This window comes from Leucopleurus acutus (genome assembly GCF_964270905.1).
Source record: "Leucopleurus acutus genome assembly, chromosome: 8".
NCBI classification, from domain to species: Eukaryota; Metazoa; Chordata; class Mammalia; order Artiodactyla; family Delphinidae; genus Leucopleurus; species Leucopleurus acutus.
The window spans coordinates 18,814,350-19,098,057 of NC_139151.1; the positions used below are offsets into that span (position 1 = coordinate 18,814,350).

The following is a 283,708-nucleotide window of genomic DNA, read 5'->3' on the forward strand; positions in this document are numbered from 1 at the left end:
AAATGGGGTCTTTGCAGATGTGGTTAAGGTAAGGATTGAGATGAGCTCATAGTGGATTAGGGAGGACCCCAAATCCAATGAGAATGTCCTTAAAAGAGACAGAAACAACACACACAGACACACAGGGAAGAAGGCCAGGGAAACACAGAGGCAGGGAGGCTGCCACAAGCCAGGGAATGCCAGGAGCCCCAGGAGCTAAAAGAGACAAGAAAAAAATCCTCCCCTAGAGTCTTCAGAGGGAATGTGACCCTACTGACGCTTTGGTTTTGGATTTCTGGCTTCTACACCTGTGAGAAAACAAGTTTCTGTTGGTTGAAGCCCTCAAGTTGTGGCAACTTGTCATGATAGCCTTAGGAAAGGGATGCAGGGGATCCTGCCTTTTACAAACCTCTTCCCAACAATAATACAAATGACCCCTGCTCACATGATTGTTAGAAATGAGTCACCTGGCCACACCTAACTGCAAGAGAAATACAACCAATATATAACCAAAATATACCAAGAAAGGGCAGAAAACTGATTACCGCAGAAAGTGGTTTTACTAAATGTTTCCACGCTGCCCAGCACGGACTGTTGTCATTTATGTTAGCTGTATACCGTGGATGGGGGTGGGATACAGGTAACTTGTTTTTCGTTCAAAGAGCTGATGGTGAGGACTGCGCATCACCCAGAGACCCACAAATTTTGAAACAGATCCAATGACAGGATGGAATTTGGGGTTATTTCTCTTTGGGAGTGAGTATGTTCCAAGTGTGGGAAGAAGAGCAGAAATGATATTTGGTGACCAGAAGGACAGATTGTGGCAGAAATCGCTAGTTCTTCACCAACACTCAACCTCTCCCTCCTCTGAACGTAGCTGGAAGACATTTTCCTGTCCCCCTTGCAGTCAGATGTGGCCATGTGATGGAGTGCAATCCAAGGGAACGAAAGCAGGAAAGATACATATCATTACTGGGCCAAGGTTTTTAAAAAGCAGGCACGTCCCCTTCAAACTCTGTCTCCCCTTCTTCTGGGAGATGAAGATGATGACAGGGCCTCCAGGGATGGCAGAACCACAGGATGTAGAGAAGAGCCACCTGTCAACCAAAAACATCTACCTTGGATAGCTGAAGGAGTGAGAAATAGGCTTCTATTCTATTTGAGGCATTGTGTACTTTGGATCTGTTTGTTATAGCAGCTAGCATTATCCTACATACCCAATAGAAGAGACAGGCATGGATATGCGTGGACAGGGCTTCTGCAAAAGGCATGGTACGTTTGAGACGCCTGCTCGACATTAAAATGTATGTGTCAGCTAAGCAGCTGAGTCTGGAACCCAGTGGAAAACTCAAGACGAGAGAGAAAAATTCGGGAGTCATTAGCACGTATAAAAGTGACAGAAGTAGACACCACAGGGAGAAGTATCTAGTTAAGGTCAGAGGATCAGGGAAGCATTCGGAGATAGTCTAATATAATATCCAAAGTTCAGTAGAGGAAGATGAAGGAGCCAGCCAATGAGACCGAGAAGTAGCAGCCCTTAGGGTAGGGGGTAAAACCAGCAGAGTCAGCGTTTCCAAAAGGAGCCAGGGATCTAGAAATTCTGAGAGATCAAGCAAAGTGAAGACAGCAAAGTAGCCATGGTATCAATATTTTGGAAGATGGAGCCGCTGATGACCTTGACAGGACAATTTCAATGGAGTAAAAGAGATAAAACCCAGATCAGACAAGGTTGTAAGAAAAATGAAAGAAGACAATGTGTATAGACAGCTGTCTGTAGAATTTAGCTGTTCAGAGTAGGAGGATTTGGGTGTTAACTAAAGAGGGACGTTGGGTCAGGGAAAGTTTGTTAAAATGGCAGGTGTTTGTAGAACTGACGGGGATAATTTGGTTGAAAGGGAGAAATGGATGCCGAAGAGAGAAAAGTATGGAAGCAAAGAGTTTGGAAAGAGAGGGAGGATGAGACCCAGAGGCCAGGAGCAGTTGACCTTCGATAGGAGGATGGACAGAGAATCCACTAGACGCGTCACTCTGGGTCTCACTTTATTGGGCTTCTTGGTCATAGGGATTAAAGACGGCCTGGTCTCATGAAGGCAAGCAGGCAGGCAGAGATCTGGGCTAATGTTGTGCTGTTCTTGGTGCTTATTTTCTTTCGTTGTCCTTGAGACTTCAGAGAAATCTAATTTAAATGTTCCAGGCTGGTCTCAGCTGTGCTCCGGGGAATTAAGGGAAAGGTCAAGTGCCAGGGCTTGGGATAACCAGTGTTAAGGAAGAAGCCTAAATGGCAAGAGATTTCTGAGAATAAGGTGGCTATCAATCAAATTAAACTTGCATGGTCCAATCCCCACCCCTACCCCTACTCCCACCACTTTGTGGCTTCCTCCCTTCCCAGATGGGAATTTATTAGCAAAAGCCTTTCCCTTCCTCTGCCCATCAGAACAACCATCATGCATGCATTTCCCTCTTCTCACCACCTGGTGTCACTAGAATCCCACTCTAAGTTGGCCCTCACACTGATCCAGGTGGAGTGAGAAACTCAAGTGAAATGCTGCTTCTTAAACAAGTGCTAACAGGGGACATGGAGCCAGAGGTATCCTTTGCTCCGAGGATCTTTCCAGTTGGCAAGGGTCATAGGATCTTAGAAGTTTAGCGTTGGGAAGGGTCTTCCAAACCATTCAGTTGAATCCATTTGAGATGGCCAGAGGTGCCAAGAGGCATGGAGACAGACAAAATGACCCAGCCTAAGACCGCTTCCAATCAAATCATTTGTAGACCCAAATGACCAAGGCATGGGGGAGTCCACTGCCTCCTGGAGAATTCTGTGGAGGGTTTGGGCACAGGCATGGGCTCACCTGCTGTATTAAAAGGGAAGTTCTAGTTAGAGACAGGACCTGACTTTAGCAGCCCTCCATTATGGCTTTCCTAGGCTCTCTGAAGGTTCTCAGGAAGTAAGAGTTGGTCCCATTGCCGCCACCTCCTGCTGTCACCTCTCAGGCCCTCCGTGATGGAGCTGGGGCCGCCTGAGCTCCTGTGCACCCCTCCCTTGGCCTGCCTGCCTCTCTCCCAGTAGCAAAGCTTTTGAGGAGCTGGATTTCCCAGAGGCTGATCTTCCTTCAGTGTAAGACGAGGCCCCGTGGATCCCTGGGGTTTGGGCTGGCTGGCAGCATCTTCCCATGCAGGCTTTTGGGATGGGAAGAGCAGGATTTGACAAGGCCAGTTGGTCAGTAGGGGCACAGCTGGGAGAAAAAGGGTCAGGATAGAAACATCGACTCAGGAGAACTTCTGGAAAGTGCAAGTGAACTTTCTCCCAAGTAGTTTAAGGTGGTTCTTTTCTGGCGTAAATCTGGACCACATTTTCCCCTTACGCAGCCTGACCTGGTATAGCAGGGACCCCAAGGGAACCAAAGTCCCTTTCAAGGGGATGTGCGCCTTTCCAGACCTGCCAGAGCAGTAGAGGCACCCGCAGCTAGCGTCCACTAGGTGGCGACAGAGTCCCAGTGATGCCAGCAGAGGCTCCTGGGTCCTGGTTATGAGGGCTCCCTCCAGCCCTGGAAATGAATGTCTAGGCCACCGGCCCCCCATTTCAGGCCAGTCCTGAGCCTGTCCGCCTAACCCGCCAATTTATTACTTTCATTTTTATAGCACTGTGGCGTTTAGAAAGCTGTTTCGCATGCCTGCTTCAGCTGACAATGTCCTGAAGGTAGACAGGGCAGGCATTACTGTACCCCATTTTACAGTTGAGGAAAAAGGACCTCAGAGAAGTTTTTTTTTTCTTTTTTTTTTTTTTTTTTTGCGGTACGCGGTCCTCTCGCCGCTGTGGTCTCTCCCGCTGCGGAGCACAAGCTCCGGACGTGCAGGCTCAGCGGCCATGGCTCACGGGCCCAGCCGCTCCGCGGCATGTGGGATCTTCCCGGACCGGGGCACGAACCCGCATCCCCTGCATCGGCAGGCGGACTCTCAACCACTGCGCCACCAGGGAAGCCCCAGAGCAGTTTTGAGTTACAGTCAAGGTCACACAGTGAATGGCAGACCGGCCTCAGACTCAGGTTCTCTTGACTCTCGACGTCAGGTTCTTTCAGCCAGAACTCAGCGGCCCCTGTTCCTTAGGGGGTGCCCAGCACAGCAGCCATGACGCTGTCAATCAGAGCAGAGCTGGATCCTTGATTCCAGGTCCATATGCTGCACCCTGATGGGGCCCATCTGGGCTTCAAAATGCTGCCAGGCCCCAAGACCAGGCCCCAGCTCTGCCTCATGGGACTCGAGGGCACTCAGAGAAGCAGACAGTGCCAGGCAGCATGGTGACACTACCCTGCAGAAGCCTGCAGCTGGCCCCGCTCTCCAGACCTGCCCACATGTGAGTGGTGGAGGGGGTAGGCCTGTGGCCGAGGTTGAACTTAGGTCTGCCCTGGGAAAGGCTACTGAGAGTGGAGGAAAGGCTCTCGTGCCCAAGTTTCCAGCAAATTCTGGGCAGGAATGTGAACGAGGCAGAAGAAGCCAGGAGGTAGAGGCTTTGATTCAACACAGGACTTCCCGCCTCATTACAAGGAGTGGAAGCTGTGAGAACATACAACTAAACAGAAATTGTCAAAGCTGGGTGTGTTGGGACACCCAGGGGAGGACATCTTCTGGACAGGCGGCCTGGCGGAGAGGAAAGAACAGAGCTGATGGAATGAGACGTCTTGGCTTCAATCCCCACCTTCACCACCGACTGCTTAGAGTCACAGCCTCAGTTTACCCATCTGTAAAATGTGGCCAGTGCTCAGTACCTCACAGGAGCTGTGAAGACAGAAGGGAGGCTTCCAAGAGTCCCCCAAATAGCAGATCCCTCTGGGGGTGCGTGGAGGGGTGTCAAGTGTTCCTGCCCTATTGAAGAATCAGAACCAAAGAAGGAGCCTCTCCCTTGGGTCAGGGAGGATGCAGGGCGAAGGCCAGGACTTTCCCATTGTTGTCCAGCCCCGGGGGCTCCATGAGAGGACAGACTTGGGGGCTGGGTGCCAGGCTGCATCTCTGCACCCGCCCCCTGGGGTGAGGCAGAAGAACGTCAGGTGCAGCCAGCCGGTACGGTCGTGGGCAGCGGAAAGCAGCAGCTTTGCTATTCATGTAGTCAGTAAATAAGTAAAGGAGGGCTTAAGCTTCGTGTACAGCAATCAGTTTAGAGCTACAGGGTAATTAGCGCTGCAGGGGGCTGCAGGGCTGCGGAGTCAGGTTTAAATGAGTGAGTTCACTTTCACTGAGATGCCCCCGGGAGAGCAGAAAACAGCCCAGAGAGGAGCCCACCCTCCTGTCAGCCCACGAGGGGGCAAGGGCTGGGGGTGGGGATGGCGGGGTCCAGAGCCACAGAGAGAGCTGGGGGTTGGCCCCTATCATGGCCAGCGACCAGGTGTCTACACACGCATGTACACGTGCACACACACACACACGCTCCCATACACACAGAGCGATGCGCAGGCAGCTCCCTGCCTGAGATGCGCCGCTATCCTGAGCTGGCTGCTCCTCGCTTTGCACGTGACAATCACAGTTCAGGCGTCTCTATGAACTGACATGGGAACGTGTGAGGGGAAGCAGGGCCGCCTCTGCTGAGGTCTGTACGCAGCCAGTGACATGCACGCGTGGAGGTGCCTGGGTGGCAGGTGATGTGCACCTACTTACCCAGTTCCACCGTCCCTGGCAACTCCGACCTCACCCCCTGATGCTAACTGCCTCTCCTTCCCTCCTCCCCGTCTTTCTCCCATCTGTTTATTCAACAGAGATTTATCAGGTGCCGACTGTGTGCCAGACAGCGCTAGGCTCTGGGAACATGAAGATACACAGCATACAATTCCTGCTCTCAGGGAACTTAATGTTGGGTTAATGGTGACAGTTAAGAAAGTGGGTGACCACAGTGCACGAGGACAATGGGACCAGAGGGGCACCGAATTCAGCTTCATGGAGACCAGGGGAAGCTTTCCTGGGAGACTAGGGTTTGCGCTGAGACCTGAATAATGAGAAGCTGAGACCAAAGGGAGGTGAGTGTGTGGCGGTGATGCAGTTCCTAGAAGAGGAAACAGCACACGCAAAGGCCCACAGGGGACGAGCTCGGTGTCTTCCGGAAACCATCTGCGGCCAGGAGCACAGGGTTGGGGGTGGCTGAGGACACTTGCGGGGCAGGGGGTGATCCTGAGATGAGGCTGGGATGGTGGGCAGGGGTTTTTATCATGGAGGGTCTTGTAAGCCTTGTTCAGGAGTCTGAATTCCATCTGAAGAGTAATGAGGGACTTTAATCAAAGGAGTGACATGATGCTATTTGCATTTCTGGGAAATCCCTCTGGCTGCCGCAAAGCAGAGGGTGGACAGAGGGAGGGAGAGCACCTGGGGTCTGTACCTTTCTGTTCTCTCCCCTTCCTGGTGGGGGGGTGTGGTGAGGGGCTCTGGGGCAGCCGGGTGGTGAGCCCTGGAAGTGTTGAGCTGGACGGAGAAGGCTGTGGCCTTGGACTCAGCTGGACATCTCTGTCTGCTCACTTGCCGCAACTTGAAGGAGTCTTCAGCAAGTCTCTGCTGGCTCTGCCCCTTGGCTCTCCCACCTCTGGTGGGAGGGGGGCCCCTCAGAGCGGCTGGAAGGAGAGCTGTTAGGCTGATACGTGTGGCCCCAGTGCCCGCCAGAACCCCAGGAGCCTCGGCCAGGAAGGGACGTTGCGCCTCTGTGTGGGCCTGGGCGGGGTCCCACCTAAGTCCCTGGAGACGCACCCAAGAGGGATGCAGCCCCTCCCTTGGCGGCCTGGCCCCTCCTCTGACCCCAGCAGAGCGCCCTCTTGGCAAGTCCGGTCCTGGAGGAGGCTGCCCGTCTCGGAGGACTGGGGCAGAGGGCAGCTGCGCCTGGGCTGGCGGGGGGTGGGCAGGGGGCGGGCTGGGGGATTGAGTCAGGCCAGGGAGCGTTCTCAGGCTGGCCTGGCCAGGGCCCCTTTCTCTCCATGAGATCATATCTGGGTCAAAGAGCATGTAAAGCAGGCAGACCCCAGCGGTCACACAAAGCCCATTCAGCCCGGCCCCTATTCACTCACCTCCTCTCCCTCAGAGACCGCGCACTGCGACCCGGCGCAGCGCCTAAGCCCCAGCTTTGATGTCCAAGAACAGAAAACGGCGATTAAATGTTGTTTTAAAGAGGGAGAGCTCACTGCCCTCCCATCTGTCAAGAGAAAGCTGAGGCCTGAGCGGGAGGAGGGGGTGCAGGGGACTGTGAAGAGGCCTGGGGAACGAGCAGGGACCCCAAGAAGAAAGGGCTGGATGGACGGCTCGGAGGAATGGGGCAGAGGCTCCAAATCAAACCAAATACATTCTGGGCCAAGGATCGTTTTCCAAGATGAGAAATATGGGGAGAGGAAGAGGATACTGGAGAGACACAGAGGCCAAAAGGAAAGCCCAAGAGAAATGAGAGAGAGAGAGAGAAGGGGAGAGGAGTGGAGAGAAGGGAGAACGATTGGGTGAGAGGAACAGAGAGAGATGAGGTGAAGGAAGAATGACAGAGCAGAGAAGAGAGAGCTGGAGAGGAGAGAAGAAAGTACAGCAGGACAGAGCAGCCACCCGGCAGAGGGACTGTCATCGTCCAGGGCGGCAAGTGTAGCCCCAGACGCTTTGCAGCTCACAACCCTAGGGTCACACAGACCCCAGCCCAGGGTCCCAGAGCACAGTCAGGGACCAGTCAGCGCCCAGAGCGCGCAGGTCAGGCAGGGAATTGGGCCTCCCTGCAGGCTGGTGCCCGGAGGGTATCACATGGAGGACGGTTCCCAGTGACTCCCCGATGCTGCTGGAGGCCAGGCTGGCCCCTGAGGCCGGGCACTGGTTTCACACCCTGGAGGGGCCGTCACCACACTCCCTGCTGTGTTCCTACGTCTTGGTGACGAGACGGATTATTTTGATGATTCTGGTCAGCGCTGGGCAGGTCGGACGGCCTTGGGCAGAGGCGTTGAGCCAGCGTGTCTGAGATTGGGTGGAATTGGCTCTCCGGCTACATTTACCGGTAGGGCAACGCTCCCATCCCCGGGGACAGGAAAGCAGACACACCCAGAGGAGCAGTCTGGGCCCTGAGATGGCGGGGCGGGAGGAGTCGAGCCCGTCTCATTTTGTGCAAATGCATTATTCTGCGAGAGGTGATGCCGGGCTCGCTCCCCCAGCTCCATCTCCTTTCTCCACTCGGCCCAGCTGCCAGACCTAAGGACCTTTAACTGGGAGGCAGCTTCTTGTTTAGAAATTGATGAAACTCCCTTGGCTGCGAGGAAGAAGAAGGAAATATCTGTACAATAAAGGCCAGACAGGAGCCCCCTGCCTCTGGAGTCAGGAAAGAATGAAACTGATTTGGAATCCGGAGATCTAGAGGCAGGTTCTGACTCTGCCACTCACCAGCTGTGTGATCGGAATGTGTTATAACCTAAGCAAACGTTCCAACCCAGTGGCTTAGAATGTCAGCTCCTGAGGGCAGGGGCTTGTCTGCTCCATTCCCGCTGTGTTCCCATGGCTCACGACAGTAACTGTGCAAGTTAAGGGATGAACGCCCACGTTGAAGGGATAAATGGACAAGGGCCTGCTTCATACATTCCTTGGACCAAGCATCAAATGCTATTTGTGTATTTAATGCTATTTTTTCAACTAAAACTCATTCCATAAATGTGTCATGAAGGTGGGTATGCACCTCACAAATGTGGCATAAGAGTGCCACATAAGTGAGGCTGGGGTGTAAGGTATTCTCTTTCCCATCCCCAGACAGAAATCTCGGATCCTCTCCACCCAGGAAAAGGCAGAAGGGGCAAAGCCCTTTTTAAAAAGGGGGGACACTTCAAGCCAGAGACAACTGAATTAACTTTATTCTCTTCTAACTGCAGATTCAAGGTATACAACTGAACATTGCTATTTTTCTTATGAGACTTATAAATAAAAATACAAAAAATGTTCACTACAAAAAAATCTACTGTTAGTAGGATGTAAAAAATATTCTCTTTGCTATAGAAGGCACAAACTTCACTTCGTGACACATGGAGAGAGAAAAAAACCTGCAGCAGTAATTTCATATTTTCTTTTTTTTTTTCTTTTTCTTTTTAAACCTTGTCAGAAACACTGAAATTACAAAGAAACGCATCAATCTACACGAAACGAAGGCAGATGCGGAAAGCTGCAACCAGGACTTCACAAGTTCGGGTGAACTGCTTCAGGGCTAGGACAGATAGGGCTGGCGAGCACAATGTGGGGTTGCAGGGCTGGGCTGGGGCCAGAGCGGGCAAGAAGAAGGGGAGAGTGAAAGAGAGAATGAAACAAACAGAAGTGAGAGGGGAGGGAAGGGAGGAGGGATGGAGGGAGGGAGAGAGAAAGAGAAGAGGGAGAGAGAGAGAGAGAGAGAGAGAAGAGGGAGAGAGGGGGGGAGAGAGAGAGAGAAAGAGAGAGAGAGAGAAAGAGAGAGAGATTTGTACAAAAAGTAACCAGTAAAATTGAAGAAACAAAAATTGGGCAACCTCCTAAAATTAGGCTAAGAGGAGGTGCTGAGGTAGACATGAACTAGAACATCAATTAATTAAAAACACTATTCTGTAATACAGAGCAATTGGACTGGCACTTGTGCTGTCACGACAGAAGACAAGCCATGAAAACAAACAGATAACAAAACAAAACATAATACCCAAACCAAAAGGCTTAGTTTTGCTTGGTCCAGCAGGGCAGCAGAGCCCTCAGTGCTATAATTTACATACATATATATATATATATTTATCTTTATATATATGGGTCGGATGTCATGGTGCACCACCACGGCCTCTTAACCTTACAAAGATCATGCATAACACTATGTGAACGACTCCTATGACACACGCCAGGAGGCTGGTACCCTGTCTGCAAACTGGGATGCCAAGGACTCAGGGAGGCGGGGCTTCAGGCTAACAGGCTGCGGGGCCTGAACACCCTCTCCCCAGCCCTTTTCCCCTGACCCGGCTCCCCTGGTCTGTCTTGCACTCCTCCTGGTCGGCTGTGCCTTTCTCCTCCACCCATCAGTCTCACTGCGTAGGGATAGTCTGGCCTTCTTCCCTCCTACTGAAATATCCAGGTAAGTGCCACCATGAACCTCCAGGAAGGAGGAAACAAGAAGGGAGGGAAAGAAAAGATTTAACATAGCCCTAGGAAGGACGAACACAGTCCAATCTTTCCCCCCTTTTCTGTCCTATGTCCCGTGCCCCCAGCTTTCACCCTCGTTGGGCTTGCAGGGAATTGGCCACAAATCTCCCCCAGTCCCCCCAGAGTCAGAAGGCTGCCCCCACCACTGATCACTCCCCTGTAAGGAGATGAGCCAAAGGGCCCCGTCCCTCCAAGGCCTCAACACCCCAGCAGCCAGTTGTACCAGTAGCATCCGGAAGGGTACCAGACACTTGTGAAAAATTGCAGCAGGTTTTCTTTTTTTTCTTTTCTAAACATGGAAAAACTGTTCAGGCACAAAGATTAAACAAGCCCGCGTTGCATCCCTGGATTGTACGGAATCACTGGGTCCCCCAGCCTCCCTTCCCACCCCTATACCCCAGATCTCCCTTCCCCGTATTCGTGGCCTCCTCCAAAGCAGCAATGATATGTACTATTTTATATCTCTCTCTTGCTATATATATATATCTCTATATATTTGTCTATCCTATATACACATAGGATTTTAATGCTTTGAATGAGTGAAGGAGTGAATAGGGAAAGAGCACATGAGTGAGGGGGAAATGTCACCAAAAGCATTAAGGGACACGCTTATAGGAGCTGAACGTAGGAAAGGAACTATTAATCCACTTGGACTTTCCAGGCTGGAGAAAGCTCCCTGTGCTGGATAAGGCAGTAGCAAGTAGGGTTGTCAGCAGTACCACAGCCAAAGGCAGCAGGGTGACCAAGGGGCCGGATGGCAAAGAAGAGGGATCTCACCTGGGGAGAGAGCAGTCTCCACCCTCCTCGTCTCCTTAGCCCTCTTCGTGCAGACACATCTAAAGCCTCCAGATGATTTCTGACCCTCACCTTGGCCATTAGGCCTGGCCACCTTGGCAAGGTCAGAATTCTTTTGTCTTTGTGAGCAGGAAGTTGGGAAAGAGACGTGTTGGAGTCTCTTCAGGGTGTCCGGGGCTTCATGGGAGAGGAGGGGAGAGTCCAGTACAGAGGTCTCCCCACTCAGCATCCTTCAGAGACCCCATGCCCCGACCCTCTCTCCCTACCTCTCGACCAGGATCCCTCCCTCCGGGATGGTGGGGGCAGGCAGGGGCTGATTAGGTACCATCCAATGCTGCAACACCAGATTACAACAATACTGCATGATTTAACACACAACCGCACGCAACAAGCACACGCACACACACGCACGTACAAAGGGATATTTTGTTGGTGGTGGTGGTGAATTTTTTTGTTTGTTTTTTTGTTTTTTGTTTTTTTTTTCCTATTCACATTACGAAAGGAAAGGGCAAGGTCCGGTAGAACTGATGAAGGAACTAACAAATATTACAAAAATATTACAATTTGTAAATATTAGCTCAACCCTCTCAGCGTTTGCGAACAGCGGAGGAGACCCGGCTGTGTGGGAAGGGTAGGGGAGATGGAGAGGGGCCACCTAGGTCTATGGAATAGTTTGATTTTTCTTTTCCTTCCCCACCAAAGTTGAATGACATCTTGCTGTTCAAATACTGTTTTCTGGGATTTACAGATGCCCTGAGGGCCAGCCTGTCCCCTCTTCTTCCCAGATTGGGGAAGGCGGCACTAGTGCACAAAGGTTTCTTACAGACTGCCCCTCCCCCAACGATTCCACTCTTTTCACATTATAAACATGACAACTGCTCTAGTTACATATTTCAAGTTTAACTTCTTTTTTTTCCTTTCCAAAGCACTAAGTCATTATTATAGTTGCAAAATAGCATCCTCCCTACATTATCATCCCCAATCAACGGTCTAGTGACCCAGTCCCCCCTGTCCGTATCCCCCCAACACACAGCTTTTAAGGCCTTCAGATTTGGTGGGCGAGATTACAGGGGAGGGCAGGAGGGATGGGGCCGAGGGACAGGGGGGTGGTCACAGCAGCACCCATCCCTCCGACTTCCCTGTACGCCTCACAACCCTTCTCCCCAAAACCGCTTCCCTAAACCATTTTTTATAACCTAAGATAAAAATGCAGCCACAACTTTCTCAGAGAGAGAAAAGGAAAGAAAAAAACCACAACTCTTACAAATAAAGCATGAGATGAAACGGGAAGACCCGTCCCAAAGCGAACACAAATATTGCAAATGTGCTTTCCAAAAATTCAGGGAGGGGAGGCTGGGAGAAGTGGGGGGAAGCAGAGCAGCAGGGTGGGAGGCATGAAGGGAACAAAAGAACTGGACAAACATAAGAGGTAGCTTTTAGAAAAACAACACCCCCGCCCCATCACAACAACACCCAGGCCGGCTTGTCCCCAACCAGCCCTGAAAAGAGACCAGTCTGGGCAACGATAATACACACAGAGGTGGGGTCACGCCTTGGCAGGGATCTGAAGAACACAGGCCCCCAGACCCGGGTGACCCAGCCAACTGTAAGAAAGGTGGGATTCTCTCCAGAGTGTTTTAGGCAAGATGACATCACGCCTGGGCCGAGCCGGCTGTGAATCTGCCGTGCCCCCAGCACCCCGTCCGTCCCCAGCAGGCACCCACCTTCTGCCCGGGCCTCCCATCCAGATCCTGAGTACTCAGCCCCTTCCGCACGGCCCCCTCCAGCTGGGAGGCTCATCGCTAGGGGACACGGGGAGGGCCTTGGCCAGCTGAAGCCTATTAAACTCGCCATTAACTTACACAAGAAACAGAAAAGAACACTCTCCCCATCCTTCCAGCCCCCAACCAAAAAAGAGATACAGGCAGGGGTCAAAAAAGCTCATGAGGTCACAAAAAACTGAGGTAATTCAAGTACAATGTGCTAACAGGTGAACAGAGGACACAGAAAAGAAGCAAAACATAACACGAGGCAAAGCGCTCTCAACTCCTTCTCCCCCACCTCCTCCCCGTGGACTGGGGGGCCCTGGGAGCCAGGAATTCTGTACCGCCCTCTGGACCTGGGTTTTCCCATGGAGCTCAACAGGTCTGGGGTCCCGTGTATTCAAAGGGTCCCCGGCACGACTCACCAACACCCTCCCGGGGCAGGGGTCCCCCTCCAGGTGTAGGGCACCTCTGGAGAAGGACATCCACATCCCTCCATGGGCAACGAGCCCTTTGGTGGATCCCTCCTCCTAGGGGCTGAAGGAGGGCCGCAGGGGGTCTGTGTTTGTGTGTGTTTGTTGGGTGGGATAGTGTGTATTTAGTTGTTTCCTTTTTCCATTTTGGAAGCAAAAGCAGCTCAGCAGGAATCTGGCTTAGGACAGGGCTGGACTGGGCTGGGCCCTTCCATTTACTTCATCTGCGTTCTCAGAAAGCTGAGGGTGCGAGTGGGGGCTCTGGAGTCAGACACAGCTTCCCCAACAGGGAGCTGGAGGATGAGGGATCCGTATCCATGGGGGGCTGGGAGGACAGGAGTCAACCGGGCCGGGCAGCCAGGAGCTGGGGGAGGGGCTGAGAGCCCTGAGGCTCCTGAAGACCATGACGGGGCACCCAGGTGTGGTGGAGCGGAAGAGAGCAACCGATGAACTGAGCAACGGGAAGGGCGGGAGGACCCCTCCTGGCCCAGTCTGCCCCCAGCAAGCTAGAGCTGCCGCCGTCTGTGTCAGCCAGTGAGCCCGCCCAGCCCCAGCATCTGCAGGCCCCCTTCCCGCACCCCCGGCCCACCCATCCCTCAGCCCCCACCTCCCGAGGGGTCAGTGAGAGCACGGCAGGCAGAGGTGGTTTGGCTCTGACTGGAGGAGCCCTCCCCCCTTCCTAGTCTCCATTTCCGGACACAAAAGGAGGATCTGGGCGGAGGGAAGAGAACATCCCACCATCCGAGCTGAACAAAAGCCCCTCCACCTCCATCCAAGAAGAGCAGGCCAAGCCCCAGCCGGGAAAGGAGGGATGGAGGCCCAAGGGGAGGGGCTCAGCCAGGCACCCAGGTCACCTGGAGCCCCAGAGAGAACCCAGAGCCCGACAGCTCCCAGGTTTCCTTCTCCTTCTCTCTCTTTTTTCTTTGTTGTTTCTCGTTTGTTTGTTTTTTGTTGTGTTTTCCTCACGGTCCTCCTGGACGTCATCCCGCTCCGTCTCTACTCCTCTTGTCCCCCGCCGCCCCCGCCGCAGGCGCCTCACACATAGCACAGGTAGAGGTAAGTCTTCTCTATCCTCCAGTCGGGCGGGATCTCCTCGGGCTTGTGGCCCTTCATGTGCTTCTGCATGGAGGACAGGCTGGGGCAGTACTCCGTGCAGATGGTGCACTGGTAGGGCGACGCGCCGTTGTGCGTCCGCAGGTGCTTGATCATGGCCGAGTAGTCCCGGGAACGCTGGTGGCACAGCTTGCACTCAAAGGGCTTCTCACCTGTGGGGGAGGGCAGGAGAAGGCCAGGACAGAGGGAGGGGGCTGTGACATGGGCCCCAGGGATGTTCTGCACCCTCAGCGCCCCCCGGGCTTGCTGGAGACTCCCATCCCTCTAGGCCAGCACTCTCCAGGGCAATGGACGCACCACCCAGTGTGGCAGCCGCGAGTCACTTCTGGCTCCTGAGTGCCACTGCGAACTACACTCTTTCTTTTTTTTCTTTTTTAATTGAAGTATAGTTGATTTACAATGGTGTGTTAGTTTGCAACGGATTGCATTCTCAATCTTGTTCACTGTAACTAACGTAGATAGCCACACGCAGCTAGTGGCCACGATGTAGGCCAGCTCCAGCCCCTGGACTTATCCTTAACTCTCTCGGGGGCACGGACTCTCCCCTTCCTAAGAAAGGAAAGGGAGGTCTAGAAAAGGGCCCGCGAGGCCTCTCAAATGCTTAGGGATGGCTCTTCAGCACACAGTTCCTTCCAGGGGAGCAAGGGGATGGAGTCCTTACAGGGCTACCGACGGTGGGGAACAGAGGTGGAGTAAAACCGAGGGGACCCCATCCTGCGAACGTGCTAAACCTGGGAATGGCTACTCCTCTAAGGCTCTAGAGCCTGCCCTGGACCCTGCCTTCCCCTCTGGGGCCAGAATGGGGGAGGGACAGAGAACCTGGGAGTGCATGGCCACACCCAAGCTGCGACCGGCCCACCCTCTGTTCCAGTCCCCTGGAGCTGAGCAGAGGATGTGAGGGAACCTTGCTCGGATACAGTAATTAACTGGCCAGCCTTCTCGCTATCGATACTCCTCTGTGCAGAGGCCCCTGCAAAATAATGAAGTAATGAACAGCCAAAGTGATCTAACTATCGACCAGCTATTTACAATAGTCAGTGCCAGCGCACTTAATGATACACCTGCCGGGACACGTCTCCGACAAGGGGCTCTGGGAAATCCTGGGGGTCACTCTAGTTGTCAGCAACGAGCACCCCATCCTCTCCTTGTGGCCCAAAGCACACCTATGACAACATGTATCCTCTGCTTACTGCTCCCTCTGTCCACCTCCCCTCCCGGGAAAATACACTCTCTCCCCTGGGCCAGCAGGACCTATCTGATCACCTCTCCCCATTCCTCTGCTCAGGCAGCTGTTTCCCCTGATCAGGGGAGCCTTCCTACTTTGCCACATTCCACTACCTTCCACTATGTCTCACCCTCACAGGAAGTCCTTCTATCTACCCCCCAACTGGCAGTGTACTGTAAATGGTGAACAACTGGTTCTCCAAAAGCCCTGATTTGGTAGCATTTGCTGATGGCCATGTTGTGAACCCTCCCACCGTAGCCAATTTTAAGCAACCAAGGTGATGGCACAGAACACGCGGCTGGAAAGAGATGTGCACAATGGCTTTCCCAGGCAGGCTTGGGCCGGCTCCAGCATCCACGGCCCCCAACTCTGGCAAGTCTGGATATCGGGACCACTTCCACCTGTTCTGTCCTCAGGCCCTAAGAAAACAGTTGCTCACCTTTCTTTTATGTAAAAAGGAACATGAAGGCCCTTTGAAATGGTAAAATATTAAACATGTAGAGGGGTTAGTAAATCCAACTGCTTCTCTAATCGTTGAACCGAACTCAATCGAACCTACAATTTTTCCCAACCCTCATCATAACCTAACTTAATGTCGCCTAGTTCTTCCTGTAACCTTCAAGTCACGTGAAATCACCTTAGCCTTCACTTTCAGCTAATCAGGCCAGCTGACCCCCAATTCAGGATTCAGGAATGGATATCCTCTGTGAGCTCCTGGTATGGCCGCCTGGAAGGCTAGTCTGGGCTCCTGGAAAGAGCGCTGTGATCGATTAGCGCCTCACCCTCGCAGGGAGGAAGTGGCACTCAGGTCACCGTACTAACACTTAACAGAAGCTGTTCCGCTCTTCGGTTCAGCCTGGGACCATGGGCACCCGGGCTTCTCTGCAGACCCACCTGCCCCTGCCCACTCCCCGCCCCGGAGCCAGCTGCGTGTCCTCAGTACCTGTGTGCACTCGATAGTGTGTCTCCAGCTGGTGCTTGAGGCTGAACTTCTTGCCGCAGCCGTTGCACTCGTAGGGTTTCTCGCCCGTGTGGATGCGCTTGTGGCTCTTGAGTGTGCTCTCATCCCGGAAGCAGCTGCCACAGAACTCACACTCGTACGGGTGGTCACCTGTGGGGACAAGGGGCTGGATCAGGCCCCCGCCTCCCCCGGCCCCCTCTTTAGGGGACAGTAGGGCAGGTTCAGTGTGCCGGGAGGATGAGGCTGCCTATAGTCGCCACCTCCAGAGATGACTGAGGGACCCTCCACCCCCTGCCAGCCCCTTAGCATCAACAGGGAGCACGCCTGTGCACACGTGTCCATACTTTCCCGTGGCCCAGTGGCCATCCACGCCTCAAGGGCCAGTCTCGGGAAAAGAGAGCCCGTTTGGTTCAGGGATGAACAGAGCCACCAGAAAGCAGGTCCCCTGAGGGCAGAGCAGACCCAGGGGCTTCGAGACCCTTCCCCCAGCTTCCTTTCCTCTAGGTCAGGGGCAAAAGCCATTCCAGCCTGACTCCCCTACCCTGAAAAAAATCTCTCCAATGTTCTCACTGTCCCCCAAATTCCTTCTGCTCTTTCCCTCCTCCACAGGCTTATGCAACCGTTTTTTCTGCGTGATTTCCTCTTCTCTCCTTGGCGAACTCCTAGTCACGCATCCAAGTCCAGCTCACGTGTCACCACGGTTTGGAAGTTTCCCTTTAGCGTTTCCCCCACTGTCCCCTGCTCAGGCAAATTGAGTCACTTCCTCCTCTGTCCCCAGAGAGAAGAAATGCCCAGCATTTTGCCCTTTTGGTAGTGGTAGCACAATTTTTATGGTACTTTCTAATTAAAATGGCCCACATTTGTTGAATGCTCACTACTGTGCTAAGAACCTCACATGGATCGATCATATCACGTAATCACCACAACCACCTTACAAGGAAGACAGTATCATTCTCACTTTACAGAAGAGAAGAATGAGATGTTTAGAGATGCTTAAACATGGTCCCTGAGGTCAAAGAGCTAATAAAGAGCTGAGCTGGGATTCAGATCTGGTTCCAGAATCTGGACACTGGATACTTACTGGACTGCCAACTGACAGGCTGTGTTGCATCTGCTGTGACGCCCACCGTGCCCACAGACTACGAGCACCGTGAGGACAAGAAGGGAAGCTTGTTCATCCCTGTAGCCTCAGCACGCAACACAGAGTAAACCCTAAGCAGACGCTCGGGAAATGTCAGTATATGAAACTTGGGGAGAACTGCCTTTCCCCGGCCTGGAATCCATGCCCAGCAGCCTCCTTTCTGAGGATGGGGTGTGGGGATTAACCATCTTTCCCTTTGTACCCGAAGTGGGGGCTTTGTGGGGATGAAAGGTGAAGACTTCAGCTACTTATTTATTACAGGAGTGAAGGCACAGACAATAAAGACAGATTGATCACCCCAGACTTTGTTCATGAATATTTAAATATCGCTGATTCGTCTTGTCACTGTAATTACAATTTCTCTGGGCTGCACCTCCACCAGCCATCGTTTATGGTAAAGAATGGCCCACTGTATTTCACTTGTCCCTCTGCAGATGCGCGGGGCTGCCAACCGTGTAATGTCCTCTGCATTTCATACATTTTCTTCAGCCGCTGAAGGTTTAAGTCATCCACAATGACCTACGTTTTTTCATTATCCCCATGTCAAACTGCACTCGTGCCTGGGCATAAATTGTCCTTCTCGTTATAGACTTGCATGCCTGCGCCTTCACTTCCTCTTTCAAATGATATTTTACTCTCTTCTCTCTCTCCCCTCCTCAGGCTGCTAACCAAACCTCCCCCTTCTCGAACGCAAGCCCCTGCACCCTCACACATTCTCATCTCTTCTGATGGCTCCGAAGGGTTTTTAAGGTTCTGTGGGGCGAGGACGTTGCGGTCTGCTCCCTGGCGGGCTCTCTCACGGGTGGAAGGTTTGCAAGATGCTCCGAGGGTGCAGACGGGAGGGTGGGAGCGCTTCCATCGGAGGGGTAGGATGGAAGAAGCTCAAAGAGCAAAGCCACTCTAGGGGGCCCTGCCCTGGGCTCAGAGGAGAGCCTCCACGTGCAGATCTGGGGATGAGCAGATTCCTGAGTTCCAGGCGCCTGCCCGCGCCCTCGCTGCTAGGGCTGTGCGGACTGGCCCGTCCCCAGCCACCAGCCCCATCCAACCCCAGGGAAGGAGAGGCCCATGCAGACCCTGCTCCTAATTAGCTGTGTGTCTAACAGACGGAGGGTTGGTCTGTGCACGCCTGGGCCTGCGTGCCACTCTCTCTGCGTGTAGACGTCTGCACACACAGCCCCGTCTGACATCTGACTCCCCTCCTTACTGAATCGGCAACGATTACAACTTTAATCAAGAATTCGGTATCCTCATTAAGATATAAATAAATAAATAAAGCAAGGGCCACGTGAGACTTCAGAGGAGCCGGTAATGAAAACGTACATCGGCAGCCACACGGTGGGTTGGGGGGTGGGCACCGCTGTCTGTCTGTGCCTTTCCCCTCCAGAGGGGGGCCCTAAGAGTTTAAAAAACAAAAGGTTAAGGCAGAGAGGTTGGTTTGATCAGATTTTTATGAATTTAATGATGAAGTGGATCACATGTGACATGAGTTTAAATATGAAATGTCTTGAGTCAGCCCAGGGAAAGGAATAAAAAGTTAGGGGGGGAGAAAAAAAAGACACCAACACACACACACACACACACACGGATTTTGAAACATGGCAAGCACCTGGCCTAAAATCCTCACCCCATGTCAGTGTTGCCATAATGTACACAAAACTGGCTGCAGGATTCAAAATCCAATTTGTGGTAGGTTGATTAACTCCGTAGCCTCTTTAATGAGCTTGACATTAAGTACAGGACAAACGAGACTAATGAGAGCCCCCCTCGGGCTTGCCCAGTGCACCTGTGACCCCAGCGGTCTGTCCTCACCTGGTGGCCTCCCTGGCACTGTGGCCAAGCCCAGTGTCATCCTTCCCACCCCAGCCCCATCCTGTCGGCTACTCAGCTCCCCCACTCAGCACAGCGGAGAGTTTATTAGACGATGCGCCGTGTGAATCAGGGATCCATCAATGCCGAGAGCGCGGCTGGACTAACCTACCCAACACAGCTGCTGATGCTCAACGCCCGGCCGCAGCAGCAAACGGGCCAAGAACAAGGGAATATTAATGAGGCATCGTGCGGGGTGTGCTCAGCCTGTGTGGGGCTGTGCGCACAGGGCCTCACTGGTGTGAAATCCATGGGTGTTGGAGTAGGCAGCACACGTGCTCCATGTTTCCTAGGTCAAAAGCAAGTACTTCTCCTAAACGATGTCTGGAAATACTCCCTCCCCATGGATCTGAGCCATGACTGACACAGGGGCCGGGGGCATTTTGATATCTGAGCTCTCAGGAGCTAGGGTGGGCAGGGCAGGGCGTATCCTGGGTGGACTTAGCAGTACTGGGATCGTTCCAGTCACATGAATCCGACTGATGGGGCCCAGCAGAGTGCTCAGAAGTGGCTGAAAGGTAACTGGCCACCTTTGATAAGGCTGAACTTGGGGGCCCAGTGGGGGAGGTGTTGACAGGAAGGTGCATCTATTGGGTTGGCCAAAAAGTTCGTTCGGGTTTTTCCTGTAACATCTTGCCAAAAACCCAAGTGAACTCTTTGGCCAACCCGATACCTGCAGGGGATGCTTATGCAGTCACTACAGAGAAAGCCCTTGTCAGCATCCCTTCCTCCTCTGCCCTTCTTGTCAGGCCTTCCCCTCGGAGACCTCCCCTTGTCCGAAGCCAGCAAATCTAACAAGTTCTAAGCAAATGTGGTGATGCTAAGGCAATGTGCTCCCCTGCACGGGACAGCATCCGGAAGCAGGAGTCCAGGCAGGCTCCTTGGCGAGGATGCCTAACGCGGGCAGGCCAGGCCAGCTCGGTCCCTGATAAACAAAGCCCCTCCCGTATTCAGCAGAGCCTGCCACTGAATCCCAGAGCATGATAAGACCCAAGAGTGAGGAAAGGGTCCTGCCAATGCTGTCATGAGGCACACAGAGATTTTTATACCCTCTCCAGCAGACATGAGAACATACCCTGTTACGTACTCAGAAAGAGAGTCTGCCTCTCTGTCTCCCTGGCTCCATCACCCACCTCTCACCCCAAAAGCAGGACAGAACACACACAAGCAAAGACACATGCAGACTCAGAAACAGGCAATCCTTTATCCATGTACAGCCAGAGAAAGGAAGGCTTTCAAGTCACCCATGACCTTGCTAGAGGGTCAGGGGCCGCTGCAAGGAAGCAAATGCCTCCTGGCTCTCAGGACCAAGTATCCCAGCCCAGACCCCTTTACTCACAACTACTCTCCTCCCCCAGCATCTCCACTGGCTAAGCAGGGATGTTTCATGGCTCACTGTTTATACGACCTCACTGTCTCCCCTAAACAGGGCTAAGGCCCAAGTATAGAACGTGTGCTTCTGTTACTGGGGAATAAACAGGACCACTTCTGCCACGTTCCCTTGAGAGCCCAAGGCCGACCTCAGGAGTGTGTGTGCACAGTGTGTGTGTGTGTGTGTGTGTGGAGTGGGCCAGCAGTGGGAGGGGGAAAGGCAGAGACAGAGACCAAGAAGGCAGGTTTTTCTCAAAATTCGTCTTGGGTCCACCTGCATCAGAATTCCTGGGGAATATTTACTAATAATGTTGAGTTTCAGATGCCACCTGTACCCACTGAATGGAAGTTTCCGAGCATGGGACCCAGGAGCCTGCATTTCTAATGAGCACCCTCTCTGTCGGGCACAGAGACGTTGAGAACCAAAGGTGCCCAGGGTGGGACAGGATAAGAACCATCCACGTTGACCTGCACCTCGGAGGCCCCTGCATGCCCAACGCTTGAGCAGAGGAGGGCTGAAGGCACCCCCGCCAGATGTGTTTGGAGGGAAATGCAGACAGTGGTTCCCAGAGACCCTGCCCCGCCCGTCCCCGGCCTGGCCTACCTGTGTGTGAGCGCAGGTGGCGTTTGAGGGCTGTGTGGCTGGGGAAGGTACGGTTGCACTCGCTGCAGATGTAGCTGCGCACGCCCGCGTGGACCTCCATGTGCTGCTGGAGCGCACTCTGCGCCTGGAAACGCTTCCCGCACAGCAGACAGAAGACAGCCATGTCCGTGCCTGCAGGACACAGCGGGGGAAAGCCTCAGGGCTGGACACAGGCCTTCTTCACCCAGCTAGGCTGGAGCCAGAGCCAGCGTCAGGCCAGCACCCCGGGCAAACCCAGAGGTGGTGCAGGCCACGCGATGCTGCTGGAGCCCCCGCTGTGCAGCTCCAATGGTGGACAGAATCCACTTACTTCCTGCCCTCATGGAACCTAAAGTCTAGTGGGAGAAAGACATTAATCAAACACATCAGAGCAGCAAATGAGTCTGCAGTCGTATGGAGGTCTGTGTCAAAGGCAGGGTACCAAGAAGGCATCTATCAAAGGGACTTTCAGAGCCTGGCACGGGAGGTGGGGCATCAGGCCGGCCTCTGTGAGGAATCACAATAATGGAGATGATACATGCCAGCCGTCGTTCAAGTGTAACTAACTTAAAAATCCCATCTCCAAAAGGCGGGCTCTGCATCTTCACCCTTCAGGTAAGCAGAAGGAGGCACAGAGAGGCTGAGTTACTTGTCCGAAGTAGCACAGAGCTCACAAGCAAACAGGGCTGGGATTCAAACCCAGGAAACCTGGATTTGATCCGCTCCTAATGCGAGCTACAGACCCGATTCTCTTAACCACGTCTCCATTCATTAATGCGTACATCTTAAGGGTCCATTCATTCAACAAATATTATTTTAGTATCTTCTATAAGGAGGACTCTCTCCTTTGGCCCTGGGGATGTAGCCACGGAAAACCGTACCAAGTGCCTGCCCTCATCAAAGATGTTACCCAGCACACTGGGCCATGAGGAGAGCATTCCAAGAAGATGGAATAGTATCTTTGAACTGGAGAGAAACGTGACGGGTCAGAGGATAAGACAGAACAGGTCACCTGAGGAGGCAGAAAGAAAGTAGAGCGGAGGTCAAAGAAGTAGGCAGGGCCAGCTCGTACGGGGTCTTGAAAACCATGTTAAGATCTTTAGGCTTCATCCCAAGACCAACGGACAACTGTCAAGGGATTTTAAGCTAATGAGGGACGTGAGATTTTCATTTAACTCTGTCTGGTCGTTCCCTGCGCTGATCAGAAGCACGGGTAGGTACCCCATGGTACCCTACAAAGGCAGGCTGCCATTTTCTGTCTGTTATCAACCCCCTTCCTGATGCTGCTCTGGGACCATGGCCTTACGGGGTTCAGCACCACAGGAGGAAGCATCTAAACCTTCCAAGGACTCACCAGTAGCTCCTTGTCTACCGTTTTGGATTCCATTTCCCTAAGCGTGTCAGCCCCCCGCCCTGGGAAGCTCCCCATCCGCTCGTCTCTCTTTGCCGGCATGTGGGCATTATCACCTGTGGTCAGCCCAGCGCTGCCTCCCCCGTGTAAAGGACACAAGCAAGAAAGGGGGGCAGGCCCAGTGCCTGGCAGCCCAGAGTGGAAGGTGGAGCAGAGCTTTGGCTGTGGCAAGTCGTGGGCTGCTCAATGTGGCATCAGGGAGCTCCCGGCGGAAAGAGGGTGACAAGAAGGACAGCACAGAGTGCCTGTGGCCTCTGGGGTCCATCAACAGAGATAGCAAATGGAAGGCCCGTTCTGGACAACTCAGTCCCATTCATGGCTGGGTTTGCAATGAATGGACTGGCGGGAAGGCAAAGACGGCCTCTCATTCTCCCCAGCCCCCCACCCCTCACAGCACCTTCAGCCATGCTCATCACACCTGCAGACAGACATCGCCTGCATCCAGGTCCAGGGAAGGCTGAGCAGGGGATATGGAATATCAGCAAGGGCACAAATTTGCTCCTGGACTCAAAGAGCAGACGGGAAGGGGAACTACTACAGGCCGTGTGCTAGGTGCTCTATCTGTTGTCATCTCGTTTAAAACGTGCAAGGCAGGATTCTCGTGCCCCTTTGTACAAACGGGAAAACAGAGTGATTAAGTAACTTGCCTAAGGTCACACAGTTAGAAAGAAGCAGAGCTGGGATTGTTAAATGCTTCAGTATGTCTGATTTCGGAAATCACAGGGCTGGGCTCATGTCTCCCTCTGGATCTGCCACCTGTCTGCATGGGCTTCTCTGGGAAGAGGCACAATAATGACACCAGCGAGGCAGCTCCAACCCAGCTGGTTCAGGAGCCCCAGTGCATGCAGGGCCCACCCCAGCAAGAGCTGGAGAACCTGGGCCAGGAGGCGTGCAGTGGAAGCCGAGTCACAAGGTAAAGCTCTCTGAAGCCTTCCTACTCCACTGGGCGCCAGCAAGACCTCTGCAAGGTACTCGGGTGCGGGCCCCACTTGACTGAGGGGGGCACTGATGGGAGCGGTCTGCCCAGCAGAAGAAGACGACGGCTGACAGTGAGTCCTCAAAGCCTAGTCGGGCCTGGCCAGCCTGCCCCAGAATGGCGTCCATCTGCAGCATGTCCTGTGACGTGGCATGTTGTGGCTGCTTCATCCTGAGGGCCCCCAGCACCAGCGCCCTCTCTGGCCCTAACCTCACCCCACAGAGAGTCCTGATGAAGCCAGACATCAAACATCTGCCTTTTATCAGTAAGACGGAGCAGGTTTCCTGGGCAAACCACGCCCTTTAAGAGCCCAGGTTTCTCCTTATGCATCCTCCGAAATCCTCAGTGTGGAAGGAATCTGCGTCAGAGGGAACATGAATGACATTCCCAGGAGGACACCCGAGCCTAGAAAGCCAGGCCCAGGGACTTCCCTGGTGGTCCAGTGGTTAGGACTCCATGCTTCCAATGCAGGGGGTGCGGGTTCAATCCCTGCTTGGGGAACTAAGATTCCCACATGCCTTGTGGGAAGGATGGGAGGGAGGGAGGGAAGGAAGAAGGGAGGAGAGAAAGAAAGAAGGAAGGAAGGAAGGGTGGAAGGAAGGACGGGAAGAAAGAAAGGAAGGAACGAACGAACGAAGGAAGGAAGGAAGGAAGGAAGAAAAGAAAGAAGGAGGGAAGGCAAGGGAAGGGAAGGGAAGGAAGAAAGAAAGAAAGGAGGAAAGAAGGAAGGAAAGGAGGGAAGGAGGGAAGGAAGGAAAGAAAGAAAAAGAGAGAGAGAGAGAAAGAAAGAAAAGGGAAATTGCATATACATCTTTTTAAAAAAGCCAGGCCCAGAGGAGCTCTGAGGGTCAGTACCACTGCAGGGCAGACTGAGAACCCTGCAACCTCACCCCTCCCCGTCTTCCCAGGGCCCCAAAGCTGCCCCACTATGTGGTCTCTTCTTCTCAGGAATGGCTGAACCCATTTCGTGTCCATTCAGCTGACTCGGTGAATATCACCTAGCGTAGGCACTGTGCTAGGTGACAGGAGGGATGCTGAGATCCACCAGAGAAATAGGGTCCCAGATTAGTGGGGGACACAGACAAGCCAACGACCAGCCAGAGGATAAGACAGGCTGATGCCAAGAGGGCTTCGGAGAATCTGAGTTATGTTTTAAGAAATGAAGTGGACTGAGAAGCCAAGGACAAGAATGGGGCACGGGAGCCAGGCTAGAAACCCCACAAGCAAATTTCAGAGCAGGCAGGGGCAGAGGACAGACCCTGAGGATGAAAATGAGCAGGGAAGGTTATGGGGGTTTGGATGGCAGAGGGCCGTATCACCTGGTGGGACAGATTAGATTTCATTCCACAGGCAATGCAGTGCCACGAAAAGAGGGGGTCGGATGCTAGCCTGATCCAACCAGTATGTGAGGGCAATGCCCCTGGGGGCTGCAAGGGCACCAACAGCAGTGGCAAGTGGCTGAAAGCAGGGAGGAACATGACGGCTTCTGTGCTACCACTGGAGGAGAGTGGGGACCAGTCTAGGGTAGGGGCTGGGAGGACAGGAGGAGGACTGGAGAAGTGGAATCCAGGGCAGTGGCAAGACAGGACCCTCAGCCTGGGCTCGAGTCAGGAAGCGTGATGCATTTGAAGTCCTGGACGCCAGCTCTGTACCTTGGTGACAAGTTTAAAGTTATGCAGTGACCACCTGCAAAGGAAATGCTACAGTGTCCCTACAGTGGTCTTTCTCCCCTTCCTGGGACATCCCACAGGGCACAAGGGCTCTCCCTGGCCACCGAGACACTGCCCCAGGCTCAGACATAAAGAGACGGGGGCTCTGAGACCCCACATCCACTCTCCATTCTTCTGTTTGGAGACCAGCAGCTGAGAAGATGGAAAAATATTTTTAAAGGAAAAAGGAAAGAGCGGGGGGAGACACAAGAAAAGCTATTGGTGCATGCAAGTTAAGAATCTAGAGACGAGATTTGAGTTATTAAACAATTTGCCGTAGTTTCTGCCTAGCTGATTGTTCGCATGTATGATGAGTCAGGGCAGATTCTATTACACTGGGAGATTAAGCAAATAAATGCTAGCTTTCGGAAACACATTAAAATGTGGGGCTATGGAAATAAAATTATCTAGAAAATTGTATTAGCAATTCATTAGCTGCAGTGAGATGTTCGGCGAGGCAAGGGGGTCCGGCAGCGTTAGCGCTCTGCTCCCTTCAATTCCTGAGCCCCTGAGATGCTCACTGCTCCTTCCTCTGCTGTGGGGAGACCTCATGCCTGATACCAGTGGGGAGAGGGAAGGAGCCTCCACTGGTTGCAAAAGACATTCAGAAATCAGATGGTCAACATGCCACAAGGGAGACCAAAGAAGCACATGTGTCCTGGCTCTGCCACTTACTTGCCTTGTGACCCAGGGCAAGTTGCTGAACTTCTCTGGACCAGTTTGTCCGTCGTTTGACACATTGCTTGTGGTTGTTGAGAGCATCCAATGAGATACCCAAGTGAAAAGCTTTTTAGCTATGAAGCAGTAGCAAAGCCAATACCAGCCCAGACGATGCCTTTGTCTGAATTAGAAAATCATGCCTCTTCCTCTGGGCAGACGCAGATCCTCGCCTGGGCACACAGTTCTGCAAGCAAAGACGGCTGGACTCCAGCCTCCATTTCTCCCTCGGCTGGGCATCCTCCTGCAGTGAACAACCTGGATACAGATCATGGCCGCCCTCCACCATACACAAGCCTAAGTTGTTTTCTCGACTCTGGGCTGCTTCCTCCAGGGACTGACCCTAGAGAAGGCATCTTGGATGAGTGACACCATTTAGGACTCAGTGGCAAGAACACCTTCTTCCTCTGAGCCCTCATGATGCCAGCACAGTTATTAAACCCTTTGTTGTACTCATTTTTGACATTCAGCTCTGTCTAGTAGATGGTAAGCCCTCCAAAACAGGGACTATTTTCTTCACTGTTATATCCCCCAAGACAAAGCACAGGGCCTGGCATACAGTAGGTGCTCAATAACTGCATATTGCATTCAAGAATAAATAAGGAGCTGAGGGACAATCACAAAGGACAAAGGGGGAAAACAGGGTGGGGAAAGTCATGGTACAGAGCGATGGATGGCTAGAGCTGGGGGAAGCCCAGACCAAATGCGGCCATTACCGGGAACTTCCAACAAGGCTCTCCTTGGAAATTAGTAATGCCCAGTAACCCCCAGACAGCTGGGGCCTCTCTTGTCTGTCTGGTGGGCTGAACAGGACTCCCCTGTTCTGGTTTCATGTCTGAGCTCTGTTGCTCAGAAGCGAAGACCCAGCCCATAGAAAAAGGACCAGTTTTACCACACCATGCAGTGAAACAGAAGACCCTGGTTCTAGCCCACAGGTGCAGCCCTTCTCAGCTCTGTGACTCTGAGCCAGGTAGCTGCTGCCCTTGGCCTCACTTCTTCATCTAGGAGATGGTATTCATGAGTAAGCTGCCCTTTCCACTACCAACTTCATAGTGCTGTTAGGAGGCAACTGGCAAACGTTATTGAGTATGTAAACCCTACAAATGTACTGTTTTCAATCAATCTGTAAATTTCAGTGTAAATCAGATACATCAATTAGCCTTGGCCCAAAGAAATAATTCACCAGGTCAAAGAACAGCACTTCCTCTGCTCTTCTGAAGAATGAATGGGGCTCAGTGTTAGGCTGGACCCCAGGGGTGTCTGCCTGAAGGGAAATTATACTAGAAAGAGGGAATGGGTGTGGCAGGGTTGATGGAGAGAGGTCCCAGGTAACGTGCAGAAGGGCCATGCAAATATCTGTACCCTCACTTGCATCCATTCTATCTGGAGATGGTGACCCCACCACACCCACCTTCCACCCCCAAGGGCAGCACAGCCAATCTTGGCTGCAGGGCATGTACCACTCACAGATTCCCAATTTAAAACACGTTTAATTTTAGCCAAAAAATGGGAGAAAGCCAAGGCTAGAGCGGAACAGGAGGCAGAAGGGGTGACACAAACCCAGGGTATTTATTTCACCCAGGTGATGACTGGGTCTGAAATTATGAGACACAAAACCCCTCATGTTGACACCTGTGCCATTTCCATACCAATTAGCTCTTTAATAGAAAGGAAGGAACAGGACCAGAGGGGTACACAGCCGGAGAAGATGTTCAGGGGCTACACCTTCTTGGAGCAAAAGGTTCTTATTATCCCTAGATATAAGCAGTTTCTTAATCAAAAGAGCAGAGGGATCTAAATATACTCGGGCTTTTTTTTTTGGTAAGCCGGCCGTGAGTGTACATGTGCGTGCGTGTGTGTGCGTGAGCCCTTGCACATGGACCAAGGATGGGCTTCTCTTGTCTAATTCCACCCAACCTCACCCAAGAAAGGAAGAGCTGCTTCCCCGCCCCCCTGCAACTTCTTCTCTCCAGAGGAAGAAAATATCATATTTAGGAGGTGTGAAAACCGTGACTTAAACTGGAACCACCTTCCCCCTCCAAATCCTCAGACGTGCCTTTCTACTTCCTCTGACTCTCAGGATTACTCCTTCCTAAGACACCATTTCCAGTCCTGGGAAGCCTTGTAACCACACACCAAAACTGTCACAGAAACTGCCACCTCGTCCTCTTCCCCATCCTTCTCTTCCTTCCCCCCAGGTCATTGCTAAAAAAGTGGCAGAGCTGCATCATCCGCTGTGCAGGAGGAAAAGACAGAGACAAGCAGCCCAGGGCTGACTCACACCAAAGGCAGGAAGGCTCTGTCTGCATCTCAAGAGGCTGGAGGTGGTGGCGAAGGGGGGACAGGCCAGGGAGCAGACGAAAGGAAGCAAAAGCTCAGCTCATGACATTGGCAGGGGTGCCTCCCTTTTCATTCCTCCTGTGCCATCACTTAGGGCTTGGCTCCTTTGCAAGGGATCTACTGAAGAAAGCGTCAAACCATCCCTCTCTAGCTCTCCTCCTGGGCATAAGTTGCAGCATCATTCGGGATGAGTCCTGAACTCCCAGCCTTCCTCAGAAGGCTAGCTACACGCACAAGGAGGGCCCAGTCCACCCAGCCCAAGAAAATGTCAGCCCACAGACTGCGCACCCCACCCCGGGAACGACAGCTGCTGGAGAGCGGTAGACAAGTCCCCCTGTTTACTGCCTACAGCCTCTCTCCCAGGAAGGGTAGAGAAGGCTGAGAAAACATCTCTGCAAGGCTTGCCTCAAACCAAATTAGCCACAAGTCTGTGCTCCAGTGCTTGTCTCCTACGTATAGTCACCTACTGCTGGAGCACTTTTCATCGTCTGCTCAGTTATGTCTTCCCAAACCAAGCCAGGAGCTAAAAACCTTAGCATCTAGCCGCCTTGTCAATTTCAGTCTTGTCAATTCCAGTCTCGGTATCCAGACCTCCCTACCCCTTTTTCCTTTCTTTCTTATCTGCTTAGAATCTTGGAAGGCACCCACATATCAATATAACCTTCTATTTCCACAAGGGAAAGGGGGAATGTTAGCGTTTTACATCAGTAGTCCAGGGAGCAGAGAGTTCTCAATGAATAAACAAATAGGGAGGAGCCGGAGTAGCTAATTCAAATTTGTTTTAAAACTAAGCCATGTCTCAGAGCACACACCTGTGCATGTATACGCGCGTGTGTGCACACACGTGTGCACACACACACTTGCTCACACACCCCTCTCAGTCAGTCTCTTGGGGAATGTGGCCACAGCCTCAGGCGGCAGCAGCTAACAATGCTGGCTCCCAGAAGCTGTGTATTTGTTTAGCAGTGAGCTGCAGACACAAGTGCATTTCATTACTCGGCACCTCCAGCTACAGTAAACAAATTTGTCAGCTCACTAGCTCATTAAGGTGCACCCCGGACGCGGGGGATTTATTGAGACCTGCACAATAAAAGTAACCTGAATGGATGTACTAATTTTGTCAATCACTCCAACAAACGAGCCAAAGAGGGGGAGAAACTGGGGGAAGGGGACAAGAGCAGGGGTGGAAAAGAAAGGAAAAGAGGTAAAAAGGAAGAAGAAAGTTGAGTTTGGTTTGCAAGAGAGGGTTAACGGGTTAAGATGGGGCCAGATCTGTGCTTTGCTGCCCGGTTACATGACGGCCTCCCCGTTCCATCTACCTCACGCTGGGCCACCCTGTCCAGGGTGCATGGGTCCCCTGGTGGGACAGTGTCAAGGGCAAACTCAATGGCAAACCAAGTCCCGCATCCCTGGCATCAGAGAGGGAACTAAGGAATCGAGGATGCAGAGCCCCCTGGAGAAAGCAGCAGCAGCCTCCGCGTCAGAAGAGACTCGTTGCCTCTCCTGGAGTCTCCCACCCATTCCACAGCCCCTTCCCAGCCCAGCTCCCGGACCCTTCCAGCCATTCCAGAATGAATACGAACGTCCACCACAAGAGCAGAGGGAGGAAAAAGGGAAGGGAGACGGTGTGTGCGTGTAGTGGGGGGCTTGGGGTGGAGAGTAAATCCGGAGAGGTATGCAGCCCTCTGGTCTGTAACTTTCAAAATGACAGCAGGACTGGGGCAAAGGTCACGGGGTCCAAGGCCTTAAGCACCTCCGCCAGCTGTGGCAGTGCGGCCCAGAGCCCGCAGGACGCCTGCCCGTATAAATCAGCCCTAAGCAGCACCCGCTGGGGGCGAGGACAATGGGCCCACACGGGGGTGGGAGGCAGGACAATGGGGCCTGGCCAGTGCGCAGGCCCGGAACAAATGTGCCCTGGCACCACGGGGGCCCCCATTTGTGAAACTAATTGGCCCACGATTGAAAAATTGGACCAACTTCAACAGCCCTGAGTGGAGAGGGGCGGCCCGCAGTCCCTTAACCTAGCCCAGCTCTGCAGAGCCTGCCCGGCCCAGCCCTGGGGGTCTGAAATGGGAACGGCTCTCAGGTACTGCCCACTCTGGCAGTGGGAGACGGGACCTTTGAGATGGGGCCGCCTGGGAGAGGAGCGGGTGGTGGTGGGCCGGTGGGCCTGTTGCTGCCTTGAAGGACCGGTATCCAGTTTCTCCTCCCAAGAGGCAGAGAAGGACTGAGCTCCTCAGTTTCTCTACACTGCTTTTTCTGTAGGACTAAAGCTCAAAAGACAGAGGCTGGCACCTGTCTACCCCGAGGGTTCCTGAAACCAAAGGACTCCCAGCTTTCTTCCTTTGGGGGTAGGTGGGTGCAAATAAACACAGAACTACAATGGGTTCCTTCCTCAATCCAGCCTCCCTGGCATGTGTTCAGCTCTGTGCCCTTGGCCTATAACCACTGCGGGAAGCCTGCAGCTCTGTGCAAGGCTGCATGAGAGCTGGCCTGTAAGAAGCTGGTCCTGAGACTTCTGGGAAAGAAGCCCTGGAATGTGTGATGGGAAGTCAGTATGGTGTGTGAAAGGACAGGCCAGGGTAATCGTCCCGCCATTGTCCTCTTGCCCTACCCTTTCCTGTGACTTCTCACTATTGGCTCCCAGTTGAAGAGGACTGGAAGAGTAGAAAGCACTGGAGTCTTCAGCCGGAAGGCCTGTCCTCAAGTCCTGGCTCAGTGGCCAACTTGCTGTGCACTCTCAGGTAGGTGACTGGACTTCTCTGGGCCTCAGTATCCTCAACAGAAAAATGAAGGTGGAAGTAAATGATCTTAAAAGGTTCCCCCCATTCTAACAGTCAATAATTCTAGGCCTATTTGAAGAGGATGCAGGAAGACTGAAAGGTCTTTCTCCCACTGATATGCACTTCAGGCATCTCTCCTTCAAAATATCACTTGATAGCCTTCTTTTAGTTAAAGAGAATCTCAGGGCTCCACTGGGAACCACTGTCTTTGGCTCACAGAGGGACAGTCCCAGGAGAGACACAGAAGAGATCTAAGCTTGACTGATCATTTGCTTTGGCCGATCCAGGTCTCTTCCTCTGAACCCTCAAGCAGCCCTGAGAGACGGGGTGTTTAGAAAGATAGAGAAAGCAAGACTCGAGAGAACCTGCTAGGTCCTTTCTCTCAAGGGGCCACCAGTTACCGGCTAGTACCTCCTAGACCTGGCCATACATCCAGAAGGGCAATACTTTTTTTTTTTTAAATTTAATTTTATTTACTTATTTTTGGCTGCGTTGGGTCTTCGTTGCTGCACACGGGCTTTCTCTAGTTGTGGCGAGCTGGTGCTACTCTTTGTTGCGGTATGCGGGCTTCTCATTGCAGTGGCTTCTCTTGTTGCGGATCACAGGCTCCAGGCGCGCAGGCTTCAGTAGTTGTGGCACATGGGCTCAGCAGTTGTGGCTCACGGACTCTAGAGCGCAGGCTCAGTAGTTGTGGCGTACGGGCTTAGTTGCTCCACGGCGTGTGGGGATCTTCCCGGACCAGGGCTCGAACCCGTGTCCCCTGCATTGGCAGGCGGATTCTTAACCACTGCACCACCAAAGAAGTCCCAGAAGGGCAATTCTTGAGTCACTGGGTCTGAGGGTACCGGCCTGCCTCTCTGTGCTGGGCAAGGGCCAGGTGATGGGGTGGGGAGAGGGGAGCAGGGGCTTTCTCTCCCCTGCCCCCAGCCCTGGGATGACAGAAAATACCAACCAAGATGATGGGTCAGAGAACCAGACCCCCTGAATCCAGCGGCCTCATTTCCTTAGCACGTTGCCCAACACACAGTAGGCACTTCAATTTTGAGCAGTGCGTCCAAAGCATCACGAGAGGGCACTGAGGTTCCGCCTGAAGATGAGACCCAACTTCCTTACTGTACAATAACTTATTACCAGGCCTCTCCCTCTCTCGTCTTCTTTAAGTGTACAAGACACTGTCAATAGAGAGTTCATCTCCCTAGATCCAGGCATCCCCAAAGGCATCCTGAGGTGCCTGGGCAGGAACTGGAGCCCAGAAGAGGGCTCACTGGAAAAAAGATAGCAACTCAGCTGGGGTCCTATCTAAAATGTCCTGTAAACCCCAGTGTATTTCAGAGATGAGAAGGAGACCCACCTAGAAGAGAAGGGACGGACAAGGAGACAGGCAGACCTTTGCAAGACAAAGACCCAGAGACAGGATGGGCTGGGGAGGGGAGCAAGGGCTGGGGGAGACAGACATTCAAAATAAAATGAAATACCGATTGTTTCAGAGCCATTAAATATCAGACAAACATTGGGCACTGAAAAGAAAAACTACCCCATATAAATAAACAAAAACAAACCAAAAAAAGAGAAGGACATATTCATTTTACTGACATTTTAACGGTTCCTCTCCTCCCCCCACCCCCCACCAGAAGATGATTACAAATTAAGCAGCATTTAAATGCTTTTTACTGTCGACAATTAAAGGAGGGCTGTGAGCCTGAGAGTGTGGTGGCCATTCATTCCCACGGTAACCAGGCTATCTGAGGCACCTCCAGGCCTACCCTACTGTACCGCACACAATGGGCAAAGAGGGAAAAGTCTGCACACCATGAATTCTGCAGGACGTTCAGGAGCAAATTAAAATATAAAAAGCTCCTGGCACAAAGATAGATACCAAGAGTGAGGGCTGGGCAGGCAGGTCAAGCTCATGGAGTTAAAGTCTTAGCAACGGCAGAGTTTAAGCACAGCCTGATTACACCTTATTCAGGGCTGCCTTGCATTTGGTTTATGTACTCTGTGTGTGTGTGTGTATATGTGTGTGTGTGTGTGTGTGTGTGTGTGTGTGTGTGTGTGTGTGTGTGTGTGTAGTACAGGAAGGATGAAGGGCGGAGGTGGCTTTTCTGGGGACAGAGAAATAAACAATTAAGAGAGCCCAGGAGCTCTAGGCAAGACCCCAGACCCCAGGGAATGGGTAGAGGACACACCAGATGCCCCAACCTGGGCTTCACAGTGGGCACTGGTCCACCCCTCCAGTGCCTGAGCCATGGCCTTCTCTGCTGGACCACAGGTAGGAACCAGGTGATCTGAATTTCACTCTGGTGAGAGGAAAGGATTTCATTCCAGGGTGGACCAAAGAACAAATGTTAAGTTTCCAGAAACTGACTCTTTCATTGCCCACACTAACCCACCCAGCCAATACCTCCAATATTCATGTCTTTCTGAAAGGCTAAACCCGACTCCATGTTGGGTCTCAGCAAATTTTATTGCTAGGACTCTGTGTTAGCCAACTTAAAATGGATTCTAAGAACCCATATCATCACAGGGACCTTTTAGAATAATGAAAACTCACCCCCAGGATAAAGGGGAGAAAAGCAAGGATTAAAAAAGAAAAGGAGTGTGGCATGGGGAATATGGGCTGTAGCCACCAATTTCCTTTTCTGTCCTTCGGAGACGAAGATGGAAAGCAACAGAAGTGAGCTGGCTACCAGGTGGAGGGCGGCGAGAGGAGGCTGGATTTAGAAGGAGCCGGGTACATTTCTGTGCCCTAAGTTTAATATGCAGGAGGGGCGACACAGAAATAAAAGAGACACGTCCCCTTTAAAAGGAAATATAATTTACAGTGTGCAGCCAGGCGGCCCATAGTTTCAATCTCGTTTACTATAGAGAAAACTCTGCTAGCTGTTCTCTATCCCACAAATCCGATTTAATCAGACAAGCCAGCCAGCGTGGCTTGGAGTAAAAACGGATAATTAGTAAACAGAGAGCTACTCCAGTGCTTCATTGGCATTCGAGTTGGGCTACTGTGTCGCATTTAAAATGCAGTCTGATGAAGTTCACAAAATCAAACCATTTGTTACTCCTATTGAAGAGGCTTCAGGCCACTTGCAATTAAATTGGAATTAGTGCTCAGAATGAGACACAGCAAATTCATACTAAAAAGGGATCTGACTTTGAGACATTTGACTTCACTTCAACAGTTTCTGTGCGAGTGTGTGTGGGTGGGTGCTACTAAAAGACTCCTCACTCGCCCCGACTCTGCAGGGCTCCCCAACTCGTGAGCTTGCCCCTGACAACCTGCTATGCTCTGGGCTGGCTTCGGGGAATGGGGCACCGGGGTGGGGGGAGGGGACAGACAGCTGACACTGGGGAGCCAGGCCCTGCATTCGCACCGGGAAGATACTGTACTAGGGAAAATGTGTCCACAAAGGACCATATGGCTCCCTTCTGCACTGAACCTTCGGACAAGGGGTGGAAGGGGGGCGGGGAAGCTGCCAGAAAGCACTTCCAGGGGGCACCAGCCCCGCCCACCTCAGACAGCAGGCTGGCAGCTTGGGGAGAGTGGGGGCACCTTCCCCACCCCCACCCCCCCACATCGGCTGGGCTCCTGTGATGTTCCTGCCTGCCCTCCCGCAAAGCCCCGTGCACAGGGAGGGTTTCTGTCACCATGTCCTACTCATGAAAACACTCCTGGTCCCGGGCACTGCCCTTCTAGGCAGAAAAGGTAGGGCAAACCGTCTTGGCGGGCCTCTTAACCCTGAGGCTGTGAAACCCCCAAGCAATCCAGGGATAGAATTCAGGAGGTTGGAAAACTTGGAGGGTAAAAATATTACATGTTTATTTTTACCAACCTCTAACTGAAATTTAGCTGTTCCTTCCATGGGGAATGAAAGCAACAAAGCAGTCAGATGAGCTGTGCCTGTGACTTGGTCACCCACAGACAGCTAGACATTTTCATACCACATTGGAAGAAATGTTGCAGTTACCTCGAAATATTTATGCAAACTGTAGGTAGCTGACCACTGCTTAAGCCTGTTAACAGGGTAACAAAGAATCACACATATACTGTATTACAAATGGTGTAAAAATATGCTGCTATCTGTATTTTGCTATCCTACTCCTCACCTTATGCCTCTAAAGACATTATCCTGAGGAGGGGTTCATAGGTTTCACCAGATTTCCCAAGGGGCCCATGGCACTAAATGTTAAGAATTCCTGGCCTAAGGGCTCGGGAGAGGGAGGCGGAGTTATTGTTCAATGCTGACAGAGTTTCAGTTTGGGAAGATGAAAAAGTTCTGTGGAAGGATGGTGGTGACAGTTGCACAACAATGTGATCATACTTAATGCCACTGAACTGTACTCTTAAAACTGGTTAAAATGATAAATTCTATGTTATATATATTTTACCCAAGTAACAAAAAGAACGCTTAGTCTCAGCTGGTCATAAGTTACTCGTACTTCTACAATCCCTCTGCTGCCCAGAAGTACAGAGGCTAAAATCCAGTTTCATTCCTTCTAAGTGTTTCTCTCTGCTGTTTGGAGGAGAACTGAACCTCAGGCTCCGTGGAAGCAGGCAGTCATCCTGCACGGGTCCTGGAAAGGGCACTGCAGGAGGTCCAGGCTCACTGCTCAGCTCTGTGGCCGCCAACTAGCCTTGGTGGAGTTGCTTCAAGTTCAAGGTTTACCATCTCCCTCTCCCCATCAGAACAAAAGCCGCTTGAGAGCAGGGACCTCATTTCTCTTATACACTGCTGTGTCTCTTGGACCTGACAGGTGTTTGATGAATCTTTACTGGATGGAGGGAAGGATGCACGGGCAGATGAAGGATTAAACAAATGAATTTTCTCTCTCTGGCCCTCAATCTCATCTTTGACATAAGAGGATAGGCTCCGTGATCTTTTAAAGCTTCTACAGGCCCCATGGGGTTCCATCTGCTCACCAGGCTCCCCTACCTATTGCCCACACTTTTCCCTCCAGAGCACAGCGCTCGCAAGTAGATAGCAGGTGGTGCGTGTGCATAGGTGGGGGACGGGCTGCGGCAGGAGCATGCCTGATGTGGATACTGAGGGTGATGGGCCACTGCCCTCGGACCCTACGACTTTCCTCTGGACCTCAGGCACTGCCACATGGAGAAGAAACGGGCCGGTGATGACACTGGGAAAGGGAGGATGGTGAATTTATAGACATGCTGAACAGACAGGCAACAGGAGGGAGGCACGGAGGCCCGAGGAAGAGACTTTGATGGAGTATCAGGCAGCATGGAATGGCTTTCAAAGCCCAGAAGGAGGAGGTGGTCCTTTTTACTATTCAGGGAGGGTGGGAGAGAAATTTGCGGTCAAGAACAAAAACCAAAACACATTGTCCACTAGCCTTTCCCACTTCCCCCAAACCTGGAACTCCCCTCCTTCCAAGTAGGCTGTGTACCTGACTCACTAAATCTTTCCCCGGGAAAGGAGATGGGGTAGCCGTCCGGCAAACACAAGCCGGGCCTCAAGCCCGGCTTAGGTAGTGTGCATGCTCTCCAGACAACGGATGGGCAATCTGGTCCTCGCCTGCCCATCCCCGCACGCGCACACGCGCGCGCGCACACACACACACACACACACACGTCCCTTGACACCCTGAAGGAAGGTCTGGAGAGAAACCGCAGCCTCACATTCTAAAAAGGAAACACAAAGTGACATGTCACTGAGTTGGGGGTTCTCCTTTCTCCTGTGTGGGTTCCGTTTCCTAGGTGCCTCCCCTTTCAGTTCCTCCTCTGGAGTTTCTGGGCCAGGACTGGAGCGTGAGCTTGGCCCCAGAGCAGACGGGAAAGCCGATGGCTGACTCTCTCAGGCCACAGCCAGGTGCCCAGCACCTTGGTCACAAAGAGCCCGAGAGGACACCTCTGTTCTATTTATCCAACACTAGTGCCACTTGATTGCCAAATCTTCCCATCCGTTCTCTTTCCAATTATCTTCATTTCTCTGTTTGGGTGGCAGCACTCTTATTCCCCTTGGGAGACAGCATTGGTGTCACTTTTAGCACCGTTCACTCATGTTCTCGTGCACTCACGCACCCAGTGTTTGCGTTCCAATTCTGCACAGGCATCACATACCAAGGCTTCAATGTTAAGAAGACACTTCTTGCCCCTGTGAAGCTTGCAGGCTAAGAAGAGGAGAGCAAGAAGCCTGGACTCTGAAGTCAGACAGAACCTGGCTCTGCCACTTACTTCCTAGCTAGAGAATCACATGCAAATTTCTTAATATCTCTGGGTCTTGGCTTCTTTATCTTTATTAGAGTCATAACACCCACCACGCAAGGTTGCTGGGAGGATTTGAGATAATATATGAAAGTGTCTACCACAGTGCCAGATGGTAGGGAGTGGAGAAATGGTAGCTTGTTAGAAGAGGGATCCAGGGGCCTGGTTGAGGGCCATAGAGAGACAGGTATGTAAATAAGTGGGTCGTGGTGTTTGAACTTAGATACCCTGAAATGAGCAGGCCTACTCCAGGAGATGCTGATACAGAACACTCCAGGCCCTTCATCACCTGTAAGAGCTATTCCTCTGAAGTATTCAATTGAAACCTCCTTCCCCCCCTCCCAGTTACTCTCACCAGAACCATTCTCTGATCCCTAACCACTCCCAGCATGTCCTTCCTTTCCTTGCTTCTTTCCTTCTTTCTCCATCAGCCCATACTTCATGGCCCATGGTTCAGCTCCCAGCTGCCTCCTGGCCAATTCCTGAACTCCCTTGCTCATTATCCTTCCATTGTACCAACCCTGCCAAGTGCTAAACTTGGGTCAGTCTGACTCCTGGTCTCCTCTACCCCTAGAGCTGCCTACACACACTGCCTCTACTTCCCACGTGCTCATTCACTCCTCAACCCACCATGTCTCATCCCTGCTTCCATCATTCCTTGAAGACCAAAACTGTTCGTCTCTGATAACCAATGACCCCCAGGTCACTAAATCCAACAGACGTTTCTAGTCTTCCTCTTAGGGGACTTAACAGCAGCATTAAGATTAATGACTACTTTTTCCTTTCTGAAACCTCTTCCTTTAGCTCCATGACACCACACTCTCCTGGTCTCCATCCTATTTCTTCCAGCAACTCCTTTTGAATCTCCATGATGCATTGGGATTGTCCTGGAGGGCACAGTGTGTTGGAGTTCCTCTGGATTCTGTTCCAAGCTCTCCTCTCTTGCTCTCCACTCCTGTTTTGTAAACTCACCCACTTTCAGGGCTTCAAGGATCATTTAGATGCTGATGACTCCAACATTTACATGGCCAGCAAGTCTCTCTCTTTCCCAAATTCCAGACATACCTGTGTATCCAAATGCCTCTTGGATAGGTCCCCACTGGATGTCACACAGGCCTTACTACTGTGATACCAAAACTGTTCATCCTCTTAACAACAGCAACAATAAAGCTCTGCTTCTCCTCCTGTGATCCCCATTTCAGTAAAGAGCTCCTCTGTCACCCACTGGGCCCCAAACAAGAAAAGGGGCCATCATCCTTGATCTCCTTTCTCTCTCACCTCCCACAACAGATCAATTATCAAAGTTCTCCAGCCTCCTAAATATCTTCAATTTTTTCCATTTCTTATCCATCCCCACTGCAACTACACTGGTTCAAGCTACCATAATTTCTTGCCTAGATTATGGCAATACCGTCCTAACTAATCTCCCTGCCTTCAGTTTAAACCCCTCCAGTCTATCCACAACTGTGTAGTCCAGGTCATTTTTCTAAAACATAATTTGATGTCACTCTCCTGACTAAGACCTTTTAATGGCTCCCCATCACTCTCAGGAAAAAGGCAGAGCTACTTAAAGTGGCTTCTGGGGTCTTTCACATGTAATGCCCATCCATCTCTCCAGTCTCAGGTCTCAGCCCTCCTTCCCTCTCCCATTTTCAGTTCCATGAATCTACCTTATTCTCTCCCAGCATGGGCATTGACCCACGTTGACCTCAGCCTGTCATTCTTTCCTTCCTCCCCCAGTACCCCATTTTCTTTACTCAATAACTTCTCATATTTCAGATGACACCACCTCCAAGAAGCCTCCCCAATTCCCCATGCAAGTTGGAGGCCTACATGTGTGCTCTTATAACATCTTATGCCTCTACTATAACAATATTTATCCTGTATATGACTTGCTTACTTATCTCTCTCCCTTTAAGACATGAGCCGCATAAGGACAGGAATTCTGTTTCGCTTACCACTGTATTCCCAGAGCCTAATATACTACTAGGTACACAATGGGTGTTCAATAAATATTTACTGAATGCATAAACAAATGAGTACATAAAAATTTAACCTATTAACATCTCTGTGAGTTTGGACCACAGTCTTTGGCAAGTTATGATTTCTAAAGCCCAAACCATTAATATTTGACTCTTATCAACTTCAAGGAAACACGCCTCCTTACCCTCTCCAGCCACCCTGCCACCAGCCCAGATTCCCTATGAGTTGCAGGCTTCTGGGCCTGTATGTTCCTGTACCTTTAACTAGGTGTGCACACTAGGTGTGCATTCGTGTCCATGTGCTTTAGAACCGGGCATGGGCTCTCCTGGGCTTGGTTTCTCCTCCCAACCTGGAAGTACTCATCCATGTGGTACCCAGTGCAGACATCTCTTCAAGATGGAGAGTCGTTCACATCAATGGAGGATCTAGATCTTTGAATAAAAGGGCTGCAGAATGGAGTTCCCAGATATTACCCCCTGGCCAAAGCTGTGAGCTGGCAGCCAATAAGCACCCACCGTTTGGAACCTGAAGTTAAAACTGGCAACTCCTCCTGGTCGCTGGCAGAACATGGACCCAAGGCTACAGATGCCCCTGGTATCCGCTTCCTACCTCTATCTCCTCTAAGAGCAGAGCAGGCCCTCAGCTCTCCCTGCAGGACCTGCTCTGAGCTGCCCACAGGACAGAGCCCTCTACACCTGGGCAATGAGCTGTCCCAAATCACACTCTTGGTGGGCTTTCATCCCTCTTCAGCTGGTGATGATGTATATTATACTATTCTGAGATTCGATCTCTACAGCAGATGGAAAACCCTTAAAGCAGAGCTGCTAATGGAAATGCCACAAGTCGTGTCACTACCGCACACATAAATTGTGACCTTCAATACCATCCTGCTAGGAAAATCAAGATTGATGTTTCTTAAACAGTTCAACAGGCTTTTGTCAGATTTGAGTCCGGCTTTGCTCTCTGACCTGGCCAAATACCCAGGCTCCTGTGGCTCTAGGGATGACCTACCAGTAGTAAACTCGTCCTTGTAAGCAAATGTGACAGCACAGGTAGCCCCCGGGATATACCAGGTCCCAGGCAAAGAGGCCCTGGCCCTGGTCACATCCATTCAGATCCCTTCGTTTTTCTGAACACCTTGCCCACACCTACCTTCCCGCCGCACCCCTCAGCACCCTTGGCAGTGAGAAAGCAGTGTTTACTCCATCATCGTTATGCACCTTTCCGAACTTTTTTTGGGGGGGTGGTGGTGGGAAGCTATGATTTTTTAGGCTAGTGCTAGGGGCCTTTGAGAATTAGCAAATACTGATGATGCTTTCTGTTCATTCAGGTTCAAGTAATTGTGGGTGTGCAGAATTCTGGCAAAGGTCATTGAAAGGAGTGAGGAATTGTCAAAATGTTCCCATTTGAGCCCAGAGGGAAGCACTGTGGAGTTGTTGAAGCCTCTGGGATCAGTGGCAAAGGCCAGCAAGAAAGACCTTATCTTTCCAAAGATGCTGACATCAAGAAGGGCTCCCTACCACTGCTCACGCAGGTCTGTCTGATTCCATGAGTGTTCTCCACGCAGGGAACGTCAACTACAACGCCGGATGGACACCTTTCTTATGGTCACACCCACTCCTTTGCATAGCATTAATCTCCTCTGGGCACATACCAATTTCTTATTCCTCCCTGGCCCCTCCATTCTCCAAACGCTCCCTGGGCCATACATCCCACCCCCTCTCCCTCCTCCTTCCCTCCTCCTCCCCATGTCAGTTGTTTTTTGGAAACAATGCCCTGTTGAGGTAAGATCGTAGTTTGCTAGTAATACCAGCACAGAGAAAGCTAATGGCCACCTCTTGATCTGAGGGGCCTGGAGAACGAAGCACTCAGGAGATGGCCATGAGGACTGTATAGAACTCAGATACGGACGGGACAGAAACAGCCCCCAAGTCTTCCCACTCTGACACCTGGGTAGCTTATGAGCTTTGGGTCTTCCGAAATGCGGTGAGGGTGGTGGACAACCAGGACGGCCTGAGAGGCGGGTGGGGGACACATGTGGACTCCCTGCAACATTTTCTAACTCAACTGCATCCAGGGCCAAGGTGTCTTTTTCTATTTCTACTGTGATTTTTTATGATGTGCTTAACTTCAGACAAAGCAACTTCTTTCATCTCTGAACGGGCAGAATTTGGCATGATTGCCCCCAAAAAGTTCATTCTCCAAAAGATGAAGGCCCCAACGAGACAATTTACTCAGGGCTGGATGGGCAGTCATGTACCATCTGCACAGAAGGGCTGCCTCTGAATGCGAGAACAGAGTGTTCATATTAATTAACATCTTCATAGAAAGAAAACTCTCCAGAGAGTATCTGGTTGATTATTCCTATTTACTGAGTGACTCTGCTGCGCGGTTGTTCTCTCCCCTAAATCCTAAGGAGCCTAAGTGGATTCTGTGAAGGGAGAGGAAGCAGTGCAGCCTTTGGATGGAGATTCTAGGGCGAGAAGGAGCGGGTTGATCCTCCTGTTGCGTGTGGGCCCCCAGGCTGGAAAAGCTACCACCAAGGATCGTGATGCTTACGTATGTTCTACGTCCACGTGTGCCTGCAAATTGTCAGTGCGGGAAACTCGGGAGACATCTACCTAGAAAATGTTTATGACAGAAAGTCCATACCTTCTAAGTGACAGCTCTCTCTGGTGGGTGTCCCTGCCCCATCTCATTCAGTCCTCATAACTGTCCCCAGATGGGAACCATGTGAGGAGCACCAGGATTACTGATGGGCTGGTTGACTCATGTACTAATTAATTATTAGTTTAATTAATTAATGGGTGGCTACCACGAGGCAATAGAGAAAAATAAGAATGCTGCTAGAACTTTCCTCGTGTTTTATTAGGCACCTTGTAGGAACCAGCTGCCGTGCTATATGGGTCTTGGGGAGATGCTGATGAATCAGACAGATACGGTCCCTGCCCTCGGAGAGCCTCCTGTCTACAGAAGGAGACAAACTAGCATTACAACTTAAAAATCTCTCAAGGTTGGAACGTAAGGTCGAGAAGGGGTCAGGCTCCACGTGAAGTCTCCCAGCGTCTGCCCCTCACAACACAGACTCATACACTCTTCTTTAAGAGGCTATGAAATGACTTATTTTCATACACACACACACGTCCCCTATTCCCACACCCACAGCGGAGATATGAATGTCTGCTATTCCGGGCCGGGGCCTGGGTTATGTCGCTGCAGAACTGCAGGCGAGCAGTTGCTCCAGCGTCTTGTTCTGGAAGTCTGCTTCTGCTTGAGCTGATTTATTCCAAGGACCATCTGGGCTCGGAGAACAATGTGCTCTCCTATCTGAATGACCAGCCGTATTAGTCATACCCTCTTAACTCGACCTCTCCATCCCCTAATCTTCACACTTTCCTTCATTCCCTTTGACGGAGGCCAAGGACTGGCTCTCTTTTCTCACCTCTCCCTAGGCTGGAGAAGTTCGTCCAGGACAAAGAGCTCCGCCCTCGTGCCTGTGGGTCCAGCAGTCAAACTGAGACAGGCTGGATGAAAAGCTCCCCCCACAACTCTCCTGGCCCCCAGTGCCCTGTTTGGACATGGGGATAAACTCCCCCAACAATGCTCACCCCAGGCTGCCCAGGGCTCCCCAGGCCCCAAGCCAGATGGACTTGAGAATCAGCTCTCATGTCCGTTAGCAACTCATGTCCTAAAAGCTCTCCTTGAACTGGCCCCACTCTGTGCTGAGAACCCACATGCTCCCCAGCGCTTGGACGTGTGGTTTATCCAACACCGTCACATCCTTACCCACATCTGCCTTAAACTGTCCTCTAGGTGTTTAACATAGGAAGCATCGTATCTATTTTTTCTTTTCTTTTTCTTTTTTAAATTTATTGAAGTACAGTTGATTTACAACGTTGTGTTAATTTCTGCCGTACAGCAAAGTGACTCAGTTATACATATATTTTTTTCCATTATGGTGTTAAGCTACGTTTCCTCCAGAGCTGGGAAGAAAAACAATCTTCTATTTTGATCTCCCTTATGGCCTAGCAATAGCGAGGTCCAGTGCCACAGCTCGATTCTTACTGCCACAGCAGTAAGAATGAATGACCCCCAACACAGAAACCCTGAATCTTCGAGCTGAATTTTAAAGAGTTTCAAGTGCAGCCTCATCCCACCTCCCGGCACTCTCCCCAGGGGAGGGCCTGGTTTCTCTGGGATGGGAAGGAGCCAGCACCTGTTCAGACCCTTAATCCAACATCATATACCTGCTCAGGAAATAAATTCCTTTTTATCAATAGAATTTCCCTTGGATGCTACAAGATGCTGTTGATGTTTGTGACCTGTGGGTTTTGTCATGGTGATTTTGTTGTTTTGTTTTTAGTGCTTAACTAGAGAGAGTGAATGAAAAAGAGAATTCGGGTCTATGCGGACATGCAAATCCCAATCCTCCTTCCCCACCCCAGTTCCCACTACACACACACACACCCATTCTTGTCTCTGCCATTCAGATGAGGCGGGTCTCAGTGCATTCTGTCACTTTCCCCCAATGCTACCACTGCACACACAGACACACACACACACAGACACACACACGGCTTTCAGTTTATGTCTCGCCTCGTGCCAAGGCAGAATTGATGGTGATGAGCAAAGGAGACAGGAAAAAACTCAAGCAGACAATTAGCTGGGTTAGGTTTATGGCAACAGGCAGCAAACTCATTCATTTCATGTTTTGCAGAATATAAAAGCACTGAAACATTTTAATTTTAAATTCTTATCATTGGATTTACTGCTTTTCTCTCTCAATGATTTGTGTTGCTTTTTAATTTTTACAGTCTCTACAGAAGCCAGATGCTACTGCCTAAGGACAAAATAATAAAAACCTACTGCTGTCATGAGTTACAGAACAAAAAAGAAGCACGCAGTTGACAGAAGTTAATATCTCAATTTAACAGTGCTGCTTCGCTAATGATCCTTTGATATGTGTTTATTTAGAAAGGTCTGATCTTGACCTTGAAGGCAAACTCAACCTCAAAGTCTTTATGAGAAAAGAAAAAGACTTTATTTATAGATTGGCTTTATGTCAATCACTCTGGCAGCTGGTCCCAAAATGCCAAGCCACCAGAGGAGGGCGTCGAGGGAAAGTGGGACCCACATCCCCAGTAAAATGTTCATTCAGGGATCGGTGTGGGAGAGGGAAAGTGGAGGACGGGGTTTTAGGGAAGGTCAAACCCAAATGGGGCCATGTTCTTGGCTTCCTCTGGAAGGAAGTCAGGGTGCTTATATTCCCTCTAGAAAATGAGACAGAACCAGGCATCACAAACCTCAGAAAAGAGACACACATGCAAAGGGATGGGGCGTGGGGCAGCGGGACTAGCTCTAAGGGTTCACCCGGACGAGACTTCCAGGAAGGGCTGTGCAGCAGGGCAAGGCCTGGTCTGAGAACCTTCCAGAACTGCACGGAGGACTGAACGTCCCAACCCCGGGAGCAGGAGGGGAGACCTGACACCCCTTAAGGCCCCAGCAGTTCCGAGATTATTCCTTCAGCCTGATGGCCTCTTCTCTCCCGCCCCAGGCCAAGGCACTGGTCAAGGGAGCTCCCTGGGGTTCGAGAATGCCGGGTGCGGGACCCCTGGAGCTCCTCCTCCTCAACTCTCCTCTGTGGGAATCCCTGCACAGGCCACGCCTCCTCCAGAGACAGCCCTCTGCAGCCCAGGCCCGTGCTTCTTCCTGCGAAGCCTGAGGCTGACGGGGGCTGAGGCCCTCCTCAGCTGAACGGGGTCTTTTGCCCTCACGGTGTTCAGCTGACGATGCCCCCTCCCCTCAGTCTGTCCCTGGGAACTCTCCTCTCCTAGTCTCAGTGACCCTCAGAAGCTACTAACCACGCCTCCAGCCACACTTCTGTTCTGAGCGCAAACTCCATAAATGCAAGCACCCCCAGGACATTCCACAGGCACTTCTACTCAATGTGCCCAAGCCCGAAACCCACACCTTCTGCTCCCAATCCCGCCCCCCTTCCTGGATCTCTGTCTCAGTTGTCAGCACCCAGCCTAGATGCCTGCGTGTCATCCCAGAGGCTTCTTGTCTGCCGCTCCCACATCCCAATCTGGCGAATGTTGGAGCACCTGAGACCTTCCCATATGTGTCCCCTCCTTGTCCTCCCAGAAAGGCACTGCCTCGTGCCAGCCACCAGCATCCCCACCAGGATTCCCGCGAGGGCCTCCTGAACACAGCCCGTCTCCCTGAGAGCTTCCCCCAGACAACTGCCAAAGTGGCCTACTGGAAACTGATCTGATCTTGTAACTTCCTTTTAAAGGCTTCCCAGGACCCTCCATCACCTACAGATAAAATCGAGGCTCCTTAAGACAGCCTAGCCAGACCTCCGTGCCTTCCCCTCCAACCTCACCTGCCCCATCTGTCTCAGATGTGATGCTTAGGCCATACCACCACCATTTCCAAGCACGCGTGGCTCTGTTTCTTCTGTCCAGCTCTCCCTTCATCTTGGCTAATTTCTACTTCTGCTTTAAACCTTATGATGGCTTCTTCTCCAGGAAGCCTTATCTGTCCCTCGGGTATCTACGGTGCACCCTTCCTCCGGGTGCCCACAGTACCCTCTGTACAAACGTCTCCATCACTGTGCCCAGCATTGTCCGTTACAATTACCTGCTTACGTGCCTGTCTTCCCACCTCTGAGTTCCCTGAATCAGGACGCCAGGAGTTACCGATCCTTGTATCCCCAGCATTTAGCACACAGTAGGCACTCAATGAATGCTGAATGAATGAATGGCCAGCTGTTCTGCTTCTGAAAATTCTAGGAGCGGGGCGGGGTCGGGGTCGGGGGTGGGCGGTCCTTTAGTGACATGCCAGCTCAGTGGGAATCTGGATTTGGTACAGGGAAGGGGCACTGATGCTTCACACATCCTTCCTCTCTGACTCTTCATAAGCTGAGGGAATGTGTGTGCTCTAGGCTGCCTTCAGTGTACATGTTTTTAGGCGGATAGCACCCAGTTTTGTCAGGTTTCTCCGGGGCCCAAACAGGTTCTTCCAGACCAGCTGGGTGGGCATTCCCCTGCCAAAGTTCATCAGGCTCCAGATGTGGGGCTGGAGCAATAGTTCTCCCTGTCCTTTCGCCTAGACTCCTTCAGACCAAAGGTAACAGCCAAGTCAGAGCCACTACGGACTCCAAGAGCAACTCATCAGCCTGGTGAGGGTGGGGCAAGGGAGGGAAGGCGGGGACAAGAGGAAGGAAGGCCCACCAGACAGCCCGGACACAAGGCCAGCTGAGGTAAGACTCAAATCATGGCAACAAATGTCCCCACTCCATTCCCCGCTCTGATAGGAAGTCATCAGTGCCCAGATCAGGGACATTTTTTGCACCTGTCCCCCCACCCAACATACTAAAGCTGCAGCCTTTACAGGTGCAGTGTGTACAAGGGAGAGGGGTGTGGGGAGAGAGGAGTGTCCTCTTCCCAGCTCAGCAGCCGCATGAAAAGGTTCACTCAGGGCTGCAGGGCCTATTCTTACCTTGTTCTTACTTGAGATAAAGTGGGAAAGGTGATAAGCAATGGAAACCACAGCCTTATCTTGGCCTTCCTTCATGACGTACCACACCCCCGCCCTGGCTGCTCTGTTCAAGGGCTTCACTCCCAAAGCCCTTCCTGTTCTGGGTTAGCACCATGGGCAGGGTACTGGCCACTGAGTCCAGCCCCCTGCCTCTGACTTACCAGATGGGAGTAGCCAACCTTTCTTCAGTTCTATTCATGGATGATGCTTGAATTTTATGGCCAACATCTATTACTCTTAAGGTGTGTAACCACAAAATCATTTAAATTCGACTTCTAAAAAATACAAAATGTTGAAAAACTATAAAAAACGAACAGCACACGTACGTATGCACACTCTAGAGATGGAGGTGCCGCAGTCTCTTTGGAGAACATCTTTTCAATTCAGGAAGTTCTCACCAGCGTCTAACCGAAGTTTCTTCTCATTTTTTTTCGAGGCTCATTGTCTTTGTTGTAGGGTGAAGATAGAAGAAATTCTTTTTTACAGCCCTTGTACCTCTTTCTCTATGTTTCTATTCTCTTCCTTAGCACAGCTGGCAACAGCTAAGTGGACTCAATGTCTGCCGGTAGAGAGAGATTGGGATGGGCCGTCATGTTTTTCCCTTCCCCTTCTTGGGAGGAGCCAACTCGGAGAGGTGAGAGTTCTCGGTCATCTCGGGCTCGCAGGCCAGGTAACCCTCCTCCACAATCCCCCAGAATGAGGAACCTGAGCCCCATCCTCTACCAGAGGAGATCGTGGACGAGGGAACAGGTGAATTCCAAGGCCACTCAAGAGGGACAAGATGGCAACTTTAAAACAAGTTCTTTTACTGCAGGCCCGGACTGAGTTATGAGTCCTTTGTGTTGAACAAGTACTAGTTATCAGGTAAGTCATAAAGCATCATTCATAAAATTAGATGCACCACTTGTTTTTATAGCACTCATTAAGGAACATAAAAGACAATTCTTTTCAGCATTTGGGTGCTGAATTATAAATTCAATTAACTGGACACAGTTAAACTTCATAGATCTAGATATGCTTGTATCAAAGAGGCAACTCCCAACCACGAGCAGAAAAGAAGAGGACATGCTCTCCCCCACTGGCGTTCCAGGTCCCCAGCGCCAACTGAGCAGTCTCTCTGCAGTCTTCCTCGCTCACTTGCGCTTTCTTCCCCTTTGCTCGTAACTTTTTCTTGGCCTTGGGAAAGGCAATGGATTTTGAAATCCTGGGGAGAAAAGGCTTTGGATTCTCGGTCAAGATACAGAGCCTCTGTTCAGCCTCAGTTCACTCTGGGGCTGTTGTAAGGGTTAAAGCACAGCATAAATAATATACCTAGCAGAGTGCTGGCACCTGGTCAGCACACAATGAAAGGGAGATAGTTACCAACATCATTTTCCTAAAACAAATTCATTTCAACCCCACCTCCCCTACTCAAGCTTTCCTAGCAATTTAATCGGCATTTACAGAAGAGCTAACGGGTACCAGCCCTGGGTTAGGTCTGGCAATGGAGCGATGAATAAGGCGCAGTGCCCTTACTACGGGAGCCCAGAGAGGAGACTCCGTGATGTCCTCGTTAACATATTCCTCCTCTAAATTCCTCTCCATGCGCCACCCAGGCTGGCATCTGATTACACAGTGACCTTTTGCTGGTCTCTGGTTGATTTATATATGTCTATATATAGTGTCGCCCAGCAAATTTATGTTAGGATAGTGGGAAAAAAACAACACGAGCGCTGGCATCTGAAACCCTGGGTTCCAGCCCAGTTCTGAGACCTAAAGAATCAGAGTGGTAACGCGGTTTAAGGATGAACTCTGTGGTCAACTGCTGGGGCTCAAATCCAGCTTGGCCAGTTACTACTGCTGTGTAACCTTGGGCAAGTTACCTAGCTCCTCGGTTCCTGTTTCAGACTCTGTAAAACCAGGATGATAACAGTACCTACTTCACAGCGGTTTTATATAGATCGAAGAAGATCATGTGTTTAAAGTGTTTAGAACTACCTGGCATAAAACAAATGTTCAATCAGTTTCAGCTATAATGGTTATCAGATATATACCCCAGGGAAAGTTGTTCATGTCTTCCTCATCTGGAAACAAGAATGTTCACCTTGAAAAGCTGATATAAGGACTAAATAAAATGATCGAGGTTAAGCATTAGCACAGTGCCTGGCACCCAGCAAATTCTGTAAGAATTCGGTAAATGCTGGTTTCTCCACTCACGAACAAGAACCAGGTCTCACACAATTTTAGTATCTTCCTCGCAGTGGTGCCCCACCAGCCCAAATTAGCATTCACTAACTGAACTGGAATAGGAATGAAGGGAATAGAAGGGAACTGGGATTTCTAAAGCAACTCCTGAGAAGACAATTCTTTGTGTTGTATTTTTTAAAGTGGGCGCGAGCAGGACAAAATCAGGAATGTGGCGACAGGAGTTTCATGTGACTCTCCCACAAATAACTACTCTAGGCAAATAATTTCTCTGCCTGGCTTTCCACTGCTGTTCAATGAGCTGAGAGGCACATGCAGGGTGTCCCAGTAACGTCTCTCTTCGTTGTCCTGGGGCATCACCAGGTAAGTCGCCTAGGTAAGACTTAGAGGGTTAAACGCTCCCCTGCGGAAGGGAGGCCACAGCAGAGAAGCACTATACATACAGCGAGGTGTCCTGGCCTGTCCCAGCTCTGGGTGGCCCCTCTCACCACGGGTGGACAGAGAGACACACTCCACTCAGGCCACTCCTGAGCTCAGCTCAGGGGGAAGCTAACGGTGCAGAAGGACATCCAGACCATCAGAGTGACGAGGATTCGGGGCAGGGGTGCTGCCGTCTTCTACCAAGCAGAGGACACAGAGCCCCTCTCTCTGTAGGTTTTTCAGGAAGGGGGCCACGGAGTCACTCTTCTGTGCCATGTGAGCACACACTGTCTATTCAGAGGCAGGGGAGGTCCCTCCAGCCCAAGGAACCTAGGAGGGGCCCCCAAGTCTCAAATATCTAGGATTTAAAAGCAACAACACTGGACCGCCAGAGAATTCTCTGGCGGTCCAGTGGTTAGGACTCCACGCTTACACTTCCGGGGGCCCGGGTTCGATCCCTGGTCGGGGAACTAAGGTCCCGCAAGCCGTGTGGTGCGGCCAAACAAACAAATAAATAATAAAAGCAACAACAGTAACATCACGTTATCTTTACTTGGCATCCGAAACTTCGAGAAGCAACTCCATGTGCTAAAAGGAGCAGGAGAAGGAGGGTCAGGAGAACAGAGCCCAGTAGCTGACCCTACAACCAACCAGCTACGTGACTCTGAGTAAGTCTTTCCACCTGCTGAGGCTCCATTTCCTCACCTAAAACAGGGGAACATGGCACCAGAGGGATTGGAGTCCCTTTCTAGGTTTTTACAGCTATGCTACAGTTGAAGGACCACCTCTTTCCTTCCTGCTTGCCCAAGCTGGGGCCACACTTAGGCAGGGAGTGCAAGGAAACGCCAGTGATCCTTGAACGTGTCTGGGGAGGGGGAGAGACACAACAAAACCCTTTCCTTTCTTTCTTTCTTTCTTTTTTTTTTTCAAAGTCACTCCCAGCTTCTCGGGACACAAAAGTGTCTGTTAAGGTAAGTTAAACCTTCTCAAGATGAATTTTCCTGCTACTTTTAATTAAAAGTTCTTTAGAATTAAAAAGACACTATTCAGAAAAGGTTGAAAAAAAATTTCATTGACACTCCCCCCCACGCCCTCCCCCTTTTCCCAAGGCAAAGAAAAAGCTGTTTTGTGCATGGCTCACCCAGTCCGCACTGTACAAAAGGAGGTGGATTGGCGGCAAGACACATGAGATGACCCTTTGACCCCAAACCGCTGACAAGTCCTCAATGGCATAAATACCAGATAATCAATCACATGCCAGGAGGGCGAGTCCCCCTGCCCTCGCCCCAGCGCCGGGGTTTATGAGAGATACACTGTAAATAGACACTGGCTTCTTGCGAGAGGCCCCTTCGGCATTCCAGGGGCCGGCCATAATCCTGAACCGGGCCCGGCCAGATCCTCGACCATCTCGTTTTACAGCTTTCATCGCAAGCTTATAAAGCACTTTTCCCTCCCAATCCCCCACTGAAAGTTGGACTTCTGGTATGAAATGAAGCCGGTCCTCACCCACCCCCCATCTGGGAGGGGACTCTGAAAATAACTGCAAAGGAAGCTAGGTTAGAGGAGCCATAAGTGGGGCAGGTCACCCATCAAACCCCAATGTGCTGGGGACTGGGAGGGATGGGTGTGTGTGGCAGGAGCCATGCAGGGCCTGGGGAAGTGATGAAGAATCAGTAATAATACTGATGACAACCGGAATAGCAGTGGCTAATATCTGTAAACACTCAGTGAGTGCACTGAGGTGCCGTACACCATTCTAGGCTCTTCACGTGTATCCTGTTATCGCTCCTCAAAAATAACTCTAGGAGGTAGGCACTGTCACGAATGTGCCCATTTTATAGATGAGGAAAGTGGAGCTCAGTTCAAACAAATTGCCCATTTAGTGACTAAATGACAGGGAGGGATTTACACCCAGAGAAACGACTCAGGTCCAGATACCTGTTCTGTCCCATCCTCCAAGTCCATGGATTTCTGCCTGGAAGGGGAAAATATTGGAAATCAAGCCTTTAGATCAACCAGTATTTCGAGATCATACAGCAGCTGGGTGGAAAGAGGCATTAAAAAAGTTCTGACGAACGTGGGTCTAAAAATCAATATGTCATCTGAATGGCGTTCAGTTTCCAAGACAGCCGAGAACTGGTTCCAGAGGAGAAAGAGTTTTTAAACCCAGCTCATAAGTTCGGACCCCCACGGCAGCGCAAGATTCTCAGCCCTGCCCTTCAGCTCACCTTGGACCCCACCAGCTTGGACAGCCAGCGCCAGGCCCGGATGTCTCTAAGGCAACAACGGTCTTCTGAACCTTTGCTCTTACTCAGAGGAGTTTACCAAGGTCCTAAACCAGCCCCGGCAAACAGGGAGGTGGGGGGCAGGGAAAGGAAGACAGAGCCTCTTGGTAAGTAATTTTGATAATGCTTTTGTGTCAGGGTCAAAGGTTAAATATGGCCACTCTAATCCGCTTCTTCCAGAATTAAAGCACAAGGGAGATTTTTCTGTAGCTTAGCAAGAGGGCTTTTCTTGTGGTTGGAGAAATGCTCCTGACCAAGCCCACCAATGGGGATGCCTGGCTGTCGGACACATTCTTGCATTTATTTGAACAGAACATCCCAGGTTCTGGTCGCTCGGTCAGAGTTATTTATTATTAAGACCGAGGTGAAAGGAATGCAAAGTGGCACTTAAAAAATGTAACCGTCCCTCTGTCCAGCTCCACCCTCTTCTGAATAATGCTTCCTGAGATACCCAAGAAAGAAGAGGGGGAGAAAAACTGTAAGAATCACACATGCAAAATGCCAGCAAACTCTGGTTCTGAGAGAAACCGTTGACGAGTCACCAGACATTTGCTTCACACGGAACCGAGCACTGTATTCATATTGTTTCACTGAGGTTCACAGCAGCCCCGTTGGTAAGTGGGGTTTTTCGACCCCTTCCTACCAATGCAGAATCTGAACGTCTAAGAGGGCAAGCGACTTGCCCAGGGTCTTACTTCTAATAGGCAGCCAACACCAGGGCTAGAAATAGTCTTTGTTGCTGCGACCGCAAGGAGACATACAGACAGGCACCCTCCATGAAGAAATGCGGGGCTCCCCAACAAACCAGAGACCCACAACAAAAGGCCAGAAGGAATTCGGGCCAGAAACATGTCTCCTGGATGCATTTCCTCGAAGCTCCCCCACCCCCAGGGAGGGGGTACCACTGAACTGGCAGGTGGGGGAGGAACATACGTGGACGCAACCTGGGGAGCTGCCTGGAAGTGGCGGCTGCCGTGGAGGTGTCCCCTCTGTTCCTCCCACTCTGACTGGGAGTTCATTTCCCTCCTCCTTCACTGCCCCCTTCCCGGCTTGGGGAGCAGTCACCACCCCAAGGCAGAGAGGGGAGCTCCCAAGGGAAGCAATGGCCCTGCAAGAAATGACCGTGCAAGTGTCAACAACCTGCTGCTTCCCAGAGCCTCGGGGTCAGAGGCCAGGACGGAGCACAATGGCTTTCTCGAGCTGAAGGGTCCAGGGAGAGGGGCCTCTGCGGGGTCCCGGAAGGCGGCGGCTCTGAATCCAGCCACCAGGGTCTCCTGTCTTGCCCTTTTATATCCTTCTTCCCTCCGCAAATGCCAGACACCACCAACCTCAGAGACAGGAGGCCAGAAAAGGAAGGGGATTGTAACAGCCTCCATCTGCAAGCCTACACACGAAGGTTTATTCTATGAGACGTGGCGAGCAACTCAGCTGCCAACCCCACAAGATAAATTTACCCTAAAGCAGGATGAGAAGAAAACTCAGCCTGAGGATCTCCTCCTGCCTCCAAGCCTTCCCTGCCCACTGCCCTCGTCAGAGCTGGACACTTGCCCTCCTCTGCTCCTGGGCATGCCTGTCACAGCCCTCCTCTTGCCTGCAAGCTCCTGGTGGGTAGGCGAGCAGGCTACCCTCGGACGCTGGCACCCGTGCCCGTGGTTGGTGCTCCAATCACACTGGATGGATGAGGAAGAAATGACAGAGTTGAGGTTCCTTCTGGAACTTTTTCCACACTAAAGATTACGGACCTGGGATGGCTTGCACGTGGAATCTGTCTCATTGACCCATTCAGATCATATTTGCTCAAAAATCCTAGGACACCTCTCCCTCTAACTTCTGTGCATCATGTTACACTGAATACGTAATCACCGGACGGGACAGCCTGCCTCCCTCACTGTTTTCTCTGTAATTCAAAATACATGATAATAGTATTTGACGTGCTTTCATACAGTATTCACGCATGTTCAAGGCAGAGCATGGCAGGTGCAAAAGAGGAAGCCAGGGAAGGAAAAGGTCAGGAAGAGCTGGCCCAAGGAGGATGTGGTGCAGAGGGCACCGGCTGGGTATCTGAAGGGCAGAAACCACAGCCCCCAAGGGTCTCCAGAGATGTCACGATTATAAAGGTACCTTAAATTTGAATGGTGCCTTTCACCTTACAAGGACGTTACTTCTTTCTAAGATCATTCTGGTCCTCACACCCCTCTCTGAGGTAAAGGGGGCAAGTATGGAGTTCTAATTCCTCAGGTAAGGAATCTGAGACTTGCAAAGGTTGAGTGACTTGTCCAAGGCCATACAGTTGGCAAGTGAAGAGCAAAAATATGAATTCAGACAAGAACAGATTCCCCTTTCCCGCTTCTAACCAGGAAGCTCCCTTTACTGCTTTTGGTTATAACCACACAACGAATATTTATTGACCGGCTACTGTTCTAACACAGTCAAAGCGTCCAGGGACCCAAAGATGGTTCCGACACCCTGCCCCTAACACATGGAGTTGGCCAAATGCTACAAGTGGGGTATGGCCACGGTGCAGGAGACGAAAAGGAAACACTTTCCGCTGCTTATCTGGGGGAAAGGTGTGACAGAGAAGGACACTGTCGCAGTCTGCTCGGGCTGCTATAGCAAAATGCTATATGACTGGGCGGCTTAACCAACAGACATTTATTTCTCATAGGTCTGGGAGCTGCAAGTCCGAGATCAGCGTGCTGGCGTGGCTGGATTTCTGGTGAGGGCTCTTCCTGGCTTGCAGGCGGTCGCCTTCTATCTGTATCCTCACACAGCAGGAGAGAGAGAGCTCTAGTCTCTTCCTCCTCTTATAAGGACACCAATCCCATCATGGGGGCTCCATCCTCATGACCTCATTTAAACCTGCCCAAGGCTCCACCTCCAAATACCATCACACTAGAGGTTAGGCTTTCAACATGAGAATTGGGGTGGGGAGCGGGGGGGGGGGGAGGGCAGACAGAAACATTCACATAACATACACAATGGAGCTGAGAAGAAATGGAGCAGACAAGACACAAGAAATTCTGGGATTTAGGGGAAGATACATGGAGAAGAAAACCAGCAAGGAGAGAACAGGAAGTTATAAGTGATTCAAGATGAACACACTGCAGGTGGTGGCATGAGATGGCCTGAGACTGACTGGAAGCACTTCCTGGGCCAAGCAGTGGAGTCTGATCTTACCACATCCAGAAGTTCTCAACCTTGGTTTTACATGTGAATCTCCTGGGGAGCTTTAGAAAACATCCATGCCTGGGCCCCATGCCGGAGATTCTGATTCAGCTGGTTTGGGATGGGAGCCCTTTCTTGCTATTTTTTTTAAAAAAGCTCCTCCAAATGATTTGAATGTGTAGCTGGTGTAAGACAACGAGGATCTTCTGAAGGATAAGCAGGGGAGAGCCAACACTGGGTGTGCATTTCAGATGCCAGAGCCATCCTTCCCTGAGATACAGTGCATGAGGCCAAGCCCTAAACCCAGGCTGGATCCACCAACTTCACACCTATCCTCCACTGCCACCTCTATCTGACAGAACTGGGTCAGGGATTTGGAGACAATAGGGCTCTGCACATCACCGTCTGGGTCTTAAATGATAAACCTATCACCTGGGGTCCTTTCCCAGAGTCAGCTGCCTTCAGACCAGCAAGCTGCAGTCTAATCACGTGCTCCTGGGCGATCAGGCAGAGAAGGGATGTAACATGGAGGATACTGTGTGCAGGAACTACGGGTTTCTGGCTGCAGCAGACAGGATTTCAGGTAGACGTAGGGATGAGAGACACTCCCATCGCCACCCCTGGATCCCCACAGTATGTATCTCATTCAAGTGCCTTGTATCATTCATTACCTTTTAAGATACACCTATGTTTTCCTCCCTAGCAATGGTTAGCTTTCTGAAGGTAGGATTTGGGTCTGATTCTTCTATTTTGCAAAAAGCTCTTAAAACACTGCCGCTGGCAGGCGAGTGGGGTCTGAGGACGTCCAGAGCACCCGCACTGCGCTTGCTCTTCTCAGACCTTTAGACGCCCTGGCAGCTCTCAGTGCAGACCCTGACAAATGGATAACCAAAGAAGGCCACGTGGACAGGATCTCCTACTCTGGAGATTTCCAGGAAAAGGGAAGAGGATTATTTTCTGGAGATGGCAGAGTTGTAGATATCCTGGGGCACAGGAGGAGAGGTCTGAGACCAGGATTCCTGGGTTCTAGCCCACAGTATGTCTCTCTAACTTGCTGTGTGATCCTGAGCAAATCACTGAACCTCTCTGAGGCTCAGGATCTCCCTCCTTAATGCCTCTTGCTCCAGTTCTGAAGACTACAAATGTTAGAATCGAGACTTTGAATTAGCCTCTTCCGGTTTGAATACCCACAAACTGGGCCTAATATATGTAAATAGTGATTCCAAGGTTCTATTTTGGAAGGCAGGGACGTAACACTATGACTCATGGTTGGATGAGGCAAGTCCTCTTTCTGAGCAGCAGCCAGGCCCCCTTCCAACATCCAGGAGCTCAAGATGGGGAGTCCAGAAAGCATCCCAGGACAGGGAGCCTGGTGAGGGCAGTGGCCAAGACCCTGCCTTCCGGACAACCTCTCTGGAGATAGGGGATCCCAAGTCATTTCAAAACAGAGAAACACTTGGTGCTCCTTCATTTGTCAAAAACCTCAAGTGTGTTTCCCAGAGGAGAGAGGTCAGAGCGACTCCAGGGCCCAAGGGGCGGCTTTCAGATGCAAAGTCTCCCCCTTTTCAATTCCTGTAACTAAAATGAATATGGAAAAGATAATTACCTTTAAAACATACTTAATACTTGAACACATTATCTCCACCTGCAGAAAAAGAATGTTATCTGATGGGATCTTCCCCATAAGCTTAATCAAATTGTTATCTTAAAACTCTCTGGAGTCCTGTGAAACAGTAATAGAAAATCCGAAGCAGAGGCTGGAAGCATTTTATATTTGTTCGGTTGAGGGGAACGTGCATCCCATCTGACAATGGGCACTTAGAGACAAAGTCATTTCCAATCTGTAATGGATCTTCTCCTAGTGGGGGCAGGGAACATTTCATCTGACCCAAACCTGCAATCCCTCCGTGAGGTAACTTTTCCTAATGCTCAGAGAAGGAAATGCCAAAAGAAAAGCCTTTTTCCTAACACCTGTTTGGGGCTCTTCTCTGGTAGGAAATCTTCTCTAGTTAGGCCTGGGACACTTAACGTATGGAGGTGCTTAATTACCTTGCTACTTCACTCTGGGCTTTAACTTGGCAAATAAATCGATGCCTAGATTTTCCTTGGTCTGCCCAGCCCCCAGGCAGTGCCATCCGTTAAGTTAGTAGAGAAGGTAAATTACCTGCCCAGATCCTGCCCAGGGCGACTGGCCATTTGCAAGGCTGGAGAAAACCAAAGGCAAACAGCTTCTAAGGAGATCAAATGTGAGGACTGGCTATGCTCCCAGCATCTCAAGCTTGCCTGGAATGGCCAAGTAAACAGCTGCTGCAGAAGCGCCTGGCCAGCCCAGTTCATCTTGTTGACAGAAGACGCGATAGGTAAGAGGTGATAACGTGCTGCATCTTTGTTAGACACTTCTCCCGCCAGCAGCCCCCGGAAGCTCCTTCATGTATGGGGGCTGGCACCCCACCCCCACTGCCAAAGCATGGAGGGCAAAGGGGGCATCCCAGTGCAGAAAGTAAGGCACATCAGGGCTTACAGAAGAACACGGGGGTAGGGGAGAATACTCGAGAAGTATTACAATAATCAAGAGGCAGGTTGGTTGGCATGCAAGCAGCGGATTACAAAACGGCATGCATTGCATATTATTGCCCCAATGTTGTTTAGAACAAAACAGAAAAAGACAGTGGGACTACAGGAGACACATTTCTCTTGTGTACATGTATCTTCTAATTTCCCCATACGGAGCACATATTACTTGTGTGATTCTTTTCTTAACACAGGCTGCCTGGGTCCATGCTACCCATGTCCTGTCTTTGGTCAGAGTGACTCCTCCCAGGCATGAGAAGGTCTGGCTGTTCTTCTGCAGATCTGCAACACACGGCAACTCCCAGTCTCCTCCTGACTACGGATGTCAGGTTCACATCCTTCACCTGTCGAGGGTCCTGACCTGATTCTTTCTTTCTTCCTTCCTTCCCGGTTCTGTAAATGGAGGCATGAGGGGAGGGGATCTCTGAGCCATCCTACTCCTTGCTGCCTTCTGTGAATACAATGATTCCAAAGGCACCACAGCCTCTTGCATTGTCTGAACGGTCACTATTCTGCAAACTGCTACTTATCTAGAAAATCCTGGGATGCAGCAGGTAAAGGGGATTGGGCTGAGCCTGTAAAAAAACAACAGACCTGGAAGTTGCTTTTCATTTTAGTGGAGATATAATTCATAAAGCATGAAACACACCGTTTTAAAATACACAATCCAATGGTTTTTAATGTACTCAGAAAGTTGTACAACCATCATGAACACTAACTCCAGAACATTTTCATCACCCCAAAAAAGAAACTCCATTCCCATTAGTTGTCACTCTCCATTTCCCCTCCCCCCAGCCTCTAGCAACTACTAATCTGCTGTTTCTGTAGATTTACCTATTCTGAACATTTTGCATAAATGGAATCATACAATATGTAGCCTTTTGTGCTTGGCTTCTATCATGTCGGTTTCAACATTCTTCCATGGTGTAGCATGTAAGTACACTTCATTCCATTTTATGGCTGGCTAATATTCTATCATGCAAATATCCCACATTTTGCCTACCCATTCATCAGCTGATGGACAGCTGGGCTCCAGTTTCTATTTTTTGGCTGTTTTTAAATAACGCTGCTATGAACATTGTACAAGTTTTTGTGTGGATGGGTGTTTTCAATTCTCCTGGGCTGGAAGTTGCTTTTTAAAAGTATTGATAAATTCTCATTATTAGCTTGTCATTTGTATCCCTCACATATCAAAAAAAAAAAAAAAAAGAGTACAGGATATTTAAAAGATGGTTTGAAAAATCTGAGACTTCCAACTTCTTGGGTTCCAAGAAACTGACAGTTGTGGGTCCGTGTTGATCCCCAATCCCACACACGTACTTTTATTGCAACTCCTCTGCCCCTGCACCCCAGGGGCCACGGCACTGCCATCTTTACCCCATGGGCCCCACCAGCCCTGTTCATCCTCTAAGCAAAAATCTGCGCTGTAGCATATGAAATATTTAAGCTGTTTTTCTAAATATATACATTATTTAGCCTACAGTCTATAAAATAGTTACATGGTGTGTCCCTCCCACCCCCAAATATCTGCATTATTTACAGTACAATCAGGGAAACATTAACCCTTGTTTGTTTATTGATTGATTGATTGACTGCTGTGTTGGGTCTTCACTGCCACACGTGGGCTTTCTCTAGTTGCGGCGCGAGCAGGGGCTACTCTTTGTTGCGGTGCGTGTAACCCTTGTGTTTTGACTTGTGCATTTCCCCCTATTTCCAGTGTCACTGGGTGTGCACAGCCATGATAGGCAATAGTGAGTTCTCTTGCCCAAATCACAGAGCAGGCCCTGCGGATGCAGGAGCTAACATGGTGTCCAAAGCCAGATGGATAGAACTGTTCACATCTGTCACCCCCATGGGACCAGAGGGCATACATCATAGAATTTCTGGGGGGCAGTTCTGGATGCCAAGCTCAGTGCCCCACTAGTGTTGACATTTAGCTGCTCCCAGAATCTCCCCTCTGAGGAATGGGACTTCATTCCTACTGATCCCTGGCCTGGGTCACCCCTCCAGGTGTGACCTCAGTCCTCACTTAGGCGTGATGAAAATCTCTCCTGCTACCCACTTCCTGTGCCAGGCCCTTGTAAACAGAGACAGTGGCTGTGCCCCGTGAGCGCTGGCACAAGCCTCCCAGGGTACCGAGTTCTCCATCTGGCAGTTACCTGTCTTAACAGTGGGAAACTGAGGCGCCTACCAGTGTAGCTGAGATATTAATGTCCTATATCTTCCTCAAAACCCATTTACTTGCACTTGTAGCCTTTTATTTTTAGAAATCCTCCTCCATGGAAAGAATGAGACTCAAAGGTAATATTTTTATTATTTATAATGGGACCTTAATTTTGAAAATTATATAAGTAATACATGCCAATAAATATTATTATTATATAACAATAAAGAAAATAAATCCTAATTATTATTATTCAGAAATAGATACAACAGAAAGTAAAACCTGCCTTGCTTTGTAATCCCATTCTCTAAAGACAATCACTGCTAATAGGTATAGAGCCTTATAGAATCTTACAGGATGGCTTCTGTATTTTATATTAAAGAAGATCACACTATACAGCCTTTTTCCCTAAACATCTTTTTTTTTTTTTTTTTCTTTTGCGATACGCGGGCCTCTCACTGCTGTGACCTCTCCCGCTGCGGAGCACAGGCTCCGGATGCGCAGGCTCAGCGGCCATGGCTCACGGGCCCAGCCGCTCCGCGGCATGTGGGATCTTCCCGGACCAGGGCACGAACCCGTGTCCCCCGCATTGGCAGGTGGACTCTCAACCACTGCGCCACCAGGGAAGCCCCCATAACCATCTTTTATCACACAAAACATCGTGGACATCTTTCCATGCAGGTACCATAATTAACAGAGTCCTTACCTTTCGACATGTAGGTTGTTCCCAATGCTTTGTAATTACATATAATGTTGGAATCAGCATCTCTAAGGGAATCTAAAAAAACTGATCTTTGGTGCATGAAGGCCAAAGCTGGGCACGAAACACCGAAGGTCTCTGAGCATCTGTGGTGCTGTCACAGGGGTGGCCTGCCTTGGGTTGGCGGCCCAGCTCTACAGCACACCCCTCCTTACTCAGACACCTCCGATGAAATGTCAAGAGTGTGAAATCAACTCTCTCATCTCCTGGTTGTTTAACTCAGGAGAGATTTTCTCTTCCTCCTCCTCCTTCCCCCCCGCCCCCTTAGTACCTCTACTTACCCTGCGCTTCTGTTTTGAATCTCTAAAATAATGTGACAAGTTAATGATGGTACAATTATCTAAATGTTTAACAGACATGTTATCTAAGTGAGTCGGATTGAGATTCCATCCCGCTGACAATAAACATCAATGGTGGAGCAGAAAGCGATAGGCAAATTATAGCAAACCCTGCAATTTCAATGCTATTAAATTTGGAGGAATAACAGCCTTGAGGCCTGTAAACTCTGAATAAAATAGGCCCTTGTGTTTGTCCAACTATTAAATCAAAATGCTACCAACATCCTAGAAAAAACAAGGCGATTTATGGCTTTTCAAGTTTCAGTTACACATTGGTTTTTATTAACTCCTTTCTGTCATTGGGCAGCCATGGTGTCATGAGGGAGAAGGGAGCACAGCCAGAGAGGAAGGGGTAGCAGTTGAAAAGATAAAGGAGACACAGACGGGGGGTGGGGATGGGAGGGAGGAGAGGTGAGTGGGAACCCAGGGCTGGGGGCTGAAGCTGATCGCGGGGGATCTGGCATGAGGACCACGTGAAAGGGAAGGGGTAACTCTGAACAGGAGGATGACAGGTGACCCCAAAGTCCCATCAGACTCACCACTGGGGGCCCTGAACTTGAATCCCACCAGTCCTTCCATTGAACGAGTCATGTTACTTAAACCTCTCTGAGCCAGTGACTCCTCAGCAGTGATACAGGCAGTGAACTGCCTCTTAGTGGGGTGATGCTGGCTCTATCAGATAATATATAAAAGCACCAGTGCCAGCACAGTCCAAGCTCTGAACAATAGTCCTCAAAGATCAAAACACTATCACATTTGGTCTGAAAATTTTAAATAATTTATCACCATTGTTCAAAAAATTAGATGTACATGATAGACAGATGATAGATAGATAGAAAGAAAGACGATAGAGATATTGCTTTATTTTTCTCTTTAGGGTGTGTGTGTGTGTGTGTGTGTGTGTGTGTGTGTGTGTGTGTGTGTGTGAAAAATAAAACAGATATGGAAAAATGTTAATTGGCAAATCTAAATGAAGGATACATATGGGAATTTCTTTTAGTAATCTGTAATTTTTCTGTATATTTGAAATTTTCAATTAAAAATATCATCATGATTTAAAAAAAGATCAAAACACTATCAATCATTCCCCTCAAACTTCTGGAATAGTTTTTAAAAGGCAAAAGATGTTCACCTTTAATCTCTTCTTCACACACAGTACGCATTTAAGTTTTTATTGAATAAGCATCTAAATAAAATGAAAGAAATGCTTGCTAACTGGTGAGAGACAGAAACTGTAAACGTCCAAAGATCATATTAATCAGAGTTTACAAATGTGCTAAAGTTGAGAGAAATGTAGACCATCCCTACAAGATTGGAATCTCAGGCTGTGCTTGGAACCGTGGAACCCCTCAAACAGCAATTTTTCTTACCTAATTCCCACTCCCCACATTTGAGAGAGGCAGAGAAACAAGGCCATTTGTCCCATGTCATAAAGCAAGCCTGTGACAGAGCCAGGATAAGAACTCGGTTCTCCTTTCTCCTCATTCATTATTGCTTTTCCAAATACCATGCGGCTGTCACACAATAACGTTCATCATTTCCACTACGATGGGAGGCTGGGGAAGGCGGGGACCAGTCCTGCTTGCTACTGTATCCCTATTCCAGGACCCAGCATCAATGTCCAGCACAAAGCAGATGCTCAAGATGTCTACTTGAGTGAATGAGCTTCAACCTTTTCTAACCCCAAATCAACCTCGGGTCAATTCTCCTCTCCAATCCCAAGAGAGCCAAACCTCTCAAAGCAGCAATGCTTCACATAAAAAGCACTGGGGTGATGGATGGGCAGAGCACAGAGGATCTGTAGCGCGGTGAAACTCTTCTGTATGACACAATGGTGGATGCACGTCATTATACATTTATCAAAGCCCAGAGAGTTTACAACAACCAAAATGACCCGTTAACATAAACTTTGCGTGATAATGATGTGTCAGTGTAGTTTCATCAGTTGTAACAAATACACCGCACTGATGGGGGATGTTCACAGTGGGGGAGTTGTGGTAGCGTGGGGAGAAGAGGGTACGTGGGACTCTCTCTACTTTCCACTCCATTTTGCTGTAAATCTAAAATCACTCAAAAAAAAAAAAACCCAACAAAATTTATTAATTAAAAAGAAGCACTGGGGGTCCATCCAGAAGGAGCCCAGAGGGACCCTGGGTGCCACTAGGGTGAACGGTGCAGAAGGATGGCTTGTCTGGGCCAGCAGGTGACAGCTGGGTTGTCCTTCCCTACGCCACCGCAAGCAGCTCCAACAGAGCCGAGAGCCCTGGGCTTGGAAAATAAAACTCTATATTAGGCATCAAACATGCCATTATAGTAACAGCATGAAATGAGGTCAAGAGTAAATCTATGCTGGTGAATTGACTGTACAAACAGCAGCACATGACTCTCCCTCCCAAAGTGCCCATGACGTTCAGCAGCCGTTCCGAGCTTGGGCTTTCTCAGGTTCAGTTCCCTGGCACGCCACGCGAAATGCTATACAAATCACCCCTGATATTTAGAAAAGTCGAAAGCTATTATGTTTTCAATGGGGAGGTCATGCCAACCTAAGTGGAGTCCACGTGTCCATCCGATGACCCCCTGCCCTGTCCTGTGTGTGCCCTCTGGCGTGGGCAGGGGTGTGAGGCTCGCTCTGCCTTTTTCCACGTCAAGTTTTGGGTAGGTGAAGTTCCTTCTTGTCCGCTGGCCCTTCTGCCTTCCCCTCCCCCATCCTCTGAGGTTGGGCACCCAGAAGCTGCCCTTGGGAGCAGGAGCCAGAACAGTTGCTGGTTTTCCTACTGCTGGAGGACAGGGGCCAGCCACTCTGATGCGGCTCCTCTGTGCCCAGTGCCGCCCCTCGTGCCAGACCCGGGACAGGAGGGGGGCAAGGCCGGCACCGCCCCGAGGGAAGGAATGCTGCTGCTTACTCTTTCAAGTCTCTGAACTGCCTGCCCATCTACCACCGAAAGTCCTGCAAACAAGGACTTCATTTTCTCCTCTGAAGTTCAGGGCCGGAGACTGTCCCCAGAGCTTTTCCCAAGCATCGTTAATGTACCAGGAGGGAGAGAGGGGCCAGTGCAAGCAGGTAGCCAGCCGACACCACCAAGGCGGGGGTATAGCTCTGTGCGTTCAAAGGGGGTGTTTACTGAGCTGCAGTGTGTGTGTGTGTGTGTGTGTGTGTGTGCACGCGAGAGAGTGTTTGCTCATTGCCTTCTCCTTCCAAAGCCACAACAGTGTGCCTCCTAGCCTCCTTCACACTGAAAAGGAGAGCGCCCTGGGGCAGGGCGCCCTCCAGCATCCGCTCCCTACTCTCAGGGGAGGGCAGGCCCCGCAGTATGGCTGCCCTTGGCCACCAGGCATGTTAGCTGTTCCTGGACCGCAGGACCCTCCTGCAGCTGACACGGAGAGGATGAGAACCAGCATTTGCATCTGCTTGAGTGGCTTCCTCTGTGACGCAGGAAGGTGGAAATGAAGCAGTTTTTTCTAGGCCAGTGAAAGAAAGTCCTTATTTTGCAGTCAGAGTGGAGAGAACTTTGGACTGGAAGTAAGAACTCGTGGGTCCTAATTCTAGTTTGGCTTGTTTGTTCTTAACTGACCCCCTTTTTCAAATATGGGCTTCTGAGCCCTAGTTTCCTAGGCTGTTGAATGGGCAGAGTTGAGCCCCCGGGCTGCACATTAGGTACAATGTCCAGGCCCACATGGGGAGGGAAGGCAGCAGTAAAACATGGGCTCTGGGGTGCAAGACCCCGAGGCACACATTCTACCCACCCTGGACAGGCCGTCCTTAACCTGTCTCTGTTTTCTCTAGCAAAGAATAGGGAGAAAAAATGTCTGTTTTAGGACTGTAATGAGGACTTAATAAAATTATATCTCCAAAGTATCCAATTGAGTACAGTTATTATATTATCTGTACCCAAGGGAAATTTGCCCTACTTGTTCATTTCTTCCACAGCACTGTAGCCTTTAGGAAGGCAGGCACCAAGTTTTCTTCACCATTAGGCACTGGGTCCACAAAGCCCGTTGCACATAGTAGGTACTTTAAAACTTAGGGAATAAATGAATGAAGGAATTATGGGACAAACCAGCTGCATAGGCTACTCTGATCTGTAGCAAACTGAAGTCACTGACCTGGCTGACTTGGTGAGGCAGGGTGGGGGCTGGAGGAGAGAGCGGAATTGCTTTGGGGCAAGTCTGGTGATCTAGTTCAACCTAGTGTCCTGGCCTCTAGGGCTTCCCTGAAGCTTCCTAGCCCTAGAACTCCTAAACCTAGGAATGACTTTAGCCTCTTTTCCTTACCAGGGCACTAAGAGGGGATAAGGAGGCATCACACAGAAGGTCTTATTTATATTTCCAGAATACCCAGGTTCCTAATGGTAACAGACATGGGCCAGGACACCAGCAGGGGACTCAAGATTCCTCAGCCTTCAAGGGCACCAACCAATGAGGCATCGTCTAAGATGTGGCAGGGCATATCCCTGCTGCTCCTGGAAGGGGGAACACCTGCTTCGTGCTTACCCCAGCTCTGTAGCTTGTCTGACCTAGCTGTATACAGCATTTGCTTAGATATTGGTAGAGGGTGGTCCTCCTGGGCAGCTTTGAGCATTCTAGCTAGGGCCTTAAATAAGATCTACCAAATCTGCTCTGTGAGATTGTTCAACAAGCAGAACTTCATTCTGCCCTCACCCCTCCCCACTGCACTTAGAGGGCTCAGGGGCTGTTAGCTCTCTGAGCATGCTGGAAACGTCCTCTTGGCCAGAGGACAAGTCAGGGATCCTCAAAGCTCCCATCACCTTGGAAAAGCAGCTGTACACCATTCCCATTCCTCCACCACCATTACGGTCAACCTGGCCCTTCCCCTCTCACCTATCTAGTCAGGGGAATGGGTACCCTCCACGACCTCTGGTGAAGACCACGATGGTTCAGTGTTAGTAACCACCACCACCACTTACTGAGAGTTTACTCCATGTAAGGCCTACGCTCAGTGCTTTCCACGGATCATCAAATTGAATCCTCACAACATCCCTTGTACGATAGCATCATTGCCATCATGTTACCAAGGAGGAAGTGGAGGCTTAGGGAAGTTAAGCAACCTGCCCAAGCTCATAAAATGTGGAAGTGATGGGACTGGGATTTGAATCTAGACGGTCTGACACCAGATCCCAAGTCCTGTGTGTCACTATGCTCCCAACACCCTGAATGTCACACTCAGACATCAGGTCCCAATGGTCCCTCTTCCCTGAAGCCTGCAAGACAAACCTGACCCCTGCTATCAGGGCCCCAACCTGCCGAGTGAATAAAGCCCTCGAGAGGTCCTCCTCCCCACTCCCCTGCCTTTAGGCAGGTCCATCCTCCCCAGCCAACCGCACATCTGCCTTTCCTGCTTTTGGGGTTCTCATAGTCTCTCAGGCCTGGCCCCCAAACACTAGCACTGGCCTCATCTCCCCCATGCTCAGATCACACAGAGGCAGGTGCTCTGAGTTCCTTACATATGGATTAAAAGAGCTGTAGGTTCCTACAGCTCCACCCCAAGGCTGCCCCACTGAGCTCTCCTCACTCCCTCCCCCACAGGGCACACTGCAGACTGTCCCAACCCCCTCACCTTCAGCTCAGCAGCTGTGGTATCTCCCCTGCCTTCTAATTAATGCCACCTGATCCCAGCCGTTGCCCCCCAGGCCTGTTCAAATCCCAAACGGGGACGTACAGTGGCTTGGACAACATTATGATTTGTAAAACCCACTCCTAATTAGTTTGACTTTGAATGAAGAGGGTAATTATTTTTAAATTTATTAACTGCTGCCTGGCCGGAGAAGTTTCCAGATCAAATGACACAGAGAAGCTATTTCTGTTCAGTGATGCAGCAATTTATATTACTGATCGGTCATTAAAACCTCTGGCACAAAACCACTTGCGTTTCCTGAGCCAAGATAGTGTCCATGTGTCAGATTTCAAACCCAGAGTATAAATTAAGTCATTAATGGTATTTATCAGTTTATCTGGACTTTAAAGAACTACTTACTAATTTAAGACATTCCTGATATAGAACCCAAGTGGTGCAGTGGATGTGTGTGTGTGTACACGTGCGTGGATGTGTGTTTTCTCGCTTTTTATTTTACTGAACAGTGTAAAAAAATTCTGATGTGTAAATGAAGTACAAGCATCTTGGGGAGCTGCAGAGCTGTTAATTCCTCACTTCTCTGCAACCCAAACATTTTGGAAGCAGCAGTGTTTTGCAATATGTATTTGTCATAATATAAAAGGTGTAAAGTGACTCTGTTTATCTCCTCAAAGTCTTCACTGTAGCAAAACAGAAAACTGAAGTGTGACAACGAAGCCTGAGCCCAACCCAACCATAAGTGTGTCCTCCCTGAGCACCAGCCGGAGGCCACCAAGATCCTGGAGGGAGGGCTTCCCTGGTGGCGCAGTGGTTAAGGATCCGCCTGCCAATGCAGGGGACATGGTTTTGAGCCCTGGTCTGGGAAGATCCCACATGCCGTGGAGCAACTAAGCACTTGCGCCACAACTACTGAACCTGCGCTCTGGAGCCCGCAAGCCACAACTACTGAGCCCACACGCCACAACTACTGAAGCCCGCGGACCTAGAGCCTGTGCTCTGCAACAAGAGAAGCCACCGCGATGAGAAGTCCGTGTACCACAACGAAGAGTAGCCCCGCTCGCCGCAACTAGAGAAAAGCCCGCACTCAGCAACAAAGACCCAATGCAGCCAAAAATAAATAAATAAAATAAATAAATTCACATATTAAAAAAAAAAGATCCTGGAGGGAGGGCACAAGGAGGGGTCACACACACCAGGACAGAAATCCAGGGTAAGTGGGGTCGAAAGGATGAGACGTGAAGATGACTTTTGTTTGACAAAAACAGAACTGGAAATACTTTCTACTAAATTCATTTTTCAGTGTCAAGAATACCTGTGAGGCACCCTGATCACTCATCTGATGCCATGCCACACATTAGCTCTGTGAATTCCGACATGGCGGGCGGCATTGGGCATGGAACTCCCAGACCTGATCTGTTTCAGGGAAATTGTATCCTATCTCCCAAGGGGAACATGGGCATCGGGGTGTTGAGGATTCTTAGTTAAATGGGTCACAGGGATCCAAAAGAGCCCTGCCCAGGAAAGGGCCACGACCTACACGATCTCTCCCTAAACCGTTCAGCCACACACCCACAGACAACAGTGAGTCAATGTGCAGGCAGCTGGGGACTGGTGGAAAGGGCACTGAAGTTAGAGCTGGATCAACAAAGGTATCGGAAATATAAGGTGGGGACTTCCCTGACGGTTCAGCAGTTAAGACTCCATGCTTCCAATGCAGGAGGCACGGGTTTGATCCCTGGTCGGGGAACTAAGATCCAACATGCCACGTGGCGTGGCCAAAAAAAAAAGAAATATAAAGGTGGCATTCCCATGACTTTACTCTCCCAGGGTCTTGACTGCTTCTCCTTTACAGAGTTCTCTCTCTGCCCTCCTGATGGCTCTCCAACGATACCTGGTACCCCACCAGCTTTTCCCAGTCCAGTAACATTAGCGTCACTTTCAGCATTCCTCATACCCAGGCCTCTCTCTTCCTCAGAGGCCCCCTGTCGTAGCATGGAGACGGCAACTAGATTTCAAGTTGTGTGCTTTCATTGATTATTAAGAGTCTAAGGATATATCTGGGTTTTGCAGGAAGCAGCACTATAGATGATAAACGGGCGTCAGAAGAGCTGCCTCGTTGCCAACCCAATGCTGAGGATAAGGCTGCTACCGCCTCTCTCGCCAGCCAAGGGCACCCTGCCCCACACCAGGGGGTGGCCGAAGTCCCTCACTCAGCGGGAGCTTGCCTTGCGCTCACAGCCAGGTGGGGAGGGAGCCTTTCTCAAAGCATCCACCTTGGTCTCTCCTCCACAATTTGGATTCAACTTGGAGATAAAGCAAAAGTAAGTCTGAATGGGCTGGGACCCACCTCTGCTACAGGAAGGATGGGCACTATACTCCTTTGCAGGTGAGGAGACTTGAAGGTCAGAAAGGATGAGGAACAAGGTGATTTACCTGCTAGACAGTGGAGTCAGATGCCCCTTCCTCAGCTTCTGACTCAAACTCCAGGTTCTTTCCAATCATACCTGAAACTAATATCCTTTTTTGGAAAGTGTTGATCACTTTCAAGTCCTCACTGACTTAATAAATCCTCGAAGGGCATTGGTCCTAAGATGCCTCCTGACTTTCAAAGCTGAATCAATACCAAACTCTAAAAACAGGTTGGAATATCATCAACTGCTCTGAATTGTACACTTTAAAATAGCTAAAATGGCAGATTTTATGTATATATCTTTTACAACCGTTTTAAAAATACACTAATATATCAAAAACCATTGAACTGGATACTTTAAACAGGTGAACGGTATGTAAATTATATCTCAATAAAGTTGTTTGATAAAGAAATACAGGGAGCACATCTGTGTTGCTCACCGCCATATCCCCAGTGGGCGCCAGGCACACAGAAGATGCTCAATAAGTGTGTGGGGTCTGCTTGTGAACAATACCCCATCCGCTCACCAAGCAGGGACTCAGCCTTTCACCCTGGCCCTGGCTGTGAGGGCAGCTTGCTCCCTGCTGCTGCAAGTTTCATCTGGGTGGACAGAATGAGGCTGCTTGGCGAAGCTGGCTCAGATCTCGGTCTCCTCAGCCCCCCAGCTTGAATTCTCAGACTAGGATTCTTGGTTACATATGTGGTCCAGCAATAAGAAACTGGCTGGGAGCCTGGGAGACCTACGTCCTCCTCTGGCTTTGAAGATAACTAGCTCTGCAACTCCGGGCACAATCTTGCCAAGTTCCCTTCTTTAACAAAGCCAGGGGGTCACTGGCTGGAATGACAGCTCACCTAGAAAGTTCTCCTCCTGCTGCCACAGGCCAGGGCAACACCAGCCCAAAGCCCTTGATACCAGGGCTAGGACGTATGTCTTCCACTCAGAGAGGCTGATTTTGTGAGGCAGAAGGACAAGAAGATATTGACAATAATTGTAACAGCAGCAGCAGTTGACCGATCTTCCTTCTTCCCCCCCAGTCCCTGTGGTCGCTTAGTGGCTTGTCTCCACAGATGGCTGCCCCAGTTCCTCTTCCCCTATGTGTCTGTCATTCCCCCCTGAGAAGGGGAGTCTACTCTTCCATCCTTTGAATCTGGGGCTGTCCTGTGCCTGCTAAGAGCAATGAAATATGGCGGAACTGATGCTATGTGTTTCCAGCCTAGCTTTTAAGAGGGCTGGCAGTCTCTGCTTCCTGACTCTTGGAGCCCTGAGCATGCAGGCGAGAAGTCCAGGCTGCTCTGCTGTAGAGAGAGGCCATGGGGTGGACTGGGAGGCGGATATATGAATGAGGAAGCCATCGTGGACACCCAGCCCTATCGAGCCTGCAGATGCCTCCGGTCCCAGACACCATCCGACTGCAACCAAGTGAGAGACCCCAAGTGAAAACTGCCCAGCTGAGCACAGTCAACTACAGAACTGTCTGAGATAGTAACACATCGTGGCTTTAATCTACTGTTGGACTGGTTTCTTCTACAGCAATTGATAACTGAAACATTCCTATGGTCAGTTCTCAACACAGGAACCAGGGTGATATTTTAAACCCATAAATCAAGTCATGCCATCCCCCCATTCAACACCTTCCAATGGACTATATTCCCCCTTTTCTATAAACACTTGCGTGTGCAGGTATAGGCAGCTTTACTGAGACATAATTCATATACCATATAATACACAGTTCATGCTTTGAAAGTATAAAGTCGATAGTTTTTAATATATTCAGAGATGCATGACCATCACCACAATCGATTTTAGAACATTTTCATCCCGCCAAAGAGAAACCCCATACCTTGCAGTCACTCCCTATTTCCCCCCAAATCTCCCAGCCCCTGGCATTTACTAATTCACTTTCTATTTCTATAATTTGTCTATGCTGGATGTTTCATATAAGCAGAATCACACACTATGTGGCCTTTTGTGACTGGCTTCTTCCACTGAACATGATGTTTTGAAGATTCATCCATGTTACAGAATGTGTCAATACTTCATTCCTTTTTATAGATGAATAATACTCCATTGTATGGATAAATTACATTTTGTTTATCCGTTCATCAGTAGGTGGACGTTGAGTTATCTCTACCTTTTTGACCATTATAAATAATAATGCTGTTATGAACACTTATGTGAAAGTTTTTGTGTAGATACATGTTTTCGCACATGTAGGGGTGGAATTGCTGGGTCACACGGTAACTGTTTAACTTTCTGAGGAACTGCCCGACTGTTTTCCAAGGTGGCGGCAGCATTTTACGCTCCCACCAGCCGTGTGTGAGGGTTCTGACTGTCCCACATTCTCAACATCACTTCCTACCGCCAGTATTTCATTAGAGCTACATCTTGATGGGTGTCAAGTAGGATCTCACTGTGATTTTGATTTGTATTTCCCTGATGGCTAATGATGTCAAACATCTTTTCATGCGCTCAGTGACCATATGTCTATTTTTGGAGAAATGTCTATTCAGATCCTTAGCACACGTTTTATTTTGGTTATCTGTGTTTTTATTATTGAGTCCTAAAGGTTCTTTACATTTTCAAACCAAAAGTTTCTTATCAGATGTATGATTTGCAAATATTTTTGTCCCCCTCCCGAGGACTCTTGGCACATGCAGAAGAAAATCCAAATTCCTTGCCAGGGTTGAGAGACCCACCTGATTTCCAATCTCACCTCCCACCACTCTCTGCACCTCACTCCCCTCCCCTCGACCACACACTGCTCTTCCTGCTCTTCCTTGAACTTGTGAAGTTCAACACAGCCTCAGGGCTTTTGCAAGTGCTCGCTCCCTTTGCTCAGAACTTCTTCCCTGAAACCTTTGAATGACTCACTTCCCAACTTTAGGACGCTACTCAGATGTCTCCTTCTCACAGAAGCCTGACCATCTGATCTAAAATACCACTTTTCTCTCTATCCTGCTATATTTTTTCTCACTAGCACTTATTATGACCTGGCATTATATTGCACAATTATTTGCGTATCCTGTCTCCCTTGGAGAATCTCAGTTCCATGAAGAATGTTATCTAAAGACCCCAACAGTGTGGAGCACATTACAGGAACTGAATAAATATTTATTAAATTAAATGCATCTACTACTATTCATTGAATGTTTATTATGAGCTAGGCATTCCCCAAAGCACTTCAAATAAAGTATCTTATTTAATTAAATATCTTATTTAATCTCCCCCAAAAATCTATGCTATGAGGTAGGTGCCATTATTGCTCCACTTTTCTAACAGACGAGGAAACCCAGATTAAGAGAGCTTGAGTAACTGATCCGTGGTCCCACAGATAGTAAGTGGCAGAATCAGGATTAAACCAGGCAGTCTAAGCCATACCACTCCTGTCCTCAGTGTTCACTTCGGCAAGTCACTTTCCTCCCTTTGAACCTCGGTTTCCTCATCTATGACATGGGAATAGCCTCCTACCTAACAAAGTTATGGAAAGACTGGACAAATGAGATCAGGTAAAGCACTGAGAACAGTGCCTGGCACCTTGTGAACGTTCAGTAACTGTGAAGCTACATTGATGATGATGATGATGATGGCGTCAGCTACCACGATGAGATGACACTGATGCCGTGAAATCACAGCAGTATCATTGTTCGTTAATATTGTTCAAACGCAACCCTGTGGACAGACTGCTTGCTTTCAGACAATGACTAGACTGTTGCAGAGGGAGGACCAGCCCACTACATGACGGTTTCAGAGTTAGTCAGATGGGGTGCAGGTTTCCTGACCCTTCACCAAGGGAAGGGGATGCTTAGATAACACACGGGCTTCCTAAGGCCTCCACAAGAGTCTCCATGAAGATAGGATCTAAGTGGCCTATTAGAGACAGCGGTCTTGGCCTAATCCAGGGCAGCTGCCCTTCTGGGGCAAAGTCACACACATAACTTCCTGCCCAGCCAGCCCCACAGGCAACGGTAGCTGAGCATGGCACAGCCATCCCCACTCACAGCTCCCCTGGGGAAACAAGATACTCACGTCCATGTGCCGTCACACTGCGGAGGACCTGGGGGACGGGGATCAGTCACTCACCAGTATGGGTCTGCCTGTGTGTCTCCAGGGCATCCTCCTTCGAAAACTGGGCACCACACTGATCACAGACAAAGGCTTTGGCACCCGCTGAAAGAAAGGAGAGGCAGTTACCTTACTATCAAGAGGGATATTGCATTAGGAGAGGGTGTCGTGGGCCAAAATCTTGCAGGTGGACCCTGGGGGAGGGGGCTTAACACCTGTGAAGATCCCAAGTCAGGAATAACCCATGGTCCCAGCAGCCAGCCCAGACCCTCCTCCAAGATGTGATCACCCACCCAACTGAGCTCCGAATGCCCCCACCGAGGGCTCTCCCAGACAGAACAGGGAACAGAACCAGCATAACCAAGACAAACAGAGATGGGCTCCGGGAGTGATGCCCAAGAAGAAGGGGGATTCTGGGGGGCTGGCTCCAGGTGAGAGATGGAAAGGAGTATGTGATCCAATGAGGAGTAACGTGCCCTGTTGCCCAGATTATATTTTACAGGAAGATAGGAATTGCTGACATATCACTACCTGGATAAACCCCTAACTCAGTGCATCTAAAACTAAACTGTCTACCTGGCCACCTCCTGTACCTGACCATTTAAAACCTCTGAATGACTTCCCAGTGCCTTCAGGATAAAGTCCAAACTCTACACGGTGACTCACAAAGCCCTTCTTGCACTTCTCTTTCCTGCTTCTTCTCTCTCCTCATCCTTGTTCCCTGGTCTCCAGCCCTTTGCTTCTTCACTGCAAGGTCTCCAAGCATCTTTCTGTACCTCCTCTGGCTCTGACACTCCTGCCCCTCTCCCCAGCCCCACAGTACGGCTAGCCCCGCTTCATCATTCATGCCTCAGCTCCCAAACCCTTGCCCCCCTGTCTGGGTGAGGCAGTCCTCCTCTGTGCTCCCACAGCACCCTGTACATTCCGGGTCACGGCCTCACCAGGGTGTCTCCTAAATGCCTGTGGCTCCGTTTCCAGCTCCCCGAGGGAGGGAATATGTCATCTCACGCACAGCTGCATCTGCCTGACACCCAGTGGGAACGTATTACTGTACATATCTATGGAATAAACAAAATCAATTCAATGCAATTCAATTTGATCGACTTTTCTGGAACCATATTTACAAGACTCAAAGCGACAGTGTCACGATGTGAAGATGACTTTCTACCACCTGCTAACAGTCTTCAAGGCTCTGTTATCTCGTCCACGGGGCACCTGTCACAAGCCTTGGCAGTTTTCCCTCAAAATGTCTTCTAGATGCATCTCTTCCACTGCATGTCGATAACCACTGCCCCTACCGAGGCCCTTGTTGGGTCATGCCCAGAATGACCCAATGACTCAGGAGAGCTGCCACACCATCAGCCACCCTCTGATCCACCCAACAGAGGCAGGTTCCTTGAAGGCCACTTGATTCCTCACGTTTCCTTGCTCAAAAAGATACCATGGCTTAAGACATGGAAGCAGCCTGAATGTCCATCAACAGAGGAATGGGTAAAGAAGATGTGGTACATATATACAATGGAATATTACTCAGCCATAAAAAAGAATGAAATGATGCCTTTTTCAGCAACACGGATAGACCTAGAGATTGTCATATCACGTGAAGTAAGTCGGACAGAGAAAGAGAAATATCGTATGATATCGCTTATATGCAGAATCTAAAAAGAAATCATACAAATAAATGTATTTACAAAACAGACTCACAGCCTTAGAGAATGAACTTATGGTTACGGCGGGGAGGGGGGAAGGAAGGGAGAGTTAGGGAGTTTGGGATTGACATGTACACACTGCTCTATTTAAAAAGGATAACCAATAGGGACCTACTGTACAGCACAGGGAACTCTGCTCAATGTTACGTGGCAGCCTGGATGGGAGGGGAGTTTGCGGGAGAATGGATACATGTGTACGTATGGCTGAGTCCCTTTGCTGTGCACCTGAAACTATCACAACATTGTTAATCGGCTATACGCCAATATAAAATTAAAAGTTAAAAAAATAATACAGCGGCTCACAATTTGCACTGATTCTAAATTCCTCTACTTGGCTTCAAGGCCTTCCATAACCTGACCCAGTTGTCTGTCCAGCTCCACTAGAAATTGTCCTCCCTGGCCCTCTGTGGGCGCCGCTTGATCCTCGGTGGGTCTCTGTGCCTGAGCAACGCCCCGCCTCATTCCTGTCCGCTCCGGTTCTAGTCCATTTCCAAGACCGGAGTACGCATGCGCCAAGCACGCCGGGCCCCTCACTGCTCTACCCTCTCTAATCTGCAGCTGCACTGCGTTCCTTTCAACACGTCTGAGCATTTCTTTAAGTGTACCTGTGTTTTAGTTTCATATCAGGGTCTTGTAAGAGACAGAACTACTTCTTCTACATATTTGTAGTAGAAAGCAGTCTAGTGCTGTTTTCAAACCATCTCAGATTTCCTGAGGCTGTGGCGTATACCAGGCATGAGGCTAAGTATTTAGGATGTATCATTTCATTTAATCCTAACTACCTTTTTTAATTTTTTTTAAGATGTTGGGGGTTGGAGTTTTATTAATTAATTTTTTTTTTTTTTGCTGTGTTGGGTCTTCATTTCTGTGCGAGGTTTTTCTCTAGTTGCGGCGAGTGGGGGCCACTCTTCATTGCGCTGCGCAGGCTTCTCACTATCACGGCCTCTCTTGTGGAGCACAGGCTCCAGACGCGCAGGCTCAGTAATTGTGGCTCACGGGCCTAGTTGCTCCACGGCATGTGGGATCCTCCCAGACCAGGGCTCGAACCCGTGTCCCCTGCATTAGCAGGCAGAGTCTCAACCACTGCGCCACCAGGGAAGCCCTCCTAACTACCTTTTAAAGGACATAGTATGAATATACCCATTTAGCAGATGAGACAACTCAAGAACAGAGAGGTTAAATAGCTTTCCCAGTGTCACACAGTAGGTAACCACAGAGGTTGATTCAAACCCCGGGAGCCTGACTTCACAGCCTTTGCTCTTAATCTCTATACCCTTCAGCCTCCCTAGGGGTCCATCTGCAAAGATGCCTCATGAATATGAAGTTGGGCTCTGAAATCCCTTTCCCCAAATAAAAAAAAATTAAAATCCAATTTATGCTTTTATACATCAAGGTTTTGTAAAATTCTATTTGGAAAAAAGGGTTCCACTACTCTTTAAATAGTTTTAAAATCTTGGCCTTGGAGTATTTAGCACATTAAGGGTGAGAACTCAGAATACAAGTTGAACTAGTATAGACTTAAATACTAATAAACATTTAGGGCATTGATCTTGTCTACATTCCTAATAAGGAGCAGCATATGCCCTCTATTAGATGCTCAATAAATATCAGTTGATTAACTAAATAAATGAGTGATAAAGTGCCCCAGTAAAGATATGAAATCACTTTTCCTTAAGCGCTTTAAAAATAAATGTTGTCATTTGTCTTAGGTGGCTGGAGTTGAATTTCGCCTCAAGGCAGGGAGAATACCGTGATCCCCTCCAGGTGTCCCTACAAACTGCAGGCGTCCTAGGGCTAAGGGCCTGTCAGCGGCTTCTAGAGCTTCAAAGAAAGAGCCAGGGAACTCGATGGCAAAGCAGTCACAACTTGTGTTCACACTAGAGACGGCCAAGCCACTTTCCATCCATTTATAATGGAAATGCAGCAAGCACCTCAAAGGGCAGCGGTGGGACGACTGGGGGTGGATGAAGTCGCAGCCCTGTCATAGTGAGAAACTGTCCCCAGTTCCAAATCATTAGCCAGCAATGATTTTCTGCGGATCTGTAAGGGATCAGATTTTAACTGTATTTATTTCTTTATTTCTACATCCCACCGGTTCTCATGGCCCCCTAAAGAAGAAAGGGGGAGGAGGGGCCTGAGGAGGGAAGCAGGAACTGAAAAGGGGAGGGTGCCCCGTGGACTCGCCATCACCATCACCATCGCCATGGCGCTGGAGCCCTGCCTCTGGGTGAGGAACCTCCTCATGCCCTAGCTTCAAAGGGCTGGGCGGGAGGAGGTTTCTTAGAAGACAGCCATCCATGTGGCTGCAGGAGCATCTGCTTTAATGACTGAGAAGCAGGGAGAAAGAAAGGAGTGCAGGTAGGCAGTCAAGGGCCGGATGTACGCCATCATACAAGCTCAGATGAAGAGAAAGCAGATTAGCACACACGAGCTCGGCAAGGCTGCCGGCTTGGCCCAGGCCTGACCACATCTGGATGCCCTCAAAGTCCTCCCCGCTCCACCCCTGCCTTGCTGAAGTCACAAAGCTGAGCTGAGTGTGTGAAAGTCCCCTGTCTTCAGTGACTGTGGGTGACAACCCCCCTCCCACGCGGATACCACGGACATGGGCTCCCACGCCAGCCCCCATTCATGAAGCCTCTGCACTCCCGACCCCCACCCAGACTCCCCCCAAACCCCCAGCCCAACAGCAAGGACGGGCAGTTCCAGGACACAGGAGCCAAGCAGAGAGAGGCAGAGACACCCCCCCGCTCGCGAGGAGGCATGTGCCTTTAAATTGTCTCTGTAATGGCTGGCTCAGAGGCAGAAATATTTGGCAGCCCTGAAATTAAAAGTGATAAATTTCCTCACCGAGCTCTGATCAATAATAGAGGCCTCATTTGTTAATCAATAAGGCAGTCTTTGCCTGTTTACTGTGCATATGCTGTTCGCTGCTGCCTTCAGTACGATGTCAGGTTTGCATTCAGGGCAACTCAGGTGTGCGTAAACCACACCGCCATTCCCAAAATGCATTACGGTGACATCATTCAGCCACTAATATACTTATAAAGCATCAGTGCAAGGGGGTTGTGGGGCAGGAAGCAGGTCATGCCAGTTGAACACAATGGGCACATACGGACATATCAGCTGCATTTACCACCCCCACCCCCAATATTTCCTGGGGCTCATCCTGGAGTGGGGAGAAGTCCAGGGCACGGCTCAGGGACAGACATTCCTCCCCATCTCCTTCCTACACAAACAGGATGTTTTCGGAATGTCTGTTAAGTAGATGCCAAGGGGGGGGGGCTTGCAGCAAATGGACAAAAGAGACAAATCCCTGCCCTCAGAGAGCTTATATTCTAGAGCAGAGGCACATTTTTAAAGGTCAAGTAAGGGACTTCCCTGGCGGTCCAGTGGTTAAGACTCTGCACTCCCACTGCAGGGGGCACGGTGTTCGATCCCTGCTCTGGGTAAGATCCCGCATGCCACACAGTGCGGCCAAAAAAAATTGTTTAATTTAAAAAATAAAAGTCAGGTAAATATAAAATAGGTGGTAATAAGCGAAAAAGAGAGAAATAAGTGAAGAGGGACAGAGAGGGCGGGGGCGTCTATTTTATATGGGATGAGCTGACATCTGAGGGGAGAACGAGAAGGTAAGCCCACTCTCTAAGAAAGCCCGGTCCAGGCAAAGGAAGAGCGGGGAGCCTGGCCGGTTGGCATAGCATAAGAGAGGGGAGAGGGAGAGATGGGGTATGGATTGCAGGGAAAGAAATTAAATAGCAAAGAGGCAGAACCACACCATGATAAAGTGGGCTAGACCCACGCATCCTCCCCAGCAATTACAGATCTGAGTGAACTAGAGGAGGTGACGGTAAGATCCAACGTGGGGAGAATTGGGTCCCGGGCCCGGCTCAGCCATTCCCTGCTGTGGACATCACACACATCACCACACCTCAACGCGCCTGTGTCCCCGTCTGTGAAATGGGAATGATCGGATCCCTCTGCCTCACTGGAGGCTGTCAGGATTGAAGGAGACAGTGGATATTAACAAACGTAAAACTTGTTAATTGCCAGGCCCTCTGTGGCTATGATATTACTAATGTTCTTTATACTTCCGGGGGCGGCGGGGGGGTGGGGGCAGCAGAATGTGGTTAAGAGCTCAGGATTCGGGTAAGACAGATCCCAGCCAAGCTAATCACCAGCTGTGCCCCTCAGTGAGTTGCCTCATCTCAGTGAGGCTGTGGGTCCGTCTGTAAAATGGGAACAGCGAGAGGCCGTCCCAAAGGGGTTGTGACAAGGTGGGGAAAGCGCTGGGGCCATGCATGGGGGCAGAGCCACAGAACCGGCCAGTGGCGCTGACCATCAACCCAGCCAGGCTCGGAGCCAGGACTCCTTTCAAGAACTCCTTCGTGCAAAGTATGATTGATTTTTACTGAAATTCAGTGTACAGCTATTTGGGGGCCATTTATCTTGTGTAAAGTGAGTCTCACATTTGTAAAGACATATTTCACTATAATCGCACGTGCGCGCGCGCGCACACACACACACACACACCCCTTGTCCTGCTAATTTAAACATGAATGTCTTGTTGAAGTGCAGGAAGATCTGTCATACGACCAGCGTGTCAGTATTGGCAGCTCTCCCTCCCTCCCACGGCACCCCCTCCCCCAGCTTTTACATCCGAATCTGACCAGTCCCAGGAGCCCCATTCACAGGTCCTGTGCTGCCTTATGGGCTCCTTTCCTCTTTTCTGTCTCCCCAGCAGACTGTAAGCTCTGTGAGAGCAAGGCCGGCATCTGTCTTGTCCTCTGCTCCATCCCCAATTCTCCACTCTGCCTGACACACAGTTGGTGCTCAATGATTGCCTGATAAACAAAGAAACCCTCGGGTAGGTTCCCGGGCACAGAACTGGCCTGGGAAGGGGGCACTGACAGGCTGTCCCCTAGGGGGTGGCAGAGTCCTTCTACACACCCTGGGTTCTCTGCTGTCCCTTTTTCAAAACTCAAGGAAATGGTCTCTGGCTAGCTCTCAGGCAGTTTGGGGGAGAAGGAAAGGAAAGCTTAGAAAGTGGAGCTGTCTGCTTCCTCTGGAGCAGGATGTCCCTTTTGTCGGCCCTCTGCTCCTCGCCCAGCCACCCAGGACTCACAGCCCCGCAGCAAACAAGCAAGCCCTCCTCCAGGACATTCAGGAGGCTCCGGTCAGCCCGAGTGGACCCTTCACTGGCTGGCAGAGGTCTGCTGAATGATCCCACTCCCAGCCCAGGCACTGAGTTCATCTGAGAGTCAGTGTTAAGGGAAAGACAGACAGACAGACAGACATTCTCGCCCCTGCCAGTCTCCCAGGGATGCTGCACCAGGGGGGAGGGGAGCAGAAGCTGCCGGACCATTCGGAATTCTCCCCTTTCCCCCTGACTTCCTGATGCCTCCAGAAAGTTAAACGGGGGCCAGAGGAAGGAGGAGGGCTCACAGCAGGTTAAGGGTGAAAAGAAAGGAGGCAGTCGCCACAGCCCACATGGAGGCTGGAGCCCGTGTAAGGCCTCCGTGTGTGGGAGCCACTCCACTCTGGGCTAAGGATCACCCTGACTCGCAGGAATCAAAGGAGAGACATGCCAGAAAAGCACTTTCAAAACCATAAAGCTTTCTATCAAATGCCCAGCATTCCAACAGCAACAGAGCTGAAATCCAGCAGAAGCATGTCAGGCAGGCTCCCCGCAGCTGTGCCCCTCCTCAGACACTACCTCTGGCTTCTCCCCCTTGGCAGACTACAGAACCTTCCTCCCTACTAGCCTTCCTGCCCAGAAATGGGGTGGGGGGTCCCGAGCATCTAGGAAGGGGCTGAGAAGATACCGAACACAATCAGATGTGGGCTGGAGTCTCTCTGAAGTAAAGAAGGCAGAAGCCAATGAGAGCAGAAAAAAATGTCAAAATCCCTCCCCCTCCAAAACTTCTCCCACCCCCGTGCTAACAACAAGGGGGGGGGGGAAGGAACCACTGAAAAAACACCTAACGTTTGCCAGCATCTGATGTTGAGTCCTGTGTCCTTTTTCTTTTAATTCCTTGAGATTTTAAAATAAACATCTTGACTGTTCTGATGAGATATGCATGCCTGCTTACATAAGGAAGTACAGAGTGTACCAAAACAGCAGACCCAAAAAAAGCATAAGCCGTCAGAACAATGAGTACAGACGCCGGGCATTTTACAACGGGCCATGGTGTACAGTTTTATTTACAGTACCTCTTATCTGACAGAGAACAGTACACTGGCTGCCAATTCCAAAGGCCAGCACTGCGTGTTCTTTCACTCAAGGAGATGTGTACTCCCTAAGAGGAGCTGGAAGCCTGCTCTCTCTATAACACGTTCTTTCTCTCTCTCTTTCACCTTTATCAACACAACAGAAACCGATACAAAACCAGCACCTCCATAAGATACACAGATTCAGGGGAGAGGGAAAAGGGAAAGCAGGTGGGCAGATGCGGGTTGCCTGGAAAACAAGCAGCCCTACTGATCAGCTCAGAATGTGGTTCAAGGGTAGTTCTCCGTGACAACGAAGGAGAAAGGTCCTCAGGGCCTGGCCTCACTACAGGATGGGGGTGGGGGGATGAACTAATGACACAGGGCCTCAGTCAAAGGTAGGACTGAGAAAGCCACCAAGACAGTCTCCCTGGCCGGGCGACAGAGATCATTGAATGACAGCAGGCTTTCCAATCTCTGGAAGTTAATTTCCCATCAATGACCTGGTAAGTGCCAGACACCACACAACTGGCTAGAAGTCCGTTCTGTAGAGGATGAGATCTTAGAATGGGTCAAAAGGAAGGGCTGAGGCATCTCTAGTCTGAGAGGCCATTTCTTAGCCTACCTAATAAACATCATACTACCAGGAGGTTCTAGGGTACCCTGGCACCCTTGGCTTTCACTGCTCCTGTTCTCATATCTCAGAAAACAGAGGTCCACCTTGTCCCTTATCCCTGCCACTCAGTTCACAGCCCAGAGAGGCTTAGAAAACTCCTTTGTTGCCACTCTTAGCACCAGCAGGTAACCCGATAGGCTTAGAAACACAGTCCATGGCCAGCAGAAACACACACACTCAATATACAGCTGCCTAGTAGAGAAGAACCCTCATTCTGGAATCAAACAAACACAGATTCAAGTCCTGGGTTCTACCATTTCTAGCTACCACCCTGGGTAAACTAATTATCTTCTCTGGACCTGTTTCTTCACCTGTAAAACTGGGCACAGAATGTCTACTTCACAGGGTTGAGTGGTGATTCATTTAAATAGTGTATGTAAAGTCTTTCCCACCATGTCCGGCATCCAGCAACTCCTCAGTAAAAGCTACTTGTCCCTAACATCATCTTTATTACCACTGCTTCCTTCCCCAGTGTCAATGTCTGAGACCCACATAGACGTCAAATGCATGCAATAAACATATCATAACATTTAAAATATTCTTACCACCCCAGACCAAACACAAAGAGAAAAAAGGAAGGAGGAGAGACTCCCACTTTGGGTAAGTCTTCAGCAGACTTTCTCTGGGGAGTGGAAGGTAAAGAAAGGCAAATGACAATGATGGTTGTGCACCCCCAAGACACCCCCACACAAACCAACAATGTACAAGTAAAGACATGGCCCGATCACCCTCCACTGGGAGAAGATCAAAGAAATGGCCCATCTCCCCTCAGCTCCCAACACTCACGGCCAAGTTTTGACGGGCATTACTGTCCTCCTACTGAGATGAGTGCAAACCTATTTAAGGTGAATTATTTTAAATAAAATACAAGTTGGATGGTAAATCTGTTGCAATGAAAACAACATACAAATCTTCCTGAAATCTAAGAGCGCTGATTTAGGGGCTCACCTTACCACTGCCTTTAATCCCTTTCTTGCCCAGGCAACTTTCATGATTGGCTAATCAAAGTATGGTGGGAATCAGAGCAATGGCACAAAAACCTCTCTTACCGTGGGAATGTCAGCCCTTGCTGTGATGCAGCATACTTTCTTCCAGACACACCGTGCCCACTCAGAGATCTCCCCGAGGTAAAGCCCTACAGCGGCTAGTGGCTAGACACGGCTTTGGGGTTCTGCCATTCACTGGTGGTATATGGGCCTGGCATCAACTTTGTGGCCTTACCTTCCTCCTTAAAATGGGGTTATCTGTCCTCCTAAGATAGTGTGAACAAGAACCTGTATGAAGTACCTGGCACACAGTAAGTGCCTAGATAGTTATTATGATTATGGAATAATTTCACTTCATCAAGTTGATGAGCTCCAGGAGACCAGCCTTTGGCCTGAGCCTTTAGGAACTCCGGTAATATTCCAGCCCCACAGCTCCTGGGAGAAGGTCCACCTGCAATGAGTATATGGCCCAGAAAGGTGAGACACTGCATTCTCTGGGGCTCTTGAATGCATGGGCTTCAGCTGTTTGGGGCAAGAGAAGAGGCCCCCCCCCAGATGAGGCAGGTGGACAGCTGGCTCGAGGAGGGGTCTGCTGGCCAGCGGCACCCAGGGGCACCCAGCTTTCCTGCAGCAGCACAGACAGAAATGGACCCAGAGCCCTGACTGTCCGTGCCTGAGCTGTGTGGCCTTGGGTGAGTCACTTCATTGCCCCATCTATAAATGACAAGTTTTTAGTTGAGACCTAAGGGAGAAGAAAAGATGACAGGGTGTTGTTGGAGAAGCAGCTGGAAGCACATGGCAAAGAAGGCTAAGCATGGCTGAAAAAGGGGCTCAAATGCTTACAACCCTTGGTTATGGGATGATGGTGGCTGGATCAAGCTGGGGCTGGATCCAGCCAGGGGGTTCCCTCTCCTGGGGAAGACCTTTCTCTATCAGGCAGGCAAAGTGGGACGGACAGTCCAGACACTGAGAGAATCATTAGCCAGAGAGAGCTGGCCTGAGCCAGCGAGGCAGAGGCTGACCCCTGAGTTCCAGGGAACACCCAAGCTTTCAGGTGTTCACGGCTTCATCCTGTAGCACTGCAGTCCTGGCTTCTGTAAGAAACTAAGTAAAAAGGCCAGAAAAACCCCAGTGGGGATTTCCGCCATGATTTTACTGGATATCCCCTCAACCCTTGGTCACCAACAGTCGTCTTCCTCCCTGGTCCCCACTTGGGGATTCTCAAGTGAGAGAATCATAATGGAAAGAGGGCTTTCTGCTGGCATCGAGCAGCCTCAAAGCACTTTTTGTGACCTGAGCCTTTGGCCTCCTGCTCTCAACCTCAATTACCTTGCCCCTTCTACTGAAGCAGCTCCGGAGTCCCCTGTCACGGGCCTTCACCCGAAACCTGGCGTGGAGGGGACGCCCCCACCCCCACCCCCCCGCCTCCCCGGGTAAGGGTCATGAGTACTGCCTGGATGATGGGGAAAAGTAAAACCAGGCCACTCCAGGGGTGACGGCCAGAATCAAAACCCTGCCTACCCACAATCACAAGCTGATGTTTACCACCACTCCAGTCCCCTAACATGCCCTGATACTCCCTCCAATTAAATTTCCCCTTGAGGTGCTTTCAGAGAAAAGGGAGGGCAGCCTCTTGCTCAGCCCTAACCGCATTCTGGCCTGCCCTCCCTTTCTCCTCGCAGGATCCTTCCTCCCTCACTTCTCACTGACTGAAAAGCACGCCAAGGCCTCTCACAGCCCTGGGATCTCTTTGGGATCCGTATAGAGGGAATTCCTTTAGCCCCACTTCTTTCAGAATCCCCTGCTCTCTCCCAACGCCTGGCATCTTTCTCCAATTCCACTTGCAACCGTGTGTGTGTGTGTGTGTGTGTGTGTGTGTGTGTGTGTGTGTGTGTACTTTGTTTTTAAATTAAAATACCCCTAGGCAATCATATTTCAACAGGTGACAAGGAACAAAGCATTTCAGAGGGCTTCAAATGCTGTCACAGTGTGACAACCAGCGGGCAGGGATCTGCATACAAGTGTCTGTTGACTATTCCATTGGTTGTGACCTGTAAGAGCCCTGCAGACAGAAGCTTCTCTTCTCCTGAGAGCCCCACCAGGAAGCCATGCCACAGCCCTCACAGACATCCGGCCAGGCTGCCGGGAAGAGGCAGGATTTAGTCATTGTCAAGTCCATCCCTGGCTTTGATGTCGACAGATTCCAGCTCAGGTGCCCACCAGCTGCATCAAGAGCAGAAGCAGTCTAACCTCTCTGAGCCTCGGTTTCCTCACCTGCTAAAGAGGTAATGATACATCCCTTGTATCCTACAAGGGGGACTGTGAAATTGCACAACTCCAGGGGGCACCACTCAGCCAGAAATGAGGCCACAAGCTTGTCGGGAAGTTCACGTGAGATGATGCACGTGAAGGTGCCCAGCAATGGGAACTGGCGTTCAGCAACTGCACCCTAACTCTTCCCTTCCCAGGATGCTAGGGGTCCCGCAAGGGCTGCCCTGCGATGAGGAACAACGCCGCTACTGCTGCTGCAGCACTGATGGTAATAATAAGAATACTGATAACTAACAGTTAGTGAACATTTATTACAAAATAAACGAGCGCCATACTAACTACTTTATGTGCCACATACCGTTTAACTCTGCCATCAATTCTAAGATTATCCCCATTTTACAGAGGTGAAAATTGAGGTTTGAAAAGCTTAGTTCACTGGTCCAAGGTCTCATAGCCAGTCAGTGTAAAGAAAGAGAAACAAACTCAATCGGGGTGACAGCAATGGGAAGCCCACCTAACCATCAGGGCCTTTGATTATATAAAAGGTTAAAGAGTAAGAAGTTCATATTAAAGGGACTAGAAGAAGGTCCCAGAGGCAATGTGCTCGAGGCCTCTGCTGTTCTCCATACTCTGGCTCATCCCTGGAGGTAGGAGATCTCTCCCACAATCTCTGAGGCCACCTCCTCAGTTCATCCCTCTTCTTTAAAGAACAACCCTCCCCTCTTGGTCCAGGAATGCGCCACTGCTGTCCATCAGACAGGGCCTGGACTGATCTGGCTGTGCTGTGGCCTCTGATGTACTACTCGGCCTCCGTTTCTCCACCTGTAAAATGGACATCGTGTTGCCGGCCCCCCCTGCCTGCCACCTAAAGCTGTTAGGGGGAGGAATCAGTTCAAGATATGAAAATGTGCAGGGCTTGACAGAAGAAAAAGGTACCACGGATCTTCAAGACTGACTTCCAATAAAACCACAGTTGGGCATATCCTTCCATGATTGGCTCCCTTCCTGGGCATTCTCCTTTTGGCTTCTAAGCCAGCAAGATATTTTATCATAAAAAACAATCAACTGTATTCCCTTAAAGTAGAAAAATGGCCTCTCACATTGATGAATGACAGCAAACTACAAAGAATGAAATAGACAAGGTTTTCTAGGTTGACCTTCAGTTAACCAAAAAGTCCCTTTCTTCCACCTTCCCTGAGCATCCCAGTTAATCCAGGCCCGACAGGGCAGATGCTCAGTCTTGGCTCTGAGGTCTCTCCCCTTCCCCAGCTCTGTCTGCATGTGCCCCTATAATTTGCCCTTTACTCACTGCCCAAATTAGATCCCCCCCGACCAAGAGCAGCAGGTAAACCCAATTAGTTTAGGGCGGAATGTGTAAATTTTAGGGCAAGTTGTCCATCCTAGACTCCAGCATTGTCAGTTACTTTAAATTCATTAATACACACACACACAAACACACACACACACACACACACACACACACACATCTTGGGGTGGGGGAAGGGTGTTCTTTAAAACCAAGGCAGAAGCAACCAATCCACAGCTTCCACTGTCACTCTATTCTTGATGAACAGCTGGGAAAGAGGCCCATCACCTAGCATGCCCGTCATAACACCCACCACCCCATCTCAGACCGGGGGCCCCGGGGACTGCCACCCTCCCTCCCCTTCCTCAGGCCCCTCAGTGGCACCTTGAGGCTGCCAGTCTCTCCAGGCCTGCTGTGGCTTTCAGAAAACAGAGCATTTCTATTTTTAGCACTTCTCAGCCTAATAATACTCCCCAACACCCATTCAGCTTAATCACTTTATTGAGGACGAGAAGCAGGCTCTCCAGCCCCGGTGCTTCTGATGTTAGGAAGTAGTAAAATGTTCAAACTGGTTAAAAATGACACTCATTGGTTTGCCTTTGGTGTTTCTGAAACCTTAATTGTGGCTCAGGCTGTGGATCTAAAGAAGCTTGCAGGTTTCAGAGTCTTTCTTCCTTACCCCCTGCACCATAATTGAGGTGTTACATTACAGCCACGGCATTGACAGTTCCAGGCTCAAAATTCAGGAGCCTTAAGACTCCACACTTTTCCAAACAGAAACATTGCCTGTCGCGCTTAATGCCCATTCTTAACATGAGCCATCAACCCCGCACCCCCAGGAAAAAAACCCTCGCCTTTACTGGCTGACGTCATACAAAAAGTCCAGGCAGGGTAAATATTTCCCAGGTTAAGCCTTATTAAAGTGCATCTAACAACTAAAATGGCATCGAAGTGCTGCTTGAAGACTGGAAGGTTTGTTTGGTGTCATTAGAGGACCTGAGAATTCCGTGAGTGCAGAATATAGGCTGTTGGCAGCTCTTCCAAAACTTTAGGGTGAGTTTTGCAAGCACGCAGTCTGTGCCGCCGTGAGCTAGGGGCTGGGAGAAGTGGGCAGCCAGGAAAGGACTGGAAACAGGAAAGGACTGGAAGCCGGAATCTTACCTCCAAGGTTAAGACCAGGGGCTTTGGAGGCAGGCAGACCTGCGTTTACAGCCCCACTCTGCCTCTTCCTTGCTGGGCAATCCTGGGCAAGTAAAACTCAGTTTCTTCAACCATAAAGTGGACATAACAATAGGGGTCGTCATAGGGGTTCTCGTGGGGATCACGTGAGATCATGGAATAAAGTGTCTGGCACAGTCCCGGGCACCTGTCAGCCCTCAGTAAACGTCAGCCACCCTTATAACTGTTGCCTTTGGCCTTCTCCCTTCTGCCGTGGGTGCCCTCTAAGACGAAGTGTTTGGTCTTTGTCTCTCCAGCCTTGCACAACCACAAAAAAGGAATCTGGCACTAAAATAGCTAACCATAGCCAGCTGTGCAGCCTCAAGGTCCTTGGACACGAGGGAGGGAGCCCCTGTGGGTTCATGGTGGCTGGTGGAGGCTGTCCCAAAGCTGATGCTTTGAGGGATGACTTCTCAGGCCCCTCCCAGCTAAACAGGCCACAGTTGGGTCCTAGGCCTGCAAACTCACCTGGACAAGGCTCTTCCACATTCCCGGGCCACTCCCTCCCTTTCTTTCCTTCCTTCCTAGGCAGGGGGCTCTAGGCACCTTCATAAACTTCCTGCTCTTCAGAAGGCAGAGGCGGAATGCCTCATTAAGTTTCGTAGCTAATTTTACAATTTAACCAAACAACACATTCCTGCCTCTATGCAGCCAGCCTCTGACTGGGACAAATTTATCACTGTGAGATGGAGGAAGAAGACGGGCCAGGCCAGAGGCTGAAGGCAGAGTCCTGAAAACTCAAGTGGGAGACGGAGAAGAGAAAACACGGGCCACATACTTTTAAAAAAAAATAGCTCTAAGGGCTTCCCTGGTGGCGCAGTGGTTGAGAGTCTGCCTGCCGATGCAGGGGACACGGGTTCGTGCCCTGGTCCGGGAAGATCCCACATGCCGCGAAGCAGCTGGGCCCGTGAGCCATGGCCGCTGAGCCTGCGCGGTCGGAGCCTGTGCTCCACAACGGGAGAGGCCGCAACAGTGAGAGGCCCGCGTACCGCCAAAAAACAAACAAACAAACAAAAAATAACTCTACATTTGCTCACAGAGCAGAATTCTAGGCTGTGCCAGGCTGAGAAGTTAGGGAAGAAAGCCACGCAGGGCATGCGGTGTCAGAAAGATGGAGAGCTCTGTGACAATGACCCTCCCTGTCCCCCCGGGGGGCCGGGGGCTATATCTGGAAGCACAGTTACACGCTGTCCTCTGAGGGGCATGATTCAATGCAGGTGGGCGGCCGGCCAGAGGCCGGGCAAGGCCACCCAGAGGACAAAGTTGGCTTGGCAAGACCCCAGGGCCTTGCCAAGGGCGCTGAAAAGTCCTTCCCAGGTCCGCTGAGCCCAGACCTGCGGGTGGCAGGCTCAGACCCGACCTGATTACGACTCTGGCTGGGGGTGTGGTACCAGGGAGGGTAGCATGTCTAAGAAAGTTTCACCATAAAGAATCCTCTGGGACAGAAAAGACTGTATTTACGCAGGCCCACACCTCACCCACCCAGGATGGACAGACCCCAGTTGAGACAGCGGGTACGATTCCAGCCTTGTTACCTGCGATCAGGCCTGCTCTCAGTGCACACGTCAGCAGTGAAGATGCTGGCCTGTGAGTCTCCCTGCCTCCTGGTCAGCTGCCCCCAGGCTTCTGATGCCTGTACCCATCCCTCTCCATCCTATAGTCCAGAGCGTCTGATGCTGGACCCCAAATCTTAATCCATGTAAACCTGGCCCATCAGGGCTCTCCCAGGTGTGCCGGGTTGTTCTCATCAGGCCCCAACAAAGGGACCAGGGAATCGGGGCTGTTCAGGCAGAAATCCCCGATTGAGAGCAGCCTCCCAGAAGAGCTGCTCTCGAGGCCTTTGTCTCTGCTGGGCTCCTCTCTTAATGAAGAAATAAAATGAAGAGGATTCCAGCAAATCAAAAGTTTCAGGGAGTTCTCTCCTTACCTGGAGTTACCTTGTTACTGAAAACCACATGGCCTTGTATAATTACTCCAGCAAAATGCTCACTGCAGCCGCCAATGAGCTCCCGGCGCTCCATTAGCTTGTAATAGTCAGTGAGAGCCACCGAGCTTTAATCCCACTAACCAGAAGACTTCCTATCTCAACTACCTAATGAAAAGTTTAGAACTTCCTTTTTTTTTTCCTTTTCTCAGGCAAGCAAAAGAATTCCAATCAAAATAAGACGGTTGGTCGGGAGGAGAAGGGAGCGTGTTAATTACCGGGGAAAAGCCTAGAAGAGATGTCTTCGTGAGGTTGAATCCTGGAGAGGACCCAAGGGAAGCAGCGCCAACCTCCGCCTTCACGCCGCACACACAGGGGCTTCACCATGAGGTCTGAGAAGGTGGGCGGGGCCCTGGGGGCCTCAGCCTAAGAAATTCCTCCCCCTTCCTCCATACCCTCCAGGGCAGCCAAGTCTCTGTCCTCAACCTTAGAGGCGCAGCCCTCTAAGCTATGTATTCTCAACCTGGGCTTCGTGGAGCCTGGGCACTCGCAACATACGCTGGAGTTCATCTAGTCTTGCATGAGAAATATAGTATATTCCGGATCTGCATCCAACTTGAAACCCCACTTTCACATTTGTGTTTGTTTTGTGGATACCTCAAAATGGAAGGACCATCTGAAGCGCCAGCTTTTTTTTTTTTTTTTTTTTTTTTTGCGGTACGCGGGCCTCTCACCGCTGCGGCCCCTCCCACTGCGGAGCACAGGCTCCGGACGCGCAGGCTCAGCGGCCATGGCTCACGGGCCCAGCTGCTCCGCGGCATGTGGGATCTTCCCGGACCCGGGCACAAACCCCGCGTCCCCTGCATCGGCAGGCGGATTCTCAACCACTGCGCCACCTGGGAAGCCCCAGCTTTTCATTTTTAATGCAGTGTTTCTCAACCTGCAGCCCAAGGAGGGTCATAACATCCTTAGAACTCTGAGGATTCTCCAGTATGAGAAACTGGGCTTTAAGCCTCTTCAAGACAGCTGTGGGCAAAGGAGGGGGAGGAAGAGGAGGAAGGGGAGGGAAGAGACACCTGCCCGACTGGCTCTTGCTCACAGAAGTTCTTGCTGCTTCTTGTCCAGAGAAGCAGATCCACTGCCCACCACAAAGTTCCATGTGGACATTACAGCAAGAAGCCCATCTAAATCCCAGGAACCGCCTTCCTGAAGCCGTTCCTCACCATCCTGGTCCTTGGGAGTGCTTCCCTCCTGTAAACTGCTGCACTCACTCTTTCCCCTTGTGGTGATGGGGGTACACCCAGCCTTGCTGGGGCCTCACATCACACTCTCAGCCAGACCGACAGCCCCTGGAAGGTAAGGACCCTGGCTGCAGCCCCTCTGTCTGTCCTGCCAGGCTTTGCATCAACTGGCCCTCACTGGCCATCAGCTAACTGATGAACTCATTCATGAACAATTTTACCCCCAAAGATAGTCACATCTAGTGACCCAGAAGAGTCACTGAGGTTTCTCTGCTGCCCCAAGCTTTACAATCTGGTTCCCATTTGGTTGATGTTTTGGTCCCCGGACAAGGCTCCAGCATCCCCAGCGCATGCCTGGGGAAGATGAGGTTGTTGCAGAACAGACAGAATGAGTCTCAGGCCAAGTGGTCCAGCTCCTCTGGACAGAATCCGAAAGATCAGGGAGGCTGCGATCTTCCTGCCGCGTCTCACTCCAAAACTGAAGTCTGAGGAGCTAGCGACACCCCGAGTCATCACAGGTCCCACATTTCGGGGATGCGGCGTTGGTCCGCTGCCCCTTTCACTCCTGATTCAGCATCACTGAGCAGAGAGCCTCCCCCCAGGAGCAGAGCACCCAGCTGGGTCTCCATGCAGATGAGAGCACCGGTGCCAGCTCCCTGGTCCTGCCCCTTCGCTCTGTGTGGTGCGGCAGTGGGGTGTAGGAACAGGCAAATGACACAGCCAAGCTCTCACCTGGGTAGGGGGGCCAAATACCCACAGACCCTCCAGCAACGCTCCCAGAACCCACTGCCCTGCAAGGTGATGGGGAGGGGTAACAGCCACCATGGCAGCTACAAATGAACACACGTGACTTGGGCAGAGCTGAAAGAGGCTCATAAGGCTCACACCTGCTCCTGGTGGCCCAGATGCAAGGCCCTGGGCAGTAGCCAATGACCCCATCCCACCCCCAGGACCGCTGGGGACAGACACTTACTGGCTCTCGCTGTCTCAGCCCCCCAGTCACTGAGACACTGGTTATCTTTACAAACAGGAAAGCAAGCCTTCGGTCCAGCACCGCCGTGCAGCATACTGGAAAAGTAAGGGGCAGAGAGCCCTGGCTAGGAATACAGCTTCGCCACTCCTGGCTGTGTGACCTTCCACAAGTTACTTCAATTCTTTAAGCCTCAGTGTCCTCACCAGTAAAATGGGACCAGCACAACTACCTGGCAAGGTCAGCGTACGATAAGTGAGTTCAGACATGGAGAAGGCCAAGCAGCATGCCTGGAACACAGCAGGCATCCAATACGTCTACCGTAGTGACTTTTCTTTCTTCCCCCTGGCCCAGCCATGCCTCCAGAGCCATTCATTTCTTCAACAGTATTTACTGAGAGCCTGCTGTGTGTCAGGCTGTAGGGCTGCCACCGAGCATGCCACCCGTAAGGTCCTGCCCCCTCTCCTGTCTCCTCGTCCAGACGTCTGACCCCCAGGGCTGGAAGGATGCAGGGCAGCGCTTTGGGGCTGTTCCCCACCAGGCGCCTCACCACACACTCATCCACTCACCCATTAGTTTATTCAAAAAACCGAGTTATAACCACCTTGCAGGTCACTCTGCTAGGTAGTATGGGAGACATAAATAAATCACATGTTCTGAAGAAGCTTAGAGTCTAGTAGGCGAAAAAGGACGAGCAAATAAGTAGCGATGACACAAAGAAGGTGACAGATGCCATAAGAGGGGATAGATAAATGGCTATAGGCAATCAGATGGGGGGGTGGCCTCTTGTCCTGCCCAGACAGATGCAGCCCATGGCTGAGCCGGCTGACTTTAAAAAGAGAAGAGAAAAAGGATCACTCGCCCCGGCTGGCACCGTTCCTAGCACGGGAAACAGGCAGGATCTATTTTAAAAGGCTAGAGGCAGGTTAGAGCCTTTTCTGGCAATTCCCAAAACTCGTGCTTCCTCGAGCTGACTGGATAGCGGGACAGACCCAATCCTGTCAAAATCCTACAGATCTTTAAAAAAAAATCATTTAGCTGTTGCCGGGATGATAAAAGAACCCTGCCATTCAAAGGGAGGGTCCGCATGGGGGGGAAGGTGGAGCTGGTGGGGGAGAGGAGGAGGGGATTGAGAAAAAAGGGAAACGCCCCCCAAATATGGATCAGGGCAACCGGCAAGGGAAATTTATGCATCGTAGTGGCTTTACTACCTAATCAATTCAGTAATTTCAAAAACAATTTTATTTATGTTCCATTTACCACATCAAAAGTTAAAAAAAAAATGGTACTGATGCTAAAATAATACCTCAAGGCGTCTATTTTTAATCAGTTAAAAAAATGGAAGGGGCGGTGCTGTGGAAAAAAAAGCAGCCCTGGGTTTCTATACAATCTCTCCCGGGCAGACCACCAACCCTGAGAGAGAGAGAGAGGGAGAGAACACAGCCAAGCCCTCTCTGAGAGCCTTCCTGGCTGCCGAACACCGAGCTTGTCAAAAAAAACAAATCCATAATGGCCCGAGGCTCCTCTCCAATCTATTTTCTGCTCAGCTGGTTTTAAATGAAGTTATTATGAGTCATTAAAACACCCGCAAGCCAGTGGAAGTCAGCCAATTACAATTTTAAATTTAGCCTGTTCTCTGCCCCATTCTCTTGTTTTCTTCCTTTGCCCACAGAATACTGCTGCTGTTATGTCTTCCCTCCCTTCCTCTGCCCAAAGTGGAAGAGACAGTTATGAAAATGCAGAGTATTGCACGGAACGCAGAACCATTCATAGGAAACCCAAACTATTAAAAAATGCAAGACTTCTGCCTCCTCCAAAGTCAACCCCATGTCCCACTTCAGCCCACTGGATTCCTCGGAAACTCTAGACTCGATCCTAGAGCTCATGGGGCTATTTTTTTTTAAATAAAAAGGTTCTTGAGTGGGGTCCTGTTGAGAAACATTTCCATCCGTCACACCAAATCAACATGTTCATGGTTGAATCCAAGAGAGGGAAACATACCACCCATACCTGAGAATTAATAACAAACAATGAAGTTGAAATTCAAAGGTAATGCAGGCTTTGCAATTAGGCATGAATGTCGGGGGAAGTCACTTGATATGATGGGCTCATTTCGTTTTTAAATCTGCAAGGTAATGGTCTGTGCGGAGCCATTACAGCAAAGGAACAATTTTGAGTATTTCATGTAAATGTTTCTGCTCAATCTCTTTTTTTCACGTGTGCACCCACAAACACGTGTGCATACACATATACACACAGCTGCCCCTCATTACTGGGAACATAACTGTAGCTTTCCCACATCTTCCAAGGAGTAAGTAGTGTCCTTGCCAAAAAACTGTCCAATCCTACTTCCTCCCCCGACCCTAATTAATGGATGAGTCTGGAAGCTCAGCAGAACAGACCCCTAGACCTCTAGGTACACTTCCCATCACCTCCAGGACCCCTCACCTTCCTGGTTCCTCTCCAAGACACATGCGCACACGTGCACACACACACGCATGCGTACAGACCATGAGAGGACCAGTGCTTTGCCCCAGTCAGACACAATTCTACGGCCCGGGCAGATGGAGCACCTAGGAAAGGGGTGGCTACCATGTTGTCTCATTGAGAGTCCCTGAAGGCCAGGGTGCAGGCAGGATGCTGCCATGTGTACTGATCCGCCGAGCATCTCTGGGTGAGACGGGACTTAGGGTTGGTCTGTGGCTCCCAGCCAGGCTCACTGAGAAGAGGGAATGAAATACAGAGGGGTCCACCAGGTCCAATGGGACCAATGGCAATTTAACAAAGGCGGGAGGATTTGTCCTGACCCTTGCAGAATGCAAACCTGAGGCCTGCAAACACAGCTGCCCCATGCTCTGAGGGTCCCCAGAGCAGGGCCGATGTCACCATCCTATCCTTAGCCTTTCCCCACTCAGTTGCTCCAACTCTGGGGGCCTCAACTGGCAGCACTTCATGGTGTTTATGGAGGACCCTTCTCCCTGAAGCTCATAAAACAGAAGCTTCAGCACCCACCCCACCCCGATACTGCATGGGCCTATTCCCTGGGAGGGGCTCTCACATTTGATATTCATAATCTTTTTATTTTTTTCTTTTTTGTTTTTGAATTTTATTTATCTTTATACAGCAGGTGCTTAGTACTTATCTATTTTATACATATTAGTGTATACATGTCAATCCCAATCTCCCAGTTCATCCCACCACCAACCCCCCCACTCCCGGCTTTCCCTCCTTGTTGTCCATGCATTTGTTCTCTACATCTGTGTCTCTATTTCTGCCTTGCAAACCAGTTCATCTGTACCATTTTTCTAGGTTCCACATATATGCGTTAATATACGATATTTGTTTTTCTTTCTGACTTACTTCACTCTGTATGACAGTCTCTAGCTCCATCCACTTCTCTACAAATGACCCAGTTTTGTTCCTTTCTATGGCTGAGTAATATTCCATTGTATATATGTACCACATCTTCTTAATCCATTCGTCTGTCGATGGGCATTTAGGTTGCTTCCATGACCTGGCTATTGTAAATAGTGCTGCAATGAACATTGGGGTGCATGTGTCTTTTTGAATCATGGTTTTCTCTGGGTATATGCCCCATAGTGGGACTGCTAGGTATTATGGTAATTCTATTTTTAGTTTTTTAAGGAACCTCCATACTGTTCTCTATAGTGGCTGTATCAATTTACATTCCCACAAACAGCGTAAGAGGGTTCCCTTTTCTCCACACCCTCTCCAGCATTTGTTGTTTGTAGATTTTCTGATGATGCCCATTCTAACCAGTGTGAGGCGATACCTCATTGCAGTTTTGATTTGCATTTCTCTAACAATTAGTGATGTTGAGCAGCTTTTCATGTGCCTCTTGGGCATCTGTATGTCTTCTTTGGAGAGATGTCTGTTTAGGTCTTCTGCCCATTTTTTGATTAGGTTGTTTGTTTTTTTAATGTTGAGCTGCATGAGCTGTTTATATATTTTAGAGATTAATCCTTTGCCCGTTGATTCATTTGCAAATATTTTCTCCCATTCTGAGGGTTGTCTTTTCATCTTGTTTATGGTTTCCTTTGCTGTGCAAAAGCTTTTACGTTTCATTAGGTCCCATTTGCTTATTTTTGTTTTTATTTCCATTACTCTAGGAGGTGAGTCAAAAAAGATCTTGCTGTGATTCATGTCAAAGAGTGTTCTGCCTATGTTTTCCTCTAAGAGGTTTATAGTGTCTGGCCTTATATTTAGGTTTTTAATCCATTTTGAGTTTATTTTTGTGTATAGTGTTAGGGAGTGTTCTAATTTCATTCTTTTACATGTAGCTGTCCAGTTTTTCCAGTGCCACTTATTGAAGCGACTGTCTTTTCTCCATTGTATATCCTTGCCTCCTTTGTCATAGATTAGTTGACCATAGGTGCGTGGGTTTATCTCTGGGCTTTCTATTCTGTTCCATTGGTCTATATTTCTGTTTTTGTGCCAGTACCATATTGTCTTGATTACTGTAGCTTTGTAGCATAGTCTGAAGTCAGGGAGTCTGATTCCTCCACCTCCACTTTTTTCCCTCAAGATTGCTTCGGCTATTCAGGGTCTTTTGTGTCTCCATACAAATTTTAAGATTTTTTTTGTTCTAGTTCTGTGAAAAATGCCATTGGTAATTTGATAGGGATTGCACTGAGTCTGTAAATTGCTTTGGGTAGTATAGGCATTTTCATAATATTGAGTCTTCCAATCCAAGAACGTGGTATATCTCTCCATCTGTTTGTGTCATCTTTGATTTGTTTCATCAGTGTCTTATAGTTTTCTGAGTACAGGTCTTTTACCTCCTTAGGTAGGTGTATTCCTAGGTATTTTATTCTTCTTGTTGCAGTGGTGAATGGGATTGTTTCCTTAATTCCTCTTTCTGATATTTTGTTGTTTGTGTATAGGAATGCAAGAGATTTCTGTGCATTAATTTTGTATCCTGCAACTTTACCAAACTCATTGATTAGTTCTAGTAGTTTTCTGGTGGCATCTTTAGGATTATCTATGTATAGTAACATATCATCTGCAAAGAGTGACAGTTTTACTTCTTCTTTCCCAATTTGGATTCCTTTTATTTCTTGTTCTTCTCTGATTGCCGTGGCTAGAACTTCCAAAACTATGTTGAATAATAGTGGTGATAGTGGACATCCTTGTCTTAGAAGAAATGCTTTCAGTTTTTCACCATTGACAATGATGTTTGCTGTGGGTTTGTCGTATATGGCTTTTATTATGTTGAGGTAGGTTCCCTCTATGCCCACTTTCTGGAGAGTTTTTATCATAAATGGGTGCGGAATTTTGTCAGAAGCTTTTTCTGCATCTATTTAGATGATCACATGATTTTTATTGTTCAATTTGTTAATATGGTGTATCACATTGATTGATTTGCGTATATTGAAGAATCCTTGCATCCCTGGGATAAATCCCACTTGATCATGGTGTATGATCCTTTTAATGTGTTGTTGGATTCTGTTGCTAGTATTTTGTTGAGGTCTTTTGTATCTATATTCATCAGTGATATTGGTCCGTAATCTTCTTTTTTTGAAGTATCTCTGTATGGTTTTGGTATCAGGGTGATGGTGGCCTCATAGAATGAGTTCAGGAGTGTTCCTTTCTCTGCAATTTTTTGGAAGAGTTTGAGAAGGATGGGTGTTCGCTCTTCTCTAAATGTTTGACAGAATTCATCTGGTCCTGGGCTTTGGTTTGCTGGAAGACTTTTAATCACAGTTTCAATTTCATTACTTGTGATTGGTCTGTTCATATTTTCTATTTCTTCCTGGTTCAGTCTTGGAAGGTTATACTTTTCCAAGAATTTGTTCATTTCTTCCAGGATGTCCATTTTATTGATATAGTGTTGCTTGTAGTAGTCTCTTATGATGCTTTGTATTGCTGCAGTGTCTGCTGTAACTTCTCCTTTTTCATTTCTAATTGTATTGATTTGAGTCCTCTTCCTCTTTTTCTCGATGAGTCTGGCTAAAGGTTTATCAACTTTGTTTATCTTCTCAAAGAACCAGCTTTTAGTTTAATTGATCTTTGCTATCGTTTTGTTTCTATTTCATTTATTTTTGCTCTGATCTTTATGATTTCTTTCCTCCTACTAACTCTGGGTTTTGGTTGTTCTTCTTTCTCTGTTCCTTTATGTGTATGGTTAGATTGTTTATTTGAGATTTTTCTTGTTTATTGAGGTAGGATTGTATTACTATAAACTTCCCTCTTGGAACTGCTTTTGCTGCATCCCATAGGTTTTGGACTGTCGTGTCTTCATTGTCATTTGTCTCTAGGTGTTTTTTGATTTCCTCTTTGATTTCTTCAGTAATCTTTTGGTTATTTAGTAACGTATTGTTTATCCTCCATGTGTTTGTGTTTTTTACATTCTTTTTCCCTGTAATTTATTTCTAATCTCATAGTGTTGTGGTCGGAAAAGATGCTTGATATGATTTCAATTTTCTTAAATTTACCGAGGCTTGATTTGTGACCTAAGATGTGATCTATCCTGGAGAATGTTTTGTGTGCACTTGAGAAGAAAGTGTGATATGCTGTTTTTGGATGGAATGCCCTATAACAACCCAATCCAAAAATGGGCAGAAGACCTAAATAGACATTTCTCCAAAGAAGATATACAGATTGCCAACAAACACGTGAAAGAATGCTCAACATCCCTAATCATTAGAGAAATGCAAATGAAAACTACAATGAGGTATCACCTCCCACGTGTCAGAATGGCCATCATCAAGAAATCTACAAACAATGCTGGAGAAGGTGTGGAGAAAAGGGAACCCTCTTGCACTGTTGTTGGGAATGTAAATTGATGCAGCCATTATGGAGAACTGTATGGAGGTTCCTTAAAAAACTAAAAATAGAGTTACCATAATACCCAGCAATCCCACTACTGGGCGTATACCCAGAGAAAACCATAATTCAAAAAGACACATGCGCCCCAATGTTCACTGCAGTGCTGTTTACAATAGCCAGGTCATGGAAGCAACCTAAAAGCCCATTGACAGATGAATGGATAAAGAAGATGTGGTACATATATACAACGGAATATTACTCAGCCATAGAAAGGAACAAAATTGGGTCATTTGTAGAGAAGTGGATGGAGCTAGAGACTGTCATACAGAGTGAAGTAAGTCAGAAAGAGAAAAACAAAGATCATATATTAACACATATATGTGGAACCTAGAAAAATGGTACAGATGAATGAGTTTGCAAGAAGAAATAGAGACACAGATGTAGAGAACAAACATATGGACACCAAGTGGGGAAAGTGGTGGTGGTAGGTGGTGGTGGTGTGATGAATTGGGAGATTGGGATTGACATATATACAGTAATATGTATAAAATGGATAACTACTAAGAACCTGCTGTATAAAAAAAGAATAAAATTACATTTAAATAATGTAATAAATAAATATCAAATTTATCTGGTCTATTGTGTCATTTAAAGCTTGTGTTTCCTTATTAATTTTCTGTTTGGATGATCTGTCTTTTGGTGTAAGTGAGGTGTTATTGTCCCCCACTATTATTGTGTTACTGTTGATTTCCTCTTTCATAGCTGTTAGTATTTGCCTTATGTATTGAGGTGCTCCTATGTTGGGTGCATATATATTTACAATTGTTATATCTTCTTCTTGGATTGATCCCTTGATCATTATGTAGTGTCCTTCCTTGTCTCTTGTAACATTCTTTATTTTAAAGTCTATTTTATGTGATAGGAGTATTGCTACTCCAGCTTTCTTTTGATTTCCATTTGTATGGAATATCCTTTTCCATACCCTCACTTTCAGTCTGTATGTGTCCCTAGGTCTGAAGTGGGTCTCTTATAGACAGCATATACATGGATCTTGTTTTTGTATCCATTCAGCAAGCCTATGTCTTTTGGTTGGAGCATTTAATCCTTTCACATTTAAGGTAATTATCGATATGTATGTTCCTATTACCATTTTCTTAATTGTTTGGGCTTGTTTTTGTAGCTCTTTTTCTTCTCTTGTGTTTCCCACTTAGAGAAGTTCCTTTAGCATTTGTTGTAGAGCTGGTTTGATGGTGCTGAATTCTCTTAGCTTTTGCTTGTCTGTAAAGGTTTGATTTCTCTATCAAATCTGAATGAGATCTTTGCCAGCTAGAGTAATCTTGGTTGTAGGTTCTTCCATTCCATCACTTTAAATGCACTGTGCCACTCCCTTCTGGCTTGTAAAGTTTCTGCTGAGAAATCAGCTCTTAACCTTATGGGAGTTCCCTGGTATGTTTTTCGTCATTTTTCCCTTGCTGCTTTTAATAATTTTTCTTTGTCTTTAATTTTTCTCAATTTGATTACTATGTGTCTAGGCGTGTTTCTCCTTGGGTTTATCCTGCCTGGGACTCTCTGTGCTTTCTGGACTTGGGTGGCTATTTCCTTTCCCATGTTAGGGATGTTTTCGACTAGAATCTTTTCAAATATTTTCTCAGGTCCTTTCTCTCTCTCCTCCTTCTGGGACCCCTATAATGCGAATGTTGGTGCGTTTAATGTTGTCCCAGAGGTCTCTTAGTCTGTCTTCATTTCTTTTTTCTTTATTCTGTTTGGTGGCAGTGAATTCCACCATTCTGTCTTCCAGGTCTCTTATCCGTTCTTCTGCCTCAGTTATTCTGCTATTGATTCCTTCTAGTGTATTTTTCATTTCAGTTATTGTATTGTTCATCTCTGTTTGCTTTTTCTTTTTTTTTTTAATTAATTAATTTATTTGTTTTTACTTTTGGCCGTGCTGGGTGAGGGCTTTCTCTAGTTGCAGCGAGCGGTGCACTGGCTTCTCATTGTCGTGGCTTCTGTTGCAGAGCACGGGCTCTAGGCGTGCAGGCTTCAGGTGTTGTGGCACATGGGCTCTAGAATGCAGGCTTAGTAGTTGTGGCTCACGGGCTTAGTTGCTCCGCAGCATGTGGGATCTTCCCAGGCCAGGGATCGAACCCATGTCCCCTGCATTGGCAGGTGGATTCCCAACCACTGCTCCACCAGGGAAGCCCTGTTTGTTTGTTCTTTAATTCTTCTGGGTCTTTGTTAAACATTCCTTGCATCTTCTCGATCTTTGCCTCCATTCTTTTTCCAAGGTCCTGGATCATCTTCACTATCATTATTCTGAATTCTTTTTCTGGAAGGTTGCCTATCTCCAATCCATTTTGTTGTTTTCGTGGGGTTTTATCTTGTTCCTTATCCGGTACATAGTCGTCTGACTTTTCCTTTTGTCTATCTTGCTGTGAATGTGGTTTTTGTTCCACAGGCTCCAGGATTGTAGTTCTTCTTCCTTCTGCTGTCTGCCTCTGGTGGATGAGGTGATCTAAGAGGCTTGTGCAAGCTTCCTGATGGGAGTGACTGGTGGTGGGTAGAGCTGGGTGTTGCTCTGGTGGGCAGCGCTCAGTAAAACGTTAATCTGCTTGTCTGCTGATGGGTGGGGCTGAGTTCCCTCCCTGTTGGCTGCTTGGCCTGAGGCAACCGAGCACTGGAGCTTAGAGGCTCTTTGGTGGGCTAATGGTGGACTCCAGGAGGGCTCAGGCCAAGGAGGACTTCCCAGAATTTCTGCTGCCTGTGTCCTTGTCCCTGTGGTGAGCCACCGCCACACCCCGCCTCTGCAGGAGACCCTCTAACACTAGCAGGTAGGTCTGGTTCAGTCTCCTATGGGGTCACTGCTCGTTCCCCCTGGGTCATGATGTGCACAGTACTTTATGTGTGCCCTAAAGAGTGAAGTCTCTGTTTCCCCCAGTCCTGTTGAAATCCTGCAATCAAATCCCGCTAGCCTTCAAAGTCTGATTCTCTGGGAATTCCCCCTCCCGTTGCTGGAACCCCAGGTTGGGAAGGCTGACATAAGGCTCAGAACCTTCACTCCAGTGGGTGGACTTCTGTGGTATAATCGTTCTCCAGTTTGTAAGTCACCCACCCAGGAGTTATGGGATTTGATTTTATTGTGATCGCACCCCTCCTCCCATCTCATTGCGGCTTCTCCTTTGTCTTTGGATGTGGGGTATCTTTTCTGGCGAGTTCCAGTGTCTTCCTGTCGATGATTGTTCAGCGGTTAGTTGTGATTCTGGTGCTCTCGCAAGAGGGAGTGAGCGCATGTCCTTCTACCGCACCATCTTGAACCAGTCTCCCGTAATCTTTTTCTGAGGGTGGGCACCGCAAATTGTGGAAGCCTCAGTCCCCACCAGACCCAGATGTTCCCCAGAAGTACAAAGAAGTTAGTAACAGGGTATTCCCTTATTCAACAAGTACTCATCAAAAGCCTTCTATGTGCCGGGCACCATGCCAGACCACTGGGGTGTGGGGGTGAACACTCTCCCAGGTGCCTGGTGGGCTCTGTACTCAGGTGCATGGTACAGACCTCTGAAAGCACCATGCCAGCAAGGTGTACTTTTTAGTGGCAAAGTCCAATAAGAATCTTGCAAAACCTAACCCTGCTCATCCACTTGCCCATGCTCAGCTCAACTTAAGAAAACATCCAGGGACCTAGGAAACAAGCCAGAGAAGCCCCACTCTGGCCCCTGAGAGGTAAGGGACAGGAGTTCTGGGAGCACTCTGGAGTCCTCCCCAGGCCTTCTGGGACAGAGTAACAATTTGTTCCCCACCTCAACCACCGCCCAACTTCCAAGCTAAGAAACTGTGAGCTGTGAGAGAGAAGGCCAACCAAGGTGGAGGGAGACAAAGTCTAATGAAGACACAAGAAGAAAGACACGAAATGCACAGGAGCATTGAGAAAAGGCCCAGGCCAACACAGATGCAAGGACAGGGACGAAGAGATGGAGTGACATGAAAGGAGACTGGGGAAAAAATGGAAGCGAGGAGAAAAGCAGAGCTGAAAAATAAACACCTGCCACCAGAGTGAGCTCAGAAGACAGCGCCGAGAGGAACAGCCAGCAGAGAGAGCCGTCACTACATGGTCTGGAGGCAGCTGGTCTATCGGGCACAGCCCTGGACACTGGGACCCAGGCACAGCCCGGGTAGAGGGCAAGGGCACAAGGGCTGAGGAGAGAAGAGGGCAAGGGAGGACCACCTAGGAATCCTGGCAGGGTGCATATCCGGGAAGATGAAAAGACCCCGGAAATAAGAAAATGTCATCCCCTTCGGGTGGATCACACACCAACATCCTACCCTACAACCTCGTTAGCCGTCCATCCTCAGACAAAAATAAGGGCCAGCAAAGCAGCCCGGAATGTAGAAGGATGGTGGGAGCGAGGGAGAGGGAAAGAGAGAACAGGAGAACAGATAGACAGACGGGATGTCCCAGCATCCACCTCTCGAGGGCCATTCATTTCCTGACAGGAACGTCATTATCTTGCTTGACAGAATCATACGGTACGCAAGGGAGTATGGGGGGAGAAGCCACCCTATTTTGGGATAGAAAAATCAGAGAGAGAGAAACAGAGGGAGAAAGAAGGTTATTACATAATTTCCACTTTCTTCCCTCCACCCTTAATGTTCTATCTGACAGGCTCCTCTCTTAGGGGGGAAAAATGACAAATCCAATCCAAAATGCAACAGCCTGTGTTCTGTTCGGAGAGCACACAGTGTACTGTACAGCCCATAAAACTCCAAACAGCCTCCAGACACTGCCGCAATCGTCCTCCATCAAAACACTTTGTCTTGCATACAAAAATAAGATACAGCGCTGAACGGAATACAAAATCAGCCCATTACAGTACAGGGAGACTGCTACTTAGCAACGAGGGGGCTCTAAAGCCTCGATGCTCTACAGGAAGCAGAATCTGTCGAGCCTGTTGGGCAAATGATAAACATTAGCAGTATTAAAAAACACAAAAGCCATGTAAATGGATAGACATAATGTGGAAACGAATTTATAGAATAAATTGGGAGGGGGCACTCAAGCCTAAGGGGAGAGGCTGGGCTCCAGAGGGGCAGATGCACGAGCTTCCCAAACCCCTGCTAAGGCACCATGTGGAGAGAGAGACATGTGTATTTGGGGAGAGGGCTATGTGAACCCCCTTTTTACACAGGGGCTGTAGGTGAAGGGGTGGGAGAGAAGTGGTGAAAACACTGTTTAATACAATGACCTGCGATGAACTTTCCGAACTTTCTCTGTACAGCTGGCCCAACGTGACATCTTCAGGGCCGGGGGACCCAGGCACACACCTCCAGCAGCACTGCAGTGGGGAAATGGGTGGGCTTTATCTGCCCCGGGGCCAGTATCGCACCCAATGCCATCACAGGACCTGTCACTTGCTGTAAACAACATCCTTGCCCAAAAAAAAAAAAAAAAAAAAACCAACCCAGAAAACAAAACCAAAAACACCCCATCTGGGCTGGAAACACCAGTATATTTCATCAGGTAAAGGGGAAAAATACCCTGGCTGTGAACCAGCAGCGGGGTTTCGGTTCTCCGCCAAAACGGGAGCTAAAAGGCAAAGCCATATTCTTCTGGTCTCCTTTTAGGCTCTTGAGGCAGAAAGGGAGAAGGGGCGGGGGTGGGGACAGCGAGGAATGGGGAGGAGAGGGGGAAGAAATGTATTTTTCATCAGCCAGTATATAATTTATAAACAGCACTAAACAGTTTTTGTTTTCTTTCTCGTCTCTCCCGTGTACGGGCTTGGACAGCAGTCAAGGCTGCGTTAATTTCTGCTTTGGGTACAGTGTGTTCTTGGAGGCACATCTGCAAGCGATCATAAACTCTCTGGAATGCTGGCAGAACATCCAGACCTGCCGGCAGGCCGGTGACGACACCACTCTGGGAAAAAGTTCGGGAAGCAGGCCAGGTTCAGAGCAGGGAGGGAGAGAGGGGAGCGTGCTGGAGAGAAAGCCTGGCAACGTAGCTTCTCTTCCCTCTTCCTGTGCCCCCATCACCCAGGAGGACCAAGGGGAAGGCAGGCTCTGAGCCACTCACGTCCCATCTTAACCCAAACCCTCCATCGTGCCCAGCTCTGCAGGCATGTTGAGTGAGGCTGAGGTCCTGAGAAGTTTCTTCTTGGTTATCTCCTGGTTTTACCCTGATGGCAGAAAGCCAACCAGAAGAAGGGAGTGAGCAGAGAGGGAGCAAATGGACCCTGGGTTCCAAGCTGCCTGGATAACCCCAGTCTCTGGCTTTTAGCAGATGCCTGATCTGGGAAGAGAGGGGGGAGTGAGAGGAAGAAGCTGCAAGGTCAGGAGAAGCCATCTTTGCATCCTGAGGTTCTTCTCCATCATCGTCACGGGGACCAGCTCATCTCCCCACCTCGCAGTCCCAGGGCGTAATCCAGTTACCTCGTTCCCCCACACATTCTCTGTCTTTGGGAAGAAGGACCCTGAACCTCAAAGCTTAGTATTATTCCCAAAAGAGAAAAAAGGGGGACAAGTACAACCCACAGATCTTCGACATCTCGTGAAATTTTGTTTCTTCCATCTGATCAGGGGAAAGCATGAGAGAACCAATCTGGTTTCTGACCCCAACCCCTCCTGCCCTTTTCCCCACCAGACGGTGACCTGGCCCCAGATGATATGTCCTGGCCACACCATGCTGCTGCTGGAATCAGAAGATCTGTCAGCCAAAGACCACGCTCCTTCCCGGTGGCTCTGACTGTGGCGAGGAGTCTGGTATCGGGGTGTTTCTCAATAGCCAAGGCTCACAGTGCCTGGAGAAGGGTGAGGAGGAGTGAGCATGCAGGATGGGATCCCCCCAAAGAAGGGCTGTGTGCCCCTAACCACTGCAAGAGGCACAGGCCACGCCCCCCTCCAGCCGCACCCCAGGACTGACTGCCTGTCACGCCATTTCCCCAAGAGTCTTATGCACCCTCTACTCCAGCCTAGTGTGCATCAAAAAGCCCAACAGTCCTTTCTGCTCCAGAGGAATGAAAGTGTCCCTTCCTTATCCGATCTTTCAGCGCTTTTGAGTGCCCTAGGTGAAATGCAAATCATTTTGCTTGCACTGATTTTGCTTGCAATCTTGCCCGGCTCCTCCCTTCTAAACCCTGCCCCCTCCTCCCCCCACGCCCAGCCTACAGGCCCAGCTACACTGCACGTCACCCCAGGCAGCGTGGGCTGCCCCCACCAGGTGCTCTCAGAAATCCATTCTACCACCTTCTCCCAGGAGCCCCCTTCCTCCTTGAATTCCTCCTAGAACTCTTTCTTGGCGCTCAGCACACACCACCTTCTTTTATAACTTTACAGTCAAACATCTCTCCTACTAGACCTAAGCGCCCGGAGGGTAGGGGTGCTGCCTGTTCTCCAGTGTTAAGTACACAGAGCCTGATGCATCTGCTGGCTCCAGAAATGAATGACACTCCCAGAACAGAAGCAGGCCACAGAAATATGCAAGCCTCTAAATAGCATGCGGCCAAGGCAAAACTAGGGGCAAGCACTTCTGGGTGTGCTCAGTTATAATCCACCAGCACATCAGGCCAAGCTGTGGGAAACACTACCTAATGGGAAACGCTACCCGAGCAAATCGCAGGACCAACTCGAGTCATCGCCAGAGTCTGTGGTTTCTGCATGGACATCCAGAGCTAGGATGTTCTCTTAAGTAAGAACAAGGAGTGGCAAAGAGACAGAGGGTCACAGATGCTCCCACGAGGGATGGGGCAGCAAAGGATGGGCAGGAGACTTCAGAGGGATACGGGGATGCAGAGGGGCTGGGATTCTTCCCCGGCTCCCTGCACTATCCTCCACCCAAGATTCATGCTCCAGAAGGGACAGCTTTGCAAAGTGTTCTAGTGGTCACTTTTCTCACCCCAAATCTCTTTCTCAACGCTCGGACTTCCTGATCCCCAAACCACCTCTGAGAATGCAGGGTCTGGCCAGATCAGTCTCATTAGTGAGTTAGGTTATTGTTCGTTAATTTAAACTTATTGTTATCATCAGGTATATCTCATAAACATTTGGTTAGTTAACGCCTTCAAATCGAAATCAAAACTTCAATTAAGCTGAACATTCGCTACTACCATTTAGGGTCTGAAAAGAGAAAAAAGAAAGAGAGAGAGAGAGAAAGAGAATTGTCTCTAAGAAGGACCTCCTACAGGGCAAGCTTCTAATTAAACAAATTGTCAATTTCAACACAATGAAAACTGATTTAAGAGTATAAATCTGGTATTCCAGTCACTGAAAATAAGACCTCACAGTGTCGATCTTATACAGGCTGATTTCCTTGGACAGGGAAACATGGAAGAGAGGAGGAAGACAATTCGAGAAAGAGGAAAGCTGGGTGGGGGGGAGAGTGAGCCTTTGAGAAATAATATCTCCGCAGAATTCAATGAGGCCTGTACTCCAGCATCAGAGAAACTCCTTCTTTCCTCCTCCTTCACCCTACCCCTACCAGATAGAAAAAAAAATTAATCGTGTATGATGACAAACTTGGCTCAGCACTCACTGTACACACTGTACCCACAAGGCTGGCACCCAGCCAGGCCTGGCCCAGCGCCAGAACTACAATAACAAACACAGGCCACGCTCGCCAAGAGGGGGTAGGGCAGCAAGCACGCAGAGCCCGTGCAGCTCTGCGAAGAAGGAGAGACAGCAGGAATGAGCCTCTCCTGGGCAGTGACAATATTTAGGGGAAGCCAGGAGCTCCCTGACCCCAACCCAGAGCCCAGACTCCCTTCACCACGGCCTGACCCCTTTTTAAAACACAGTCCCCGGGGCTGTGGAGCAACTCTTGTTCCGTGATGCTCTGCACTGCTGCTCCAACCCCTGGTGACCTTGTGTAAGGTGGGTCTGCACTACAGACCCTCAGGGGCCATCCTGGCTGCTGCCTCGCTGCACGGAGCCTTCATAACAGAGCAGCAAGAAAATCTCATGTCATCTAATCAAACGTCTCCTCTAAGGACCTCACAAAGGTCTGATATCGTGCAACTGGGGGAGGAATTGGAACAGGTAAAACCCAACTTCTGCTACTGGAATCCCGGAGAAGACCTGGCACCACCGGCCCAGCCCTCTGACCCCACCTCCCCGACATGGTCAGGTCTCCCTAGAGGCCTCAGGGCCTTCGCTGTTTAACAGGGGGGCAAACAATTCGGGATCAGCCTCACGAAGCCCTTGCTGCTGCTTTATTTTCAAGCCATCCTGGCACAGGGGTGAGAGATATATGGGACCAGAGAAAGAGAAAACAGAGCACAGAAATATCAGAGTGGAAGCAGGCTATGAGCTATCTGCAAGGGTGAATTAAGGCCTTGCTGTGACCCATCATACCTCCCCCATCACCGACTCCTCTTTTATAAGGGCAGTGGCAAGTGAATTTCAGAGGGACAAATCATTTGCACAGACTTCGGCGACAGACAGGAAAAGTTAAGAAAATAGGCCCCAGCTCCCAAAGCTGCCAGGGTACCCACACAAGACTGTGGGACCTTGAACTAGCATCTCGGTCATGGGGTGGTGCAAAGCCACTCATCTTGTCAGAAGTGGGGCCTCTGCACCCCCTGAACGTGTGTAAGCAGCTCCTCCTCTCTCTGCCACCCCACCGGCTCTACCAACGCCGCTGAAGTGTTGGGCTTCACGATGGAGACCTCGGCTAGCTCACACTCAGCCAGTGGGCTGCTGGCTGCCCTCCAGTGAACCCCTGGGACACAGTCTAAACACTTCCTATTGCAGGAGAGACCCGGTGGGAGACTGGAGTTTCCTTGAGTTGCCCGGCCTCCCAGGCTGCAGTCATCCATTCAACCAATATCTATAGACTCCAATACCGTGCCAGGTGATGTGCGGCACCTAATGGGGACAGACCCTGTCCCCAAGTAGCTTATTCCAGTCTATTAGGGGAACAGAGGGAAAGGGAAGTTACGTTTACTGAGAGCCTATCGTGTGTCGGGCAGCGTGCGAAGCGTCTAACGGGAGCCTTCCGTTTGGAGGCTCAGAGGGTTTGCATTTCTTGCCCAAGGTCCCATGGTCAGGAGGTAGATACCCAAATTCCTAACCCTGATTCCCAAGCAGGAGGAGATAAGGCAGTTCCATTAATAACAATAATACAGAGAAGAAAGATTGGGTCCAAAGACAGCTTTGGATAAAAAAATATGGACCCCAGGAGAAGGCTCAATTGCTTCTGGCCGGATGTGAGGAACAGTTGAGGATGACATCGTGGAAGGGACCTTGGAAGATCTGGGAAGACTGGGGATGGGTTATTCCACGCAGAGGGAAGCGGGTGAACGAAGCCACAGAGCTTGGAAAGCGAGCTGTGCTGGTCCACACACAGTGTGGACAAGCACACGAGTCTGGCTAGTGCACTAGACTCAAGGAAACAGTAAGGAGAAAGGGTGCTTACCAGGCTGAGTTACCGAGAGGGCGAGGAAGCTTCAACCGCAGGCTATACTACCCACGTGGAAGCATCCAATGGCACGTAGTCAGAGACCACACAGGGGGCTGGAGCACGGAGCGAATGAAATGGAAGACCCACACTCTGCTCTGGGGGAGGGTGGCTGACCTGTGGGCAGACAGCTCACGAAACTCCCCCACTAAACCCTCAACAACCTGCAAAGGTGAAGGGGGAGCAAAAAGATTGGAGGTGCAAGTTATAAAAATAAAAAGAGTGCACGGGTACCAGGCAGATGCCAAGCGCAGGAGCGCCTGGGCCCAGGACTCGGGGCCAACGTGGGGCAGGTGGGGGGTGAGGATGGCTCTGAGGGGCCAGGTGTCGGGGAGGGGAGGCCCCACGGGGAGGAGAAATGGAACACAAAGACACGGGGTACAGCGAGACAGACAGTGGCCCGGTGCGGCCCAATCTTTGGATCTGGAAGAGGGAAGATTGGGAAGTGAGAAGGAGTTAGGGCACTTGACGAAGGGCCATGAAGGCCAGGGAGAGTGACAGCACCCCATGCAGCGCAGAGGCACAGGGGCTCTGCAGTGAGGCGGTGGCGAGCGGAAGCATATACAAAGCCACCGCATGCACTTCCACGACCAAGGCGATGGAGGCAGCGAGGACAGACTATAAGCAGCCAGACTGTCCTCAACGGGAGTACGGTGATGGGAACGCTCCCGAACGACAACTTCAGAACTGGGGAAAGGGAGGGAGGTGGAAGCAGAAGCAGCCACTGTATGGTAAGGAGTGTACTACAGATGCCTTCGTCATACATTCTGTTACCTAACTGATGTGAGTTAGCAACACCTGCCCTTTACCGATACAGAAACTGGGGGTTCAGAAGACAAACCTGCCCGAGGTCACACAGATGGAGATCTGCCCAACCCCAAAGCAGGCTCATTTCACAAACACTCTGAACCACCAACCGCCTGGAGGGCCCCTTGCTGGAGGCAAAATGGGAAAGGAAGAGCAGACACTGACCATGGACTAGACAGACGGGAGACAGCAAGACCGAGTAAGAAGACAGCCCTCTCTTCTCCCCCAAAACGTGACTCCAAGGTTGAAAGGCAAGGGAATTAGAGGGAAAAGAGCACTGGCCCCAGCAAGGAAGTGCGGTGGCCTCTGCAGCTGAAGCCAGGCAGCGGCTTGGCCTCGAAGCAGCAGCCCTGGACCTGCTGTATCCCTCCCTCCACCGAGAACGCCTGGGCACGCTGCATGACAGTGCTCTCCCCTCTCCACGCCTCACGGGCAGAGAAGCTTTGCTCAAACACAAGCAAAAATACCAGCAGCCGCCACGTCGACCCCACTAGAATTGGATAAAATTAACTTGCAAAAGCCAGCACGCTGTAACTAGCTTTGTGTTCCAACCTTTCTATATCTATTTAATTAAAGGCTCCTGTATAATTAGTGAACCCAAGAGTCAGATTCATTAGACAGCGAGAACCTAATTCCACAACTGTTCTGCTAATGAAACTGCAGTCTACTTTGGAAGGTGGATCACACAGGGCGCTGGGTACCAACAAAGCCCCAGGAAGCCCAGGAGAGCAGGACGATGGGCTCATCCAGACGGTCACATGGTCAGGATGGACTTTTTGCTCCAGGAGCCTGGACGGAGCGTCCACAGGACGAGGTGGACCAAGGCCCGGCTGGCAGTGGGGATAGCCATGCTCTGGGTTGGGGGTGAAAGTGGGCAGGAGGTGGGTGCCCGTGCTCCAACAGGCCAGTCAGGGCATCCTCGCCTACCTGAATGAGCCAGTAAGTGCATTCTCAGTCGCAAACTATCCAGGAACCGCTTTCCGCAGAGCTCACACCCGTAAGTCTTCATCCCACTGTGCAGCTTCCTGTAGGGGAAAGGAAAAGACAGGTTGCTGCTGCTGTGGCTGGACAGAAAGCAGGCCCACCCCTACCTGGGGGCTTGGCAGCCATGCCTGTGGCAGGTGAGCAAGAGGAAGGGAGATGGAGAGCAGGGGAGCTGCAGATGGGTGCTGACGAAGACATATCCCTGGATCCACAACAGCTGGAAGCCCCCTTTCCCATGGAAGGCTGCCAGGGAAGCATCTATTCCCGGTCTTGTCCAAGGGCTAGAAGGATAGGGCACTTCCTACTTCTTCATCCACTGGCACGTAGACCAAGAAGAAAAATCAGATTCAATTGTGGAGAGAGGAAAGAGGAAGCACCAGGCCAGTTAGACAGACATAATCCTCACGAACTAGCACAAAGCACACGTGGAGGCAGAGGCGCCTCTGCTTACTTCACTCGCGGCACGGCCCTCACTGTGCTGCGTTGTGCATATACCCGGCTCCCCAAGAGACCGCTGACCCGGGAGGGCTGCCCCGTACCTGCTCTCTCTCATAGCCCAGCTCCCACACAGCGACTGGCACGTCGCAGCTTATTAGTGAACTGATGCCTTCGTGGACAAAAGATGCCCCTCTCTCGGGGCATCCAGAGCTTCTCAAAACGGCAGTCACTCTCCAACACACAAAACCTTCCCCAAAGGCCCAGCTGTCAAAGTGTTCTCCCTCTACGTCTGGCCAGAGGATGAGCCCTGGCAGAAAGAAAGGTTTGAAGAAACCAGGTAACATCACTCTATAAAGAGAAGGTGGCAGTCGTCGGTTTCGGCTTTCCAAAGAACTTGCATGTACGTTATCTCGTTTATTCTGTGAGGTGAACCTGGCACCCATGACCACCCCAGGAAGACAGAGGCCCTGGTAACCCCTGGTCACAGGCCCAGCCTGCAACCCTCTTCCGACCCCAACTCCCAGCCTGGGGCCTTTCCCATCAGACCCCGCCACTCAGTCAGGAGCCAGCAACAGAGCTGGTCAGAGGCAGGGAAGCAGGCGGCTAGTGGGGAGGTGCTGGGAGAGTCTGGGTCGCGGGCTGGCCAGGGGGCCATCTGGCCCAGAACTCTGCCTTTCCTCCCACTCACACTCCTGTTCTCAGGCCTGTCCATGCCTCTGCCGGATACAGGATCCACCCCACCCTGTCTCTGCGCCTTGCCTGCCGCCTCCCCAGGGGCCTCAGCCCTGAGGAAGGGGACAGGCAGTGGCAGCCAGAGGCAGGAGCTGAGGGCGATGGGGCCGGCAGGTGGGCACCCTTAGAGCCAACAGCCCATTGCAGTCAGGATGTTGATGCGTTAGGACCACAGTCAAAGGCTGGAGGGCTGCCGGTACTGATATTAGATGAACGCAGGTAGGGAAGGGGAGGATTATACACTCAAGCCAGTGGTGCCCGGATCTGCTGTCCAGATCACAGAACTAAACCAAGCCACCCACTGCCAGCACCTTCCAAATCCCACAAGAACCCAGAGGTGCGTCAATACCCTGTGGGCCCCGGGATGAGTATGGGTGGCAGTCTAGTGGCTTGAAGACAGCATAGGGGTCCACTGTGTGCAGCTTCTGACAGTGATCGGGCCCAGGCCCCTTCACAGAACTCTTTCTCAATCACAGTCGTGTTTGCTTGCTTTCCCTTTACCGCTTTGCCAAAGACAACAAATGATTTCTCAATCACAAGTGCACACACACCCTCATCCCTGACACTGCCGTGCACCCCACCCCCATGTTATCTGACCCCCGGCCAAGGCTGATCCAACCCAATTGAGAAATAGTAACGGTACAGAACATTTTCACTGAACATTCTCAGCTCTAAACATATTTCACAATGCTGGGCGCTGGGACATGTCCTACTAGCATTCTGGGCAAAGCACGGTTTAAAATATGTACCCAGGCATGTTTGTGTGTGTGTGCACGCATGCATGTGCACACGCTGGAGCTGAGTATGCCTGTCACTTGCCTGGGCATGACAAAGGTTTGCTTTCCCAAGAGCTGTTCCGTGGAGCAGCAAAAGCTCTATTCACAAGTGGTTCCACAGGTGACCCTCGTACACAAGTTCATGGTCAGATCAGGTGGACGGCAGCATGTGGGTTCCAGTCTTATTTATCTCCAATTTTTTCTTCACTCACGCTTTTTTTATATAAAATATTTATTTATTTGGCTGCGCTCAGTCTTCGCTGCAGAGTGTGGGATCTTTGTTGCAGCATGCGGGATCTTTCAGTTGCGACACGCAGGATCTAGTTCCCTGACCAGGGATCAAACCTGGGCCCCCTGCACTGGGAGCGCGGAGTCTCAACCACTGGACCCCCAGGGAAGTCCCTTCACTAATGCTTTCCAGGGGTGCCCACCTCCGGGGTGGCTGTCAGGAGGAAGACGAGGACAAACACACACTCAGGTTTGTTTTCCCAAAGGGCCCTGGAGTGGCCAGGCTTCAGGTTTCAGCAGTCACCACCAGGATGAGCATCCCCACCCTGGCTCTTGGGCTCCCATCTCTTCTCCCTGCAGGTTTCAGATCAAGTCTCTCATCTGGGTAACCCTACTGTTGTTTTGTTTTGTTTTGTTTGGTGCAAACGGATTTGCCTGGCAACTGGTGTCAGTGGCCTTCTTGACCAACTGGATTGGCGTGGTGTGTAAGGTGATGCACTCTTGCCCTCTACTACAGAGGGAGCAGGATTCGGGGAAGGATGCCAGTTGAGCAGCCAGAAGACCTGGATTTTTGTCCTAACTTGGCCATTAACTTGCTTTGTGACCTTAGACAAACCATGCTATCACGATCTGTCTGCCTTTTTACACGATCTGTCTGCATTTTTTCACCTGTAAAGTGATGGGTGATATCTAAGGTTCTGGTTTCTCATGGTGTCAAAACTTTATTATTCCAAAGTCTTACCCATGTCCTTTTACCCAGCCTCCAAGGAATTCCTCTGAGGGGCACTATTATCTCTCTGAGCCACGTTCCACTGTGTGATGTCTCATGACACCAGGGCAGTCAGGCTAGGACAGCCCAAGGAAAAAACTGACACCCATTCTCAGATATCTACTCATTTTAAAACCTTCTAATCCAGATGACCTGACTTCCCTCCTTTACTCACCTGTGATATTTCAGTGAAAGAAACTTCCAGAACTCATGACCAGCCTTTCTTTGGAACCATTCTGCTGCCATGCATCTCGCAGCCTTCAGAGACATGGGTGTCCTCTCCTGCCCAATCCTTGGGGTAAGGAGACTGCCTTGCACCTGACCCACTAACTCAGTGCCCTGCACGGGTTCCCAGAGGCGAGCATGGCATCCAAGTGATCCCACGTGTAGTTCGAGGACGAAGGTCCTGCCTCACTGGCGGAGGGACCAGGGCAAAGAACACCAAGTTCAGAAGAGAAAAAGGGAACACCTCCCAGGCCTGGAGCTCAACTGAGCCAGTGCCAGTTCACCCACCCCTGTCATTATTGTTCAGACACCAAGGGATGGATGTGAAGAGGTAGAGACTTCTAATCCAAAGCAAAGGGAAATGGCAGAGAAGAATCTGAGTGCATGCAAGGACCACCAACAGACCTTCTATGGCACGGGCTGAGGAATGGCCAATGTGGAAACAGAATCGCAACTGGTTTCCCGAGTGAAAGTACAAACTGCAGGATCTCAGGGTCCGTCACCCTGGACCCCAACCCTTACCACCTCTGCCGCCACACTATGCCGCTGCAAGCGTTCTGATGAAAATGGAAATTCCATCCGCCTCCTTCTTCCTCTCCACACACACTCATATTTTCCCAGGCCGGCCCTGCCTTTTCACAAGGTCACACTACTCATGGTCATCTGAGGTCATCAGCCTCCACGATAACACAGGAAAGGAGGACAGCTGGGGACATCTTTGCACCTTTCTACATATGCTGCCTTGGTTTTCACACTCTCTTCTCTGAGAAGCAATAGTGTTGAACACTTTTGAAACACAGTTCTAGATGGCCCAAGCAACTCCATGCTGGACTCAGAGGAACGTCCATTCCCCACAGGCTTCAGGGCCCCACCACCCGCTCTTGGGGAGCAGGCTCAGGTGCTCCCCAACTACGACCACACCTGGCCCACTGGGTAAACTCCTGAAGGTAACAGGTTTTCAATTTTGTCCAAAAAGACAAAGAAAAAATTAACCTCTAACGAGTTTCTAGCTATTGTCTCAAGAGAACTGAATCATTATGGGAAAACAGAGGTAAGCAAATACGAACCTTTTAACAAGTAACTGGAGGGAAGGACACATTCCTTCTCACTGATTCTCAACCACACAACTCTCACTAGTAAAACCAAGCTAGCAAGCTACACACTCATTCAAACCACTTTCGTGCTGCTGTGAGGCTGAAAGTTCATAAAAACTCATCTGCTTCAGACTGTAACTATATAGTAGCAGAAGCCGCGTTTATCTTTCCTTTTCTTTATAGGGCCTAGTTGAGAAGTGACTGCTCCACGCTGCTAAAGAAATTCCTCCATCTGAGGTGGGGTCCAGGCATCCTCCTCTCATCTGAACACTAGTCCAAGCACAGGAGCTTCATGGGCAGCCTCCAGCCTCATCCTGTGCCCCCGAAGTCCACACAAGGAAGGCCAATGGCAACCTCATAGCCGCATAAAGCCTGAGCTTCAGACCAACCTCACCCTCGGGGTAAGTCTTCGTCTCCTCAGCCTGCTAGACGACAACAGTAGAAAAAGTGGCAGCAGGGAGAGACTCACGCCAGACTCCATCCTCCCCCACCCTCAGCCTCCAGGGACAGCTGACTACAACAGCTGTTCCCTAAGGGGCGCCCTCTGTACTACACCCTGCAGGAGAAGCTAGGCCTTCCTGTATCCCACACAGCCAAAGACTAAGGGGAGAAGTCTAGAAGGGCCAGCAGTGCTGCTTGTCTGAGAGAGAGGGGTTCAAGGCTCAGCACCACCAATGTTCCATTTCTTCCCAAGTTCTCTGCCTGGAGACAAATGGCAGTGAGAACAGACCAATAGGTAAGAAAGTCTAGAGAGGGAATTCTGTTCCAATAACCCAAGGGCTGCCCTTCTTCACTGTGCCCCTGGGGAGATGGAAGTACCTGCCGTACGAGTTTTGCTGAGCACGCCACACCAGCACTGAAAACTAGGATCTGCTATGAGGGAAAGTGAGTGGAGGGAACTACCCACTTTTGCACGAGGAAAGATGCGGTGGGGAAGCCATCCTATAAGGAAGGGCCTTTATAAGACAATGTGTTCTTTGTTCTCACCCTGAGTGACTCTATCCCCTGCCCCCACCAACACTCCAGCTCCAGCGGCTCTGACGGTCCTTCCAACTCACCCCCTCTACTTGGTCTGAGCTGCCCCACATGCAGAAGTCACCCCAATGCTTGATCTTTTGCTTTCTGATCCTGTGACAGTCAATTTGACCTAAACAGTGATTCTAGGGGTACTCAGAACAGACAAGGACAAGACAGGAGAGTCTGTGAGTCAGCTCCCAACGATGGTCTAAATGATCCTACTTTCTCAAAAGCCTGCTGCCCCATGGGAATCAGTACTCTCCAAGGCCCTCTACTTACCATGGGAACACAGCCCCGTGCAAACCTCTCACCCCGCTCTTGATCAGGACCTGCCCGCTGACCCTGACATGCTACCGTGTCTCCCTCCCATGTGGGCACTGTATGAGGGGGATCCCTTCACAGGCTCGGACAACGCTCTGTCTTCAAAGCAGTAAAGAACCCTTAAACCCAGTGGTAAGAGAACCTCACCTGGCCTCGCTCACCTCTCCGAGTCGAAACGCAACTGACAGAGGAAAAAGCTTATGTACTTCAGCAACGGGCTCTCTCTTCTTCCCCAGACCATTAAGTTCACAATGTACCTTCAATGTCCACTTACCTTCAATTCGAATAACAAGAGGAAGGCCAAATAGTCAGTGCCATTCTGGGCTTGAATTTTAAGAGGAAGAGACGAATGAAAAGCCATTCGGTTACCAGGGATTTACCCCCAAAAGCAACTTCCAGGGAGACTGCAAGGTGTTTCCATACATGGTCTAGCCTCCTGTACTTTCTCCACATGCCTTTTTGTGGCGAAGGAATCCTCTGAACAGAGCCCATTCCACTAGAGGCCTCCACCCTAAGCCAGAGCAGGTCATCCACAGGACATCTGGGACGCTCAGGGAATGTTCCCTACCTTCTAAGGGTGATATGGTACCTTCTCAAGGAGCCTCTCTTAATGCTGCCAACGGTGAGTGACATATAGCAGTCCCCGGGGGTCAACAATCACACCCAGCACCATTCTCCTTATATACTTACTTGGAGTATCAAGTTCCTGATTCTGGACTAAGCCCTTTATAAGTTCTTCCGAACTATAAGTTCCTAGAGGACAGGAACCAAGTCTCCATTTCCACCTCCTAATCCCTCAGCACAGATGCATGCAGCCAGAGCAGACCCACGAGAGGCTACCGCTAGCGAAGCAGCCACCAAGCACCCCAAGATAAAGGGATACTTGACACTGAGATCCAGCCCTGAGACTGCCTGGATTCAGAGAGAAGGTCTGGTGCCCCCAGGGAGAAAAAGAAAATAAGAGTTCTAATATTGGCTAGGAAATGGGTCACATTCATTTTCTCAAGGCATAAATAAGGGAAATTATCCTTTTACCCACTTTTTTTAAATGTTTGGATTAGACAGTCATTTGACAGGCTGCGAATGCTTAGCTGATATTGCTGCAAATTATCCTTCTAGCAATAGAGTTCGCTGCTCTCTGACTAATCAATATTAATAAACATTACTGAATGCTTTTACAACACAATTTATTTTTTAATACAGCTCTTTATGTATGTCATAAAGTAAATATACCAATAAAAGGCAAGGATTTCAAACAACAGATTAAAAAAGGCAACCAAGAACTAACAGAGTGCTAGTCAACACCTTCTGTGCTGCTGAATGGGGGGCAGGTCTGCACCGAGCGTCCCTCTGCTGGGAATCCAGGCCTGTGGGCCATGGAAGATGGTGGCCATTTGGCTGTTTCAGAGCCTTTTAAAGGGAGGAGAGAGAACACCAAAGGAGGCATGTTTTCTCAAGAATGTAGATGAGAAGTGCGGTATACCGACTGACCGAAACACTAGACTAGCGGTGGGGGGCTCAGTGCTCACCCCAGCTCTGCCAGGAACCATCCGGATGACCTTGGTCAAACCACTTACCCTCTCTAGAGTTCACCCTGCAGCTTTGCAACAACGCAAGAATTGAGTTAGATGATTTCCTAGGTCCTTTCCAATCACGTTTATGACACCAGAAGGCTGTGGCGTTGACAGAGGCCTGTGCTAGCCAGACTAGACCCTCCTTCGTGAAGGATCCATGCCAGACCCATCCCCTCAGCCCCTGTTATTGAGCCCAGAACGCAGGAGGGACTCAGTGCATCTTTGCTAAATGAATGAACAAACAAACATGAAAGGGGATTCAAGGAGAGAAAATGTAGAGGCTGAAAACTCCCCCACTGCCTCTACATACACACACACACACACACACACACACACACACACACACACACCACCCCTCCCCCCACCACACACCCCAGTACGAGAACAGCTGTCCCTACAGATGGCCAACAGGCACATGGAAAGGTGCTCAGCATCACTAATTATTAGAGAAATGCAAATCAAACCTACAGTGAGGTATCACCTCACACTGCTTAGAATGACCGTCATTAAAAAGTCTACAAATAACAGATGCTGGAGAGGGTGTGGAGAAAAGGGAACCCTCCTACACAGTTAGTGGGAATGTAAAGTGGTACAGCTACTATGGAACAGTATGCAGGTTCCTCAGAAAACTAAAAACAGAATTACCATATGATCCAGCAATCCCACTCCTGGGCATATATCCAGAGAAAACCATAATTTGAAAAGATACATGTACCCCAATGTTTATAGCAGCACTATTCACGATAGCCAAGATATGAAAACAACCTAAATGTCCATCAACTGATGAATGGATAAAGAAGATGTGTGTGTATGTATGTATACACACACACACACACACACACACACACACAATGGTATACTACTCAGACATAGAACAGAATGAAATAATGCCATTTGCAGCAACATGGATGGACTTAGAAGTGAAGTAATACTAAGTGAAGTAAGTCAGAAAGAGAAAAACAAATACCACATGATATCACTTATATGTGGAATCTAAAATATTACACAATGAACTTATCTACAAAACAGAAACAGATTTACAGACGTAGAGAACAGACTGGTGGTTGCCAAGGGGGAGGGGGGAGGGGGAGAGGATGGACTGGGAGTTTGGGATTAGCGGATGCAAACTATTATATAGAGCATGGATAAACAACAAGGTCCTACTGTATAGCACAGGGAACTATATGCAATAGCCTGTGATACATCATAATGGAAAAGAATATGAAAAAGAATGTATATATATGTATAACTGAGTCGCTTTGCTGTATGGGAGAAATTAACACAACATTGTAAATCAACTATACTTCGGTAAAATAAATTTTTTTTAAAAAAAAGAACAGTTGTCCCTATTATCCGGAAGAGAAGATTTCCTTGGGGTTCTTAGAAAGAAAGCGGTGCATTCTGCCTTGGCCTGGGATGGAGGCCAACCTGGAACTCACGGAAGGGTGGTAGGAGCTGTCCTGAGCCTTGAAAATATGAGGAAGGACAATGGCATCCCGCGGCCACAACCACACCAAGTACAGCGCTTTCAGATAAGGCTGCCTGAGAGTGTTAAAATACAACGTCAAAAATGACAAAGGGCCATGCTCATCTCCCCGCAGCAACTGCTCAGAGAAGGATCTCCATGGCTGCCCGGTACCAGGAGGCCTGGGCTTCGGGCTCTTATGTCACCCGCCCTTTGTTTTAAAATACCCAGTTCTCCTAAGTCATTTATTTGAAATATCTCTAACAACAAATTTCACCAAGAACAAAAGTTTTTCATTTGTGCACCAGGCTATAGGATGATCTTATCACACACAATCTCATACAGTCTCTTTCAACAAGGTCTTAGCGTGCTTATCTGCGAAGTTCCTAGTAGCCAAATATGATTGAAATGTTCTATTTATGCTCACTGGATTAAGGAGATGTTGCAAAACTGCACAAAAACCTGGCAGATGTAAGCAAGGTATTACAGCCTGGCCAGTTAAGATCTGAGGGAAAGGGATCAATACACACTTTTGTAGTTTCTTTCTTCTTCTTTTTTTTTTTTTTTAAAGAAACCAGAAAAGTTGTGCTTTTAGAAAAGGGAAGAGGAAAAGAAGTAAAATGCCTTAAGATTTATAGCTTCTCAGAGCTTTTTCCAAACCCTAAACAGGGCACCATGGTGCATGCTTGATGATGTCAGCCCGAGGGAAACAAAAATAAATCCAAAATATTCTCTCCAGATCCTAAAAGGCCCTATAAGGGAATTGAACTATGGTTACGGAGGAAGGGCATTTTTGCTTTCTCTCTCTCTCCCATATGAGGCTTTCAACCAGCGCACATAGCCAATTTCTGGGAAAACCCTTTCAAAAAGTTATAGATTCCTCCTTAATCTTCCTGCTTTGCCTGGGTGTGTGCAGGAAACATCGTCTCCTAGTTATCTAGGCTCATTTTGACATGTTCTCCCCTTAGCCAAGCAGCCAAAACGCTACCTTCAGATCCCACAGACCAGCCTTGGATCCTCAGAGACTACTGAAAATAACTGAGGTTTATTAAGGACCTAAGAAGAAAGCCCTGCAGAATTAAACCCTTCAGAGACCTTGTTAGTGTATACTGCCTCGTTCTTTCTGCTGTAGCGTGCTGAGACTGAGCTACTTTTCTATGAGGATTCTGAGCTTTAGAGCCATCATTCTGAACATCAGTTACGAACACGAGATACGAGGATACACTGATGAACCTGTAAGGACATCCAATCACATCGTGAAAGTCACTGTCATTTTATTAAAGGAAAAAGGCAAAACCCCACCAGATAGCCACTTCTTCGCTGGTTCTTTTTTTCTTCTAGAAAAATGCAAAAAAAAAAAAAAATCTAGTCCGCGAAGGTTTTATAATAATAAGGCTAACGCATTGATAGATCACATCTGACTCTGAAAGGGTTTGCTGAGGGTCATCTCAACTGCCTCATGTCTGGGGAAGAAGGGAGTACAGTCCCCATTTTGTAGATGAGGCTGAGCGACTTACCTTCCCGTGAAGAAGACGGAAGTCTCCAGACTTCTCACCTCCAGATCCACATTCACATTTGCCCACCTGAAAGAACACCCACCCCACCCATAACATCCCCTCACTGCCTCCCAATAATGGCACCGGAAAACAACCAGCAAGAGAGGAGACACTGAGAGCACACCCAGGATTCGCAGGACCCGAATCAGAAAGACGCAGGAACAGAGGAGCGACTGAGAACACAGGTGAGCCCAATGACGGCACCCAGAGCCCACGGCAGGCTGGGTCTCAAAGGATCTTCATCACCTCCTACCGGGATGACCGCAGGGAAGGCACACAGCCTCACCCCCTACTGCTGTTTAGTATCTGTTAAGCACCTACTGTGTGCCCGGTTCTGGGAAAGTAAGACTACACTTGAGCTGCAGTCCATCTGGGTAGGTCCTACATCAGCATTATTCTCCATCATTATACTCGCTTGATTTCCTTTATAGCACATTTCCTTAACACAATTGACAGGTATATATTGGGTTTTTGCTACTATTCTTTATCTCCACTAGACTTTAAGCTACATGAAGGCAGAAGGCATCTGCTGTAGCCTCAGAGTCTGGTACGGGGCCTGGTACAGAGTAGGCATTCAAAACATTTTCTAAAATAACAGCTTTATTGAGATTATCTACATACCATAAAATTCACCTTTCCAGAGTGTACCCTTTGATGGTTTTTAGTGTATTCACAGAGCTGTGCAACCATCACCATTATCTAACTCCAGAATATTTCCATCACCCCAGAAAGAAACCCCCTACCTATTAGCAGCCATTCCCCATTCTCCTATCCCCCAGTCTCTGGCAACCATTAATCTATCTTCTCAATGCATTTGCCTCTACTGAGCATTCATGAAATGGAATAATACAAGAAGACTTCTGTGTCTGGCTTCTTTCTCTTAGCATAATGTTTTCAAGGTTCATCCACTTTGCAGCATGTATCAGTACTTCATTCCTTTTTATTCCATTGTATGTATATATACCACATCTAATTTATCCATTCATCAGTCAATGGACTTTTGGTTGCTTCCACCTTTTGAAGCATTATTATGCTTTGGCTATGAACATGTATGTACATGTCCAAGTTATCTGTGGACATCTGCTTTCAATTCTCCTGGGTATACACCTAGGAGTAGAATTGCTGGTACCTCTATGTGTAACCTTCTGAGGACCCGCCAGACTCTTTTCCAAGGCAGCTGTACCATTTTACATTCCCATCAACAATGTATGAGGTTTCCGATTTCTCAGTACATTTTTGGGCTAAATGAATAAATGAAGATTCCTTCTGCTCTAAAAGCCTGCAGAGAATGGGATAAATTTCCAAGGCTCCTGTGGTAAGCTAGCATCTTCATCTGCAGACACGACATACCCCACTCGTGTTGAACAGAAACCCCAAAGAAGGCTATTTATATTTAGTTCATTCTAGAGAGACAGAATCAAATAAAAAATGAAGACAAGGAAAATAAAACCTCAGACAGCTCCAAGTGGGTTCTACCTTCGCAAATGATTTCAACCCCCATGTCCAGACTCAATAATTTAATAACACACATGTCTTAAACAAATTTAGTTGAAAAAATATGAACAGGAGCCCAGCTCAGCTGCAGCTGACTTTGATTTGGTCAGCGGTGAGAGCAGCTTTATTTGACAGCCCTGCTTGTCTATGACGGGAAGTTTGAAAATACACTTAATAATACTTAAAATCAACACACACAAACAAAACTATCCCAGGCAAACCCTAGGAGAGGGACCCACGGAGCTGAGAGCCCAGGCGAGCCAAGATCAAGTCTGGCCTCTCTTCCTGCCCTTGTTTGAGGGGGCGGGGTGTCCCAAAGCTGGGGGAAGAAGCTTTGCGAAGAGCTCCTCAAACTTCCTTTTCTCCCCTTTTCTTTCTCTGTAAAAGAAGGCAGCGTATTCTTTCTGCACAGACTCCTTGCAAAGAACAAACAAACAAAGGCTGGGACAGAGCAAGGCCCCTTGCAAGCTGCAGGTAATTAAAACGGCCTGTAAATGCCCCGGCAGAAAGCACTTCAAAGAGACAGTAATTCCAGCAATGGCTAGTCGAGGCTGTGTGGTGTAAAAATTATGAGTTTTCCCAACGGGGAGCTTTGTGTGAAAAGGACAGGGGTTGGTGGCAAAGGGAGGGTGAGCCACACAGAGGAGGCTTACTTACAATGGTGTCCACATCGGGTGTGCGCAGGACTGCGTGGGGGTGTGTGCGTGTGTGTGTCACACACGCGGGCAAGAGAAAGAAAGGCGGACGGTGTGCACGTGTGTGAGAGTACACATTTATCAATGCCAAGATGCTCCAAGCGTGTGGACGTGGAGATAAAAGGAGAAATAAAATAAAAGCAACAAGTACGCATCCTCTCCCCCTGCTGGGCCTTGTTTTCACAGGGAGAAGTACCAGGCAGCTTGCTCCTTCCTCCAGCTCCTACCTTGTAAGCCTGCCGAGCCAGGCGTGCAGGAAATGCATAAAACCTGGGACTCTGGACCCAGCTGACAGCCACCGCGCACAGCCACCTCTCTGGATATGCTCATACTTTCCATCTCCCAGAGACACACACACTTAGGACCACAGACCACAAGCTATGTTATCTGGAAACAGAGGATGGAGAAAAGAGAGATTCTTAGCCTTGACTCTGACCACATTCGCTAAACCCTCCACGCTACCTGCCTGCGCTCAGGGGATGCGGTGACCAGTCCACGGTGTGGAGCTGACGCACATGACAATGGAGGTGGCAGCCTCGATGCACAGGGACCCTGGCCTCACTTTTATAACACACAGCACAGAAAACCCATACCGACACACGCTGGCGATCACCTGACCACAGCACCACACATCTTTTTTAAAAAGCCTATCACTAGGGTTTTTTTGTTTGTTGTTTTTTTCTGTATTCTCCCTGCGGGATCTAATAGTCACAAAGGGCCATTTCACCAGGCAGGAGAGCTAGCCTCACCCCTAGGGAGCCTCCATGGTCCCTCCGCTCCCAAAGCTGACCAGGCCTCCGTTTTAGCCCATCCTTTGCGTGCGCGTCTACTGTTGCACCAGTAGCGCTGGGCGTGCATCTGCTTGCTTGCCGGACTCTCCAACTACATGGAAAACTACCCGAACACAGACTCAGCCTCACTTCTCTGCAGTCTCCAGCCTCGCAAAGGGCCTGGGTCAGTGGATGCCCAGGACATGTTCTGGGGAATGGGTGAGTGGGTGGAAGCGTCTTGGCCATCCTGTGGGTGATAAATAAGCAGGACCAGGATGGGGTGCATACAACGTATCGTGCAGAGCCTGGTACCCAACTCTTCTTAGCCCTCATCAGGCAGTCGAGAGGTCACGTGGCCCACGGGAGCCTGAGCGCCCACGGAAGGAAGGTGGAAGCAAGCCCGTGCTCGCCGGGGTGGCAGAGAAGCCGACGCCGACACGAGCTGGTGGCCTTATTTCCCCACAAGCAAAATTGTACCCTCCTCCCTCCCGGTCCCACTCGCTAACTCCTCCCCGACATTGCCGCCTTTAAGCCCACACATAAAAATGTCCTTTACTACTTTTATTTAATGAGCTTTCATTTTCCTCCCCTTCCCTGTAAATGAGAAAGTCCACCTCCTAATGGGGATGGGGGAGAGGAAGCAAAGTGGAATCTTTTAAAAATGGGCCATAACTTCATGAAAACCATTCTCCTCGACAACATCCCTGACCCACCCCCGCCCCTCTACAAGCCCCCGCACCCGGCCATCCTCCCAGCATCCTCCCTTCTCACCATTCAAAACAAGATGCATGGATTTTGGACATTTGATTGCTTTTAAGAATATATATTTTCCCTCAAATAGACTGAATACAATGGTTAGGAAATGTGACAGAGAACTATTCTGAGCCATTTATTGCCTTAATACCCACCTTTGTCCAACAGGCAGTTTTGACAACAGCGATAAATTCCAAATTTATGTCAACAGAGCATATGTTGAACACCTCATTTCTGAGCTAAAGCGGCATGCTGTCCTATAAATCACCGTTCTGTTTGAAATGAAAGTAGATTACAGGCCTGTGTTATTGAGCAGTTAGGGCTATAGTCGTATAAATCAGAACTTTTAACTCTAGGCAATCCGTTGTGCAATTAACTAAAGGGTACTTTGTCATTTCAAGGCTTGTGCACAGACTTGGCAGGGCTCAGAGCTCCTGGGGAAAGGGGTGGGAAGGAGAAAAAGGTTTTAGGCTACAGGGAGGTTCTCGACTGCAGTGTCCATCACACCCCACCATGCCCTCCCCCTCCCCACACCCTCCCGCCAAGGCTGCACGCTAGGAAAGACAGCCTCGTAATCAGTCCCTGCCACGCAGACAGCATCACACCGAGTGCTTCCCACCAAGTCACCTCTGGAAACCCAGCTGCCTTCTCATCCATGAATCAAGCATTTTCTGAGCACAAGCCACGTACATAAGCTCATCTTAGGTGCTGAGATGATACCTGAGACCCCGGAGACGATATTGTGGTGCAAACAACAGCATTAAGGTGAGGCTGACAATGAAGAAGAATTAGAGGCACCGTGTACAAGACACATCTGCACACGCACATGTTCCCGGCACTACTCTGCGCATTTTCATGCACTGTCCCATCCAATTCTCAGAACAGCTCTACTGGGCGGGTATCATTTCTATTTCTGCTTTGCCAGGAGGAAACGGAGGCATAAGGAAGTAAACAACTTGTCTGAGGTCATCAAGTTGGTAAGTGGCAGAGCCTGATACATTTCTAGTTGGCAGAGCAAACAGTTTAAAAACTCAGGGACTTCCCGGGTGGCGCAGTGGTTAAGAATCCGCCTGCCAATCCAGGGGACATGGGTTCGAGCCCTGGTCGGGGAAGATCCCACATGCCGCGAAGCAACTAAGCCCATGCGCCACAACTACTGAACCTGCGCTCTAGAGGCCGCGAGCCACAGCTACTGAAGCCCGCGTGCCTAGAGCCCGTGCTCTGAAACAAAGAGAAGCCACCGCAATGAGAAGCCTGTGTACCGCAACGAATAGTAGCCCCTGCTCGCCGCAACCAGAGAAAGCACGCGTGCAGCAATGAAGACCCAATGCAGCCATAAATAAAATAAATTCAAAAGAGAAAAAGAAACAAAAACAAAACTCAGACTCTGTCACCAGCCCTCATCGTAAATTCCAGGTCCACGGCTTACTAGCTTTAAGATGCTGGGATTCTCTAAGTCTCGGTTATCTCAGCCTTGGATATCATGACCCCAGAGGATAGAAAAATGAGATTGTGCATGTAAAAGACTCAGCACAGTGTTGAGAATATAATGTGTTAAGTAAGTGTTAGCTAGTATAAGGCTGAAGAAGAAGAAAGATAGACCCTGGTCCTCTGGTTTGTTCATCACAAAGCTGGTGAGAAAGAGACAGACAAAGAATCCCAGAAGCAAGACGTGGTTATGTGCCAAAATGCCAACAACTAATCCACGTTGCAGGTGTGCAGAAGAGGAGCAGCTAAGAGGTGGGTGGTGTGGCGAGAGATGCGTGGTGAGATAGAGCTGGTCCTTTCAAGGCCTTTGTAAGCTCTGAAGCTCTACCTACCCACGTTGGGGAATATTAAGAATGGAAAGGCCTCAGATAAGGGAGAAAGTTCCATGTGATGGTGGCATCACATGAGCCAAAACTTGCCAAGTCAATGCTGGACCAGCCTCTGGGAGTCTGGCTGGCCTACCCGGAGGAGTCAGGTGAAGAAGTGGGTTGCAGAGGTCGTAGCGAGGGCTAGATTGTGCGGAGTCCTATGAGAGAGGCTGACTTTGATCTCAGCACTGCAGTCATTGACCAGCCACCCAAACCCTCCCTGAAACAAACAACGGAGCTGGCTAGGAGTGGAAGGCTAGGAGTGGAAGGCTCGGTGTGGGCAGGGACCATGGAAGGAGAGGGACAGAAAGAAGTGCCCTAATTCTGCATTGAGAATGAGGACATTTCCAAAGACCATCCAACGTGCATCCAATCAAACAGACCGTCATCTACTGATGAGAGTGCAAATGGCAACAAGAACGTGCAGTGGAGGAGCTACACTGTGTCACTTCCTTCTCTCAGTCATCTTGAGCTGGTTACCAACTCGGTATGGTGGGGGGCCAAGATATCCAAGTCCCCTTTCTCTCTCACCAGCCCAGACAGGTTGAAAATCAATCAGGTATTGGCACAGTGAAAGATACAACAAAAGCACAGGACACCGCCTGCCTCCCTAAAGCTTGCCGTCTAGTTGAAGGGAGAAGACAATACACAGAATAATATAAACCAGTTCTTATTCCCATGCTTAGATGTCAGGTCCTGACTGAAATCACCACACCCAGAGGCAGTGGGAATCAAAAACTCAAGGGCCCCCTGAGCAGTGGGCTCCAGGCTGTGCCCAGAAGGTAACAAGGGTGTAGCAGGCAGAGAAGAGGAGAGGCATTTCAGATGAGGGCAAAGCAGACACAAGAATCACATCATTCCTGAGCAAAGGGCAGCCAACTGGGAGACAGGCGAGCAGGGGCTGAGTGAGTGCTGTGGAGTAGCATGGGAGAAGTTAGATAAGAAAGCTAATGGGGGACAAGGTGAGGTTGGAAAGCAGACACAGAGGGCGCCATTGCGGGCCCCTGATGGGGTAGGGGGGGAACACAGGATGATGGTGGTTCCACAGCAGAGGTCTGACATATCCTAGAAGCCCTCCTATCATGACACATGGCACTAAAGAACATCTGGCCTTGGAGACTGGCCAGACACTTGCTCTCCGACCTCCTGCACAGCCTCCCCTTCATGGACAAGTGGATCCTCACAGGAATATCTGGGCGATGGGACCTTCCTGCCACACACTCTGTTTTGGTCACTTGCCAGGGTGCTCTGTCTTGCTCCCGAGCTGGATGCCAGCAAGACAAGAAAACACTGGGCAGAAACCACACCCTCCCTAAGAATCACCTACTACACACACGTGCCCAAGCGGGCATGTGCCCACAACACGCCCCATCTCTCACCACGTGGCTAAGCAAGCTGCTGGTCTCTGAGAAAAAAGGTGAAAAAAGAAAAGAAAACCTCTTGGAGATATTTGTTTAATATCTGAGAAGTGGTGGAGCAGAGGAAGTAGGCAAGTTTCATTTAGAAAATCATTAAGGAACTATTATAGTAAAATGAGGCTTCCAGTTTCCAAATAAAGCTGAAACAATCACACTGAACACGCTGGCAGAGCTGGCAAATGAAGGAGTTTGGGGAGGAACAGGAAGGAAGGAAGGACGGTAAAAATAATAACTGGAGATTCCAGGGAATTACAGGCGGCCCCCCTTTCCCTTTCAGGACAGAGAATCAGCTTGACCCATGAGCTGGGAAATCCACTAATCAACAGGGACAGCCTGGAGAAGGGTCTCCGTCAGGTTTCAGAAGTGTGGTTCCAGGGACCCCTCTGTTCTAAGGCTGCCACTCACGTCCCATGATTTTCATCTTATAAATCCGCACCAAAGCACCTCTGGAGGAGGAAGAGGCTAGCATCAGCCTCTTTCTGAGACAGAAAGCTAGCTGGGGACAGGTGATGAGTGAGACCATGGGAATATGAGTAAGTGGCTCCCCTAAGAGGAAGGGAAAAGGGAGCAGTGGTCCCATTCACTCAAAGTTGAGATGGTTATTGCTTACTAAATGCAAGGCATGCTGTTAGCCCCTGTGGAAAGGTTCAAAGAAATGTAATCCATAGGCTGTACCTTCAAGGACCTTAAAACTTAGTAGAGAACACAAGACATAAGCACGTAAAAAGCTAACAACACAGGGGAGATGCAAGGCTGAAGGCTAGATGAAGGGTGCTACAAGTTTTGCATATAGGCTCCAAACAACAAAACTGAAGAGAACACCCTCTCTAAGGTTTATTGCTATCCGGAAACACCGCACCCATTTCTAAACCTCCAGGCATCCCTCCCTTGGCTCTTACATCCTCTCCTGGCTCCAAGTGCTGTGGTGTGTCAAGCTGGGGATACTAACCCTACCCACTCTTCAGTCACATGGGCTGTTATGCTCTGAAAGGGCAGCTCCCAGGGTTAAACCCCATCCCGACCCTAAGAATTGCCTCCTCCTCTCCCTGCTACCTGCTTTTCTTTCCAGCTTGGGAACAGAGGACTCGTAGGTGGGACTGTCAACCGCTCCTGGGCACCCTTTCATCCTGGTTCCTGACAGGCTCCTCCCAAGGGCCCCACAAGCCACTCCTCACTTGCTGCCTTCTGTGTGAGCCAACCAGGAGAGCAGGGCTCACCTGAGCTGTCCCCTGTGCACCACTCATGTGCAAAGCACGGGGCTCACCGCACTCATCACCAGAAGGGGGTGATGCGCTCAAAACAGCCCGGTAGGGTCTTCCCCCAGCTCTGCACCATTCACTGGGGGGAGGAGGAAGACTCCATCAGGGTCTCAGAAAGCCCCCTACCATCGATGGAGTCCTTCTCCATTGCCATTGCTTCATTTTCTTCTCCATGGAACCCATCTTCATTCTCTCTGCCCAGAGAGAAGGACATGGTCAACCTTAATGAAATAAACCATAACAGAGTGGGCAAGGAACTTCAGCTCCCTTCCAGAAGACACAATCTAATTCACGCCCTAATCGTCTTGCTGGAAGCCTCCAGGCCTGTCACTGCAAACAGGCTGGAAGGATTTGGAGGTGCTTGGAAATCCTCGGATCTGGTCAAATAAATACTTAATTGCTATCTGAACATCCACATCAGGCCACTTTCCTATACCCAGCCAAGTTCCTTCTCCAGTGAGGCTGAGAGATGGAAAGGACCACAGGAAGCCTTTTCATCTTTCTTGTTTACCCTCTACTCCCTTTCTTTCCCAAGACACTTGCATCTTAGAGAGGATGGGAGAGCTGGGGAGTGGGGGAGCCGTGTGAGTGGGGAGCATTGACTTCTTTAGCTGGCTGTCGGCTATGACCTTAACCATGACAATGAGGTTTAGTTCCTCTTTTGGTAGAGAGATGAGAGTAGCAGACTTCAAATGGGAGATAATGGTTGATCTGAACAATGTAACCCCCAAAGGTCACCCCTGCCTGCAGGAAATAAGAGAAGACACAGATGCAGTTCCCGTAATAGTTTAACCTTCTAAGAATCAGAGGACTTAGAGAGCCTGGGAGGTCCTTGGGCCTTCTCTGTATCCAGGAATAAAGGTACTCAAGCATTACAGACAAAAAACTTAGAATATTTTTAAAGACTTCCAGAAAAGAAATGTCACAAAGAACGTGGGACAATTGTGGAGATCTGGGAGGCAGAAGAATGGGATAATAAGAGAAAGTACAGACACGTTACCCAGCGAAAAGAGTTAAGTCATAAACTCCAGAGACAACATGATACGACCTTCAAGGAGGAGGATGCCCTTCACTTAAACCTACACCTGAATCAAAAATAAAACTGAAACACCCAAGATAAAGTCATCCTCAATAAACATTATTCTCAGGTTCCACGACAGAGGGTAAAACTTCCCAAACCAAACGCTTTGGCAGGCAATATTCTATCTGACTAGTTTCACTCATCTCTTGGGGGCAACACTGGAAAACTGATCTCTGTCACCACCACAATTCACCCACAGCCCCCAAACTGGCAATACTAGCAGAGCTGGTAAGGGGAAACGCTCTCAGATGGTCACAAACTTGCAAGCTCTTCCATGGACCATGTAAGCTCCCTAAGCCTCAGTTTCCCCATCTGTAAAATAAGGATGTTCCTCCTGACTCTGACAGCCTATGGACAGATCTGTGATCAATGAACTCACAGCCCTCTCCTTCATGGGGACAAGACCTCATTTCCACAGCTACTCTTGGGTGGCCCTACACAGAGCACCTTACCCTCCAAACAGCGGTAAAGAACCTTCATAAAATGCCAAGACTTGGAAACTAATGCTATTTTTAGTCCTTCCTGGGAGAATTTACTTATTTCAAAAACTTCACCCAGGTTTTCACACAAGGAAGACAAGTTAAAAGAAGAACCTGAGCAAAGGAAGGTGGGGAATGACATTGGAACCTAGACACCACACTGGCCAGGGTCCAAGCCTGTCCCTCAAGGCAGAAAGACTTCAACCGAATTCCACGCAACCCTCTTCCATCTTTAGCCGGAGTCCCTCTTTGAGAATCTGTACCCACAAAGTGAATTCACAGCACTGCAGGGAAGAGAGGAGCCATCCCACAGAAGGAAGTGAGGTACAGGGAAGGGCAGGGTTGTTTTGCTTTGAGCTGCACAAGAAGCTGGGAGGGATAAGGGTCAGTCCTGCTTGGCTTTCTGGGGAGGGATGAAAAAAAATCACTTCGTGTTGCAGGACCTCCTGAGAACAGTAAAACGAAGAGCACTGGTCCCCTTTCCCCTGAGGACCAGCCATTCCAATTTCTTCCACCTCACTGTATTAGTTTCCTTTTGCTGCTATAACAAATTACCACCAAGTTAGCAGCTTAAAACAAAACATATATATTATCTCACAGTTCTGTAGGCAGGAAGTTCAAAGTGGGTCTCATTGGGCTAAAATCAAGGTGTGGGCAGGCCCGTGTTCCTTCTGGAGGGTCTAGGGAAGAATCTGTGTCCTCACCTTTTTCAGCGTCTAGAGGCTGCCCTCATTCCTTGGCCCGTGGTCCCTTCCTCCATCTTCAAAGCCAGCGACACCAGGCAGAGTTTCTCCCAGGCAGCTGTCTCTCTGGTTCTCTGCTTCCACCCTCATGTCTCCTTTTCTGACTCTGACACTAACTCTTCTGTCTCCCTTTTCCACATCTAAAGAACTTTGTGATTACACTGGACCCACCTGGATCATCCCAGATACTTCTCTGTCTCAAAGTCAGTTGATTAACAATCTTAATTCCCTTCTGCCAGTAACATCTTCACAGTTTCCAGGGATTAGGACATGGACATCTTGGGGGGTGTGGAAGCACTATTCTGCCTACCACATTCATTAACCATACACCTTTATTTTTGATTTTTAAAGATTTTTTGATATGGACCATTTTTAAAGTCTTTACTGAATTTCTTACAATATCGTTTCTGTTTCATGTTTTGGTTTTTTGGCCCCGAAGCATGTGGGATCTTAGCTCCCCAACCGGGAATCAAATCTGCACCCCCTGCATTGCAAGGCAAAGTCTTAACCACTGGACCGCCAGGGAAGTCCCAACCATACATTCTGAGGAGAGAGTTTTTCTGTCCTAACCTTCTGCTGGTGCCCACACTTTCCATCACGGCAGCCCATAAGGCTTTGCTAAGGAGAAAGAGTGCCTCATGTCACCTTCTTGATACCCAGGACACAGTGCCCTGTGAATTCCTGGAGCACTGGAATGTAGAGCTGCTCTAACATATGTCTGCCTCTGTGCATGCACATATGTGTGTACATACATGTGTGTGTGTGGTGTGTGGCCTTAACCCCTGAGAGATGGGATTACACCACATACATCTTTGAATCTTCCATGGTATCTGCCACATCTCTAGATATGGAATGAGACGCTCAATACTGGTGTGTTATCTGATCCCTGGACCAATGATCCCATCTATGGATTACCCAGATCCCAGAACCAGGGAATTGCTGAACTTTAGCTTTGGAATTAACCTGAAAGGTATTCATTTAAAAGCACAAGGCAGTGTCTATTATACAACAGATGCTTAGTAAAAGTTTTCCCTCTTTATTCTCTCTCTGGTTACATTTCTTTTATCCATCTTCATCGTTTATTTCACAGGTGGGGAGGGCTAGTTAATATATGAGTAAAGACCAATAATGATGCTTTTAGAACATTTGAGGATTTCAGTTCTTCTAGCCTCGCCTATATCCACCCCTCCCATCAAACTGGCGAACCCTAAATGCTGACTTGTGTTCAATGTCCTCACTGTGTAGCCGATCCCAGGTAGAAAATGCTGTGCTCAGTTCCTCCAGAGAGCCATCTGCGGATCCCACTCCAAACTACTAAAAATAAGAAATAACCCACTTTTTAAAAAAATTATTTATTTTATTTGTTTATTTTTGGCTGTGTTAGGTCTTCATTGCTGTGTGGGGGCTTTCTCTAGTTGCGGTGAGCGGGGGCTACTCTTCGTTGCGGTGCGTAGACTTCTCATTGCCGTGGCTTCTCTTGTTGTGGAGCACGGGCTATAGGTGCACGAGCTTCAGTAGTTGTGGCTCGCAGGCTCTAGAGCGCAGGCTCAGTAGTTGTGGCACACGGGTTTAGTTGCTCTGCGGCATGTGGCATCTTCCCGGACCAGGGCTCCAACCCGTGTCCCCTGCATTGGCAGGCAGATTCTTAACCACCGCGCCACCAGGGAAGCCCAAAATAACTCTTTCTTCACCTTCACAACTGAAGACACAGCTGAGCTTGTGAGCCTACAAGCCCAGAAGCCCTCTACTCCCTGCCCACCCTGTGCCACCAAGGTCTAAAGACCAAAAAAGAGGAAAGATGAAGGGGAAGAAGAGGACAGAGGAAAACCCAGTACAAAGCTGTACTGAGGAAATACACCTCTATTTGGCGGTAACACAATCAGAATTGGGAGAACAAACCAAAGTCGCCGGAGGTTTGCAAATCACTCTCTCCCTGGACCTACTTTGGTGCCAAGACAAACACCAGGCATGGAGCAAAAGGCAGATACGGTGAAACGTCGCATGCCCAGGGCCCCATTAAATGAAGTGTGGGGTCCCTACGCAGATTATGGGAAGCATTTTTCACAGACCCACCCTTGCTACGAAAAAACTGTCCTGAGCCAGTGGTGATGCCCAGCCAGCTCTGCTCCTGTGTCTCAGAAGCTGCACTTGAGCCCGCCATGCTGTTCACGCTGGGGCGCCCTGGGCACAGGCAAAAGACCCAGGCTGTTGTGACCACCTGGAGGGGTGGGATAGGGAGGGTGGGAGGGAGGGAGACGCAAGAGGGAAGAGATATGGGAACATATGTATAACTGATTCACTTTGTTATAAAGCAGAAACTAACTCACCATTGTAAAGTAATTATACTCCAATAAAGATGTAAAAAAAATAATAATAATAAAAGGAAAACTAAGCCACACACACAAAAAAAAAGACGCAGGCTGCTTTGCCCACACCCACGGGAGACCTAAGCACTTTTCCAGCCTGTGAGGGCCTCTGGGGAGGGCCCCGTGAGCTATCTACCTGAGGCACTGTCACCTGGCCATAAAGCTGGTCTGCAATGCCGCTGTAGTCATGACACGTGTCTGAGGACCATCAGGTCAACCAGCTGATCACCTGTGCCAGGATGGCCTCAGGCTGCCAGAGGAGCAATCTCTATGGATGCTGACCTGCCAGGAGACCCCTTTCTTCTACTTAAAGGCCTGGACCTAGCAAGCCAGGGCCAAGACCACCCAGGCCCCATTTTCCAGCCTTACGCGTGGGGTCACTGGAGGGCCCGCAGTAAGAGGGCCTGAGAGGGAAATCTCACCAACCTGATGGCTGCCCATGGCAAGGCCTCCAGCCCCAAGCTCAGGCCTTGAAAGGGAAGAGCTCTTGGGTTCTGCTGGACTTCAAACTCACCGATTCCTTTTTGAATTCCAAGATGAGGGTAGGCTTTGGAGAGGCTGGTCCCATCCTCTGGTGGCTACGGGGCACTCGGCAGCATGGAAGGAAATGCAGATGGAGGCCTTCAAGTTGACAGCCCAGAGGGCAACCCGCCAGCACACCTCCCCCAGGGCCGACCAGAGCCGCAAAGTGCCAGCAGGGGTGGGGCAGAGCTGGTGAGTGGCCAGCTCCTCTGGTTTAGGGCGTTCATTAGGATCGGAAAGTGCACCCCACACATCGCGTGAATCGACCCATTCACCAAGAGAACACGGAAACCTCAGCAAGGCAGAGCGGCGATGGATTTGGGGAAGAAAGGAGCAGAGAGATGGACAGGCAACGCTTTTGATTTTGGAGAGATCTGGAAGGTTACCAGCCCTGTGAGTAGCTGCACTATAAAAAGAGTCAGACACTAAGTATTTCCTTTCCCATAAAATATTCATTGCCACATGGAAGAGCCAAGAAGCCGAAACCTCAAGCATGTCTAACTTTGTGCTGCAGTAATAACAGAGTTTTATAGGAACGTTCTGATTGTATTTATACCAGGCTATAAATACAATTCCATCTGAGAGAGAGGAAGGGAGACACATCTAGCCCCCCTCGGAGGCTACACTGGAACGAGAAAGACCCCAGGTACACCCATGACTCTATTTAGCATCTCAGCTAGAAAACGGCAGATGGAGAGATCTGTGGTACCCGACCTCCTTAGGAGTACGTGCAGAGAAGCCCGGACTCCTCTCACAAACGACGCTCGGGATGTACTCAAAACCCGGTTTACAAATGGCATTGCTCTTGCTTAACAATGGAACAATGTCCCAAGTGCCTGATGTTTACTCAGCTATTTGCAATTTACAGAGTGCTTTCCCATCCTTCGATTCCCCAAATAAGTCTGCACAGGGCAGGATGGGTGCTGTTGTCCTCATGAGCCTCAGGAAGGTTAAGCAACTTGTCCAAGGTCACACAGCCAGAACGCAGCATTACCAGGCCAAGACGCTTGGACACCTAACTCTACCTCCAGACCTCTTTCCCTGCAGCCGCCCCTTCTGATGAACCCTGTAAGGCAAATCTCTAAAATTCCACTTGAGAGATGACCCCATGCTTCAGCTGCATGACTCCACACCCTGTGTCTTGCAGGGACACCTTTTTCCTTTTTAGTTTATATGAAATAATGAACCCCTGACAGAGGTCACCATGGATTGGTAATTTGCACATTAAACCAAGCATTGAACATCTTTTCTTCAACCACTCACACGCATTCACCAGACACACAGACTTCATTTAACTAGACTCTTACAGCGTTCTAGACAGAAAGGGTATGGGTTAATAAAATGACACGTAATAGTTCCAGAACATTTGACACCGAAGTTTCATTTGAGGTTAAGTTCACAGTAAAAGCTTTTCCTTTACTTTAATAAGAGAGGCCTTAAAGCTTTCCTAACTCCCCCAAACCAGTTAGATTTTGCTTAAAAGACTTTTCAGTATATGAATCCACTGACTTCCAATGATGTGTTCAAAGAGAGTCAAAGATGCAGAGTATGTAAGATCCCCACCCCATCTGCCCTTGGGTACACCCACCAAACCCAAACCAGACAGGCACTGCAGAGGCTCACTCAGGGCCACTCAAAACCAATGAACGTGTCTACGTACTCCGGAAGCACTTTTAAGTATGCCAATCCCAGATTGTCCCTGATCTGCAGTAAGTAGAATAAACTGTGTCTCACCAGAAAGTTCTGGTAAGTCTCTGGGAATTTAGTTTGGGTTGCAAAGACAAAGAGAAAAGGGTAAACTACAGCCCCCTCTGGGATTATTTATTCTGCTTAGTTTAATCTAAAGCTAGTGTGGCCCTAATGGTTTTTAATGGTCCTAAATGATTCGATGAATCTGGGCATTCACTGGCGGGCCATCTGGGGACAGGCCTGCCTATCTGCAAACTGGCAGGCTTCCCTATTTGTTCTGTGGAACAATAAATGTCAATGAATTAGAGGCTTCAATAATTCAGAACACTTCCAGCACCTGATTCTTTGGAAAAGCCAGACCCGTGAAAACAAAATATTTTGTGTGCAAGAATTAAGTAAAAATATGGGGACAAAAATGTTTAAAAATATATCCTAAATTGGCGTTTCTCAGTCTCAGCGCTGTTGACATTTTAGATCAAATAATTATTTGCAGTGGGGCGGGGCTGGGGAAAGGGATGGTCCTGGTCACGTAGGGAGCTTAGAAGTGTCTGTGGCTCCTACCTACTACATACCAGTAACAGCTTCCCTTAGTGTAACAACAAAAAATGTCCCCATACGTTGCTGGATGTGCCCTGGGAGACAAAATTATCCCCAGTGAGAACCACCTTCTCGGGGTACACATTAATTCACACCAGTTCTACACCTTCCATACGACACGTACAATCTTAAATGATAACCAAAGACTACCTAGCCCTCATATGCTGCAAGGTCATGAAATGTCGAAGGATTCAATCACTTTACTACCTGGTACTTACAAAGGAAAATGTACTGCTCTGGTTTTGCAAAGCATTTCAGCAGAGCTTATAACCAAAAGGATTTTCTAGTTAAGCCTCAGTTAGCCAGAAAATGTAATGAATTACCATAGCTTCATCCCCAAATACTCCAGTTAACTGCATTTTATTACATGAGTATACACATGCACACACAGTTATCACCTTAAGCTATGCTTGTATAGCCTCATAAAAAGATTCAACTATCAGCTCACTTCTTGGATAGAATAGAGGGCTGAACACATCTATTTTGTTTAGGAGCAGTTGGGAGAGGGAATTGGGAAGGCAATTGCAGAGGAGAGAAAGTGAAGTTTTGATCACCTCGCTGGATACTGTCCTTTCCGTTGTCCAGAGCTCGCTAATAACAGCCACCGCAAGCCTGGAGACTGCCGTCTATCTGCATTCACACTCAGCCCAAACGCAAGGCTCACGCAGCTCTTTATGTGCACGTACGTGCGAGCACACACACTGATGCACGCCCATGCATTGATGCTGACACATATGAATTACACCTGGTCAAGCACAACCCCATAGCTCCCTTGGGCCACAGCATCAGTCCTGGATTCAAAAGTGCCACATCTCAACTAGCCTGACACGTGAAAGTGGAAAGTGGCCAGGGGGAGGGTATAAAGATCACGTACAAATACATCTGCCCATCCATGACCCTCCACGCTGCTGGGCCCCCAGTAAGGCTAGACGGTTTCTCAGCTCTCTCCAATAACAAAGTAGCTGGGGTCATCCAGATGCACGCTCGCCCCAAAGACCCCAGGCAGTCACTGGGATGGCATGGCCCTCCCTGGTGACAGGCCACGCCCTGGTGACATTTGCTTTTTCCTCCTACAAAGAGGGTGAGCTTACAGAGCCAAGAGGCCTCTCTCCCAAGCTAACAAGCAGAAACTTTTCCTAAGTGAGAGAAAAACAAAGCCTGCCCTTCCTTCGGCATCCTGCCTCTCTCTAGGACTCTCACTAAGACACACGATTTCCACACACACCCTGCTCGCCCAAGGAAATCAATATGAAAAGCAATTCATCCACTGATGTATTTTATCAAGATACATGTGGCGATGCCACATTTCATTTACAGTGCAGCCCTCGGGAAAGCCAAGGTCACTGGCTACAAAGCGGGCTGCAGGAGGGAGGGAGGGGGAGAAGCCCGTATTCTGCACCAGCTGCAAATAGAAAAGTGAATGAAATAGGAACAGAGATAGAACAGGGAGCCTGGGGATGCAACAATTACTGTATGGAGGAGGCGCAGCGCCGGGCCAGCTTGTTTAAATTTGAAATAGTTGATAGATTTAGAATGCTAAGTATTTTTCTTCTGACGATGGCAAACGCAAATGGTTTCACTAGCGTGCCAGTCAGTAGAATATAAAATATTTGTGAGCAGAAAATCAAGAGGGAGGAAGAAAAAGCAGGTGGGGTGGGGCGGAGGGCAAGGGAGACCAGACAGAATCTGGCCAAGAGGGCCAAGACAAAGAATGAAAGGGAACAGGCAGGAGGGCCACGGGACACGTGCTGGGCGCGAGCGGATGGCAGGAAGCAAACGGGAATTTCAATAAGCCTCAGGGAGGAAAATTATGATATCTGCACGGCTGCAGAGGGGCATATTTTTAGTAAATTTGAAAGTGATTTGCCACACATGGCACCATCCCACTCGGAGGGCTCTCCACCGGCTCCGGTAGCTGCGCCGTGGATCAAATGTACTCGGTAATTGCAGAGTCACTGCTACCCTCTTACCTCTAAACAGAGCAGATTAAAATAGCATGAACAGCTATAATAACAGGTTTGGGCTTCAGCTTTTTACAGCCAGAAAAATGCTTATAGAAACAAGGATTTTGCTGACTCTTTTCAAAGCGAAGTAAAGAAGAGAGAAGTTAAGTGGTCCCAGAGCTGCAGAGTGAACCGTATGGGGCTTCAAACGGGTTTGGGGCTGCAGCGCCCCCCCTCCCATCCAGACCCCAGGCTAAAAGTCAAGGCTGCTGGACAGATTCTTGGCACCTGGATGCACCCTGGGTCCTGTCATCATGTCCCTCCCCTTGCTGCTCCAGGGCCCCGGTGGAGGGAGCCTGGGTAGGACAAATGGCACACAGGGGCAGATGACAGGTGGGTGCCCACTTCCGGGGAAGGCAAACTGCACCAACTCAGGCCCCTTCTAAGCCAGCCCAGGGTTCCAACAGCCAGACCCCAAGTCAGATGCTGGCTATCCTTGAGGACCTAAGCTTCAGGTTGCGAGCTCACGAGTGTCTTGGGAACACACCCTGCTGCTAACCCTCATTTCATGCTGACCGCGGACCAGGTGCTAAGAAGGGTTTCATGGCTTCACCTCACCAAATCCTCGTAACATCACATACCCTAGCAGCTCGTTGCTGTATTCGCCTCCCGTTTTGTAGGCGAGAAAACTAAGGGTCAGATGTTTAAGTAACCCGTCTAAGACTCTACAGCTAAAAAAGCGTCGGGAGTCGAGATTCAAAGCCAGGACCGCCTGAGTCCGGGGGTGAAATCTTCACCCTTCGCATTGCACCCACGTGGATGGCATCCGCCTTCGCCACAACCACGGCTCAGCCACCGCTCACGTGGCCTCTGCAGATGCCGCTGGGGGTCTGCCCAGTGGGCATCCAGGCTGCCCACTGATGAAGCAACAGCAGGCTAAGTTGCTGACCGCCCTGCCTCGGCCTCGGATGAATCCCCCAAAGAGGTGCTTCTGGCTGTTACGGGGCAGGCATGAGGGCGAGCTCACGCTGCAGCTCCCAGGAGCGTCGTGCCTCCAAATCACTGACACCTCGGGATCCTCAGCCTTCCTAAGGAAGCCATGCAGCTCTAGACATTTCTCACTCTTTGCTGTAGACATGGACACTGAACTAAAAAAGCAAGGTGCCAGACGGGGCAGGAACAAGGGGTCAGGAGATTAAGCTCCCAAAAAGGGAAAGAAATTGTCCAAAGTCCTATCAAACCTAAGCACTAAAGGCTTAGATCCAGGCAGGCCTGAGTCCCAGCCCTGCGTCCTTCCAGTCCGATCTTTATTAACTTGCCTCCCATCACGCGTGATACTGGCGGGAGGTAAGGAGAGCGAGGGAGGTCTTCCCACCCTCAGCACCCAGTCTTCAGCCGTCCAAGAGGAGACAGCACCGGGATTCTGCAACTCCATTCTAAGACACGTGCTCAGCTGCATTCTCCAGGGCACAAGATTAATCACATAACCCTTCCCAAACCCTGCTTCAGGACTGCAAGCGGGCACACGTGACACCTGATGAGAGAGTCAGAGATCTGTGTGGTCATGGGCTGGCCACGTGGGTAGCAGCTTCAGGCTTCCGCAGAGATGGAACGGTCCCCTCCCTGAGCCCTTCTGGCTCCCCAGCAGCCCCAAAAAACCCCATTCTGATATCCCCCTTATAACCCTTCCTTCCTCTAACCCCTGACATGGGTCCTAATCAAGAACCCACCTGGCTCCGTACTGGGGCACTCCCGCCCACCCAGCCACATACCTGGAAGGCAGAGGTGTCTCAGCAGCAGAAGCAGTCACTTAACAGGGTGTGTATGGGTCTGTCTGTCTGCCTGTCTGTCTGTGTCTGTGTGTGTGTTTACAGGGGTGGGGCATGGGGGCTTCAGACCACTACAGTGGTTCTCTAACTTCAGTGCACATCAGAATGATTTGGGGAACTTATTTAATACAGATTTCTACTCCCACTCCAGGGTTCCGATTCCGGCCCATCCCTGTGGGCCAAGAGATTTTAACACGCGCCCCATGGGGTTCCAACACAGGTGGGTCGACGGGGCACTCCGAGAACCCCTTGACCTATGGGCTGCAGTGGAGGAGAAGAACCGTCCGGTGCAGGGATTCTCATGAGAGGAGCTGCACCAGGAGGGGCACATCAACATCCCCCTCGTGCTGAGAAGGCCCTGACCCTGGGAAGACACTGTGGTCCCCAGGGTGTGTGATTCCTAGGGGCAGGGTTGCAGGGAAGGGGGCGGGCAAGAAAACGTCATGCAACCGGAGCCAGGAGGCAGGGAGTCCAAACCGCAGGGCCCAAGGTGGGGTCCAGAGCCAGCACCCCCTGCCTCTGCCCCAGGTGAAGAACAAAGGACAAGGCCTTGGCCTTCAGGAGGCTTATGACCCGCTGGGGGAGATAAAGCCCTCACACCCAGAACCATCGGGGAACACCATAGCTGGTCGCAAAGTAAATAAGTATAATTTTGTGAAGCAGGAACTCTGCTGTGGATTGGGAAGTGGAGAGCCCAGGGTGGCCCCTCACAGGCACAGGAGGCTCATGGGGTCCTCAGGCCAGGAGTGGCCTCCCTCCCAGGTCATGTGACCTAGGCTTCTAGCTTCAGTCGAGTCTGTGAGGGTATCCACGGAATAAGCTTTCAGACCCTCCCTCACGAGGCAAAAATGTCTGCCTGCCACCCCAGCTCTCATCCCCCTGCTGTACTGCAGCCCAGGGGCCCAACCCCACTCTTGACAAAGACAAAGCCAGGGCCACTCTGAGCAATAACGCTCAGCTCCCTGAATCAGACGTGAGGGGCCTCACCACCTTGTCCGTCTGGCTCCTTCGTGGGCAGATTTCCTGGGACCAACCCCAAAGGACCCAACTGAGTCCCCAATAACCTGACCTGTCCCCACAGGCAGGAACGAGGCCAGAGGGGCAGCTGCCAGGAAAACTCTGCATGGTTAATGGACGAGGGAGACTAGGGCCACAAGGCTCCTGTTTGGAGACTCCCTTCTAGATACTTCAGCGCAGAGGAGTGGCTTCACCTTGTCTTAAGACCAGCTGAGGCAGAGGTGGCATTAGATAAAAGCACCACCCACGTCTGGGCAGAAGGGAGGGATTCCAGTCAGAGCTCAGAGAAGATCCTTAAAATGGCAGAACCCCTGGGTTCAGCCTGTCCAACCTTTCCATCCAGGAGGACACATGGAGCAGGGACGGGAGGTGCGACACCAGCGCACTGCGGTCTTCTCCTTTCACACAGGAGGACACGGTCAGTCCCAAGAGTTTGCGTAAACCCGGGTCCAGCCAAGCGGCAACGGCAAATTCGTCTCTCCATGAAAATGGATACTCTGTTCGCTTTGTTCTCTGGTGCCCCTTCATGGGAAAAAAAATGCATTTGTGGAGTGAATTTCCTTGATGGGGGTCAGGTTTGACCCTGAAAGACCTCATCTAGCTGTCTGAAGCCGAAGGGTCTGGAGCAAGGAGCCACTCCTACAGCAAGCAGCATGTGCCCTGGACCCCTCCCACTACCCAAACCCAGAATGGGGGAGGGGACGTCACTGGTCTGGGGGAGGACAAAGGGACGCAGGCGTTCACCTCTTACTTTCCTACCATCTCCTCCTCGTGAACGAAGTGGATGCACTTTCTGCAGCCTTGATTGAAAAAGAAGTACTAGGAGGAATGACCAAAATTAAAACACGGGTCATGTCATGGGGGAATGGTGTGGGAATCCTGGCCACACCATCTGACAGCTATGCAACCTTGGGGACATTGCTCAACAACTTTGGGCCGTGGCTTCCTCATGTCTAAAAAGAGTAATCCCACCTACCTTCAACCACCAAAGGCTGCTGCATAGTTCCATGAGATCAGGGAAGAAACCCAGGGGCACGAAGTTAAAAACTGGTAAACCCCAAATTGGTAAAGGTGATATGGGAGTTCTCTGTATTATTCTTGGAACTCGTCTGTAAGTTTGAAAGTCTTCCTTCCACTGGCGGTCCAGTGGTTAGGATTCCACGCTTCCACTGCAGGGGGCACAGGTTTGATCCCCAGGTCGGGGAACTAAGATCCCGCACGCCGTGTGGTGCGGCCAAAAAAAAAAAATTATTTCATAAAAATAAAATACACATGAGTTGCCTTAGAGGAGGGTGGATAAGCAATATTGTTAACTCTTTATATATCTCTGTATTGCTTCATTTCTTAAAATGAGTGTGTGTGTTCCCGTTGTCTTTTTTTTAAACTCCAGCAAAATTTTAAGGGAAAACAGGCAGACGGGGAGGGAGAGGGTCTAGGGTATGTGCCTGGCGCAGGGTATAGTCAGCTAAGGGCTGGTGACTCCCGCTCCCCAGGCCTCGGCCGTTCCCTGAGCACCCGGTCAGCCTAAACATGCCCCCAGTCACATGCAAGCTCCCTGAGGACAAGAGACGGCCTCCCTCTCGCTCATGACCCCCCTCCTCCACGGCCCCCTTGAGCCACGCTCTGCACTGGGTGGTCATTCAATACCTGGGTCCCTCTGACAATGAGAGCGAGTGAGAGGCTGGAGCAGGTGTGCCCGGCAGAGTCATTAAGGACAGAGAGATTTTCATCAGCCTGGCTCGGCTTAACTGTCTCCTTCTGGTGCTCGACTCTCAGGTTTCAGGGATGTGGCCAAGAGACGCTGATTTGCCCATGGTTGAAACGGTGAGGCCTCTCAGTGCTATGGGCTCAAGGGGTTAACGTTTGGGTATTTCTTCCTCTCCCACCGTCCCCCTTTCCAAACGACGGGCCCTAATCCCAGAGCTTAGCAAGGGCGGCATTCCAGAACACCTCAGTTCCGGACCTTGTTTGGTAGGAGGTTGGGGGAGAGATGCCGGGAGAGAAGGGAGGGTGGGAGAAGCATCTGAGGCAAACCTGAGAACTCTGTGGCAGGCGGCTGCCTCTTCAATCATCATAGCTGTGAACACACAGCTACCAGAGCCCACCTACTCACCACTCTGCTGTGAGCACTGGTGACACTGATGTATTAAAAAATAAAGAAGGCTGTTTGCTTCCCTGCGTTACCCTGACCCCGTGGCGATGTGCCTCGCGTAACACTCCCCATGACTGGTAAATTGAGCAGACATGACATGGATTCCTCAGAGTCACAGACAGAATCAAACTGGACCTTGCTCCCTATCACCCCCAACCATCTCCCCAAAGCTAAGAGACCTTAAAGGCAAAATACATCTGCTGAAACCCTGTTGAGATTATTCATATGTTTTGACTCCTAATTCAGAAATAATAAGTGATTCACAGGTTCCAAGTTTAAAAATATATTCATCATCTGGTCTCCGTAGAAGCACGTATCCCACTGGTTTGGGAGCCTAATGCTGCAAAAGGCGCCCTGCACTGGTCCGGCACCCATGCACCTGTTTAGCCACAGGTGACGGGAGTGCGTGCTCCCACATCACCTATTTTATTAAAAACTCTACGTTAAGCCATTGTCAATAAGAGAGCCTTAATTCCTCTGGAACACAGAGCTAAGAGACTGGCAAATTGTAAATCCTGCTCTTTCTTGACAGCCCCTCTGAGGGACAGAGAACCCATGAGTGTGAGAAATGGGAATTTATACTTAATTTCAAACTCCATGTGTAAACCAGTATGGAGAGCAGCTCATCACAGTGTGTTAACAGATGACAGGGATGCAAAGCCTTCCTCAAACATTCCTTCATTCCTTCTCCAAAGAGTCCTCTCTAGTTTTATATACAGATGTATATGTGTGTATATGTATACACACACACAAACATCCATGCATGCATATATATACAGCACAGAGCCATCCATCCCAAATGCAGTGTATTGACAAGAGGTTCAGATTCTCATCTGGCATTTGGGGTCATCTTAGCATCGTGTTCAGCCTTCCCATCTATAGTGGTCTCTTTCTGAGGGGCCTGATAAAGCCGCCTTCTAATCTACAAGGCTCAAGGGTAGATTCTGAGAGCCATGTTATACTACATGACTGGATACTATACCCTCCACCCCCAAACTCATATTTGAAGCTCTGGCCCCCAGTTTGACTGTGTTTAGAGACAGGGCCTTAAGGAGGTAATTAATGTTAAATTAGGTCATACAGGTGGGGCCCTCATCCAATAGGATTAGTGCCCTTATAAGAAGAAGAAACAACAGAGAAAGCTCCCTTGCTCTCTCCTTCTTCATCTCCCTCCCTTCCTCTCTCCCTCCCTCTCTCTCCCTCCCTCTCTCTCTCTCCCCCCTTCTCCCTCTCCCTCTCTCTCTCTGCCACGTGAGGACACAGCAAGGAGGGGGCCACCTGAAAGCCAGGAAGAGGGCCTTTGCCAGAACCTGACCATGCTGGCTGGACCTTGATCTTGGACTTTCTAGCCTCCAGAACTGTGAGAAACTTAACTGTTGTCAAAGCCCCCACCCCCACCCCCAGTCTGTGGCAGTTTGTTATAGTGGCCCAAGCAGACTCAGACAGGACACTCACCACAAAGCCTTCAGTGAGTGAGTGGCCAAGGGCAGACGCCTATGCAGGATGCATCAACAGATTCCCTCTCTGGAATCTGGGACACAGACAGGAGAAGTTCAATTAAGTCTTGTTACATGTAAACCTGGGAGTCTTGGGGTGGTAATTTTTAGACTCACCCTGTGGTCTGCAGAGAGATGAAGATGAAATTAGATGCACCAGCTGAACTGAGGATGAGAAGGAGAAAGAGAACACTGCCTGGGTTTCTGACAGCTGCTTTTCAGTTCTAGTCACTTGCCTTTAAAGGTGGGCTGTGTCCCTACACTTAGGCGCCACGATGCACTCCCGTGTTATGACAACAAACAGTCTTGTTTATTTTAAACCAGCACAAATCTTTTGTTTTTTAACCTACAACCAAAAAAAGCCCTAAGTAATAAACATGGACCTAGACATCGAGATCTTTAAGAGCCAAAGCAATGTCTTCTACGTGTTTATTTAACTGCCCTACCCCCAAAGTAAATGTCCACATTCTACAGAAACCAAAGTGACAAACATCCATTGAACCGAAACCAACAGGTACATCTGCCCAAAAAATGCTCCTTAAAGAACCAGAAGACAAATATGGCCCAACTCACACGACAGACAAAAATCAGCCCTAAACAACAACTGCCTCTTTGCTCAGCCACAGATCTTATACAGACTCTAAGGATGCCATATTTTCCCCTCTTATGTGCCTCACATACAGGGTGTGCATTCAGCAAACGAAGAATAAAAGGCCGTTTCCATTTCTGATCCCACCCTCTGCCAACCATACCAGGCACACATCTGCTAGAATAAATGGTTGCTATAGAAATCACCATTTTTGGAACAGGCAAACCCAGTGTCTATGAAGAATGCAGCCATCTCAGTCTTCAGTGAAATCTGTGGTCTTGGTGTTCAGGAAGTGTCTTAGAGGACAGCCAGTAACTTGCAACCAAACTGACCAAAGATGGGGGCATGACACCGCACGTCTCAGAATCTATCTTGACAGTCCAAAGCAAAGAGTTGCCAACAGGAGATAAGGTTGTGTTCGAGGATCCTCCCTTGGGAGTAGACCCAAATCCGGAGACATCTGTGAAATGCTATAGAACTGGAAATATAATATACTGGGTGAAGGCTTGGAATCTGGGATCAGATGGTCTTGGTTTCAAATTCAGGCTCTACCACTTAGAGGCTATATAGCCTTGAGCAAGATACCCATTCCATGTCTCAGTTTCCTCATCTGTAAAATGGAGATAATAATAGTCCCTATTTCATAGGATTATTTTAACGATTAAATGAGATAATGTACACAAGGATTCAACTCATAGCAGTAATGTACACAGTATGTTTGCTAAATATCCATGGTGCTGGACAGAATCAAGAACCAGACATGGGAACAGACAAGACAAAGAACAGAGCCATGAATTTCACGTTCTGATTTGGTGAGGAACTACCCTCCCCATCTTACTGGCAGCCAACCAAGGATTAGAGCTCATTCTGGAGGTTGACTAGGGTTGCCAGTACATCAATGCATTCAGAAGCTGTGGTCTTCTGGGGCCAGCTCCCACCACTACGTCTCTCTTCCCAGTGACTCCACACTGGCAGCCTGAAATCAGCCAGGGTGGGTGTATTCCTACCACAGAGATTAGCAAACGCTACAAATCAGGTGTTTTTCATCTTGCAGAATTAGTTGTTAAACATTTCCTATGCATCAATGGAAAAGCCTCCTCACCAGGAAAGTGGGATCTGAAAAACATTTAGTACCTAAGATTCTGTACAATCCTAAGGTTTCTCAGGCAGGATGTCACAGGACACAAGAACTGCAACTGGGCATCCCTGAGAGGCCATCTAGTTTTCCTCCAACCGTTAGACTGTGTAGATTGGCTCCCTGATGAGGCCCTGCAGAGGAGGCACCATCTTGGAGGGGATGAGGTTACATGGGTTCCCAGGAGGAGGAAAGAAGAGTCCTGAAGGATGGGCAGAAGATTTAGAGATGAAGGCTGATGAGGAGACAGGGACCCTAGGGGCCCTGCTGGCCCTTCCCTTTTTCATCTTCGTTGTTCAATTCCCACACTTCACCCCAACTCCAGACCATTCACCATCACCATAATCTACAGACTCTGACAGAAGTTCTCAGGTCCCAGAGAAGGCCCTGACTTGGTTTCTACCATGACACTGCCACCGTTTAGAGCTTGTGATCGAGTTGAAGAAATAACTCATCCAAAGAGATGCAGGGACTTCCCTGGTGGCGCAGTGGTTAAGAATCCGCCTGCCAATGGAGGCGACATGGGTTCGAGCCCTGGTCCGGGAAGATCCCACATGCCACGGAGCAACTAAGCCCGTGCGCCACAACTACTGAGCCTGCGCTCTAGAGCCCATGAGCCACAACTACTGAAGCCCGCGCACCACAACTACTGAAGCCTGCGCACCTAGAGCCCGTGCTCCGCAACAAGAGAAGCCACTGCAATGAGAAGCCCGCGCACTGCAACGAAGACCCAACACAGCCAAAAATCAATCAATCAAAGAGATGCAGAGGAAGTAAGCTCAGTGGTTTCCAGGGGTGAATATGTGGTGGGTAGCAAGAGGGAGAGGAACTGAAGAAAATGCGACAAGCTAGAAGGGAAAGTTTCTCCTGTTTCAGAGGATAGCAACTTATAGATACAAAGAGAATTCAGTTTTAAAGGATGAGACACAGAATGGATGGATGCAAAGGAGACAGTATGACACTGGGGACAAAGAGAAGGAGTTCAAGGTGAATGAAGCTGTAGCGACCCTAAGGAAGTCTGGTGGGAGGGGACAGCCTCTTCGCCACCTGCTCCCCACCTGCGGCCCTATACCTTGTACCTACTCATTAGCAAGTGCTGGCTCTGCCCCCAGAGTCCTGAGAGAACCTTGGAAGCAGAGGGCCTTGGGGGTGGCGCCAACGGCCTCTCTGGTCCCCGGGAAAGTAGAGATGGACTCTGCTGGCCTCTCAGCGACTTCCCTCCTGGAAAGGAGCCAGGAAGCCACCCGGCTCATTCCACTGCCTCCAGACAAGACACTCCAGCTCTGTCCACAGGACTCTACCCTTTGTGTCATTGTGAGAGAAGACTCTGTAATCCTTCTTTGGAGAAACACCTCCCGTAAAGAGAGCTACTTCTCACTCCAGAGGGAGCAACCCCGGCGATGAGAGCTTTCCTCACTAGCAGCAGGTGTGGCATCGGGGAAGCTGGGCTGTCAGTCAAGGTCCCAGCCCCATCCCTGCTAGCTGTGTGTCACCAGGCCAGGCACTCTGAGCTTCACTTTATTATCTGTACTCCGATGTAACGATACTTACTGCAAAACTGTCGTGAGGATTAAATAAAGTCTGGCTTTTAAAGCACCCACACAAGGAATGACACGACAGAGCACTCACGAGAGGAGAGCTGGTGCTCTGGCTGCTGTTGAAACCCACACTCCCCCATCACTGGAGACACCCAGGTGGGACCAGACAGAAGCCTTCCATTACACTGTCCAACCCAAAACCTCCGTGACGCCATGCCCCCGTCCCCGCACACAGCACTGCTAAAGTTCTCTTTTTCTAGCTTCGTGGGGAGAGGCATTTGTGCATCATTCAGAAACACAGTAGAGGCTGAATTAGCAGGTCTCTAGAGGAATCCTCCCTAGAAAATCCTATAGGCAAGTCCAGGCTTCCCAGAGGGGAAGGCGGTGGAGAGTGAACCTGTGTACGCACACACACACACTCTCTTAAACACACACTCTGTCACTCATTCACTCATATACATGACTCCCTGAATCCTTCATCACAAAGGTCAACATGAAAGGTCAACTGAACTCCAAGTCACTGTCTGAGTGATCTGTGCTCCCCTCTTTTTTGCTGCTCCAACCCAGAGTCCGTTACTCCGAGACAAGTAAAACCACAGGAGCTGGAACACACGTCACAGCCACACGCCCCACGCTGCTTTTGTTAGAAATACTCTTCTCTTCCTAACTCCTCACTCCAGACATTCTCTTTGACCGGTTCTCCTTGGGGTGAGACAGAAGAAATGAACTATGAAGCAGGAGGCCAAGGTTCCGGTCAATTCATCTCTCGGGGCCTAAGATTCCTCAGAGGAGTTGACGGTGTGGTCTCTAAGTTCTAAGATTCCATGATATGCATTTGAGAACTATTCGAGACTACCAAAATAATCATAATAAAATCTTCCCAAAACTCTAGCCTGTTTTCTCCAGATCCTGTGGATTTTATAAAGTCATCAAATAGGCAATAGATTCAATCCACTAATTTCAGACGCACACCCGGGGTCCTGTGATAAAGTTGGTTGTGTTTATACAGCCAAGGATTAACATTTCATAGAGTCATGATTTCATCAGTAACTAACTACAAAGGATTAATTAGGAGCGAGGGAAGAGCCCATGGCTCTGGAATCCAGACCTAAGGAAAATATCTATCTCTGCTCTCCAGATGTCAGCACACACACCGTCTCTCATTATTCAGGGGACTCCAAAAATACTATTTTCTGCCACGGAATTAAGATACTTCTGATCCTTATGCACTCTAAAGTATCATCACAAGTCAATAAACACGAATTCGTATACAGACAACGTCTGCTTATCAAAATATCTTTCCTTCAAGACCCATTGCAAATACACAAGACAACCTCTATGTGGTTTTTCCAAGATCTCCTCCAACAGCATGTTCAAAACATAAACTTATTTTTCCACCCAGAACTTCTTTTATATTCCCACCATTCACCAGTTATCCAAGCCGAAACTCAGGGGTCTCTCTCAACTCCGTCCTCACAATCCTGCCCGATGAGTAAGACCTACCCATCTTAGCCCGGCCACGCACCCTTCCCTCTCCACCTGCCCCGCTGCCGCCACAGTTCAGCCTGCATTACCTCTCACCAAAGCCACTCACCAGGCTTCCGAGAGGTGCCCCTGACTGCAAGCTAACACACCCACATATTCATCCTCAATTCCATACTCAGAGGGCTCTTGCTAATATGTATTTCCTATTACTTCCCTCTCTTGATTAAAAGCTTTCAACATCTTGCCCCAAACTTACAGAGTAAAGTTCACATCCTTTTGCTGAGCGAGCCAAGGCCTTCCTGACAGACTCCACATCACCTCTGACCACCACCTCTACCTACCTCATCACACATGTCAAGCTCCAGTGGGACCCAGTGTCCTGCCGTTCTCTGCTCCTTCCTCCCCTGGGCCTTTGCACGTGCTGTTTCTTCTCCCTGGAATGCCCTTCCCTCTTGCCTAACTAGCGATCTTCCTCTTGCCTTCCCAAACCCTGCTCAGACGTCCCCTTCTCCGCCAAGTCTTATCTGCAGCCCCTTCCAAAACACAACCACTGTTCGCCTCCATTCCCTCTATACCTTGTTCTTTGTTTTATTACGACTTTGATTATGCTCTAATGTATTGGTGTGTCTATGTACTTACCTCCCCTACGAACCGATCAGATTCTCGGAGACGAGGACCATGTCTTTGGACTCCTGTATCCCCATCGTCTGGTATGTAGCAGAACTCAATAAATACGTGTTGAAAGAATGAGTCAGGTGGAGCCATGCCCATCTTGGAGCTTCCAATGCATTTCCTAATTGTCTTAGGGAACGTGTTTTACTCTATCTCCTATTACAGCCATTGGTGGACTCATTTTAACCCCAAATTAACAGCTAGGAAAAGGCTTATGCCTCACCATTACCTCTCCAACAGAGCCAAACACATCTAGTAGGTATTCAGTAAATATTTGATGAATTGAATAAAGTGAGTTCAAAGCTACTCTCCAGTGGAGATCTGCTTTAAACACACACACACACACACACACACACACACACACACACACACACACACAATGCTCAATCACCTACTTAGGAGGCCCTGAGAGGTTTCCAAACATCCAAAAATCCATCTTCTGAGCTGTGGGTTACAGAAGGTCAGATTCCAACCTGAGAATGAGGAGAAGTTCAGCAAAGCTGACAAGGAAGACTGTACATTGCAGGTCAGTGGCTCCCAGGTATTCACGGCCCTCTCACCCCTCACTTCACCTAGAATGTCCATTAAACACACTTAAACACACACAGCAGACTCTTATTTCTTTCTTCTAGGTCTTTCTGCCCCCAGTTTCAGCAAACACACACTCACATACACCGGCTGGGAGTTGGAAGTAAAAACGTTCCTGGCAAATAAAGAAAGAAGACCATGTAAACCAGGATATTCCCAGTAGGTGTGATCCTGTGTTGCGTGGGCAGGGCGGGGAGGGGATGCAGCCTGCGGCCCACCGCTCTGAACACACATGTGAAGGGCAGCATGTGACCGCACGTGTGGGCCCTGGGAGGCAGCGTGGCCAACCCCCGCCTGCCTCTCTGTCCTTCTCCCTCCCTTCCTCCGGGAAAGATAAATTAGCGGCCTGTCAGCAGAGGACAGCCAGAGCAGTTGTGTTTCTGTAAAGGGGCAGTGGAAGTGTCTTTGATTAATACGCGGCTGTTACACAACCTCTCTTAACCAGCTCTGAAGGAAGACAGATCCCTTCAGACAGGCTTTAAAAATAATGGGAGAAAGTCCTGGTGTGCACCCACCACCCCATCAGATACAGGGACCCCTGCTCCCATCTCCACCTCTGATGAGTGTGGCCTGGGGCTGTCCCCGGGGGAAGGGCACGGGAAGGAATGGGTGGGACCCACAGGACCCACCCCTCTCCCCGAGAAGAATGTGGGACTGTCGCCTGCTCACTAAAACCAACACCTGCCGATGTGCTAAGAGTCCTCTTGAAGTCCCAACAATAGACATCAAAGCTGATGTTTGGGAGTTGAGATAACAGGAAAGGGAGTAAAAAAGAGGGGGAGGGAACAATACCAACAAAAAGTCTATCTCACCTTTGACCTCTGGAGAGGTGACAGACCTCAAACACTTTAAACTGTGCTGGGGGACGCACACTCTCCGCACTCTGGTCACGTCCACATATAAATGCAACAGTTCCTTCTTCTGGAAGGTCTCTCCTAGAGACAGTAATATGGAGCTTCAGCTCCTCAGGTGAAGGTACAGAAATTAAAGGGGTCTACAGGTTTCAGCGATACTCCATCCTTACACAGCCTGGTCCTACCTCCCCCTTAACAAAAGAAGGAAAGGGAGGAAGGGAGGGAGGATGGAAAGAATGAATGAATGGATGGATCTGTGCTCCTGAGATCTTTATTTCTGTGCCCCTGTAGCCCATCAATGTGGAATGGTCATCAGGACTTCTATGAAACTCAGCTCAGGATCGGAATATTCTAGGGAAGACCTTAATTTCCACCCTGAATTCCATCTCATGTGTTGAAAAATAAGGTATATTCTGTAAAATAACATACATTCTGTTTCTGGAAAGAACTCTGATAAGAACTGAAGCAAACTTTTTTTACAAACACTACAGCTTAAATCATCTCCCTGCTCCTAACATAGCATTAAGGCTGGAACTTAGCAGCAAAGACACAGATCAATCAGATGAGAGAATAGAATGAGTTTTTTTTAATGTTCTAGACATTCCAAGGTCTAAAGAATGATATAACAAGCCACCCATATACAACGAAGTCCCCTGTGTGTCCATTCCCAGTCAGATTTTCCCTCCTATCCCCATATCCCAAAGTAACTTCTTCTCTTCTCCAGTCTTCACCCACTGATCTGTCCTCCAAGAAACATTTTTTGGTCCCCTACTTTGTGACAAACATTGTGCGAAGTATCAGGAACACATTCTCCAGAAATCATCTCCAATTAAAATATCAGGTTACTCTAGACTCTTAAGAGAAGAACCATAGTATTTCTACTTATTTCCTGAAAGTATGTCATGGAGCCAGAGATAGTACTATTTCTACTGAATCACCTGGAGGTTATAAGACAGCCCCCAGGATGAGTTTTTCAGTAACAGTTTTATCCCTACCATCCACTACTTCCACTAATACATCAGCTTTTTAATAGAGAGTGGGAGCTGAATCATTTCATGTACTTAAAACTAGACTAATCTAATATCGATTAAACAACTTTTTGCTGAACGACTAACTGAATGAACAAGTGACTACACAAATAGAAGAATGAATGCCAGGTTTTAGGTGGTGACTATCTGGGCACTGGACAGCTAACTATGGTTGCCCCAATAACCTCAATAGAGTCGGCTTTGAAAAGCCCCAACCAGCTTCATTTAGGAAGAGGAAATGAGAGGATGGGAAATAAAAACAGAATGAGGGATAACACAAAGGGTCATTTATATAATGTCTGCATTTTTCTAACCCCCTTTCCCAAACAAATCTCAAACTAGAGAATGCTAGACAAGGGCAAAGATCATGACATTTCTATTTGTCCTCCATCATCTCACTCAAAGTAAAACACTTGGCAGGTGCTCTGGGGGAATCAAAGGTCATGATTAGATGGGTTTTAGATTGGGAATATCCTGAGGACAATGTTAGTAGCTCTGGAATTCCTTCTTCTCTCCCCTTTTTTCTTCCCAAAACTCCAACCAGTTTCCAAGTCAATACCTCCACCTTATATATGCAAAATACATGCAGTGTTAGACTTCCTCAAAAGAGGCTCCAGACGCCTCTTTTGAAGAATCTACTGGTCTCAGGAGAGTGTGTAGGAAAAAGGAATGGATGAGAGTTGATCTGTTCGGTAAATTACTTATTCATAAATAATTACTGTACAGTGACTGCTGAAGACAGTGCAGAATTCAAAGATGAGTAAGACAGAACAAGAGGGTCTTTGCTCTCAAGCAACGTCTAAAAAGGAAGGTTAGGTATGCTGAAGTATTTCTGCCGTAAGCCAGGAAGCAGCAGGTCCTTTGAGAGGTCAAAATGAAGTGTATGGAAACAGAGATGGCTTTATGGAATTTTCATTTCAACTAGGTCTTAAAAGACTAGGTAGGAGGGCTTCCCTGGTGGCGCAGTGGTTAAGAATCCGCCTGCCGATGCAGGGGACAAGGGTTCGAGCCCTGGTCCGGGAAGACCCCACATGCCATGGAGCAACTAAGCCCGTGTGCCACAACTACTGAGCCTGCACTCTGGAGCCCACGAGCCACAACTACTGAAGCAGGTGCACCTAGAGCCCGTGCTCCGTAACAAGAGAAGCCACCGCAACAAGAGAAGCCACCGTAATGAGAAGCCCGTGCACCGCAACGAAGAGTAGCCCCCACTCGCCGCAACAAGAGAAGACCCGCGTGCAGCAACGAAGACCCAACGCAGCCAAAAATAAATAAATAAAATAAACAAATTTATTGTAAAAAAATAGAAAAAAAGACTAGGTAGGAAAGAAGACTAGGAGAAAGAATGGGGTGAAGCTGCCTTCTGTGGATAGACAACTCTTAGGATGGGTCTCTTCAGAACAGGGAAACCTTTGGGAGGCAAGTACATGCTGAAATCTGGAAACAGAACAATATTCCCCTTAGAGAGGAGGGGTCCTCGGATCACAATGGATTTCTTTACAGGAAAAAAAAATCAACCTTTTAACTTTATCCTCTCTTTTCTTCTCCCCTCTTTCCCTCCCTCCCTCTCTCTCTTGGTATCTGAATACTCTACGAATCCAAATTTTAAAACTCAGCCATTAAAGGCTTTATACTCTCCATTCTATAGACATCATTGTGACATTTTAAAATTCGATAAATTATAAAAATGGTAAATGATAAAAGGAACCATAATCAGAATTACAGGATAAATGAATAACTGGAAAAAATATTTCCTTCGCATTCAACAACTAAAGGATGAGTATTTCTGATTTATACGGAAAGAGAACCAACAAATATCTAAGGAAAAGACAAAAACCCAACAGAAAAGCATGCAAAATATTTAAAATTTTTGAGGTAGTCAAGTACATAAAGGTAAAACTATATATTTTGGGTTTTGTACATGATCTTTTAAATATATATGTATTATAATATTTTAAATATATATTTCCCCCTACACTGAAGAAAACATATCTGACAAGCATACCCAAGACAGAAATTCTTTATGGAAGTGGGTCTAGAAGCCTCCCAAAAGAACAGAGAGTTAGGATAAAGAGAAGAGGAAAAACTGTGTCTCAACAGTAGCCAACAAAAACACTAGAGATAAATAAATTCAGCATTCTGGCATCTGTGGACCCAGAAAAACTAGACTACAGATTAAATTAATTAGGGAAACCACCCACAACAAACCGACAGCAGCAGGAGAGGGAGAGAAAAGGGGAATGAGAGGCTGAGCGCTGTCGAAACAGGTGTCAGAAGAGCTTGGGCACAGTGACTCCCCGGGAACTTCAGCCCATCAGAAGACACAGTGGTCTCGGTCTCATTCATAATGTTTGCCTTGGCTGAGGTTCTAAAGCACAGGAACATCTGTACAGAAGGAAGCAACTGATTTCAGTGAAAGCATTCTGGAAACTGCACGTATTGAGAGTCATTTCAGGGAAGGACAATGCAGTTCGTGGTATGCACTGCACGAATGAACGATGTTGTGGACGGCAGCACCAGCCAGTTTCTCTCTCTCCCCTGTTGGTGTGAAAGCGAATGGGCAGGGGTTGGTTCGGAGATGGAGAGCGGAGGAGAGAAACAATTTCAGAAGCACAGGCAATTATATAGGTTGGTTTCAATTTTGAAACTAGTGCTTAAAGACCAACGGTATTGCCTTCAGCTCTCTGGAAACTACAGTATAATTAGGTTCACTCAACTTAACTTCAAACATGTCCAGTCATTAAAATTTTTCTTGATCCAGCCAAGTTATTACACACACACACACACACACACACACACACACACACACAGATCTCTAGGCCAAAAGTACATCAAGTCCCCAAGAAACAGCAAACACATGTCATTGCTTTTCAGAGACCACGCTCCCGTTTCATGACCTCCCTTAAAGATAACATTCTCACGATTAATTAATGAATGAACAGCCTCTCCCCCAACATGTACAACGGGTTCTATGCAAATTCTTGAGCTTTTAAATTATACTGTTAATGAAAGCAAATAAAGGCAGTTAAAAGGCAATTGGCTCAATTGGTGTTAATATTTAAGCACAGCATGCGTAAAAACAAGATCACAGAATTCAGTTTTTACCAAGAAAACTTTAACCCAACTTCATTTCCAAAAGATCAGACGCATTACCGAGAATCTTCTCCCCCTACCCTTCAGCACCAGGTAGTGAGGCTTTTTATTAAGTAAATATTTCACATGAACCTCATCAGTTTCTATCACTTAGAAATTCCAATCTATAAAATCAAATCCGCTCAATCATGTTTAGATTAGATCCTGCATCTCGAAGGCAAACTAACGTGTTTACATCTCCCCTCTCCTTGGCACCCTCAGGACCAAGGTTCCAAGATGTCAGAAGGGAAAGGTTCCCACCGCCCCCCGGACCCTGAGGTCTCCCCGGTGGCCTGACTCTTATTCCTAAAATCTGAACCACTGAAACCAACACACCAGTCTTGGCATCTCTGCCAACTGTTTTAAATCAACCTCACGCAAAAGCCCTAAAAGTTCACTAGCCAGGCAAAGGCAGTTGCTGCGATGTTGCCTGGGGCGCCTAGGCTCCCCCACCAGAGAGGAAACCATCCAGGTCAGACTTCTAACGTGTAACGTCCCCTGGTGACCCCAGATTATTGCCGTCGGGGGCTTTCTGCACACGGGTTGCTGCAGAGGACGGCTTTATGTCCAGTCTTCTGCTTTAAGGTCTGGCTGAGGTACCAGGATCTCGCAGAAAGCCTGAGCCCCTCAAAGGGAGAGGAAAAGGGGGGTGCGGGCGCAGTAGAGAGGGTCAGCCCTTCTGGGATGCTGAGGCTACCTGCCAGGGGCCCTAAGCACCACACTCCTGCTCACACATGCACACATAACTCTGCCACAGTTTTCACACTCCTTCTCTGGGAGTCTAGTGCCCTCGAGACATAGCGCTTCAAAGAGCACAGTTTTGAATATGACGCTGAAGGCTTTTAAAGGACTTGAATTAGCAGAGGCTCCCCAGAAGTCCCCGTGTGGCCCCCTCCAGCTCCTGCCCCCAGTCCTGGCTCTTCTGGTGCACCTCTGTACCCCTCACTGCTCTGCCCAGCTGCTCAACCAAACCACCGTTGCCAGGCTTGCCCTAAGCATTTCCCACTGCCCAAGAGAACCGGCCAGGTCTGCACTGCACCAGCTCCAGGAAGGCTGGTCCTGCTCTGTATCAGCCTGGAACCCACTGGGAGAACAGCCCCTGACAGACAGCCTCGTCTCTGAATTCAGTCACTAAATCTCTCCCCTCCCCTCCTTCCCTTTCCTCCCTCCCCCAAGCCTGCTTATCCCCAAACCATTCTATTCGATTAAGGGGACTGGCCACAGCAAGGATGTTTACATTAGGCTCACTTCCAGGCCATAACCCGTCCTGAGGGAACACATTCCTGAGGGGGCGATGGAAAAAACTATGCAAAACATCTGGGCCTCTCTGTGCTCCCCACTCCAGCCTTGGGGCACTCCATCAACCTCCAGGTCTCCCCAAGAGTAAGCGGCATCGCCAGGGCATGGGGCCTGGCTTCAGGGTCTGGGATGCCTGGGAAGCTGCAGACATTTTTCGTCTAGCAAAGACCTTGCCCAGCCAAAGATGTCCCACCTCAACGCACAAAGAATCAATCGCAGTCACCACAACATTATTTCTGGGGAGACAGCATTTTCCAGAAGGCCAGTTCAGTACTGGGACAAAGTTCCTTAGAAAATTGCCACATTCAAATGGAGAGCTAATGAAAAGCCAAAGCCAGCTCCACTAGGAGAAGAAACAGACATTGTTTCTCAAGGATGGGGACGTGCCCCATACTCTTCCCTTCCTCTGCCTGGCTCCTCCCCAAACCTCCCCTCCCACAGTGCCAGGTCGCAGCACAATTAAGCCTGTCATGGGATAGGATGACACATGTGCCCCATCCTCAGACCCCAAATGGGACAGACCCACCAGAGAAGCAAACACAGGAGGTGCATAAGCGCAGTTTGGTGAAGCCAGTTCTGGCCGGGTGCCCTCCCCTAACCATCAACCCGGAAGCCAGCCTATCCCAATATGCACAGAGAAAATACAAGAAGGCATTAAGACCACAGGCTAAGCAATTAGACAGACCTGGGTTTGATTTTCAGCCACCCAACTTAAAAGCATGGACTAAATAGTCTAACCTCTTCGAACAACTCCTGTGTACAAATGAGGTGTCTCATCTGTAACACCAGGATGCCAAAGGTCTGTCGTGGGGACTGAATGAGGTAATGTGTACCCAACGCTGAACTCAGAGCCCGCGGCACCCTAGGTGGTCAACCCAAGGGAGCCACCCCTCCAGTGCCTAAGGAAATCGGTCACCACCAGCTGCCCTCCTCAACCCCTACTGGCAATTTCCTAATCACTGAGGTGTCTTGTAGTGAGTTGAGTGGGTAAGGGGGTCGGTGGAGAGGGAAAGTGGGAGATGAGCTCAAAGTAAGTCAGAAAGAGAAAAATACCGTATTCTAACGCATATATATGGAATCTAAAAAAAAAATGGTACTGATGAACCTAGTTGCAGGGCAGGAATAAAGATGTAGACATAGAGAATGGGCTTGAGGACACGGGGTGGGAGGGGAAAGCTGGGGCAAAGTGAGAGTAGCATCGACATATATACAGTACCAGATGTAAGATAGATAGCTATTGGGAAGCAGCAGCATAGCACAGGGGGATCAGCCCGGTGATTTGCGATGACCTAGAGGGGTGGGATAGGGAGGATGGGAGAGAGGCTCAAGAGGGAGGGGATATGGGGACATGTGTACGCATATGGCTGATTCGCTTTGGTGTACAACAGAAACTAACAAAGTATTGTGAAGCAATTATACTCCAATAAACATCTATTAAAAAAAAAAAAAGTTTCACCATGATGTTACAGCAAACTCCTTCCAGAACAGGAGGTAGGGAGCTATGACAGAGGAGATCTGTGAATAAACACACAGACATCAATTCCACTCTACAAACCAGAGATGGCCTGTGACCACTTCTGCAATAATAAAAGCCGGCTCACTGATTCATGCTGGGCTTTTGTCAAAAATGGAAAAAGTTAAGAAAAAAAGATTCCTAAGATGCTGGCTCTGGAGCAGACTTCATAATGGCTGTGAATATTTTGTACACTCAGCTGTTCTTTGTGCCCTCTTTTGTCAGGGTCTGGGGGCTCAGAGCTAAAACTGGCACCCAAAGACCATCTGGGGCTGCTGTCTTACACACAGAGGTTTAAATAGCTCAGTGAATGAACCTAAGAATTAATGAATGATAAAGCCGTATGGTCTCCGTCAACCTCTCCTCGCCTGAACAGCATTCAAACCCTCCCTGTGTCTTCTGCAATGAATGCTTCCTAAGTACAAATCAATAATAATAATAATAAAGGTAGGAGGGAGAAAAGGGATCCCATTACAAGGAAGGCCAACTTAAAAAACAAACAACTTAGCCCCAAATCTCCTGCTAAATTCTTCTATTCGCTCCAGGTTCATTAGAAAATCTCTCTTCCCAAGTAAGACAGGAAAAAAAAAAGTTGGACTGCACAGTGTCGCCAAGGTCTAGCCCTCTCAATCCAGCATACTGTTCCTCTCTGAAAAACATCCACCTCCGAGGTCAGTTTGACCAACCTATTCTGGAATCAAGAGTATACAGTTCTCCCAAGATGCATATGTATATATCCACATCACACAGCTGAGAAAGAATCAGGGCTACGTACCCAACCCCAGGGAAAGAGACAATCTTCCGGTCACTTCTAAAAGCTATACAACTGTTCTTCCGCGGTGGAAAATCTAGCACTGCCCTCACTTTGGTAGGCTCAAATATCATGTTCTGGAGCAGAGACACCATGGGAGAGAGGATCTCTCTGCAAAGTGCTGCTATACTTGGCAACCGCTGGATTTATTTACTCTGAACGACCAAGCCTTTGATCACCAGGGAGGCCAGAGCTGAGAGAACAAGGCTAATCTGAGAAAGTTACATTAGACCTAAACACGAAGTGTTTTATGTATGGTGCTGTTACAAGGTCTAGAGAGCTCTTCTCTGGACATCATCAGAACCAAAATAGGAGGGACACCCAGGCAGGCTTCCAGGCAGGTGAGTGAGTCACATGATGCAAAAGGTCCCTTCCAGGACCTGGATCATAATGCAGCAGAGAAAATCCAAGAAGGCAGTAGGCACACGGGCTAAGCAATCAGCCAGGCAAGCAGATCTCATTCGGGCTATGACCCTCGTTGACAGGGAGACCTTGGACAAGTCATTGAACCCTCCAGGGCTCCACTCCCTTATCTCACCTACAAAATCAAAGGGATCACCAGGATCCCTCCCACCTTGAGGCTGGGTTTGCTGTACCGGGTAAGACTGTCTTTCTCAGGGGCGCATGGATGTGCGGGAATCACTGTGTATACTCCTGTCCCGCCCCAAGCCCAATTGGTGAAGATACAACTGCTGTGCTTTCAAACAGCCATCGCGTGGGGACTGGGCTGTGAGGGCTGATATGAAGGGGAAAAGTCTGGGCTCTGAGGAACTGTGATCAGAAAGAAAGATGAAAGACACGGGGAATGCGTATGGTAAGAGAGTAAGGAGGCATGAGAAAGAGCTAGATTTCTTTGAGAAATCAGAGAAGAGAAGATGGTGAAATCATTAACCCTCAGGCCAATTTACTCAGGCTTCTTCTAATGAAATGTCCAAAAGAAACCAAAGCTAAGCATTAGGATTTTATTTCCTTTTTCATTTTCCTATATAATCCACTATATATATTTTTTTAAGTCAGGAACAGAGGTAAGGGTCCCGTGACCTCAAAAGAGGGTAAATAGAGCCACGAAATGAGCCCAGGCGGAAGGGATGAGCTGCCTTCTCTTCACAGAAGACACAGACCGCTTCAGAAAGGGGCAGCCGCCCTATCACTGCCGAGAGCACTTGCTCTGTGGGAAGTGGAAGCAGACACACGGCCAAGACTAGCATTTTCTTCCTAACAACCCTCTGGCTATTAAAGGTTAACACGGGCTGGAGGGGAGGTGGGGGGAAGGGAGGAAGAGGAGAGGAAAACATTACGCAGTATTAGAATGCGACTTTTACTTTAAAAGCCGTCATGTGTAAAGCATTAGTGTTTGTGAAATTGCATTCTTGAGTTAAGTCAATGGACAATCTTTTATACATAAAAGTGAAAGAAAGCAATTAAAAGCTAAATGAAGAAAAACCACCTTCCCCTGGTGATCTGGGCTATCCCGGTCCCTTTGTATTAACAGGAAGCAAAGACAAGGGTCTCCCCAGCACCACTGTCCAAATGTTTCTTTTATGGCCCTCTCGGTGACAGTTTGAGAAGTTTTTGTCTTCCTTCTAAGTTTACCTATGAGACTGTTAGGGTAAGAGGAGAAGGAAAGAACAGTGAGAGGGGAAAAAAACCTCATCTAAGCACAGCTAGTAAACAGGGGAACCCAGAGAGAGGCCAGATCTCTCCCCTCCAAGGAAGCCTTAATAGATACCCCAAATCTCTTTGTCACCTCCACCAAAAAAGAGCCACACCACGTGTTTCAACCATGAGAATTAAGTCAGAGTTTGGAGCTGTCTGGCCAGCCTCAGCTCACAGGCTTGCTGCAAGAATCAGAGAAGTATATTCAGATCACAAGAGAAACTAAGATGAGTTATCAGGTGTACTGCTGTCTACTGCTCAGGTGCCAAACACGAACTGGTCTAATGTTTTTTAAAATGTGTCTTGCCCAGGTGGGTGGATGGCTATGAGTAAAACTGCTAATTTACCTGGAAAAACGGGTCAGGAAAAGGCAAGTACATTTGCAGCGTAGAGATCAACCCGGATCTCAGGGGAAGCGGGAATGGCAAAGCCCCTTCTGGTGCTCAAACGGACTCAACCCTGCTACTCAGAGTGGTTGAGATGACTCTGGTACCTCTAACAAGAATGTCCTGATGATAAAAGGCACTACTTTTCTCTTTCGTATCAGCAAAGAGAAAAGCATGAATGAGTCAATATGCATTCAACAGAATGGCTTTCCAGTGGAAACGTGCTGCAGAAGCTAAAAGGATGTTCTCTATTTTGGAGGCTGAGTAGGCTGAATCCCATGATGGGCTGCTCCCAGATTCCAGGCCTCGTGATTCCCACGCCACAAGATCGCCTACTTCTTGGCTTCCAGGAGGTCCATCACCTTCACTGAATCTGACAATCATGCCCAGAAAGATTCTGGAAAATGAATGCAAACCACCGCAAAACAGTGCTCATTCACTCTCCTGTCCCCGCTCACTCTCCGCCCTGGTAATACAGAGCGTCCTAGGGACAGTGCTGACAGCTGGCTATTCTGGGGTACTTTCTTTTCCCTTCCTGCTATGGAAAAAAGGGGTAGATGGGACGAAAAGGCAACGCAGAGATAGCCAGGCCCAGAAAGAGTGAGAAATGCTTCAATCTCAGGTGCTGGAGGTAACGGTTGGTATCTTTCACCAGCTGTGTCCTTCACCAGCTAGCAGGCCATGTTTACAGGCTAGCACATGCTTGCAAGGTTGTTACACAGCCATGCTAAACCACTCCTTAGTCTGCTTCCATCCTTTCTGCCTTCAAAGTAGGAACTCTTGTGGGGCTGAAAACGAGAACATCGTTAGGTGCCAGTTTTCCATGCATGTTCAGCCTGAGATAAAAAAAAATCTCAACGTCTATACAATCCAAATGCATCCATGTAGAAAAGAGCCTCCCGTGGTTGCAGAGGTGCCCGCTTTGGTTTCTGCTCCCTTCCCTGCTCCCCTCTGGCAAATGAGCTCAGACTGGGCACCTTGACCAAAATGCTGGACTGAGTAGGAAGGAAGGAGGATGAGAAAGGAGAAGAAACTGGCGTGGATAACCCACAAATTCAATTATTCAGCCCACACACAAGAAAGAATAGTTTGTTAGATTTCTCTTTGATTCCTCGGGCTCCAACCCACACACTGGTGTCAGGGAGGGGTGTTAAATAAGCCTCTGAAACGAAGCTCCTCTGTGCTTTACCACCACAGGCACCCACACCTCCCTTTGAGATAGAGAGCTCAGCATCATTCACTCCAGCCAAGTCCCCCTCTGTTCTGCGGCTGAGTTCATCTTGGGCCCCAACTTGTGAAAGGAATCCAGGATGGGTTAAACGTTACCTGTATCTCCACCCCACATCTCCTAACCATCTGATAAGCGCTAGAGAAAACATCCTGTGTACAGAGCTTGAGATGCTGACACAGGGTGGGGGAGCACCAACGACACATGGCCGACGAGGAGTTAATCCCCTGAGAGATAGGGGCCCACTCTTTGGAAAGTTCAGAGAAAGCAAAGAGAAGAAAGATTCCACCGGCTGTTACATGTGGTTACTAAAACACAAATGCAAGCAGGGACTTCTGTGTCCCCAAGTTCAAAAATAGAACAACGAAAACCTCTTCGGTCCTAGCACCCTACACACTAAAAAACAAATGAAAAAAAAAAAAAGCGTGTTTAAGCAGAATGTTCCCCTGCGTTGCAGTGCTGGTATAGCCCCTGCCCTCTGCGCTCATCTCTAGGTTAAACGCTCCTTTGGACCCAGGCTGAGGGGTGAAGAGGTCTGCCTCCCAAATTCCAGTTATTTCCTGATTCTTCTCCCTGCACGGTCCACACATCTCCCCCTCTCCTTCAGCACACGGCCCGGCCTAAAGGCAGGAGACCGCTTTCGATGACCTCAAGTCTCTCTCAGCCCCTACATTTTAACCTCAAACATCAAAGCATGAGGGCATAAAGCAGGAATACTCATCAATGCAACGAAGTGCTACTTTACAGACCTCTAGTTCCAGCATCCTTGATACAGTCATGTTTGCCTTCAAATAAGGTCTTTTAATGTTCCCAGCAGCTGAGAGGGGCAAGACGTAACAGTTTGGAAGGGCACCTACATTTGATTAGATTCGGTTCATACGGACACACAAAAACAGCGAGCTTTGGCTGACTCTACTGTCCCCGCCTGCCACTTGGTTGGCATTGGAGGCTCTGATGAATGTCAGGGAGCATCAAAGGTTTCAAGCCCAAGAAGGGAGCCACACAAAAAGCTCTGGGATTGGCCCTTTTTCTAGAATTGCCCTAGGCTCTCCTGCCTATAAAATTTTGTAGGCACCCAACAAGTACTTAAGTGACTGTTTACCTCTTACTAAACCACACCTCAGGGATACAGGACCAACCACAGGGCTACCTGCAAAAAGCATCCCTCTTCCTACATATGCCAGGATCCTCCCAGAAATACTGGCCCAAGTGTTTCCCAAGTGGTTCTCTTCCAGAAAGATGGGGTGGGGGAGGGACAGGGGATGGGGCCTGACTTACCAAGAAGAAGGAAAAATTTGAACCTCTGATTCCACACTCTCCTTTGAACCACTCTTACTGCAGCTGCGATAGATAAGGAGCGTGATGACGAATGACCAACCTTTCTCCTGAAAGTCCCAGAGTGAAACATTCACCAAGGATCCCGAGGACAGTCCACGCATAAAAAGGCAACAGCATGTCAGGAACGGCCATTAAGCAGCCTCAAACGCCAGGGAGATCCAAACCCAAACTTGTCTGCCAACAGCGCACCAGCCCCTTACAGCCATAATAAGAAAGCCTGCCCAAGGCATTTTTTTAAGGATTTTTTTTCCTGTAAAGGGATATCACAAGTCTGCAGCTGAGGCCCAGGGCTCAGAGGTCTGTGAGTGAGGACACACAGCCACCAGTGATGTGTTCAGTGCCAACCCCAACAGGCCAGACAAGACCCACAACAGAGCAGGACACAGACCACCAAACCAAAGAGGTCCCTGATGCTGAGGCCAAAGGCAAGGGAAAATGTGACTGTCCCAGGTCTTCTATGCCCCGAAGCAGGCCCCAATTTCCTAAGGAAATGAAAAGCAACTGGGAGAAGCTTGCCTGTTCCTTCCCCATTTGGGATGCCACCAGTTCCTTTATCACCACCAGGATGGATACAAAACAGAGCCACAGATACATGAATGCATCGCCACTGTGTGCCACGACACCATAAACACAAAGAAATACAAGCAGGTCCTCTGCTCTCAGGGAGAGAAAGGAGGAACAGGGAACTAACATTTATTGGGCACTACAGTAACGGTAAGGAGAACTGCATGTGTTTTTCCATTTGATCCTCACCATAACCCTACAAGCTAGGCGACATCATCCCCCTTTTACAGGAGCCTCGGAACGTGTAGGTGATGCGTCTAACGACACGCTTTAAAAAGTGGCCAACCTCCCTCTCAATCTAGGTCTAACTTGACTCTAAAATGTGGGCTCTTTCTACCATATCACATGTCTCTCTTCAGTCACACAAGGTTCTATAGAAGCCCTCAAATAGATCTGGTTAAGTAGACAAATTAAGTGATCCTAGGCAAACATGCCTCTGTGGCCCCAAAGAATATCAATACTGAGCTGGAGGATACAGGGAGGGCTGGGTCATAACGGAGTGGATATTCTAAATCCCCTTCCAGGAGGTAACTGTCCAAAATAAACACTCACAAAACCCCCTACAACCCAGCTTGCAATGTTGCTGGCCTTAAGAGTCCCTCTGGATCCCCCGAGAAGCTAGACACGTGACTATCTCCTCATTAAGAACTACTCTAGGGTCTCGCCCCAGCCTGAGGGTCCTTCTGGATTCCCAAACCAGTACTAAGTTTCGTGAAAGCAGTAAATACCGGATCTTTCCAAGTGAAAAATCCGACAGCCATTGTCTGGCCTCACTCTACGTTTATAATTATCCCAGTCTTATAAAAGGTTAGGAATTTCATAAAGCTACATGTGCCGTATCTCACAAAAGGGTCTGTCGGAAAGGTCAGAGTGGCTTCAGTTCTCAGCACTGCTCGGTGATTAAAAATCTCTGGAAAACTAAAATCACTAGAAGTGTCCTCACTGAGTTTCTTCTTTTTCCATCAGTGGCTGAGCAAATTCAAGAGAAGAGAAGAAATGCACCTACCCCCCCCGCCACCGCCACCAAATCCGCACATGCTCTGTGACTACAACCCACCACCAGCAGTAGGATGAAATACTTGCTAGAATCAGTTTTGGTTTAAACACTTTTGTCATCCAGCCAGGACAGGACTACAAAAATTAAATAAATCTCAAATATGTATTAGCCTTCTCAGAATACGTCAACTATCGTGCCAACTATATTATTAGGCAATAAGTGTATGGGGGTGGTAGGGAAAGAGTTTTTTTGTTTGTTTGTTTTTTGGTTTTTTGTGGTACATGGGCCTCTCACTGTTGTGGCCTCTCCCGTTGCGGAGCACAGGCTCCGGACGCGCAGGCTCAGCGGTCATGGCTCACGGGTCCAGCCGCTCCGCGGCATGTGGGATCTTCCCGGACCGGGGCACGAACCCATGTCCCCTGCATCGGCAGGCGGACTCTCAACCACTGCGCCACCAGGGAAGCCCGGGAAAGAGTTTCTTGACGTGAATCCCTGGGTCACTGGCCTTTCAATCAGCTGCACAGGTCCAGCTTCGCTGTCGCTAGGTTTGGGCTGGTACAGCTCAACTCACTGAGCCCTCCTCCACGTCACCTCCATCCAGTTTTAAGTGTCACCTTGGGCTGAACACGAGCAGAGAGAGATGATTGGATAAGCCACTTACCATCACGTGGAAAACAGAAAGGAAAGTGACATTTTGCCACTGTTGATTAAGGAGGACCTGACACTCTGGGTTAAAAAACACACGAACAAACAAAAATCGGGTCTCAGAATACCTCTGTGTCATTAAGAGATCATCTCCCCAGTGCGGAGGATCCTGGTGCAGGGCGGCAGCTCAGCGGCAGTGCCTCTGGGGTGCTCAGTAAGGAGCTGTGTTTCCTTTTAGACCTTTATCTCACTTTCGGCAAAACAAAGCAGACTGACTGTTGACGTGTAAGTGCACCTGAAGTCACAGAACATTACCTGGGCTGGAGACAGTGAAATACTTCTTAGGTGCAGGAACACTAAGACGGCATGGGCCATTGGCATCCCAACCGCACCAACACAATACACGTTTTACACCCTCACATCCGAGCGTGTGTGGGGTTTTTTTTTTAATTAATTAATTAATTTTTGGCTGCACTGCATTTTTGGCTTCGTTGCTGCGCACGGGCTTTCTCTAGTTGCGGCGAGCGGGAGCTACTCTTCGTTGCTGTACACGGGCTTCTCATTGCAGTGGCTTCTCTTGTTGCGGATCCCGGGCTCCAGGGGCGCGGGCTTCAGTAGTTGTGGCTCGCGGGCTCTAGAGTGCAGGCTCAGTAGTTGTGGCGCACGGGCTTAGTTGCTCTGCGGCATGTGGGATCTTCCCGGACCAGGGATCGAACCTGGGCCCCCTGCATTGGCAGGCAGATTCTTAATCACTGCGCCACCGAATGTATTTGAAATATATTTTATAACTACTGAATCACTAAGGCACGGAGAGAAGCTGTATCATTGCTGCTCTTTCCCCAAATGGAAGACCAAGTGGAGGATCCAGGCTGCCTCCCTGCTCTCTCCAAAGCTGTCCCCCCTAGACCCCTCAGCCTACAATACACATTCATACACACACACACACACACACACACACACACACACTCTTTCACTCCCTTGAGTTGACAACTCAAAGCTCTAAGAACCATTAACTCACCAGCAGGTTGGGTCACAAAACAATAGTATTATCCATTAGTTAAAATACAATCCCACTGGAGACTTAGATTGAACTGCTTATTTGCTGTCGGCCACAGATATGTTTCTTGGTGCATTTTGTTGTTGTCGTTGGAAAAGCATCTATCGGGGACCATCAGGAGTTTGGAGAGAACGGAACTGGTGTGGGCCAGGTACCCGAAGAGATAAATCTAAACAACACCTACACTTCCTTATTATAAGCTACACTCCTTCTTTTAACTGACCACATCATAAACATTCTAAAATAGATTTATGATCTACATGTTCAGAGGATCAGAGTATCTACCTCCCCTCTTCAAGGGGAAAAAAAAAAATCAGGCTATGAGACCACTGTTTAGAAGAGCAATTCCATACTTAGAAAAACTAAAATCAATATCTGTTGTAGCACTTCTCTCCCCCCCTCAGTAAGATCGCGGTTGTTTTAGGAAGATACAAGCTTCTGAAATGCAGCCTTAACAAACAAAACATTGCTCAACTGTTCCAGAGGCAGGTGTCATAAACAAGCAGCCACATGGCAAACATATTGATTTCCCAGCCCTTATCTCACAGCAACCAGTGCTCAGTTACCAGGCTACTTTAATATGTAATTTACTGCAGGGGAAGGAGAGCAGGGCCCAGGATGCCTGGAATATTTACTGGAGAATTCAGCGGTGGCAGGGAGGCTTCCCACAAAGGGTGGCAACGACGTGCAAGTGAATATGAAGATTTCTGGCTTGGAAGCCACAATGATCATTAGCATCTCCAAACTGCTGAACGAAAAGGCTTGACCACACCCCTCTCGTCCTAGCCAACAACCCATTACTCTGGCACCACTGATCTTCATCAACTCTGTTTACGCTATGAAAATCTAGCTCACCACTGCTGTTATTTAAATACGGACATTTAATTTCTGGCAAAACAGTACAAGGAAATTACCTCCGTCTATTACGTGGCTTATATTGGACCCTTCACTTGCTTCTCAGCCCACCTGACTCAAGATAAAAATAAGGAGGACCCGGAGCGTGAGGACTTCAAAAGCTCCCATGCCTTGTGAGAATGTCAGAGTTTGCTTTTTTTTTTTTTTTTTTGTAATTTAAGCCAGACTTTTTACATATCCCAAGCTGCAAAGCACCAAAAAAGATCCAATGCTAATTAAAAGCAATCAATGTATGGTTACATTAAGTGGGAAAGCAGCTCTGTGTCTGGCGTTAAAGGTTGTAGGTTTAAAATAAACCTAGAAATGCCAAAGTTAAGCTTTTTCAGATCAGCGCCAAGGCGCCCACACGCCTGGTACTATATATATGGCGAGGCCCGTACCTTCACATGCTGGCCATTAAACCGTCAGAAGCACAGAACGAGGCTGCTGGCTGCAACGCCACCACGGGGTAGAGGAAACTTCCATTTCCAGAACTGATATTTTCATCTTGAGATGCTAACTTATTTGGGCATAGATTTTCACTGTGAATTTCCTTAGGAGTTAAAAATTTTTCATTTAAATAAAAACCCAGCTAAGAGAAGCTGAAAAGTTTCTGTTCAGAAGCTCACAAAAATCTCTGCAACCAGTGGCGGGGGGTCAAGGCACACCGCAGATGAGGAACGAAAAGCTTCTAAAAACCTGACCACACAGGTACAAAGTCGAAAAGCATAAACACCTCTTCCACAATTTCCAGAAATTTTGCAAACCTGGAGTGAATTTCCTTCCGCACTGAAACCTCCCTGTGTTGTAAACCCACAGACATTTAAAACAATTGTTGACGTACACTAAAAAATCAGAGAGGAAGATCTTCCTCAGCTTTCTCTCCGGGAAGAGGTCAACTGGAGAAAGTCTCAGAACCAAAAAGGGGACACTTCTCTAGAATCACATGAGTAATGAAAGCACAGGGCCTCCACAAATAATCATACCACTTGAGACGTAGTAGCTAATAAAAATATTTTATCCATCTAATAACAAGACTGATGGTTAAAGGGTGCTAGATTGGTGGCTGATAACCAAGACTGTATCTCAGTAACTGTTTCTTTAACATTTAGGCAAAGGGCTTTTAACAGTATGGTAACCTAAGTGTTTTCCAAGAAATTCTATCTCAAATGCCAGGTATCGCAATTAATATAATTTTTTATTGTGGTAAAATACACGTAACATAAAAATGTACTATTTTAACCATTTTTAAGTGTACAGGTCAGTGGCATTAAGTGCATTCAAACTGTTATGCAACCACCACCATCAACCATCCACAGAACTTTTTCATCATCCCAAACTGACACTCTGTCCCCATTAAACACTAACTCCCTATTCTGCCCCCTCTCCAGCCCCTGGTAACCTCTATTCTATTTGCTGTCTCTATGAATTTGCTTCTTATAAGCATAGGTACTTCATATAAATGGAACCATGCAAGACTTACCTTTTATGTCTGGCTTATTTCACTTAGAATAACATCTTCAAGGGTCACCCATGCTATAGCAAGTGTCTGTGCCAGAACTTCCTTTTTAAGGCTGAATAATACTCCACTGCATGTATTTACCACATGTTTATCTATCCCTTCATCTGTCAGTGGACACTTGGGCTGTTTCCACCTTTTTGTTATTGTCAATAATGCTGCTATGAACACAGGTGTACAAGTTGTGTACAAGTTATCTAAGTCCCTGCTTTCCATTCTTTTGGGTCCATACCCAGAAGTGGAATTGCTCACAACATACATTTTTGTTCCCTTAAAAGGAATCCATTATTTGTGCTTTGGCGTCCAACACCTTCATCAGAAGCAAAAAAAAAAAAAACAAAAATCAAAAAAGGCAGAATCAATTTGGAAAACTGCAGTCAACAACGTTGCTGAAGCAGAAGGCCATGCAGAGAGTGCCTACAAGGTCACAAAAGTGCCTGTGAAGGATGTGCCTGTGAAGGATGACCCTGGCCACAAACCAGGGGCTGCAGCTGAAACCCGTCACTTCCTCGCTCGAGGGGTGAGAGTTTTGAGTTCAACACCAGATGTGCGCCTGAATAAAGGAAGGATTTGCAGGGTATGGGGAATGCAGCTGAATGGTTTAATGAACGATCTGAATATACCATTACTGCCTGGCACCTTTATGAGCCAACACTGTTAAAAACCCAGGCATATTTTTTTTGATCCGACCTTATTTAAACCTGCTAGGGATTCACTGTACTAGGCAACATGTGAAAACTAGCAGGCTGACATTTAAGGTCATGCAAACATGCAGGAGACCTCAGAGATCTGTTTTCCCATCTCCCAACAGCTTAATAACTTAAAATGCCAAGATAAAAACTTGCATATATATCTTTTAAGATAGACATAGTTAGAGGTTTATGTCTTACCACAAATCAGGAATCAGAGATAATCCAAACCCTCCAAATTTTAATGAAAACCCAGACGACATCAGCTCTCCACTATCCAAAGTCTGGCAACATATTTCAGCTCAATTGGAGATAAAACTGAGACAAGGGAAAAGGCAATTTTAGGTTCCTCCAAGGGAAGTTGCAGTTTTAATATTGAACTGGCCCTGGGATGCTCAGACTATGAGGAATTTATTTTTCCATAGAATAAACTTTTCTTGCAAACTCCTTTTCTGTTGTTGTTGTTTAAATACAGTGTCTTAAGTAGATCTTTTGGAATTTACAAGATAAATACTGGTAATTTGATTCTTATCTTCTCTAAATCCAATTCTAAGCCAATTTCGTGTAAAGGACACTAATTATAGCCTACAGGGAGAGAAAAGGTAACCTACCAGAGAGAATATACTTGAAACATTTAAAAGGCTATGGGACCCTGAAAAGTTAAATAGATTTCAAACCTACTGGAGGAAGAATAATACTAAGTTAAATGGAAATTATTCTCAAGCCCTGGTTTACTTACAGTGGGCCCTTCAGAGTCTTGTCAACACCGCACCCAAGGGTGCTCAGGCTAAAGGGACCTAGGGTTTACTCTCCTGCAGGTCTATGCCTAGCAGTGGCTTTTGAAAGATCCAGCCTTGGTGAACAAAACTATGAGGAAAAGGGGTGAGGGAATCGGATCTTCTTGCAAAGGGCTGAATTCTGCCTTGTTCACAGGTCTCCCTCTCTCAGCTCCATATCTATGTCGAAGAAACTGGTTGCATAAGATGCTGTGCTTTTCCAAGCTCAACCCTACACACTGCAGTGCTGGGGACTGCGGACTGCGTGCATGCGCGTCACCACTCCTACCCCTTCCTGTTGTTTTTCTTGGCCTTGGTCACAAAAGACAGTCATGCTATAAGGATGCCATAAACTCCACCTGATGTTTCTGGCAGCTTTAAGGATGCCAGAACAGGCAGAGAGGCCCCTGGCTCCTGTGGAGTTGAGCCGCAGTGGCCTGCAGCCTGGTGCAGCGGGTGTAGGGTCCTGGCCGGCTCTGGGCTGACGGAGCACCCAGACTGGCTGAGGAATCAGTGAAACCCTCAGGAGGCCTTGGCCCTTGGAAACCTTTGCTCCCACCCACTGACACTCAATGGGCTGATGACTCAAAGCATCTCGTTAGAATAGCTTTCATTTCAGGACCACTCCAAGCATGGAAGCCCCCTTGGGCCGGGGACCTTGTGTACCCGAATGAGGGGCAAGCAGGTGCAAAATCCCACCCCATTCCCTCCATTAGAAAAGGGGCACCTTTTCTAACATAGAAGAGCACCATGTGGGGTACGAGCAGCCATGCTTGAGCCCACACAGAAGCTTCCCGAGCGGCAATGGCTCTCTGGGGGCCCCTCCCATTGTCTGCATGCCCGACCCCCAGAAGCTGGGTGCCCAAAAGCCACAGCACTGCAATCCATGGGGCAGCCTGTGCCCTCACCAACGAGGAGGGTAAACCTTTCCGAGCGGCTTGTGTGAATGGAAAAGCATCTCATCCTAGCAGTGGACTAATTAGGTTTGTTTTACTGCAAAGTCCAAAATTATATTTTTAAGGGCCTCTGTTGAAGAGTTTAACCAGAGAAGAGTTCAAAGTGTAAACCAATGACATCATCACGATTCCATACACACAAAGACAGAAAGAAAAAGTGTCTCTTGACAACACAAGGACCCTCCAGAACCATTCCTAGTGTGCGACGAACTGTCTCAAAGAGCCAGTGTGAGGCCTTTTCTACAAGCCATCTAGAAAATGGACGTGGGGTAAGGGGTAGAAATAAGGTTCTCCATTTTTCTTACAGATTAGTCCCTCAGAGAAACTAGGCAGCAGAGAACTCAGTGCTGGCTAAATGGGAAAACTTCCTTCACGGTGTCTTTCCAATCTTTTCCTGCTTCTGGCTGGACAGGACACAGAAATGGCCTGAGGGGTGAGTACACAGTAAAGAGATTTTCTGAGGCGCTTGATAATTCTATATTTCAGGCCAAGGCTCCACCATGCTTCCCCGGGCCTTTCGCTCACCTCCTTCTAGGTGTCTTCTTGCTTCTACTTGAGGCTGTTTATCAGCTGCCACTCAGGAAGATGGGCGCGAACACGAGGGTGCTGCCCCCTCAGGAGCAGCCAGGGTGGTGAGTTAGAGGAGGAAGGGGTGCCTGAAAACAAAGGCTGAAAGGAAGACGGCCCATCTGTAGCTGGAGGACAGTGGCTTCCCCACTGCACGGACCACCCAGGGCTTCCAAATGGCCTGAGGAGCTCTAGGACGGGCTTGAATTTAACCATTCTGTGCCACTGCTCATCTGTGGCCCTGATTTTTGGTTCTGGAAATACAGATTCAAAGATATACTTAAGGGGCAAAGGCAAAAATACTTGAGGCTTCCACACCCATCTGGAATCAGCAACTGGAGTCACAGCAGGTCAATGAAGAAAGCACTGTCAGGCTTCCAGAACTTACCAATGCAGGGAAGGCCCTAGTGGTTTTTTATCTCCTTTGAAAGGGTAATTTTTGGGTGTGGTGTGGTATATGTGTGTTTTCATCTGTTCTACAATCTGAAACTTTAATGCGTTGAATGTTTTTCTGGAAATCTTCTCTTCCCTTTATCATGTAACACAGAGAGACCAGAGGGTGACAAGTATGAAGTACCGCAAGAGCTAAGGAGGATGGAAGGAACGTTGGGGGCATTACAAAGTGGGGTCCCCAATAGGGCTCTTCAGACTCAGAAAGGGACTGTGGCTGCTTAGTTTGAAAGAACCCCGTGCGAGCCAATCCCACGTGTTCTCTGACACAATCCGTACAACAACACTATCTATTAGGTGGATGCTAACCCTGCCCCTATTTTAGACATGGGCAAACTAAGGTTCGGAGGGATAACACGGTCGGGGTGGGGGGAATCAGGAAATGGCAACTACAAGGATCCAGAAGCTCGTGGAAGTTGATCGCTGCCCATGAAGCTGCTCTTCAGAGAGGAGAGTGGGATCCCCTCTACGCTTTGCACCCTGAACCGTAGCTCATGTGAGACAGTGGACCGTGAGGAGAAACATGAGGGAGAAAGGAATGCTTTGTCACAACAAATCGGGAGGATCAAGACATAGCGCCTCCCTGCCGCAACCCCAGACCACAAAGTCAGCTCTAAGGGGCAGCTGAGAGCTGTCTACACGCGCACACACTCACAGTCCCAGGAGCATCTGGGAGCTGTCTACACGCGCACACGCTCCCAATCCCAGCAGCAGCTGAGAGCTGTCTACACGCGCACACACTCACAATCCCAGCAGCGACCCCTGCACTCTCGCCCTCTGCCACCCCGGGGCAAACTGCCGGTGACAAAAAGCCCTTCAGTGCTCCGGGTGTCCCCACCTTTTGTAGCAAGCCCTGGAAGGCCTGAGTGCACAAACACAGTGCCCTTTCACTGCAGCCTCTCGGGGCTCCTGTTTCACTGGGGCCGTGAAAGAGAGTACTGTAAATAAAAGAGGCCTGTCTGACCCGCCCCGGGCCCCAGCCCTCCTGCTTCTCTGCTGTAACAGAGCTGCTGGTCAGCACGGCCTCAGAGGCCCCGCTCTGCCCCACCACCCTGCGCCCGCTGGGCACCGTGGGGCAGGAAGACAGAAGGATGAGGCCCTGGCCGGTCTGGGGGTGTCAGGGAGGAGGGGTGCACGGGCCTGGCCAGTCGCAATGACTTTTAGGCATTTAAGCACGTGTGTAAATGGCTGCATGAAGATCAGCTCAGAACACCACGGCGTGACTGGTTGAGGAGAGGGGGAGGGGAGGCCATTTGGTTTTGTTCTCTTTGTCCAGCCAACTGGACAAAAGCAAGGAGAAGGGGAGTTGGCGGAGAGACTGGAGTCCACCCTGATCGCAGCCACGGGACACTGTCTCAGCAAGCTCGAGAAGCAGAAAGGAACCACATCACACTAGGTACAGTTACATACTTACAAAAAAACATAAAGCAAAGAAGGAAGGAAAGATAAGATTGGTGAAAAGGAAAAAGGCCCAAAGAAGTACAGAAGTAGCAACGCAACTCACACACATAGAGAAAACAGAGGCCAAAGCCCCCTGGAGCTGCTCAGACCATAGCCAGTCAGCACTGCATTTACGGAAGTTGGCCATAAATGCCAAATTTATAGGAGTTGAGAATTCACGTCTATCCGCTATTCGACCAAGCTTAGGGGTTGGTGGGGAAAGACATGAGAATATGGCGAAAGGTCCTTTATTCAATGTCTATTGCCTGTCCTCTCTGCAGCCAGACAGGAGGATATAAGGACCTTTTAACCGCCCCTTAACACCCACTGGGATTTTCAGTAACTCCACCTCGGGGGGGGGCGGGGTGTGAAATCTGAAACTTAGAGGACAAAACAAACAAGCAGAAACAACAAGGTCAGATACATTTTGCTTAAATTTCCCACAGAGATAAAATGCTGCAGAAGAAAGCAGAAACAGTCTCAGAGTCTGGTAGGGATACGAGCTATCTCATGAGAAAGGGCAGGGTAGCCACAGGGCATACACCCCTATCTCGGACAGGAAAGCGAAGGAAGTCTCAGACCTCTGTCCATGACAGGCCAGGGCCACCCCACACAGCATCCAAGAAAACGAAGTCCTTTTTTTAAGTTTGAAAATGAGTTTCCCAGGATAGAGGGACAAAAAGGCTGGGTCTCTAAGCCACAGTTCTTACCCAGACCTCAGACAAGCCCCAGACGAGGCCTCAGGCGCACAGGCTCTCCACCGCCGAAAGTCCAGGTATTTCTGTGATGTGGGGCTGGTGGAGGGGAGGCCTAGGCCAGGCCTCCTACTTCGCTTCTCAAGCCACCGAGAGCCTCCCAGGGCCACTGCCAGGCAAGGTGTCGACTCAGAGAAACCCCAAAGCTCGAGAGGCCACCCTGTCTTCCTGCCACAAAGCAAGGACATTCTTCCTGGCCTTCTCAGGCCTTGAGTAACGAGGATGGCCTCACCCCGCAGAAAATGCACCTCACCAGGGAGGTGACACCTCTCCCCCCAGCCGTCCACAGCATGTCGTGGCAGGGACCAGGAGAGAAGATCAGAGGGAGTCATGTTTAATGACTTATACGACCACTCCATCACCTCTGGGCCTTCAGGTACCTGTCCGTGAAATGGGCACGAGACTATTAATACCACTTTTCTTGCCTGAAAGCCGTGAGCTGAACTAGATCATCTCCGCGTGTCCCTTCCAGATCTAAGATCTTGATTACAGGAACAAACTCAGCAGCAAACAAGAGCAGCCAGGTGACCCAGAATCAGCCATTTCCTGCCCTGAGCCTGGCTGGCTGCCCCAGGGAGGCCCCAAGTGGAGTTACAGACCCGCACCTGCCAGCCGGGTGCCTATAAAACCCCTGGACCTTTACACTGCAAACACCTTGGGATTTACCTGCCGAGTCTAAAGGAGGGAAAAGAGGAGGAGCAACCCAGCCTCCCGGCCCCTCTCGTCTCCAGATCCAGCTCCTACCCGCGCCACGTCCATGAATCCTGCAGAGAACACACAGCACTTTGACAAGCACAGATGCAAAATCTGGATGATTCCCCAGTGGGCACTTCAGGGCCGTAGCTAGATCGTCATCCCCTCTGCTTCCTCAGCAGCTAACTCAGCAGCCTCTGCCTCTCCCCGTCCAAGCCCGGTTTGGAGACGTGAAGATTTCTAGGAGCCACAGAGGCCTGGTTCCCTCCCTGGGTCTTGGGGATCAGAGGTGCCCTCTACCACTCCACCCGCTGAACACATCACGGGTCATCACCTTGTGCCAGGTTGGGGACTGGAGTAAAGAAAAGCGCAAGCCACAGTCCCCGCCACAGTCCCCGCCTCAGTCTTACTGAAGAGACAGCATGGAATTCAACGCAGCGGTAAAACCGTGCTCACCAGGCGAGCAGCGGCAGATGAGAAATCCTTCCCTTCAGGATCAGCCCCTCCCAGGTTCCCTTAACCCACAGGGCAACCCCGACGACGGCGGAACCAGCGCACGTTCACCCCCTGAGCCCTGCCGCACCTCCCAGCAAAGCTCTCCATGACGCCTTTTCCCCAAGGGCTGCTTCTCATTGGAATGTGGGTCCCCTCTGGCAGTGCTGGAGGGCAAGGAGAGGGGAGGCAGCATCCAGTGGCCGGGGCCCGTGGTCCTTGGCCCAGGGAACCTGGTAGCTGTCAGCCGGCAATACGTGCGCCTGCACAATAAGGCATTGTGTGTGCAGCCCCCAGCCACCTCCCTTCACACAGCGTTCACACTCCGCCAGCCCTTCGCTCCTGCCTGGCCTACTCCTGCCATAATAAAGAGAAAAGAAAGAGCTCCAAAGCAAAGATAGTTCTGCTTTGATAATACCCGAGCCTGAGCCTGCTTTCTGGATTCCCCTTCCTACCAGCTTTACCCTGGTGGTTCCCCAACCCTCAGTACAGCACTGCAGATGTTCAGAAAGCTCAGCCCACCTCGGCTTCATAATAACGCCACCATCCATCCGACAACCTCCGGTTCACTAAGCAACAAGATTCGTGGCACACCTACAACGTCCAGGGCGTGGCGCAGGACTCTGGGGGAGGAAGGAGTCAGGGAAGGACGCTATGGAACTGAAGAGCACCCAGGTCCTACCTCCAAAAACTTAGGGTGTCTGAGGGAAGAAATCGACAGAAGTGGAGATAATAAAGATCAAGTTTTATCTATACGCCTTTGGATGGGAGTTCAAAGGAGGGCATTTTATTTCCCATCGGAAGCCAAGGGGAGGGCGCACCGAGAAAGGCTGTGAGGAGACAGCACTGGTGCTTGAGTTTGAAAGCTTCGGCCCTGTTGTGATGAGCGGAGAAGTCACGGCAAGTGAAGGAAAGAAAGAGCTGGACGTGACAGCAGCCTGTACTGAGCTGCCACATGCTGGATGACGGACTAAAAGACGTGAAAACAGACGTGAAAAAGATGGTCCCTACTCCTGAGGGGCGTAAGGCACATGCTGAGAAAGGGAAGAGGCAGAGAAATGTAGGTGGAATCTAGGATCCCTGATGGCTCTGAACACCAAGCTAAGAATTCTCTAGTTGATTCTCCAGAACAGGCAATGGCCACTGTAGACCACTGTAGAGCGATCAGAGCTCTGCTTCGGGAGGATGTGGCGATACGCCACAGTCGGGGGCACTGCAGGAAGGTTGGTTAGGAGACGGGGATAACAATCTGGTTAAGTGACAGTGAGAGGATGGGCTGGAAGGGCAAAGGGCTACGGGGAAGGCAGAGGGAAGGCGGGCGCCACAGACGATGCTACAGTCTGCAGAAGAGGGCAGAGCCTCTGGCAGTATCTGAGGACAGAGAGGAGAAGATCCGAGAGGGACAGTGTTGAACTCAGCCCAACGCACACCGAGTTCTAGTTTCTGGCAGGACTGGTTGGCGTACCCAGCAGGCAGCTAGAAAGGCATGTGGGCAACACAAGGAAGACAAAAATACTAGAGACAGAGATCTGGAAGTCATCCACAGAGAGGAGATCACGGAAACCATGAGCTGGCCAAGAAAGAGACTGGAGAGAGAGGAGAAACAGCAAGGACATCATCTTAGGAAACACCTCCATTGTGGGATGAGAGGGTCACATTCAGCGACCGCAGACACACACTGACAGCCCCCCACCTCTCCTGTGAAGAGGAGAAACTACCAGCACTTTGCAGGTGAGGAAATAGACTATGGGAGCCAAAGTGTTTGCCCCTCAACAAGAGGCAAACACACATAAAATAGAGAACAAGGACATACTTATAGCACAGGGAACTATATACAACATCTTGTAATAACCTATAATGGAAAAGACTCTGAAAAAGAATCTATATATACATATACACACACAAAACTGAATCACTTTTCTGTACACCTGAAACTAACACAACACTGTAAATCAACTATAATTCAATTAAAAAATTTTTTTTCATGAAAAACTTTACCAATAAAGATTAAAAAAAAAAAAAGGCAAGCACAGATCCTGCAGAACTCCATGCACTAGATCACACTGCCTCTAGGGAGGGAGTTTCAGGAAATATGGAGGGGGGTGGGCAGGGGCATGATGTTAGAGTCCAGGAAGGTACACTGCTTTCGAGAACCAGGAAGTCACAGGCGACCTTTGAAAGAATGGCGTCAACAGAGTCACCCTGATGAAAGCTGGGTTGAAACGGTCCGAGGAGCACCCTGGGGCGGACGAACCTAAGTCCAAAGCTAGGGAGAGTGAACCTCTAAGCACCCAAGTATTCTGGCAGTAGCACCCACCCCGTGGGTGGCTGTGAGGATGAAGCGTACTAATGCACAGGAAGGGCTTAGTCCAGAGCGGGTGCTCACTTCGCTATGATACCTGCCGTGTGTTCAGCAAGGCTCAGGTAGCGCGGGGAGAGAGGATGGATAAACCACAATCGTCACGCTCACAGAGCCTGTGCCATAGTTGGGGAGGCAAAACACAAGCCCAGACACAGCCGCATAAGAAGGCAGTGGAGCTTATCATGAAATGGTGCCCACTTAGAAACGCTGCCAGAGACAAACGAGGGGCAAGCTGGAGGGCCAGACGGTGACACGAGGCTTCCCAACGAGGCCCGACACGGGAGACCACGGAGAGAGAGACGGACAACACGGAGAGAGAGAAGGACAATCCGGGGGGGGGTGGGGGAGTAGAAAACGCCCTAAACAAAGCACTCTCATTCCAAAGCCTGCTCTCCTGGAAGCGGCCTGACTTCTGGGAGGCCCAGGGCTGAGTTTGCGCTGCTGCATCATGTTTGTCAAGGGTTGAGCCTGAATGTGAGAAAGGACAGGTGTGAGCCTGGTCCAAAGGGGCCCATTCAATGTCGCCGGCCGGGGGGCTCCATGGGCAGCTCTCTCCTCCAAAGTGAGGCGTGGACCGTGGGCAGGAGGTAGGATGGGAAAGAACGTCAGAAAAAGAGCCAGCATCCCATCCAGGCTGCCTGCAAAGCTCTTCACCACTCCCACCTCCACCCCCAACTACTCAGAGAAGGCTGGATGGCAACGGAGGGGGCTTAGCGTGGCTACGTGGCCTCACCTCTCCCAGGTCTGTCTTCTACTGAAATCTCAGATACCCAACGTCCAACTGACTCAGCCTTGAAAAGGCCCACAATTGCTAGCACGGCATTCAAAGAACTCTGTGACCTGGCCTCAATCCATTTTTCCCGCCTGCTCTCCCGTCCATCCCACACTCATCCCCCACTCCAGCAAACTGAGCTGTCTGCGGGCCCTCTACCCCAACTCATACACTGTCACACCTTTTCTCACCTCCTAACTAGAAATGACAGAGCCTAGCTCTACTTCTCCAAAGCCTTGCCATCCTCCAAGGACTAGCCAAATGCCACCACCTCCATGATGCCCTCCCGAAGTTTCAATCAGAGTCGTTCAATTCCTCTCCTGTGCTCCCCCAATACCTCACTAATATAATAATTGAGCATACGTCTAATATGCACACACACATAGCCATATATATATGTGTGTGTGTGTGGCTATCATTTGTTTCACTGTGAGCTCTTAAGGGGCTTTATCAGTATCTGTGCACGACCCCCCCAGCATTTAGCAACCACCTAGCATATGCTAGGTGCTCAGTAAATGCTTTTTGAATTGAATACCCATGGCTAAATCCTCACTCTATTAGGGTGTTCTTTAAACTATGGGTGACAATACATTAGTGGGTCTTGATTAATATTTTTAAATGAAATAGGAGAGACAAAACGGAAGAGAAAATATCAGAGTCCGCAGCCTACAGTACAGATAAATAGAGTTGCATTGAACCTTTGGTTTCAGGTACGTTTGTGTGCGCCCTGAGTCAGGATGAAAAATGTTCTGTTCAATGTGGGCCACAGGGCCTCCGTTCTAGGACAAACCAGCAAATAAAAAAGCTAGTTATCACAGGTTTCATCGAAAACATAACTTCTGGAGAATTCCTGGGGGTGGGCAGTTACTAAACGCTCCATTCACTTGCCCATGCCTCTACAGCTTCAGAACAGAATCACCGTGGTAGAGTCCTCACTCACCGATCATTCTAGTAGGTCCTCTAGACTTGGCCTACCAAGGCAGGAAGGCAGGGCTCCATGGCAGATTTGTAACTGGCTTTACGACTAAAGGGGATGTAGGATTTAACCCTTGGTTAACCAGACCATGTGCCTGAGCAGCAGTTAATCTCAACATTGTATTGTAAACCTAGAAAGCAACATTCCTGGAAGATCCAGGGTAAGCCTGCTCCCAGGACTGCTAACTTGGGGCCCCCTTGGAGAAGGGCATCTGATTCTGGCTTGGCTGCACGGGGCTCTGGGTGCCTCACCTGCCTGACCCTCCATCACTCCTTTCACCACTCATGTCTCAACTCTCCCCCACCCCCACCTGCTACCTGGGAATCACGCAGTCTGGCCACAGATCTCTAAATTGGTTCAAAAGCCTCCCTCTTCAGAAGCACTTATCCCTCTACATAATGAATTTCCCAGCCCTAATTAATGCAAAGAAAGGGATGATATACATTTCTCTGTTGCTTTAAGTCACAGCTAGTGAGACACTTTGAGGGAAGAGCAGCCTCTAGCTAAGGGTCAGATAAGCTAAAAATCTATATAAGCCACCACCTCGAATCTTTTAAATCACCACCTTCCCTCCCCTGACCGTCCCTGAGCCAGACCCCTGCAGTGGGCATGGAGCAACCACCGAGCCTGCAAGTGACCATCCATCCAGGCTAATATTCAAAGAGAGATCATCTCCCATCCAACTCCTGATTCTTAATCGCCCCCCACTCCTTCCCCTGCAAAAAAAGAAAAAAATCACTGCGATCTCTGGGAGCAATCAGACCGCCAAGCGCAAGGGAAACAACCTCAGGATATCCAATGGAAAGAACAGAAGGGGGACACCAGACGAACTATTAGCAGAAATATAACACCTTAAACAATGGAGGTGAGTGTCTGGTCCTTCCCCAGATTGGTCAAACCCACCTGGTTATGTCACTGCATATAATCCCTCTGATGTCTGGAGTGATGTAAAATTTACAAATCTGGAAGAACCTAAAAGAGGGTTATGAGAATGGTGAAAGGGAGTAAAATCATGGTATATGGGAAACCACTGCCTAAATAAGGAAGACACGTAGCTACCCTCCAAATAGCTCAAGGGCTGTGGCCCACAGTCTCTGTGACTCCAGAGAGCAGAAGTAGTGGTGGGGTGTTAAGAAACCTCTGGAAACAGAACTGGCTGCTCAGGGAACAGTAACATCCCTCTCCTGGGAGGAAGCTAGGCAGCGTGGAGCACATGAGAGCCTCAGAATGGGGGCTGGCTGCAAAGTCCCTTCCAGCCCATTGCCCATCACAACAGGGCAATGCCAGAAACCAGGGTACTGGGTTCCACTGCCCCTTAAAGGGCGGGGGACACAGCACTATGGTTCACTTGTCCATTCTGAAAGTGGCTGGGGAAGACAGAAGGAAGAACCTAAGTAAAGCACAATGTATTTTCTACCACAGCTCCCCAGACCCAGCTACTGGGATATTAGAAAAGCTGACCTGGTACTGAGGTTCCAGGACAGGAGCTTCTACTCCAGACCCAGAGTCTCCCAAAGCAAATTCTTCAAGCTGGCCTCCGGGGACCAGGGGATGTCAGGCAGGGAAGCAGGACGTCTTTCCCGCCCGGTCTAGGAACTGCTTGCTTTTTGTTGTTTCGGGTTACGGGGGGTAGGTGCCGAGCAAGACTGCCCCCCTTTCAGCTTCTCTTTTTTAAGAAAGACAAAGGAGAAAAACAAAACAACCAGACACCCGTAGCCCAAGCCCAAGTGTGCACTGTGGGCGGCCTACATGAGCTTCCTTTATCCAACCACAAAAAGGCATCAGTGGAACCAGCGAGGGGCCCTGGAACGGCCTTTCCCAGCAAGGCCCTGCTCCTCCGTTGAGGTTAGCAGTTAACCAGGGGCCGGGAGCCGCGGGGCCAACAGACCGAGCCCCTCTTACACAACGCAGGGCCTTATCTCCCCAAGCTGCTGTGTTCTGCAGACACTGCCTCGGGCTCCAACCACAGCCCAGACTGCCCCACGGGAGATACCGGCCCTCCTCTCGATATCAGGGAGGCAAGCGGGCGAAGGACGGTTAGGCTGAGCTCAGACCTTCCTTCAGGTTTCTATTAAAAGAGAGTTAGAGAGCCAGTAACAGTCTGGCTGGCCAGCTTCGTAGTGTCATTTCCTTTGATCCCACGGCTGTAGTCCCCTCTCCCCAGTCCCCCTCCCTCTCCCAGGCCCTCTGCCCACCGAGAAGAGACGGCAAGGGTCCATCTCTTGTCATTTCATCAAATCTCGGCAGACGCCGGATACGAGACGCAGGAAGAGGGGCTGACGATCACCCGCTAAACAAATTCTTTTTTCAGACTGATTCTTGAAGGCAGAAACAGAGCCGGGGTAGCAGGACATAGGCTGTCAGGATGCAGGTGGACAAAATGATCAGCATGGAGAGCTCGGACCGCTCGGACCGCGTCGCTCTCCTCCTCAAACGCCTTCCAAGGCTCCCAACTGCCCCAGGATAAAGTCTCCAAACTAACAACAGTTATACTTATTGAGCAACTACCTTGTTCCAGGCACAGTGCAGAATGTGTTAACTGCATTATCTGAAATCCTCAGGCTAGCCCCTGTGATATCCCACATGATAACCCCACCGTGGGGATGAGGAAACCACGGTTCACAGTGTTTCAGGCATGTGGCCAAGATCAGAGTTTGCAAGTGGCAGCATGAAAATCTGCCCTCAGGTCCGCCCACGTTCTCATCACCCCTCCACCCTGCCTTGTCCCCTCCCCTGGTCTGGCATTTTTTTGGCACTTCCATCTGACCCCAACCTACCATTCCAGTATGAATCACCCTCATTCCAGCCCAAGGAAGTTATATTACCCAGGATCCTAGCACTTATCACAATTGCAACAATAGGAACGCTAGCTAAATCTCCCTCTCCCCCACCCAGAAAGCCCCACAAGGCCAGAGGCTCTGTTTTTCTCTTACTCCCCACTGAATTCCCAGGGCCTAACCTGATGGCCAGCACGCAGTAAGTGTTCAACAAATTCTTTCAAATTAAAAATGAGGGACTTCCCTGGTGGTGCAGTGGTTAAGAATCCGCCTTCCAATGCAGGGGACACGGGTTCAAGCCCTGGTCCAGGAACTAAGATCCCCCATGCCGTGCAGCAACTAAGCCCGCGTGCTGCAACTACAGAGCCCACATGCTCTGGAGCCTACCCACCACAACGAGAGATCCCACATGCCTCAGCGAAGATCCCGAGTGCCGCAGCTAAGACCCGATGCAGCCAAAAAAATAAAATTGATAGATAAAAAAATATTTTAAAAAATGAATCCCTCCAGGTGGAAGGCCCTTCATCTCTGAATTGCCTTGTGTTTTTTCTGTATATCTAACATAATCTTTCCATTTTCTACTTTCTCTCATAGGTATCAATATACACATATACATTTTAAGTATTAGCTCCTCTCTGCTCAAATTATAAGCTCCTCAAGGGTAAGTCCCAGGTCTTATGAATACTTAAACCCCCAGCAGTGCACTGCCAGTGAAACTAAAGGACTCAATGCACACCAGTCCACTGAGGTTAATGAGTACCCCACGAGGCCAGTCACCATGCCAAAATCCACCCAGCATATCCAAAGATTTGAGACTGCTCTCAAGTCAGACTCTATTCTTATCATCTCCTCCTTGGTGGAAGCGGGGAGCAGACCTGGGCAGTCACAGGGAGGTCTGTGAAGGAATGTAGGCAGGGAATGAGAGCTATGGTTCTAGTCCTTGCTAATTTGCTGTGTGACCTTGGGCGAATCACAGAGCCTCCCTGGACCTCCACTTATTCCACCCTAAGTGAGCATGTTGAAATAAACAATTTTACGGGCTCTTCCAGCTCTCACAGTTTATGATTCTTGGTCACCTTGAGAACCCACAGCTGCGAAGCAGGTGGAGAGCTCTGAGTGCTTTCCCTCAACAGGTGATGAGAAGAGGCATGAAGTCGGGGGCACACAGAGTCCCCCCCTTGCACTATTCCTCAACCTTCCCAAAATAAACAAACCCCAGCGAGTGAATAAGCCAGTCCATCTCATTAGGAAGGATGACAGCCAGGATTTGAATATGGATCGGAAGTAAATAGAAGGGAGAAAGCAGATACCGAAAATGGATTTTCAATAACTAACTTCCCTCTGGTTAGACCTGAATTTTTTCCCACATATGTATTCTTTCACAGATCCAGTTTGGGAACGTTCACATTAGCACGACCTGGCCTTGAATACTGGGCAAAACACATAGTAAGCATTTCGCTTTTATTTATGTCATCAATGGTTTCAATGGAATGACTCATCCTTCCACTTTAACACTCGGCTCTAATATGGTTTACTATAAATAATGCAGAGAGCGAGGAGAGAGAGGGAGAGAGAGCCTAAGCGCCGTGCCCCTGCTCAGCCAGGTCACCAAAGATCCAGACTGGACAATCCCAAGGTGAATCTGAGCTCAACTGACAGCCCAGTGGTGGTTCCCACGGAGAGGAAAGACAAATATCCCTCCCTCCACCCTCCAGGTGTTCAGGACAAGTAAGGCTGTTAGAAAAGGGGACTAATCACGCTGAGGATGTGCCGGGTACCAGGCTAGGATTTTAACACACAAGCTCCTTTCACCTGCCAGAGCCTTCCCAAGAGATAAAGTCAGGATTCACATTCAAGCCCCCAAGCCTCCTGTGCCTACCCCCTTGGAGGGTATGTGTCAGAACTCGATCCATCCTTCCTGACTCCAAGTAACACTGACTTGTGGTGGTCTAGATTTTTTAACACCAGAAGTGCCTCTTGGGAGCCCAGACTCACAGGAGGCCCAACCACAAATGCAGAAACACACCAGCAATGAGAGGAGTCCGCCCCAGGCCCAGGGTTGGGGGGTGGGGTGATCAGTGGCAGTGACTCCTTCTGGGACAGCGGTTGGAAATCACAAGCCCCTTGGCCTTGTTCGCCTCCCACCCAAAGAAGTAAGGCCAACGTGCACCCCCGGGGCTGAGCTGACAAGCCCGCTCTACACACTCTTTCCAAAGATCTACCTTCAGAGTCAGCCCACGGTCACCAATGTCATCGCACACTATAGTCACCAGATTTGTCACAGAATTATTTTGACCATTTCCAAAAGTCAAATCTACCCTCCCAAAGCACAAGGCAAAAAAGAATGTAGCACAGACTTTGGAAAGGATTCTGAAAGATTTCTAAAGTGCTTTGGGCCGCGGCCTCATCGCCGGGTTAAGTGATCACTCATTAGATATGAAGGCTTCTTTAGAATGGCAGGAGCGCTTCACAAATGGAGACCTTTATATTCACCATGCATTCAACTTACTCTATCATTTCACCTGCTGGCTGCTAGCACAGGGTCAGTACTAGCCTCAGTTTAGCAGTGCCCAAAACAAAAGGTTTCACTGGTTCCTCTCATAGTTGCTCCCCTGAGCCAAAAGAGCAGGTTCTAAAGCTCAGTAGTGCCCGTTTGCAAAGTACCTTCACTGTGTTACGCACTTTATAATTTTTTTTTTTTTTTTTGGCCGCACCTCATGGCTTGTGGGATCTTAGTTCCCTGACCAGGAATCGAACCCGGGCCCACAGCAGTGAGAGCGTCCGGTGGCAACCACTGCACCACCAGGGAATTCCCTCTTTATACATATTTTATTCACATAACCACCTAAAAGGTATTAGCCACATATTTTTTTACGGAACAAGGAAATGAGGGCTCAGAAAGGCAACTGATACCTGTTCAAGGTATCCAGTTAGCAAATTCTGGAGCCTGGGTTTTCATCCAGGTTGCCTCACTCTGAAGCCTGCACTCTTCCATCACCGCACACCGTCCCTGGAAACCTCCACCTCCGTAACATCCCAGAGAGCCTCTTCCCTTGCGTGAGGAACTGTCATCCCCACCCCAATTCCCGGGCTGTGTCTCACTATCTTTAGCATCTCCCGGACTCTGTGCTCACTGTTTCAACTTCCCAGTAAGTCTGTCCTGGTAGATACCCCCTGCTCTAAATAGCACCCTCCGTGATCTGCAAACATTACAAGGACATCAAAACAAAGCTATCAGTTGGGTTCCTAGCTTTAGCAGCCAGTCCAAACTCTTTTGTTTGATTCTCAGACAGCTTATTGACTAGGTGATGGGGTCAGAAGTTTTCTTTTCACCTGGCTTCTTCCGGAACCCGGCGCCCTGCTTAAAGAAGCAAATTCAGCGCAGGTGGGAAAAGTCCACCCATCTAAGATTTCAGATTTACATATTTTTTGTTGGCACACATTACTTATCGGCCAACAACCTGTGGGAGTGGGAGAGGATTAAGGCAGAAAACAGCAGGAACTGAAGAGGCAAAGATTGCCTACACCCTTTTCCCTCTTGTATGAACATGGGCATTGACAGCCCGCTCAGCGAAATGTTCGCAGAGGCTGCGTGTCCACACGAAGGGGGAGCAAAGTAGGGGAGGGCAGGAAGCTGATAAACTGTGTGATAAATGCAGCTGCTGTGTTTTACAAGATACCTGTTTTCTGCCATCAGGTGCCTTCACACATCTCCATCCCAATCTGAAAGAGGGTCCTGGCTCCCCACCTGGTCTCTCCTTCCTAATACCACCCCTCACCCTGACCCCAACAGTTTATCTTTGCATATTGGAAAAACTGGCATTTATCAAGTAATCTACTCCTCATAGATTGTTAAACAGACCACAGGGGTTATCAGTGGAGTTGATACAGGAAGATAAACAGCAATCTCTTATGCAAATAGCACTAAGAATGTGGGACTGGCCACAGAACAAAATCGGAATTTGGGAGAACTTGGATCTTAACACTTTTCCTCGGTTCCAACCCTGGAAACCCACAGGAACCTGGAGAAGATTCCCTGGGTGGATTTGCCTCTCCCTTTCTGCAGGAAGGGGCAGGTGTGTGTGTTGGTCCAACCTGCTCTGCAAGAGCGGTGGCTTCGTATCTGACTAATAGAACTCTCTATGGCCACAAGCGTCTCCTCCTCGCAACAGCCGTTTCATTTTTCTGGGACTCAGACCCACTGGAATGTGCTTTGTTCAGAAAGGGAGAAAAAGGTATTCTCCAAGGTGGGAATAGGGGTCAGAGGGCAGCAGGGAAAAAAATCCAAGGAAAACCAGGAGTTCTGGGTTCTGAGACACCATCCACATGACCAGGAGATACCAGCTGCCCCTGGGCTCTGCAAATCTGCCTTTGCCCAGCAAGAAGTGGGTCCAGGTGGCATCTTTTCAAATCCTTCTCATTATTTTAAGGGCAAATTCACATCAAGCACCAAGAGGTTAGTGGCTCCAAGTGACAAAAGAATTGCACTCGGACGGGGCGGACGGAGCAAGCTGCTTCTCACACCAGGCTGCGGGCTGGGGAGGGGGAACATGGGAGAATGACAGAATCCAGGGCTGGCCAGAATGAAAGCCTGAATGGAATAGGCTAATTTACACAGGAAGTAAGCACTTACCAGACCCTTCATCTCAACACACAAAACCCTCCGCCATATCTGGAAGCAATTACATCCAGTTAACATGATCTGCTTGCCACTAAAATTAACTGCAAACAGAAATATTTTTCACTTTTGCAACAGGGGATGCCAAGGTTTGGCCTATCCCCCCCGCCTCGAGCCATTGAATCTGGCTGCTGAGGAATATTTAGCAGCTACTCAGCTCAAAAAACAAAACCCACTCTGTAGCTGTCAGGACACAAAAAGTATAATAGTGGATAATTATGAAGCGGGGAAGGAGGGGGGAGCGGTGGCAATGAAAACCATTGTGCTAGGAATTGAGGAAGAGGCCAGCCCCGGGCCCTCAACGGGTCTGCAGTGCTTGGGAGTCCAGCCCTGGTTTTCCACGCTCAACTTCAAGGAAAGGAAAATGTTTTTAGAGTCCCTCGATTTAGCAGCGGCTTCACATTGTTTTTAGGTACCGTCTTCATCCCTTCTGCCAAGGGGACGGGGGTGGGGTATATAGGGAGGTAGACTCAGAAATGTTAGCGGATCCTTAATTTAGCAGAGTATCGAGGGGACAACTGTCACGATTTCACTTTGGCAGCGAACGGTTCCAATCCGTACCCTGTGAACGCCCTCGAAGCAGCGTTCACCTGCTCACAGAGGGGCAGGAGCTGCTGTTTATTTGAAAGGATGCAGAGAGGGCTGACGGGTTGAGAAGTACCTCCTGAGGGTGTGTATGTGCCCAGCGATGAGCCAGGGTCCCATTCCCCAAGACACCAGGTCCAGCTGCTGCCACCGCTGACCACGTCTCTCCTTTCCTCTTTGCACCCATCCCCGTAGTTGGTAGGAACTTATTCTTATTTCTCCTTGAACTACTGGCAACGATGCCATAAATGACAGAGACAGAGGGACAGCTTTGTTTTGAAGTTTCTGAAGGAGATGTCCTGTCCAAGCCCTCCCCGTACAGGCCCGCCCTTTCTTGGCGACACTCAGTGCAGTTCACTCCTTTGTCACCAGGGGCCTTTAAAAAAGGCAGCGGCAGCAACAGCAGCAAAAGTGACGCATCCATTTGCCAGACAACACACAAACGTCTCTTCTCAAAAAGTCAGGCCAAAGTTCCCCTCAAGAATGAGGTCAAACGCTGCTATTTTCCATGAAAATCACATTTAGAAACATTATTCACGGGCTGAAAAATACAGAAGAAGCAGTCACCTAAGTAAGTAGTCTCTCTGTGAAGAGTCTAGGCTGTGATGAGGGGGAAAATGGTCTTGATGGGTGAAAAGGAAAAACAGTGCTCTGCCATTCTTTTCCATTTCAAAAACCATTTTATGATGAGAATAAAGGAAACGCACATCCTCTCCAACACTGTGCCCTGAGACCATGCCACGTGCATGGCCCTGGATGACCCGTGTGCACCGTCCTATGAACAACATCATAGCAGCAAGTATGAAACTGACTTCCTCGCAGTGAGGAAGCAGGTGGGTAGGGATCTGTCGTGGAGCTCCAAACAGGCAGAGGATACATTCAAACCCAGGTTCCACTGCAGATGCGACGCCTCCCAGCTTCCCACCGTTCTGCAGGCAACAGCCTCCCTCAGAACATCCAGACACTCCGGGAAGGCAAAAGCCAGCAAAGCGTCCTCCCCTGAATCCCAGAGACGACCCCGGCCGGCATGAGGGGCTCCGTCCTCTGCCCCAGACACCTAGGCACACACCCTCCGCTCTGTCACCATACAGCCGTCCAGGCATGGAAACGGTTAAGTCGCTCTCGCTGAATAAATCAAAAGTTCAAGGCTGCAACATACCACAATGATTCCCTCTTTACATGTGACAAGAACCAGAGAGGGGCCGAAATCCCCAGCATCCTGAGCGGGGTCTCCCCGGCCCGCACAGGTTATGCTGCCAGGGTCAGGGCCGGGGACCTTTAGCGGCAGCATTCATTTCCTGAACAGGACAAGTTCTCCTGACCATAAAGCTAATAGGAACTTCCTCGCATGGCGAGCTCCGGCTGACAGGCCTACTTGTCACTGGCCACGCAGGAGGAGAGCGCTGGTTCCCATTAGTGGGTTATGATGCCAGGTGCTACTAATAAGGTACATCGGCAAGAAACAAGAGCCTGCTAAGTTGTCTCTCCAACTCTGGAAGTAATCAGGCCTGGGCTTCAGGGCTGGGAAGGGGCCTTCTTTAAAGAGGAGGGCGGGGGGAGGAGGGGGCTTTAGCTACGGTAGACCCCCGGCAGCATCTAACCTGCTGAACGGCCTAAATAAATACATTTCAAACAATCCCTCCACTCTTCCCCCAGCTACCATAAAAGACTCCCCCAAATTAACACTCATGATGTTTTTCCCCCGGCGCTCCGGGCCTGATGGATCACCGAAGGCCATTACGGTCGGCCACATCTGCTTCTCACTATGGCGAGGAGAGTTGTGCCAGCAGGCCTAATGGCATTAAGATCACAACGCTCAGCTAATCCACTTAGAGACCAATGCCAGGCGAGGGTGGCTTGGGGCGTGGAGTGAGAGGTTCCCTTGTCAGGCCGGGTCACAAGAGAAGCGGGAAGCAAGGGAGGCGGCCTCACATGTGAGTCCCTGCTGTGTGCTTCATGTTACATGGTACCTCATTTAACATGGCTGAATCACATTGAGAGGTAAGGCGCTAACCTCACTTCACTGAAAAGGAGCCTGACGGGTCGGACAGGTGAAGCCATCTGCCCAAATTCACAGTGAGGCTCTAGCATTCAAACCCAAGTCTACCTGAGATGGGTCTTTGTGCCCCTGCCCTACACACCTTGCCCCCTACAAAGACAGGGGTGATGGTGTGGGTCTCATTCTTAGCAGGCCTGGTGTATATGTCCTTACTTATCACCTGGGAGGATCTAGATGGCCCTGAAGAGGGGAGACCTCGAAACACCACTTCCAACTGGCACACAACTCCTCCGCCCATCAAAATTTCGGACTGCATCTTCTAATAATTTTGCCAGTGAGGTCCCACTGTTTCAGGAAGTTCTTTCTCTTACCTAACCTGGCTTCTTCTTACTGCAAAGCTAAACACAATCTCTTCCTGCTCAAGAAAATCAGGTCTTGAGGACAAGAACCGAAAGTGAGCTAGGAATATGGAATTAAGCAGGTTTCTGCGAGTTCTTAGCCGAAGTTTCCATGCTGACGATAAAGTACCGGATCCCCTCTTTGCAGCTGCAGAGATAAGCCTCATGTAGTCAAAACCCAACCAGAGTTTTTCCAGACTGAGCCAGCATAATAAGGACACGGGGGCTTTTAAGGGGAAACAGTAGAAAGGGGAATTTCTGATTATGCTGGCATGAAATTAACGGCATGGAATTTTTATTTTTGTAAATGGGTTTTTTTTCCTCTCCCTTTTTCTGTTTTTGGAGTCAGCATAAAAGCCGTCTATCACTGGAAGCTGGTCTCTCTGTATGTCTGTTAGAGATGATGGACCCATGTGGTCCCAGCCCCCAAAGACACAAACCCTTCGAGGTAAGCTGCATTCTCCCTCCCTCCTTTCAAGCCACCGGAGGAAGCCAAGCGATGAGCCTCCTGGTCAGCAGCTGCAGGGAACAGGAGTTGGTCCTTCCTGTGTCCCTCCTTCCCTTTGACTCCATCAGGGGCTGAAAATCCAAGCAGGACATTATGGAATGAACATGAAGCCAGAAGACCTGGGCACAAACCCTGGTGCCACCCTTCACCGACTTACCAGGGGCCAGTCCATTAACCTCTCGGGCTTCCCTCTGCCCATCAGGGAATGGGAAACGAATATCCACCCTGCAGGGCAGCTGGAGGGTTTGAGAAGATTCTGACTATGAATGCACTTAGCACAGAACCTGACACGTGTCAAGCACTCAAAGCGACGTTTGCTGAATCCTCCCTTAGAAGCATCCTGCACTGTGGGATGGGAAAGGACAGGGGCTCTGGAACACGCCACATCCACGAGCTCAGACTTCTCTGGGTGAGAAGGTGTTTGTACTCTCCTCCGTCTCTGCCCCGACCACAGTGATTTGCTGGCCTGACCACGTGCACAGGCAATAGGACACTGCATCAGTGAGCCGCCTCGGCATTTGGAACTGATGACCGACCGTGGAGTGCTGCCTAGCTAAATTTAAATGAGGGCTGGAATGACTTATCAGGCTTCAGGTCAATGGGACAAAGAGTACCCTGGCCACCGTGCTACGAAAGATCAGCTTTTGGGGGAAAATGCAGGTGCTCACTGTGAATCAGCTCCAAACACACGGACCCAGAGGCAGCGGTTCTTAGGTGCTGATTAACTGACACCTCTGGGGGAAAGCAGGACCTGAACCAACACGAACACAAATTTTACCCTGCACTGCCAGCTTCACACCAACAGTGGCAGCAAAAATACAATAGCAAACATTTACTTTCTGCCATCCTTCCTTGCACGTGACAAATATTTACTGATTAATTCCTGTAACAACCCAGTGAGTAGGTACTGTTATTATTCCCATTTTATAGACGAGCAAACAGGCACAGAGAGGTTAAGTCGTGTAACCATAGTCACACTGCTGGTAAGTGGTGAAATCGGGATTCTGACCCAGATAGTCTAATTTGCTCAAAATGCCCATTTACTATGGGAAAAACATGGGGTTGGAGGTCGGGGAGAGGGGATGCCGTGATAAATTTTCCTTTCTAACAAAATAACTACCAACTGAGTCAGGCTTTTCACCTAAAACCACCAAAACAGAACTTGACTAAGAACACCCTTACTTAACGTGGAAAATTCCAGAACCCTCCAATGGGCAAATTGAGGCACGCCTGTATTCATTTAGCAAGACTTTTATGTCTCACACATGGGCTTTCAGTTGGACTTGTTTTAAAGTCATTAATTTTTAAAAATTAAAATAACGGGAAATGTTGTTCCCCTGAAGTAGCAAGAAATCAGAGTTGTGAATGGAGTTTTGATTTTAACAGTTTAGGATAATCACTATTTTAAAGATTCACAAATAGTTTTCCTAGAACAAGCAGGAGGGAAACGTATTGCTGAACTAAAGCTTTCTTCCCCTTTCCTTCCAGCAATTAGCAGCTCTAACCAATAGTGACAGCAAATTAAAATGGGACTTCTCACCGAGATGAAAGAGCAGGCAACTTTCTTCCATTAGGAAGAAAATAAAGGAGCTCATCTTCAAAATTTCCAAGAGTTCAGTCTAGATCCCAGATGACTCAGTAACCCTAAGCAGGTTAAAGTATTAAACAACCAAGTCAGAGCAGACAAAATGAAATCAAATAGGACCCCCTATTTTAGCTGGCTGACTGCCAAACCAGAGCAAAATCCAACTGACCGAAAGGGCTTCATGAAGATATAAGTGAGTGCAGAAGGGGCAAAAGGAGAACTTTTTTAAGAGTTCAACAATCCAGAAATAGCTCATCCAAGTGCCCGGTTTTACAAATGAAGAAGTTAAAGCTCACGATGAAAAAGAGACGGACAACAGTGACAAGAGCTGAAAAACAAAAACTACAGAGCTGAGTGTAGAGGCCCCACCTCCAAAATGGCAGGACACACCACCACAAAGCCATCTTCCTCTCTTCACAACCAGTGACCTCTCCAACAGAATAGATGTCCAGAAGCCCACGAGCTTATCAACTTAAGTCATTCATCACGCCCCAAAAGGATACTTCCTGGAAATAGAAATGGTTTCAGAAAGGATTTGGGCAAATCTGTGAATGACAGAGCAGCCATAAATAGCTATTAAGAGAAGCTGGGCTTCAACTGACCTTTAGGATTGACGTCAAGGAACAGAGCTGTAGCCTCCAACGGTGGTATCTTAGGGATGGTGTTGGCACCCAAAGACTAGGTCAGATGGATCCGACCCAGAAGAGCAATGCCCATGTGCTTATATGGCCTGGCGCGGAGCACCCAAGACTGTGAATTAGAAGGCGAGCCGAGCTCCTGGCTCTAGCCATTTATAGCTATGTGACCTTGGGCATGTCATTCACTCAAAGCTCATTTTCCTCCTCCGTAAGTTGGGGCTGATAACGGTTGACAATCCCTTACCCAAAACCCTTGGGTGCTTCAGAAATCCAAACTGTTCAGATTTTAGAAAGGAACCATGGGGACTATAATGTTCACCAGCCCCAGAGGAGTCTAGGGAAGCACTCTGTAATCAAACAGATTAATATTTTTGCAGCAAAACATATGAATATTCAAAATAGGCGGGATAAATATAGCCTCACATCAGTTCAGATCAGGTTTTGCTACTAAATGAGTTTGCTGCAAACTTACACAAAGCCTTTTAGCTTTCAGAGCTTTTCAGACTATATCAACACAGATATGGAATGAGGGACCTGCACCCCCTGAGCGGAGGCTGTGAGGTTAAGAGAGATAAAGTCATTAAAGCTGCTTTGCAAAGGAGAAAGTAGAACAACCAATAAGAGGCATTATTAATATTCCTGCTGTTGCCATCGTTATCCCACTGCATACTCTTATCCAAACAGAATCTCATTTGACCTCAGAGGTGCCTAAGTTGGCAGAACGATGAGAGAGGACCAGGAGTTCAGGGCAGCTTCTCCATTCCCCAAGTGGCCAAGCCAAGGTCAACGGCTATTGATCCTCGACACGGTCAACCACTGAAAACCGAGCAACCGGCCACCTGAGAGAGGCCAAGGCAAAGGGCCAGGCAGAACCCTGACATCTCAGCGATGAGGCTCCTGCACCCTAGGGCTGGCCCCGGGAAGCCTCGGAGAAGGGCTGCACGCCTGAGTGGGGGAAGCAGGCTGAGCCCACCCATGTGGTTCCCGAGCATTCCTGCAAGAACCAGGAAAGAGTTCCTACTGTGTGTGTGCAGGATACACACTGTAGCTATCCAGGGGCTTGTTGTCTGTAGAAGAGCCAGAGGCTCCTGGGAAAGCAGGTCCCACTCTGATTCTGCAGCACTAAATTCAGAAACATATTAAGACCAAGCTATGTGAGCCTGGGGAGACAGGACCACGAGGGCTGTGTTGACACTTAAGTCAGCCACAGTTCCCCGTAATCTTATCACAGGTATATAACTCTAAGAAGGAGAAGGTGCACCTGGCCTGGTAGAGCTGGTCCCTAGATCAGATCCAGACAAGGCTACATGCGGAACAGGCTCAGCCTTTCGGGGAGAGAGAGACAGAACAGAGACTGAGTCTAGGGAAGGAAAGTCCAATCTTCCTGATGTGACCCTCCCTCCCTCAGACATTACCCTCTGTAACACGGGCCGGCGTGGAAGGTTTTAGGGTCCAGCACTTACTCCTGCATCTGCCTGGATAGATCTGCTCATCTAGCAGGTCTTCTGATTGTTCTGACTGCCTTCTGGGTCCTTTAGGCAGGTAAGCCCTGTGTGATTTACCCAGATAGCATCTCTGTGGGCTTTCCATCAATCCACGGCTACATCTGACATTGTTTTCACATCTCACCATGCACTGCAGGGACCACAACTTTATAAAGTTTCATTCAAACTGTCTGTTGGGCCAGCAGGCTCCCCTCTCACCAGCTTGGGACCAAGTCGTGAGGAAAGCTACTGATGGTTTGTTGTAGAATCAAACCCTCCTTCCTGCATCCCTTCCTAACACTCTCCCCTTCCTTCCTCTCCATGCCCTTCTGCCCGCCCCCCCACCAACAAGAAAGACAACAATAACTAGCAAGTACCTAACCTTTACCTGCCAGCCTACTGGCTTAACAACAAAATAAAATAAATCCTGTAGCCTGTTATTTCATCATGTTCATCACTGTCACATTCACAGCCAATTCCACAGCCTCCTGACATCAGATCTCCCACTCTGATTGCTCTGCCTTGCCTTTTTGTGTGTGCTACGCTGGGACTTGTGATGTGGGGGAAGGAACAGAGAGCAGTAGGAAATAGGGAAGTCTCTGCTTGTCTCTCAGACCTTAATCCTGGAGGTCTGAGAGACAGGGAGAGAGGAAAAGTCTCCCCCCAAAAAGCACACCTGATCAGGAGCCAGGGGCTGCCGGTCAGAGGGAGGGCGGAGTGTACACGGGAACATTCTCTCCACCCTTGACTTCCTGAGACCTCACAGCTCTCCATCCAGGGCACAGCCCCAGGCTCCAGCTTCTTGGGCTGCAGCAGCCCACTTTCCACCCTCAGTCAAAAGCACAGTCTCCGTGTCAGCAGCCCACAGCGTGAGGCCAAGGACGCCAGGACTGGCGGCTTGCCATCACAAGCTCCCAAGGACGGGGATATCCTCGGCACTGCCCTGCAGCCAACTCAACCCGTCGATGGCAGTGCTGTGGACCCTACACACTAGAACACAGAGCCAGGTGGGGCGATGCAGAGACGAGACCCAGGCGACACGGAAGTCTCAGGGTCCCTTCCTCACCCTCCTGGTTACTAAGCGCCAGTCACAGCTCCAGGGATTTCTGGATGCTACTTCGTTAATTCAGCATCCCACCCTACAGACCGCCTGCATTTTAAAGAGAGTGGAACAAGGCTCAGGACGGCTCCACAACGTTGCCAAGCTCTCACTGCTCTACGCGGCTGGCTCTGCCACCCGTGCTCTGACGGGGTAGACGGCAGCCAGCCCTCCACCTCTCCCCAGAGGAACAAGGGTCCCACAGGATGGGAACTTGGAACCCCTGGGAGAGTAATAGCTTTTGCAGCCCTCTCAGGTAAAAAGAAGCAAACAAGACCCACCAAGAAGCCAGAAAAAAGCCCTGCTTTCCAGGGAACAGGGGCTGGGAGCAATGGGTGAAGGTAGTCAGAAGGTACAAATTTCCAGTTATAAAACAAATAAGCCCTGGGGATATAACACACAACATGATGACTACAGTCAACAATACTGTATTACATATGTGAAAGTTGCTAAGAGAGCAGACCTTAAAAAAGTGCTCAAGGAAAAAAATTCCTATGTACGGTGATGGATTTTAACTAAGTCGACTTATCATAGTGATCATTTCATAAAATGTACAAATATCAAATCATTACATTGTATACCTGAAGCTGTTACATGTCAATTATACCTCAATTTAAAAAATTACTTTCCTGAGACTTCCCTGGTGGTCCAGTGGCTAAGACTCCACGCTCCCAATGCAGGGGGCCTGGGTTCAGTCCCTGGTCAGGGAACTAGATCCCACATGCCGCAACTAAGAGTTCACATGCTGCAACTAAAGAGCCCGCATGCCGCAACTAAGACCCAGCACAGCCAAATACATAAATAAATAAATAAATAAATAAATATATTTTTTAATTACTTTCCACTATACCCCATTTCTTATAGCACATAACTGAAATAATTCACATCCGGAGAAGATGATCATCTGTCTGGTCAAGTTTGGGGAGAGGGTTTCCTCTTTAGGAAAGTTTGAACAAAAACAAACACAACTTCGGTCTATTTCTGAGCAGCACAAACGTCACGAAGACGCACCTCAGTGGCGGTTACTTTTCGCACCCTGCCGGAAAGGGATTGGCTACGTTTAGCTCAGCAGCACTTTCCACAGGGTAGGTCTCAGAGCCCCCCATTAAGCGGTGTTGGAGCAGGTTCCAGCTCAGCTTGAGGTAATCAGATGACCGCCAAAAGCCTCCACCTCCATCCCCCCACCCCCTCTCCTTCGCACCCGCTCCTGGATAGTCAACAGAAGAATGGGGGGAGGGTAGAAGAGGGCAAAAGTGAAGAATCCACCCAAGATCAGGAAAACAGCAGGCAAGAGGGTGTGCAGGGAAATGTTATCACAGACGGCGAGAGAAACTGGACTTCTTGGCACCATTCACCGACCCAGGAACCCAGGGTAATGTGATGGGCATATCCTTACGACAGATGCAGATGAACACCGAAGTCACTACAGGTTCCCTGTGTGTTTACTCAACTTCTGATAAGCGATTTTCAAAACCCTCTGTTCTGTAGATACGATCCTCTTCAGGACTGATGGCTCCAAGAGGCAGCCAAGTGCAAGAGGGTTAAGACCTGAATCTGAATCCAGCTCTGCCTCAGTATCTATATGACCCTGGGAAAAGGTCTCAGTACCTTCCTATGTAAAAGAACGTCATCCACCTGGAAAAACTGCTGTAAGAAAAACGTGACTCCATGAAAAGCACCTGAACCAGGCATGTCATAAAAGCTATTTCACAGAGAAAGAAACAGAAGCCAGAGGGAAGCCAATGCTAGCCCAAAGTGGTATTTAATTCGGTGTGAGTAGGGAGGGGTTAAGAATAAGGCTGCACGCTGCAAAACCAATGTGTCTCCTACCCATCCTTCCCCCTTGAATTTAAATCAACTCCCTCGAAATGTGTTTACAGGGACAAAGAATGAGAAGGGAGAGGAAGCAACGTTCCTGGTGATGAATGTTCACCAGGAATGACGTTTGGAACCTGCAGCTGCTCTTGTGACCTAAGCAGCCTCCAGCCCCTCCCGTCCTCCAGAGCTGCAGACAGGCTACCTTGGCAGGAACCACCACATGGGAACTCAGGTACCTGAAACCTGGCTACGTGGCCAGATCCAGGCCATGGGCCCTTCTTCCTTACCCCACTTCTCCCTCCCTCCACTTGATGAGTCACTCCAGGAAAAGGAGAACAGGCCCAACAGCAGGAAAAGAAAAATGGGAGCCCAAATGCCAAAAAGAGAGGAAAGAGCCTAGTAAGAAACTGAGCACAGGAAATGCCCTGGCAGCCCAGTGGCTAGGACTCTGCACTTTCATTGCTGAAGGCGTGGGGTTCAGTCCCTGGGCGGGGAAGTAAGATCCTGCAAGCTGCTTATGGTTTCCTTTGCTGTGCAAAAGCTTTTAAGTTTCATTAGGTCCCATTTGTTTATTTGTGTTTTTATTGCCATTTCTCTAGGCTGCACAGCGTGCCCGAAAAAATAAATCAATAAAATAAAATCATATTTTTTTAAAAAAGAAACTGGGCGCGTAAGTTCCCCAGTGTTTAGGAAAGACCGAGGCCCCCTCACCACACCTGAAAAGTGTCCCCCCACAGGTGGTTTTTCACAAAGAGCAAAGACAACAGAGGAGCCAGGCCCCAGGCCTCGGGAATGGCTGCGTCTGAAGGCAGGGTGAAGGCCAGAAATTCAGGGTCAGGGTGATGGGTACAGAGGGGCCTACCTGTGCTGCTCCACGGCCTCGTTGTCAGGAAGCTCCACCCCGCAGACGCTGCACTGCTCCCCGACAGTGCGGCTCTCTGCCTTCATGCCCACCGCCAGCTCCCCCAGCTTGCTGAACAGCTCCCTCTGGATGAAGCCCTGGGGCAGCAGACCCCCGTAGGTGCTGAAGTCCATGGAGACGGCCAGGGTGGGCTGCACATGGAGGCCCGAGGTCACCGAAGACGGCACGCTCAACACGGCATCGGCCTTGTGGTTGGGCAGCACGGAATAGATGCCCAGGTGTTTCTCAGCAGGGGGCGCGGGGGGCTCCGGTCGGCCTGGGGGACCCTGGCCAACCTCGGTTAGAGGCGGCAGCTGCTCGGCGCTCTCCTCACGTCCATAGTGCAGCTCTCTAGCGCTGGTGATGACGCTGCTCCGAGTTGGGGTCCCGGGTCCCTCCTTGCCCCTTTCCTCAACCTTGTCCCCCATCCCGGCTGAGATGCTAGACTCGGCTGCCCCGGGGCTGTCCTGGCCGGGCACCTCATCCACCTGCATCATCTCCGGCTTCACCTCGGCCACCGCAGGGTGCCGCCCAACCCCAGCCAGAGTCGGTTCCTCAGGCCTGGCAGGCAGCTGAAGAGCCCCCTGCAGGAGAGACTGTCCTATGGTCATCAAACTGTCCACTGCCGCCTTGGTGGGACTCATGGCGGAAAGGCCAAATGAGGTGGAGACGGAAGGGCTCTGGTCCACCATGGGCCCAGGGAGGCTCTGAGCAGCTACGCTGGCGTACCCACTCTCCTCGCTGGAATGCTTCGAGATGAAGATGTTCTTGAGATACCGAGCCTTGCGGTCCTCTTCCTCCTCGGCCCCGCCGTCCGCCATGGTTGCCTCCGTGTCATTGTCGTCTGAGGCCTGGATGGTCTCCAGGATCTTCAGGCACTGCTCCTCCAGGTACTCGATCTCCAGGATCTCAGCTGCGTACAGCAGGTCATCCAGGTCCTCCGCCTTGGCTTGCAGCGTGGCCGTGTACGCATACTCCAGAATCTGCTGGAAGGTCTTTGGAGAGAGGAAGTCCAGAGTATAGTGCTGGCTATTGCGGTGGAAGAGGATCTCGAACATCTTGCTGGTGCAGGCCAGCACGGTCCGGTGGGCGTGGAACTCCTGGCTGTCCACCATGATGACCACATCGCACAGCGTCCCGGCCAGCCGCATCTGGTTGGCCTTGCAAAGGAGCCCCGTGGGGTGGCTGGGGTTCTGCAGCTGGATCATGCCCATCTTTGTCAGATCCATGGTGCTCCCCGAGGCTTAGGCATGAGGCTCTCTTTCCTTCCTGGCTCTGCGTGGCAGGGCAGGGTGGGTTTCCTGGGCCAGTGGAGAGGGCTAAAGGGGAAGAGGGGGAAGGAGGCAAAAGAGATGCAAGAACAAAAGGAAGGTTAGTTAGTGTCCCTAAAAGTAAGAATTCAAACACTAGCACCTCCCCCAAACCTGCAGCAAGACAGTCTTGGAGATTTTAATGGAGCGGAAGTGGCTTCCTGGAAATCTACATGTCTGCCTTTACAGGCCCAGGGATGATGAGAGTAAAGAGAAGGTTCCGCTAGAGCACATGCCCAACTCACTGCCCTATGACATCTGTTAGATGAAGTAAAATGAAAATTACAATAGAGTCTTGTGAGTCTTGGGCTTTCTTTAAGTCTGAGGGTGGGGGGCTCCCATGCAAAGCCAACACTGATTATGAGAAGTTGCCCAGTACTTAATTTAAAAGAATAAGGATTTAACCCCTTCCTCTAGTCAGTGTAAGCACTCAGTTTCACTCTCAACACCCTGTGCAGCAAACCTCATCTTGAAAACGAAGTTTTTCTAAATCCTGCCTCACCGTGGTAGCCCCAGGAGCAAAACCCAGCCTAGCTGGGGCTGGCAGCCTGGAGTCGCAGCCCACAGAAATCTAAGGGCAAGGTTCTCCTCCTCCAGCCCACCTCCTCACCCTCAGCCAATGCCTTCCTGGACCTCTGTCCTTCCACTCTTCTCAGAGCTGCAAAGGACTGATGAACCCATGCCCTGACCGCCTCCTTAGGCACTAAGAGAAAGACACACACGTGGCCCATGTACTAGCTTGGCTCACTTCTGCCCACTGCCCATGGGTACCTCAGAGTGATTGTGTGTGTAATCCAAAATCTCGACTGCGTGTGCATGCACCAGCCAGAGAGGGAGAGAGGTTTAACACATGTGCACACTTATATAATATGGCACACTTATCCCCTGCCCACAAGTGCCCAGTAGTCAGGAGGATCTGTAATATGTAGGCTAGGTCATGAAGGACCTATAGAGAGGTCCTAGGAAACATGCACCCCTAAAGCCAGCAGTGCACATGCTGGGAACGTGAACTCCAAGTGTACCCCACAGGCTCCCAGGAGTGGGCAAGTCCTGTAACCCGGAGCAGTAAGTGATACTGTTAATGGCTTGGAGGTGCGAGAAGTGATACTGGCACCAGCACCTATGATGGGAGTTACATTGAATATGAAGGGAAAACAGGGCTGGAGACAAAGGACTCTTCCAAAGCGCTGTTTGGGATCGGTAACAGGGCTCTGAGACTCACAAACCTGTCTAAAGAGTGTCAGAAAGACCTCAAAGGCCCAGGCCCCTCCCAGCCTCTGCCTAGCTGTGGCCAGTATTGCAGTGAAATGAACTGGGAACAACGCAGAGCAAGGGCTCTTGCTCGCTCTTGGAACACTGCTGGCCTCCGCCCCCAAAAGGAACCCTATTGGCTCCAGAGCCACAAATGTTACTCGGAAAGGGTTAACAGGACGACTAATCAAGACACTTTTGCTCCCACCCTGGGGTGGGAACTGAGGCCATGGGGTGGGGGTGGGGCAGGGGGTGGGAGCGGTGACCATTCACCCGCGCCTTGCCACCATGCGCTTCCCCGCAGACTTCGTGGTTTCAGAGAACTAGGAGGGAGCAATCGGAAGAATGTAAGCTGGGCTACCCGAATATCTCCCCCAAAACAAGCTCCGTGGGTCCTGAGGGAAATCAGGGCGCCCTGGTCGGCCGTCCCCGCCACCCGCGGCTCGGCGCCCGTGATCCGGCTGGCGCTGGCTGCAGCGCCCAGCCCCGCGGCGCGGGCGAAAGCCGGCGCTAACCCGCTCGAGCTTCGGGGATCGATCGCGCTCTCACACTGCCCCCCACTCCGCGCCCCGCTCCCAGCCGTCCCCAAGGAGGCTTGGAGACGACTTCAGCAAACTTGGGGAAGCAACTTTTCCGGGGAAGCCAGACGGCAAAGAGAAAGGGAGCCGGGCTAAGGAAGAGGGAAAGCGAAAGAGACCCGGACGAAAGGCAAGAGTCCGGGCGGGCCGGACGCCTGGGCGAGAGCAGCGAGAAGGCGGACCCGCGTCGCGGAGAAGTGGAAGCACAAAAGCCCGACAGCGAGTTGTGGGAGGAAAAGCGAGAAGGGATCTGCGGGCCATCCCTCTCCGACCCTGGGCCATGACCCCAGAGAGCGACGGGCAAGGTCCCCGGCCTCAAGCTGGTGGCGCCAGCAGCCGGCGCGCCCGGCCCAGGCACGTTGCTAGCGTCCCGGGGAGTAGGCGAGCGAGTCGGTGCCGAGCGCGTCTGTGCGTCCCAGTGGGTCCGCGGGCCGGCGAGATAGTGCGCATTTCGAGCGCGTGTTTCCAGGGGCTGTGCGAGCGAGCTGCCGGCGCGCCGGGGTGGGAAAGGCATCCCGAACGCATCAGGTGCAGAGCCGAGCACCCACCGAGCGCGGCCGGGAGCGCACAGCGAGCTCCGGCGCCACGGCCGGTCCAGCCGAGAGCCGAGGAGGGCCCGGAGCGCTGGAGACACTCCAGCGCTCCGCCACGGAGCCCCTCCCTCCAAAACCGGGGGGATTAAGTCCAATAAAGAAAAAAGAGCCCACCAGGTTTTTCAAAGAGAAACAAAACCCAAGTGACTCCCAGTCCTGCTCCCCTGGCACCCAGATCCACTCCTCGGATCCTCCGATTCTAGCTTCCCAGTCGGTGGGCGAATAAACACACAAATAAACCACAGCCCTATCTCGCGCCCGCGCACCGGTCGGCATACATATGAGCACCCACCGGCTGCCGGCTCCTCCACCGGCCCCTGGTGGTACAAAGCCTCCTGATTCCCAACCCTCTGCTTGCGCCCTCAGCCCCCGCAGACCGCTCTGCTTCCCACCTCTCACCCCGACCGTGCCCTGCAGCGGAAGGGCTGGGGAGGCAGCTGCGCCCAAGCTGACAGCCAGGGCTCCCCCTTCTAGCCGACCCCCAACCGCCGCTGGCGACGGCTGCGGCAGCAGGAAGGGAACAAGCCGAATAAAATAAGGCACAAGCCCAGCGGCCGAGTGGCCGAAGCGAGCGCGCCTCCCAGACCTCTCCAGCCCCGGGGCGCCCCGGCGCGCTGCTATCGCTGGGCGGTGCGCCCCTCCCCGGCCCCCCACTCACCACTGCCGAGCCGGGCGCTGTGGGGTGGGTGTGCGTGCCTCTTGGGGGGGTGTGCCTGTGTGGGGAGGGGTGTTGCTGGGGAACTGTTGCTCTCGGTATCACGGCGGCAGCGGCGGCATCGCCCGGCAGTTCGCAGTACCCGCTCTCATCGCCCTCAACTCCTCTGTGCTGTGAGGTTAGCAAATCACCACCGGCTGCGGCGCCTCCGCCGCGTCCCACGTCAACGCCGAGCCCCCTCCCCTGCGAGGCCCAGGCGCCTCTCCATCTTTAGTGCTGGCGGCCGAGCCCGGCTCCCTGCCCACAGCTGCCCCCCTTCCCTCCTCCCTCCTCACCCCTCCCGCGCTGTGCCCGGGCTCAGCCCGCCCACCCCCCGCACTGGCCGAGCCGGCGCGCGCTCCCCGCCCCACCCCTCCCCTCCCCTCCCCTCCCCTCCCCTCCCCTCCCCTCCCCTTCCCTCCGCTTCCCTTCCCTCCCCTTCCCTCCCCTCTCTTCCCCGCGCGTCGCCCTCCAGGCTTCGCCTGACATCTAGCTGCTGTTGGGGCGCTGGCGGCCGCCGCTCACCGGCCAAGCCGAGAGGAAAGAAGGAGCTCGTGGAGAGGAGTGCCAAGGACTCGGAACCCTTAGTGGGGGCAGTGGAGGTGAGGGGCGAGGAGCAGCCCTCACATGCAACCCCATGTTTTTAATTTCCCCTGGAAACGGGTTTTCTTTTCCCCTGCTGCGCCAGACGCGGAGTTCGGTCTCCGGCCCCGAAGTTTGCCCCATTCAGTGCGTGTCATCTCTCCTTTAACATTTTCTCCGGGCTCCGGGCGGCATCCCCTGTACCCCGACATCGGTTTTAGACGGTCGCTTTCCCGGGCCCCAAGCCCAGGCCTTTTGTGCCTCCCGGCCTTCTGAGCATCCAGAGTTCGCGGGCCCGGGTGAACCAGGTGCCAGCGGGTGGGCGGGGATCTATGGTCGAGGGGAGACTCCCCATTTTAGCCGTCACGATCCCTGGAGACCAAGGTCGAGTCCCGAGGGAAACTTTTCTCCCTCTCAGTCGTGAGCATTTCCTGAGCTTCGCCCCACCCCCCACCCCCCACCCGGAACCTGGCTGGAAACAGTTCCCGAGAACTGCGGTCAGTCAGTTCAGGGCAAAGTCTTCAGGGGGCGAGTGAAAGCTTGAAAAAGCTTCAGGCCCCCAAAAGTGGCTCCTCTCAGCCAGCTGCTCCACTTAAGAGGGTGGAGTTGAGGTCAGTAAGCCCAGGGTAGAGCGAGCAGAAGCAATGTGCCCTCCCGCGGGCTGCGGAGAGTCCCCCTTCTCTGCCCTTTCCCTGGAGCTTGGCAAAGGTAGGAGACAAGAGGTGGGAAAGGCTGTTCTGGGCACAAACCTTGACTGCCAGCTAATGTCAGTCAAGGTTTGGTGGAAAGCGCCCTCCCTGGGTCTCCGGACAGTCAGCCCTGGAGGTCGTACAGTCTTAGCAAGCCGGGTGGGTCTTCAGGCACTGAGTCCTGAGTCCCCTCTGTCAGTCCCTGACACGCGGGGGGTGGTTCAGAAGTTTCGCGCAAGACTCACGTATGATCGCATCCCGCTGCGCACCTTCTGGCACTGCCCCAGACCAAGAGTCAGGCCCCGAGAACTGAAGGGTCATGGAAGGTGGCAGAAGCCAACTAGAGGCAAAAATCCACTTCCAGCCTCACAAGGCCAGTTGGCTGGAGTTTACATCAGAACTGATAGTTCACAAGAGCTGCTAATGGGGTAGTCCCAAAGACAGGCGATTCCATCCCAGCACTGTCTCCTGCTCGCAGGGAAAGTGCTCAGACCTGCAGGAGTCATGGGAGAGAGGAAGACCTGTGAGAAGCCACTTGAAAGTGAAGGAAGGGAGTTAGTTATCCTCTGATAGAAGAGAATACAGCAACGTCTAACAGGAGCCTGGGAACACCCAGTCCCTGGGTATTAGATTAACAATAAAGAGCAATCTATGAAAGGACTATTTTTCTAGCTAAGGTCTGCAGTCTGTAAGAGGAAAGGAATTTAAAGAAAGTTAAGAAAGAACTGGTCTGGTAGTTGAGCGGTTAAGACTCTGCACTTCCAATGCAGGAGATGCAGGTTCAATCCCCGGTCAGGGAACTAAGATCCCACGGGCAGTGCGGCACAGCCAAATACAAAAAATAATGATAATAAATAAAAAAGAAGAAAGAACTGATCTGATAAACAGCAAGGACTTACTGTGTAGCAGAGGGGACTATAGTCAATATCTTGTAATAACCCATAATGGGAAAAGTCTAAATATACGTATATGTATAACTGAGTCACTTCACTGTACACCTGAAACTAATACAATATTGCAAATCAACTCTACTTCCATTTTAAAAAAAGAAAGAAAGAACTGGTCTGCAAGGAGAGCAAGAGGAGAGAGGTATAAGGAGAGAAGACAGTCCTAGAGCCTCACCAGGGAAATGGAAAGAAGAAAGAATCATTAAACTGTTGCGCTTCTGCCTGTAGATGGTACCTGCTAAAGGTTGCTGCCTCGCTGTCCACATCCACCTACTACCGGCCCCTCCTGAGTGCAGTAGCAGAAGCACACAACTAACCCCTGATCTAATCTCCTAGTAATCCTCAAATCAGAGAAAGGGAGACTCTCTGGAAACAATGGGAAAGAAAGAACCATCCCTCCATGGCCCTGGACTGCCCCCCTCCACCTCCATGCCATATTCACGCTATGTGAAAATCTCCCTTGCTTCATAAACTCAGCCCATTACAAAGCCCAGCCCTTGTTCGTAAGTGTTAAAGAGAGATTAATGCCCGCATTTAAGAGGTGGAGAAGGTAACAAAAAGGAGGAAGGAAGGCAAGGCTATGGGCCGAGTGCCAGCATGGAGCTCCATGCATTTCCACTTAGCGCTGAAGGCTGGCTGCACAGAAGTTTGATAAGGTTTATTGGGCTCAGATAAGGCAGCAGCAGCTCCCCCACCAAAAGCTATGTCCTTGGGCCCCCGCAAGGCTGATGAGAATCCACAGTTCAGAGATTTCTTACGGCAGCACCTAAAAACCCGCAGGATGGAAAATTACAACAGAAGAATGCTCTCTTTTGCTCTCTCTCATGTTTATATTTTTGTAGTAGGTTTTTTTGGTTTTTTTGTTTCTGTTTTTTACTTTTTTTCCTGAAGGGTGTGGTAAGAGAAGGCGGGACAGTAGTTTTGACACATCCTAAAAACAGGATTTCAGTCTTACAGAGAGGTCATCTTGGAGACAGAAGAAGAGATGAGTTGACCTTTGGGTGGAATTCCATTGCTAAATCTTCTCATTCCCTCATGTTCTTTACTCATATACCTCCAGCTGAAAGCAGCCCTTCAGTACTCAGGTTGTGGAAGAGGAGGGTATGTCAGGTCTAAAGCGATCTTACAGGAAAGAGACAGTGGGGATGATACCTCATTCTGAGCACTGACTGTGAATCTTAACACATTACCTATATTGTTTTATTTAATCCTCATAACTCTCCTAATGCAGGTACATCTTTCCCCCATTTCTGTGGATGGGAAACCTGGGGCTCAAAGAGGTTAAGTGCCTTACCCAAGACCGTAGAGCTATTAAATATCAGAGCTAAGACTTTAAATCAGACCGTTCCAACTGCAAAACTCATGATCTTAACTTCTAGATTATACAGCCTCCAGTGGGATGGAGAAAAGGAAACAAGGGCTTTTAATTTCCCTTCTCCTCTTACTCTACAGAGGCCAAGGTCTCTGTAGCAGCCAGCCAAGCTGGGAACCAAACAGTTCTCCATTGAATCAGGCCACCAGGTGAGCAGACTTAGATGCCCAGATCTCTGCACTTTCTTTCCTCCTCAAAAATCTCAGGCAAAGGAATCCCCTGGCAGCGCAGTGGTTAGGACTCCATACTTCCACTGCGGTGTTGGGCGAGCATGTTTGCTCCCTGGTCGGGGAACCTGCAAGCCATGTGGCGTGGCCTGAAAAAAAAAAAAAAAAACCTCAGGCAAAAGTTGAGGAGGGAGTTTTGAATTACAGTAAAACTCCAATTAAGTAGGTGCCCAGGAAGAAGGTGATTGTGCTGGTTTGAGTATTCTGCTTGAGGGTTAGGAAAATGTTACAAATCATTTTGTTCCAGCTCCTTAGTTGGAAAATAATTTTAAAATTGAAAGGTAAACTTTCCTATCATGATAAATAAAATCAAGGACTCCTACCTATGGGGGAGAAGAAGCTACTGTGCATTTCTCCAAAACCTTGTGATGGAGAAAGAATGAAGCATTTTGAGGGAGGGATGCAGGCAGTGAAGGTCCTGAATGAAAAAAGGTAGTCTCCTCCACAATGGAGAACTCCAGGTTGCCACCAGAAGATGCGCCAGGTTGTCGCATGTACTCTCAGATCTTTACCCCACTGGTGACTTGGGGAGAAGACATAGCAAGCCTATGGTGTCCATTTTTGGAGTCAAAGTATCTTATAATGTTGCAAGGTCATCATTGAGGTATCTTCTAGATAGATACAAATGATGTAAAAAACTAAGCAGAGTCAGGAATTCCCTGGCAGTCCAGTGGTTAGGACTCCATGCTTCCACTGCAGGGGGCCTGGAATCGATCCCTGGATCCCTGGATCCCTGGTGAGGGAGCTAAGATCCTGCAAGCCACAAGGCTCGGCCAGAAAAAAAAAAAACCTAAGCAGAGTCAAATTTGCCCTCAGTACATATGTTGATAGTTTTCTTAGGTTTGTCTTTTTTTTTTTTTTTAACTTAATTCTTCCATGTCACTTCCTTTCATGCCGCCTCCAAAAAACAGAAGGGGAAATAAACAGGTGATGTGTGGGTTCTGGTTAGTTGAAGCCCAGAAAACCAAATAAAAATATGGCTTCTTGGATTAGTAATTGCCATCCTTTTCCCCCGTGGACACCTGGTTAGTGATGTTTACACCTGGGCATCTCTTCCAGGTACTAAGTATGCCCTTCTCCTCTGTAAGGCAGAGAGTGACATTTCAAAGGGAGAAGATGAGGGGTTATTTCTTTTAGCCCCAGAGGCCTTGGGTCACTGTGACCCCAAGATCTTTGTGATGGAGAAAAAGAAAGCTTTTTCTTCTTTCTTTCTCTCCCCTACATCTTGCAAATGGTGTTGGGACCTAATGTTGTCAACTCAAATAGCAAATCTGAGTTGTTATTAGTGCAAAGATCCCCTGAGGGGGATGAAATCTGCAATGGATGTTATGGGGAAGCGTGTTTATAATTATAATGGGATTTAATGTACACTGGGACCAGATGATGGTAGCCATTTAAAAAAGAGATGCTTAATAAGAGAGGTCCCTTAATGACAGGCAGCAGGGCTCAGGTAATTATGGAGAAGCACAGTGTTTCACTTGGTGTCACAAACCATGTGCCGGGTTTTATGGGGTTCCTAACAAGCTTTGGGGTGAGACACGGCACCCACGGCTGTCAGCTGTTGGGCATAATGTTTTAATGCTGTTGTCTGTGAAAGGGGCATTTGCGCTCAAGAGAAAGACATTTTCTCCCTTTCAGATATACACAAGCAGAAACACACAGGCCCCAGACCAACACCGAGCAGTTTGGGCGTTTTCCTGCAATCTGATTTTTTCTGAGAAAGCCGGCCTCAGTTTCAAAATTCAAATCTTGTGGCTGTCGAGGGGAGTGTATTGTGTGCATGAAATGAAGCAGTGTGACTCCCATTGCAAGTAACGGGAGTCCCACAGTGAAATCCCCAGGCGCCACGCTGAAAATTAACCCCCAGGTCCTCATCAGAAACAGGGTTTTTTGTTTTTTGTTTTTTTTAACACTTTGGTATTTCTTTGTGGGGAGGCCAGAAAGAAGGGAAGTATGTAACATTTTCTTATGCTGTGTAAATAGCCAACTGTTTAACTTGTGAGGTGTTTAATGTCGCAGATTTGAATCCAGGGCAGATGTTTTACAACAGGAAGCAGCCATAGTTATGCACACAACCTGGAAGGGGCTGCAGGGTGAGGGTCACGCTCCTTGAAGGTATGCCCAGAAGCACCACCGTCCAGAAATACAACTCATGTCCGAGTTGCATCATTCTATATATATCTCACCTGACTCGAGAGAAGTATCTGAAAACTAGTGTGTTTATCTAATATAAGCTTCATCCATGGTTACGGTGTTGTATATTCACAAAGCATATGGCTAGTCTCAGAGTCCTTGAAGCAGAATCTTTCCTTTATCCTGACAAAGAGAAAAGAGAAGGGATAAAATAAGTGAAAACTGAACTTCCAGTTCCACGCTCTCGGAAGCGGAATTTCTGGAGAAGGTGGTCTTCAAATAAAAGTGGTATGTCGGGGATACACAAGCCACAAGATGAAATGATTTTACTCAGTGACAGGTAGTCTAAACCAATCATGTTAAAATTATTACAGCAAAACAAACGTTGGTATCCTGGGGAGTGGAGTTCAAAATTTGTATGAATTTTTAAGATAAAATGAGAGACTGCCTTGGAGTTCTCCCTTGAGGAAAGCTCACTGCCTTTTTCCCATTAGGGCTGAGTGGGTGGGAGACTGGGGGATGCCCTGTGGGTGAAGGTGGCTATGGGCTCTGAGCCAGACACTTTGACTCAGGCTCCCTCACCAGGGCAGGTTCATTCGTCTCTTTGGGAAGTTCATTGTTGGATCTTTGATGTAATCTCCACCCCACCCTCCAGTCAGAATTAATGTCTCCCTCCTCCATAAGTCCGTTCACACTGTTTAAACATTTATCGTCGTGTTGACCACCATCTGCCTTGTATGTGACTGCGTTATGTGCATTGTGACCACCCCCTCCATTGTGAGTTTCTGGAAGGCTTGGTCTCAGTCTTGTTCAGCTTGGTATCCCCACTCCCGGTCCTCAGAGCCAGCACACTGTCAAGCAGAGTAGGTCTCAACACATGTTCATGAATGAACTAATTGAATGAATGCATACATGCATGAATAAGTGAATGGACGTAGGCACCAAGGGTTTGAGGAATTTGGGAGAGGAGGGACCATTCTGTACCCTAACGTTTAGGGCAGAATTCTTTGTCCCTATGGGTTTTTCACCTGCCTTTGAAAAATCAAAAGGATACAGGTAAGGGTTGAGGATAGCTCTTGCATTTAACTGTATACAGCTCCCTGAGAGTATAACAGGGTTCTAGTTCAATTTATGTCTCCCTCAGCGGCCTAGAACCAAGCCTTTCTCAGTATCCCAGGAGCACTAATAAATATTTATTAAATTGCATTGAATTGAAATGAACTGATATGAATCCATACTACCTATTACTCTCACAGTGGCCCTGTACTCCCAGTCCCAAATGGCTGTTACTTAACCAGTCCAGGGCTGAGAGAGGAAGCATCTGATCTCCTACTAGGGACCTCAGTGAGTGGAGGACTGCTGACTGCGTCCAGAACTAGCACAGGAGATGAGGCACCAGTACAGGAAGTATTATCCAGTATGGCAGAGACTGGCTAGCTCTTCTCCAAATGTCTTCCTGAGCACACACTGGATTACATATTTCAGCTTACCCTGCTGCTAGGTACGGGCCATGGGATTGAGTTATGGCCAATGAATGGACTGTGATCAGAAGTCCATCGTGCCACTACTGGGAATGCCTCCTAAACATTCCCATGTGGAAATCTCCAAGCCCTTGCCCTTTCTGTGACATGACCCCACAAGCCTATAGAAACCTTGAAAGCTGAGTGATGAAGATGGTGGATCCAAGATGGAAGGAGCCTGGATCCCTGAACCACAACTTGGAGGGCAGCTACCTGTCTACTGAGAACTCCCATTGTGGACTTTATATAAACAAGAAATAAACCTTTGATGTCTTGAGGAGGCTTGCCAAATAAAATGCAAGACACCCAGTTAAATTTGAAGTTCAGATAAATAATGAATAATTTTAATATAAGTATGTCCCAAATATTGCACAGAACATAGTTATACTAAAATTATTTGAAATTCAAATTTAAATGGATGTCTTTGTTTTTACTCCATCTGGCAACCCTAGTCTTTAGCTATTATATATTTTAGAGTTTGTTGATTATAGTAGCTAGCATTACCTTAATTAGTACAGTTAGTTTCATTTGTCAGAAGCAGCAGGGCCGTGGCGCCTGAACTGGGATTCTGGTCTGGGACAAGGGGCTGACTCCAGGTGCTCCTGACAATTATGTTACATGTAGGGTAGGTCCACTGAGAACGGAGCATCCTGTGTGGACAGGGCCGAGCGGAAAACTAGGAAAGATCCCAACAGCTTCTTGTTCACCCTTTTTCCTATGAACCTAGTTTTCTTTAGCTACCTTTCCCACTAGACTGTAAGTTTGGGGAGAAAGATGATTGTGGGCTTTACCTCTGTATCTGCAGTACTTGGCAAGTGGTAGAGTTGAGTTCTTATTTGTGACGGAAAAGCTGCATGGCTGGTGGGGAAGGGCAGATGGGAAGGCATCATAATGTGTACCTATCCAAGCATTTGAGAAATAAAACTAGGACTAGCTGAGAACACTGTTGAGCCAATGATTGTGTCTTCCTCCACTTTCTCCTTTGTCCAATAAATACCCAGTGTAGCAAAAAGGCTGAGAACTTGGGCTCTGACTTACTTACATGGGTCTGTTTTCAAATACCACCTCCCATTTCCTAGGTCCTGGGTGATTTGGGGTTCGTTATTTAAACTCCCTGAGTTGCAATGTCCTCCGCTGTAAACTGGGGACAATAATGGTACCCACCTCACTAAAGTTGCTAGGAAGATGCACAAGGGGCACCTGGCCACAGTAAAATATCTGAAAATGTTACCTGTTATTAGCAATGATGTCAGGTTCTCTTTCTTTTTACTCTCCCCCTTACAAAATGCCTTATTATAAATATTTGCTATAAGGTCTGTGAGAAATAAATCTCTTGAAAAGAATGAAGGGTGATCTGTGATTAATGAAGGGTGATCTGTGATTATGGACATACTGGTAGCTGCGAGCATCTGTTTGTAGCCCTGTTCTCCCAGTCTTGTCCCATCTATTTGGTTAGGAAGAGGCAAGAAGGCAAAGGGAGAGCGAAGTGGGGAGTGCAGGGGGAGGTGTTAATTTTCACCTCGGAGCATGACGTGTTGATTAGTGTTTATTAGCGTGTACGTACGCTAAGCGCAGCAGTTCGGTTTCCTTGAGTTAAATAGCAGTCATGCCCAACTGGCTCTCCATGTACCATTACTCCAAGTGATTGAGCCAATTTCTCCCTCTGCCATAAGTTTAAGTTGTAAACCTCTGAGCCAGACAGGGAAGCAATGATGGGCTGCCTGTTGTGATTATTATTAAGCTTTAGGATGGCGCTCGCAAGACCAGGGGGTCTGCAGAGGAGCCCAGGATGAGGCAGGTGCCAACTGCAGACGCCCACCCACCTACCTCTGCCTAGTCCGGTTGCGCTGTTCACTTTGGTCTTGCCGAGAGGCCCAGGTCCACCAGCCTGGGGTGAGTAACCTCTCGTGCTGCGGAAATGGTGAAATGACAGGGTGTTGTCTGTTGCATTTGGCCAGGGATAGGAAGGGACATTGTGGGAAATCTGGAAGAGAGTTGTTCTAGAGGTGCCATGGTGTTCAGATTTTTTTCTCTTGGCCATATATTTATTAGTCAGACGCTAAGTTATCCAGCTGTCACCTGCCGGGACAGTTGCTAGCTGGTTCACCCAGACCATGTCTATTTAGCATAATTGTACTGGAGACCAAGCATCACAGAGGGTGGCAGGGCTGGAGGAAAGTGATAAGCAAGCTCTCTCTCCTCCAGTCCATATTTCTTTTCTTTTTCTTAAAGGAACCTCCTTCCTTGTTGATTAATCAGGAATTGGCAGGGATGGCAGATCCCCGAATGTGGGCAGCTTGCTTTGCTTTCCTGAACAATTTAGTCTCTGCAAAATCTCTAAGAAGAAAGGAGGCCACCCCGGAGACTTGAGGTGTTTGCGTTGCTTCTTTGTTCAAAATCCAAGTATATCTGTGATCCCTTACTGGGTGAAGGATGCCGTCAAAGAAAAAATATTTCTGCCCTCAGACGGTTACAGTCTAATAAGCAAGGCTGGAATCAAAAAGGACAGGTGCAGGGGCTGGGGGCAGGCGATGTTGTAGTAGTGTGCTTTTTTTTTTTTCCCCAAAATAAAAGCGGATGGTGTGAGGGAGGCATTTGAGTAGACAAGCACCCTACAAAACCTACTTATGAGCAAAGATAACAGAGTAACCAATGAAGCCCAAATCTGACCTTTCCATTTCCTCTGATTTTGTTAAGCCCCTTCCCCCAGTCTCTTAGAGAGGGCCCTGCCAACAGGATGATAAACTCTGCAGTTTATGTAGAATGAATATTACAGTATTTGATAGGCTTAAACAAATTTAAGTCATGCCTTCCATTTATTTTTGCCGTGACACGTATCAAATACTGCTTGCGAGGTAATAACCACGGGGAATAAGCAAGGGTGCTGACCCCTGTCACAGGCCATCTCCTTTATCCCTCAGATTATCCCATGAGGTGGTACTGTTGTTATTCCCATTTTACAGCTAAAGAAACTAAGTTGGAGAGAGGAGGCAGCCTCCCTTTGGCCACACGGCTAACAAGAGGAGGCAGCCAGCTCCCAGCCTCCAGAAGACACGTTTGGAACCACTGCCTCCTCCTCTCTGGGTTAATTTCCATTCCTGGTGGCAGAGTTATCTGGTCTTTCATCAACAGAAGGGAAGGAGGTGGACTGAGCAGATTTGTAAACCACAGAGCTTTTCCAGTCTAACCACCAGGGCATTAGAAGTAGTGGGGGAGTCTGTTTCTCAGGGACCCTCACCCACTTGCTGGGAAATAAGAGGGCAGGTCTGTCAACAAGCTTTCCCCGTGATCTGACCTTCTTTACAATTCCCTACAAACAATTAGGGAAAAGTAATTTTCCAGCATAAACCATTGGGGAAGCAGAAGAGGAAACATTGGGGAAGAGCTTTACCAAGGAGCATCCTTAGCTGTGAGAGAGTTCAGGGAAAGATTCATGCAGCTAGTGTAACACTGCAGGAAGCAAGAGAAGGGAGCCCAGGTCCCTGAAGGAAGTAGTTAAAGGACTGTGAATGTGCTGCTTGTAAGGAGATGGTGCATCCCGATCTTTTTCTTTCGCACTCTGTGTCCTCTAGGGTTAAGGGAGGAAATGAGGCAGTGGGCTAATAGGAAAAATGGGTAGTCTGGGGCTTCCCTGGTGGCGCAGTGGTTGAGAGTCCGCCTGCTGATGCAGGGGACACAGGTTCGTGCCCCGGTCCGGGAAGATCCCACATGCTGCGGAGCGGCTGGGCCCGTGGGCCGTGGACGCTGAGGCTGCGCGTCCGGAGCCTGTGTTCCGCAATGGGAGAGGCCACAACAGTGAGAGGCCCGCATACCGCAAAAAAAAAAAAGAAAAAGAAAAAGAAGAAAAAAAGGGTAGTCTGGTGGAGCTGTTGCATTTATTTCCGAATGAGGATCCACGAGGTCCTCCTGTCCATTCATGTGCGTTAGGCATGACTAGAAGGCAAGACAGTTAACTTTTCGACGAGCATTCTAGGGCTTAGACAACCAAACAATGGCTGCCCTCTGCAAAATGCCCGATAGACTCAAACCTGAAAGGGATTCAAAACATCACCTAGTCCAATCTCACCATTTTACAAGAGAGGACGCAGAGCAGAGAGGCAGAACAATGTTCCCAAAGCCGTGCGGTCAGTTAGAGCCAGGACTTGGGACCAGAGCCCCTTTGGGGGCCATCATGAGAATGTCATTGGAGCCATTCAATCATTCTTGGAAATTCTGTGAAATTACCTTCAAAGTCTCTCCGTTTCTGAGCTGTAAAATGGGAATAACATTTATTCCCAGCTGTAAAATGGGAATAACAAGAGTACCCACCTCATGGGGATTCATAGCAGTAACCTTCTGAGTCTTCGGTTATGGCATAACCTGCCCGTAAGAGTGAAGATTTGATTTTCCAAAAAGCTCAAGAAGGTGATGAAGCTGGAGAAGAAAATTTGAGGTCAGAACTAGTGAGATTGGAGGGCAGCGAGACCGAGATTCTCCTGTGGCTCCTGACCCAGAAATAGTAGCCATATAGTTGTAAGAAATACATCATCTTTCCCAATGTGACCAGTTAAAAGCACATAATATACATTTGGAGATACGTTATCTATCTATATCTCTGTGTGTGTGTGTGTGTGTGTACATACATGTACATACATATATATCCATTCTGACATATCAGTTTCAAACTGGATGTTATTTGATAGTCATGTTTCCTACATGCACGACCCATGAATGTGGCCCTTTGGAGAACAATCTTATGGAGAATGGTGAAAAGCTTACGGAGAAGCAGCACGCCACACCATCTGGGCTTTGCAGTCAGACTATGTGGGTCTCAAACCCAGGTCTGTCATTTAATAGTGATATAAAATTTGGCGGATTTCTTGACTCAGGTCTCGGTTTCCTCATCTATATAACGAGGATACCTAAGGTCTCTGTAACCTCAAAGAAGTTAAGGAATTTGGCCATGATCCCGCAATTTGTAAGGGACAGAGCTGGGATGTAAACCTAGGTCTATTGGATTCCCCAAACTGCTTCTTTCCTGGACGCCCCTCTGCCTGTACTTAGGGAAGCAGAAGACAATTCCCTACAAGTAAGATTGGAGAGGAGGTCTGTACCCTGCCCAGTCCTGTCTTTTCAAAGCCATCTCTTACACCTGTATGAAAGAAGCAAATAGTTTAAGATCACATATGATTCTAATGATGTATATGTTAGACTTCAGTTTAAAAAAAAAGGCCTCTCCCACTCCCTCACCCATGTCTAAAATTAAAATGCCAAAAATATTACCAGGAAGAGAAATTTGGTGAAAAGCAGGAAAGACTATAAATTGACTGCAGAGTCTACTGCAAGACATGGATTTTTCTGATTTATTAAAGCCCCATTCTACAGGAGCTCCTTTCAAGAAGCAGCCCTCAAATAAACTGCACCAATATTTGACTGTGTGGAAGCTCTTTTCAAAGACTTAATATCCTATCTTCCCAGAAAAAGAATTTTCCTTTTTTTGAGTTTACTGCCTATTGAGTGCCCTCAGTAACAAAGAAAAAAGTAATCATGAAGAATGGTAAATTTTCTTCTCCCCTAATACTTCTTTGGAACATTCTGGAATGTTTCCTTGTTGATTTTTTTGGTGAGGCAGATTGGAGAGCATGGTGAAATTATAAGAACAATGATTTCAAGTCAGAAGACCTGAATTCAACACCAGCTTTGCCAAACCCTTCCTGTGTAACCCTAGGCAAGTCACTTACCCTCTCTGTGCTTCAATATTTCCCTCTGTAAGCATAGAGGTATTATATGGAAAATGTCTCTGACCATTTAAAGTGCTTGCCCAGTTCTTTGAGAAGAGCCCTAAGACCTGTCCCTAATTTACTGTCTGACTTTGAGCAAGTTACTTCCCCCTCCTTGGGGCCTCAGTTTCCTTGTGGAAAACATGAAAATCCGATAATACTCTGTGACCTCTATCAGATATCAGACATTCGGTGCCAGCATCTTCTGATTGGGAGAAGGAATGATGCGGGTGTGTTGAAGGGAAGGGGTCTCTCTTAATCGTAACTTCGGTTCCCAGCATGAGGGAACCCGGGTGTTGGGGAATCTTCTGCCTCCACGAAGAAGCAGGCAAAACGGAGGAGGGCGAGCCGGGCCTCGGCTTGGGCAGGAAATGGCGAGGCGCTGCTGTCGGTGATGGCTGGCTGTGGTTCTAGAAAGGAAAGGAAATATCAGTCGTGAAGCCAGGTCATAGAGGAAGGAGTGGGGGAGGGGGACAGGGCAGCTGTAGTTAACGGAGGGTTCAACTGTGACCCCGATAAGGTGTCCTTGGTACAGAGAGGGGGATGGAGAATTATATCTAGATACAGACACAGATATGCTACTTCGAATCAGGTCTAGAAACACATTTGTTCCTCTCTTGTTCAGAAATTTTGCCCAAACCATATACGCCTGACTCAAAGCAGATGACATAACTAAAGGTTGCTAGTTCCCACCTCAGGGCCTTTGCACTTGATGTCTCCCCTCCATCCACGCACGCCCCCCCCCCCATCTGCCGCCCCCCCACCCCCTGCAAACCTTCCTCCCATCACACTACACACTTGTTTCCAAGGTAAGAACTCAAACAGCTCTTCCGCCAAGAAATCCTCCCCACAACTGCCTTATCTGGAGCCGCCTCCTGCCCCGGGGCCCTCTGCCCTGCTTTACTGTCTCCACAGCACTACAGGAAATCGGAAATTGTTTCCTTTGTTTATAAGACAGCTTGTTTATTTCCTGGCTGCCCTCCCAAGCCTCCCCAGAGCTCCCTTCTACTTAATGTAAGCTTCCTGAGGGCAGAGGGCTGGACTCTCTTCCAGGTTGCTCTATCCAGAGCACCAGGACGATGCTGGTATAGTAGGCTCCTAATAAATATTTGTTCAAAGAGTGAAAGAAGGAAACAAGAAATGTGCTTTTTTTTTTTTTTCCTCTCCCCAGGAAGACTTTTTCAAACAAACAGGCAACATGTTCTTGAGAGTGAGAGATTCAGGCCCAAATCATTAACAGCCAGGGAAGTAAGAGGACGCCGTCCTTCCACAGGCTCTGAGCTAGCAAGGCTGATGGAGCAGCAGTTATTTTTACTGATACTGCTTCCAAAAGAAAACTCCTCGTGCATCCTGATGTCCCCGTTCTCTGAGGCTGTGCCAGCCAAGGAGAAGGCGGGATGAGTGGAATTCATTCCAGGAACGCCTGGAATGTGTACAGCACGGTCCCCGGGACTTTCACATCATTTTGCCATTTCATAAATGGGGACACCCAAGCTCATAAGACTCAACAACTTGACTGAGATCAAGTCTAGAGTCAGGACTTGGATCCGGGTCTGCACCCGGTGCTGCACCCGGTGCTCTTGCCTCTGTATTTCGATTTCTACAAATGAACACAGGCTGGCTGGCTCCCCATACCCACCCCCGACGGAGAGAGGATGAACAGCCACCTACAGATGGGGCCAGTAATAACAAGCTCCTTAGCGGTGCCAGGACCAGAGGAGGCAGGTGAGGCACGGAGAACAGGGGGAGTTTAAGGAGGCGTCACTCACCAGGCTCTTGCGTGATTCTGAGAAATGCCTGGTTAAATTCTCCCCCCCAAGTGTACCTCTTGCTTCATCTGGTCCTGGCCCTGCTCACTGGAGTCTTGTTTAAGTTTTCTGCCCTTTTCTCTCGCGTCATTTGATACTTCTTTGTCTAGAAATACCGTCAAAATGACTAGAGGGTAGATTGCGCTTTGGGAAGGATTCGGCTCGCTTTGCCAACTAGCTTCTAGCCACCCCTTGGCAACCTCCCCTCCAGTTGGCCACTGGAATGATTTTTCTAAGGGATCGATCCGTCACTCCCTCACTGCAAACCCTCCAGTGCCTCTTCTCATGCCTACATTGTTTTATGGCCTAAACTACTTGGCATGGCCTCTAAAACCTTTATATGCTGGTACCGTTCTGCCCCCTGAATGCTACCATGCGTCCACAGCTCTGGGCAGCCTGTGCCTTTTGCCCAGGGGACCCCTGCCCCGTCTGTCTGGGCCAACATCATTTACCCTTCAAAGTCTGACTCCAAGGTCACTTACATTCAAGATGGCCCAAGACTTGGAACAGGGACTTCCCTGGCGGTCCAGTGGTTAAGACTCTGCACTTCCACTGCAGGGGATACGGGTTCGATCCCTGGTTGGGGAACTAGGATCCCGCATGCCACGCAGTGCGGCCAAATAAATTAATTAAACTCAAGAATTTTTTTAAAAATCTTAAGAAAAAAAAAACTTGGAGCAAAGCTGATGTGAAGTCAGCTCACCACTAGTGGCCAGAGGGTACCTGATCTAGGAGATGAGTGCGAAGCAGAGGGCTGAGAGCCATCAAGCCAGGTGGTCAGGACCCTCCCAGGACCCCTTCCCACAGTCTCTGCTCGAACAGGGGCTGTACCAGGAAGGCTGTCTCCCACCCTCAGCCTGGGCAGTGCTAACTTCATAGCCACGCTCGGTGTGACTCCAGCCTTTGAACTGACTTTATATTTTCCTGTGATAGTGTGGATCCCAGTTGTTGGCAATGAAATGAAGCCGGGCTCCCAAGTACCCCGGAACGTCCCCATTCACCCAGGGCCTATTTTTCGACTTTGCCCTTTGGCATCCAGCTTCCGAAGCTGCCAGGGTCGGGGATGTTTAACTGGTTTGCAGCTTTAATACGTGGGCACTGCAAAGCCCAGCCTTCTGCCTGGCCCCCCCCACCCCCTCTCATTGTCTAAGTTTTCATCTATTTGTTTTCCTTCCTCCTCTGTGTCTAACTTTTCTGCCTTCTTTGCACGATCTTGAGAACAAATCCACAGTCAGGCTGACATTGTGGCCCAGTCTCTGCCCAAGCAGCTCAGATCTGAGATCTTTTTTCCTGGAAAGAAAGTTGATGCCTGTGTTGGTTTGGGAGAGGCTTAGAGAAGAAAGGATATCCAAGCAGGCTGGATAATAACAACTATAGTAATAATAAATAGCAATGGTACCTACATTTGCTGAGCACTAACTACATAATAACTGTGCTGAGGGATTTTTTGATGCTTTTTCTCATTTAACCTCCTAGGTATGATTGCTATATACCCATTTTAAAGATGGTTACTATTATGTCCATTTCCAAATGAGAAGGTTGAGGCTCAGAGAGTTGCATAAGTAGCCTGAAGTCAAAGGGCTAGTAAGGAGGGCTGGTGTCTAGGTTGGCCCTACAGCTTTTAGCTCTATTTGGGAGACCCTGAACAGGTCACTTCACCGCTCTGCATCTCAGTTAAATTGCATCTGTGACAGAGAAATAAGGAGAGCTAGTCCTCCTTACTTTATAAGCTGGTTAGGATGGCTGAACGGGTTAAGGAATATGAGGTGCTAGGTAAGTGTTAGTAATTATTTTTATCAAATCCGAGACTCTCTAGATCTGGGATAGAACAGAATTACGTAAGACACTGGGAATTCTTTTTCACATATGAAAATTATATATATGTTCCGTGCTCTGATGTGAACCTGTATCTCCTATTTTGAGAGATAAATCATCCTGTACAAGCCAGGCTCTTTGGATAGACTAGGGGACTTCATGCTTTTGCTTTTCAAAAGATGGTTTTATTTGAGCCTGATGACTATTGGGGAGTTACACAGGAGATATATATCCCCGTTCTGCAGGCAGGAAAACGGAAACCATAGTGGCTGTCAGGAGATGGCTCAGAGCAGGACCTCCTGCCGTCTACTCTGGTCCTCTCTGCGTTCCTTCCATTTCTATCCCAGGAGCCTGGGCAGGTGACAGTGTTGAGAGATGGGTAGGGCCTGGCATGTCGGGGACAAGGTTTTTGGGGGGTGTGGGAGACAGCCCCTGGGCTCTCCTCCTTTAGGCCATCAGAATGTGCATAGGCCCTCACAAACATCATTTGTGTAAAACTCTACCTGAAATGTGAGCTGTGGTCACCTACTGTTATTTCGTCGTCATTTAAATAAGTGTTTTTAAACATTTAAAGTTTGTCATTTTCCTTTTGTGTTTAGGTGTCAGTGCAGGGTTTTGGGTGTCACGCAGGTGCTGAACTTTGGTGGCCCTGGACACTTGGTCTGGAAGCCTCTGCACAAACAGCCTGGGCAGAGTAACCAGAGGCTCTACCTTGATTCTCTTATTTTATTTTATTTTATTTTTGAGGTGGAGCTTTGGAGCTCTTGCCCAGACACATCTGGGTTTAGATCCTATCTCTGCCACTTACTAGCTGCGTCCTGGAAATTATTAAAACTCTCAGTGTCATCTGTAAAATGGAGAGAGTGCTGCATATGTGTGGCTACTCTCCAATGTTGTTATGAGTATGCTTTGTTTTGTTTTGTTTTGTTTTTTGGTACGCGGGCCTCTCACTGTTGTGGCCTCTGCCGTTGCGGAGCACAGGCTCCGGACGCGCAGGCTCAGCGGCCATGGCCCACGAGCCCAGCCGCTCCGCGGCATGTGGGATCTTCTCGGACTGGGGCACAAACCCATGTCCCCTGCATCGGCAGGTGGACTGTAAACCACTGCGCCATGAGGGAAGCCCTGTTATGAGTTTTACTATAATGTATAGTAAGGTGCCTAGTCCAATGTAGTAAGTGTCTAATATCGTAGCTGTTTTTATAGCTGTTTTTATTATAGTTTCTTTTTTTTCCTTAACCTAGTTGGACTCATGGTGATGGCTCCCTGCAGGGCGGTCCTTCTGACAGTGTTTTTGTGAGAAGGGAGAATGGGCTGTAGAACTCATCCTGATCATGTCTCTTGAGTGATCATGAAGAGGGTTTTGGTAGAGGTCTAGGCAGTGGCCAGGTGGGCCCAGGTTAAACTCTAGGCCCTCAGACTCCTCTCGCCTCTGACTGCCCTAAATCCTTTCATTCCATTAAGGTCCAGGTTGAGACCCAGAACCACATCCACAAGGGCCCCAAGTTCAGGCCCCAAGTATAGTTTTCCAGGACCCCCCCCCCCCATTACCGCATAATGGGACGGGGGCCTGGCATGTTTGTCCTTCCCCTGCTGCTGGGGTTAGTAAGGGAATCCAAGGAAAGGGATCGTATAAAATAGGAGGAGAAAAGAAAGAAACTGCACTGTTGAGAGTGAACAGACCAGGTGGAAGAGAAAAGAGTATCTGAGGTTCTCTCTGCTGATGAGGAGGGCACTCCACAGCTCCCCCTGCTGGCTGGATGGAAGACTGAAGTCCCTGTGGGAGCATAAAACCCACACTGGACCAGCCTGAAGTCAAGGTTGGGTAAAGAGCCCAGCCAGGACCTGGGGGGATGGGAGGAGGGAAGGGCTCATCCGCCTGACAATTTCAAAACCTGAGGCTTTTGTCAAAAATACGTGTCCCAGGGCTTCCCTGGTGGCGCAGTGGTTGAGAGTCTGCCTGCCGATGCAGGGGACACTGGTTCGTGCCCCGGTCCGGGAAAATCCCACATGCCGCAGAGTGGCTGGGCCCGTGAGCCATGGCCGCTGAGCCTGCGCGTCCGGAGCCTGTGCTCCGCAACGGGAGAGGCCACAGCAGTGAGAGGCCCGCGTACCGCAAAAAAAAAAAAAAAAAAAGTGTCCCTGAACTCCACCCCAAAACCTGCTCAGTCATTGTTTCTTAGGGGCATGAGGCTCAGGCACCTGTACTCTTAACAGATTTCCCCAAAACATTTGAGGGTCTTTAGGGCTGAACAGAAAAGGATCTAGAACATTTTCCCTGTGGGTTGATTTTAAATACCAAGCAAGTTAGACTGAAGGTAAGTTTGGCCACAAACATTTTGGCTTGACACATGTTTATCGTACACCTACCACGTGCTAGGCACGTATTCTGCCGTCAGGCTTCCTCTCAGTTTTGAGGGCTGGGTGGCCTTTGTAAAGAGCCATCACCCCACCGACTTGTGGGCAGCCTAGGAGCACACATGTGCAGTGTGCCAAGGGGCATCTGGGAGCTGGAACTGGGAACAGGAAGGAGGAACTGGAAGCGGAGCAGGGGGGCCTCTGCAGTTTTCATTTTTTGAGATCCAGTATTGCTGGCAGAAGGTGGATTACCCTGGCTTTCTTTCCTCTTAAACTGAAATGCGGGGAAGCCTCCTTTCTGCCCACCCTTGACGTTATCCTTCTTGGACATGATGAAAGGAGAGCGAACCACGGGTTTACGTCTATTTGCTTATCTGAAATTTGGGCCCTGTGCGGTTCCGCGTACTACATCTTAGCCAAAGTAAAGGGACTTTCTGCTTTACTCTTCTCCAGCAAAAACAACAGTGAGTCAAAATAAACAACCTCTGGAATCCGAACGCTGGCTCCTCCTACCAAAAAGGCAAAATATTTCTCCTTTTATTGACGGAGGCCCTCTGCGTAGGGCACGGCTGTGCCCACCTTCAGCGCGCACCCACCTGCATCGGAGCGCGCTGGTGACCGGGTGGAGAAACCCTGGTGCCGAGACGCGCTCGCTGCGGGAGGCCTGGATTGAGAGCTTTTAATCAGGGATACTTTTTTTAAAATCTTGTAAGTTAAGTTGACTTTCTGTGGCTCACAGGCCCTGATCCAGCCAGCAGTCCGCCTCCGCCCCCTCGCGGTGTCAGGTCTTAGCCGGGGGCCGGACCTCCATCCGCTCCAGGCCGCGGGGGAGCGAGAAGGCTGGACCTCCGCGCCGCAGACAGCCCAGATCCCGGAGCCGGGCGGGGCTTGGCCGCCCAACCGCGGCCACTTCCTCCAAGCCCTGCTGACCTCTAGTGGTCACGCGATGGAACTGACAGGACGCTGGGCCAGAGTGGAAAGCCAGGGTTTGTCTGGAACCTCCGCGTTCTCGCCCTTGCTTTTGCACAGTAGAATCACTTGGGACCTTTGAAAATACCCCTGGGGGTCCTGTGCGTGAGTGTGTGGCTGCATGGGGTGAGAGACCTGGCTGGAACTCAGACCCTAGGAAAAGACTCAAGAAGCAAAGGGGGGCCTCCTTGGTGGCGCAGTGGTTAAGAATCCGCCTGCCAATGCAGGGGACACGGGTTGGATCGCACGTGCCACGGAGCAACTAAGCCCATGCGCCACAACTACTGAGCCTGCGCTCTAGAGCCTGCATGCCTCAACCACTGAGCCCACGTGCCTAGAACCTGTGCTCCGCAACAAGAGAAGCCACCGCATTGAGAAGTCCGCGCACCCCAACGAAGATTAGCCCCCACTCGCCGCAACTAGAGAAAGCCTGCAAGCGGCAACGAAGACCCAGCGCAGCCAAAAATAAATAAATAAACAAATAAATTTATTTAAAAAAAAAAGAAGCAAAGGGTCCTGTCAATTTGTCTTTGAGAGTCGGAGACGGTCGTTTACAGCCTTTTCTGTGCTCACATAGAATTCACACTCTCTGATCTTAGGAAGTTCTTCCTGTTGTCTCACCTCAGTTCCCTCTCAAGAAGAGATAAATCTCGAATGAAAAAATGCCAGTTTACATATCAGCTCTGGTAGCACTGCAGGGTGGGTAAGTCGGCCTGGGGCTGCAGTATCCACAGCTGCCTGGGTGCGCCGGGCCGACATCTCCGGGCTCTGCGCTCCATCAGGCCCTCGATGAAATGGGTTGGAAGGGAGAAGAATCAGCACCAGCACAATTAAATTAATTTCCAGCAGCTGCATGGGATTAAAATTACCCACTTCTCGCCGGACTCTGTTTAATGTTCCTGAAAACCATCTCCTGATCGTCCATTTCTGCTCTTTTCTCTTCCTCATAGTCTCAGCTTTTGGTAAATTTACTCCTGTTGCTCTGCCCTTCCTCCCTGTAGACGTGGCTGGAGGGTACAGCCCTGGTGAGACCCACCCTTCCCAGACTTGCCCAGGGAGCTGGGCAGGGGCAACATCGGGGGCAGCATGACCCTCAGGAGTGGGACAGCCTCTGCGGGTGGCTCAGCCCTCACGGAGTCCCAGGGAAGTGGAGCCTTGCACGCCCCGTGCCTGTCCTTCCAGGCAGCAGAGGGAAGGCAATAGCCTGCGTTAGAACAAGCGCCAGATGGGTGGAGGATGTGGGCTCACGTGCTGTGCTCGCCTTCGCCAGCTCATCTCCCCTCTGAGCCTTAGTCACGTCCTCCGTAGAGAAGAGACTGTTCTCTTTACAGGTTGCTGTGAAGACTGAATTAGATAATACGTAGACAAAACGTATGTATCTAACATATAGATATATAATGGATAGAACCCGACCCAGTAGATGATCATACGTAATGTAGATTATAGTAATAGCTATATAAATACATAATAAATAGCACTGGTTGAGGGCACATTACAGGACCGTGTTTTAAGCTTTCTACGTGTATTGTTTAATCATCACAGCGATGTGCTGAGGTGAATCCTTTTATTATCTGCATTTACAAATGAGGAAAACAAGGTGAAGAGGTATTGGAAGACATGCCCAAAGGCACACAGTTAGTAAGTGGGGGACTTGGAATGTGAAAAATGAGCGCTAGAAATCTGAGCACATGTCCTGGGAGAATGTATCACTGGGCTGTGCCCACACTGAGGCAAAGTGCTTGCTTGTCTCTGTGCATGTGGGAGTGTGTGTGCGCGCACACACACATATGCATACATACACACAAACACATACACACATGCACACACATGCACACACCCAACACATATACGCACATACACATGCACACATAACACATATGTACATACATATACACACGTGCATGTATATACACACATAGTCACATGCAGGCATATACATTCACACATGCACAGACGTACACATGTACATACACCCATGCACACATATACGCACATGCACACATATACACACATGCACACATACAGACATGTCCTTGCACATTGTCACTGTGTAACCGAAGACCCTGCACCCTTCCTCCTAGAAGAGCTTACCTAAGGGGGCCACCTCTTGGAGAAGTAAAGGGGAAACAAATTAGTCACTGCAACTAGTAGGAGAAAACTAGCAGGAAGGGAAACCAAGTGCCTTTGGACAGAGGGAGAAATTCCCGAGGAGCCAGCTGGGCCGACAGGGTGCCACCCACACCTCAAATTGTGAAGCAGACTCGTGAGAACAGGAACAGGCTTCCTGTGACACTGTCCTTGCCTGATTACCCTGTTTCTTTCTAGGGAGCCCAGGACCCAGCTGTTTAGCATGAGGGGCAGCGCTCCTGATGCTGCCATGCTGCAGGCAGCTCATCCCAAAGCTTCATCCAGGGATTCCAACAAGGGGCCAGATCCTTTCTGTGCTTTTCGTGTAATTGAACTTAATGGAATTTGTTCAATTTCGAGTTCTCCTCTGCTGCACTCTGTTCCCTTTCTCGCTGATCTGCCGAATGGAGCTGGGGGTGGGGATTTAGACTAGGGACTTGCTTCCGCCCTTTTCTAGCTGACAGCCGTGGCCACATCATCACCTTCTCTGGTCAGCTCTAAGGTCCCATCCGGCCTGACCTTCTCAGTCTAAGATTCTAATCAGGTCTCATCAGCCACGGCCCACTGTGGCTAGGAGGTGACTTGGGTAGTGTGTGAAGGGGCGTCACTGCATTTGTGAGCCTCAGATGACAGCGTGTCATCACAGCAGAGGAAATGGTGTGTGAACGGGGGCATATGTCATCCTGACTGACACTGCCCCTGCCCACATGGCTTGATCTCAGAGTCAGAATCAGGTTTGCGGATAATGCAATGTCGTCATGGAGTTACCTTCCCCCAAATACGTCAAAGGGATAAAAGGAAATATCAGAGCAAAGAAAAGGGATAACCCAAGAGAGTGGTTCTGAATCACAGCTGCCCCCTGCATAGCACTGCGTAGTGTCAGCTACTGTCCTAGACACTTCAAGAGATCAACTCATTTAGTTTTTGGAACAGCGCTGCTGGGGTGGGTACTGATATAACCCCCATTTTACAGATGAAGACACTGAGGTTACACAGCTGGTAGGTGGCAATGCTAGGATTCAAGATTATAAACCAGTGTTTATCGTTTTAACCATTAAATTATACTGCTTCCCAAGGAAAGTCTCTGTCCAGGTGGAAGGAGCCACTTGGGAGAAGGTAAATTTCCAAGTTGTCTCTGGAACCCGGATTGGATACTGCCCATTTCAGAGGAAGACCGTGATCGGGAAGAGGGGAGCCCCTCACAGCCAGAGCACTTGCTTTTTGCACACTAAAGAATCGGCAGGCAGTTCCTCCTCTATTTAATTTTTGCTTGTAGCCCCCAGGCATATGCCTGGCGCTCCCGCATCCAGAGGATAAGGAACAGCGGGATGCTTTGCCCTCTTGAGATGACATTCTCAGACTGGCCCTCTGAGGCACATCTCTCCCATCCTCCTGAGGTTTCACTTCCTGCTCTGGCCACCCCCATGCCCACCTTCCCTGTGGGAGGACTGGCAAGGCCCGGGCAGCAGAATGTCTTTGCAACACGGGCCAACGCTGGCGCCTGCGTCACTTCCCTATTTCTGCTAAAAACACGCGCCGAAGATAGAACTGGGAGGCGAAGCCCCAAGACGGGTTCGAGCAGAGAAGGCAGCTGCACCCAGGTGGCTGAGCTGCGATAGAGCGTGAGAGCCGGTGGATCATGGGAGAATCCCGAGTACAGCCCTCACCGCACGGGCAGCCCACCCCTTCTCCTTGGGCGGTGCTGGCTGCAGCTGGCCTCATGCCATGGAAGTAGAGAAGGAAGAGGGGGAATCCCAGAAGTGAAAACAACACCAAAAGAGAGTGGAGAGGAAGATGAGTGAAAGTCCTAGCTGATGCAAATATTGACTTAACCATTACGGGAGTAAATAAAACTCCCATTTATGTCATGCAAGTGCTATATTCCTTGAATACTTCTGCTGGAGGAATGTTTTATTTCACCATAGAAGAAAAATGTTTTCATATTCTCTCCCGCCGCTCAGACCCAGAACCCAGCGAGGCCTTGTGCCCCCGAGAGCCATAATATTATTTGTTAACATTTTTATGATGCCAAATGGTCTGTAGGAGAACGGGCGCAATTCTTTAGCTGGGAAACCATATGGCACGACGAGTAATAAATAAGGTATTGTGATAGTTAATGAACCTAATTGCCAGCAAAGGCTTTAATACAGAGACTGTGCTGCTGAGAATTTAGCACCACATTAGGGATGCTGCGGAGCTCCCCTGACTTCTGAGGCTTAATTTAAGTTCTATATTGCAAACTCCAGAAAATAATTCCAAACCCTCCTGCTGGAACAGCAACCTGCTGGTAGACTGTGATTATACCAAATTACTAAAATCACAATCAATTTTATACACACAGTTAACCCTTGCCAGGAAGGACTCACAAGGAGGAGAGGGATCAAGATTGCAACCCAGGGCTTCCCTGGTGGCGCAGTGGTTGAGAGTCCGCCTGCCGATGCGGGGGACGCGGGTTCGTGCCCCGGTCCGGGAAGATCCCACATGCCGCGGAGCGGCTGGGCCCGTGAGCCATGGCCGCTGAGCCTGCGCGTCCGGAGCCTGTGCTCTGCAACGGGAGAGGCCACAACAGTGAGAGGCCCGCGTAACAAAAAAAAAAAAGATTGCAACCCATTCTACCTGTGGCTCTGGATGGAGGAGGACAGGGAGAGGCAGGAAAGGGGTGGTGCCCGAAGAAAGGGGCCGGAGCCAGGGGTCCTGGTCTGCAAAGAGAGGAAGTGGGAGAGATGCTGATAGGAGACCTAGGCACAGGCACGGTGTGTTGGATTTCTCTAGTCCTGCAGGGTCCCTTTCCCTGTGGGACAAAATGACAGAGGGTCTTGGAGACAGGGGTCTGTGCTCACCCATCACTCCCAGCAGCAGGAAACCTGGCAGGAAAAGGAACTTTGCCATTGCTGCTATTATTCCATAAGTCAAGGTTATTAACTAGAGAAGATCAAATCGTGGCAGTCAAATAACCTTGCACTGTGGAAAATGTAAATGCCGAACAGCTGCCGCTGAACTTTCAGTGGTGTCTGGTCCCTGGGCAAGAGAGGCACACGGCAACAAGGAGAGGAGCTGGAGGAGAGGATGCCACACCCTTCTGGAGCTTGCAATAGCCTCGCCCACCCACCAGCCCTGGCCCGGATGGAGAAGGGTCGGCTGTAGAAAGAGAGTCTACCGTAGCAGGTCAAGCCAGGCGTGGAGGGAGAGAATGCTTTGAGGCTGTGGTACCCCGTCCACAGCCCAGGTTCCATGGCAATGCCCAGGCTGTGGTTTGGAGAGCAGCTCAGAAATGTCCTTTCCAGAGAGCACTGTGAAAGAGAGGGGAAACCTAGCACAGCTCTGTGTGCTAGGCCCTCCTGCATTCAGAGAGGGCAAGTGGGGCAGGTTGAGAGGTGAGAGTGGGTATTGGAAATAAGGAATCTTCCCATAAACCAAGAAGACAATGGAGGGGCTTCCCTGTTGGCGCAGTGGTTGAGAGTCCGCCTGCCAATGCAGGGGACACGGGTTCGTGCCCCGGTCCGGGAAGATCCCACATGCCGCGGAGTGGCTGGGCCCGTGAGCCGTGGCCGCTGAGCCTGCGCGTCCGGAGCCTGTGCTCCACAATGGGAGGGGCCACAGAAGTGAGAGGCCTGCGTACTGCAGGAAAAAAAAAAAAAAGAAGAAGACAATAGAAAAAGCTCAGGTTGGAGAAGCTGGTAAAACCAAAAATGTACAGAAGAATCTGGAAGGTCATTAGAACCAGGCAGGAGGCAGAGGCAGGCCTGGCCTCAGGTATGAGACCCATGAGGGGTGACCACATATGGCCATATGGCTCCTTCCCAGGGAGCTTAGGGCAAAGCCCATTTCCTGCTGTGGACTAAGGTAGATTCAGCCTCATCTGGGATGTTGGGTGCACTCTGGAGTCCCAGCAGCAGAGTTTATGGGACAGGCCTTACGAGCTGTGGCATCAGGTGTGAGAGAGAGGATGAGGCATTACTGTAGGTGGTAAGCTTCTTGAAGGCAAGAAAACTGACCTTGGCGGCCAGCCTGCGCACACTTAGGAAGTTGAACGAGTTGAATCTCAGAGGACTAAACTCCACAGGGGACCAGAAGAGGAAGCACGTGTATCAATCCAACCAGCCGGGCAGTCGGTGTGGGTGACAGGTCCTCCAGACAGCACTGGCAGGGTCTAAGACCCTCACGGTCTGCTAGAGAGGGTAAGACCAGCCTCACGCTCAGCCCTTCTCTTGGTGCAGGGCACTCCCTGCTGCCCTGGCTTGTCTCGGGTCTGTGGTGCTCAGCCGTGGGTGTGGCCCTGAAGTGGATGCTATCAGCTGCCTTGTCTAGAAATCCTGCCTCCAGAGCTTGGTGATAGAAGCTGAGACCAGACCCTGCCTATGGGGGTGGGCAGTTGAGAAAGGGTCGCAGGACTCCCACAGGCCCTCTCTAACCCTGATGGAACTTCAGAATCAACTGGGGAGCCCCACCCCCAAAGACTCTAATCCAGCAGATCTAAGAGTAGGTGTTTAAAGTTACACAGGTGATCTGGACACAGTACTGGATAGAAAGCTATTTCTCTGCATGGTTCCTCACCCTGACTTCACCCTCACTCTACCCTCCCCACTCAGCTCCAGACTGTGGAAGGAGAAATACATACGCTCTCCCTGGTAAGCCATGGACAGAACACAGAGATTCTGCTTAAACAGCGAGCAACGTGGAGAAGCAAAAGGAAGACATTCTTAACTCCAGGGTAGTTAACCAACCCCTGGGTCAAGGGCACAGGTAAGGTTGTTGAATTTCCACATCTGGTGGCCTTTCCAGTAGATACACATCTGGAGGCAGAGGGATGACAATGGCCTTCAGATCTTTGGTGTTTGTAATTTGATGGTATTTCCGTATTTATAGAGGAGGAAAATGAAGGCCAGAGAGGTTGTGTGATTCTTACTCAGAGGGATGGTATGGAAACTGACTGGTACCCAGGTGTCTTGACTCTAAGTATGTGCTCTTTCTAGAGCAGTTTGCTTTTTCTTCCTTCAAGTTGTGTACTCTGGGCACTGGGAAGATAAAACGAGCAAAAGAAGATCTAGGATTCATGTTCATATATTGGATATGAAGGGGACAGAGGGTTCCCAGAGGAGGAAAATGTAAGATGCTGCAGGAGCTCACCATCTAGTTGGAGAGATTCTTACAAAGTCGTAAAGCTGTTTATTAAAGTTAAGATAGTGTAGGGTTTATGGGAGGAAGGACCTTATCCGAGAATGCTTCCTAGAAAAGGACTCGGAAGTGATAAGTGCTTACTGTTAATTGTGAGTTGATCACCCAGCTCTGTGCTAGAGGCTTTGGGAAAAACAAGGATATTGTGTCTGTCCACAGGGAGCTTTCATTCAAGTTAGAGAAGCAGTGTGTACCTGAGAGGCATGGAGAATGCCAAGGCAAGCAGGCCCCTGAGCCCTAGCGGTGGGACCCAGACTCTCAAGTGCTCTAGTCTCCCAGTGAAACTCACTTTCTCCAGATTCTGAGAAGTGGGGAAAGTTGGACCAAGTTGGGCCAAGACTCCCAGTGGCAAAGGGGGCTCCCTGGGGATCCTGGGCGAAGAGTCCACAGGCCCTGGGGAAGAGCTGCTTCCTCAGGGTCAGGGGGTGCAACTGGAATAAGCTCTTGACTGGCTTCTCCATTCCCCCGGGGCCGGAGGGCAGAGCCCAGGGCCTCAATGACCCCAGTTCTCCCTCTCCCAAACAGAAGGTGGTAGGAACCCACCATGGGCCCTGAGCCCTGTCAGATCCAGCAAGTCCTGAGATGAAGAGCTGCCAGGTGTGGGTTTAATACTGTACATGAATACACTTTGCAATCACAGGGAAGGCTTACTACTTTGAGAAGACCATCGAATATGTTATAGTGATGCAGATCCAGTGAAAAGAAGGAGAATAAGTAAAAGGAAAGGTAATTATCTGATGGAGTTCTCCTAGGATATGCCACAGCAGGGAATACCTGCAAAGAATGCAGATGTCTAGAGAGACACAACTACTCAAGCGTCAAAAGAACCTTTAAATTGTCAGAAGCAAGGACGGGAGGAAAGGAATGGGAGCGATCTGGGTGCACATCACGCCATCAGTACTGGGTCCCTCACTCCACCTTGCTGGCAGCGGTCTCTGTGCGCCAGCCACAGCACAATCTCGCAGAAGGGAGACGTCGCCTAATAAATGTCTCTGGAAAATTACGACTGTACTGCTACAGTGAAAAGGTGGCGCCGTTTGTCTCAGCGCCATCTGCACAGGCTCATTTTTTGCTCCCGAGGCAGCCCACACGCACCCAGGAGTGTTGCAACTCTCCACCACTTGAAGTGCTTTCCTCACGAGGATGCTCTGGGGCCTGGGGTGCTAATTCCTCTTCCGGCTCTGGGCAGTCAGCAGGAGAGAAGCTGGAAGAGGCCTGCAAATGAATGCTGCAACATCAGACCTGGACCTTGGGGTGGAGACCAGGAGCCCGGCGCCCTTCCCACGCAGGTGAAGAGGAGCACAGAGCATCGTTCATTATTCATTCATTCATTCATCTCTTCAACCAACTATACGGAGGGTCTGCTAGTTGCCAGGCGCTGTGATGGACATTGGGGCCACCTGGGTAGTTTGCTTGCACTTCCTGAAGGATTGGATTCAAATGTCATCTTCTCCATGAGGTCTTCCCTGGGCCCCCCATCTCATATGGCAGCCCCCCCTTTTGTAGCAGACTCCCACCCTACTGGGAGTCGCCTTTAACCAATGATTGATGGACACAAACCTCTGAACCCTCTCACTCCTTTGCCCCCAATGGCTACCACATTGTAATGTGTTTGGTGCTGTTGAAACGTAAAATCTTGAGGAGGGAGTAGGTCGCTGTAAAGCTAGGAATATGCACGTGCTGCATTCACGGGATCTGTGGGCATTTAAAGCGTCTGCGTTGAGCTGGTTCCATTGACAGGTTGGAGGTGGCACTGCCGAAAGCTGGTGAATGAAAGGGACAATATACCGGTGTGGAGGGATGTGGCCATGGTCTTTGCTTGGACCCCGGTCCCTTTTTTCATCCACCTGGAAGACACAGACTGCTCTGGTACCTCTGGGAATCTCAGCACAGCAGCAGCGAAGCCCATCAAGACCATGATCCTGAGAAGGCTTGAGATGCCTCCCTTCTCTCCTTCAGGGTCCTCTGCTGATACTGAAATGTAAACCCCTCTCTTCTCCCTCTTCCCTCCCCTCCTCTCTCTGCACACAGCCCAAGAACCTCAACGTCACATGTAATAACCCTCCTTTGCTGTCTTCAGGAAAAAGAAGCACTGTTCTTTCTGTCATGTGCAGAAGCACTTGTCAGACTTTGCTTTGGGACTCAGTGAAATCACTGGTGGGGAGTTGAAGCTGGGGAAATAGGGACCAGAGTATGAGATGCTTGCTTGGCTTTTTTTCAGTAGGCAATGCAAATAACGGTGATGGTGTGAATCAGGGGCTAGAGTGAACCAGAGCTGCCCAGTGTGGACAATGGACTAGCTGGAGCCCATCCCCGAGGTGGTGAGTCCAAGGAAGGGGGTCCCTGGAATAATCGGGGTGATTGTGTAGTGTGGGTGATGGTGGTACAACGCAGGAGCCTTGAAAGCAGCACCAGAGAGGAGGTAATTGCTGATGGATATTCAGGAAGTTTAATTAAGAGAATTCAGTGACTGATTAGGTGTTTACACGTGGGGAGGAGAGCAGATTTTTGTGCGAAGGAGAAATGAAGGGCAGAGACAGAGATTGAGAAAGGGAAGTGGACAGAGAGGAAAGGTAAAGAGATATTAACAGGATGATAGAAAGGGTAGAGAATGACAGAGGTCAAAAGAGAGATGGAAAAGAAGCAGTCAGAAAGAGTCAATGAAACTCCTAGTGAGACTTCCTAATTTTTTTTAACTTCTTATTTCCAACTAATTTTAGACTCACAGAAAAGTTGAAAAAACAGTACAGAGACTTCCCACATACCACTCACCCAGCTTCCCCTAATGTCAACCTTTTATACAACCATGGCACAGCTATCAAGACCAGGACATTAACATTGGTACAATAGTGATCGCTAAGGTGTAGACTTTATTGGAATTTCACCAATTTCCTAGTGAGATCTGGAGAGGGAGAAGCATAAACACACAGAACCAGAGAAGGAGATGGGTTTAGACAAAAGAACTCAAGGTCCTCTTCATGGAAAAAGTTTAGAAGGTGGCCCCATCAGATCTCAAAGGCATGGACTATCTTAGGGACATATGTTTGGTACCTCATAAGTGGTTATTTAATAAATGAATACATTCAGGTGCTCCAGTCACAGACCAGTCATTGTAACAAGTATCCACACAACCAACCAGTCTTCAGTCTGCTTGAAGCTTCCTCAGTGTCCAGGTTCTGTGGCTTACCCCGTAGGCATTTTTAAGGGGCCAAATGCCGAGGGCTTCTTCTAATCTCAGGTTCCCAGCTTCATCCTCCAGAGAGGTTCCTCTACTAATGCCCTCTGCTGACCTCTCTTCTTAAGTGTCTCCATGGGCGCACAGTCATGGCAGCCAGGATTTCAATCCCACTCCCTTTGAACGTATAATTTAGGGACTGAAGGAAGTTTATTACTGTCATGGAGTGAAGAAAGGAGCCTTTTACCCATCAGTTGGGGTCCTCAGTAAACTCACCCTCTTCATTTAGGAGCCAGGCAGCCTAGGGATGGGTAGCTGTCAATCACCAGGAGGTTCATTAGTTCTCCCCTTCTGGTTTCCTCAGGCATGGAGGGAAGCCAGCCACAGCAGAGAGCAGCTGTGTGAAATGGCAACCCAAACGGGGCTCTCAGCAGCCCCTTCTCTGGCCAACTCCAAAAGCCTGTGAAACCGCCCACGGCCAAGCCAACCTGCTTTCATAACAATGGCACATTTGAAGTCTTCTCTAAAAGACCCATTACTGTAGTTCTTTGTTGCATTACGGGGGAGAAATCTGCCATGTTGTCTCCTCTTGATTAAGTGTCAAGAGTCCCTTGAAGAGGTTGTCCACTCTCACCACTATTATTTAACATAGTTTTGGAAGTTTTAGCCACAGCAATCAGAGAAGAAAAAGAAATAAAAGGAATCCAAATAGGAAAAGAAGAAGTAAAGCTGTCACTGTTTGCAGATGACATGATATTATACATAAAGAATCCTAAAGATGCTACCAGAAAACTATTAGAGCTAACAATGAATTTGGTAAAGTAGCAGGATACAATATTAATGCACAGAAATCTCTTGCATTCCTATACACTAATGATGAAAACTCTGAAAGAGAAATTAAAGAAACATTCCCATGTACCACTGCAACAAAAAGAATAAAATATCTAGAAATAAACCTACCTAAGGATACAAAAGACCTGTACTCAGAAAAGTATAAGACACTGATGAAAGAAATTAAAGATGATACAAACAGATGGAGAGATATACCATGTTCTTGGACTAGAAGAATCAACATTGTGAAAAAGATTATACTACCCAAAGCAATCTACAGATTCAATGCAATCCATATCAAACTACCAATGGCACTTTTCACAGAGCTAGAACAAAATATTTCACAATTTGTATGGAAATACAAAAGACCCCGAATAGCCAAAGCAATCTTGAGAAAAAAGAATGGAGCTGGAGGAATCAGGCTCCCTGACTTCAGACTATACTACAAAGCTACAGTAATCAAGGCAGTATGGTACTGGAACAAAAACAGAAATATAGATCAATGGAACAGGTTAGAAAGCCCAGAGATAAACCCACTCACATATGGTCACCTTATCTTTGATAAAGGAGGCAAGAATATAAATGGAGAAAAGACAGCCTCTTCAGTAAATGGTGCTGGGAAAACTGGATAGCTACATGTAAAAGAATGAAATTAGAACACTCCCTAACACCATACACAAAAATAAACTCAAGATGGATTAAAGACCTAAATGTAAGGCCAGACACTATCAAACTCTTAGAGGAAAACATAGGCAGAACACTCTATGACATAAATCACGGCAAGATCCTTTTTGACCCACCTCCTAGAGAAATGAAAATAAAAATAAAGAAATGGGACCTAATGAAACTTAAAAGCTTTTGCACAGCAAAGGAAAACATTAACAAGACTAAAAGACAACCCTCAGAATGGGAGAAAATATTTGCTAATGAAGCAACTGACAAAGGATTAATCTCCAAAATTTACAAGCAGCTCATGCAGCTCAATATCAAAAAAAAAAAAAACCTAATCCCAAAATGGGCAGAAGACCTAAATAGACATTTCTCCAAAGAAGATATACAGATTGCCAACAAACACTTGAAAGGATGCTGAACATCACTAATCATTAGAGAAATGCAAATCAAAACTACTGTGAGGTATCATTTCACACCAGTCAGAATGGCCATCATCAAAAAATCTACAAACAATAAATGCTGGAAAGGGTGTGGAGAAAAGGGAACCCTCTTGCACTGTTGGTGGGAATGTAAATTGAGGTTCCTTAAAAAGCTAAAAATAGAACTACCATATGACCCAACAATCCCACTACTGGGCATATACCCTGAGAAAACCACAATGCTCATTGCAGCTCTATTTACAATTACCCGGACATGGAAGCAACCTAAGTGTCCATCAATGGATGAATGGATAAAGATATGGCACATATATACAATGGAATATTACTCAGCCAAAGAAAGAAATGAAATTGAGTTATTTGTAGTGAGGTGGATGGACCTAGAGTCTGTCATACAGATTGAAGTAAGTCAGAAAGAGAAAAACAAATACCATATGCTAACATATATATATGGAATCTAAAAAAAAAAAAAAAAATACTAGGGGCAGGACAGGAATAAAGACACAGATGTAGAGAATGGACTTGAGTACGTGGGGAGGGGGAAGTGTAAGCTCGGGCAAAGTGAGAGAGTGGCATTGACATATATACACTGCCAAATGTAAAATAGATAGCTAATGGGAAACAGCCGCATAGCACAGAGAGATCAGCTCGGTGCTTTGTGACCACCTAGAGGGGTGGGATAGGGAGGGTGGGAGGGTGACGCAAGAGGGAGGAGATATGGGGATATATGTATACATATAGCTGATTCACTTTGTTATAAAGCAGAAATTAACACACCACTGTAAGGCAATTATACTCCAATAAAGATGTTAAAAAAAAAAAAAAGAGTCCCTTTGAAGGCCAAGAGCAGTCCTAGAGGGTGGTGCCAGAGGAAAGAGAACATAAAACTTGAATTAGCAGCAGACAGTAGGGAAAGCTGTCACTTGTCTCCACCAAGGGACCGGTGATTCCAGGCCAGTATAGATGGCCCTTGTGGAACTCTTAGTCTTTCTTTTCCTTCCTTCCTTCCTTCCTTCCTTCCTTCCTTCCTTTCTTTCTTTCTTTCTTTCTTTCTTTCTTTCTTTCTTTCTTTCTTTCTTTCCTTCCTTCCTTCCTTCCTTCCTTCCTTCCTTCCTTTCCTTCCTTCCTTCCTTCCTTCCTTCTTTCCTTCCTTCCTTCCTTTCTTTCTTTCTTTCTTTCTTTCTTTCTTTCTTTCTTTCTTTCTTTCTTTCTTTCTTCCTTCCTTCCTTCCTTCCTTCCTTCCTTCCTTCCTTCCTTCCTTCCTTCCTTTCCTTCCTTCCTTCCTTCCTTTCTTCTTTCCTTCCTTCCTTCCTTCCTTCCTTCCTTCCTTTCTTTCTTTCTTTCTTTCTTTCTTTCTTTCTTTCTTTCTTTCTTTCTTTCTTTCTTTCTTTCCTTCCTTCCTTCCTTCCTTCCTTCCTTCCTTCCTTCCTTCCCTCCTTTCCTTTCCTTTCTTTCTTTCTTTCTTTCCCAGGATATGGGAAGGGAAGGGACTGAGAACACCCATTAGTTGAGGGATACTTAGATAAACTTGGATAAAATTACGTCTCACACACCTCCAGACACTAGGAGCGTGCCCTGTATGTGATCCCTCATCCTTGCTCTTGAAGACCTTCCCATGATCCCCCCTTCTCTTCATAGATAACTCTGATCTTTCTCTCAACCCAGTGGAGAGATGCATGGAGCAACAAACAAGAAAGAATTAAGGGCCTGAAACCATTTTTTTCAGATTTGTCATGTTCCCATATTTGACTCAACCCTCCCCAAATAATCACTCGATCAGCTTGCATCTTTTTCCCTAATAGCAAGGATAAGCAAGAGTTGGCTTATATAGAAATAGAATGAATTCCGTTTAGCTGTACTGCTGGCCCAGTGCTTGACATAAAGCACGTACTCAAAAATATATGTTAACTGAATGAATGAATGAGTGGTAATACAGGGAAAACCTTTATATCTGGCCAATATGGTGGAAAGAGCATTGGAAGTAGAGAGAACCAGGTTAAAACTCTGGACCTGCTCCTTTCCATGTGCCCTCAGGCAGGTTACGTGACCTCTCTCAGCTTTAGTTTTTCTCACTAAGAAAAACAAAGATGACTAGCTCCACTCTTCAGTGCTATGGTAAAAACAACAGATAATGTGTATGCGAGACAACGCACATAGCTTACTCGGTCTCTCTGCTGGTCGGTGAGATGAGGTCTGGCTTTAGAATCCCTCAGCACCACGGCCGAGGGAGAGGCTACTTCCCGCATGGAGGAGTACCCTGCACTCTCAGCCCTCTAGCAGCAGCAGTCCGGGCACCTTCTATGTGACAAGGTGATGCTTGCTGTCACATACTGCAGTCTCATTAAATACAACCACCCTGCAAAACAGATGTCTTCTCCCCATTTTCCAGATGAGGAAAGTGAGTCTCAGACAGGGGAAATGACTTGACAGTGGTTGGAGCTTCAGCGAGCACCGGCGTCACCTGGAGGGCTTGTTAAAACTCAGACGCCTGGGCTCCAGCTTAAGTCTCTGATTCAGGGGGTCTGGAGTGGGGCCTGATAACTGGCGTTTCAACAAGTTCCTAAGCGACACTGATGCTGCTGCTCAGAGACCGGAGTTTGAGGACCCCTGATTTCCAGGGTCGTGGCTGGGAAGCTGCAGGCCAGGCATTGAACCCCAAGGCTTCTGACCGCAAGGCTCTCCTTCCCTGTCCACCTCAGCCGGTGCCTCTGCACAGGGTCTGGGTAGGAGCTCCATCAATGCCCTGAAATCTCTCTACCTGGAGTCGAGTAGACTGGCCGGGGCCACCGTAAATCTACAAGGCTCCCAGGGAAACGGGGTAAAGCAAAAGCAAGCTCCCGAAACGGAGAAGGTCTGAGGACAGGACGTGGCCCCAGTAGTGATCCTAGCTCGCTGGCCCCTGGACCTTCTTTTACAGGGTGTCTTATGAGCCAGTTTGCAGTGCCAGCATCAGGCTGTGGGGGGAGCCCAGGCCCACCAAGAGTAAACAGCAGCCTGGGCGGGCGGGCAGGGTTCGCAGAGAGGCCCCCACTGCAGGGCGCTTTTAAATTGCTACCGTATTTAATTGTGAGCCCAGCTCCTTCATTGGTTGAGTGATGGGAGAAGGGAGAGGTAGGCAGGGCCCAGAATGAGCTGTGAGAAGCTGCATTTCTCTCCATTTGGGGCTCACTGGGGATTCTGTACAAAGCAGCGCCTCGGGGCTCAGCGCTGGAGTTTATCAACCCCTGTGCTTGATGGGTTCAAGGTTTGTGCCTCCTGGTTAGTGGGACCCAGGAGGGTGGGGAACCCAGCTGCTCCTGGCACGCATCTCGCCATTCTTGCGGGCAGGGACTGACTTTGACCTTTGTGGGTCCTGAGATAGAAGCCACAGCTAGTATGAGGCGCCATAAAGCTTCTTGGCAGCCACACGCTGTCACCTGGCTCTTCAAGGCCTTGTCCTAGCAGCGGAAATACAAGAAAGCTGTCTGGAGGCAGAGGGATGGCCACAGAGATCTCTCCAGGGCACTGCCAGCCTGAAATCCCAAGGATCTTGTGTCTCCTGAAACTTTCCGGCCCTAAGGTGAGGGCAGGCATCTTTACCCCTGAGATCAGTCCAGACACCCACCCATCTTTGCCTATTCTTTCCCTCCTACTATCTTCCAACAGGAATCCAGAACCGCTCCTGCCTCAGAGCAATTTAACCCAACTGAGCAGGGAGAATATTAGACTGAGGAAACCTCATCACTAGAAAATGATAGTAATGATAACTATTGCTATCCCCCATTCACAGCATACTAAATGCTGGCCACTGTTCACGTACTGATGCATTTAATCGACTCAATAAACAATGACCTGGGTACTGTTATTATCACCATTTTACAGATGGGAAAACTGAGGCACTAAGGGGTTGAGTAGCTTGGCCAAGACCACACAGCTAGAGAATGAGTGAGCCTGCAGGGCAGGAAGGGCATTTGGGGCAGGTGGAGCAAAGCCCTAGGGAGGAGGTGGCAAGGCCCTTTTGAAGGTCAACTAGGAGTTCAGTGAGGCTGGAGTGTGTGTGTTGGGACAAAGAGGTAAGAGAAGGTATGGCGAAGTAGGGACGGGATTAATCAGGAAGGATTTTGAATAGATGCTAAAGAGTTTAATTTTATCCTGGAGGCAATGAGAAGTAACTGAAGGAAGCTAAATATGTAAAAGACGTACTTAGATTATGTTTTGGGAAAATCACTCTGAAAGTAGTGTGGAAGGTCAAAGTGGCATGGAGACTGTTCACGGGCCTACTGCAGTAATCCAAGTTCTCCAGAGACTTACACTTTTTTTCTATATATAAAGAGATTGATATATTTGTTTAGTTTTTGCCAAGCCGGAGACCCAGAAGAGCCGATGTGTAGTTCTAGTTGGAAAGCTAGCAGGCTGGGGATCTAGGAATAGCTGATGCTTCAGTTTGAGTCTGAAGATCAGAAAAAAAAAATGTGCCAGCTAATGCCATCAGGCAGGAGGCATTCCTCCTTACTCACAGAAATGTCAGCCCTTTGTTCTATTCAAACCTTCAACAGATTGGCTGAGGCCCACCCCCATCAGGGAGGGCAATCTGCTTTACTCAGTCTAACAATTCAGAAGTTAATCTCATCCAGAAACACCCCCACAGACGCACCCAGAATAATGTTTGCCCAGATGGGTGGGTACCCTGTGGCCACATAAAATTAACCATCACACAAAGGAGAAATGATAGTGGCTTCGATGAGAACAGTGGCCACAGCAGTACAGAGGAAATTACAGATTAGAAAATTGTTAACAAGTTGAACAGGATTTGGTGACCAGTCAGTCTTGAAAGATGGGAGAGAGAGTCCATGATAACACCTGGGTTTTGGTTGGGGGAGACTAAGTGAAAGGTGGTTCTTTTTACTGGGAGAATGTCATCTTGTTGTCCCTTAGCTTCAGCAGTTTATGGGGACAAACACTATCACATTAACAGTTAAATATCAGTTTTACTGGCTCAAAGCCCCACCTGCAGATCCTTGCAAAGTTTTCCCAAAGAACTCCTGGCATCTTAAAAAGTCTTACCCACATTCATGAATCCATCTGAGTCATCAGTCACGGACGCCACCTCTGCAGAACAAGAGATCCACTGCCCGCCCCCTCTCATTGGCACCAGCAGCCTAGTGGAGCTCTGCCCAGGTGTGCAGAAGCTGTAGGCTGTGCACATGTGTGCGGCCACCTGCTGGGAGGTCAGAGCGGGGAGCTCCTTCCCTCTGGCAATGAGGCTGTCATAGACCATACAGCTTTTACCATGAGATTCTTAGTTTCACCCTTGGAGCCCTTATTCCTGGGGTGCATACCTGCCATCCCCTAGGTTCTGGGGGTTCGTCCATACCAGCTGCCCTGCAAAACCTAGATCGGTACCTAGATCACTGCCCTCCTGTGACCACTGGGCAATTTTGGCGGGTGTCCCTTATCATACTAGATGTCTCCATTTGTGGGGAATTCTCTCCTGGAGGCCTGGAAGTTCTTATGATTTGGCCTCTGCCAGCTACCCCCAGTCTCGCGCTCCACCCCTCCCACTGCACCTGACGTGCCTTTATGAGCCTGGAAACCAAATGCAGATGGAGTCTCTGTGCCCACACACCAATGGTCCTCAGCCCGATGGATCAGTGCATGGAGATAGATGCTCAAGGACATGAGTATTGTTCAAATCTTGGGGTGGTATGTTTTGGTCTAGATTTTTGGTTTGTTTTTTTGCTTTGTTGTGGTGCTCACGCTTTGATTTTACTTTGGATCTTAGGTATGGAGGGTTGAGGTAACCGTAGTCCTCATTCCAAGTTACGGCCACCAGATCTGTGCAAGTTCTCCCTCCTATTTATTTCTTCTTCTTATTTCCATACCTAGAGTGACTGTATGTTTATTATACAAGAAGGAGCACATCTGAGAAGAAAAAGAGGCATTTTAATAATCGTTATGCTGGGATCACAGCCGTAATCTGGGACAGCCACGGGCAAACCAGGACGTATGGTCCCTGCTTATTCATGTGTCCGTTTCTGTGTCCCTCTAACAGCCATTCTATTTTGTCTAATTAGTGCATTTCATTTTTATATATTTTTATAAAATGTGTATTTTTGTTTTATGCACATGCATTGTTATATAAATGATACTTTGCTATAGATCTATTTCTGTTTCTTACCTTTTTCATTAAGCACTGTTTTTTCATTAAGCACTGTTCACGTTTACATCGAATCTGTTGCTTCTAGTGAATGCATAATAAATATTCCGTGTCGTGCAACAACCACAGACACGGATGCGCCCACGTGGTGATGGACACCCAGGTGCCCAGCCTCACCCCATCATGGATCATGCTGTCGTGATTCTCCTTGTTCAGGGAGCCTCAAGAGCTGCTGGGAGAATTACTTTGGGATCTCAGGAGCTGAATTGCCAGGTTGTTATTTAAGTAAGTAGTACCAGATTGCTTTCCAAAATTTGCCTGACTCTTCGTGACTAATGTATACATTTCAGCTCCAGCCCAGCTGGGACACCCGGGGAAGAGAAGGTTGAGAACAGAAACCAAGGAAGCACCAGAGTTTTGAGAATGATCAGAGGGGGTGGATAGGATGGTGGAGACTGTGGCCAAAGCTGTCATAAAGGCAGGAGGGAAAAAACAGAAAAGGCTGTAGCAAGATGAGACATGGCAGCACAGAGCTGTGGCTCTGAGGGAGACACCCCTGCGCTTGACCTCAGCCCAGCCCCCAGCTAGCTATGTGACTTTGTTTCCTCACGTGTCAACTGGGTATAACAAGTCCCTGCTTTGATAGGTTGTAATTTAGTTCTGTATCTGGCATATAAGCATCCAATACATGTTAGGAATTTGATCCTCTAACAGTTTTTCATCCAAGCACTTATCAGAGTTTGTGTTTATTTTGTCATTTGTAGGATTATTTGATTCATATCTGTATCTTCCACTATATTGTGTGCTGCTTTGGGGCTGGACCCTGTCTACTTGATGACGACTTTATCCTTAGCACCTACTACAGTGCCTGGCACAGAGGAGACACAACAGATATTTATTGCATTAATTAACCAGTGTAAGTAAAATACAGAGGATAATTACTGGTTGTGGTAAGTGCCCTGAAGGCAAAGACATCATGAATTAATTGAGAATAATTGAGCTGAGGGAAGAACACAGGTAGGTCTGCAGGGAAGGCTTCTCTGAGGAGGTGACATGAACTGAGAGAGAAAGGTAGAGAATGGACCGTCCATATGGAGCGTTGAGTGTTTCAGGCAGAAGGACAGCATGTTCAAAGGCCCTGAGGCAGGTCAGGGCTTGGCATGTCATGGGAAGTCAATGAGGGATCTTAATAGGGAAAGTAACATAATAAATGAACACAGAGAAAACAGTTAGGAAGCTGTTGCCTTTGAAAGATTATGATAGCTTGTATCGTGAATAGATGATAGGTGGGCTTGGGGCACATTTTGGAAGTGGAAGATAGGACATGCTGAATGATCAGGTGTATGGCAGAAGGAAAATATGTAAATTAAGGTTGACTTGGGCAATTGTGTGGTCCCATTTACTGGGACCAGAAAACCTGGGAAGAAATAGGATTGGTGGTAGGGTGGGAGATTGAGACTAGAAAGCTCAGATTTCAACATATTTGAGACTAGAAAGCTCAGATTTCAACATATTAAGCTTGAGATAACTTCAGATCACTAAAGGGAGGTATTGAATAAGCAGGTAGATAGAGAAGTCTGAGACTAATCGCGAGAGGTCCTAGTTTATTTGGAGTCATCAGCGCGTGAGAGGGTAAAGTTATGAGATAGGATTGGATAAACTCCCAAAGGAATAACGTATGGATAGAGGTGATAAGAAGGCCCTGCACAGAGCCTTGGGCCCTCCAGCATTTAGAGGCTGTTGGAAGGGGAGGAGTCAGCAAAGGAGATTGAGCAGGTGTGGCTAGTGAGGTGGGAGGACCTGGAGTGATGTCTGGAAAGGCAAGAGAGAGGAGGGAGTGGGCAACTGTTAGGCTGCTGGGAAGTGTAGGAAGAGTGGGATAGGGAGACGAGGGCTTTGGAATTGGCAATGTGAAGGCTGCTGATGTGTTTTTTTTTAATGACTTTTTAAAACAACAGGTTTATCGAGATACAATTCGCATGCCACAAAAATTGGCTCATTTTAAGTATACGGTACAGATTTTTCGTATATTCACAGAATGGAGCCACAGCCGCCACGGTCTAATTTTAGAACACTTCCATCATACTTATTAACAGTACTCCCCTTCCCCTTCCCACCCCCTACCCAATCCCAGCTCCAGCCAGCTACTGATCTACTTTATGTCACTACAGATTTGCCTAGTCTGGACATTTCGTATAAATGGAATCATACACTATGTGGTCTTTGCCTCAGGCTTCTTTCACTTAGCGTAATGTTTCCAGGTTTCCTCCATATTGTAGCACGTGTCAGTACTTCATTCCTTTTGTGACTGAATATTATTCCCTTGTACGAATATGCCACCTTTACTGATCATGCATCAGTTGATTACAGTTTGGATTGTTTCCACTTTTTTGCTATTATGAATAATGCTGCTGTGAACATTGTGTACTAACTTTTCTGTGGACATATGTTTTCATTTCTCTTGGGTAGATACCTAGAGTGGAATTGCTAGATCATGTTAAACATGTCATTTGGGCTTCCCTGGTGGCGCGGTGGTTGAGAGTCCACCTGCCGATGCAGGAGACACGGGTTTGTGTCCCGGTCCGGGAAGATCCCACATGCCGCGGAGTGGCTGGGCCCGTGAGCCATGGCCGCTGGGCCTGCACGTCCAGAGCCTGTGCTCCGCAACGGGAGAGGCCACAACAGTGAGAGGTCCGCGTACCGCAAAAACAACAACAACAACAAAAAATGTCATTCTATGTTTAACATCTTGAGAAATTATCAAACTGTTTTCCAAAGTGGCTGCTCCGTTTTATATCCTCACCAGCCCTGTATGAGGGCTCTAATTTTGCCACGTCCTCACCATCTCTTGTTATTGTCCGTCTTTTATTTTAGCCATCCTAGTGGATGTGAAATGGTATCTCATTGTGGTTTCGATTTGCATTTCCCTCATGACTATTTCATGTGCTTATGGGCCATTTGTATATAGCTACTGGTAAATTCCACAAGGATGGATTCAAGGGAATCTGTTGAAACCAGACGAAGTTAACAAAGAATTGAAGGTGAGGAATTGGGAAAAGCAAATATAAAAACTCTTTGAGAAGTTCCCCTTTGGAACAGTTTCAAGGGAAGTTTCTTTGTGCTTTCTTAATAATAGGAGACACTAAAATATGTTTGTTCATGAGGATGGTCCAGCAGACCTGGTTGCTAGGTGATGCAGAGGAAAGGGGAAATCAACACAAAAGCAAAAGGTCTTGAGCAGGACTCAGGGCATGTGAGATGGGGTTGCCTTTGAAATGATCCCCCTTTCCTGCATCTTAACCTGTGAGAACTTGGGTACCGGTATGGCCCATCTGTGGATTTGCTGGTCAGAAGATGAGGGGGTTCCTTTCTGATGGCTCAGTGAATGAAAGAATGAGGTCATCGACAAGAAGCAGAGTGGTATAGGCGTGGGAGGTTGGGAGAAAAAAACAGAATAATATAATAATTATTTGGAGAGTAAGAACTCAAACTTAAAAGAGAAATATAGGCTTGCTGGGGGTGGAGGGGGCGGTCATTCAGTGCCCGTTATAGTTTGAAGCCATGGATTTATAGTAAATCCAGTCAGCTCAGTTTGAGTTTCTCCAAGAATATTCAACTACTCAGATGTGGGAGCAGAGAATGTGGCTGGCTGGACTCAGCTGGCGTTGTGGCTTCACCAGGTGAATGAAGATTCATTTCCTTCCCATGTGGACACCCAATGTGTTAGACAGGGAGCCGAGTGGAGGGTTGAGGATGTATATAAAGTAGTGATTATAATAAGGGCCATGGCAGTGGTTCTTAAGGTGTGATTGCCAGATCAGCAGCATCTCCATCACGCAGAAACTTGTTAGATATGCAATTTGGGAGCCCCACCCCAGAACCACATAAGAGGATAGTGTCCTCAGAGGATGGAAGTGAAGATGGAAGGGAGTCAGCTGTTTCTAGATTGGAAGCTCCAGAGGAGAGATGAAATGGGTTAGTTTAGGAGATACGACCAGCAGTTTGGGGACCAGTGATCCACTGATAATGGATGACCCAGGAAGCCTGGACTTCTAGAGGTTCCTAAAATAAGCAGGGATGCGAGGTGTGATCGGATTTACCGTGAAGAGCCCTAGAAGAAAGTGGGCGATAGTTCATTCCAGGGTCCTGAATCCTTAGCTGAGTTCTAGATGGCAGCTCCTCCTGAGGCTGGGAACGGGCATCAAATCACTTCAACCACATTCTACTGATTATTAATAAAGTCACAAACCCAGCTCACATTTAAGGGGAAGGGTCTACACAAAGGCATGAATACAGTCAGGTATGGCTCATTGAGGACCACCAATGTACCAGACCACTACAACTGTTAATGCTTTTTATGTCCAGCTTAAAAAATCATTGACTGCTCCAAGATCATTAAGTTATTTTATGTTGTATTTTTAAAGCTTTTTGTTTTACTTTTTTTTTTTTTTTTTTTGCCGCACAGCACGGACATGCAGGATCTTAGTTCCCCGACCAGGGAGTGGAAGCAGTGGAGTCTTAACCACTGGACCGCCAGGGAAGTCCCGTTTTCCCTTTCACATTTAGATCTACCATCCATCCGGAATGAATGTTTGTGATCGATGCAAAGTAGGAGTCAAGATTCATTTCTTTCCCATGTGGACACCCAATGTATTAAGAAGACCAATCCTTGTACCATTGCTATACAGTGCCATCTTTGTTATAAATCAAGTATCCATATATGTTTGTGTTTATTTCTGGATTTTCTATTTTGTTTCATTAGTATATGTACTGTGGCTGCCCCTATTCCAGTCTGTCTTGATTACTGTAGTTATGTGAAAAGTCTTGATAACCAGTAATGGAAATCTTACAATTTTGTTCTTCTTCGTATAAGATTTTCTTGGCTTTTAGCATTTTTACAAGTTCATTAAAATATAATAAGATAATAAAAGGATAATGAAATTGTTGTGGATTGAATTGTGCCCCCCAAAAGATATGTGTAAGTCCTAACTCTCAGTGCCTCAGAATGTGACCTTATTTAGAAATAGGGTATTTGCAGATGTAATCAGGTTAAGCTAAGGTCAGATTGGAGTAGGGTGGGCCAATACGTAGGGTGGGTCCTACTCCAATATGAGTGGGGTTCTTATAAGAAGAGGAAAAAGCAGATACACAGAATGGGAAGGCCATGTGACAACGGAGGCAGAGATTGGAGGGATGCAGCGGCAAGCCCAGGGACATCAAAGGGTAATGACCACCACGAGTTAGGAAGGGGCAAGGGAGGATTCTCTCCTACAGGTTTCAGAGGAAGCAGGGATGCGGTGACATCTTGATTTCCAACTTCTAGACTCCAGACTGTGAGATAGTAAATTTCTTTTGTTTTAAGCCACCCATTTTGTGAGATTTCGGTACAGTAGCCCCAGGAAACTAATACCAAGATGTTATAGCAAACAACTTTCTTCTAATAAATTCCAAAATTTAAATGAAATAGACAAATTCCTAGGGCAACACACATACAAAATTGACACAAAAAGAAATAAACGTTTTGAAATCCTGTATCTATTAAAGAAGCTGAATCTGTAATTTAAAAAAAGTTTGTCCACAAAGAAAACTATAGACCCAGATGACGATTTACCAGACTTTAAGAGATGCATTTTAAATCGTCAGTAATGTGGAGAATTGTTCAAGGTTAGAGTACAAGATCCCAGGCAAAAATGATGTGGACTTACATTCTTCCAGTGAAAATGGGTATGGTAAAGAGAGGATGGATAGAAGAGAGATTAGGAAGAGAAGGCAGAATCAATAGAATTTGTGGATGTTCTAGACTTGAAGGAAAGATGATAGAGTGACATCCTTGCTCAGGTGTCTTGCTTGGACACCTAGGTCAGTAGTTGTGACATTCACTGAAACAGAGAGCATGGAAAGTACAGCTGAAGGAGGGGATTGATAGGAATTGAAATTTGACCTCTTGAATTTGAGGGGACGCTCCAAGGGCAAATGTTAGATAGATACTGGATCTGTAGTTCAGGAGTGCAGTGTTGCTTGGGGACACAGACTTAAGGGTTAGGAGCCCACTGAGTGATGTTTGAAGCTATGAGAATGGCTGAGATCCCCCCAGGAAGGAGCATTGTCAGAAGAGAAGAGGCCAAGGACAGAAGCCTGAGGAACATAAAGACTTATCGGTTGTCAGTCTGAAAGCTATTACAATTAAAAACAAAACCAAGGGACTTCTCTGGTGGTGCAGTGGTTAAGAATCCGCCTGCCAGTGCAGGAGACATGGGTTCGAACCCCAGTCTGGGAAGATCCTACACGCTGTGGAGCAACTGAGCCTGTGAGCCACAACTACTGAGCTGGCACGCCACAACTACTGAAGCCCGCGCACCCTAGAGCCCGCGCACCGCAAGGAAGAGTAACCCCTGCTCGCCACAACTAGAGAAAGCCCGTGCACAGCAACAAAGACCCAACGCAGGCAAAAATAAATAAAATTTTAAAAATTAAGAAAAAAACAAAGCCGAAAACAAAACAAAACAAAACTGCTATCCAACTAGATCGAATGATAAAGAAAAATTGTTATTATGCATAACAAGTGGTCTCAAGGTAGGGGGACTATAGGGTTGGTTGACAGGTGAAAAGGATCCTATATTCATTTCCTAGGGCTGTCATAACAAAGTCGCACACATTGGATGGCTTCAAACAACAGAAACTTGTCTTACAGCTCTGGAGGCTAGACGTCTAATATCAGCTGTCATCAGGACCACGGTCCCTCCCACGTTAAAAGATCAGTGGCTGCCAGGGCTTGTGGAGGGATGGTGGGGGGATGAATAGGCAGAATACAGAGGATTTTTAGGGTAGTGAGACTACTTTGTAGGACGCTATAGTGCTGGATACTTCTGTCCAAAGCCCTAGAATGTACACAGCAAGAGTGAAGCCTGAGGCAAACTATGGGCCCTGGGTATGGGATGTGCCAATGTAAGTTCATCGATTGTAACAAATGTACCACTCTGTTGGGGGATGTTGATGATGGGGAAGGTTATGTGTGGGGCGGGTAGAGGGGTACAGGGGAAATCTCTGTACCTTCCACTTAATTTTGCTGTGAATCTAAAACTGCTCTAAAATAACTCTTCTTTTAAAAAAGTATATTTATAGCCATGACTTATACCCACCTACACGTCTCTACCTGGAGATACACTTGCTTCTAGCATTGCATATAAACATACACACACTTTTCTCCCTGTCTACATGTCTTTCTAGCAGCTACTGCAGAAACAGGGAGGCACAGAATCTCCATCGGCGACACTGATGTATACAACTTTCTCTCCTTATGTAAGTGAGAGGTGTGTCAGTCCAGGTCCTCTGAGAATCAGATGCCAATATGGGATTCAATGTGCAAGCATTTTACTAGGGGGAATGCCCGTGAGGGGAGCTGGGGAGGGAGACAGGGATGGCGGCGAGAGCTGTCAGACTGCTCGGTAAGTAAGTCCGGTCTGAGTGAAGGAGAGAGGGAAGGAATGAAGGGAGGAGTCTTCCTGGACTGCCCTGCAGCAGAGGAAAGGTTTGGCAAGGCTGTTGGGGAGTCCTCCAGCCCCTTGTTCATCAGAGGAATCCCACCTCCCAGGAACGGGCCTCTCTTAGCATCCCAGCCGCTCTCAGTCCCCGGCCAGGGGCAGCCCTTGGGAGGCGTGGCCTTGGCACCAGCACTGCTTTCAGAGCAGCACCTGGGGCCCTTGATCAATTACCCTCAGCGTAGCTGGCAGTCCAGGGGCAGGGCGTCCTCATGGCTACCCTAAGAGGTGCCCTTTTTTTTTGCACTTAATCTAATCACTCCAGATTAAAAAGCAGAAAAACAGGTCACAGTTGGAGAATTCCCCAGGAGACAGCATCGCCTGTGTGGTCCTCTCTGTCACCGGGGCTTTTCTAGATGGAGCCTCTGCTCAGAGAGGCCCTCCAGGTTGGCGCCTCAGGAAGGCCAGGGCTGTCCGAGAACTTGGCCTGTGCTCTACTCCAGGCATGCCTTGGGGAGCCCTGGCTAAGCTTATTGCTGCTGCTTCCTGGCTGCTTTCGGGGAAGATTTCCCTGCTCAAGCACAGGAGAGGCCAGGACACTCTTGGCTGGTGTCTTCGGGGACCCAAACCTCAGATCAGGGACACAGTGAGGGGGGAATGCCCACTCAGGGATTCCCCATCATGTCTCCCTCTCCCTGGGGTCCGTGACCTTCGTGGCAGAGCTGCCGGTCCAGCCCTCATCAGAGCACAAGGAACGGAGGGCGGCCAACCAGGCCCGTGGCTCAGTGTGAATCATCTTGTGTCCAAGGCCGACTTCCACTGATGAAACTGCAGAGAGCCACAGTGGCCCAAGCCCGGTACTGTACAGATGAAAGTCTTGTTTATGCGAAAGATATATCCACAGAGGGAGCAATAAACTGCAAAGCCAAGTATGAAGGTTTGCGGCAAATGCTATAAAGTTTTATATTCCTGAAAACTAGGGATAAAAGGTATAAGCATTTAAAGCGAAGTGGGTAGAAGGGGCTGCCACACGACTGTAAAACAGCCTCATAATAGCTAATTGCTAGTTTCTTATTACAGCGGAGAGAGTCAAAATAGCCCTTAAAATACCCGTCGTTGGAAAGTGGGAGGGAGAGAGGACAAGGACAGGAGGGAGTGACCTGCCAGAAAGGGTTTGGGTCCCAGTCCCCAGGGGGTCTCGAGGAGAGACCACTGTCATCCCTGCAAGGCGGTCCTGTCCCCAGTACTGAGGGCCTGAGGGCCTGTCCAACGTTCCCATGCACTACCGCAGAGACCTTGAGTGACTGTGGACAAGTCGTCTCGCCGCCCTGGCCCACAGCATCTTCTTAACCAGGAAGAGAGTGCACGATGACCTCGCAGGTGCTTCCAGCTCTGGTACTGTCACCACTGTCCACCCGGGGCCTCCACATTCCAGGCACTGTGTTAGGAAGGTGGCGGGGAGGACGGCTAAGGTTCTGAGAATGGTGGAGGAGATCATGGCAATTCCATGTAATACGTTGTGGAACAGAGGTATGCATGGGTGTGACGGATGCTCTAAGAGCTCTCAGAGGAGATGACATCTGAGCTGCCTTTTGGGGTTGAGTAGGAACTTGCCAGAATGACATACCAAGCAGAGTGACTAGCATGTGTAAAGGCCCATGACCAGAGTTTCCTGAGTGGTACACTTTGGGGTCCGTGTAAGTGGTGCCCGTGGGTTTATACAGTGCACAACCTGTGCAGCCTGACGCAGGCATCCTATGAAGCTGGGGCCCAGGTGCATGCAGAGGATGGTGAGGTTGGTCCCAAACCCCAGCAGGCACTGCAGTAGACCTTCAGCTTTGGACCTCTCAACCCACCCGCATTTCCCACCGCCTCCCTTATATCAGGCCCCTTAGGGGTGCTACTGTTTAAATGTGGCCTGACCCCAGGGGATCTCTGTTGTACTCCCAAACTCTGGGGAACCCCCGGGGAACTATCAGGAAGCTAGGGAGAGGCCCAAATCCATTTCCCCCTTCAGCAATACAATTGCTCTTTCTCTTTACTCTGCAGGAGGACATATGGGTTTCCTCCTCCACAAACGGGATGATTAACGAAAAGTAAACTTTTAAGGCAATGGTTTACCCCAGGATTCCTTGTCAATCCAGCCCCATTTAGCCAACTTCCAACCCCATGGGGCACATCCCCTGCCAGTAGCGCTCCTTCCACACTGCACCCCCACCACACATACAGGCACTGGGCAGCAACTCCTGCTTCGGGGGTGGAGAGAGTCCCCAGGACCTGCCCTTCAGCCCTTCAGATGGTGGAGATGGGGACCCTTGGAGCCCCTCCCGGCCTGCCTCTGCCTGCCCAGCACTGCTTCCTGCTCCAGAATCAGCCCATCCTTCTTCCTGGGGGCAGGAGGGCAGAGGCCGAGCTAGGACTCCACATAGCTTTGCTGAGGACATGCGGCATTTGACCCGTGACCCTACAGGAAATCCTTCCAACCTCTGAGGCAAACCTCAGGAGGAAAACCATGACCCCAGAGGGAACAAAGGGCAGTGCTGTGCCTCTCCTCCCCTCCCCCAGCCCAAGATGGCTCAACTCTGAAACATGCAGGAGTGAAAGCATTCGCAGCCGACCAGGCCGGCTCAGGTCTCAGCCATGGAAGGGGGCCGGGGAATCCGTAAAGAGGTAAGGTGCACGCATGCATCCTGCTTGCCCAGGACAGTCCATGTGTAATTAACAATAGCACCTCCATTTCCAGGACAGAAATGCTCTAGTCTGGCTGATAATTACAGGATCATCCTAGCAGAAAGGGACTCACATAGAATCCGCACCACCACCCCCTTCATTCATCCGAATATTGAGCTTCCACCCTGAGCCCGGCACAGGTCTGGCCCTGGAGGTGACGAGGCAGGCAGTCCCGGCTGTGGGAGCTCACGGATTTTGACAGCTACAGCGCCAAACCAGCTATGACACAATGTGGACGTTCTGGGGGCAAGTGATTCATTCTCTTAAAGGATCTGAGAAGGTTCACCGAAGAAGTGACATCAGGGGTTTCAATGGCCAATCAGCCTCCTTAAGGCCACTCCCCCCAGATTCTCCACTCAGCCCCGCAAAGTTACTCTCCTGCCCAGATTCTCCCATGCCGTTTAGGCTGCCTGGGTCTCTCTTACGCCTTACTCCCTGCGCCTCACCCAAACTGGCAGTGACGGGAGAGGTAAAAAATAGATTAGGGAAGGGGTTGCAGGTCAGAGCTCCCTTCTGCACAGCAGATGTCTGTTTCCCCCACCGCAGCTCATCCACTCGTTGGCCCACTAAATGCCAAGCGTGGGCTACATGCCAGCTCAGTGTGAGTGGTGAACAGGACGAGAAATACCGGCCTTTGGGAACTTACAGGTTGGGAGGATAAATGCTAAACAAATCACTCGACAATAAAGAAATGCCTCACAGTTCTTGGGAGAGTGAAGAAATGGCGGGGATGGGGGGTTAGCAATGGGAGAAACACGTCGCTCACCTTCACAAGACTTTTGAGAGGTGAACCTTTCATGGGAATTTTAAGCCCAATGACAAACCCATCTGGCAGATGGATTTGAGTTTCATTAGTGAGAGCCAGAAAAATGAGTCCTTGGGTGAAAAGGGCAGGGGGTGGATATGTCAGCAAAGAGAAGAGGATAGAGCACAGAGCTGGAGCCTCAGGCCAAGATGAAGTGTCACCCAGATGGAAAGGCAGGATTTCCTGGACCCTGACCTGGGAAGGTCCTCCAGAGTTTATTCTATCCATCCCCCTGCCTGTACTGCTTTCTCAAAGAGGGTGGATCAGGAGAAGCGGGGTGGGTGTCTCTGTTGAAGTCTTCGGAGGGAGATGATTCTGCACCCCATTCTGGGTTTAACACCTCTTGCCTCAAGAAGCCCCAGGGAGATGAGAAAACTCTGGGAGTTGCGGGCGTTGGGGAAGGTGCTGCCTTGGCCTGATCCTACATCTCCTACCAGGCTGGGGTCCTGGTTTCATTGCTTTCATGTCCCCTTCCCCTGAGGTCATAAAATAGCTCAAACTCATCACCATAAAGTTATTGCACAAATGAACACTGCCTAATGGACAGTATTATTTCTTATATAGTGTTAATTAAATAGGTCTGAAATGGACCACACCTCATTTTTCCTGTGCAAGGGCCTGGGCAGGAAGCTTCTAGATTTACGCATAAAAGCAATAAGAACACTGTAGTTAAAATTTATCAAGCACTTACTTTGCACTGGACCCTTTACTTGCATTGCTTCTTTTATTCCTCCCCAAAATCCCGTAAGGTAGGTATTGTTAAGTGTGTCTATTTTACAGTTGAGGAAACTGAGGCACAGAGAAGCTAAGCAACTTTGCCCGAGATCTCACAGGGTAGTGGGCAGAATGATGGCCCCCCTCAGAGATAACTACTTCCTAATACCCAGAACCTATGATTATGTTGCATTACAAGGTAAAGGGGTCTTTGCAGTTGTGATTAATTTAAAGATCTTGAGGTGGGGGTTTATTCTGGCTCATCTGGGTGGGTCCATTGTATTCACAAAGGTCTTTATAAGGGAAAGAGGGAGGCAAAAGGGACAGAGAAGGAGATGTGATGAAGCAGAGAGATCTGAAAGATATTACACTCCTGGCTTCAAAGCTGGGGGAAGGGGCCATGAGCCAACCTCTGAGTCTCTAGAATCTAGGCAACCTCTAGAATCTAGGAAAGGCAAGGAAACAGATTCTCTCCTAGAGCTTCCAGAAAGAACAGAGCCCTGCCGATGCATTTTGGACTTCTGACCTCGAGAACTGCAGGATAGTAAATGTGTGTTTTTAAATTGGTAATTTGTTACAGCAGCAGCAGAAAACTAATACGCACAGCTAGCATGGGGCAACAGCAAAGTTATGGGTGTTACCCTAGGATGGGTAAAGAAATCATGTCATTAACCCTATTTGGGACCGACATCATCTCTTCAGTCCTTACCCCAGAGCCACTGGACGGGTGTCTCCCAGGGTCCCGCCTTCCTCATCTAACTACAGACCCCCACGCCCACCCCTACACACACCTCCCCAGCTCCTGCTCTGGGCAGCCCCTTACTCTCACTCTTCTTTTCCTAGGACAATTGAGGAGCACCTCAGAGCCAGTGTGAAGGGGGATGGAGTTGGGGTCCTAGAGACATGGGCAGAAGAGAAAGGCAGAGAGTCATCCGTGGAACTTACGTGTATGGGTTTTGCGTAAAACAACTTCTTCACCATCAGGCATCAATATCTTCATCACATAAGCAGAAAGGGGAGAATAAACTAAGTGTGCAGCTTAGTGTGGGGTCCAGGCCTGAGCACAGAAGCAAGAGGGGCCATTGTTCAGGGATGAGTACTGGCACAGCCTCCGCCCAGAGCATCAGAGCAGGGCACCAAGCAGTCTGAAACTGACCCTTAGTGCTGGCCAAAAGGAATGGGCTGGCCTTGAGAAAAGGGGACTCAGAGGCTCCTGAGGAGGGCTGGGGCATTTGAGGGGGAAGGGGGGAGAGAAGGGGGCAAAAAAGGTTTGCCTAATCCCCTCGATAGAATAGCTGGACTTTGCTGCCACCTCGTGGACAGAATTTAGAAGGACCGGGTTGTGACTGTCCTTGGCCCAAGTTTGACGTCCTATTCCGGGCCTTACAGGATGGTACTTCTTTCTGAGTCTTGAGTGGGGGTTCGCCCAGGCACATGGAAGTGAGTCCTAGGCTCCCATGGTCCTGGATGTCATGTTCATGATGTGTCCCACTGCCAGGAATTTAGGTCTCTTTGCAGACAGGGACACAGGAGGTGGAATTGAATAGGAGAGACCCAGCCAGGAGGAGGAGGATCCCCCCAAGCTGTGCCCAGTATTCACATGCTTTCCCAGAGGAGGAACTCAAAGCTGTAGTTTTAGGGAGGAACTCTGTACAAAGGAGCCTGGGAATGCACAGAGGCGAGCGAGGCTGAGTGGGTAGTAATAGGAGAAAAAGGGACAGGAAGGTATGGGACATAGAGATACGAATTCAGCCTGGTGTGGATAGAACTTTATCCCCTGCTGGCCTTATAGTGAATGACCAGCTCACTTCACCCTGCCCATCTCTAAAATGGAGCCAACAAGGAAAAGGGAGACGTTCCTACCCATTCAGAACGTAATGTGAGCAGACCAAGGAAGGGCCCCTAAGCCACTAGACATCCCTCTACTCCAGCCTCATGACTTCCCTGGGCGTTGGCCCCGTACTGGGAGTATGGTGCCCCACAGCACCTATGAGCAGGTACTAATGTGCGCCCATTTTTCAGATGAGAAGGTTGAGGCACAGTGCTTGTCCAAGGTTTCACAGCTAGCATGTGATGGGGCCAAAATTCAAATTTGGGGTGGCCCACTCCACATGGCACTCTGATATTGTGCCCAATAAATGTATTGCAGAAGGAATGGGAGTGGCCATGCTTCTGGTGTCCTAGCTCTGGTTCCCTCCCAACTTGAGTTTTGACAGTGGAAATTGAGGCAGATCTTCTCCCTGCTCTGCCCCTTCCCAACTTAGATAAAAGTCTCTCTTTTTCTTTTTTTGCAGTACGCGGGCCTCTCACTGTTGTGGCCTCTCCTGTTGCGGAGCACAGGCTCCGGACGCGCAGGCTCAGTGGCCATGGCTCACGGGCCCAGCCACTCCGCAGCATGTGGGATTTTCCCGGACCGGGGCACAAACCTGTGTCCCCTGCATCGGCAGGCGGACTCTCAACCACTGCGCCACCAGGGAAGCCCTAAAAGTCTCTCCTTAAAGGCTTCTAGGAATGAGTTCCATTCCTTCCCTTTCAGACTCCCAATCTCATTCATGTCAGGAATATGGCTCTCAGGAAGTTCTTCTTGCAGTCTAACCTCCCACCCCTCCTCCTGCAGGTCAAGCCCAGATATAAGGTCCCAGATAGGAGAGAGAGAGGATGTGAAGCAGGCTTCTGTTTCCGAGAAGGGTATTCTTGGTCTCTAAAAGCAGGGTTTCATTCTCTAACCGTGACAGTCAGGGCTGGCCAATCACAGGCCTTAATGGGAGAGCTTAAATTACAGAGGACCAAGTTAGAGGAAAGAAGAAGAAGAAGAAGAAAAAAAACCCGCCCAACTCCCAACCCCTGGTACTGCAGCTGATAGGTAATTATCTGCTGTTTGTGTGCGCTGTTGGGGCTCCAGCCCTGACTGCCCAGGATGGACATTGCAGTCTGGGAAGAAGCCCACTGAGTTGGTGTCAGGTCAAGGCGATTGAGAGGGGCCCCGGCCAGACCGTTCGCGACTTATTCCCCCCCTCTTCCCCCCCTCCACTCCCCTCCAATCAGGGGAGGAGCTGCCCTCTCTTGCCCGCCACCCGTCCCCCAACACTCGGAGGAGAGAGGCAGTGATTAGCATGGGGCATTGTCCTTGGATAATGGGCCCCAGCTGCCACTTGAAAGAAGAGACAAAGCGCCGGACCGCTCCACAAGCATTATCCCCTCGTTAAATCTCTGTTATTAGATTAGATTCAAAACTATTGATTCAGAGGCTGGAGGGAAGTGAGGGAGGGAAGGAGGGGAATCTGGCTGGGGAATGTTGAACCATACCTCCCCACTGACTCGTCCTCCCCCCTGCCCCACCAGGCAAGTTTCCCTCCTATTCTCTCAGTGAAATCTCCCCTAAGCCCACATCCTGACTCTGAGCTCAGCTACTCTCCCTAGACCCTCCCAAGAGCCGCGGAATGTCCACTCTTGTGAGGGGCCCTGGGGTCGCTGAGCAGAGATGGCCATTGCCTAGGAGGAGAGGCAGCCTCCCTGGGATGGTGGCGGTGGACTCCACAGCTTGGAGCACCATACAGGGCGGTTCAGGCTGGGCACTTTCAAGATCTTTAAGGGAGTCTTTTGAAAAGAAATGACAGGTTTGGAAAGCTGCGTGAATGGGAAAGAAGGTGAGAAGCGGGACTATTCGTAGGTGAATGGAGAAGGCTGCAGGAGAGGAGTGGAGATGAGACAGAGAGAACCAGGGTGCTTCCCAGAAGCACTTGTAAAGACACGGGCGGTTTCTGGTTTTCTCTCTCTGCCTAGGACACAAGGAGAGGGACGGAGCTGAAGTGGCAGGAGGAAGGAGGCAAGCAAGTTCTAGGAGAGATAACAGGTGAGAGGGAGCATCTGGGTGTTCTCATATCCCAGACTGGGTAAAGGTCTCCTTGGGAGGAGCCCAAGATCAATACTGACGGACGGGGGTTAGTACACCGGGGGGTCCTCTGGCCCTGGGTCTCAGTTTCCCATCCCTGGGCAGCGCGGCCTGGATGCTGCATTAATGAGCTGATTGGCTGTGGCTAGTGGAGTGGAAGACGTTACATGTGGGGGCTCACGCTCGGGTTGGTTGATTGGCTGCCTCAGTGCTGGGCTTGTTACCCCATTGATTGTGGGTGAAGAGTGGGGAGGGGGAGATGGGGAATCAATAGGCTGATTAGTGTCTTACTAGCTCTCTGGTTGGACACCTTGTCAACAGCCACCCACTTACTGATCAGTGGTGCATCGACCGTTCCAGACTGTCCAGCTTTCTCTCTCTCTCTCTGGCCTGAGACGTGAGAATCACCCAGCAGCATGACTGGCCCAGCAGGGCCAAGTGGAGAGTGGAGTGGGACAGCTTTGATCCCAAGACCAGGCTCCCAAGTATGGGCTGCCAGGACCATCTTGAGAGAGTCGGGATGAGCAACCCTCATCTTTAGCCCAACCTGCGCTTAGCAGGAGGCGACAATTGTGAATGGGAGCCAGTCTCCAGCCCCACAGTCTCCTGCTTTTTGCTGGGAAACCCTGATACCCATCCATCAGCAAAACAAACAAAAATCCTTAACTAATATCAGGAGCACATACGTCTGAGGTGGAAGTAGCAGATGAAACCTCATTCCGGGTCAGTTTACGAACCAGCAGCCGGATAGACAATATTTAATGAGTTCTTTCGGCATGCTGGGGAAATGGGGATGAGAAGAAGAAGCTCAAAGAAGCTAGACCAGACGAGCCTGCTTCCTCAGTCTCTAGGCTTTTTCAGGCATGAAGCTCTCAAGGGTCTAAGGTTCTGCCCTCCGTCCAGCTTCACTGGATGGTCTAGAAACTAGAGCTGCAGAGTTTGGGATCAGGGAAAGTATAGGTTCAGGTGATCCATACTGAATCCCTTGTAGTTGGCCAGCCTTGAAACAACTCATCCCAGGTATTTTGGGGGGTCCTTTTCTTTCAGCCTTGTAGAATTCAGTCCCTAAGAGACAGGCACCCCAAGACAGGGAAAGAGAGAAAGCTGGAATGAGAAAGGGAGAACCAGAGAAAGCCTCAAGCAAACATGGCAAACATGAAGCCATCATTCTTGGTGGTTCCAGCATTCCTTTCCTCTGAATGCTTGTTAGGTGGATGGAGTGATAGAGTTAGGATGCTCCTTAGCATGTCTTAAATCCTGATGTGTGGGAGAGGGGCCAGGATCTGAGATGCAAGATCAAAGACCATGCCCCGGCCTCTGCCTCCATCATGGTCCTGCTTTCTGGTGGATGTGCCAGGGGCCGGCTGCTGAGAGTTCCCAAAGGAGAAACATAAACTCAAGACTTAGCAGTTTCTGCTTTCAAACACCGACCCAGTGGGTGCTGGCTGTGGTGCCGATGTTCTTGCAGGGAGAGAGCTGGCTTCCAGCTTCACCAAGAGACCGTGAGCCCAGAATGACAGCAGGACTGTGTAGACCCTTCCAGCATCTTTCCAGGAGGTCACAGAACTGAGCACCCTCCTCCCCACCTCTGCATTGTGTTCATGGTCCTGACCCTCGCACCTTGAATCCCACCTCCTATTGTGTCTTTTTCAGAACAGCCACTGTTTGGTCACTTCTTAATTCCTGGGGCAGAGAGCGTCATACATCTGAAACCACAGATAATTCCCCAACCTCATTCCCACCAGCAACTTCAGACCTCGTCTTCCACCCACCCAGCTGCTGACAAATGGTCAAGAAGAGAGTTTAGGGGCTTCATAGCATTTTATTACCCCGCCTCCCCCATCTGATGGATGTGCAGGGAAGTGGCCAGAGGCGAAGTGAACAGAGAGACATTAGGGTTGGCTAAACCTGATGCAGAGTTATCAGGCCCGTGTGGTAGAGAGCTGGTTTACCTTCCATCTCAAAACAAGGCTGAGGGAGTGAGCAGATTCCAAGGTGCCAATTCAGGGGAGCGCCAATGGGGAAACTGAGGCTTGATGCTTAGATAGAGTGAAGTCAGGGCATGCGTGGATTTCTCCTGATCTAAGAGAGTGTGTTTTAAAGCCATAATGGGCCTGTAGGAGAGTGGAGGATGTAAGAGCCTTAAACACCAAGTTTTTAGGGGAAGGGTTAAGGCCCTGTCTCGGGATTGCTGAGAGACTTGGCATTGGAAACAGGCATGGAACTGTTTATGTGTTTTGAGAAGGTCCCTGGCATCCCCTGGGCCCTGAAATTCCCCCATCCCCGGCCTAACCAGCCTCATTACCCACCCCCTACTGGGCTGGACCCACTCAGGAATACTGCCAGACGGACCAGAGCGTGACCAGGGTGACGCCGTAGGCCAGCACCGCCAGCAGGTAGATGCGGAAGAGCAGCCTGTCCAGCACGGAGCCCACGCGCAGCCACTCCCGGGCCACCTCTCGGCTCTCCTCCCGTTTTTCCAGGAAGTGCCGGATGGAGGTCAGCTCCTGCAGCAGCCCACGTACCACCAGGGAGGCCTCCCGCGGCGGTGGGGGAGGGCTGCCACTGCCCCTCGGGGTCTTCTCCAAGTCCCGGGATCCCCCCAAATGGCTGCAGTGGTCTGCCATGTCTAGAAGAAGGGCAGAGCATTGGCAAAGGAGGGAGGCCCAGCCGCCTTGCTTGAACACTGACCTTTAGGTTTCTAAGGCCTCAGACATTTTTATTATTTATAATCTCAGACCAAAAAAGCATAGAGAATAACTTACGTATTTGTGTACCCACCACCCAACTTAAACAAATAAAGAAAGCCAGGACAGGGACTTCCCTGGTGGCGCAGTGGTTAAGAACCCGCCTGCCAATGCAGGGGACACTGGTTCGAGCCCTGGTCCGGAAGATCCCACATGCCACGGAGTAACTAAGCCCGTGCAACACAACTACTGAGCCTGTGCTCTAGAGCCCACAAGCCACAACTACTGAACCCGTGCACCACAACTACTGAGCCCACGTGCCACAACTACTGAAGCCCGCGTGCCTAGAGTCCATGCTCCACAGCAAGAGAAGCCACCGCAATGAGAAGCCCGCGCACCACAACGAAGAGTAGCCCCCGCTCGCCACAACTAGAGAAAAGCCCGCGCACAGCAACGAAGACCCAATGCAGCCCAAAATAAATAAATAAATAAATAAATAAAGTATGGTTCGTTAAAAAAAAAAAAGAAAACCAGTACAGTGGAAGATCCGTGTATACCTCTCCTTAGTCACATGCTCCGTTCCCTCCCCACATCACCAAGATCATGAATTTGATATTTATCCTTCCCATGCATTTTTTTAACCCATGGGCCTTCCCCAGAAATTTGATATCCATTATTTCATTTGAGCCTCCCAGCAGCCCCACAGAGAGGCAGAATAAGAGTAATTCCCAACCACACTCTTCACATGAAGATGCTTAAAGCTCAGAGAGGTTGCGACTAGCCCGTGGTGACACAGCTGGAACATCATTCAAAGGGGAAGCCACCAAGGCCCAGGTATCTGGACTTCAAAGCCACTGCTCTGTCCGCTACATCATATTGCCTCACTGCCCTCCTCTCCGTGACTTCGAATCCTTCTAGACCAGAAAATACACCTTCGCATCACTACCTTCCCCAGGTGAGCAGTTGAATTAGGTATTAGGCTGTCGCGCGAGATGGTCTTTGATTAACCAAACATCTTCTGTAAAAGGCCTGGCCCCAGCCAGGAAGAAGACGCAAGGAGGGGAGTGGGGTGGAGAGTTTAAAACACCAGCTTAGAGTCAGGTGGGCTTGGGTTCAAATTGTGGGTTCACCAGGTCCTGGCTCCGTGACTTAGGGCAAGCTATTTGGCTTCTCTACGCTTCCGTTTGCTGATTGAAAAATTAGAGTGAAGATCCTCTCGAGTTGCCATGAGAATCCCCTGTGATAGTGCACGGACGATGCTTTGCAAACACCTGGTAAAGTGCTCAAGAAAGAAACCAGCAAACCAATCACCGCCGCCGCCAACAGCAAGGATGACAAGTTCCTCAGGGGCATGAGGAATTTAGTGTCCCTCTGTGCCCTGTCCCTCTGCCTTATAGGTGTTTGAAATTCTAATGGACCTGGTCTTTGGCTGTTTCTAATGAGAGAGTGTTAGGAACCCGGGTGCAGTGCTGAACCACGTGAGGCTAGCTGTCCCCTAAGTGCCCGAGAGGCATGCATTTGACGCCCCCGCCTGGGGATCCATCTCAGGAGAGGCCACCCTCAGCCCAGAGGTCTCAGTTCCTGATCTGCTCAGCCTCTGGGACTCCTAACCCCCCTCCGTCCCCACCTGGGATGATGCGCAAATACGAAGGTGAGGAAAGGGTTTGATTGATGCCTTTGGCTGAAGTCCACCGTGGGTTCTCTGTGCAGGACGGTACCCGCTTCCCAGGGCCTGCCCAGGCTCTCTGGCCCGGCTAGCCCTCCAGAGAACCCCTCCCATGTCCCTGCATCCAGGCCAGAGGTTCCCTCTCTCACCTGAGCAGGCATCGGTCTTGGCAGCTTGGGGGGTGGCTGGGGGCCTCCGGGAAGTCGACTGTTCCCCTAGGCAGAGGAGCAGGGCGACTCTCTCCAGGACCAGGTGCCGCAGCCAGGCAGGCACTGGCTGCTGCAGGTTCTGCTTATGTACCAGCCGCACGATGAGGATGGTCTCGGCCAAGCTGATCACCAGAAGAGCCATGCACACGACGAAGTAGACACCTGTGCACCCCGGGGTGGGGCGGGGGTGGGGGACACACACGGGAGGTGGGAGAGGGCCGGTTCCTCTGTTCCTCGGTCGCACTGAGCTCCTCCCCGGGAGCAGGCCTTACCGATGAGGGGCGTGCCGATGGCCGTGGCCGGCAGCGTGTCGGACACGATGATCAGGAAGACCGAGTAGCCCAGGAGGAGCGTGATCTTGAAGGAGACCCTCTCGCCACTGTCTGGGGGCAGGTAGAAGCCTACGATGTCCATGACCATGAGGAAAATACTGGGCAGCAGCAGGTTGACCGCGTAGAATAGGGGCCGCCGGCGGATGACCACCTGGGACCAAGAGAGGAGCTCTGGGGGAGCCGGGAGCAGACGGGTCCTCCACCCAGGAGCCACCACCCCATCCCAGACCCCCCTGCTTCGTGGGGCTTGCAGCCTGGATGGCTCGGAGAAGGAGACGGGCAGACCCCATATTCCGCCTCCAGATCCAGGCTTGTGGGTGTTCAGGAGAAGTGAAGGACAATTCAGTTGCGTTTCCCCACCTACTTCACTGAGGGAAGAGTGTGAGCTGGGAAAGGGCTATGCCTCCTTAAGTCTACCTGGGTGTGACTTTACTCATTGTTTTACCCACATCCGCATCCTGTCCGACTCACATAGAACTTCATCTCTGCGTAACAGTCGCTGCTTTCTATACTGAACTCCTGAAACTGGGTCAGCACCCCCAGCAGCTCCCACTCGCCCTGGTTCATGAAGATGCTCCTGTCCAGTTTCACCTTTTCCGGCAGACGCCACAGGGAGAGGTTGATGTCCTGGACTGAGACAGGAGAAATCAAGCAGCTTTGGAGTCTGAGCCAGGGGTGTGCCTGTGGTGGGGGGGCAGCACCCACGCGGTGGGGCTCAAGCCTCAGCTCTTAATCTTCAGCCTCAGCTTTCTCAGCTATACGATGAGGTAATAGTGCACACTGTACCTGTCTGCGCAGTGGGGCTGTAACAAGGGAGACGAAGTCTTGGGTGGGAACACAGCAAAGTGCGAAGAACCAGCGAACCATTTATTAGGAAGTTCTCTTCTCTCTCTCTGTTTCTGTTTCTGTCTTTGTCTCTGTCTCTCTCTGTCTATCTCTGTCTCTGTCTGTCTGTCTGTCTGTCTGTCTGTCTCTCTCTCTCTCTCTCTCTCACACACACACACACACACACACACACACAGCCCTTCAAGCACCTTTCTAGGTTTCCTGTTAGAATTTCTCATTTAGACAATGAGCAAGAGAGAGCTTTCCTCACCTTTGCCTTGATAGAGCTGCCTGTCTTTCAAGGTGAATTAGGAAAATAAGCACTTATTATTATACTCACTTATAGAACAGCAGTTATACTGCTCTGTATCAATACTAGAGAAACAGATATACATATGCACAAAAGGACAGAAGTATCCACTGCAGCAAAATATTGGGGAAGATCTAAATGGCTACCAATCAGGAAAATGCTTAATAAGGTATCATGCAGTCCAAATCATAAGCTATTCTACAGCAGTCAAAATTTATGAGGAAGAGCTAAATCTGCAGTAACTTGGAAAAATGTCCAAGACCTGTTGTTGAGTAAAAAGGCTCAGATACCAGTATATAATAGAACATGAAATATTTTACATTTATGTAAAATAAAAACCTATAAGACAATTTCCAGGCACTTTCCATAGATGTGTATGTATGTGTATATATTCAAAGGATAGAGTAGGATCTGGAAGAACATATTATGTGAAGTTTGTACTGAAAAATTGTTAAATCTTGGTGTGGGGAGTTGTTGGTAAGATTTTGGGACTGAGAGTAAACGTCAAAGATCAAAGATTATTTGTAATTACGGCTTTAAAAAAAATTTTATTTTGCCGCGCTGCGTGGCATGCAGGATCTTCGTTCCCCGACCAGGAATCGAACCCCTGCAGTGGAAGGGCAGAATCTTAACCACTGGACTGCTAGGGAAGTCCCTGTAATTATGGCTTTTGTTCAAGGGAGTTAGGTATTACCTTTGCCATTTACAGTTAATGCAATAAAATCAGGATAGAACTGGAGGATGCCTTTTTGCAGTAGGGCAATTCTCACTTCACCAGACCATACTGGGCACCTAACGTTTGTCCACTCAATAAAAGTTTACCGAGCGTCTTCCTTTGGGCCGGCACTGCCCTGGGGATCTAATGGTGGATAGAAATCATGTCGCTGCCCTCTCTAAGTTTCTATCTGGAGGGGTAGACATTGAACAAGTCCTTACAAGCGACTAGAAGTGGGGAGAACAGGAGACTAAGAAGTTGAGTGCTGGGGATGCCTCATCTGGGGGATGAGAGGGGGTTTTCCTGGGGCACGGACGGGGACACTGTGATTAGGAGGACTGTAGAGGAGTTGGCCCAGCTGTGGGGGGGGGCAGTGGGGCAGAAAGGGGAAAGGGGGAGGGAGGGGGAGGGACACGTTGGCCTAGGAGAGGAAGCAGCATGTGAGTAAAGGGAAGAGCAAGGGGCTCTGGGGCCCAGGAAGGCAGGCAGCTGGGCTGGGGAGCGCACGCCAGGTGAGGCCGGAGGGGTGGCCACACTTTGCAGGGGCCTCTCGGCCAGGTAAGAGATTTGGATTGTGTCTCAGGGAAGCAGACAGTGACATGATCAGATCTGCATTTTAATGAGATCTCCCTGGCTGCTGTGAGGAGCCTGAATGCGGGGGAGAGAGGAAGAATGAATGGGTGGAGACAGCTAGGAGGCTACTGCAACAACCTGGGCAGGAGATGAGGGTTGCTTGCACTGGGGGGAGGGTCCATCAGTGGAGAAGTGGCTGGATTTGAAAGACATTTCGTGCCAGATCCTACTTGTGATATTGGGAAAGAATTGTCCCTGAGCATCTTGCCGTCAGTTTACACTGTCTCATTCAATCCTTATGACAACTGAGGGAGGCGACAAGGGCAACAATGGTAGTGCCATTTGGAAGATAAGGAAACAGAGGCTCAGCAACATTAAAAAACAAGGGGTGATCAAGTTGGAAGAGGGAGACTGCATCCTAGGGTGTGCTCCTCAAGCAGGCACCCCGGGTGCCCCCAACGTGTGCTCCCGCCTCCCGAAGCCCACAGACTCACTGGTGTGCAGCCAGCTGGTGAAGGTCAGCGAGCAGTTCTGTACATCGAAGGGGAAGTTGTAGATGTCGAGGCTACAGGCGGTCACCACCTGGAGGGGCTTGTAGTTCTGGACCTCTCCATGATGCCGGACATACACGTACGGGATACTTGGAGACTTCCCCACGTCCACACTGGCCAGGGAAGAGGGGTCGGTTTGGGACTCAAGAAGCAGGTGAAGCCGTGGGAGTCTGAAGGTCTCTGAGCTACTCGGCAGGGAGGGTCTAGGCAGCAAGACAACCTGGCAGTTTTGTCTGGCCTCCGTTTTTCCAAGCTTCTTATCTATCTCAGGTTTCCTCACCTGCCGTTGCCAAGGCCACTTTCCAAGCAGTAAAGGGCATTTCTCATTTATTCCCCTGGCAACCTCACCACAAAAGGCAGGCCAGGAGTCCATGGACCCCCAAGCCATGGGCTGTAAGGAGAATGCCCAGCTGTCCCCATGCGCCCCCCACCCGGGCTGGGCAGACCTCAGCCCCCAGGATCGCCAGCCCGATGGTGACGAGCAGGCTTGGTGGGAGAGCAGGACCTTGGGTTCCATCCCTAGAAGTCCTATGAAATGAAAACCATCATTTCCGGGGTGGGGCAGGGGGGAAGGAACTGGCAAGATCAGTGAGAAGAATCGGAACAAAACAGCAAAGTCCTGCTAACTTCATCCTATTCTATCAGCCAACGCCGGGCCGGGCTCTCCCAAGCAACCACTGCGGCTGAGCCTCGGACCCTGAGCCTGCAGAGCCTTCTGCGACATCAGGCTGAGAGATGAGAAGTCAAGACCAAGGCTACGTCACTGTTCAAGCTGGAGATCCAGCCAGAAACTGGGGCTCCCCGATCCCTCCAGCCTGAGCTATGCAAGGCCGGGGCTCTGAGTCAGCTGCCTCCCCAAATAACAAGGTGAATGGCACCCCTGGAACTGGGTGATGTGGGGGGTACTGGGTGGAGGGCAACTGCCCCCCCCCCACCTTCTCCTTCTGTGTATCTCCCCAGCCATCTTCCCAGACCTTGGATTCAGAAACCCAGGCAGTGGAGCCTGAAGAATGGGGAGAAGGAATGTTGGCGGCTAGGAATAAAGGCTGGTGGGACCCACTTCATATCGGGGGTGCAATTTGTGGTCAGTGAGGCACATGTGTGACTTGAAAGTTTGAGTGTCTCCCGGCCCCAAATCTCCTTCGTGACCAGGAGCGTAACCACCGCTAGCACTTCATTCCTTTCAGTAATGTAACTGTCCCTTTTAAAAACGCAGCCGTTCCTCGTTAGACTATTATGATTCAGTGTGGATTCATTCACTGGCCTCCCTTCCCGGGGAAGGGGGCCCTTGGACCAAGAAGTGCAGAGTTTCAACATCAGACACAGAAAAAGAGGAGTTTTCTAAAAAGAAAGGAAAGGGAGAAAAAAGACAAAGGGGAATTGGGGCCTGATTCAACTTTACCTATGGTTCGGCAGGTCTAGTGGGGCATCTCAAATGCAACAGCAGTGATCCTGTCTCCCGCCCCCTGGCTGCCCAGCATCTGATGACAGTACTCACAACTCGTTGATGAGGATGTCTGGGACCCAGATGCTGTCCGTGGGGATGGACAACTTGGTGATGTTGTCAAAGTCCTCAGGGTTCCACTGGAGAAACTCATCAGTCCAGTACTAGGGGAGGGACAGGAACGGTCACAGGCTACCCCGTCCGTCTCAGGCCAAGTCGTCCGCAACTCGGGCCAACTTCACCACTTGGAGCCCAGGCAACAGGTGGGCATCTTCTTGGGAGAATCTGGGTGTCAGTGGCACCCAGACCACTCAGCGGTACCCAGATGTCCCCCAACCTCTGTACTCACACATCCCTACATGCGAATACAACACAGACGGATGCAGCCTCTCCCCGGGAAGGTATTCAATCATTAATAATGTTATAAACCCCCTAGCCACCAACTGAGGGATCTTAGACAAACTGCTTCTTGGGTCTTGATCGCCACGTATGTAAACAGGGATAATAGCATGCACCTCACAGGGTGGAGATGGTTATTACTAAATTTTGATCAATGCCTCCTCCACTATCCTGCCGGAATGGCTGATCTAAAATGTAAATTTCATCATGTCACTCCTTTGCTTAAAAGTCTTCAGTGGAGCTCCACTGCCATTAGGATCATGGACAACAAAGGCCCACCTGATCTGGCCTCCACCTATCTCTCCAGCCTCATTTTTCTTGCCATGGCTCTCTGTGGAGTCTACGCTCCAGCCACATGGAATTAAACATTGTCAAAACCTCTGCATCGCTGCGTATCCTACTCCCCCCACACTGCAGTCCTGTCTTCTTTATCGAGGTGAGTCTTACTCATCCTTCCAGATGTAACCAAGGAATCTGTCTGTTTCCTTCTCCAGGAGCCTCCCATGACCCCTACTCCCCAGGCTGAGTTTAGTGCCTCTTCTTCGCTCCCACAATTGGCATCTTCTCTTTGCTGCACAGGAGCGGCTATCTTGCTGTGGTCACGTGTCTGTGGCCTCCACTCGTCTATGAGCTCATTGTGGGCAGGACCTGGGTCTAATTTGGTAACTTAGCACAGCTGCTGGTACATAGTAGATCGGCATCTCCTACTGCTGGAGCAGACAAGTGACCCTAGAGGTCCAGAGGTGGGACTTAAGCCAGATGTCCTGGGGAAGGAGCCCCAGAATGCCTGTTCTGGCTTGGGTCCCTCTCTTGAGGCAGGTGTGCTGTGTATTAAGAGATCTCGCTAAGGCAGAAAGGGGGCAGGATGTCAGGAATCAGTATTCTGGCTTCTTCCTCCACCGCACTCCCTGTCCCATGAGGAGCGGGAGGGATTTAACAGAGACCCACATACACCACGTGTGTCCTCAGAGCCTCTCTCTCGGGTTTGACTTCTAGGAACTGTCCCCCGCCTCCTGCTGTCCTCTCTTCAATCACTTTGGTGTCCCCTCCTGCTCTGATGTCTTCCCCACAGCCTCAGGGGCTGCCAGAGCAGGACCAGCCTGTGGACGGCAGCCCGCACTGTCTCCTGCCCTCCCCCGCCAGCTCCAAGCCAGAAATGCCGCCAAGGCCTCGCAGCCCCCCACACACCAGTGGCTGAGCGATGCCCTTCAGAAGCCGGAAGAGCGGGCAAATGGCCGGGGATGGGGAGACTAACTGGATGGAATCATCCTGTTTCAATCACCCAATTTGGTTGTCATCCAATTTGGCTTTCAAGAGGGAAGAACTTTCTAGCAATTAGAGCTCTTTCAAAGCAAAGTGACTGCCTTCCGAGCTGCCAGTCACCGAGGTGTCTGGGCAACAGAGGTGGGAAAAGCACGTTTGCGAGGCTGTGAAAAGCTTCAGAAACCAGGCTGGGGAGGCTCCCTCCTCCACCAATCTTCTTTTGTTTGTTTGTTTGCGGTTCGCGGGCCTCTCACTGTTGTGGCCTCTTCCGCTGCGGAGCACAGGCTCCGGACGCGCAGGCTCAGCGGCCATGGCTCCCGGGCCCAGCCGCTCCGCGGCATGTGGGATCCTCCCGGACCGGGGCACGAACCCGCGTCCCCTGCCTCGGCAGGCGGACTCTCAACCACTGCGCCACCGGGGAAGCCCCACCAATCTTTAAGCCGCCTTCTATTCCCAGTCCTGAGGTTAGAGGGGTCCAGACCCAGGAGATCCTGGATCTCGTGAGTAGGCCTCCCACCTCTTCCCTCCCCACCCCTCCCCTCCCCAAGGCCTCTGAGATCCTGACTCCTTTGAGATGTAGTAGCCCCAGTCCGAGGAAATGGGGGTGGGGGAGGGGCAGGGGCTGGTCAGCTCACCTGCCGGTACCAGATGTACGTGGTCAGCACCTGATTCTTCTCATCCTGTGGAAAGAACGGGAGCTCAGCGTAGGCGGCCCTGTGGGCTGCAGGCCCCTTGCGCACACCAACCCCAGCAGGAGCTGCCGCTCTGTGTCTCTGTTCCCTTGGGAAGTGAGAGTGAGGAAATGAGGTGGAGGAAAAGGGGTGAGCCAGGAAGAGTTGGTTTTTTACTAGGACACACCTAGAAAGAAGTCCAGTGATTTCTTTTTTAACATGTGTGTGCGTGTGCGTGTGTGTGTCTTCTATTATCTTCTATTCTGTTGTGTGTATTTTACATATACATTTATAACACGATAGAGGATAACGATAGAAGACATATAGCCGCGTCATGTAGATGTGTAGCCGTACATTTATATGTGTGTCTATCTCCTACGCTAGCATGGAGTCAAGCTGTACAAAACCGCACAGGATGAAAACTCCGTCGCGATCCCTCCCTTCGATCCAATTCCCGATCCCCTCCTGAAACGGCCAACTGACTCTAGTAGAGACAGCCAGAGAAGTCCATTCCACCCGTCCCACCCCAGTGCAGTGCCCTGAGTCGCGCAATATCCTCTCATTTATCTCTGCCCAATGTCCGACCTCCTCGGCTGGGCAGTGCACCCCACCCTACGTCAGTAATTGATTAATTGATTTATTTAGGATTAATTCCTCAACGACGAGTTAGTAACACCCGCCATGTACCAAGGACGTGTGTAAGACAGCAAGGGTGTAGAGACGAATAGGACGGTCTGAACCCTCACACAGCTCATACGGGTAGGTACGATTGTGAAAACCGCATGCGCTGAGTGACCCGCTGGCTGTAGGGTACAGGAGGGGCAGCCATGAAGGTGACCCCAGTTTTCTGGTTTGGGCAGCTGTCCTGAGCCGTGGTGCCAGAGCACAGGTGCTGTGGGTGCCTGAATGCCCACCGAGTTGCCTGGGGGTGACTTGGTCTCACATGGCCTCCCACCCAGAAGGCCCACCTCTGAGCCGGGCAGTGGGGACAGGCGCTCACCACGCTGAGGATGGCGTAGACGATGACATCAATGGACACCGTGGTCGGCGTCCTCCAGTCCCGCACAGGCCGCACACCCTTCTTGTAGTTGGCCAGGAGGTGATCTGACAGCCGCAGCAGAGCTGGCCTGGAGGCGTTCCGGGCCTGGGGGCTCCGCCTGTGCTTGGCTGGGAAGGAGAACAGTTCAAATCAGACAACAGAGCCTGAGTCTCCCCCAGTTCTCTGGCCCTGGTTTGAAAGCTATTAAAAGGAAAGTGTCCTCACCCTTCCCAGATACTCCCACAGCTGAAATTCCCATCACCAGAGCATGCCCAAATCCAAAGATACCGTCTCCTAAGGGTAGCCTAGGCGCCCACTTACATGAGAAGGGAGCTGGGCTGTGAACACAGGTGCCACAAGACAGGTGAGGTCTCAAGTAGGCCAAGGGCTCAGAAGGGTTGAGAGAAGCTGCCTGCCCAGAGGAGGTGGGCCCACGGGGCCCTGCATGAGGGGCTCTGGGAGATAGAGGGGAGCTGGCCCTCGGGTGTGATACTGGAAAGTGTGTCCCCAAGTGCACAGTTTCTAAGCCCAATGGTCTGCCGAGGGTCAGTCCCAGCCAAGGTCACATCTCAGCGTCTGCATAGCACACTGTCCCCTTGACCCCAGCCCGCAACTGGCGAGGAGAAAAGGGGGGGCATCCAGTGACTATGGACATTCCTTCTCCCTCCTGCAAAATCTACCCAGAGGAGATCCCTGCCCCCTCTCCACACTCACAGAAACTCCTGGGGAGGCTTTGCCAGGCCTCCTTCTAGGGTAGCTTTATGGGCGGGTTTGATGGGGTTAGGAAGAGGGCTGGGCTGAGGTGTGGAGGAAGTGAGGAGAAACCAAACGGTCCCCAGAGCAGGAGGCCTGCAAAGATAAAACAGTGAAACCCCAACCCCTAGGCCCTAGCCCCGCTCTCTGGGGACTTCATGAGCACCTCAGTTGTCCGTCTGGGAAACAGTAGAAGCACCTCCCAAAAGGTGCCAGAAATATGAAGGTGAAAGACGGGGTCGGGGAGGGGAACAACTTGGAGGACCAGGGCACAGGCTGCAAGGCCGTGAGGGGCTGGCAGAGGGAGACCAGGGTCTTTCACAGACCAGGGGCCAGCAGGCCCGGCTTTCTCTCGACAAGGCTGCCTCTTCTCCCATCTCATCTATCATGTGTGGACCTCCACAGCAAGTTGGTCCTGCAGAACCCCTTCCCGCCCCTCACCCACCTGCCCCTGATAAACTTTCAGCTTCCCTCAGAAAGGCAGAGAAAAGCAGAGAGAGAGGAAGGCAAGAGGACATTTATTGAGTGTCCCCTTTGAAAAAATATCAATGAACATATTGTTCATTGCAGTCTTAGGAGAGCCCACTGGAGTGAGTATCGTGACACCCCATTTATAGATAAAGAAGGTAAGGCTCAGAAGCCTTGGTGAGGCCCCCCAAGGCTCAGAAAGACGAGTGCCGTGCCCTGCAAGGGAAGGAACTGAAATTCAAACCCAGGTCCCTGTGTGTCTTCACTACACGGCAGCTCAGATCCTACTGTCTGGGACTCTGATCACTTTGGACAGAACAAGTCTGGGCCCTGCAGGCCTCAGAGCAAAGGACCAATGCTGGGAGGGACAGAGCTTCTCTACAGCCAAGGAAACTCCAGACCACAGTCCTAACTTGCAGCCCAGGCCTACTCATCCTGGGCTGAGTTTCCCCAAACGACAGCTCATGGGAGGAAAACCATTGTGCCCAGAAGCCCTTCAGATCCGTTCAATTAAGCACATCCTAAATGTGCCCCAGCCCCAGCTTCAACCCTGCTCTGGATGGAGAGAAAAACCTTTCCAAATGGGGAACAAGTATTGTCTGCAGCGAAAGGAAATGGATCCTTTTGTGACCAAAATGCCCTGTGTCCCCAGGAGGCGGAAAGGGATGGGTGGGGGAATGCAGAGAAAAGTTTGGTGCTATTAGAGGTTAGCCCTGGAAGGAACTTTAGAGAACCCATGCAACGAAAGCAGTGAAGCTGGGGAAACATGATGACATTCATTCTGGTCTCCACTCTACTGCTGAGGAGCTGTGTGACCCTGAGTGAATTACTCCCCGTCTCTGGTCCACAGCATTCCCATTTATAACAAGAAAGGGTGGACCAAATGAGCTCAAAGTTCCCTTGCAGCTGCCCTTCGATGAGTTTGGGGGCAGGGCAAAAAGAGAGGAGCCCCTGTCCCATGCCCGTCTAAGCATTTCCCACACAGCTCAGGGCCCCTCTCTGCAAGCCCTGCTCTCACCCGACGTTCAACATCCCCAATTTCTAGCTGGATCCCAGTGTGTTAAAATCCTCTCCTGCTCATATGCAGTAAGATCCCCAACTTGCTTGTAGCCCCACCCACTCCAAAACGCTCTTTCCCTCAACTTTTGGAGGGGCCAAGCATCCCCTCTCCCACCTCTGTAGCTGCCAGCAGGTCCTGTGTGCTTCCCCACGGCCTCCTTACCTTCTCCCTGGGCCAGGAGCGTGGGCAGAAGCAAGGCAAGCAGCGCCTGCGGCACCCACAGCAGCATGGCGAGCTTCTCGCGGGGTCGGACGCCTCGAGGGGCCTTCAGGGTGAGCCCTGCTGAGGACCAGTCTGCCTGCGCTCTGCCAGCCTCATGTCCCAGCCAGCCTGCCTCTCCCAGCTGGCTGCTCACTGCACCTTCGGAGGCTGCAGCCTCGCACTGCCCCGGCCACCAGGGCTGGGAAGCCGCCAAGTTTTCCTGCAATCAATCCTTCAGCTGGATCAGGTTTCAGGGCGGGGAAGGAAGAAGAGGGAGCCAGTGAGAGGGGAGCCCACCAGGTTGATGTCATGCGGCCAGAGCTCAGTCCACCCATTCAGCCAGGTGGCCTGGCCATGTTCCCCAAGGAGCAACTTGGTGTCAGGGGGCTTCAGGAGCTCCTGGAGCAAGGGTGCAGCCTGTCCACTGGGAGGTGCTTTAGGCTGCTGCCTTCATTTCTGCCCCTCGGTAGCATCGGGCTGGGACAGGCTGGGGTGGGGTCCGAGAAGCAGGAGGACCATGCTTTAACTCCACAGGTGACACAGTGCCCCTACCTAAGCGGGTGACTGGGCATTATCATTAAAGAGCAAATACACATTTAACTGCTCCCCTGCCACACGCACACACACAAGGATACAGAATGTCCCATTCTGTATCCTTGGGGCTCCCTGTGGGTAAACATGAGGCACCCCCCGCCCCGCTGTATTTTGCTCCAAGCCCAGGCCAACGTGGCCTGGGGCCCATTCCTTCCACTGAGCCAAACCCTCCAGAGACAGCAAGCCAGGAAGGAGCCTCAGACACTGAACTTGATCTAAAAGGGGCAGCACCGAAGCTGGAGGAGAAAAAGGGACAAGAGGAAGCTGAAAAGAAACAGAAGGTAAACTATAGAAAGGGGGGGTCTGGAGAAGGAGAAGGGGGAGAAGTAAAAAAGTAAAAAGAAAGCTTCCCTGGTGGCTCAGTGGTTGAGAGTCCGCCTGCCAATGCAGGGGACACGGGTTCGTGCCCCAGTCCAGGAAGATCCCACATGCCGCGGAGCGGCTGGGCCCATGAGCCATGGCCGCTGAGCCTGCGCGTCCGGAGCCTGTGCTCCGCAATGGGAGAGGCCACAACAGTGAGAGGCCCGCGTGTGGCAAAAAAAAAAAAAAGTAAAAAGAAGCAGAAAAGGAAGAAGAGAAAGAAAAATTGGTAGGAAACTGAGAAGGAAGAGGAAAATAGAAGTAAAAGGCAAGGAAGGAGGGGGACAAATAGAGGAAAAGAAGGAGGAAAAGAGGAGAAGAAAGAGGAGGGGAAAGGGTGAAGCACAGGCAGCAGGAAGGGGCTGAGCCGTGAGCCCCAGGTGGCCTGAATGTGGCTGACCCTCCCCGAATGGGACTCTGGGCAATGGGCTCTCCATACTGCGGTGGACCATCTCGGGGACAGTAAGGAAGCCTGGAGATCCTGTGCCACGGACCCCAAGCTTTCATTTCTGCAGTGAGCTCCTGGGACCCTCTGGGACTGCCCGATTGTGTTAGGGAGGGAAGAGGATTGTCTTCTGCCCAGCGTGTGCATTAGAGAATTAGCTTCTTAGGTAACAGAATTAGAGCGAGTCGGGCAGGCCACGGCCTCCGATGGAGATGTATTGCCCGTGCGTCTCTCTGATGCAGCAGCAATCAGGTTTCCCTTGAAGAAATTAATGGACGTGATGGCACAACAGACAAGGGGAGTTGGAGCCGTGGCCAGTGGCGGGGTGTAAATTGCCTCCGATGAAACTGTGGAGTCACTTCTGCCCCTTTAAAACAAGACAAGAATTAGTGTGAGGCCTTGATGAACTCTCCTTGGCCAGTGGGGATGAGGGAAAAGCAGAGGCCTGGCTAATTTGATTCCTGAGCTCTGCCTGCAGACGGCCAGGCTCCTCCCAGGGAGGCAGACGCACAGATGGCAGCCATCCAGTGTGGGTAATGAAAAGCTCGGAGGCTGTAGGGTCTGCAGGCCTTCCTCCGTGTCCAGATGCTCCCAGAACCATGGGAAAGAGGACTGTGTTCACATGTGTGCCTGGAGCTTTCCACGCATTCATAATGCTGTCCCATGACACAGTCCTTTAACCACTTTTTTTGCTCCCATTTTCCAGGTTAAAACACAGAGCCCAGAGAGCCTCCAGGACTTGCCTCAGTTCCCAAAGCTACTTATGGATGGAGCTGAGATCCTCCAGACGCATGGTTCCAGCCCTTCCCATTACAGCTGTGTGCTTCCCATCTCCTCCAGTAGATTTTTACTGGTCTGTAAAACGTTTACCACCAAAGAATCTGATCTCTTAAAACCTATAAACCTATAAAAATTCTGCAGCCTGTAGTAACATCTGGCCCCACTAGAGGCCCACTGGCTAGAGAAGGGCTGGGGGAAGCATGTGGTTTCTCATTATGGTGCTAAATGGGAGATAGAGCTTTACCCTCCCCCAACCCCTTGAGGAGAGGGATTCACGAAGCCCATTGGTTGGACACCCAGGCTTGGTTCTCGCTCACGGAGCCCCTGTGAGACCCACCTCTCTTTGCTCTGGGGGTGGCTTGGGGGCAGCCTTTCTACCACCTAGTTCCAGGGACCTGACACATCCTGGCCTGGAGGCTGAACAACTTAGGTGTTGTCTATTCATGGAGAGGGTGGAAACCAGGAGGATCAGTTTTCCTAGTTCCCCTGCCCAAAGAGGCAGCAGTGGCCTTTATAGGAAGGAGAGAAGAGGAACAGTGTCTTCAGACATTGAAGGGTCTCTTCTCTCTGGGTTTTTCTTTCCTCGATGTCCCATCAGGTCTCATCACGACCTGTTCTCTAATAAGGCACCGGTCCTTGGAATGGCCTGGTGCCAATTTACCAAGCATACTGTGTGCCAGGCACTGTGCTAAGCTCTTTATCACATTTAATCCTTACTTCCTATGAAGAAGATATTATTCCCATATTGCCGGTGAGGAATTGAGGCACAGAGAAGTTAAGCAACCTTACATAGCCAATAAGTGGAGAACATGATATTAAGTCTTATAGACTCGGAAGCCTGGGCTCTTAACCACCTGATTGCACTGAATCCCAGAGCATCTCTGGATTTAGACCCAGGCTGATTGGACCCTGGCTCCAATCCCGGGAATGCATGGGGGTCCACATTCTTGCCTTGATTGGTTTTGTTGAAAGGGTAGGCTCACAAGCCTGCTAATTAAAGATATTTTTATTGAGGTGTGTCATAAGTAGGATATATAACTTAATGGACTGTTAAGTGTACTATTTTCCCCACTACAAAATGGATTCAGAAACACCGCACTCCACCATCCTGGTCCCAGCAAAGCTCTGTGAATGTCAGGTATGGGCTGCACAGTAAATGTGGAACTGGTGACCTCTGTAGCCCCTCCTCATGGTATGGACGTGATGCTAGAGTTTTGGAGTCTGATATTACTCTGTAGAGTCTGGGGGCATGAGGTGGGGCTTCATTAGAAGGATGGGGTTATTTCTTGTCTTGTCACCTGAGGAAAAGGCTTTTTTTCTAGCCCTCTAACCAGATAGGATGGAGATTCTGAAGTAAGAGATACATTGGGGCTTTTTCTCTCAATATTGACCCCCAAAGGTCAAGATGACCAAGGGTTTGTTCCTAGGAGGTGGCTGCTTATATTGCCACCTTCCACATGCAGACAGGCAAGAAGTAGGAATGAAGACACCCAGGCAAGGGGCCTGTGAAGTTATGCTGTTCTTTTTGGGACTCTATGAAGCTATTTTGGGACACTAGGTCGAGGAGGAATGAATGCCCTGTGCCCTACAAGATGGACTGTCTCAGTCTTCATGTATCCCTTTGCTTACTTCCCTCATCTCTTCCCTTAATATGTACTCAATACTGAATGCCCCACCTTCATCCTCCATGCTAAAGGGAGGAGAAGGAAGGGGAATTTACTACTGATTAGGCCAGTGTGGTGGCAGCAGCGACGGTCTGAGAGAGAAGCACTGAGAACAGTGAAACCCAAGGGACCACGATGGGCTGCTTGGTCCCACTGCCTCACCTGCCTGGCCATCTTCCTGCTGCTAAACTTCAGAGATCAGGGACTTGTTTTCACAAGGGAGCTGATAATCCTTCACACAATCCATGGTGGTGGTGGTGGGGTCATGGGTGTGAGAAACAGCAGAACAGGCAGGGTCCTTCTGGCAAAGAAGGATGGAGGTCTCACTCAAGTCCTAGCAAAGATCCAAGAAGGGGGTATTCCAGCCTCTTGAGTATGTCTCCTTCCTAAAGATGAAACTTTTCCCCTTCCCTTTTCCCTAAATTTCCATCAAGTTCTAGCTTCTTCAGCTCCTTCAGATGGAATCTCTTCTTCTGTGCCCCCCAAAACAGAGAAACTTCTCCAAGGTAGAAGGTCCTGGAAAGTGCATCTAGAATTAGCAAGCTAGTAACAAAGGCCAGGCCTTAATGGGGCTGGTTATGAGTCAGTCCATCTGGTCACCCAAGATCTAGACCTGGGGACAGAAGGTCATTTGGCATAAATTTCTCTCACTCAAAAGAATTACTAAATTCCAGGGAGGAAGGGACTAGAGAAGACGCCTTGTTCCTAGTGAGTGGCCATTAGTCCATCTGGACACCCCAGAGCTGGGCCTAGGGATGGAGATGTTTTGGCTTAAATTTCTGTCTTACTTGAATTCTAATTCCTATCAAGGAAGGAACTGGAGTGGCCTTTTTATCCATCCTCTTGTTTCCGGGAAGATTAGAGTCTTAATATATTGTTATTAGTATTTTCTGAGAAATGATCTCTTTTTTTAAGATCTTTATTGGAGTATAATTGCTTTACATTGTTGTGTTAGTTTCTGCTGTATAACAGAGTGAATCAGCTATACTTACACTTATATCCCCATATCCCCTCCCTCTGGCGTCTCCCTCCCACCCTCCCTATCCCATCCCTCTAAGTGGTCACAAAGCACCGAGCTGATCTCCCTTTGCTATGCGGCTGCTTCCCACTAGCTATCTGTTTTACATTTGGTAGTGTATATATGTCCTTGGCACTCTCTCACTTAGTCCCAGCTTACCCTTCCCCCTCCCTGGGTCCTTAAGTCCATTCTCTATGACTGCGTCTTTATTCCTGTCCCGCCCCTACCTTCTTCAGAACCTTTTTTTTTTTTTTTTTTAGATTCCGTTATATGTGTTGGCATACGGTATTTGTTTTTCTCTTTCTGACTTACTTCACTCTGTATAACAGATTCTAGGTCCATCCACCTCACTACAAATAACTCAATTTCATTTCTTTTAATGGCTGAGTAATATTCCATTATATATGTGCCACATCTTCCTTATCCATTCATCTGTCTATGGAAACTTAGGTTGCTTCCATGTCCTGGCTATTGTAAATAATGCTGCAATGAACGTTGTGGTACATGACTTTTTCTGAATTATGGTTTTCTCAGGGTATATGCCCAGGAGTGGGATTGCTGGGTCATATGGTAGTTCTATTTATAGTTTTTTAAGGAACCTCCATACGGTTCTCCATAGTGGCTGTATCAGTTTACATTCCCACCAACAATGCAACAGGGTTCCCTTTTCTCCAGACCCTCTCCAGCATTTATTGTTTGTAGATTTTTTGATGATGGCCATTCTGCCTGGCGTGAGGTGATACCACGTTGTAGTTTTGATTTGCATTTCTCTAGTGATTAGTGACGTTCAGCATCCTTTTATGTGTTTGTTGGCAATCTGTAAATCTTCTTTGGAGAAATGTCTATTTAGGTCTTCTGCCCATTTTTGGATTGGGTTTTTGTTTTTTTGATATTGAGCTGCATGAGCTGCTTGTATATTTTGGAGATTAATCCTTTGTCAGTTGCTTCATTTGCAAATATTTTCTCCCATTCTGAGGGTTTCTCCCATTCTTTTCATCTTGTTTATGGCTTCCTTTGCTGTGCAAAAGCTTTTAAGTCTATTAGTCTTGAGTCTTAGTCTATAATAGACTATTATTATTACTATTAGACTATTACTAATAGTCTATTAGTCTATTAGTCTTGAGTCTTCTTCCTTTTTTTCTTGATGAATCTGGCTAATGGTTTATCAATTTTGTTTATCTTCTCAAAGAACCAGGTTTTAGTTTTATTGATCTTTGCTATCGTTTCCTTCATTTTTTTCATTTATTTCTGATCTGATCTTTATGATTTCTTTCCTCTGTTAACTTTGGGATTTTTTGTTCTTCTTTCTCTGATTGCTTTAGGTGTAAGGTTAGGTTGTTTATTTGAGATGTTTCTTGTTTTATGAGGTAGGATAATATTACTATAAACTTCCCTCTTAGAACTGCTTTTGCTGCATCTCATAGGTTTTGGTCATCGTGTTTTCATTATCATTTGTTTCTAGGTATTTTCTGATTTCCTCTATGATTTCTTCAGTGATTTCTTGGTTATTTATTATCATATTGTTTAGCCTCCATGTGTTTGTAGTTTTTAGTTTTTTTCCTGTAATTGATATCTAGTCTCATAGCGTTGTGGTTAGAAAAGACATTTGATACAATTTCAATTTTCTTAAATTTACCAAGGCTTGATTTGTGACCCAAGATATGATCTATCCCAGAGAATATTCCATGAGCACTTGAGAATAAAGTGTATTCTGTTGTTTTTGGATGGAATGTCCTATAAATATCAATTAAATCCATTTTGTTTAATGTGTCATTTAAAGCTTGTGTTTCCTTATTTATTTTCATTTTGGTTGATCTGTCCATTGGTGAAAGTAGGGTGTTAAAGTCTCTTGCTGTTATTGTGTTACTGTCGATTTCCCCTTTTATGGCTGTTAGCATTTGCCTTATGTATTGAGGTGCTCCTATGTTGGGTGCATAAGTATTTACAATTGTTATATCTTCTTCTTGGATTGATCCCTTGATCATTATGTAGTATCCTTCTTTGTCTCTTGTAATAATCTTTATTTTAAAGTCTATTTTGTCTGATATGAGAATTGCTACTCCAGCTTTCTTTTGATTTCCATTTACATGGATTATCTTTTTCCATCCTCTCACTTTCAATCTGTATGTGTCCCCAGGTCTGAAGTGGGTCACTTGTAGACAGCATATGTACGGGACTTGTTTTTGTATCCATTCAGCCAGTCTATGTCTTTTGGTTGGAGCATTTAGTCCATTTACATTTAAGGTAATTATTGATATGTATGTTCCTATTACCATTTTCTTAATTGTTTTCATTTGTTATTGTAGGTCTTTTCCTTGTCTTGTGTTTCCTGCTTAGAGAAGTTCCTTTAGCATTTGTTGTAAAGCTGGTTTGGTGGTGTTGAATTCTCTTAACTTTTGCTTGTCTGTAAAAGTTTTAATTTCTCCATCAAATCTGAATGAGATCCTTGCTGGGTAGAGTAATCTTGGTTTTAGGTTTTTCTCTTTCATCACTTTAAATATGTCCTACCACTCCCTTCTGGCTTGCAGAGTTTCTGCTCAAAGATCAGTTGATAACGTTATGGGGATTCCCTTGTATGTCATTTGTTGCTTTTCTCTTGCTGCCTTCAATATTTTTTCTTTGTATTTAATTTTTGATAGTTCGATTAATATGTGTCTTGACATGTTTCTCCTTGGATTTATCCTGCTTGGGACTCTCTGTGCTTTCTGGACTTGATTGATTATTTCCTTTCCCATATTACAGAAGTTTTCAACTGTAATCTCTTCAAATATTTTCTCAGTCCCTTTCTTTTTCTCTTCTTCTTCTGAGACTCCTATAAGTTGAATGTTGGTGTGTTTAATGCTGTCCCAGAGGCCTCTGAGACTGTCCTCAATTCTTTTCATTGTTTTTTCTTTATTCTGCTCTGCGGTAGTTATTTCCACTATTTTATTTTCCAGGTCACTTATCCATCCTTCTGCTTCAGTTATTCTGCTATTGATTCCTTCTAGAGAATTTTTAATTTAATTTATTGTGTTGTTCATCATTGTTTGCTATTTAGTTCTTCTAGGTCCTTATTAAATGTTTCTTGTATTTTCTCCATTCTATTTCCAAGATTTTGGATCATCTTTACTAGCATTACTCTGAATTCTTTTTCAGGTAGACTGCCTATTTCCTCTTCATCTGCTTGATCTGGTGGGTTTTTACCTTGCTCCTTCATCTGCTGTGTATTTCTCTGTCTTCTCATTTTGCTTAATTTACTGTGTTTGGGGTCTCTGATTCACAGGCTGCAGGTTCGTAGTTCCTGTTGTTTTTGGTGTCTGCCCCCAGTGGGTAATATTGGTTCAGTTGGTTGTGTAGGATTCCTGGTGGAGGAGACTGGTGCCTGTGTTCTGGTAAATTAGGCTGGATCTTGTCATTCTGGTGAGCAGGATAATGTCTGGTGGTGTGTTTTGGGGTGTCTGTGATCTTATTATAATTTTAGCAGCCTCTCTGCTATTGGGTGGGATTGTGTTCCTGTCTTGCTAGTTTTTTGGCATGGAGTGCCCTGCACTGGAGCTTGCTGGTCATTCAGTGGAACTGGGTCTTAGCATTGAGACAGAGATCTCTGGGAGAGCTCTCACCAATTGATATTACGTGGGGCCGGGAGGTCTCTGGTGGTCCAATGTCCTGAACTCAGCTCTCGGACCTCAGAGGCTCAGGCCTGACAGCCGGCCGGAACACCAAGACCCTGTTAGCCACATGGCCAGGTACGTGGGGGAGTTTCTTGCCTTTTGGAAGTCTGAGGTTTTCTGCCAGCATTCAGTAGGTGTTCTGTAGGAGGTGTTCCACATGTAGATGTATTTTTGATGTATTTGTGGGGAGGAAGGTGATCTCACGTCTTACTTCTCTGCCATATTGAAGGTCCTTCTTTGAGAAATTTTCAAAGAAAGAGACCTCACAAGCCCCTCTGGGATTCCAAAACCAAGTTTCTTCTAATATCTCACTTTAATTGCACTTGGTACACTTTGAATCGTTTCCTTCCATCCTGTAGAAATGAGTCACATCTCCATCCATCCTCTCCATCATCTCTGAGAGGCGGTGAGAACACAGTGCGCTTTTCTGGACTCTTCCAGAGAGAAGAAACAGAGGCAAAGAATAATAACATTTACCAAACTTTGTACTGCACTGCATGGATTACAATGCACTTTCATGCATGTTCTCATTCCCTTTGAAATACACTAGAACACTCTGAGGTAGGTGACATTATCGCCATTTTATAAATGAAGAACTACCACATCGAGACTTTTCGTAATTTGTCCAAGGTCACTCAGCTAATAGGTGGCCAAGTCTACTAGCCCTAAGCCAACTAGGGCTACACTCATGAAGAACGGATGCTGTCATCTACCTTTTCCACTGAGGTAAGAAGCAAAGAGGAAGGAAACACAATGCACTGTAATGGCCATTGCCTCTAGGGTGTTGTGGAATGTGGATCTAAAAAGAGGGTAGGCAGGATGTGGAGGTAGTTTTTCTGTATCTACCTATTAAGCCTTTATATTTTGTACCATATAAATATATTACCTATTCAAAAAATGAGTTTTTAAAAAGAAGCTATGGGAAGAATGGAATATAAGCCGGTTAGTCATGGCTCCATCATAATCTATCCGAGTGACCTTGGGTAAGTCAGCTAAACTGTCTATGCCTCGGTTTTATCACCTATCAAATGAGGATAAGGAGTAATTGCCCTGACTACTGCATTTACCTGTCTATCAAATGCACAGGACTTTTTTTGAGAGTAATCGTTCAGTAACTACTAATGTGGAATGGGAAAGACAGTATCAGCATCACCTGGTTGAAATTACACATGCCCCTCCACCCAGATATTCTGATACCTGCTCCCCCTTCCCCACTACACAATTATGAAAACCATAATTTATAACCAGTCTGTGTTATGAAAAACCACAGAACCTGGAGTTAGACTTGAGCTCAAATCTCAGTTGCTCAGCTTACTAGTTGTATGATCCTGGTCAAGATACCTAAAGTGTCCAACCTCATCTTTCTCGTGTCGAAATTGAGTGTACCATACTTCTCCCTGAAGGTCATTGTGCGAATTAAATGAGGTGGTGATGTAAAGCATGTAGCACAATGCCCAGGACCTAGTATATACTCAAAAGCTGTGTAGTATCCTTCTTATTACAAATAAAAGGGAAGCAATAGAATTAATAACCACCATCCATTCTACTCTCTAATTCTATGAGTTCAACTTTTTTTTTTTTAAGATTTTACCTACAAGTGATACCATACAGTATTTATCTTTCTCTGTATGGCTTATTTCACTGAGCATAATGCCCTCCAAGTTCATCCATGTTGTCACAAATAGAAGGATTTCCTCTTTTATGGATGAAGAATAAATATTCCATTGCATTTATATACCACATATTCTTTACACTTAGGTCTTATCCAAATCTTGGCTATTAGACATGAGAGAGCAGATTTCTTTCTGAGAGTCTGATTTCATTTCCTTTGGGTATGTAACCTAGAAGTGGGATTGCTAGATCTTATGGTAATTCTGTTTTAATTTTTTAAAGAACCTCTGTAATGTTTTCCATAGTGGCTGTACCAATTTACTTTCCCTCCAACAATGTACAAAGGTTCCCTTCTCTCTACATCCTCACCAA

At 49.4% G+C, this 283,708-nt stretch overlaps 2 protein-coding genes across 3 annotated transcripts; both read right to left on the bottom strand.

Moving 5' to 3' along the window:
- Positions 1-13,756: 13,756 nt before the first annotated feature.
- ZBTB16 (zinc finger and BTB domain containing 16) lies at positions 13,757-203,921 on the bottom strand. The gene is made up of 7 exons (XM_082845161.1): positions 203,665-203,921; positions 199,236-200,593; positions 110,538-110,635; positions 73,084-73,170; positions 21,417-21,587; positions 16,417-16,584; positions 13,757-14,400 (listed from the first exon to the last, which is right to left on the bottom strand). The coding sequence occupies exons 2-7, from the start codon at positions 200,501-200,503 to the stop codon at positions 14,171-14,173; spliced, it is 2,022 nt and encodes a 673-aa protein (XP_082701287.1). The 5' UTR covers positions 200,504-200,593; positions 203,665-203,921; the 3' UTR covers positions 13,757-14,170.
- Positions 203,922-260,378: 56,457 nt separating this feature from the next.
- On the bottom strand, positions 260,379-273,242 carry HTR3A (5-hydroxytryptamine receptor 3A; the record flags this gene model as incomplete). Of its 2 annotated transcripts, none has more annotated exons than XM_082844117.1 (9): positions 260,379-260,677; positions 262,551-262,772; positions 262,883-263,093; positions 263,414-263,574; positions 265,860-266,029; positions 267,415-267,524; positions 269,658-269,702; positions 270,694-270,860; positions 273,176-273,242. In XM_082844117.1, 9 exons carry the CDS (start codon positions 273,240-273,242, stop codon positions 260,379-260,381), a joined length of 1,452 nt encoding a protein of 483 aa, XP_082700243.1. The 2 variants fall into 2 exon arrangements, with proteins under 2 accessions (XP_082700243.1, XP_082700244.1); XM_082844118.1 differs by having other exon boundaries at positions 270,694-270,837; positions 273,168-273,242.
- Positions 273,243-283,708: the final 10,466 nt, after the last annotated feature.

Excerpts from the sequence above, each read along its gene's own strand:
- ZBTB16 (XM_082845161.1), bottom strand. The coding sequence starts at position 200,503 with ATGGATCTGACAAAGATGGGCATGATCCAGCTGCAGAACCCCAGCCAC. Across the intron at positions 110,636-199,235 it reads GAGGCCGTGGAGCAGCACAG|GAAGCTGCACAGTGGGATGA; the intron begins GTAGGCCCCTCT and ends TTTCCCCTACAG. Across the intron at positions 21,588-73,083 it reads ACACAGGCAGACCCATACTG|GCACGGACATGGCTGTCTTC; the intron begins GTGAGTGACTGA and ends TGTGTCCTGCAG.